Below are 288,358 nucleotides of genomic sequence, written 5' to 3'. Positions count from 1 at the left end.
ATTTATTTTTCTGGGGTTTTGTGTTGTTCTTTTTTTGGAGCATATTCATATGTCTGTCCATTTTGCTTGACTTTCTGTAATTGTGAATTAGGCAGAATAAATACTTTTCCTAAATGTGAAAGAATGGTCTCATGTATGGTCAACCCCTGTATGGAGTGTGCATACCAGGTGACTTTGGCTAGCTGGTTGGAGCTGCGGCTGGGGTGGGCTGGGAGTCCTGGGGCACACTGTGTTAGGGTTTCTTGGGGATGGCCAGAGCTGAAGTGGGCATGGGCTTGGGCAATCAGGGCTCTCTGCACAGAGAATACCCTGGCAGGATAGGTGAAGCTGAATTGGGTATAAGCCTGGGGGTCCAGGCTCGAAACATAGAGTGTACCCTGGCAGGACAGGTGAAGCTAAAGTGGGCATGGGCCAAGGAAGTCCCTGGTTTCTCTATACAGAGGGCACCCTAACAGTATAGCTGAAGCTGAAGTAGATGCAACCAGGATATCCCATGGCTCTCCATACAAAGGGCACACTGGTAGGGTAGCTGGAGCTGAAGCAGGGCATGAGCCGGGGGTACCAAATGCTCTGCACAGGAGGTACCCTGGTAGGGCAGGTGGAGCCAAGGCAGGGTACTCCATTCAGGTGGCACCCTGGCAGGCCAGTTGTAGCTGAAATGGGCACTGTGGCAGCGCCAATGCTCTGCACACAGAGGGCACCCTGGGAGGACAGCCGAAGCTGAAATGGGTGCAAACCAGGGTACCCTGGGGTCCTTAGTACAGGGAGTGCCCTGGCAGTGTGATTGGAGCCAAGGGAGCATGGGCTGGGGTGTCCTAGGGCACTCCACACTCAGGGCACCTTGCTAGATTAGCTGGGACCAAAGTGTGGTACAGGATGGGGGTCCTGGGGTGCTCCACAGAAGAGGCACGTTGGCCAGGTAGCTGGAGCCAAAGCAGTCGTGGGTCAGGAGGTCCCAGAATGCTGTGTTCCAGGGGTGCCCTAGCAAGCTATCTGGAGCCAAAGTGGTATGGGCCTGGAGCGTTCTGGGGTGCTTTGTGTCTCTTTCCCTTGGCACAATGACTGGAGCTGTAATGTGTAATGAGCACTGACAAGGAGTGTCCTGGTGTGAGCCACACTGTGGGCTGCCTTTGTGCTATGGCTGGGGCTGGTGTGGGCTAGAGGTCTGGGGCTTGTGAGGTGGCAGGCCAGCTGTGACACCTGGAACACTGCTCTTCTCTGCTCTATCAAGATTGGGGGCAAACATCACCTGTGGTGCTTGCCAGCCCCTCTGACCCAGATAGATTTCCAGCAGCTCCCCCCTATTTGGTGGAGTTCTAAGGCTGGATCTTTTATATACTGATTACTATTTAAAACAGCAGCTTTTTTTTTTTTTTTCTGTGCCCCAGGGTAGATGAATCTGCTCATGGTCCCTCAGCCCGATCCTTCCCCACAATAGTTGGCAGCTTCCAGACTGAGGATTTCCCTTCATTACTGTACCTCTGTCTCTTTTGCTGTTCTCTGTGTGGTCTGTCTTTGGCTGTGAAGAAACTGTTCAGTCAGTCCTCAGTTTTTCTTCAGGAGGAATTGGTCTATAAATCAGTGTTGGTTTGGCATGTCAATGGAGAAAGTGTGTAAAGGGTCTTCCTACATTGTCATCTTGGACCAGAACTCTTATTTAGTCCCTGTGGCTTTATCTTTGTACTCCACATCATGTGTAAAGTACTTAACACATCTGAAATACTGAATGTTCAACTACCTATAAATAAGTTTCTTACATACACACTTTCACTCTTTAGATAGAGCTAAGTCTCCAATAATGATCTAAAGATGATAGTGGTTATTGCTAAAACCTTGCTGAATTTATCTTGCTGTCTTTTATCTTTCCTTTGACTTTATAGTACTTGAAAAAAATTGATCTGTTTTACAAATAACTATTGTGTAATTTGTCTTTCTTAATTTGGGCAGCATTTTTTTTTTTCTCTTTTCTTTCCCTTCCCACTCTTAATACCTCAAGTGAGGCTTTGTCTATGTGTGTGATGAATTCACATTACAGTTAGTTAAATAAGATGTGTACAGAAAAAGGTAAATGGTTTTCATAATGAGACTTAAATAAGACAGAGTAATCAATGAATAGATGGATAAAAGAATCCTAGCCTTTAAATTGTTTTGTTTTTACTAAGTTATCTACACAGTGAGATCTGAAATCATCATTCTTAAATAAATCACATTTTAAAAAAACTGCAGCCTGATTTTTGCATGGATTTAATATGTACAAGCTTTTCAGTTTTTTGAACATGGATTCTAGAAACAAATCTTCTATCATTTACTGTGTGATGTTGGGAAAATCACTTAAGTTTTCTGTGTTGTAGTTACACCATGAGCTGTATGAGGATAATAAAATCACTTCCCTTAGAGGGTTATGTTGAAAATGATGTGAATTAATTATAAATGCTTAGAACAATGGCTCACATATAGCAAGAGCTATATAAATGTTTGCTATTTTTAAAATATAAGAATCACATGGCAAGAGTAAATTCCAATAAGGTGATCTTTATACAGTATAAAAAGACAAACTGATAGAATTGTGAATTTGTCTTTCGAATTTTCGTAGAATCAAAAGAGAGAGCCAGAAGATTGTGTGTGTGTGTGTGTGTGTGTGTGTATGCACATGTGTGTATGCATGCATGTGTATGTTTGTCTATTTTGGCTCCTTCTTTAATATAGCAACTCTAGTTCACACTCCATTTAGCTAAATGAAAGATGTTTACATTTCCTTTAAGACTGTTGCTCTTCCAGTCCCTCTGGCAGCAGATACAAGAGAATAACATCCTGCTTTGCATGGCTAAAGGTACCTCGGCTGCAAAAACGTTGTATTGAATGTGTTTGAGGAAATAAATGATAGGCTGTTCTCACAAAGACTGTATCATGTGTAAGAGAGGTTTAGTCTTTACCTTTCAATTCCATGCAGTTAGCTATTATCCTGAAACATTCCTGGATTCCCAGAATGCAATCAGCAGCTTCAGGAACTGACAACATTTATAAGCTCCAACTGAGTGGTTTCATTCTGTTGATCCCCAGTTCCAAAGGATACATGTGGGTTTTGGTCACAAGTGGAAAAAATTTGATTTTGTGTTTCAAGTGGAAACCTCTTTAGCCATTTTAATGTACATGTTGATTGGAACAATTTCACAGAAGGGGTATTTAAGAGGGTTTTATATAAATTAAAGGATCCATAGGTGACTTATCCCAACTTTTTCCCATTCCTCAGTGATTTAGCTTAAAACAGTAAAATGTGTAGTATTTTTTTTTTTTTATTAAACCATGGTTGACATATAATGTTGTATTTAGTATCAGGTGTACACCATAGTGATTTGACAGTTCTATACATTACTCCATGCTTACCACAATAAGTATAGTCACCATACATTATTACAGTATTATGGATTTATTGCCTATGTTGTACTTTTCATCTCCAAGACTTATTTATTCTATAACTGGAAGTTTGTATCTCTTAATCTCCTTCACCTATTCTGCCCATCTCCCCACCCACCTTCCCTCTGGCAACCACCAGCTTGTTCTCCACATTTATGAGTCTGTTTCTGTTTTGTTTTTTAGATTCCACATATAAGTGAAGTCATATGGTACTTGTTTTTCTCTGAATTATTTCACTTAGCATAATACCCTGTACTCCCATCTATGTTGTGGCAAATAGCAAGATCTCATTCTTTTTTATGGCTGAGTAATATTCCATCATATGGAGAGAGAGATATATATATATAGATATAGATATATATATATATGGAGAGAGAGAGAGAGGGGTGAATATCTTTTCAAATTACAGTTTCTGTTTTGAGTAAAAAAACCAACAGTGGAATTACTGGATCATATGACATTTCCACTTTAATATTTTTATGGCATTTTTAAAATTTATTATATATATATGTATATATATCTTTATTTGATTATAGTTGACACACAATTTACATAAGTTTCAGATGTACAACATAGTGATTCAATAGCTATACATTATGCTTTGCTCACAAATGTAGCTATCATCTGTCACCATACAATACTATTAAAATATCATGGTCTATGTTCCCTATGCTGTACCTTTTATTCCTGTGACTTATTCATTCCATAACTGAAAGCATATATCTCCTCCTCCCCTTTCCCCCTGCCTTTGGCAACCATTGGTTTGTTCTCTATAGTTCTGCTGCTGCTTTTTGATTATTTGTTTTGTTTTTTAGATTTCACATTTGAATGAAATCATATGGTATTTGTCTTTCTTTGTCTGACTTATTTCACTTAGCATAATACCCTCTAGGTCCATCACTGTTGTCACAAATGGCAAGATTTCATCCTTTTTCATAGCTGAGTAATACTCGTGTGTGTGTGTGTGCATGCCTGTGTATAAATCTCTTTTTTCATTCATCCATCAGTGGACACTTGGATGGCTTTCATATCTTGGCTATTGTTAATAATGCTGCAATAAACAGAGGGGTGGATATATCATTTTGAATTAGTGTTTTCATTTTTTGGAGGTAAATACCAAGTAGTGGAATTACTGGATCATATGGTAACTCTATTCCTAATTTTTGGATAAATATCCATACTGTTTTCCACAGTGGCTTTACCAATTTACATTCCCATCACCAGTGCACAAAGGTTCCCTTTGCTCTACATTCTTGCCAACACTTGTTTTTTCTTGTCTTTTTTATTCTAGCCATTGTGAAAGGTGTAGGATGATATCTCATTGTGGGTTTGATTTGCATTTTCCTGATGATTAGTGGTGTTGAGCATCTTTTCATGTCTATGGTCACTTGTATGTCTTCTTTGGAAGCCTGTGTATTCAGGTTTTCTGCCAATTTTTAATCAGATAATTTGTTTTTTGGTATTGATTTGCATGAGTTCTTATATATTTTGAATATTAACCCCTTATCAGATATATTATTTCCAACTATCTTCTCCCATTCAGTAGGTTGCCTTTTGTTTTGTTGATGGTTTCCTTCACTATGCAAAAACTTTTTGATACAGTAGTTTATTTTTGCTTTTGTTTCCCTTGCCTGAGGAGATCTATTTGTAAAAACATTACATTAGCCATTGTCAATGAAATTACTGCCTGTGTTCTCTTCTGGGAGTTTATGGTTTCAGATCTCACATATAGATCTTTAATCCATTTTGAGTTTATTTTGTATATAGTGTAAGAAAGTGGTCTAATATCATGCTTTTGTATGTAGTCGTCCAGTTTTCCCAGCACCATTTATTGAAGGGACTGTCTTTTCCTCATGTGTATTCTTTCTCCTTTACATTGATTAATTGACCATATAAATGTGGCTTTGTTTCTGGCCTCTCCATGCTGTTCATTGGTCTGCATGTTAATTTTGTGCTGGTACCATATTGTATTGGTTACTATGTCTTTGTAGTGTATCTTGTAATCTGGGATTGCAATATCTTCAACTTTATTCTTTTTTTCTCAAAATTGTTTTGACTATTCAGGGCCTTTTATGATTCCATACAAATGTTAGGATTATTTGTTCTAGTTCTGTGAAAAATGCTGTTGACATTTTGATAGGAATTATATTTGTATCAAGCCTTGTAGAATGTATTTGGAAGCTCTCCTTCATCTTTTATTTTTTTGAATAGTTTGAGAAGAATAGGTATTAATTTTTCATTAAATATTTGGTAGAATTCACCTGTGAAGCTGTCTGGGTCTGGAATTTTCCTTGTTGGATGTGGTTTTTTGTTTGTTTTGGGGGGGGTTAAATTTAATTTTATCACTAGTAATGGTATTTTCAGATTGTCTATGTGTGTTTCTAGAAATTCATTTTTTTCTAAGTTGTCCAATTGTTTGGAACATAATTGTTCACAGTGGTTCCTCAAAATCTTCTGTTTTTCTGTAGTATTGGATATTACTTTTCTTTTATTTCTGCTTTTTATTTGGATCCTCTCTTTTTTTTTTATGAGTCTGGATGAAGGTTTATACATTTTATCTTTTCAAAGAACTATCTCTTGGTTTCATTGATCTTTTCCATTGTGTTTTAGCAGACATTTCATTTATTTCTACTCTGACATTTATTATTTTCTTCCTTCTACTGACTTTGGGCTTTGTTCTTCTTTTTGTATTTCCTTTAGGTGTAAAGTTAGATTGTTTGAGATTTTATTAGTTCTTGAATTAGGCTTGGATAGCTATAAATTTCCCTCTTATAACTGCTTTAGCTGTATATCAAGGATTTCGGATACTTTCCTATTTGTCTCCATGTATTTTTTGATTTCCTGATTTCTTCATTGACCCATTGGCTATTTAACAGTATGTTGTTTAGCTTGCATGTGTTTGTGGGGTTTGTTTTTTTTGTTTCAGTATTTTTTTCTTGTGATTGATTTCTAGTTTTATACTGTCATGGTCACAAAAGATGCATGATATATTTCAATCTTCTTAAATGTATTGACTTGTTTGTGGACTAACCTGAGATCTATCCTGGAAAATGTTCCATGTGTACTTGAATATAATCTGTATTCTGTTGTTTTTGGATGGAATTTCAGTGTGTAGCTGTCAAGTTCATTTGGTCTAATATGTTGTTCAAAGACATTGTTTCTTTATTGATTTTTCTGTCTTGATTGTCCCCTGTTGTAAGTAGGGTGTTTAAGTCCCCTACTATTATTGTATTACTGTTAATTTCTCCCTTTGTGTCCATTAATATTTGCTTTACGTATTTAGATGCCCTCATATTGGGTGTGTATATATATGTGTGTATATATATATATATATATATATATATATATATATATGAATGATATATCCTCTTACTTGATTGACACTTTTATCATTTTGTAACACCCTTCTTTGTCTCTTGTTACAGTCTGTTTTAAAGTCTATTTTGTCTTGGGGCACCTGGGTGGCTCAGTTCATTAAGCATCTGCCTTTGGCTCAGGTCATGATCACAGGGTCCTGGGATCGAGCCCCACATTGGGCTCCCTGCTCGGCGGGAAGCCTGCTTCTCTCTCTCCCACTCCCCCTGCTTGTGTTCCCTCTCTCGCTGTCTCTCTGTCTGTCAAATGAATAAATAAAATCTTTAAAAAAAAAAAAAGGCTAATTTGTCTTTTCTTTTTCCCCTGCAATTTTCATGGAATATCCTTCTCCATCCCTTCATTTTCAGTGTCTATATGTCCTTAGGTCTGAAGTACTCTCTTGTAAACAGAATATAGGTGGGTCCTTTTTTTTTTTTTAATCTATTCTACCATTGTATGTGTTTTGACTGGAGCATTTAGACTAGTTACATTTAAAGCAATTATTGATAGGTATGCAAGTACTGCCATTTTATGAATTGTTATCTGGTTTTCATAGTTTTTTTTCTTCTCTCTTTCCTTATGGTTTGATAGCTTTCTTTATTGTTATGCTTGGACTCCTTTCTCTTTATGTGTGTGTGTGTATGTGTATCACAGGTTCTTGATGTGTGGTTATGATGTGGTTCATATATAACATCCTCTGGGTATAGCAGTCTACATTAAGTTGATGTTCTAAGTTTGAGCACATTATAAAGCACTAAATTTTTATTCCCCCTTCCATGTTTTATGTACATGATATCATACTTTTTATCTTTTTACTTTGTGTATCCCTTAAATAATTTTTGTAGATATACTTAATTTTACCACTTTTTTTGTTTTAACCTCCATATTGGCTTTATAAGTACTTAATCTTTTTCTATGTTTGCTTTTACATGTGAATTTTTTCCTTTTATAATTTTCTTCCAACTGTGGCCTTTTCTTTCTACTTAAAGAATTCTTTTTTTCCAGATTTTATTTATTTGATAGATAGCTAGTGAGAGATAGCAAGAGATAGCAAGAGCACAAGCAAGGGGAGCTGCAGGCAAAAGGAGAGCAAGAAGCAGGCTCTCCACTGAGCAAGGAGCCTGACATGGGGCTCGATCTCAGGATCCTGGGATCATGACCTGAGCTGAAGGCAGATGCTTAACTGACTGAGCCACCCAGGTGCCACTTAAAGAATTATTTTTAACCTTTTTTAAGGCTGGTTTAGTTGTGATGTATTCCTTTAACTTTTGTTTATCTGGAAAACTCTTTATCTCTCCTTCAGTTCTGAATGATAACCTTGCCAGGTATAGTATTCTTGGTTGTAGATTTTTGTTTTTGTTTTTGTTTTCGTTTTCTTTCATCACTTTGAATATTTCATGCCATTCTCTTCTGGACTTCATTTTCTCCTCAAAATTAAGGGAAACTTTATAGGGTTTCCCTTGTACATTACCTATTGCTTCTCTCTTATTGCTTTTAAGATTCTCTGATTACTGACATTTTAATTGTGATGTGTTTTGGTGCCAACCTTCTTGGATTCAACTTTTTAGGGGTTCTCTGTGATTCCTAGACCTAGATGTCTGTTTCTTTGCCCTGATAAGGGAATTTTCCAGCTATCATTTCTTCAAATAAGTTTTTGCCCTCTTCTCTCTCTTTTCCCTCTGGGATTCTTATAACATGAAGTTCATTATGCTTGATATCTCTGAGTTCCTTTAACTTATTTTCATTTGTTATTATATTTACTGTCCAGCTTGGTGGCTTTCTAGTACACTGTCTTCCACATCACTGATATGTTCTGCATCCTCTAATCTGCTTTTGATTCCCTCTGGCATATTTTTCATTTGTTATTGAATTCTTCAGCTCCTGATTATTTTTTTATACTTTTTTATATCTTTGTTGAAATTCTGAGTTCATCCACTCTTCTCTCAAAATCAGTATCAATTATGACCATTGTTTAGAACTCTTTAAGTCTTATTGCTTATCTTCCTGTTCTTTAGTTTTTTTTTTCTGTGATTTTTTTTCGTGTTCTTTCATTTGGGACATATTCCTCTGTCTCCTCATTTTGTCTAACTCTCTGTATTTGTTTCTATATATTAGGTCAGCTATGTCCTCCTGGTCTTGAGAGTAATGGCTTTGTGTAGTAGAGTTTCTGTGATGCCCTATATCTCAATTCCCCAGTCTCCAGAATTAGGAACTCCAGGGATGTCCCTTTTGTGCTGCATATAACCCCCTGTTGTTGCTATGATTGCTGTGGGCACATTGGTGGTTGGGCTGGGACTTGGCCAAGCTGACTGCAGTGACCTGCTTTGCCTGCTGTGGGCACACTGGTCAGAGTTTTCTCCTTGCATTGTTGAAGCCCAGATACAGGTACCATGAGCTTGCTAGTGTGCAAGGCTGACCTACATCCTGGCTGTTTGTATTCAACAGCTCTGACAGCTATGGGTGCACTGAAGGGTAGGGCTTGCTCCCTGTTCAGCCAGCTAAGAGGCCTGACTGCTGGCATATCAGGTTATCTTCCAACCCCCAGGGCAGGAATCATTTTGGAGGGGCACCAGTACCAGCTGGGGCTGCCTGCTGGTTTAGTGAGGCAGGAGCCATGTTGGAGGGTGACCTGCCAAGGCAGGCAGGTTGGGTGGGACAGATCTGGAGGGTAACATCAGGTAAGCTCACATGCCATCAATGTAAATGGAGAATGTTAGAACTGGCTCCCATAAGCATCCAGCTATCTAGGCTGGAGGAGCACAAGAAAATGGAATACCAAACTTTTGTTCTTGGGGAAATGTGCAGAAAGGGGAAATTTGCTCCTTTAGCACATGTCCTAAAATTAGTCAGTAAATCATGTATTCCAGGTGATTTCCAAGCTGTTGTTTCATGGCTGTATCTCCAGTATAGTTATTTAAAATACTGGGGACTCCGTTTCTTATTGCCCCCTGGGTTCTCCTGAAGTTAAACCCTGCTGATTTTCAAGGCCAGATGTTATGGGGACTCATCTTCTCAGTGTGCATCCCCAGGGCCAGGCATACCTAGTATGGGATCCAATCCTCTCGCTTCTTGGTGCTTGTGATGTGTCTCCCATTTTTGATCAGTTGTGCCAGGGGTTTGGTTCCTGATCCCATCATCTCTGCTCCCTTTATCCTTTTTGATGTAGTCTCTCTCTATGACTAGTTGTAGAAGATCTGTTCTGCCAGCATTTGGATCATTTTCAGAGGTAGTTGTAACACAGTAGTTGTTGTCTTGGTGTGTCCCTAGGACAAGGTAAGCTCAGGATCCTCCTACTCTGCCATTTTCCCTGCCCTCCTCTAAAATTTCTAGTATTTTCATCAGGAATATAGAAGTAAAACTTCTTCCCTGGCCTGAAAATAAAATATTTTCAAAATTTTGGGGAAGAAAAGAATGAAAAAAGGACAGTTAGTTCTCTATCAGTTAGTTCTTTTCACAATAATTACACATAAAAACCATCTCCAAACTCAGTCACTTATTTCTCAGTCACAATCTGCAGGTCTCCAAAGTTAGGGTAATCTAGGCAAGGCTTAATTGGATTTGCTTCAGTATGTGGGTTGAATTCAAATCTGTTCCACATATCTCTCTTCTTTGGACCAGCAATAATATGCATTTAAGGCATGTTCTTTTCATACTGAAATACAGGAGTATAAGAACACAAGTCAGACAATGTAAGCATATTCCAAACATCATACCGTGTCTGTCATAATTCAATAGCCAAGTTGACAAAAATATAAAAATTTTTATATAAAAATTTGTGTGATGGCATGAGCAGAGCATGATAGATAATGGAAGAAAGGCATCAAAAAAGGAGAATTGAGCTTCTGGCTTTAGGAAATGATATTAAAACGATACCCAAAAAGTTAGAGGCAAAGAATGGGGTGTGTATATGTGTGTGGGTTAGGGTTCTCTAAGCCAGAGAACCTCATATATACTGAACTCAGTGAACGTTGAATGTTTCAATAGATTAAAACTGTAATGAATTTGTTGAATCAATTCATTCTTCCATTTAAAAAAACAAACATTTACTGATTTCCTACAATGTTCTAGGTATATTCCTAGGTGTGGGAGTTCAAATGGACAAAGCAGATAAAATATTGTGTGAGATAGTAGTAAGTCCTCTGGAGAAAATTCAAACAGGAAAGACCCTGTAAGAGGCTATTTTCATTTTAATTGGCCAAGGAAAGGCCAAGAGGGTGACAAAATAGATGAGGAAGCAGGCATACAAAAAATTAGTGGCAGAGCACTCTAGGCATAGAAAAGAATGAGTAAAAAGCCTTGAAGTGGAAGAGCAGTTAGTGCATTCCAGGAATAGCTAAGAGGCCTGTGTGACTAGAGTAAGTATGTGAGCAGAAGAGTGATGTATTTGAGCTATGTTTTAACAAGATCACTCAGACAGCTTAGTGGAGAATAGGCTGTAAGGAAATGCATCAGAGAGAATATATGTTGTAACAATCTGAAAATATCAAAGGCTTATTAAAATTGTGTGTTTATTGTTCACACAAAACCCAATGTAGATGTTCCTGGATAGGTATCTCTCTTGGATCACTCTCTTCTAATTAGTGACCTATGGATCCATATTCCTTCCATCTTGTGATACAGTGGTTTTCCACAACAGATCTCTGTGGCTTCTGGGGAAGGGAACATGAGAAATGAGTAATGCATAATCAACAACCTCAGCTCAAAAATATGACCAACTCAGCTGCCTTCCATTGGCTAGAATTATTCACATGGTTCCGCCTATGTACTACAAGGCTGGGAATTTTAGTCCTTGGTCGGGCACCTACCTTCAAGTAAAATATAAGCCTAGCAATTTCTGCTATAGGAAACAAAAACAAAGGCAGGAAAACAGTTTTGAAGCTATTATAATAATATATGTGATAATAGATAGGGATTAGACTAGAAGCCTAAGAATGAAAGCAACTGTAATCTGGATATATTTTGAATATAGCACTGATAGAATATGCTAATGGATTAGATGTGGAGTAAAAAATAATTTTAAAAAAGGGGGGGTGGGGTGGGGAGGGATAAATATTAACCAAATACCCATAAGAGAAATGAGGAAAAGTATAGAAGTAACTGGGAGATGATAAGGAATTCCAATTTGGCATGTTAAATCTGATTTGCCTAGAAGATATTTAAACAGATAAACACCATGCAGCTGGACTTGAGTTTGCAGTACATGTGACGGGTCTTGGATGGATATAAACATTTAGCAATGTTTATTCATAGTATTAGAAGCCATAAATCTTGAGAAAATCACTGGAGAAAGTATAGTGGGAGACAAATAGGTGTTCAAAAAGGATCTGGGAAAAGATGAAGAATCAACATAGTAAACAGAATAAAACTATTGAGGTGAGAAAAAAATAGATGTGATGCACTAGAAGTCAAATGAAAGTATTCCAAAGAAAATAGAAAAATCATATTTATTGCCCCTGCTAGGCTCAATAAAAGGAGGTCTAGGAATTAGGTGCCAGATATAATTAGGTGGAGGTCATTGATATTTCATTCTGGCAGAATGGTGGGTATAACAGACTGATTTGAGTGAGTTTAAAAGAGGAGAAACATTGGAGACAGTGAATATAGACATCTTTTGATGAGTTTTGCTATAAAGAAAAAATAGAGAAAGGGCCAAGTAGTTCAAAAGCAAAGTAAAAAGAAGTATTTGCTTGTTTTTAGGTAAACTGGGGGCCAAATAAGCCCATGTTTCTTCTGGTTGCTTCAGTTTTTGTAGTGAAATAGGAAGTAAGACTGTTATATGTGAGCATGAGTTGTTGGAAGTTGAGGAAACAAGAGTAGGTCATAAGTAGTCATTTAGGAATATGAGAGAATGAAAGCACTAGGAGAAAGTGGTATGACTACCTGACAACATTAAGGGCCTACTAGATTTTACTAAGGTGGTGGCTTTGCCAATTAAGTGCCATGAGGAGAGAAAATGGCAAGAGAAACGAGATTATATGTAAGGGAGTGATTATAATAACGGGCCATGGAATTAAGCTGGATAAGATAATAAATAAGGGCTCAAGGGTGTGAAAAGGAAAATATGATGGGATGTTTAAGCATGTCTGAAGAACTGTTGGAATTGAGAAACTAACTGTAAAGGTGGGCCATAGTGATGCAAGAGTGAAAGGCTTTAAATTGATATTATGGAAGGACTTGGGTTATTGGTAATGGCAAGATCTAGCATATGACCTTGAGAGTGGATGACTGAGGAAAAACAGAGACTAAAATCACTGGAAGGGAGGAGGCCAAGGAATGGAGAGGTCAGGGTATCGGAAGAATCCTCTAGGACTATGTGGACATTGAAATCCTCAGGAATTATGTTGGAAAAGTTGAAAATGAGAGCAAGCTTACAAATTAAACCTTTAATCAGTGAGGAAAAGAGACCCACAACATCTGTAAAGGACTGCAACTTGAAAGGTCCTGAGTGAGACAGTCAGATGATCAGAGACTCAAAGCTGGGTATTTTCTGGGAAGTGGGTGGAGGAAAAGAGTTTAGTAGCAGAGCAAGGAAAAGATGTACCACAGCTTCATGCCCCATGATAAAATGAGTATGGGAGAGAAATCAGGTATCACTCAAAAAGGCTGAAGAGGAAAATGACTCTCAGGAGAGAGTTGGAGTTCCTCTATAACAAGAAGGAAAAAGGAACATTCAGAGAAGAGGATGAGGATGGATCTAGAGGAAGGGGCTGGAAGACTGGCCAGGAGTCAAAGAGGACCTGGTGGAAAGATTTCAGAAATCAGGAAGGATAGAAATGGGGGCAGATATGCAGATGGGTATGGAATGGAGGGTAGGGAATTAGAACTTGGGCTCATTAAGGTAACTGACATAGATGTGAATAAAGACCACCAAAGAATAGGCCTTGAGACCATCAGGACCAAAGTATTAATGAGCCTATTACCAAGGATCATAGGTCTTTCTAGAACACTCAGTGTACTGGGGTTCCTTGTTGACTCCTGTCAGTGGCTGGGAAAAGAGAGGGAGGCTGCACCCAATTAATGAAAATGAAGAGGAAAGTAGAACCCACCACATTCTACAAGGGAATTGACTCCATTCTCATTTCAGGAAAACTGAAAGCGCTTCCTGATGGATTCAGGAGCCATGGAGCCTGTCAATCGCTCTGGCCTCTAATTTTTAATATTTTCAAGATTATGTAGTATGTTGTGTTCTATATGCCTGATCTACCACATGAGAATACAACACCACAGTTGAGAGAGTCAGACATCCTGAGTTCAAAGTCTAGCCCTATGAGTGATGAGCAACTTACCCTCTCGTACTCAGTCCCACTTTCAAGTAAAACTGAAGTAATAGTAGAGAGTTCAGAGGTTATTGTGAGGATTTAGTTAGCATTTGTTTAAATGGCTTCAAATAATTAAGATGAAGTTCTCAGACACTTTAATAATTTAAAATAGTTTGTGATGTATTATCTGAAAAAGAAAAGAAATTTGAATTCTACCTCAGCTTCTTCCCAGTTATGCAATATTAGGCCAGTTATTCAATCTTTTAAAAATAGATGATTTGTAATATCTATTTTACAGAGTTGATAAGAGGTCCTAGTTCTTGTTTCATACGTGATTTGGATTATTAGTAAATTTGTCACTTGATGTATATAACAAATAAAGCATGTGTTTAAATTAGATACCATAATACAATTTATTAATAAGACCTACCAGCTTCCATGGAACCCTCAGTGGGGTGATACATGGCAATGTGGGGTATAAAAGTAGTGTTTAAACATTACTGTTTTGAATATTATCACAAAAGCATTTCTGGTTACAATCATTCTCGTCTAAATTAGGTGAGCTATAAGTCAAATCATTTTCTACTTGGGGTCCTACTTCAGTACTGTGAAACTTATTTTTTGCACCCCCTGACCCATGTGCCTAAATAGCAAATGATATAATAAAGAACATTTTAATGGATATAAATTCATTTTTCATCTGGGTTAAATCCTTGTGAGGCCAGGGATAAACAACTGCTTTCTTCCAACAAGAAATTATACCTTAAAAACGTCCATCGGTCTGTTTGCCGTACAGCCAGTTCTCCATGTCCTCTAGCAGTCCTTTTGCTCTGAGCAGTGGTTCTGTTCTATACTGCTGAAATGCTTATGACACCAACACTGTGGAAACACTTTCTTATTCAGGAATCAAGTGTTAAGGCTTTGAAGGATCAAGAGTTCAGGGGAGGTTTTTGAGGAGATATTTGACAGGACATCGCCATTGGCCCCCAGTGCAACAGAGCTACATCGAGTCTGTCCTTGTTTTTGGACTGAACCTTCAACATTGTACATTTGAGGAAGACTGAGACCTCTTTGAGTTTTGTTCCACGAAGTAACAAGAGTAACTGTCATGACAAAAATAAATAGTGGCTAAAAAAATAACAAAGCTATTCTGAAGAAAATTTTCATCTCTCAAAGTAATCCTGTGAAAATTAGAGGTAAATGCTTTAAGACCACAGATATTTCTCATTATTGCTTTGTAATTTAGCTATCCTGCTTCAAATTTTTACACAAAGATGTGCGATATGGATAATGTTGATCTTTTTTTTTTTTTTTTTTAAAGATTTTATTTATTTATTTGACAGAGAGAGACACAGCGAGAGAGGGAACACAAGCAGGGGGAGTGGGAGAGGGAGAAGCAGGCCTCCCGCGGAGCAGGGAGCCCGATGCGGGGCTCGATCCCAGGACGCTGGGATCATGACCTGAGCCGAAGGCAGACGCTCAACGACCGAGCCACCCAGGCGCCCCGATAATGTTGATCTTTAGCATTCAATAATCACATTTACTATCAGATGTTATTTGTGCCTTATATTTCAAAGTGGCACAGAAAGTACTGAGTATAAGAATTCATCAGAAGTGTTGACAAGATTTTTAATTCCTTCTGTTTCCTTTGATATTTTTCTTAAGTAGAATATGTAAGCAATGCAGCCCATACGTAAAACACATCTCAGTTTGTTTATTCTGCTTTTTATTGCACATTTGAAAATTAATAATTCAATGTTCTAATATTAGCTGTCATCTTAGCTGTGATAAAATTAATAATTCATCAAAATATCAAACAAATGCTGCCTTTTTTTTCTAGATGAGAAATAGTTCTTTCAGCTTTGAGAAACCATGTTTGATTTTTTTATTTTGGGTCATATGATACTTAGGCATTTAAGTTATAATTGTAATGTGTTCATCTTAAATATAGAAATCTGCATATATCACAATCGATGATAAAAAAAAAATGCTTCCTTATTTTATACTTGGTTATTCCTACCCTAGCTTATTTCTTAGCAGATGAGGATTCCAATAATTCTAATACAAGTGGTGCTTTCAGGGTAATGATCTATCCTGGCTGAGTAGATAGTCCCACCATTACTCCTAATACAAATAGTAAACATTATTAAGAGTAGCCCCTTTAACTATTGTTAAGTATTTAGGTTTCAATGACAGTGTGTCACCCTACCTATAGACCACACTTTGGGAAATGCATAATCTTTGCCTCTTGGTGAAGCATAACTCCCAGATTTGATAGAAGTACTTGGATGTTGTGGACTAGAAGTGGTTGTGAGATTAGCAATAAACTTCTATACCTTGAAAGGGTTGTCTTCTTCCAGGGGTCCTCCCTCCTCCTTCTTTCTGGTGACTCTTACCACTGTCCAGGTTGCTGTGTTCCTTCTCTTTAAAAGTGCGTTCAAACCTCATTAGTGTTTGGATTATTCAAATAAGCATGCATTGTAGCATCCACACTAAAACGTGGAATTTTTGAGCCTGTATACCTAGAAGAATTTTTCATACTTTTAATCCGCTATGTGCAAAAGATCCTGATAAATCTGTCAATAGAAACAAAATAAGATGACATGTTAAAAAGCCTATCTTTTCCTCCTACTTTTCACAAAGTAAATGGGTATCTTTATAGCAAAGAGAAGCAATGCTAACAATTTTCCCTCATTTGATAAAATTACAAGAATTCGTTTATCACGAGTTTCTATATAAGGATTCTATTTCAAAAAAGACAGTCCCCACTTTACAGAAGGTAGTGTGTTTGGCCCTATAGGTACCAAAAAAGGAAAATGTAGTCCATTCTCTTAACATAATCTAATATAGCAAGTAGACAAATATTTGTTTAAATTGTGATATGCTATGGAAACACATAAGATGGTTCACTCAATGCAGTGCCATCTTTTCTCATAGACATCTAGGTAATGGAAAATTTTGCCAGGGAATCCATTAACAACCAATTCCAGTTGAGGACAGTAGTGATATTACAATAAAATTTCTCATGAAGTTTTATTCAACCCACATTTGTTGAATAAGGACCTACTATGTGCAAACTACTTGGCCCTGAAGGTGACAGTATGTCATCATATCCTCTGCCCATAAAAAAAGTTTAGAGGTGGTGTATAATGTGCAAAATAGAAGGTGGTTTTTGTAAAAAGAGCTTTATTAACATGATATAAGATTTGAGACAAAAATTTCCTGTGGGCTAGGGAAAAACGTGACCTTCTAGAATACTGAAGGTTATAGTCTAGCTTAAACTTTTAATAAGTAAGATGTTATCACAGAAAAATATGCTCAGACAAACCTAATTTTCTATTCAAAATATTTCATAAGTGTTCTGACAAAGATAGGATTTGTTCATTTCTTCTGTTATCTTGGGTTTTACTTATTTGCTACAGACTACAATACGGGTCTACTCCCAATTCATTTTATTTAGGACCCCAAAATCTCCCCCAGTGTGACCATACTTCATAGCTCTGGGTCTCATGCACATATTTAATAATATGACAATTCTTATCTAACTCTATAATCCTTCAGAAACAGTCTTCCATGTCTGATATGCTTGGTCATCTCACATTAGATGGCAAGAACCTGGAGAGCAGAGGCCTTATGGTTGTAGAATTTTCTTATATATTTCCTTACCCATAGGTGGCCTTCAGTGGATTGGACCAACTTTCTATTGCCTGGAACTGATTTGGGAGATTGAAGGGTCTCAATCTAAAGTCAGGAATTATGGAAAAATAATAAATCTGTTCCCTAATCAAAGATTTTTGTATTACTGTATGCCAGTGCTAAGATCTGAATTTTTATGTCCCCCTCAAATTCATGTTAAAATCCTAACCCAATGCAATACTCATTAGTAGAACTTTGGGAGGTGATTAGGTCATGAGAGCAGAGGCCTCATGAATGAAATTAGTGTCCTTATAAAAGAGACCAGAGGGCTGCCAACTTTCCACCAGGATAAAGCTACAACCTGGAAGAGGGCCCTCACCTGATCATGCTGGCGTCCTGATCTCAGACTTCCAGCCTCCAGAACTGTGAGAAATAGGTTTCTGCTCTCTAGAAGCTACCCGCTGTGACATTTTGTTATAGAAGCCTGAACAGCATAAGACAGGTACCTTGGAGCACACTGGAGCTATAGAGATGAATTGAGATGAATTAAGATATAAGTAAACCAAGCAATTATAGTTCATTCTAAGAACTACATTTCAAGTTACATTAGGTTAAAAATTGTACAAAATCCCACTTTACATTCTTAATCCCATGAAACATTCTCTTATATGTATCTTTCTCTTCTGAGGCAGATAAATAAAAGCTAAAATGAGGAAAGAACTTAATAACTAATAATACAATATGATTGAAAAACATTTGTCTTAGGGAGACAGGAACATTGCACATGTCTATTACATAGCTTAAGTTCTCAGGACTACTTGTCAGAATTATTTTCTCCTGTATACCTTTAGGGCATAGGCTATCCCATAATATTTGAAACTGGCAAGTCAAATTTGCTTAGGAAGTTTCAAAATTACAAACTTTTTGATCTGCTTTTTCTTCTATCAACCACACATATTTATCGAGCTTCATTTTTTTATTAGTATCAAAATCTATTGATTCACAAGATAAATATTGACCTGACCTTGCCTTCACCTCAGTTTATATCTACTTCTTAAGTCAATAAATCTAGAAACCGATCTGACAGCAGTCAATATTAGTTTAAAATTCTTAAAATAGCAGCTTTGCTATAAAATAATAATTCAGTATTTTATAGATTCTGCCTCAAAGAAGCGAAAAGGCAATGTAACTTACCAGTTTGCTACATAAAGCTATTTCTGTGTCATTTGGTTTCAAATACAAGAATCTCACTCATGCCAAAGAACATCTCTACTTTAATGCCTATATAACTTCTAATCTCTGACCCAAAGTATTTGAAATACTTTATCCCACTTGCTGGTGGCAATTGAATACTAGTATCTTGCTTTGATTCTAATTATAATTAAGCTATGTAATTATTCTTCAAATGACTGATGCTTTCTGTTGGGCTCCGTTCCCGCTGGACTGAATTTTACCTGGAGGTATAATAAATATAGTCAACAGCCATACTGGACTTTGGAAGTTAAAGGCAATAATACATTTGTTACCTCATTAATCAGCTTGTTTTTATCTTTTCAAAGTCTAGGAGAAATAAAACCATGGGTCAAGATTTGCATATATTTATACTATAGATAAAGGAGGTAAGCTTAGGGGCCTGGTCGTAACTAACCAAAGCAATGTATTCTACAATTTATTACTTTTTCTTTTTTAAGGCCACAGCACTCATCTTTTACTTATACTGTTTCCCAGTGCTTTGGGGGATGGATGACATACTCATACTTCAGAATTCCATAATGAAATCTCCCGAAATGCATTTAAAGAAAAGTTAACCTTAATTTTCCACGTAAGTAGCAAGTAAGAAAATTTCATTTTGGAAATAGCCTATACCCAGTTATGTTCTAAAGAAATAGGTTGTGATATTAAAATGTACTTAATCAGACAATCATTTACAGATTGGGAATAAATGATGGGATCAAAACACAAAACATGTTCTCCTATATAGAAGAACATTCCAAAGTGTAATGTGAAACAAAAGTTAATCTTATTCTTTGTCAAGGGCCATCTAACTAGAGGAAAATCATGCACATTGGCCAAAGTATGCAAGGGAGATACAAATACTTCAGGAAATTCTGATGTCACAGTATTGAAATCACATTAGAAAACCTTGTGAGTGGTGCAAAGTTAATAACCCCTCCAGTAAGTTTTAGTTTGAAGGTAGATATCTTATCTTGTTTATATTCATGATTTTACATGTATGTAACATACTTTGCATATATGTGGCTCTGAAATTCAGTTACCATGACAAACTCACGCAAATGATTTTTATTCCATGTAGATTTAGAAGAGACTTAGTAAATACAGAAACCACCTATAAGTCTTGATCATGATGTGACATGATTTGCCACATAATATGATTAGAGCCAGGGTCATGAAGAAAAGCCTCCTAGGTAATTAGAATGATAAGGTTAGTATTATTCTTTCATTTATTAACTTTTAATCCCACTGTTCTTACAAGTTGCTATTTCATTTTATCCTGTACTATTTCTTATAATCTTTTCCAGCTCTGTAATTGTGTGTTTACCCTGAATTTAGCATTATAAAAATATTAATACCTCATTGAAAAGAGAATTTAGGCAAGGTATTTTGAAATTATCAGTTACATAACTGTTGTGAATTGCATTTTGGTAAGTTTTGATAGTAATATAAAAGGTAAGGAAAATAATAATCCTAACCCCTATCCAAAAGGATTAAAAAAAAAAAAGTTAAAGGGAACTCCTCATCTAATTATTCAGCTCCCTCTCTTCTCGTATCTAAAAAACTGAAAATGGTTAAAGAGATACCGTTATTTCCAGAGAACTGGCATTTGAAATTCAACAAAATGTATTCTCCCCTTACCTAGAATTCTTTATATTTTTTGTATGTAGTTTTGGTTAACAGAGTGCTGCTTACAGTATCTCTCATTTGTGTAAGTGAAAAATAACTATGTTTTTATTACTTAAAATATTACAAAAAGGGACAATATGCTAAAAATATGCAGTGAACAAATATCATCTGTACAGACTGGAAGAGAACCTTCATAAATTAACCTTATTAGTGCATTACTGTAAGCGAATGCCAAAAAAGCTCCTAATTTGCATTAAGATAGATTTTTCAGGTTGGCTGCATGATTTAATTAAAGAAAAGATTAAGAATCATTAAACAAGCTGCTCTACCTTGCAATAACAGAATTCATATCTGATTCAGGTTAACGAAAACACAGATGGTGATTCAGTAACTGTTGAGTTGCTGTAACAGAATGAAAATGATCCCATTAGTTCTCTGGAAATGTGAGGGAATTTGGAAATTAGTATGCAGATACATTGTATGGTGCTAGACAGCTTGGTCTGCTCGGATCATCGCTGATTATACTTTGTTTGGGTTGGCAACACTGAACTTAATAAATGAAAAAATGTTCCAGTATACCACAGTTGGAAACTGTTCAAGGTTGAAATAGGTGTGCAGGCTTTCAAAAGGAGAGAGTTAAGTAAACAAATGTCAATCAATTCAGAGCTGGCAACTTTTTTTTTTTTCTCCCCCTTTAAGGAATATGTCTGTTCTTGAGAAGCAAGTGTCATGAAAATGGAAACCCTTTACTGGATACATATGTCTGTGTGGTATTTATTATTACAAAAGTATTTTAAATGCATAGTATCACCTTGAGAGAGATGTGCAAGCGTTTTCATAGCTTTTTTTCAGGCATAAATAGAAAAATTCAGTCACTATGAGGATTATTTTTCACAAAATCAATGTAATTCTGATGGAAAATGTTATGACAGGATAAAAAAAAAGTGTAAGTATAATGGCTATTGAAAGTTTAAAGGTGTCAGTAAGGACCACAAAGTAATCCTCAAGGAGCCTTTTGGGAAAGAACAACTTAAACGAGTAGCATAGTCAATCACAGCAGCTGACAGCCATAGCATTGCCTTCAAGAGCTCAGCTACACACAGAGCCTTCATTTTTAACACGTGCTTCATGCCATCAGTCTGGGTGCTCACTGTCTGACCCTACAGAACAAATCTCAGTGACTGTGCAAAAGCCCATTTGGACAGAGTCTTCAAGTCAAATGATCCTATTCTGCTAACTCGTTACGATAAAAATGGAGGTGAGATGTTCTAGATTAAAATCTTCCCAGAGTATTGAACTGCACCAAAAACTTTATCCTACATGTGCAAATCATCTTAAAACATTAAAAAATGATATCAGATAGTAATGGACATCCCACACTTTTAATGTGATAATACTAATCTTATGGACATAATCCCCTTTTCAGAATTAGCACAAGGCTTTTCTCTGGCCATTACTATTTATTTAATTAAACTTCTAAAGAGATTTATATTGCCACTTTTTTCTAAAACTTATTAGAACTTGTACTACTATACATTGTAGACTATAACACTTGCCAACATTTAAAAGTACACATATGACAAACATGAGGGTCTTAGTTACAAGTGACACCCCTTCTTGTCCCCCCATTATAAGCCCTTTTTATGGCTTTCAAACTAGATCTATAAGGAAATCATACTAAGAAGAAATGCTACAAAATACTTTCCACACAGTGCAGATACAAACTCAGTATCTGTGATTATAAAGGCCTCGATACACCTCCATTCCTTTTAATGACAACTTTATCTGCTTGGTCTTAAAAAAAAAAAAAAAAAAAAATCCTGTAATTATAATTTCCCCACAGAACCTATACATACTTGATATGCAGTGCATCAAGTAAGACACTGGATATATGAATTGTACATGCAATGTATGGTACTACTTTAAGTTGAGATGCTTAAGAAAAAAAATTGATCAAGTAGCTACTTGCCACTACATTATAGCATTGTCATTGTTACAGATCTAATGGAAGCCACCTTCACACTAAATGTACAGTGATCTTTTTAGCTACATTTACACATGATTATCTGAAGATTTGCAGTCAGTCTCCTCCCACAATGTTCAATAAGGATTTCAAGTAGACTTTTTTTTTTTTTCCTTGTATAATGCCAGTTTTATCTCCATGTCTGAATATTCTGTAGAAAGACTAGAGTTTGACCAAAAGAACAAAGAATCCAATCAAGAAATGGGCAGAAGACATGAACAGACATTTTTCCAAAGAAGACATCCAAATGGCCAACAGACACATGAAAAAGTGTTCAATATCGCTCGGCATCAGGGAAATCCAAATCAAAACCTCAATGAGATACCACCTCACACCAGTCAGAATGGCTAAAATTAACAAGTCAGGAAATGACAGATGTTGGCGGGGATGCGGAGAAAGGGGAACCCTCCTACCCTGTTGGTGGGAATGCAAGCTGGTGCAGCCACTCTGGAAAACAGTATGGAGGTTCCTCAAAAAGTTGAAAATAGAGCTACCATATGATCCAGCAATTGCACTACTGGGTATTTACCCCAAAGATACAAAAGTAGGGACCCGAAAGGCTACGTGCACCCCGATGTTTATAGCAGCAATGTCCACAATAGCCAAACTGTGGAAAGAGCCAAGATGTCCATCAACAGATGAATGGATAAAGAAGATGTGGTATATATATACAATGGAATATTATGCAGCCATCAAAAGGAATAAGATCTTGCCATTTGCAACGACGTGGATGGAACTGGAGGGTATTATGCTGAGCGAAATAAGTCAAACAGAGAAAGACATGTATCATATGACCTCACTGATATGAGGAATTCTTAATCTCAGGAAACAAACTGAGGGTTGCTGGAGTGGGGGGTGGGGTGGGAGGGATGGGGTGACTGGGTGATGGACACAGGGGAGGGTATGTGTTCTGGTAAGCGCTGTGAATTATGCAAGACTGTTGAATCTCAGATCTGTACCTCTGAAACAAATAATGCAATATATGTTAAGAAAGAAAAAAAGAAGAAGAAGAATGTAGCAGGAGGGGAAGAATGAAGGGGGGGAAATCGGAGGGGGAGAAGAACCATGAGAGACAATGGACTCTGAAAAACAAACTGAGGGTTCTAGAGGGGAGGGGGTTGGGAGGATGGGTTAGCCTGGTGATGGGTATTGAGGAGGGCACGTTCTGCATGGAGCACTGGGTGTTATGCACAAACAATGAATCATGGAACACTATATCTAAAACTAATGATGTAATGTATGGGGATTAACATAATAAAAAATTTAAAAAAAAAAGAAAGACTAGAGTTTGGAAAGTTGATACATGGCAATTTCTAAAATGTTAAAATGACAACCTATTATTTCCTTTAAAACAAGAGCTTATGCTGTTGCAAATTGGTAGTTTAATTGTTAAGCTGTTTATAGGTGTTGCAGTATTAGCTCTGCAATAACTTGGAGAAAAGTTGATCTATAAAAAAACTAAACGGGCTTATTTTATAAAAATCTTCACCATATAGGTGCCTGGGTGGCTCAGTTAAGCATCTGCCTTTGGCTCAGGTCATGGTGGCGGGGTTCTGTGGTTGAGTCCCTCCCCGGGCATCCTCCTGGGGGGGAGGGGGGAGTCTGCTTCTCTACCCCTCCCCTGGCTTATGCACATTCTCTCTCTCGAGTAAATAAAATCTTTTAAAAAATATAAAAAGTTTCACTCTAGGATTCTTTATAATTAAAAGTTAATTCCTGGTGGCTGTAATTTATTTACTTTATAGAATAAAGCAAACATTTACCAACATTTTAGGTAAACTTTCCCATATGACAGAGTATATAGTATAAATCAAATTTCACAAATCATTTTGCTTAAAAGGCCATTAAAATTAAAATTTAAATATCAGATCTGTGAAAAAGAATGAAGACTTAATATTGCCTTATTTGATGTGCATTTACTCATCATTTAAGTCAACACTTTAAGATTCTCTCCTTTATTCCACAAGATGCATTAGCGAACTTTAGCAGTACTGCTGTTATTACTTTCATTTCAGCAATTATCAACTTGAAATTTAATTACCAAAGTTTTCATAGCTAAGCAGGATTTGAACATGGCACTTCTGCTACCAAATTCTGTTATCTTCCCTTCAGTAAATGTTAACCCTAACTAATGCAGGAATTGTAACCTTTGCTATGCTCTTGACTCACTGGAGCCATTTAGTTGTAAATGATGCAGGTAAGGGGCATTTCTGTATTCAATTTGTACTGTGTCGAATTGATTTCAACTTGTTGACATGTTGCCTTGTAAAGTGTCCTGTAACTGGTTTCTCCCGTGTGTGGTCTATTTTCCCAACAATGTACAATAGATCTAAGTACTGATCTTGGTCACCCCTGTGTTCAAGATGAAGAGTAAATGCCTCTGGCACAAGCATCACAACCCATATGAAACAGGAATCAGTTTCCATTGGAGAGAGCCTTTATTCACAACCAGTAAAGTAATATATTCACTTATAAATTCCTAACTGAACCAGTTGTTTCCATTATGTGGTGGGAAGAATTTCTGAAGAGAAAGCAAGACTCTGTTCAGAGAAAAGGCGGCCCTGAGCTACTAATATTAGCAACCAAGTTATCTGCCTACCTGCCGTGGAAGAGATTCTGTTCTTGTTCTTTCCAGAGTAGAGCCACTGTTCTACATGCTCTGCTTAAGACTGATCTGCTCTTAACTAGAAGGAATTTCATCTACTGCAGAGGCAAAGTCTAAAAATAAATTAATTAGTGGGTGGAGGAGAAAGTGTCCAATTACAAATTATACTATCCATATGAGAAATAAAAGCAGGGGAAGGGAAGGAGCTTAATGGAGAAGAAAAAGGAAGAAGAGGAGGAAGAAAGAAGGGATAGGAAGGGGGAGGGGAAGGAGAAAGGGGGAGATGGAGGAAGGAAGAAGGGAGGAAGGGAGAAATCACAGTACAAACAAAATGTGATTAATTAAAAAAAAACAAAAACAAAAACAAAAAACAACTCCAAGGAGGAAGTGGGAACAGGTTGGGAGAAGGCAGATGGGAAAACCCTGGTGATCCATATACCAAAACCAAATTGTCACGAATGCAGAATTTATTCTTCCCATTTTCCCCAGTCAACATCCCACCCCATCCCTCTATCTTCCCATGGAAATAAATGGACTTAAATGTGGTACTCCTTCCCTGACAGGGTTCTCATTTACTCCCCAGCCCACAGACCAGCCTTTGTATATAAGGCGTGGGAGCATGGTCATGAGGTCAGCACCATCATCTAACAGACTTCCAAGGGCAAGGAAATAAACAGCAGTAATCCTTATAGGCAGACTAGAAGTATATCAAAGAGGTCTCTGTGAAACCCATGGATGTCTATTAACAAAATTAATATCTTAGTATTTTGGTTATATAGGTCATCTTATATTTTGTAACTCTAATTTCCTCAGGGGTCAAGAAAGGATATTAATATGTAAACAGAAAGCAAATCTAGCAAATGTGAATTCTTGTCTTTATGAATATATTTTAGGTTTCTTCTGTAGGTAGTAAACCAAAGGACCAGAGCTTCAACAGTTCTATTCCCTGATGCATTCTATGTTTTTCTACACACTTACTGATCAATAGCTCCTGGCCACCACACTCCCTTCAAAACAGAGAACCCCACAGAATCCACAGAAGTGATTCCTCAGTGAAGTCTCCCAGCCTAATGCTGTGCTGACTTCATTGTCACACACGCTGGTTAGGTTGTGTAAATGTGACCTCAAAATGAAAACAAATGAGTTGAATATTAAAGACAGTATGGAATTTGGCATATTATCTACAAGATGCTGTTGTAATAATACACATAAAATATTAAGCATTCAATACATATTAGCTATCACTACAGTTTTTATTATTATTTAGGAAATGTGTATGAGGAACGATGTGGAATGATATGAGGAATCTTGTGGATCAGAATGTGAAAATTAAAATTCTAGACATGGAAACTTTCCTTTTTCTCCCCCAAAGACAGCCCATCTTTTTCTATAGTCTCCCAGAAGTACATCTGAATGGCAAGTCAAGAATTTTCACAATGTCAAAATGGGAAAATGATCCTAATCTCTTTAGCCTGCTTTGCATCTGGAGAAAATAGAGGTGAATTTAAGTGGTATACAACTATTTTGAAAGATTCAGATATCTGCATCTGTCATTTTCCTAGGATGGAATTGGATTCATTTTTAATGAACACTGAGTAATTCCGTTCAAGCCATTAGTTTCATTATTTGGTTCTCCTTACTACACATCATGGCAATAAGTACTATGGAACATAAAAATAAAATTGGGGAAATTAGAAAAATACTTCCTGGAGACATTGCTTGAACTGGGGAGTAACTGTTGTTACTGTTACAAATCTAAGATACAGCTAAGTAAAGAATTAGCAACTTCCAGTGACAGCTCTAGTTAATAAAGAATACAACTCTATATATGTCCTAAAGACATATATTTGGTAGATATTTGGCTATATCTAAAGACATAGATTTGGTAATATGATCATTGTACTTTCACATGAGATGTCTCCCTACCATTGTAAGGTGCTTTAAGGGCAGGTTAATTTATCCTAATACACAATGGAGAATGTTATAGAAATTGATAGATTTAAAAATATATTGAGAGAAGGAAATTAAGCTGTACAGCACCATTCACATACTCTAAAGCACAGTTCTTGGTCCATGGCAGGTACTCGCTAAATATGTATTGATTGATTAAACTACTGCCCATGCTTTAAGATCCCTAAATGGGACTAATATTAAGAAAATATTTTTCTAACAAAAATAGATTAATGAAAACTAAAGAAAATAATTTTTCATTCAAGTTTGTTTGGAAATTTACAGCATATACTCAGAATTTTAAATCTTCTATGAGCTTAAATATCATTTGGTACAATCCAGTCGTTTTATAGATGGCTACATAGAGATCGAGACAGATTTTGGTGGATTTTTGAAAATACTTGTATTTTAATTATTAGGATGAAAACTAAAACTTACATAGCCAGATCAAAAGGTCGAAATAACAGTTTGATGTAGTCAGAGACATCATCAAATTTGAAATGGTTATCCAGGACCCAGTTACCAGATTCTTGGAGACTCACCTCATCTTTGGGATTCAAAACAGAGTCAAGAGTTCACAATGAAGATAGTATTTTATAGTGTGTCTTTAAAAAGCGCTGCTGAACTGCCGTTAAACACTTCTGGGAGCTGGGTTGGGTGTGTTGCCTCAGGCCTAATAAGACCTTTCCTTCCATAGGGACCCTTGTTTGAAAGACCTAGAATACTGATGCCTATGGCTGTTTAATAACTATGTTCACCCCCACAGTCAAGATTTGTGACTAGGCACGGGCTGGGGCTGTATTTCTACAGTGTTCCTGGGCCAGAAGATATGAGTATTCCAATGTACCCGATGGGGTCCACATGGAGAAGAGGGCTTACACATGGCCCTTGGGATTTCTGTTGAGGACCAGGGCAAGTCTTGACTCCAGAAGGGAGAGTTTGGGAGCAGTGGACTTTGGAAGCCTAGGAGGCTAGAAGTAGTGGCACAGGAATAAAAATGCAATATCCATGCCACAAATATTGTCAGAGAAACCCTGCAGGGCAGGAAGAATTAATTAATAAATGTGCCCATGAAATGACCATCAGCTTTAAACATCTGCCCACCAGAGGGTCTCAGTGTTGATAAACAATAGCACCTGCCACAGGGGGCTACACTATTCCCCACAATACTTTGCATCTCATTTTGACCTATGAGGAGTCAGAAGTAACAGAATGCTAGAGGAGAAGGAGAATGGATGGCAGGGGGAAACCAACAAGAAGCCCATACTGCCCTACATTTTCCTCTTGCCACAAGTAAACCCTGGCCTGGGGGAGAGAAGATTTAGTGCCAGATCAATTTAAGAATCAGGATTATTACAAAGAATGAGTGTTCTATTTTCTGAATTGAGACTAGGTTTGTGACTTAAAGCACCCAGAGGACTTTTATTATCAGTGAATACCCAGAGGAGAAATGGACTTGCTGGAACTTCTCTAGTGACAGGGAAAGGCTTTCTCTGACTAAATAAATTTTAAAGGGATAGTGGCAGCCAAAAATAAAGTATTCTGCTTATGTTTCAAACATTCTGCATGAGCTTAGAGAACTGTTTACTAATGCAATTACTAAGTGTATGGAAAAATACACATCACATTTATTGATATAGTATTAAGCCATAAAACATTTCCAAAATAATTCAATAAATTTTGCTATAAGACTAGAAACCTATTTTTAGGTTCTTCTATCCCTTCAGCTTGTAGCAATCAATACAACTACATATTAAATTTTTTTAGAGCAGTGATTCTCAACTGGGGTGATTTTGTCTTCAGGGGATATTTAGCAAAGTCTGGAGGCATTTTTGGTTGTCACAACTGGAGGTTGCTGCTTATATCTAGGGAGCAGAGACCAGGGATGCTACAAAACATCCTACAATGCATAGGATAGCCCCTTTAACAAAGAATTATTCAGTCCCAAATGTCAATAGTTTCATGATTGATTCAGAGCATAATTAGATAAGTATTGTATGTTAGCCAGCAAGGCTGAGAAAAGACACCTAGCAGAGCTTGGATAGTTGACAAATGAAATCCAGATAGCCAATACACTGTCTTCTCACATTCTCACTGGCTACTGCTTGTCAGTTCTATCTTGTAGCACTTCCTTCTCTGATCTATTCTTCTACCTTAGCACACAAGGAAGACTGCCCTATTCCTGGGTCCCTAGTTGGTGTCACCTCTTAACCAATTTGTGAACTAGACTAGACGAAATGATCATTTTTGTTCCTTCCATCTCTGACATTGCACAATTCATGTGTTTACCAATTTTGTTTTTGACAGAAATCCACAAAGGGGGTAACTAAACAAAAGGCACATATTACACACACACACACAAACACACACACACACACACACACACACATTCTTGATAAAAACCTCAACAAAGGGGGTTTAGAAGGAACATACCTTAACATAATAAAAGTCATATATGAAAAACCAATAGCTAACATCATACTCAATGGTGGAGCAACTGATAGTTTTTCTTCTAAGATCAGGAACAAGACAAGGCTGTCCACTCTCACCATTGTTTTTTATTCAAAATAGTACTGGAAGTTTTAGCCACAACAATCAGACAGGGCATCCAGATTGGTAAGGAAGAAGTAAAACTATCACTACTTCATATGGCATGATCCTATATATAGAAAACTCTAAAGACTCCACCAAAAAACTATTAAAAGTAATTACTAAATTCATGTAAGTCACAGGATATAAAAATCAATATACATAAACCTGTTTTTATACACTAGTAATGAAGTAGCAGTAAGAAATTAAGAAAACAGGGGCACCTGGGTGGCTCAGTCGGTTAAGCGGCTGCCTTCGGCTCGGGTCATGATCATGGAGTCCCAGGATCGAGTCCCATATCGGGCTCCCTGCTCTGCGGGGAGTCTGCTTCTCCCTCTGACCCTCCCGCCTCTCATGCTCTCTCTCTCTCTCTCTCTCTCATTCTCTCTAATAAATAAAATAAAATATTAAAAATAAAGAAATTAAGAAAACAATTCCATCTACAATTGCACCAAAAGAATAATACATCTAGGAAAAAACTTACCAAGGAGGTAAAAGATCTATATTCTGAAAACCGTAAGATACTGATGAAAAAAATTGAAGTTTATACAAACAAATGGAAAGAGATTCCATGCTCAGGATTGGAAGAATTAATACTGTTAAAATCTTCATATTACCCAAAGCAATCTCAGATTCAATGTAGTCTCTCTCAAAATACTAACAGCTTTTCACAGAACTAGAACAAATAATCCTAAAATTTCTACGGAATCACAAATTACCCCAAACAGTCAAAGCAATCTCGAGAAAGAAACACAAAGCTGGAGGTAGCACAATCCCAGATTTCAAGATACACTACAAAAAGGCTACCTACTGAATGGAAGAAGATATTTGCAATTGATATATTCAATAAGGAGTTAATATGTAAAATATATAAAGAGCTTTTAAAACTTAACACCAAAAGATCCCAAACAATCAGTTAAAAAATGGGCAGAGGACTTGCCTGAAATAGAAATTTTTCTAAAGAAGATATACACATGACCAACAAACACATGAGAAGATGCTCAACATCACTAATCATTAGGGAAATGCAAGTGAGATATTTCATACCAGTTAGATTGCTAGTATCAAATGAACAAGTGTTGGCTAGGATGTGAAGAAAAGGGAATCCTTGCATACTGTTGGTAGGATGTATGATTGGTGCAACTACAGTCTACAACAGTATGGAGGTTCCTCCAGAATTTAAAAGTAGAGATAGAATGTGATCTAATAATTCCACTAGTGGGTATTTACCCAAAGAAAATGAAAACACAAATTTAGGAACATGTACGTACCCCTTATGTTTATTGCAGATTTATAATAGCCAAGATATGGAAGCAACCTAAGTATCTATTGATGGATGAATGGATGAAGAAGTTGTGGTGCATATACAAAATGGAATATTACTCAGCCACAAAAAAAGCATGATATCTTGCCATTTGCAACAACATGGATAGACCTAGAATGTATAGTGCTAAAATGAAATAAGTCAGGCAGAGAAAGACAAATACCATACAACTTCACTTATGTGTGGAATCTAAAAAACAAAACAAACAACAACAATAAAAAAAAACGCAGAAATAGACTCAGAGAATAGAGTGGTGGTTACCAGAGATGGGAGGATAGGGGAATGGGCAAATTGGTAGAGATTAAGAGATACAGACTTCCAGTTATAAAATTAGTGACAGATGAAGAGGACAGCATAGGGAATAAAATCAATTGTTATAACATTGTATGGTGACAGATTGTAACTAAACTTATCATGGTGAGCATTGCATAACAGAATTTTCAAATCACTAAAGTTGTACATCTGAAAGTAATATAGCATTGTATATAAACTATATTTCAATAATTTTTTTAAAAAATTCAATGTTTGATAAATTGAGCTTAATCCAGAGAAGTAACAGTATAAAAACAATTTATGATTTCGGATTGCAAATTTTGCATAAGTTTATTTGTACTCTCAAGTAGACTGTGATCATTCAATCAAATAAGCTTTGAAAATGCTGATCTTCCTTATCTCTTCCTGTCCCTTCCTCTTTTCCCCTTTCCTTTTCATTCAGCCCCCTTTCCTAACATCACTTATTTTATATTTTGAAATTAGTTGTTTTCCTAACCGGTTAACAAAGAACATGGAATCCATGAGCTACTTAATGTTATCCTGAATTGCTGCAATTCCATGTATATGCTATGTCTATCGTGTACAGCCCCTGGGTCTTTTTGTCTCTAAACAACATTAATTTTTTGTTTGTCCTTCTGTGTTCTGTTACTCTGCATCAGAGGTATTGTGCCACATTACTGATTTGCACCATTCCAGTCAGATCACACACAATACAGCACAATTCAGCAGGAGTGATCATAAAAACAGAATTATCTTTCACCCTAGGAGGTTTGCCCTTCCTGGTAAAGGTTGAAAGAAATGTATGGAAGCTCATACTAATACTGTTTACAGCTTACCAGGCTGTGAATACAACACAACTTTAGTAAGGGCAGCTCACTGGGCATTTTTGAGTGGGCTGAAAGGAGTATAGTGAGGAGATATAAGTAAAAAGTACCTGCCAGCAAAACCCATAGTAATGGAGTGCCATCAATACATAAGCCTTAAAAATACCAGCATTATCCAATTGCTAAAGCATTGTCAAGATAAAACACTTAGATTTCAATTTCACAATGCATCCTTTTTTTTTGCTTTTATTTCAGTGTTCCTTGGGATGAGGACGACACTTGTAAACATTCATTTGTCTTAATAAAATTGTGCTTCCATAAAAAACCCATTAATTCTAAAATGAGTTTAGATGGGACCTAAGGGTAAAGATAGAGTAAAACTAAAACACAGTGTCTCTTTCCCACAGTATCTCCTTTCTACTCCTAGAAAAAAAGGAAAACTTCCACAGCCATGACCACCTCAACAATAATATGAAAAGGATAAGAGTGATATGGAAGCCAAAGATAGAAAATGCAAGATTCTTATGTAGCTTGTAGTTTTTCTGGGCTGCTATGCCTTCTTTCTCATTACCCAGAGATAGTGCTGGGGAGACAATGTGAATGTGCAGTATGTATATATGTATGTATATATTTATTTATTTTTAGATTTTTATTTTCAGAGAGAGAGTGCACAAGTAAGGGGAGTGGCAGTCAGAGAGAGAAGCAGGGAGCCCGATGCAGGACTCGATCCCAGGACCCTGGGATCATGGCCTGAGCCAAAGGCAGACACTTCACCAACTTAGCCACCCAGGCATCCCAAATGTGCAGAATTTAAAGAAACTATCCAACTTAGATTGAAGGTGTGACTAGCTGCCTGGGTCAGAGGGGATCACAGAAAAGCTACTGGAAGAAGTTTCTACCTACAGTGACAAGATCTCAGGGGACAAGGTGGAACCATCTGGGCTTCCCCCATTACATAAAATCTTATTTTGGGGGAGGAGTGAAATCATAGAGGTAGCAGCTAATAATCAAAATCAAATGAAGTTAGGGCTGCCTGGCTAGCTTAGTCAGTGCAACATGGAACTCTTGGTCTTGGAGTTGTTAGTTTGAGCCCCAGGTTGGATGTAGAGATTACTTAATAAAATCTTTAAAAAAAAATCAAATGAAGCTAAATATCTCAGGTAGTAAAATGGAATTTATTAGAATGAAATATAAAGGGAAATAGGATAATACCTTTGGAAGAAGAAAAAGTGGGAGGGCACATAAAAAGCCCCAGATGCTATATGACCTCCTGTCCGCCAGCTATCAACATTGGTGCCATAGGCATCCTAATATATTCCCTATTAGATGCAGATTCCAGTTCAGGAAATCCAGGGTGAGGCCTGGGATGCTGCATTTCTAATAGGCTCCCATGTGATGCTTGCGTTGCTGGCCCATAAATACTTCAAGTAGCAAAGAAACAGAAGAAATTAACAAGCGGACCTGGATCCATGATAGAAACATGTTTTAAGTTCAACCAGGAAAAGAAACAGGGGCAACAGGGGAAAGGGGGAGAGAGTGTTGTTTGATTGGTTCAGTGTCCTAGATCATTGCTCCCATGTTCCCTACTATTGCTGTGTCAAAATATAAGAGCAGAATCTACAACCTCCAGCAACACATACATACTCCAAATGAGCTCTGCCTTCTCCCCTTCAGTCCTCTTCTTACACACACACACACACACACACACACACACACACACACACACAGAGCTATTCTTAACACCTCTGACTACAGAAAAAGCACAGTGTAGTTCTGAAGTGAAGACAATCTATCCTTAAATAAGATGGCAAAACGTACAGGAGAATTTATCCAGATTATATTAGAACAAAATAAAATCTTGAAATAAAGACTCTCTGTTAAGCCAAAGCAAGGAAAATGAAAAGGCAAAGACAAGTATGCAAAAATACTTTAAAGTGAAAAATAAAGGAATAAAACAGGAAAAAAGCAGATGAAGACCTCAGTCTAGAAGAAAATATAAAGATCAAAATTATATTTCCTATGAGCGATTCACACTACAGAGGAATTTAAACTGGAGCAATTCAGAGATAACTTAAAAAAAGAGCTAGCTGAAATTTTGCATAGCTGAGAGTAGATCATTACAAATAAATGTAAACAAAATAAAAGAATGTATGCATGACCCGTACTACTAACAGTGAGGGAGACTGTATAAAATCCTTGTGATTGCAGAGAAGAGATGAGACTATTGAATAAATAACAATATTAATAAAGTCAGGAACATATAGATAATACAAGAATATTTAGTGTTACCAAATTAGAGATGTGAACATATAGAAGTGCTCAATGAGTTAACAGAAGATTCCAGTTAATGATGTTTAGTTATATATACAAATTTATGTCAGGTTTTATAAATTCAATGTTTATAGCAGCAATGTCCACAATAGCCAAACTATGGAAAGAGCCAAGATGTCCATCAACAGATGAATGGATAAAGAAGCTGTGGTATATATATATGATGGAATATTATGCAGCCATCAAAAGGAATGCAATCTTGCCATTTGCAACGACGTGGATGGAACTGGAGGGTATTATGCTGAGAGAAATATGTCAGAGAAAGACATGTATCATATAATCTCACTGATATAAGGAATTCTTAATCTCAGGAAACAAACAGGGTTGCTGGAGTGGTGGGGGATGGGAGGGATGGGGTGGCTGGGTGATAGACATTGGGGAGGGTATGTGCTATGGTGAGCACTGTGAATTGTGTAAGACTGCTGAATCACAGACCTGTACCTCTGAAACAAATAATATATTATATGTTAAAAAAAAAAAGAAGATAGTAGGAAGGGAAAAATGAAGGGGGGGATATCGGAGGGGGAGATGGACCATGAGAGACTATGGACTCTGAGAAACAAACTGAGGGTTCTAGAGGGGAGGGGGTGGGGGGATGGGTTAGCCTGGTGATGGGTATTAAAAGGTATTGAATGGAGCACTGGGTGTTATACGCAAACAGTGAATCATGGAACACTACATCAAAAACTAATGATGTATGGTATGTGCTATGGTGAGCGCTGTGAATTGTGTAAGACTGTAGAATCACAGACCTGTACCTCTGCAACAAATAATACATTTTTGTTAAAAAAAAAAAAGAAGAAGAAGAGGATAGCAGGAAGGGAAGAATGAAGGGGGGGAATCGGAGGGGGAGACGAACCATGAGAGACTATGGACTCTGAGGAACAAACTGGGGGTTCTGGAGGGGAGGGGGGAGATGGGTTGGCCTGATGATGGGTATTAAAGAGGGCACATATTGAATGGAGCACTGGGTGTTATACGCAAACAATGAATCATGGAACACTACAACAAAAACTAAGGATGTAATGTATGGTGATTAACATAACATAATAATAAAAAACATAATGATGTAATGTATGGTGATTAACATAACATAATAAAATTAAATTAAAAAAAAAAGAAAAGAAAATCATCCAGATGTATCTGGCCCCAACTTCTGAAATTTTCTTTTCAATGTGGTGTACTTAGTACACTTTTGTACTATTTTGTGATCTTAGTTGCCAATTCCCAAGCAATAAAAAAATAACTACATTAAAAAATAAGAAACTGAGGCAAGTTAAATGCATATGATGGATATAGCTAGATTGCACTGTATATAAATAAAATATAACTGAAGAAAACTACTTACAGGCATTAAACATTAAGGACAACTAGCAATCAAAGCAAACAAAGTGAACAGGCCATTTAAGTACATCCTTTTCAGGAAATTACTGAAAGATAGGCAAACAAGAGGGTAATCCAAGAGAGACACAGAAATAAAATCTAAGAAAAGAAGGCAAATTGAATCTTCAGACAGATGGTGAGGGGGACCTAGGATGATAGCTGTGCAGCAAGCATGAAGAGTAAACATCTAGTCCAGATTAGCGGGCTCAGGGAGGGATGTGCTAAAGATTATGCAATGGATAGACAATTGATATGTTTGGACATATTGAAATGAGGTTTCCACTAGGGTAAGATTTTGGGGAAGAATTAGTAATTAATACAAGAAAAACTGAGCAAACAAAAAGTAAGATAATGATTAACTCCAGGAAAAACCATAGATTGTTCAAGATAAAAAAAATCTAAGTATAGTTTCCTATGTGGATCTTTTGTAAATAGCATTCACATAGTAAAAATATGAAGTCTGAGATAGAATTATATGGATAGTATGTATCAGATCAAATAACTACAACCATGTAATATTTTATTTGTATTAAATTAAATACACCGGGTAGACCATTATCATCCATTTTTTATAGAGGAATTTGTCTAGCTTTATATTTTTAACAAGAGCAAAAAGGAATATTTTCTTAAAATATAAGAAAGGCCCATTTGTGTTGCAGTAATATTTGTATAAGGAAAGTCAGTGCTAAATACATTCTGGTTAAGCTATTGAAATTTAAGAATTATTAAATGATTTTTATAGGCATCTGAATAGGAATAAAATCCAGACTAGTATCAGCTAGTATTAATTTGTTCATTCCACAAATGCTTTTGGAGCACTGCCCTGAATAAGATTTTATTCAGGACACAAGAAAAAAAGAAAAAAAAAAAAAAGACAAAACTATCTTCCTTCATAGAGTTTATCTTCTCATTAACTTAATGCCAGAAGACAGTGGAACAATGCGTAAAAGTTCTGAAAATATTAAATGCAGATCCAATACTATTTAAATGAAACAGGAATGAAAAAAAAAAAAAACTCTCAAACATTAAAATGCTCAGAAAATTCAGCGCCCATGAACTTTTTTGGTTCAAGCCAACCAAGAGTTAGTTCCAAATAAATAACTCAAAAATAGACTGTGGTAAAAGAACCAGGAATAAGCATTCCAATAATTTAAATGTAAACCTATTTTGAAATAACTGAGAATTTTATTATGAAATGTAATGAAGTTCATTTTAACATACATGATTATTTATAATTTAAAATCATTAAGAGCCAAAGTAGGTAGGTAGAAAAAGTACATCTTTTCTTTTTATAGCGTATCTAAAAAAATATTGACTTTAGTTTCTTAATTTTTGTAATAATCTTTACTTGAGAGAGATATTTTTAGTAATGTTTATGTCTAAGAGTGATTTAAAATACATTCAGAGGTAGTCAGGAAAAGATGGTAGAGTAGAAGGATCCAGCGTTCATCTTGTCCCACAGATACACGGAGGTAACAGCTATCTCTATGAAATTAACTCTAAAAATGACCTGAAGACTGACAGAGCAGATGTTCCCCAATTAATCATAGAGAGGTGGCCACATCAAAAATAGTAGGAAGGATGAGACAGGTTTGGGAACCAAATCCTCCACAGGACTAACCACAAATGGGAGGGACATCACAAGCATGGAGGAGTTGAGAGGAGCAGATCCCACACCAGTCATCTCTGGCACTGGGGACTCACCCTGGGAATATAAGTACCCATAATATCTGGCTTTGAAAACCAGGAAGGTTTAACTTTGGGAACTTTAAAATTCAGTAGGGTTAAAGCCCGGAGAGCCAAAAGGCAATAGAAAACTGAGCCGGTGCCCTTAAAGAATCAGCATAATAAATAACTTTGCCTGAGATACAGCATAAAGGCAGCAGTTTGAAAAGCACCTGCAGTACATGTGAAGGAAATATATTGACTAATCTTAGAATGTGTATAGAAGGGGAAGAGATCTTCAGGAGATTTCTCCAGGAACAGAAGTGCTGGCAGGTGCCATTTCTCTTCCCACACCCCTGCCTAGATAGCCCGACTCTTGCTGGAGCCAGTTCTAACCCTCTCTACCTTGCTAGCATCACTTGCCCTGTTGTGCTCTGCCCTGGCATTCCCTTGTGGACCAGCCCCATCTAATCTACTTATGTGGGTAGGCATCCTTCCAGAGCTGCTCCTGTCCTACCACACCCTGAAGGCAGCCCTGGCAGGGACCTGTGCCACACCAAAATGACTTTTTCCCTGGGAAAGAAGGCAAAGAACCCCACACCCTAGTGTGCCCATAATTCCTGCATCCCAGACTCCAGCTGGCTGTGCAGGGAACAACCCCTGCCCCATGGTGTACTTGCAATTGTAGCAAGAAGGCTAATTGCAGATACCTAATCAGATTTCTGACCCCTCCAATCAAGGAGCTTCCAGACAGACCCCTCAATGGTACAGGGGCCAAACCCTGCCAAATGCACCACAAGCAAAATGGTCATAACAGCCAGCTGGGCTGAAGGCAATCATGGCTCAGCCACAACAGTAGGACACACACAGTCCACACAAGGGATACCACCAGAGCACCTAACTCTGGAGACCAGGGGGACTGAGCTACAGAGCATTACAAAACTTCTTCTACACAAGGCCACTATTTTTAAAATCATGAGATGTAGCTGACTTACCTGATACATAGAAACAAACACAGAGTTAAGACAAAATGAGGAGAGTGGGGCACCTGGGTGGCTCAGTCGTTAAGTGTCTGCCTTCGGCTCAGGTCACGATTCCAGGGTCCTGGGATCAAGCCCCGCATCGGGCTCCCTGCTCAACGGGAAGCCTGCTTCTCCCTCCCCCACTCTCCCTGCTTGTGTTCCCTCTCTTGCTGTGTCTTTCTCTGTCAAATAAATAAAATCTTAAAAAAAAAAAAAAAGACAAAATGAGGAGAAAGCATCATGTCCCAAATGATAGAATAGAACAAAATCACTGTAGAGAAGTGAAATGAACTGGAGATAAGCAATATGCATGATAAAGGATTCAAAGTAATGGTCATAAGGATACCTACCGAACTTGAGAAAAGAATGGATGATCTCAGTGAGAACTTCAGCAAAGAGGTAGAAAACATAAAAAGAACCAATCAGAGATGAATAATTCAATAACTGAAATGAAAAAATGCACTAAAGGGAATGTGCATTAGAGGATGCAGATTAGAAGATGCAGAAGAACAGATCAGTAATCTGGAAGACAGCATAATGGAAAGCGACCAAGTTGAAAAGCAAAAAAATGAGAATAGGTTAAGTCAGGTGTAATAACATTCATATTATTGGGATACCAGAAGGAGAAGAGAGAGAAAGGGGCAGAAAATTTATTTGAAGAAGTAACAGGAATTTCCCTAATCTGGGGAAGGAAACAGAAATCCAGAGTCACAGAGAACACCCAACAAGATGAACCCAGGGGCGCCTGGATGGCTCAGTGGGTTAAGCGTCTGCCTTCGGCTCAGGTCATGATCCCAGGGTGCCGGGATCGAGCCCTGGATTGCGCTTCCCGCTCAGCAGGAAGCCTGCTTCTCCCTCTCCCTCTGCCTGCCACTCTGCCTACTTGAGCTCTCTACCTCTCTGTCAAATAAATAAATAAAATCTTTAAAAAAAAAAAAAGATGAACCCAAAGAGGTCTACACTAAGACATACAATAATTAAAAGGACAAAAAAGTAATGATAAGGAGAATTTTTAAAACATCAAGAAAAAAAAAATATTTACAAGAGAAATTCCATAAGGCGATCAGCTGATTTTCAGCGGAAACTTTGCAGGCCAGAAGAGAGTGTCATGGTATATTCAAAGTTCTACAAGTTAAAAAAAACTTACAACAAAAGAATACCCAGCAAGGTTATCATTCAGAACTGAAAGATAGATAAAAAATTTCCCAAAAAATAAATGTTAAAGGAGTTTATCACCACTAAACCAATCTTGCAAGAAATGTTAAAGGGAATTCTTTAAGTGAAAAGAAAAGGCCATAAATAGAAGAAAATTATGAAAGAAAACAATTATGGTAAAAGCAAACATATCATAAAGATAGAATAATCACTTATAAAACCAGTGTGGAGCTTTAAACAAAAAAGGGGCAAAAAAAATCAATTATATTTATAAAAATTAGTCAATGGATACACAAAATAAAAAGGTATAAAATATGACATCATATATATATGTATATATGATATATATATATATATATATATATATATATATATATATATATATATGCTCCCAACCCTGGAACACTTAAATATATAAAGCAATTTATTAATAGACATAAAAGGAGAAATTGACAGCAATAGAAGGGGACTTTAATACCCCACTTACATCAATGGATCAATTATCCAGACAGAAAATAACAAGGAAATAGTGGCTTTGAATGACATATTAGACCAGATGGACCTAACAGATATACAGAGAACATTCTGTCCAAAAAGAGTAAAATACATTCTTTTCAACTGCACATGAAACAGTCTCCAGGATAGATCACATGTTCGGCCAACAAAACAAGTCTCAATAAATTTAAGAAGATTAAAATCCTATCAAGTATCTTTTCTGACCACATGGTATGAAACTAGAAATTATGAGAAAAAAATCTGGAAAGAACCCAACACATGGAGGATAAACAACCTGCTACTGAATAATGAATGGATTAACCAAAAAAATCAAATATATTAAAAAAAATACAGGAAGATGAATGAAAATGAAAACACAATAGTCCAAAAGCTTTGGGATGTAGCAAAAGTAGTTCTAAGAGGGAAGTTTATTTATAATGATACAGGCCTACCTCAAGAAACAAGAAAAATTTCAAATGAATAACCTAACCTTACACCCAAGGGAGCTAGAAAAAAGAACAAAGACCAAAACTAGTAGAAGCAGGAAATAATAAAGATCAGAGCAGAAATAAATGAAATAGGGACAAAAAAGATCAAGAGCTGTTTCTTTGAAAATATAAACAAAATTGATAACCCTTTTCTTTTCTTGACAAGTTTTGCTAAAGAGAGAACTCAAATTAATGCAGGAAGAGAAATAACTGACATGACAGACATATAAAGGATTATAAAAGAATATTATGAAAAATTGTATGCCAACAAATGGGACAACCTAGAAGAAATGGATAAATTCCTAGAAACCTACAATGTCCCAAAACTGAATCGGGAAGAAATAGAAAATATGAACAAACAGATTACTAGTATTGAAACTGAATCAGTAATCAAATCTTTCCCAATAAATAAAAGCCCAGATCCATATGGCTTCATAGTTGAATTCCACCAAACATTTAAAAAGTTAATACCTGTTCTTCTCAAACTATTCTACAAAATAGAAAAGGAAGAAAAACTTCCAAATTCTGTGTATGAGGCCATTATTGCTCTAATACCTAAGTCAGACAAAGACACTCTAAAGAGAGAGAGAAAACAAACAGACCAATATCTCTGATGAACACAAATGCAAAAGCCTCAAAAAATATTGGCAAAACGAATTCAACAATAATTTTAAAAAAAAATTCACCACAATGTCCATACTAAAAAACAATCATTCCCCCTTCCACCAAATGAGATTGATTTCAGGGAGGCAATGTTGTTCAATATTTGCAAATCAGTCAATAGGAAACACCATATTAACAATAAGAGAAATGATAAAACCATATGATCATTTCTATAGATGCAGAAAAAGCTTTTGATAAACTACAACATCTTTTTCATGGTAAAACTAAAAAGCGTGTTTAGAAGGAACATGCCTCAACACAATAAAGATATGAAAAACCCACAGCTAACATCATATTCAATGGTGAAAAGCTAAAAGATTTTCCTCTAAGATCAGGAACAAGACAAGGATGTCCACCCTTACCACTTACCAACATAGTACTAGAAGTTCTAGATGCAGCAATCAGATAAGAAAGAAAAGGCAACCAAATTATTAATGAAGAAGCAAAATTGTCACTATTTACAGATGACATGATACTACGCATAGAAAACCCTAAAGATTTAACCAAAAAACCATTAGACTAAATTCAGTAAAGTTGTAGGATACAAAATTAATATATAGAAATCAGTTGCATTTCTATACACTAGTAAGTAGCAGAAAGAGAAATTAAGAAAACCATCTCATTTACAATTGCATTAAAATTCCTTACCCCATACACGAATATAAACTCAAAAGGAATTAAAAACCTAAATGTGAAACCTGAAAATATAAAACTTATAAAAGAAAAAATAAGTAGTACTCCCTTTGACATTGGCATATTTAAGGATAGATCTCAGGCAAGGAAAACAAAAGCAAAAATAAACTAATGATACTACACTAAAAATTTTACGCAGAAAAGAAAACCATCAACAAAATGAAAAGGCTAGCGAAATGGAGAAGATATTTGCAAATGATAGATCTGATAAGTGATTAATATTTAAAATATATAAAGAAACTTACACAACTCAACACCAAAGGAAAGTAAATAATCTGATTAAAAACTTATCAGAGGTTCTGAATAGACCCAAAGAGGACATACAGATGGCCAATAAACACATGAAAAGATGCTCAACATCATTAATCATCAGGAATACAAATCAAAACCACAATGAGATATTACCTCACACCAGTCAGAATGGCTAGTATCAAAAAGACGAGAAATAACAAGTACTGGGGAAAATGTAGAGAAAAAGGAACCCTCGGGCACTGTTGATAGGAATGTAAATTGGTGTGACTGCTGTGGACACAGTATAGAAGTTCTTCAAAAAAAAAATAGAAATACCATATGACCCAATAACTCCACTATAGGATATTTACCCAAAGAAAATGAAAACACTTAATAAAAAAAGACATGTTTTATGTTTATGGCAGCATTATTTACCATAGCTAGGATATGGAAGCAACCCAAGTGTTCATGAATAGATGAATGGATAAAGTGTGAGATACACACACACACACACACACACACACACACACACACACACACCAGGAATATTATTCAGCCGTAAAAAAAGAATGAAATCTTGCCATGTCTGACAACATGGATGGGCCTAAACGATATTATGCTAAGGGAAGTCAGAGAGAGAGAGAGAGAGAGAGAGACCATATGATTTCACTTATATGTGGAAACTAAAAAACAGAAACAGTCTCTTAAATACAGAGAACAAACTGGTGGTTGCCAGAGAGGAGGTGGGTGGAGGATGGGTAAAATAAGTGATGGGATTAAGAGGTAGAAACTTTCAGTTCTAAAATGAGTAAGTCATGGAAATGAAAAATACAGCATAGGGAATAGAGTCAATAATATTGCAATAGTGTTGTATGCTGACAGATGGGTGATCATTAGTAATGTGTAGAATTGTCAAATCACTGTGTTATACATCTGAAATGAATATAACATTGTAGGTCAATTATATGTGAATAAAAAATAAAAAATGCACCCGGACTTCAGCAATTTCTTCAGCATTTCCAGGGGTTTTGTTTGTTTGTTTTTGTTTTTAATTCTAGTTTTAAAGTGAAATTATAGTTGATAGTTTGTTTTATACACATGTGCATATATATAACTTTATGTTTGACTTTGGGGTATTTTTATTTTTTGTTTGTTTGCTTTGAGTTTATTATAGTAAGATGTGTATCTTTTTAAACAAATAATAGAGACATTTTATATATAAAAATATTTTGCAGGGTTTTTGTTTTGCCCTACTCGTTTTTCTAAATACTTTTTGCATCACATTTAGATGATTGGAAAGTATGTTGGATATCATCTTTAAACTCCGATCAAGAAATTGTCATGAAAAGGGTCAAGATATAGCAAAACCTTCCTGGTACTGCCCCAAAAAACAATATCAGGGATGCTATGGTAATTACACAGATTCCAGGTGAAGGCTGTTGTTACACACAGACAAATTGGTCACTTCCAGGACAATAAGGGATTGATAAAAATCATGTTGCAGGACACTGGAGAGAACAAAATGCCTTGGAATTTCAAGAATGTTCTAAAAATAAACTTTGAGCAATTACAAAAATCTGGAAAATCTGCAAACACTGGGGAATGACCCCTTTCTGAACCAGCAATAGAATCAGCAATTTCTCAAAAACATACCAAGTGGAGAAATTCAGATGGGTCCAAACTAGATATTGTTCTCTCATCCACACCTGAGGAGAAATTGGTGACACCACTGTAAGTTATTCAGTTGTAGTCGTTTATAGTTTAATTCATACATAGGGTAATCCAACCATATCCATTGTGTAAACTTAGTTTGCCTTAGCTCATCATTTTATTGATTTGATGCAGTTAAAGAACTTCGACTTGCTCTGAATTAAAGAACCACATCACATGTTTTAATAAATTAACTCAAGCAATACATACCCAGTCAACACTAAGTATGTGGTAGGGATTCTGCTAGGTGCTAGGGTTACAACGTTGAAGCTAGTTCCTACCTTGGGGAGTTTAGAACCCAGTGGAGAAGAGGACCAAACAGGCCAGTCTAATGCAGGGTGCTGCTCCCTCTTACTTTTGCAGTCAAAATGTTGGCCCACTCATTAGCAAAACTGGAAAAGAATGTTTCCAGAGTTCTGGCTTTCACGAGGCCCATTTACAAGCAGGTTTTTTTAGATGTTCCTCACACACTTTAGTTCTTTTCCAGCAAAAGCAGATGCCTCTAATCTGACCCATACACCTAAAATCTCACCTAGTTCTCTTTGTGATTATAACCCCCTTTCTGTACATGACTGATGAAGATTAAGGTTTGGCACATATTCAGAAAGCCTAAGCTCAGATTCCATGTTTAGCTTCAATCACATTATCACCTTTAACCAACTAGAAAAAGTACAGAGAAAATAGCCATGTATCGTAATGTGACATCAACCCATCTTTTTAACCCTTCCCCATGCATTTCACGGATGTTTCCTGAATCCTGCTAGGGGGTAGGCACTGTCACCTGTGTGAGCCCTTTAGCCAAACTTAATCCCTCAGTTTTCCCACACTCATCCTTCAATCTTCTCTACTCTGAAATCTTGCTCTTGTCTCCCTCTCACCCGGAATGTCCTTTTCTCGGCTTCTGAAATACCTCATTCCTGCTCACTCTTCACAGCCCAGTTTAGGTTCCAGACTTTGAAAGCATCCTCTCATCATTTCAAGCGATCTTACTTTCTAATCTTTTACAGAAATAGTTGCCTCTAGAACTAACTTGATACTTTGTAGGTCATGTTCAGTATTTCCAGGAAGCTTTCATTATGCTGGCTTTCCTCAAACTGAAATTCTGAAAGTTGGGGGCTTTGTTTTATTTGTGGTATCCTTTGCATTTTCTATCCCAGAACACTGCTCCTGGCACATATTTAATAAAGCTCAGTGAGCCTTTTGCTTGACTGTCACTTTCTCATTCCCCCATGTTCTCTTCTGGTAGTGCTCCATTCTGTATGGTGAAAGCCACTAGGACCTCCCAGAATTCTGCATTAAGGTACAGAGAGGCTGAATAAAGCGGGTTGTTCTAGGTACACATTTCTGCCTCCACAGGTAGCCCCTACTGTGGTAGATTGAGAAAAATAAGACTGCAGGAATCACTGTCACGCACTGACATACAGCATCGGTAAATGCAGCTCAGGAGATGATAAACTAATGGAATGAGAGAGGGAAACTTGAATGGAACATTTAGACCAGAAAAATAAAACCGATCTCAAGATTTTTCACATTTTAGGTTTCATATTTCCCAAACGCATATGCCAAGTTCTGCCTACATTTCCCCTGGCACTCCATTTCTTCAAGTAGTTTTTTTTTTTATTATGTTAATCACCATACATTCCATCATTAGTTTTTGATGTAGTGTTCCAGGATTCATTGTTTATGTATAACACCCAGTGCTCCATTCAGTACATGCCCTCTTTAATACCCATCACCAGGCTAACCCATCCCCCCACCCCCTCCCCTCTAGAACCCTCAGTTTGTTTCTTAGAGTCCATAGTCTCTCATGGTTCGTCTCCCCCTCCGATTTCCCCCCCTTCATTCTTCCCCTCCTGCTATCTTTTTTTTTTTTTAACATATAATGTATTATTTGTTTCAGACTTCAAGTAGTTTGTTAAAACACTCAGCGGGTCTCCATGAGAAATATAAGTGTATGAAAATGTAGGGTTGTGGAAAGGTAGATTGAGTGTGTGTGGGGGGGTACGGCAATGGCAAAAACAGCCCTAACACAGATGAGTTCCCACACCATGTGTCACAATAAGAGAGAGAGAGAGAGAGAGACTCCCTTTCCCACTCTTGAGGGGTATGTAGCCATTTGAGAACACCCAAGACCCAATCATGACTACCAAAGACCCGTGCTGCATCATCCCATTGCTGGTGGCCAGGAGCCAGCGCTGTCATCACTTGGTTTTGTGCTGCTTAGGGCAGAAAATCTGATTGTTCAGCAACATGCAATCAGCTTAAAACAAATCTGGAAGATGTTACCCAAAGACGAGATGATATCCAGGCCCTGGAATTTTGTGCAAAGAAAATGAAGGATTTGCCTTAAGATAAGAACTGTATCTGAGGCAAGAAATTTGAGACCTTGGGACAAGATTCAAGTCAATAAGTTTAATAGTAAGTCTTTAAGAAACTGGGATTACAACCCAAACAGGCCAGGCAGGTCCTGCAGAGCAGTGAGAGAAGCCAGGGTCCAATTTCTAGAACTAAAATCCTCTCTGTCTTCTATGACTAGATACCACTTATATTCTTCAAAGAAGGTACACTCCCAAGAGAAGTGGAATTACATTTAAACACCGAGATGATGGAAGTCTTAAGAGCTGAACTGAGTCATGATTTAACTACTTATCATGTAGCCTCTAAACTTGAATATGTCATTCTGTCTCCAATAACCTTTTTTTTCCCCCTTTATTGGAAAAAATAGGGGTAGCAGTACTAGCTTTAGTAGTATTTGGGTACAAATCTCCTTTTCTTCCTTCCACATTCATTCCCCCACCAATCTTGGTGTGCTAATGTAGCAGAAGTGGGATTTATAATATTATGTGTGGTTACAGAAGGAAACAAGACTCTTAACATAAAAAGCTGCAGCAAATATATTATTAAAAGGTTACTCTACAGGGGCGCCTGGGTGGCTAAGTCATTAAGCGTCTGCCTTCGACTCAGGTCATGATCTCAGGGTCCTGGGATCGAGCCCCGCATCGGGCTCCCTGCTCAGCGGGAAGCCTGCTTCTCCCTCTCCCACTCCCCCTGCTTGTGTTCCTGCTCTCGCTGTTTCCCTGTCAAATAAATAAATAAAATCTTTTTTTTTTTTTTAAAAAAGGTTACTCTACAAAATGCTCTCTGAGAAAGTTCACCCTAAGCCCTTTCTAGTCAATGCCCTGATCCTTTTTTCTCCACCTTCAGGGGCTAAAGTATGGCCTGCAGCCTTAATGACCGCCAAGGACACAAGAATGGGAGTAGTAGGAGGGTGAGCATGAGTGAGTCTTGAAAGGTGAGTGAAAATAGCCAATGCTGTTGAGTGCTTACTATTTGCTAGATACCATTTTAAGTACTACATATATATTATTTTATTTAATCCCTATAACAAACCCTTGAGAAAGGCACTCTTAATACCCATTTTACAGATGAGGAAAGTCAGGTAGGGGGAGGTTAAGTAATGGAGTTACATGAAGTAAGTGGTAAAGCTAAATATCTGAGGTCTGAACTGAGACCCTGCTCTTTTCCATTAAACTTCACTGTGTAAGTGTGGAATTGCCCAGGCAAAGAGGGAGAGGAAGGTTGTTTGGGATAGGAGTCACATGAGTAAAGGTGCAAAGGTGTGAAATAGGATTGGTGCTGAGAGCTCTAGAAAATTCAGAAAGTATATAGGAGAAATTGTGAAGAAGTCAGTCATAGCCAAGTCCAGAAATGTTAGGATTTGCTGATTTATGAGTAGATGGATCAGCTTGTAATATTAACGGATGTGCTTTCCCTGGTATCCCCGGGAATCAACGACCTTTCCCTTGTCTGCTGGGCTAGGAGGCATCAGTTGTGCCAAGAGAGGATTGATAAATCAGAACAGAAAATATCAGTTTGAAAAGGGCTTTGGGATACCGGAGAATATCAGATTATTGTGTTTGTGAACACTAAAGAATTTGTGCAATAAAATTTTGACCAGAAAGACTTGGACTGATTCCTAATATGTAAGAGCAGTTCTCCTCTGATAATAATTAAAAAAAAAAATTCTACAGGTTGAGGAAAGGCAGAGAGGAAGGTAGGGATAATATAAACTTTGCATTAGGGTTGGGATGTCAGAGAAAGATGAATGTGCCTCAAAACTGAAACAAAGTCCAGGGAGCCAGCAAGATCCAGAGTTCCCCATTAACCAGTATAGTAAAGGCACAGTAGCATAGAAATGGCGTCATGGAACATCTAGGTAGAAAGATCTTGGCTGCAGCAAGTTTCCAGGAATCCCATAGTGGAAGCAGGTAAAGGTTGTCCACAAGCCAGAGAAGAGCTCAGTATCTCTTGCTAGAGAGCTGTCCTGGAGAGGCATGGTTGCAAATAAGGAGAAAAGAGCAACATGCATGTGCTGAGGAGTGGAGTTCACATTAGTGATCTAAGTCTCAAATAATGTCACTGTGATTGGACGCAGACAACCTGGACTAGCTTCCTCTTGCCCCATCCATCTCTTACCATATTGTTTTAATACTAGGTATTCCTTTCTCAAGAATTGAGTTTAGGGGGGCACTTGGGTGGCTTAGTCGGTTGAGCATCCAACTTGATTTCAGCTCAGGTCATGATCTCAGGGTCCTGGGGTAGAGCCCAGTGTAGGGGTCCACACTGAGCATGGAGTCTTGAGATTCTCCTTCCCTCTGTTCTCGCACCACCACCCCTGCACACATTGCATGCACATGCTCACTGTCACTCACTCTCTGATAAAATAAGTAAAACCTTAGAAAAAATGAGTTTGGAGATGGGGAACTTTATTCAGTAAGAATTTAATTTGCAATACATAGTGAAAGGAAACTCAAAAGAGAAAAATTCAGTTATAGAAAAATTAAATTCCTTATACACCTCAATTTGTGACTTGGCATTCATGCTTACTATACACCAAAGTTTTACTTTTCATTGATATAGATACAGATATAATCTGCAATGTATAAGCAAATTGAAGGAATTACAGTCAGAGATGGATTTCAAAGAAACCAATCAACTGGGAAAGGACAGATGATTCGAGAATAGAAGGAAGCAGTGAGCCAGACTGGTGTGGGGAGTAGAACCAACTCCAACTTGATGAGCAGGTATTTCTCAGAAATGGACTAGATAGCAATTTTACATTGATTTAATTAATTTTTTAAAAATGTGCTTATTTCTTTGTCACCCTCTCTGTGTAGGACAGCAAAAGGACACTCTTTTCTTTCCATTTGTAGACTTCTCATCCCCTGTATGAATTTGATCCAGACAATTATCCCAGCCCTTTCTTGAACTGGTCCTGCCTATCCTATCCTTGGGATGCCTTAAATATTTATATCCTCATTCGTCAACTGACCCCTAACAATTCAGGATGGGGCATTTTATCTTTATTTTTTTTTAAGATTTATTTATTAGAGAGAGAAAGAAAGAGAGAGAAGAAGAAGAGAGAGGATGCACATGTGAGAGCCTGGAGTGGGTGAGGGACGGGGGAAAGGGAGAGAATCTCAAGCAGACTCTGCACTGAGCATGGAGCCTGACCCAGGCCTTGATCTCATGACCCTGAGATCATGACCTGAGCCTAAATCAAGAATCAGTCGCTCAAATGACTGAGCCACCCAGGTGCCCTGATGATGGGGCATTTTATTTTTTGCATTTCTGCTAAATTCCTTGCAAAACTACCTCACCCAGTACTGTAAAACCTTGATGCTATAATTCAATTTTATAATACACTTCTATGAAGTTTTCGATTATATTGACTTCATTTAAGTTTTTCCAAACTTAAAAATATGAAGCCCGTAGTTAGATTTGCTTCTGAATTACAACAATGGTACCAAGGACTCCAGTTTAATTTGAATCATTTTAAGCAACCACAACTTTGGGCAGCTCTGGATTTTCTTTATCTCCCCTTTTCATCTTAATATATACCAACATATAATAGCACTTTCCAATGATCTTTTTTTAAAGATATTTATTTGAGAGAGAGAGAGCACAAGCAGAGGGAGAGGGAGAGGGAGAATCTCAAGCAGACTCCGTGCTGAGCCTGGAGCCTAATGCTCAGCTTGATCTCAAAATCCTGAGATCATGACCTGAGCCAAAATCAGGAGTCGAATGCTTAACCGACTGAGCCACCCAGGTGCACCACTTTCCAATGATCTTAAACACTTTTATATAATCCTTAATTTCTCACCTCAAACTTCATTTTTATTATACCCAAATGCTTTTAGCAGTATTTGAATAATTATTTCTTTTCTTTTTCTGTAGTATGTGTCCTCTTATGACGTTGCTATGAAGGGCATTTAAGCTACTCGTCTAAACTCAATTTTCTCATCTCCAAATACAAATATTAAGAAAAATTATTTAGCTAATACTTGCATGGCACTTGCAGTGTGCTGGGTTCTGTTCTAAGCACTTTGCAAATATTCATTTAGTTCATCTTCATAAGATCTCAAGGAGTAGATACTTCTAATATCCCTACTCTATGAAGAAACTATGGCACAAAGAGGTCAATTTATCCGAGGACACACAGCTACTAAATTGTGAACTAGGAGTTAAGCCCCTGGCACTTGACCATTACACAATGCTGCTTCTTCATTTAAGAAAAGCTTAGACTCTATCTGCATGTACAAGTTAAACAGAGTTTCTGCCCTTGAGGCACTGACAATGTCAGTACTAAAGTACTAACGGTACTGACAATTTAGTACAGATGCTTACACTCAAATGATCAATAATACTCACCTGCTTCAAACAACTATTGAGGATCTGCCTTCAAAGCATTGACCATACATCTGGCAGATGTTGAACCTTATTAAATGTGGATTATAATTATACCCTAAAGACACTCTAATAGGCTTGCTAACCATTTGTTAGTCCACAGGAAACCTATCACTGGTCATATCAGCTCATGGGCACATACCAGGTGTCTCAAAGGAGTCTGGCACTAAAGAAAACTAGGATATGAATTTGTCTTTGCCAACTGCTCCATCTTTCAATATCAATACAGGGATGTACCTACCCTTTGGACACCTCAGACAAGCACAAAAAATTACCTTAAACTTGTGCTCTGAGTGAAACTTGCCACTTAAAATAGTAATTTACATTTGCATTGTGCCCAACTACTCTCCAGTCCAGGCTTTCCGACACCCAAGGTGAATTTCTGCTAGTTAAAACCAACAATTGGAAAGCAGAAGGTAACAGGCTGGGATTACCTCAGGGAGTTTTGCATCTCTATAGAGAGTGGCATGGACATTCCCAGTTAAGAAATGAGCAGAAGACACGAACAGACACTTTTCCAAAAAAAGACATCCAGGTGGCTAATAGATACATGAGAAGATGCTCAACATCACTCATCAGGGAAATACAAATCAAAACCATGATGAGATACCATCTCACACCTGTCAGAATGGCTAAAATTAACAACACCCAAGAAACAACAGGTGTTGGTGAGGATGCAGAGAAAGGGGAACCCTCTCGCATTGTTGGTGGGACTGCAAACTGGTGCAGCCACTCTGGTGAACAGTATGGAGGTTCCTCAAAATGTTAAAAATAGAACAACCCTGTGACCCAGCAATTACACTACTAAGTATTTACCCAAAAGATATAAAAATACAGATTCAAAGGGATACATGCACCCCAATGTTGATAGCAGTCTTATCAATAATAGCCAAACTATGGAGAAAATCCAAGTCTTCATTAAGTGATGAATAGATAAAAATGTGGTGTATACACACACACACACACACACACACACACACACACACACAGGAATATTACTCAGCCATCAAAAAGAATGAAGGCCACTTGCAATAACATGGATGGAGCTAGAGTGTATTATTATGTATTATTATGCTAAGTGAAATAAGTCAGAGAAAGACAAATACCATATGATGTCACTCATATGTGGGGTTTAAGAAAGAAAACAGATGAACATATGGAAAGGGGGAAAAGAAAAAAAGGAGAGAGGAAAACAAGCCATAAGAGACTCTTAATGACAGAGAACAAACTGAGGGTTGCTGGAGGGAGGAGGGCTAGAAGGGTGATGGGTATTAAGGAGGGCACTTGAGATCAGCACTGGGTGTTATTTGTAAGTGATGAATCACTGAATTCTACTCCAGAAACCAATATTGCACTATATGTTAACTAATAAAATTTAAATTAAATAAAAATAAAATAAAATAAATAAAACAACAGCTCAGTTGTCAAAACAACAACAAAAAAAAGAATCTTCTACACATTTTATTTCTTTGTAAAGCCCTGGACAATAAATAATTATAATGGCTCACAAAGTTTGGGGGCTTATATGTATTAGGCATAGTTCTGTAAACTTCACATTTTCTTTCTCAAAACAATCCTTGGAAGCAGATGATATCAGTACTCTATTTTTGAGATGTGAAATGTGAAATTGAGGCTGGGAGGTTAAGTAATTTTCTCAAAATCCACATACCTGCTTAGGACTGAATGTATATTATTTCATAAAGCAAGTTTGGTTATCTATTGCTTCACAGAAAATTTCCACACAACTTAGCAGCTTAAAATAACCATTTTATTTTACTCACAAATCGATGGGTCTGGAACGTGGAAAGGGCTTGGCTGGGTTCATCTCTGATCCGTGTGGCGTCATAGGGAGCAGCATGGGCTAATGAATCTACTTTCAGCGTGGCTTCTTCCTTCACATATCTGTTGCCTCAGTGCTCCTGACCGTGTCTCGTCATCCAGAGCCTCCCAATGTAGCTTAGGCTTTTCACCGTACAGTGGGTTGAAGAGTCTCATTTCTAATATTGAAGCTGACTTTTAAGAGCAAGTATTCCCAGAGAAAAGAGCAGAAACTAACATTCCTCTTTAATGTAGGCTGGGAACTTCTACCTTATCTTAATGGCCAAAGCAGTCCAAGGCTACCTAACTTTACAAAGAGGGGAAATGGGCCCCACTCTCCATGGGAGGAGTGTCAAAGCATCTGCAGCTATGGTCAATCAATAAAGTGTCTGCAGCCTATTCAATCAATTAAGCATTTGCAGTCAGGTGGTGGCTTGGGCTGGAGGCCTTTGAGGCTCATTTGGGCGGGACAGCCAATTTGGCTCCCTCATAGCTACAACTGATGTTGGCAATTGGTTGAGAGCATGGATAAGGCTGTTGACCAGGGTGCCTACCCTACACATGATCTCACTATGTAGATCCTCAAGCATGGTGGCTGGATTCTTGGAGAAAGAGTCCTAACAGTTATCATTCCAGGAGACACAGCAGAAGCCGCAAAGTTCTGCCTCAATCAGAGGTCAGGCGGTCATTAAGAGGAGCTGATTCACAAGGAGAGTAAACTCAACCTCTTGGTATGAGGTGGGGCACCAACTTCTACCATGGCTGCAAGGCCTTCTCATAAAGTGGTTGCTGTCTATCAGAGAGCGTGCTTTTTTTTCTTTTTTTTTACTAGTTACGTATTTCATGCAATGAAAGTTATGGTTTATTGTATTCACGAGGATGGAATGCCACTGACCGAGGGACCCTTAGCCCAGATGGACTGAACCATATGAAATATCTAATATTCAATCGGCTTTGACCGACAAAAATTGCAGTTTCATGATTCAATTTAAAATTTTAGGTGTCCATCAGCATTGAGATGTATAGTAAAAAAAAAAAAAAGAATTTTATGTAAGTATTTAGCAGAATCAGAAAGAAAGCTTTGCTATCTTAACTTTTAGAGAAAAAAAGGTCATTTTATGCTAGCTCCGAATTGCCAGACAAACATTTCTATCTTCTGCTTACTTACATCCTTTAGTCCAGATTCCTGAAGCCCTTCCTGGCATCGATTCTCTAAGTTTATGAGGCCAATGCTTATACTTGGTGAATACTCGTAAAGGCCTGCTCTCCAACCTTATCCCCATGGGAGGGAATAAGGTCAATTCACTGTGTCAGTAGCAATGAAAATGTTCTCCTTCATACCAAATCTTCTATTTTTCTTTGTGACTTTCCCAGTGTTGCTCCCAACATGAAGGACCTGTCTTACAATTTACTTCTAACAGAAAAGCTTTTCAATAATAGATTCCCCTGTGAAGCTCCCCACAGCTCTTAAAATGAGGGAAGGGAGCCAAACCTCAAAGCTCAAAGCTGACTACTTGCTGAGGTGGTATATTTTAGGAAGGAATTATTATGTGTCAATAACTCTCTTATAGTATGGTTTATATGGTACAAAACACTCAACAAATGTAAATTACTAACAGCGATGTGATTATGACTATAATTCTGTCTCCTTTGTCTTGCCATTACTTAGATAGTATTAATTGAAGCAAATATGTTTTCTCTCACACCTCAGAAATTTTAAATATTTCATGATATGTGGTTGAGACACCATAGTGTCTTCGGTCTCTAAGAGAACAAGTCTCATATCTTCTTGGTGAGGTTCTAAATCTTAACATAGGGAGTTTAGGGATTTTACTTGCTATTTGAAACACAACATTCTGATAATAACACTTCTGACTCCAGAAGACCAGGGTAGACAAAACTTGAAGTGGGAATTGGAGCAAAAGAGGTTGTCTCTCTCAGTGGTACCCTACAGCGGATTACAAGAGGGTGTGAACTCATGATATGTAAGTAGAAAAGAAAGGCTGCTAACATCAGTTCTATCTTTAAGGAAGTCTGGGCTCTGCTTGGTGTTTGGGCTGAGATACAAAACAATTTCTCTATTTTCCCAAATAGTTCACCCCTCCTTAATTATAGCTCTCAGACGAATGTTTTGTTACCATCAGAAAGCAGGCAAAGCAGGAAGGAAATAATCAGGCATTTTCACTTAGAACATTGAATTTTAATACCGTTTTTCCTCTTGCTAACAGACCTTTCAATTTTACTTCTTACATGTTTTAAGTATGATCAATTTTACCTTTCAAGATATTATTCCTCATCCATAAAATTACACAAAAATTGCCATAAACAAGCTGACTGAAAAGGAACAATCGTTGTACCTTAAAAAAAATAACCTTCATGTTTATAGAAATAATAAAGCCCATGCAGTACTTCTTTTAAAGATCTTGCTCTAAACAAACTGAATTATTCATGCACAGAATTGTACAGCATTAGAACACCTGTTTTCAATCATGCATAATGTAAAATCACTCATTACCTCACAAGAGCCTCTACATCTCCAGCAATCAAATGGCATTGAAACAGCAAAACAGGTGCCTGGCAGGTGGATCCAAGCAGATGTTTTTGGCTTGCATGCCTTTTCTTGTACAGGTGTGATGATCTTGTTTTCAACTGCATAATTGCTATTTAAATAGGTACTATTTGATTCTTATGTACTTTAATATTTATTTTTGCTTCTTCAATTCCTCTCTCTTTGCCACTGCCTGGGCTTGAGGTGGATTTGAAAGCTTTGGGGATCCTGTGAGGTGGAGAGATGCCAGCTGAAGGGGCCCGTTCCACTGTCTTTCACTGACTTACATGACGAAGGGATCTTCTGTTAAAAGTACGGCTTCTGAGTGAGCCCATGGAGTTTCAGCAGCATGGCTAACTACTGAGCAGGAAAGAAAAAGTTACTTTCCCTTGTTAGGTATCAGCCAAAGTCATATTTAACCATTTCCACTTGCATACCGTGAATTTTAAATGAAGTCAATGCAAATCCATGAGTGCAAATCAGAAAGAGAACATCTTTCTTCAGCTGCCGATACACAATTTATTGAACTTCTACAAAGATAGCTCTGTGTGTATCTTCCTTGTGAGGCGTCAAATTCATTTGCTTAAGCATGTTTTAGTAAAACATCTTTAAGTCTCAGCTGAAAATAGGGTTTTCACTTTGTACTAGATTTATCCAACATAAATTCATTCAAGCAGAGTAAGTAATGCATCTTTCAACAGGGAGTGTTGCAAGCACCTTATTTCCCTGTTTGTTTAGTTCTTCCTTTAAAAAAAAATGATCAACAAATTTATCAGCGAAAGGTGCCATATTGAAAGATGCAAAGACAGGCAACTTTATTTTTGATAACAGGTGCAGCATGAATTTGTGTGGTGTTCCATCCTTGCTGTCATTCTCTGCAAATCTTTGTGCCTGGTTTTCATGGGTTTACAGTGAGTTAGGCTGCCAGAGTGCAATTACAAGTCCACTCTGCTGACATAGTTTGAGGTTTGGGCACGCACATATCTCAAAAACTAAAGTCACCATCATGCCAGGCAAGTGAACACATGGACCATACCAAGAGCAAAATATGGCTTTGACACGTTACATTATACCACTGGTATTTTGGATAAGCTATGAAAAATATCCAAATATTTCTATGTAAAGAGAGCAATGTTTGCAGTCGTCCATATATTGTATCAATCCCAATACAGTTTCTAAGTATCTGAATACATGGGATCATTCATGAAGACCAAACACCCAGAGATAGCCACCTTTCTTTTCCCTGTTCCTCAAATGGTTTGGCTCTATGTAGACATGGCCCTGATATTAGTTATCTATGTAATGCCCTTTCAAATAAATAAGATTGTAGAGATATATAAGATTGTAGCTATTTTACCACCTGAAGTGTTAGAATTACTTGAGCTAATTTAATGGATTTTTAAAGTCAGATCAGAAAGTTAACCCACAGGTCTTATATTTTCACCTAAGGACCGGTAACTTGCTATATGAATGATCATAACTTTCTCTTGAGGTTGATCTCTAGCATAAATAAAATGAAAATAAAATGTCTGTTGCAGCATATAATAAGCTTATAGATCCAAGTCTTTCATATCGCTTATATTTATTCTACTTATATACTAGTTATTGATATTTTATTACTATAAATTATTTTAACTATCAGTTCCCCATGAATTAAAATCTGATTCCATGAACTAATCATCATCATCATAATCAATCACAATCACTATTAGCACACCATTACCACCAATTATTGAACACCTTTTGTGGGCCAAACATGATATTAAAAACTTTACATGCATTATTTAAATACTATGCTATATTATACATAATATGCACATTATGTTATCTTTATAATGTTTATAATGAGTGTATTAGAAAAAATCAAACCTACCAAAGTCAGAGAATATGAAATCCATTGTTAAGTTTTGGTTTCAAGTTCTTTCTCAGTATAATTAATTTGGGCTTGTCAGGTAGCGTTCTGAGCTTTCAATACCTGAGGAGCTGGATATAAATTTGATATGACACTCTATCATATCCAGTATGTGGCATTGACAGAATAAAGGCAAACTAGTTCTAAAGAAGATATTTTCAAAACATTTCCAAAAGGCTTCTCAAATATAAATGTTATCCTAGAGATATGGATCCACTCTATTCTTAAGTGTGTGTGTGTGTGTGTGTGTGTGTGTGTGTGTGTTTGTCTCTCACATACTTACCATTAGTAATCCATTTTTGTTTTTCAAAATGCAAATACATACTTAGGGCTGACTAGCTCAATGCAAGGATGTGCTTTCCCTAGACTAACTTCTACTTTTTTTTTTTTAAAGATTTTATTTTATTTATTTATTCATGAGAGACAGAGAGAGAGAGAGAGAGGCAGAGGGAGAAGCAGACTCCCCGCTGAGCAGGGAGCCCGATGCGGGACTCGATCCCAGGACCCTGGGATCATGACCTGAGCCGAAGGCAGATGCTTAACCATCTGAGCCACCCAGGCGCCCACTTCTACTTTTTAATACAAAAACAAACAACACTCTATATCATCTATAATTAGGTAGCAATAGCAACTGAGAGAACACTAAATGAAGGCATTAATTACAATATAATTGAACAAAATATCTATAATAAAAACATAGAAGGTAAGGATATTTTTAACTTGAAAAATACCAAAATGTATTTGGAAGCAAATTAGAATAGGTAGGAAAATAGAGCAGATAAAACATGTCAAGAAAGCTCACGGGAGTGTGGAGCTTCAGTAAAATAGAAATTTAGGACAACAGAGGACTAAGAGGTCATCAAAAAACAAATAGCTACATGGTGACTTTGACAATAACTCATTACTGATATTTTTTGAAACTTTTGAAGTGTTGCTTAAGTGTGTTCCCTGAATTTATCTTGACTTTTTTCCACTATACACAATTTATATCATCCTATTATTTACATTCTTCTACATATGCGTTAGGACCAGCTGACACTGAAATGAACTGGTGCAAGCATACCAGGATGGATGCCTCTCAGGAGGGGTGACCGAGTTATTACGGAATTCTGCCAAATAGAAGGAAATGAAACCACGCTGAAAAGCAAAGCAAAAAATTAGGAGTTCAGGGATGAAATATTTTACATTGGACGTTAAATTGTATTTCCTGGAAACAGATAAACAAACAAACAAATGAAACATTTAAAGAAATACTAATGGATTTTTTTCTTCCCAAAGAAATTAGTGCCCCGGAATCTATTTGGAGATAGTAAGGATTGTGGTCAATAGCTCCCACAAACTACCTAGTCTTTAAGGTAATTCCCCATGCTCCAGAATCACTCTTTTCACCAGAGATTACAAAAATAACTTGTGGAGTAACTACCTGCTTGCTGCAGTTCCTTTCCTCCTAGCCTGCTTCAAAGGTGTCTCAAGGACACCTTTCTTCAGCTGAGGTGGAGAATGGCAGGAGAAAGAAATACCCCAGTGTATACTGAGAAGGTGTGGAAAATGGACATCCACCTCATTGACTTGGAAGGAAACCAGTGTCCAAAAGCAAGTCGTAGCTTAGAAAACTAGATGAATTTATTTTTCTAGGAAATACTACACACAGAACGTTGAGGAGAATGGGATAAAGAGGCACAGAAATATTCAAGGAAAACAATTTCAATCTCTTCAACTCAATCACACACTCCAAAGCTAAGCTATTTCAGCGTTTTACGTAAAAATGACATTTTTGGAGATCTATCCCCCAAGACGCCCAGTCCCAAAGAAGACCTTTGTTAACAGTACAATCTCAATTTTAATAGAACTCCGGTACTAAGCAAATTTCCTTACAAATCTACTATAAAAGCCACAAAAAATTTAAAGAACAAAACTATAAAGGGTAGTTGTTTTAAAACATTAAAAGGTGTATTTTATGGCTGAGTATATCTTGAAGAAGTTGAAGTTGGTGGTAGCCACTGGTTTCATATATATGTGACCTGGTTACCCTCCCTCAGGCATCACAGGCTTCCATCTGCCATAGAGCATCTCTTTAATTTGTAATAACGGCAAAACTGGGTTGGTTTTCTGGTTCTTCCCCTTGTGACTCTACGTAGATTTCCTGAGCTTTCCAAAGTTGAGACCCTTCTCCATGTATAAGGCTTTGAGGATAAGTGTCCACAGGGTCTCCTGCCTCATTCATTCTTTCATGCCACAGTTTGCATTTCCCATTGTCTATTCTATGACTCAATTTCCCCAAACCAGTGCCAGTTTTCGGTGTTTTCTCTCTCTTGGCCAATAATGAGTATTCATGAAATTCTACTACTAGAACTGAGTAATTTGCCATATGTGTGCAGTGCTACAGTTTTTTACTGTCCTATAGATATAAAGTCATGGTCTTTTCTACATCATCCATATAAAAATACCTTTTGAACCACTAAACAAGATCAACATTTTCCTGGATTTTTCTTTACTTATTTTCATAAGAATTGTTTTTCAACACCTATTCTCTTGAAGCCTGCCTTTAGAATCTTTATGCCCTGAGTAAATGAGTTTTCCAACTTTTGGGGGAAGTTTGCTTTCTTCAAAGCTAGGGGACTTGCAAAAACCTGTTCATAAACTGAAATAAACTCCAGGTCACAGATTTGCAGCATCGACTAGAAAGCCAATGACCTAGGACAGCATATCATGTCAACTCAAATTATGACTGGAGTAAAATGCACACTAACTCCAGTATCGAGCTATCTGGGCCCATTTCTTCAAGAATCTAATAACTGTCCAGTTTTCCAGATGTGTTGCTCTCCTCCCCTAGTGCCCATTTTTATCACACCTGGATGTGAGGTGCCAATCAATTGTTTGAAAGTAATTCGATCATTCATAGTGGACCATTTGAATGGCAGCAGGAATAGATTATTACCAATCCATAAACAAGTGGTAAATGTTTGATAAGATCAGTGTAATATGATCATATCTTCTATCTTGCTCATATTAGTAGACATTCTGTCTAAAACACTTTTATTCATTCTAAAGTAGATGGCTAACTTTCAAATGAAAGAAAGGAAATTGACTAAGGTAGTAAAAATAGTGTAATGAGATGATTCAAATGGTCTTGTAGGATTTTAAAGTTTCTCAGTTATCATTTTGAATATCAAATCTTATTCTATTACATATGGGCAGATAGAAGGTTAAAGTGGCTTTATACTTGGTAGAATGCCATAGCTATATTTTCTGCTTTTAACATTTTGGCAAATAATTGAATTAATATATTGTGTTTTCCGTCTAAGGATTCTTTGTGGAAAGAAATTGTTCATGTTCTTACATAAAACATGTTTCTGTATGCAATTATCAGTCATTTTTACTACGGGCACATGTAAATTCTCTGTTCATTTCGGACTGTGTAAGGCAGCATTCAATGAAAATTAGTCAGCTGAATTAAATTTACAGGAAAAAGCTAAGATTTTCACTTAAAATCTTATTTCATGTTATACTGAGTTAATTTTTCTTAACTCAGACCAAAATTAAATTTAAAAGCTTTATGAAGGCAATGAAGGAAATGTTATTTTGGAAAACTTTCTTTTTCCCTAAGTACTTTATAAAGTCTCATTTAAAATCAATCATACATTATTTAACCATTATTTATCATTTTTTAAATTTTTTTGCTAATATGAGTGTCTATAATATCTAATATCTTTAATACTATTCAAAATATATAAATAATGTTGTTAATGTTATTCCTTATGAATACTTATATAAGACAATAAGACAATCTTATTTCTTACATAAAAGACATTAAAGTAACTGTATATCCAACTCAAAACTATACAAGCATTAATTATCAGGAATATTCACATATTTAAGAATTTAAAGTTGTTCCACTGTGTTTTGGAGTAAGGCAGTAGAAGGATGAGTTTCTTCTTGGTAAAGTGAGAAAGGTGTTTAATACTACCATAATCAATTTACTTAGTTAACTGCATAATTAAGTACATTTTCCTTTGTATGTAATGAACCCAAGAGAAAATATTAAGTCAAAATAGCAGCCCTAGTGAGGTACCAGAGGTCAAATATTAAAGTACTTTGTTTAGTAAGAGGTAATATAATATCACATTCAACAGTCAAGAAATACCGAGTGCAATTGCATTTGCATTGATATTTCAGGAACTTGGGATATATCACTGGACAAAACAAGTATCTCTGCCTTCATGGGGCTTAGAGTCCAGCAAGAAGAGACAGGAAACGAAAACCCAAACATACTAAGTAAGCGGACTACATGGCCCATTAGAAGGTGGTCTGTGGTACAGAAGAAGAAAAGTAGAGCAAGGTAGGGAGGAATGAGGCCACAAAGTGTAGGGTGTACAGTACAATATCAAATGGGGTGCTCAGTGCAGGTCACCCCATTCAACGGGAGATATCTGAAAGAGGTCAAAGAAATTAACAAAGGAGAGATCTAGGAGAACGGTATTCCAGGAAGAAGAAAGAGTTAGTGCCAAGGCCATTGGGCAGAAGCAGGAATGCCAGCTCAGCTAAAGCACGGTGAGTGTAGGGGAGGACTGTGTGAGGTTACAGAGGTAATAGGGGTCAGATCTTTTAGGTCAGGGTCAGCAAACTTTACTGCAAAGAGCTGAATAGTAAGTATTTTAGGCTTTGCAACCCACATGGTCTTTGTTGCAACTGTTCAATCCTATGTATGGAGTGCCAAATCAGTCACAGGCAAAACATAAATGAATGTGAGTGGCTACAATCCAAATAACTTTATTTATAGAAACTGAAAGTCAAATTTCATATAATTTTTACATATTATATAGTATAAAACTTGTTTTAATTATTTAAAAATATACTACTAGGGGGACCTGGGTGACTCAGTTGGTTGGGTAGCAGACTCTTGGTCCCAGCTCAGGTCATGATCTCAGGATCCTGGGATCGAGCCCTGTATTGGGCTCCATGCTAATTGTGGGGGAGTCTGCTTCAGGATTCTCTCTTTCCCTCTGCCCGCCCCCCCACCTCTAAAGTAATAAATAAATAAATCTTGCAGTGTATTAAAATGTGGTGGGCAGATTTGGCATGCAGGCCGAAGTTGCCAACCTGTCAACCCTTGATGTGACATCTTTGGTCATTGTAAGGACATCAGTTCTTACTGAGTGAAATGGATGAAATGAAGTTTTAGTGTGAAATTTTCAGCAGAACAGCATGATAGGCCTTATAGCTTTCAAAGATTATTTGGGTGGCTGTGTTAAGACAAGGTAAGGGGCAAGGATAGAACTAGGGAGACTTGTTAAGAGGCCAATAGAGAATCCCAAGTAAGAGACGATGGAGGCTGAGACCAGGGCAGTAGTAGTAGAGGAAGGTAGAGACAGGTGGTCAGATTCTAGACCCGTTTTGAAGGAAGAGCCAGTAGCCTTCCTGACTATTTACGTATAAGGAGTGTAAACTAAAAAAGAGGCATGGAGGTTGCCCCCTGAGCAACTTGCAGAAAAAATAAAGACATTAGGGTCAGATTAATCTTGACCTAAACCCCACTGCACCATTAATGTGATTTTAGGCAAATTACTTAACTCTCTCATGGCTTAGTTTTCTAAGAATAAAATGAGGACAGTAATATCTAAATTACAGTTCAAGTCAAAGTGTAGAGTAAATACCATGGAATGGTAACACTGAACTATGTGACATGTGCTTCAACACTTGTCACAACGAGTTCTTCTACCACCCAAAAAGGCAGGTCATGTCATGTCCTTATTGGGGACAACCTAAGCACACCCTGCAGTGCCACTCTTTGTTGCAGGGCTGTCTTTGAAACTCATTCCCTCTGACTCCAGAAGCCATGCTTTTAACCCTTTATACTATGCTGAAAAAAATGTGACTTATTTTTCATAAAGCCAATCAACCAGCAAATAACTTATTTAACTGGTAGAGCCTATCTTAAAACCAGATAGAGTAGATAAGGGGCTAGACAAAGGAAGCAACAATAATAACTAAGCACAGCGTGACATTTACAGGGAGCAAAAGGATTGTAGTAACTGTGCATGGGGAAGAAATTAGGAAAGAGAAATTTTAAAGCACATAAAAGTTCACATTGGATCTTGATGATCCATGAAGACAATTGCTCTTCCATAGTAAAATCAGAAAATACAAATTCAGTCATTCATCAGATACATATTTTGGAGTGTCAAGAATGATGGCTAAAACTTAGGCATATAAGCAAATAAGCTAGATGTGGCATTTGTCATCTTGTAGAACCCATCATTAGCGATTAATCAGGACTGTTTTCAGTGGGGTGAAGAGAACCTCAGTACTCTTCTTCCAAAAAATCAGAATCACAGTCACATAATCTAGCCTTATGGAGAAAGAGCGCAACTGATTGACACTGCCACAGGAATTCTGTTTGCTCCTTTCTTAAAGGGAGAGTTCACGAAAGGGAAGGAGGGAACACTAAATAGTAAATTGATTGGATTCTTATTTGTCACTTCTCAAACTGAAATGCTCTCTGTAATAGGGTGCTCTCGCTCCCAAATTGTCAGAGCCACAAACGTTAGCCGACACGGAGGGGGTAAAAAAGAGGCACAGGAGAAGAGACAAGAAACTAGCAAGCGCAGTTATGGTAAAGAAACGGTTCTCTCAGAGTACATGTATTGATCAAGCTGAATTTGTTTAATAATAGGAAATATGAAGGCGCACCTGGGTGGTGTAGTCGGTTAAGGCACCGACTCAGTTTTCAGCTCAGGTCATGATCCTAGGGTCCTGATCTCAGGATCGTGAGATCCAGCCCCACAAAGGGCTCCATGCTCAGCACCTGGAGTCTGCCTAAGACTCTCTTTCCCTCTCCCTCTGACCCTCCCCTCCCCGGGTGTGCGTGCTCTCTCTCTCTCTCAAATAAATAAATAAATCTTTAACAAATAATAATAACAGAAAATATGAATATCAATACAAGAGTATATGGCAAAAAACAACCCTTGAAAATGATATGAAGGACGCAGAAATACACTTGCGAATATTCTATAATTTGATTTCTTCATAGTCAAAATATATTGATCTCCACGGGAATATTGACAAGAAAGAAGAAAATATCTTGAAGGAAAGAATGCCACATCAGACCCAGCTCTATAGTAGAAATATGCATGGTTTCAGCTAAATTCTTTGTTTTTCCCTTAAAAGCTCCCGTCCTGAGCCAGGCGTGTCTCCAGCTTTTGGTGGTGCTGTCATGCCCTGTGCACCTAGGATTGCCTGCTGCCTAGTGACAGTACCTCCTTGATGAGCAGGCCGGGGCCAGTCCCAGGCAGCTCCCCTTTCAGCCTGACAGCTGCATATCCCAGGTGGTCTGACATTTGAGATGGAGGCTGTGGATAAGATGGAAGGTGTTTTAGGGGAGAAGTAGGCTGTGAATAACACCAAGACTTCATCCAGATGGAATCACTCATGAGACAACCTGAGATACTCTATTACTGTCCATATGTCTTCTAGGTCTCCAAAGGCCAGCCTCCGTTGATTTATTAGAAACCCACTATTTATGTTTTTGGCTCATCTCACAACAGACTACGGTAAAGGATTTATCAGAGATGCTGCTCTTTCTAGTGGTTATTGGAATTTTATAAGTTCTTTTAAATAAAACAGCCTCCATAAATATCCTAGTAAACATCAGACAATAAAGTAAATATTTGGGGGTGAGATTCAGTCGATTTCCTCTTAATATACACCACCTTTTTACAAGTTTCCTTCTGAGTGCAGCCTCATGGCAAAACCTTTTACGGAACATACCTATTTTAGGTAAATAAATAAATATGAGACTCCAAAGAAATCAAAACTACTAGATATTGCCAACAGTGCTGCTTAAACATTATTTTTCCCTTGCAGATAAACTTTGGAAGAATTATTTCACTGTTTTACCAGCACAAACAGTTGTTATTAGTGTATCTTATTTATAGATGGTTCTTTGAGGGACTATAGTAATATAGCAAAATATCAGTTATTTCATCACATTGGTGAATTTAATGAACCTGAAGGTGTGTGTTATTTTAGCACTCGCTATAGCTCCTGTGAAAACCCAGTGGTGCTAAAATCTGTAAACCTGTCATTGCTTAAGTAATAACCTTGTTAAAAGCATCTTCATTTAACTTACTTTAGCTCCTGCAGGATGTAGGTTTTATTTTATCAGTGCAGAGAGTAGGGGTTTCCAAACCCAAACCACTTATTGTAAATATAATTAATTGTAGTTCATTAATTTATCCTCAGTGTTATTGCTTTTATTTTAACGCTTAGGTTAAATCAAATATTGTCTGGAATCTTAGTACCCATTTTCAATTTTTTACAAACTCTTAGTTTATATTGAATTTCTGTAGTTACAGAAGTAAATTTTAGTCTGCACTAACGAAAGTGTTCATTTTAATCTCTAATACTTCTTTATGCAAGGCACAACAGACTCGTCTCCCTCCCCTATATACACTGTAGATTTTTTAAAAGTGCATTTTTGTTAAACTGCTTGGAATGGATTTGAGTTTATTCTTGCCTTTGAAAAATATGAAGAAAATTGGATATTGATGGTAGGTGTTCAGAATTATCAATTGATTTCTACATGAGCACATCTACAATTATTGAAATGCTGGCAATAAAAATGGGAACTCCCTCCTATTTAGAACTACTCATGGAAAGAGAGGGGAAGGGAAAGGGAGAAGGAGAACCAGAGACAGAGGCAGAGACAGAAGATGAAAGAGGATAAAAACTGTAATTTGTACAATTACAGCCTTAAGGCCAAAACAAACTTTCTATAATTACCTAGACAGGCCAACAGCAAGGTGTATGGTAAAAGCTATATGTTAGCAACCACTTTGAAATTCTTGGCTAATTGCAATAATGCAGTCAGTAAATACTGACACATGTGACATAACCACATATAGAAGAACATTATAAAAGGTATTGGTGGCCAGCCACTGGTTCATTGCTAAGTGAGATTAGTTAAACAGCTACTAGCCTGATAGGTAGATGAAGATTTGTATCAAATTGCCTTGCCCCAAAAGATATCAATAGAATTACAGGATAGAAATAGTATAATAAGTCCATGTGGCAATAAATTGAACCTGCCGAGGTAGCTTTATCTCTGAATCTATTATTTTTAATAAAATTTTTATAAGGTCATGAAATTCTTGTTTGATTTATGTTAAAGTCTTAGAAAATTGGTAGCTGATGTTGTTCACCTCTATAAAAGAATCCCCAACTTAACTTGAATTATGGTGCCTTAAAATATAATATCAAACTGATTATTATAATCATCAAAATATTTTTGTAAAATCCAAAAAAAAAATTGTAACCCTGTTATTGGGCATTCCTTTCTACTCCTCTAATTATAAGTGTTGCTTTTAAATTTGGGGCCAGAAAGAGTGAGGAGCACAAATACATCAAGAACTACAACAATTTCTTGGGTTGTTTTCCAATTTCTTGGGTTGTTTAACAGTGTTTAAACTTAGTATTAAGTTTAATGTTTAATGTTTTATATTTAATGATGTTTGTCTTTTAAATGAAGATTTTTAGAGTTATTAATGTTCAGATTTTTTGAAGTATGGGTTATTCAAATAATAGCATATTTAAATATGTAGTGAAAAAACTAACTTTAAACTTGCATACAAACAATTGCTGATATTCTCAGTCTCTTTTTGTAATGTATCTATTCCTAAAAACTTTTTTTTAGCAATTCAGTTAATGTTTATATGCCTTGAGTAAGTGACATTTTTAATCAGAATATTAAGCAAATATGTTAATTTTTGTTTGGTCTGACAGTTAGTATAGTTTCTAAATAATAGCCAGACAAGAGATTACACAATTGTATCTTTCAATAAGATACACTTTAAATGTACATTAAAGTTAGAAAAATTAAATGAAATTCACACTTATATCAAGGATTTTTTTAATTAAATCTATTGGTTGTTGGTATCTGTGAACTCTTAAGAATAAACACCTGCAGTGTTTTATTATGTAAAAAGGTGGTTTAATTGCATCATATTTATCACAGACAAATCAAGCCCTATTCAGAAGATAATAATGACACAGTAATTGGATCAGTAATTGGTTCAGGATGATTCAATATTGTACTAATAATCATAAATACTGCTGTCTTCTGCTTTGATACAGGGCTGACATGCTAATTTCGATTGGATTTAGAGCAATAAATATTAGTGAACTGAATCTAGTAATAATGTCTAGACCTTTAGTTTGGCTGTGCTAGCCAGAAACAGGTATAAAGCAGGTGCGAAACTTGGAAACATATATATCTTAGATTATGATATGAATTCAGTCAATGTACTTTATTGGCTTTTCTTATCCATTCATCTCTAAAACTAGTATCTTCAGTATAGAAGTGGAGGGGAGTAGAAATGAAGACATTTCCTTATTTTTCTTGTAAAAGTGATCATTTTGTGGGAGCAGTGTAGTTTTTACATTTGATCGAGCCTGGTTACCATGGATGATGTGACATGATGACCTGGTGGGCAAAATTATTCACGTGCCAGTCATGTAATGATGGATAAGAAAATCATTCCCATTACCACACTGTGTTCGGCAGACACTTGGCAGTTAAACAGGACTATTTCTTAGCCAGTGTGGTGGCAGCCTTTCACTGAGAGCCAAAGGAGAGGGAGGCTCATTATGTAGGAAACAATGATCCTTATTCACTCAACATGGAAACTTGCCTTACAAGAGCACATTGGACGGCTCTGGGCTGGAACAAAAATGCCATATCCCCTTTTATCAATGGAACAGAAACCCAGGATCAACATGCCTGGCTTGGAATGCTGCCTACTGGTGATAGAAATGGATATATTCAGGCATTTGTTTATTTATGATAATTTCCATGGATGGTAGTGTTGGGGGAGTGCTTACTGTCTACCCCTTCTGGAATAGGTCTGTTTTGTGGGAGCAGGAGGGGTCAGCTCACAGGTGCCAATAAAGAATGTAACTATGCAGTTTTAACTTTGAAGTTATACGACCGCTGGAGACAACTAATTAGATACGTAATGTTTACCTGACAATGGGAGAATATTTTTTCTATTATTTTTAACCTAAACTAGGATAATGGCATGCAGAATATCTATGCCTAGGACCAAAAGAATGTCATAAGCTACGTATGGAACCAATGTTTCCTGGTAAAGAACTCAAACATAAGGACGCATTTCCTAAGAATAATAGAGGATGATGGGACCAATAAATCTATAGAAGATTTTGACTATCCTGTTACCCATCTCTTGCCTTTGGGTTTTGTTATTTACAAAATGGGAATCTGAAATGGAATTTACTCTCCAATAGGCATTAGGAAGAAAATGAATATAAAGCTTATCAAATTTATTATTTATACAAATGCTCCAGGATGAGTATTGAGATTCTTGCACATAATTTATCTCTCTTCTAATTATTTAAAGAATCTTTGAAGGCAGGCATAGAGTGGAGTGATTATTTTCTCATTGCCAAAGTCAGGCAGGAAGCACAAGTGTATAAACAGTGTGTTGGAAGAAAAAAGAGCCCCCGAAAATACTGTATTGGTGTCCTTGAAGAGATTTTATATAACTCAGTAATTCTCATTCAAGGGAACTGGCTTCAACTTATACTGGTGTTCTCAGTCCTCCCTCTTCATGCAAGGTATGGATGACACAATTTTCTCAGCATATACTCAGTTGAATATTTCTAATGGCATCCATGTTGGCGCTATTTTCTATGTAGGCATGGAGGGATGTCTTCATCATTTGCAGGAGTCTGGGGTTACTGCCAAAGGCAATGATCCAGCTCCACAGGCAAGCGAAATAGATAATTTTGATTCCCGAAGCAGCATTGCATCCAGTAACACCTGAGCAGTGAAAATCCTGTGGTGTCTTCATTCAAGAGCCAGGAAATTCCATGTGTTTATGGAATCAAGTTCTCTCTTAAGTGGAGTGACTGTTTATTGTTAAGTACCCATGAAAGGAAATCTGTAGTCAAATAGCAGCCAGACAGTCACACATTCACCATGCATCTATGCCCCAGTGGCTCCAGTTCTGAACCAACGGCTCAGGAGTTATAGGATAACTAATTCACTCGGTCCTGTGTCTTCAGGAAACTCTATGTGTAGTTGTGGTTCACTGGTTTAGTGACGTGAATGAGGGGATTGCACTGCACTTCAAATCTCTCATTACACCTTAATTAGGACCCCAGGTAGAAATATCAATGTTTTAACAACTGTAGCAGACAAGGTTTCTTTTCTTTCTTTAATAACTTATTGTAAAGCAGATTAACACTGTTGTTGTTGTTGTTGTTGTTGTTGTTTTCTTTTTCCTCCGGATTGAGGACCCACAGCTAAGTATCCTAACAGGAGAACTAAGGCTTTTAGTTTGCATCCTCAGATTAATCAGCAACAGTGTGATACATGTAACACTAATCATAGAACATATGTTATTAAGGAGTAACAAATTTATAATTATAAAGTTTTTGTTGTTCTTGACTGTTGTTTTTCCGTGTTTGTGGGGTTTTTTTTTTAACAGAAGTTTTGCCCTGAGGCAAATCATACTCTTTTTTTGTTTGTTTGTTTGCTACTTAGTAAATTCCCAAGTAATTTTAAAAATTCCACCTTCATTTTGACCTTAGAAACTTGCCTTGGGACCACCAGTTACCAGTGTTCTTAACTTACCTGAGTAGCCTCCTCTGTGAGGTACAGATTTGTTGCAGAAAATTCATCTGAATGTTTGTAACATCTGTTATCATAAATAATAAAAATCTAGTTTTTAGGTGCCCGTATAGTAAAAGTCTTTATAGCAAAGTAGGGACAATATCTTGTTTTACCTATTTATAGTTATTTAAATATTTACCTTCCACCAAAACAAGGTTATAATAAATTTCCAATTAACAGCAAAATACAATTAAATCATAACTTCAAAAATCCACCTTTAAATCAAAGAAAGAAGACAAACATACTAAAATTTAATCTCTCCTTTGGGGCAGGAGACAGCTTACAGGTTCTAGTCAGCCAGCTAAATGACAGTCAGAAAAGATCATGTGACTGGGGTCTAAAAACTAATTAATCTCCATAAAGCTGTAAGTGAGGTAGGTAAGATGACTTGAAATCTGATTACATTATTGCATTTAAGGGGAGAAAATGCAGCATGTATTTTTCATGTTGATTTTAACCACCTGAGCCCTTAATGACGTTTTGTACCTTGGAAGAAACCTCATATTTCATCCATATTTAAAAAGAACTACAAAGATGCTACCATCATTAGTATATGATTTACACATTTGGTGTAAATAATATGAAAATAAATCATGTAGGATGCCTTTGTAAAGTTTTCAAAGAATAAGTAATTCTTTGAAAAGTAGATTCATTGTAAAAAGAGAAGCCATAAATCCTAAGAGTAAGAGAAATTGACAAAGATATGTAAAAGAAATAATAATTTTACTATTCCTACCCCTATTTCCATAAAAAGCAAATGATTAGGTAGTATATTTTAGCTATTGGACATTTATGTGCTACATTTTTTATTAGTTCTAAAGTTAAAGTCCTATTCAAAATAATTCTGAAAATTGATTAAAATATGGTATTCTCTACCGCTTCCATTATTCTAGTCACACACAACATATATAAACACTTTGAATGTTAGAAGAAGACATTCAGAATCCCATGGAACCTTCTTGTATATTTCACAGCTAATTTTTTTTTTTTTTTTTTTTTTTTACTGTTTTAACATTTAAGTAAAAGAGACTTGCAAGCAATGGTTCTTTAAACACACTCTCCTTTTATCTGCAGCAGAAGAACAAGGATTATAGAATAATAATTTGGAACATTACGTCTGGAATGCCCTGAAAATAATCCTTATTAGATTAGAATGAGCCCTGAAGAGTACGCCTGCAGGGGTGGGGATGTGAGTATGTGTGTGTAAGAGAGAGTAAGAGAGAGACAGCGATTTGGAGTTTTATTAATCAACATTATCAATCATAGATTATACAAATCATAAACTGTCTGCAAAAATTTTATTTAAAAAATTGGAAGTCCTGTATTTGGCTAAAAATATAAGCCAGGGAATTTATTACTACCAGGTAACCCATTGCATATTGAACACAGAGAGAGTTGACAGGCAGAATATATCCTCTACTTTGTTTTATTAAAATTATAATTATTTTTATAATAATATTAATGAATGTGAAAGGAGACTGAATCATGAAAATAGAGTACCTCTCATTGAGAATCTGAAAGCACTTTATAGATAAAGGGCTTTTTCTACCCTATATTTTACATGAGCAAAGTTTTTGTGAGGTAAGGTATATTCACTATTTGAGGACAAAAGTGTCATTTTTCATCTTGGCAAAAAGACTAAGTGCTACTCAAGTTTTTCCCGGTATGCAAACTTCAGAGGAACCATAAGGAGTGGGTATAATTTAAGATTCAGAAGATAAGAAATATCTTTTGCTCCTTCATTTTTCTTGTCTCTAATCTCCTTAAGGTGAACGTGCTTATACACAGACTTCTGCACACCCAGAGATGCACTTTTACACATGGTGAGAGCAGGAGCACTGAGAAAGCTCTAGAGGTGTCTGAACGGGGCAGTGGTAGCAAACCACAGGATACTGTGTCAGGAAGGAGAGCCGCTTCATCTTTTCCGACCTCTGCCTGCACACCCACCTAATCTGCTCTGTGTCCTTTCCTATTATCCTCTATCTTTCCACTTTGCTTTTAGATACAGAACATGGAAAACATTTTCCCTGACCTGAATAAGCGTTTTTGAGTAGTTACTTCCTGAGTTCAGTGAATATTTTTGGACCTTCGAAAGGACTGTGGTTGTAACTTTCTATGAATGATGCTATCGGTTAAAATCTTACTACAAATATTTAAAATGATCACTGCTTAAACATCCCAGGTCTGGATTTCAGAATCCCTGAAGATTTGCAGCTTTAAGGGGACTCTTGCTAATGGGTAACTAGTCAATACCCATGGTTAAAGCTGAAAGGAGGTCAAGATGAAGACTGGAAAATTCCGAAAGTTTGTATCAAGAGTTTCTAAAATGTTTTATATGCAAAATAATTCACAAAAATATTATTTTAAATTGTTTTAAAGGATGTTTAGTGGGATCCGAGGGTATAGGCTATGGTACTGTCTGTGGAACTCTAAATTCTAACCAGGATTCTGTTCGATCGTGTAATGATGCACGGATGCCTGGCCATTCCCACCAACTGCACCATAGAAAAAGCAAATGAGCCTATGCACAGTCAATTCTGCCCTTACATAATCTAATACACAAAGCTTGACACCTAGGGTTAAAAAAAAAAGGATGGCAAGGAAAGAAAAAGTTGAAAAGGAGAATTCAAAGAAAGAGTGGATGTAATTCTCTATCCTGATATCTTTCAACTTTTTTTTTTTTACTCTCAATATTACAGAATTGTTCAGCAGTTCAAAAAATCTTGAGATCCAAAATGTGTCAACAGTACAACACTTTGAATGTTTTAGCTGCTTGAAAGTGTGCCCTGGAAGTCTTGCTTTTTTAAGCAGTAATTTGTATAAATGGCATAAATCGTCAACCCTCCTGCAATCGTGAATTGAATTTTGTTTGGGTTGTGGAATGAGGTTTCTTCTTTCACTTCCTTTCTGTCTGTCAAGGTATTTCCTAACACATCTGAAATTTGGTTTTAAATTGAGACCTAGTTTGACAATTGAGGTCCAGATTTCTGAAGACCAAGACTCCTAATGGGTAGTTTGATTTGAGAGAGACAGAGAGAAAGGAGAGAGAGAGAGAGAGTGTGTGTGTGTGTGTGTGTGTCTGTTTCTGTATTTATTTACTTATTTTTTCATTCATTCATCTACTTACTTACACACAGAACATTAGATAAAAATCTATTTTGAAAACACCTTAGTAAGAAAGATAGTAGGCAAATTCTCATTTTATATAAAAGCCACTTCAACTATTAATCATGATTACAGAAAATTCCCATTGGGACAGAGTATCATTTAACTTTCAAAAACTAGAGGCAGCGACAGCACACATTTTTTTAAAGCTCTCCTATGTAATAATTTTGTGTAAAGAAAGATTGTACGACCTAATCTTCGAGAGAGCTTAAATTACCAATCAAATATACATAACCTATTTCATTTGCTAAGGTCTTGATTCTATATATTATTTTGGCTTCGTTTTAACAAATATACTTGGCCATAATGAAAATAAACCTGCTGAAGTCTCGGAGGTCTGAGACAAGCTATAACACATTTCCGCACCGCGGGGTGGGCTCGTGGGATACCTACTGAGAAAATGCATGCCCACTGAGCATGCCCAGACTATTAAAATGAATTGACATGTTAATGCTGACAGGAAAAGAGCACAAGAGAGCTTGCTAAATTACTGCTCAGTCAGGCACTAGGAATTCCTGAGTGGCTAACTCCTGAGCAAAACCCACAGCAAGCACAACAACAACAACAAAACTTTATTGTCAAATGCACCCAAACAAACAAACACTAACAGGGTTGTCATGTTAGTAATCCACCTACCCATAAATCATATGGATTTTAATCATACCTGCCACCTTCGCTGCTTATCCCCAGAGAAATTGTTTTCTTTTGGCTCCCTCCTTCATTCACTTTCAATTATCTGGAAGCTGTTTCGCGTGTTTATTTATTTATCTAAAGTTCACATACAGTATGCATGCACCAATTTTCTCCAGGGGTCTGGACCAGGCAGATCATACAAGGATGCAGTGAAGCGTAGCAGCTAACAGCTCAGATGAATGTACTCAGTCTCAAAAACCTGCTTTGGACCATGATGACAAGGAAAGGGGAGGACAGAAAGTAATTAGTGTGTGTACAATGATTGATTATGGCTTAATATTCAGGCATTTCACCTTTAGACCACTGTAGGTAGACGTAGAGAATGATGAAACAGGAAATCCTTGTGGTTTTTGATAAGCGGGGGAAAAAAAAAAACAACAACGTGCCTTTCCACATTTAAGTCATTGGCTTTCTCTTCTATGGAGGTGGAATAAAGTTTATTCACTTTTAAACACCTATGTTTGATTCAGTCTGTTCACTACATCTAAGAATTGTTCAAAATCTCACATATTAAGATGAGCGTAAGTAAGTGACTTCTAGCCTTGGGCAGGCAGAGAGGAGACGAAAGGAAGCTGCACATTTCGGATGAAATTCCCCAATCTCGTACCGTGTTGTCTTACTCTCATGAACGACTTCAGAAAATAATACCAATTTGGCTACTCAAGGAATAAGTAGTGAACTGTTCCTGACCTTTTCTCAGCTCCAGGAGGTGAAAGAGTAGCAAGAGCCATTGTGGAGCCTGTACCCTTTAGACACAAAAAATCATTTTCATGAGACAAAATTGGGCAAAAGGTAGATATGCTAAGTTCTGGGAAATTCAAGAGAAAGAAAACTTTCACGTTATTATATCTGTCAAATTCAAGGGGTTTTTGCTACTGTGGCGTAAGTCATGATGGCTTTTTATGCACATTCTGATCTATACTGGCCAAGCTGTGTATCAGCTCCATCTCTGGCTAGAATCTGTTTAGAACACCCATAGAAATTAAAAGGATCACATGGAGTTTGACATTTTGCAAAATGAAAGAATAATGGATGTATTATGTTGTGAGGGTTTTTTTCTTTTAATAAAAATGTCTAACTGACCCTTGGGAAGCTTGGCTGGAAGTTGAGAAGTCTGAATCATTTTTCTTCCTCTTCATGCTCAGAAAATATAAGGATGTAATTTTTTCAGCCTCATATTTCTTTTGATATTTCAGTAAATTTAAGTTATCTTTCTTGCTCATAAAACATAAATGAAATAGTCTATGTTTACCCTAAGATAATTTGGTATCTTATATTAACTTAGCAGTTTATATCCAAATGCCCAATAATCAAATCTCCCTGCTCTATTTACTTTTATGTTTTTCTTCTTATCGTTGTGGCCAAGAACATGCCACAAAACACAAGAAGTGTTGGATCTTTCATCTCGAGTCTGAACGGAATAAATAATCCATATCATATTGCATGTAAAATCTTAGTCTTCCTAAATGCCAGATTATTTATGCAAAATGGGCACTTCAGAAAATATTTTGGGATGGAAAATAAATCATTGAGTCACACTTCACAGATATTTTACTATCATGCATCTATATTTTAAAGTTTGTGATCATGATTTTATATTTTCTATAATCTTCCCTAAACAATTCTAATCACTAATTTATTCAAGATACTTATTCAGTAGCTAATGTATGTTGGGTAGGTATCAGATCATAGTGTCTTCGGTGAAGTAGTCCTTAATTGTTGCATAGATATAGATATAAATATACATATCAATATACCAATCTCTACCTATCTATCCACCTCATTTCAAAAATATCAACTGCAAAGTTCAAGATTAGATTAAACTGAACATGAGTTAGCTGCCCTGAAATAACCAAAATAGGTCAGTTACTTTTAATGTGCAAAAGAAAAAGGCCAACAGTCTTTATTGCTCTATGTACATCACAGGGGTGAGAAGACAAGGGAGCCCAGAGCAAAACATAGAGCATCACAGAACTGCAAGAAATCCCCAGAAAGACTGAGAGGGAAGAGTCAGAGAGATTGAAGAGAGAGAGAACGTGAAATGGGAAGAGAAGATTTCAAGACAGAGAAGCCAATGTTGTCCAAAGGTCAAACAACATGAGGACTAAAAAAGGTCTTTTGGTTTTAGTAAGAAGACACCGTTGCTGATCTTGCCAGAATGTGGAGTAAAAGCCAGATGGCAGTGGCTTTAGAAATAAATAGGAGAAGAAAATGAAGACGCGACTACTAGAGGAAAAGTATTTCAAAGAGTTTTCCACTGGGAGGGGAGACGGAAAGATAAGACCAGAGCTAGATCAGGGATCTGAGGTAGAAGGAAGATTTCAGGGACACCACACTACAATCACCCACACCGTAGTCTGTATCTGGCTCCCCCTGGAGTTGTGCAGTACACAGACTGTGCAGCCCTACCCAGTGGCACTGTTAATGTTTCTGTGTTTGGTCAGTCATTTTTAAAATAGGAGAGTCTTTGACATGTTCATGCAAAGTGGCCAATAGTGAAGAATAGGTTAGAGATGTTAGGGAAAGAGAAAGATGTTGAAAACAAGCGGGGTGGAGGATTGGCTGCAGGGGTACGATGGGGCATCTCTTCTTATCTAAACAAGTGTGAATTTAGGTCAGCTTGTATCATATCACTCGAAGTTCTTCCATAGATGTGCACACGGCCAACCTACACAAAAAAGCCCATTTGCACCCTGGCCAAACCATTTATAAATTTTATCTTTTATACCATGGACATGTGACATCATTTATGTGAAGTGGAAGAAGAAACTCTAGCTGTTTTTTCACTGTCCTATCCCTAGCTTCTAGAGTCCCGCCAATGAGAGGTGCTTAAATAATATTTGTAGATATTTCAGGAATTTGTCAAATTGTGTCATTTCCTTGAAGAAGATGCTATTGTTTGTCTAGACAACAGAGAATTCACCTTTTTTCTCATGTTAGTAGATTTTGATTTTGTTCACACGTATCCACCATCTCTTCCCTAGCAACTCAAGAGAATTGTAATTGATTGATCTTAGTAGGTTGTGGTTGGCCTATCAGTCTGTTTCCCAGGGAAATGTTTCATGGTGGGCTCGTATGGGGTTCAGGACTGGCCAATGAGATAACGTGGAGACATTATCTTATGGGATTCTGGAAAATGTTTCCTCGCTACTAAGAAGAAACGTAGAGAAGAAATACATCCTTATCTTCTACTCTACATCATTTTATCTCCATTTTACACCTGGAACTAGGGCACCCATTTTATAAGCATGTAAAGAACCAACTTGCTGAGATTACTAGAGAAGAAAAACTTCTGCCATTGAACAAATTAACTCTGACTTTTATTTACTCACTCAACTGTATTCCACTGCCACCCTATGAAGTGCCAGGGGATAGTAGGAATGACGGCCACAGGCCCCAATTTGAAAAGTTTATGATCTCCTGGTTTTGAAGACAACATGTCCATATATCGGCTAGAGGACACAAAAAGAAAGTTAACAAACAAGTGTTTCTTATCCGAAGGCTTGCCTGGTGATAGGTCTTCTCTCAAATTGATTCGGGCTATTGATATATTTTTAGCAAGACAATTCTAACATGATGTAATATAGTCTTAGGAGTAACATTCCATCACCTTGTGCATATTCTATTGGTTAGAAGCAAATTACAGGTCCCACCCACATTTAAGGGGAGGGGCTTATACACGGACTTGAAAGTGGGACTCTTCAGTCAGCTTGTCTACCACAGTCCACCATTTGGCTATCAATAATTAACATCCTTCCAACATGCAAAATAAATTCACCCCTCCACAGTTTCCACGATTCTCAGTGTAGCACCAGCTCAGAATTTAAAAGCTCATCATTTAAATTAGGTCCAGGTAACAATGAGGTTTCTGGGCATAATTGTTAAGAATAGCTAGCTTTGAGGCATTTCTCTCCTATAACACTAAAGACACAATTATCTGTCTCTAACAAACTCAATATAAAATGGTGGGACAGACAGAAATAACATCTATAGACATTCCAGTTCAAAAGGGGGGAAAATGGAAGATAAAAAGAAGTCAACGCTCCACGTCAGTTCTAAAACCAGCCAAGCAAACGTTTGGCTTTTCTTGATTAGATTTCAAGGACTGGGAATAATTCTCTGTGGCTCTAGGCTTCACCGTATGGCTCTCAGTTTGGCTTTTTGGGTTACTCTTCCTTCTTCATGAAAGGTGCACAGGTTTGCAGCTGACTAGTTCTATCAGTACCTCCTGCCAGTAGAATGGTGGAGGTCTGACATCCTCGTTTCATATTGTACTCTGTTTTTTGTTGGTATTGTTGGCTTTGTTTTTTGTTTGTTTGTTGTGCAAGCTGATGGTGACTTTTTTTTAATTTTTAAATTCCAGTTAGTAAACGTACCGTGTAATATTAGTTTCAGGTGTACAACATAGTGATTCAACACTTCCATCTACGACAGCCAATTCATGTAAACAGCCTACGTGTTCACTGACTGATGAATGGATGAAGAAGATGTGTGTCTATGCCTGTAAATATATAGACACACACACAATGGAATATTACTCAGCCATAAAAAGGGATGGAATCTTGACATTTACAATGATGTGGATGGAGTTAGAGAACATCATGCTAAGAGAAATAAGTCAGAGAAAGACAAATACCATATGATTTCACTCGTATGTGGAATTTAACAAAACAAATGAGCAAAGGGGGAAAAAAGAGAGAGAGAGAGAGGCAAACCAAGAAATAGACTTTTAACTACAGCGACAGTGACTTCTTTATCAAAACAATCACCCCAAGTATTTTCTAGGTCTCCTATGGATTTTAATGGGGTTCACATCATTAAACAAAACCCAGGCCCCTCTTTTTGAGACACTGCCTCTACCCTGGTGTGCTGCTAAAATGGCTAAGGGATACCATACTTAATTTAGTAGAATATTTATGATTTGGTCGGGAAAATCTGTGAGGCATATTGTTAATCTCCTGACAAGTCCCTTTTTGTGGCTGAATAGCCTAAACTTTTCATCTTTCTGAGGCTTTAGTAAAAGGTTATACAGTCACACCCTCAACGTTTTCTCCTGAGCAAGCATTCATGACACTGAATCTCTTAGTGTTGATTTCACCACCCCTCCCCCAATCTGAAGAGACTGAGAATTTTCAAAATCATCAAATCTTGTTTTTTTTTTTTTTTTTTTTTAGTAGTTCTTCCCTTAATTTTTGTCTTCTCCATTTTATTACATTCAGGAAGAATAAACAGGACAGCACCTTCAACACTTTGCTTAGAAATCAGCTATATAACCAAATTTATCACCTACATTTCTGCTTTTCATGTAACTACAGGAGACAATTTTTCTGAGCTTTCTGCCACTATATAACAAGAATCCCTCTTCCTCCAATTTTCAATAGCACACCCTTCCCTTCATTGTGAGCCCTCAGTCACAGCATACTTAGTGTCTAGGTATCTGTTCAAACTAGGCATTTTCTATTCTGCTTATCAAAATTCCTCCTGCCTCTGCCCATAGTGTGGTTCAAAGCCACTTGTGGATTTTTAGTTATTAGTTTTCTGTACCATGTAACAGATTACCACAGCCTTAGTGGCTTAAAACAACATGTGTTTATTACTTCACTGTTTCTGTGGATCAGGAATTCAGGTGTGTCTTGGCTGAGTCCTCTGTAAGGGCATACAGTCAAGGTGTTGGTAAAGTCTGCAATTGTCATTTGAAGGCTTGACTGAGGAAGAATTCCCTTCCAAGTTCACTCAGTTTGATAGCAGAATTCATATTTATTTCAACTAAAAGACAGAGGGAGCTAGCTTCTTACTGGCTATTGGCTGGAGGCCTTCCTTAGCTCCTTGCCATGTGGGCCTCCTAAGATGATAGCCTTTTACTATTTCAAAGGCAGTAAGAGAGGTCTCTAAAGCAAGTCTGCTGGCAAAGACAGGCAGGTTATTATAAAAATATTACATAATCCTGGGAGTGACTCCCAGGAGCTGGGGGGTAAAGAGGGCAAACATCTTGGAGTCTAGGGCTCTAACTCCATTTCAGTGAGAGAATTCTACTTGAACCTGTTCTAAATATGCGGATTCTACCTTACGAGAGAGCTTTTCAAATTCAAAGAATCTCCATTGTCTTATTTGATATGCCCTATCCCAGAAATATATTTTTCCTACAGAAATTATATTGATCGTTAAAATAGCACTGGACTAGTTAAATTTAAGAGATTTATTAAACTCTAATATCCACTCTGATACATGCCAGTTTGGCAACTTTGAACAAGTCCCCTAAGCATTCTGGCCTTTTTGTTTCTTCATCCATAAAATTAGGAGTTTGGACAAAATGTTTCTCGATCCCTTTCTATCTCTCGGCAATGTAAATTACAGCCATCTATACATTTTGTTGTTAATCACTTCGTTTCCGCTTCTACACTTACAGGGGAGAGACAGTAAGATAATGCTCTATTATACAAAGTTTGTTTTGTCTGATCAATGACAAAGATTTCTGATCATTAAAAGCAAAACATATATTTGTACTGAAAAGGAACTTGACGGTATTTCTCCAGCATCGGAAAGATGCATAGGAGTTACATGTTGAACACTGACTGCGGTTTTTATTTCTGTTACTTGTCTTTGAGAAAGGAAATGAAATTAGACATAAGAGATTGGAACTTATTTTTATAAGTTCTGTCAGTGCAAAAGAGTCTTCCCCAGTCAATTTGAAGAGACAACATTTTTGTATCTTAAACCACGAATCATAGTTTTTAACCTTTGTGTTTTCAGACTTTATGGAGCTGAGATGTCTCTCTGGTGTCTGTATAAAACAAGAGACAAATTAGAAAGTGAAAATCAACTTCTTTCGTTCCCACACCAGGGACCTCATCTGTTTTTGTATTGCCTTGAGCTTTTTCACTCACGGATACAGGAGTCTGAATCAATGAAGAGTTCTTTATCCTCATACCTGTAGTCTGAACTCGCTGCCATATTTAAAAATGTATAATTTTGCTGTATGCTGTCAGAACTCAGCCCAGAAACTACGGACACATTCACCTTCATTCACCATAACATTCTAAATATTAGTTTCCTTTAGGCAGTGGTTCCAAATTTGCGGTCAGCATGAGTTAAAAAAACTTTCAATGTTCTTTTAATTCTTAGTTTTCACCTACCCTGTCTTCAGGATTCCGACCCCTTCTGTCCAGTTTCCACAATGAGGGTCCCTGAACAAAACTCTATGAATACTTAAATGGCCAAGTTTCTAGAGCTATGTCAGGCTAGCATGAGCTCTCTGATGTATGGGTGACAGGCAAGGACTAAATTGGCCACATTTGCTGAATTATCCAAACCCATAGGGGGCAGGATTCCACCTGGTTGGGATCTTCTACTGGAGTAAACTCAGGAACCAGCTTTTATGAAATGAAATGGGCTGTAAGGGAACAGCCAAAGGGACGGCAGATTTTGTGTTCAATGACCGTATGGTTTTCATTATCTTGTTCTCAACGAAGAATTCATCCAAAGAACAACCAAATGAAAGCAATGTGTAAACCATGTCAACCCATCCTTGGATGAATGTGTCACATTTGCTCTATTGTGTAGTGGTGATTGTGCAAAGGTGGGGAAAGGAGAGAGGAAGAATTAGGAAAAGGAAAGGTAGTGCGAAAAGAAGGTACGGCAGGGGCAAGAGAAAAGAAATGTGTCAGCCGTTCAGCTGTCTCATTATGTAGCTTCCCACACTCACCAAAGATGTAATTCATCCTGCAGGTGCAAACATTGTTGGCTTTCTCATAGACGCTTGACGGATGGACCGGATGTATGTTTCCTTACCCCAGATGCTCTTTAAGAATACCGGCAATGAGATAGGGGATTGTGTGCACCTGAATCAGCACATTCACTGAGTCTTACTTGTCTCATTTCTTGTTTAAAGAACCACTGGTGTTGTGCACAGAGCAACAAAAACTAGGCAGAGGGTGTTTTGTTTCGTTTTTTTAATACAGAAAGATGGCCAATCTAAACACCTTTTTGAGTCACTTCTTATAACTGCTTCTGAGATAAATATGACACGACTGCCTTGATTACTCATCACCAAGAGACACATTAGTGGACAGTGATCAGAACACATGACAATATTGCATCCTGAAATAAAATTCATCCTTATGTTTTCTACAAGGTTTTCAAGAATTTAAGATGGATTTTTCCACTATCAATTAAGGGGGACAAGAGATTTTTTCAAGTCATTTGAATAGATAATATAGTAGAAATAGGAATGTCCATTCTATCTGAATCAGTGGCCCCTCTCCCCTCCCTGCTCATTAGCTCCCACCAACTTTGAGGATCCAAAATCCCAAACAAAACTGACTCTTTTCTGGTTGAAGTTCCATTGACTCTTGGCAAAAAGCAACTTCCTGGTTCAAAGAAAAAAGGCTTATAAAAAAGCTCACAAGGCTTCTTAGACATCAAATGAGTCTTACGAAACCACATTTTGATGAGCTAAGTGTAAATGAATCAGAAACACATGGATTAAATTTCCCTTGAAATACACATGGGTTTGAAAATCAAGGAAAAAGTGTTTAGCCAAATGTGTTTTGGGTTTTCTTGAACTGAAAACATTTGAAAAAAGTTGAGGCATTTGCTAAACCCTAATACACTGTTGTGTTTGCTCAACCCTCCTCTAAATCAATTAAATTTCCATGAGGCTTCCTCCATTCCCTTGTGGTTTGTCTTGTCACCTCTGTCTTGACACTTTATAGACCAAACCAAGTTCCCATTGAAAAAATAGACTGTTGTTCTAGATCCACTTAAATATGAGGGAGCTATTAAAAAACCCAGTGAATCAGAGACATTAAGGGATGGAAAAGCACCCATTAGGTCACGTATTCTATCCTGAGGGTTGGAGCACATGCACTCACGGCTCTCTAGTGCTTTATCCAGTATAGTTTTAAATGTCTCAAGTGACAGGATTTCCACCACCCCCCTTGGGAGAATATTGTGCATTCTAATAGATGTTGCCATTAGGAACCATGCCTAAATGTGTAACGGAGGCACAGTGGGATGACTGAGGGGGGGAGGAAAAAAAGGTATTATGGATAATTAACTCTTTCACTACTCTGTATCAGTCACTTGTGGCATGTTCAGTAACTTGCTTTGGCATTTCAGTACTATGGAATGTGCTGTTTGTGCACCTTACTACGTTGCTTGTTTTCACGCAATAAAACCGGTATTTTGTTAAGGGTATAAAATAATGCCTATTTTAATGTAAGACAAAGCTCCACAATTAACAGATCCATCACAATAAAACTATGAAAAGTCATAAATATATTTTATTACCTGATAATATTGTTTTAATATTCCTTAGGTATACAGGACTTTGAATGGCAAGATTTTTATTGATCAAGAAATGATGTCTAAATGGCCCTGACCGGAACCTAAACACACACACTACCTGTATATGTCTTATATTACCTACCTACTCTCCAGACTGTCTTCCTGCTAATATCTTTCCTTTAAGCCTCTTCACAGCAAACTGAACTTATTTCCCATTTCTTCTGCTGCTAGGCAGGCAAATGTGTATGTCAGGCAATGTCTATTTGTCTTTCTAGATAGAAAGGAAAACCTAGCTTGCAATATAACTAACATGTTTCCAGAGGTCTTATGGCAGAGTTTACATTAATTTGCTCTAGTTCTCATTCTACTTACAAATGAGTTATAAGTCACATAATGAGTTACACGGCCTGTCATAGTGCTACTGTGCTGACCTTTTCCAGATTCTGCATTGGGAACTGCTGACAGGCATACCTCTTCCCTGCCGGCTACCGCAACCTATAAAACTTAACCAGTGAAGTGGCAAGAAGAATCAGGTAAGGGGAATGGAAAACGGCATGATATTCCTGACTTCTCTTTTTAATTTCTCTCAGATATGAGGGGGCTTTTCATGTTTCACACAATCTTTTTTTTTTTTTAAAGATTTTATTTATTTGACAGAGAGAGACACAGAGAGAGAGGGAACACAAGCAGGGGGAGTGGGAGAGGGAGAAGCAGGCTTCCCGCGGAGCAGGGAGCCCGATGCGGGGCTCGATCCCAGGACTCTGGGGTCGTGACCTGAGCCGAAGGCAGACGCTTAATGACTGAGCCACCCAGGTGCCCCTTTCACACAATCTTTTATTTTCTTTTGAAAATGGGCCTTTTCCTTTCCCCCAACCCTTTTCTTCATATTATCTTGCCCCTCTGTGTGCATTTCTGGATCAGTCATACAAAATGAGTCCCCTATCGGGGTATAGAGTTGAGACGTTTGTATCTAAGTTGCTCTTACTCTACTGTTTTAAGGTTTGGTGTGGGGGGAGTAGGTATTGAGATAAATAGTTGTCAAAGTTCTACATTCATTTGATTATTATCACCCTGTGTTTCTCAAAGATATTTTAAATAACACTTAAAGCCAAGTACTTGCTTTTCACCTACTACATTCTGCACTTAATAATACTTACCTTAGCAAACAGAACCGGGCCATCTTCCTCCCTATGTTACTAATGTTACAGCAAAATGTAAGGTTGCTCTGCTCAGACTGTTTATATTACTGCTACAGCTTTGGTTATCATGGTATTTTCCTACAACAGATCCAGCTCTCCGTTTGACATTTTTTCTTTAATCTTCTAAATCAACCCTCATAGCCCTTTAATAAGAGTGTTACTTTTCTCTGAATTTCTTCTAATGGTTCCCCTTTCTCTCTTGCTTAAGGGGATTGCTGTTAATATTTAACAATTTCAAATTTCTGTTTTTAAAAGAGGGTATTGGATTTTTGGTATCCAGGCTGCTTTAAATTTATATCAAATTTTTCATAGCAAAGACTGAAAAACACATATACAATTGTCATTTGGTAGCAACCAGGACCAAAAATGGGGAGGAATGCTGTTTTTCTTTCTTCTTTAAAAATTATTTGATAGTCAAATGATTACAAACAGAATAAGAACAATATTCTCAATCGGGTTACTTAATTCTGTATTCTAATCTGAATTTGGTAAGTTTCTAAGTAAAGGGGTATTTATTTTCCCATTTAGAAAATACTTTAAATCATGTCTCATGTTCAAAAAACTGAGACATTAAGGGCTCAGTTCTTCATATAGAGTTAAATTCTGAGATTATGGTAAGCATACGATGCATGCTGCCATGTTATGACCACTAGCTTGTTTTTTTCATTAATGGCAAAAGTGAAACCAGATTCTGTTATGTATACAATGCGATGTCTTCAGCTTACACAAACTTGGTGCAGTCAAAAAATCCATCAGGAGGACCTGAGGATGAGGCTATGTTCAACTAAGTTCAAATATACATATTTTACTTTCTACTTGTTATATAATGGATACCTTTAAATAAATGTCACCGCCAGTTCATCTTAATAAGCACGTCAGATGACTCATTGTCTGAGAGGAAATTCAAATTCAATATTTGTTTCTTTAAAATGCTTTTATTCTATCTTACAAATACATGCTATTTGAAAAGAAGATATTAGGAAGTTCTCGAAAGCCAATATTTTCTATGCTACAATCATTCCATAGACATTGGGAAAGAGAGAAAATATTTATAAAGCATTTAGTGATGAGTAATTCACAAGGAAATAATTATAAATACAAGTCAAACAAATTGGCAATTGTTTGCATTTCAAATTAGAAATCACATAAAATGAAGCATTGCTCTGATTTGCTTCATGAGCATTTTAGGGAAAGCTATTTCTACCTACATTTGTGAGTCTCACATGGAGGTCTAGCTGATAGAACATTAGCCCGAGAGTCTGGATTTCATAAAGTCTCTCCTGGCTCTATCAGACCTCACTGTGTGGCCTGGTGGAATTTGCTCTGGATTTTCTATATTTCAGTTTCCTCATCAGTGCAGCTGGGGATAAAAAGAAATTTTTAAAAATATGTTAAAGGTGTTAATGGTCAAGCATGCTAACAATTTATCAGGACCGAAGCATGTTTTTCACAACAAATATGTTTTCCCTAAAGTCACTGATACTCCTAATAGACTCAATTCCATCTAGACTTTTTAGATAATCATGAATGTCTCCTTAAGAGATGAAGAAGCATGCATAGCTATTCAAGAGATGAGGAAATTCGGCTGAAGAGGTAACAAGACTGACCCAGAGCCACTACAGATATCAGAAAACCTAGCCATGCCTTGTTTATAGAACAAATATTACTTAATATGATCTTATAATGTTCAAACTAAATTAGCCACAGACAGACTTTCCTTGGTTATTAACTCCTTAATTGATGATATGAGCGCTATCTCCTTGTCCTTATCCTATATGAATACCAACAGCAAAAAAGGTAAAGGTTTTAAGTCTCTTTGCAACAGGCATGCTTACAAACCACAAAATACTCAAACTTATTTGTATCTCAGCCAATGGCATGCAGAAGAGTGAGTGACCAGGGATGGAGATAGGTTATAGTATATAGACAAAGTCACGGGAGCCCTTGAGTAATTCAAAATGTGATGTTTCTCACCACACAGACAATCCAATATTAAAATATAAGTATTGTAAAAATACACACGTGGCTAATTAAATTGTGATCCTGCTTTCATTTGAGCCATGTATGACTCAGTGGACCCCTGCACAGATGGTGATAGCATGGACTCTTATGAAAGGGAGATCGTGTTCCCAGGGTTATCTGGAGAGTTCAAACCCACATTTGTTGTCCTTGCTTCCTGTTAGCATCGTCCTAGATTTTGCACCCATTATTAGTAGTAGTTATGTTCAAATAAGTTGGGATGATTTGGTAGAACTCCACCCTTCAGTCATTTAACCACTGAATATATATACTTCCTTTTATGTCTTGTGGCCTTTTTTTTTTTTTTTGGCCTTTTGCAATAAACATAAATTATTTTTTTTAATATTTTTAATGGGAAGTTAGTTACTGAATTTCTGCTTGCCAAGAAGGAGGATGAACTTTTAACTTGCACAAAATGCTTCTTGACATTATCCACTGTAGGAACTGTAATGATATCAGTAAACACATGAAAAACTGAGATGCAACTCTTTCCAAGAAGCATTAGCATCTACTTCAAAAGTTAGTAGCTGTTAATAGATGACTATACCAAAGATGATTATCTAACAAATGTAGCTAAAGAAGGTAGGTTTTCATATTTCTCTAAAAGCAAAACTTTTCATTTAGATCAAATTAATGTTCATTAATCACTAATTTTGCTCATGCTAAAGTCAAAATTTTCTTGTGCACATAAAAAAGGGAAAAGAATAGCTGCTAATGTATTGACTTTATTGGCAGAACTTTGCAAATGGTTAAGTGATGTTAACTTTATACCCTTTTTATTAGATGTTTTCAAATGACAATTCTAATAGTAGTTCAATTTTTCTTACTGCATTTATAAAATCAAAAGATTAGAGTAGTTCATTTTGCTGAAATAAAGCATCTGGCATTGTAAATTTAATTTAAAAACTTCAATAAATAAATGTTATTTGTTTTTGTACTGATAACATAAATATGAATATTGGTGAAGAAAAGTGTCAGTGTCATGTTAAAAAAAATCTTACTAAATTAGGAAGCCTATGGAATAGAAATATACTTGGAATTGCCTGTGGTGATCACATAGTTTATACTTCTGCTTCCAAACAACTGTGAAAATCTCCAATTAAAATAGAAGCAGCTGTTGGCAGACTTTAGGTTGGTTCTTTTTTTCTGCACAGTAGGACTGACTAAAATACAGAAATTTTTGTGTTGTGTTACTGACGAATTAAACAACAACAACATGGTAGTACATGCTTCCCTTTTTCATTGTCCATCAACAAACAGATTCAGATTTTAGAAATGTTTTACCCTTTATCCTAAGAAGAACTGCTTTCTAAGGAAACCTAAGTATTCTAACATGGTCTTAAAACTCTCTTATAATTTTTGTATCACTGTTAAAGATGAGAACATAAACAGAAAATCTTAACATTTGTATGCAACCACAAAAGACCTCAAATAGCCAAAGTAATCTCTTTTTTTTTTAAAGATTTTATTTATTTATTGGAGAGAGATGTTGAGGGAGCGGGGGTAGGAGCAGAGGGAAAGGGACAAGCAGACTCCATGCTGAGTGCGGAGCCCAACACGGGGCTCGATCCCACGACCCTGAGATCATGACCTGAGCTAAAACCAAGAGTCAGACACCTAACCGACTGAGCCACCCAGGTGTCCCAAGTAACCAAAGTAATCTTAAGAAAGAAGAACAAATCTGGAGGCACCACACTTCACGATTTCAAAGTATATTACAAAGCTACAGTGATCAAAACAATGTGGTATTGGCTTAAAAACAGACACAAAGACTGATGGAACAGAATAGAGAACCCAGAAATGAACCCATGCATATATGGTCAATTAATTCACAACAAAGGAGCCAAGAACATACAATGTGAAAAGAATGTACAATGTTCTTTTCACATATTGGAAAGTATGTGAAAACTGTGTCTGTGAGCATCTGTGCTTTATCTCAATTTATTTTGTTCATCTGTTAGCAAGATGTGTCCAAAGGTATCAGAAAAGCCTGAGAGAGGCTATTTTTTTTAGTCTGGAAATGCTTAGAAATGTTTCCATATAAATTAACGGTAATTGCTTCTTTGCTTTATGTCATTTCAGCTTACTAAAGATTCATAGAAACACTCTACTTTCGGAGAGTGGGGGAAACCTGTACATGCAGATCTGACTTAAACATTTCTACTTTAAAATTACACTATTAAATAAAATAAGTAAATAAATAAAATTACACTGCTTAATCATAACTTCATTACTCCAGATCTATCATAAGGTTGTGAAATTTCATAAAGCGAAGATGACACCTAAACAAGAAGCAGTTTTAAATGTACATGCAGTTCTTTTTGGTTATGAAAATATTACTTTGCCTCCCTGTACTAAGGCAATAGGAACTAGAGTAGAATTTATCCCTCTTAGTCCAGGCTCAAGGAATAGAGGGTAGGCAGCAGTATGATTTTCAGCATCCATCTTTGTATGCCTTCCAATTACATCAGCATCAATCCTCCCCTCCACGCACTCCACTCAATATGGTCCCAAAGGCCACGTTGGTCAGGTCTATCCTCCATACTTTCCCAAAAGCTCTATTTTGGTTTTTTCATGTTAGGAATGTCCAATCATCTTGCTCCTATACTCACCCTTCTATTCACATACTACTCTCTTTTAAAGATCTAGTTACAGTCCTACCTCCTCAGTGGAGCTATTTCAATGCACACAATTCAACCTGTTGAATTCTAATAACACGTATTGCCTATATTATACAAGACAGCACTGAATTTACACATATATACTATTTACACACAGATACATGCATCTATATATATTCTTTTTAACATCATGTTATTCTTTTCTCCCTAATAAATTATGAACTTTTGTGGAAAGAATTGAGACTTAGATTTATCTCTCTCTCCATTTACATGTATTATTTGGTTGATAGGCACTTGTATTCACTTGATTAAAGGTTATCTTTCCTTTTGATTTGTTTTTAAGGCATTCATTTATAACAAAAGGTCTTAGCATTATGATACACTTTACCCCTAGCTATTTGCAATATAGAACACAGAATAGGTTCTTATATTCAGGTAGCTCTATAAGTCCTATAAAAGAGCTATTCCATGAGTCCTACATTCCACCAGGCCTAACATCTATCCACATCTCCTGCAGTTACATTGGATCTTAGCTCTTAACATGCCTGCTCCTTAAACATGTAGCAGTCAGTGTCTAATGTGTTGATTTGAAAGGCAACAACCTGGATTAGATTTCTGTGCGGAATGTCAAAATACAAGACACACTGCAACTTCTATTCCATATCTAACCTGATTTAATAGCCATTCAGCACTTCTTAAATTTCCTTTAAGTCGAGATCATATTTGCTGCACTTTGAAGGGTTGAGTGAACGCATAGCACAATCAACAGAGAGAAAAGGATATAAAACAGCAACAGAACATTGACAAGTGTATGAGGAGTACTAAGATGCAGAACTCTGGGCTTCATTTTCTTCTGTCTTTCTCCTCTTTTCTTTCTCCTTTCTCAGAATCAAGTTTAGGAAAAGCTCTCATCAATATATATCTTTTTTCTACTGTATGTTTAATAAATGTTTGTTAACAAAAAAAAAAAAAGAGTATATAAATTCTGTTCTAACCATGGGACTCAGGAAATAAAAACAGTAGCAATGTACTACTTTGAATGAAATCAGGATATATCAGATTAAAATATCTTAGGAATCATAACCACTCAACAGTTTTATTTTATTATAAAATAATAAAATATAATGATCAAATATCAGCATCAGACATGTAAAGGAAAGGAAATAAAATTCCCCTTTTTTTTCAAGACCTAATTTCTGATACTGAAACTTATATATCGTAAAGATGTGGCCATTTGAAGGTCTCCATTAACATCTTGTGAAGAATTTACTTTTTAGATCTATTAACCATTTTTAACATAAAAATAGGTTTAAAGATCCATGATTTCATTAAAAACCAAAAGACAGAATTAAAATATATTGCATGTTATTTTATTATAACGTTTTCAATTTCCCTAATTCCTATAGCTTATTATATAATACATATACATATGTATCATGTTGAATAATTATATCTACATATCCTAACCATATTCATCATTTTACATAAGTGAAACCATAACCCAGTAAAATGATACTTTGTTATTTAAGTGATGCAAATATTTGAATTATCTTGTTTGAATTAGGTCTCTGCTCTTCTGCTTTCACCAGTAAGTGTTTTGTTTTATGTTACACTCATTGCCCCACAGGAATTTAAGAGATGAAAGATGGAAGAAGAGGAGAGAAGCTCCTTCTTGCAAAGTTTATATAGTGATTCTATTACCTCTGTTGCAGTGTTAAGTCAAATATGCTATTTTATTGGGAAGACCAATTTTATTTGCATATAAATACTACTACGTTGTGGAGGTTTGCTTCCTTTGCATCAGGCATTATAATGAAGGGAAGTCATAGCTTTCTTTGAATATTTATTCTTTGAGAAAAAACATACCAATGATACCTTTACAAATGGCTTTATCATAATCTTTGCAGTGTTTCTTTATAGTCATTCTTTCCATTTTATTCCTAATATGAGCACCATTTGGGTTCTTTCAAGAATGACTATTTGGAACGAGGAATACCATCACAGCCTTCTCTGGATATTGTTAGACTCTACACAAGAGGTGTGGTCCTCATGAGTAGCGTTCAGTAATGAGGAACATGTAGCCATATGAGAAAGAGGTGAAAGAGCTTACTTTTAGTTATTCCATGTGCCATCGAAGATTTACGTATTTGGGCAATGTTTAGAACCATGATTATGTGGAAAGTTTGCCAGGGATTAGATTATAGAAGAAATCCATTGCCAAAATAATGAATTATACGAATTAGCAACATTTTAGTGGAAAAGTAAAAGTCATAACTATAATGCTAAGCAGATTCATTGCACAAGTATAAAGTGAAAATGGAGACCAGAAAAAAATAAGGGGCGGCAGCGTTAGTGCCATTATCCTGAGGGATACCAAGTGAGTGACAGTTAATTGGTTTCTACTAGGATCGAACCAGAAAAATAGCTCACCAGTATAAAGCATGTCACCAAGATGGAAAGTTAGCAAAAGGCAGGAAGAGAACCTAAAGTTTACATAAAATCAAGAAAGGGAAATAGGAATCAATACTCATGGTGATGAAAGCCCTGGGGTCCAGTGCTATAGTGTGACCCCGCCCCCCCACCATGTGTAAGGCTTCCTTCACTGACGAAGCGTGAAAGATTACTGGCCAGCTTTGCACAGCTAAATTCAAGTGGTCCCTGAACGCTAATCTTTGGACCCTCTCAGCCTGACTTCAAAAGAGCTGTTCTAGGGGGCAGGGAGGGAAGGACTAATTAAAACCCCAGATTATGGTGCTTGATCCCACAGATTCTGACTCTGTCAGTATATCTGGGACGGGGCATAGAAATACGTTTTATTTTTGTTTTGTTTTGTTGGTGGTGGTGGTGGTGTTGCAAGGCATGCCCGAATTAAAAGATGTTATCGGGTAATGCCTTCCCATTGGTAGTTGTTCTTAAACTTTACAGTGTATTAGAATCACCAGGAAAGACTTGTTAACCCACGGATTACCTGAGAATTTACATTTTTAATGAGCACCTAGTTGATTCTGATTTTTCTGGTCCAGGAACCATAAAATGAAAAACACTTGTGTAGAGTAGTTACATACTCAAATGCCTGTAAAACCTAAATAAAAAAATATATATTTGCATGAATCAGACTAAGGATAAATAATAAAAAATGAGGGATCTGTGTGGATTAGAAGAGAACATGCTCAACCTAAACGTATTTATAAGGTAGTTTCTTCTAAAATATTCTACAGGCCAGCTGAAAGTTCTCTTAGGTAAATGCCCTTACATTTGTGATTTCTAGCTCTGTGAACTTAGACTGAGCATGGCTTTCTATGAAGGGCGGAAATGTCACTCACTCATTCATTCATTCATTCATTTATCGAGTAACTTTTATATGCTAGGCACTGTTCTTGGTGGATGGGATATATCAGTAAACAAAATAAAAAAAAAAAAAGTGTCCTTATGAAGAAATGTATATGGAACCTATCCACTTTTATATATTTTTTTAGTTTAAAATTAAAATACAAATAATGTTAAGGTCTGTTTTGCTTAGCTAAAATTCCCAAGAATGCAACCATTGCATATCAAACCAAAATAAATGTCTAGTTTCATAATCTCTTAATAAAATACTTATATTATTTAGTTCATCTAACTGCTAAAAAAATAGCTTGTCTGAAAATTCTAAGGTATAAATGTAAAGACTGTGATTTGGGGAATACCAAACCTTAGCACCCCTTATCAAATATATGCAGAAGAGGTGGTCTGTGAGACTTTGAAAGAGATGAGAGATTTGAAGAATACAAACATGATCGTTTAATACAGCTATTTTCAATCTTAGCTTCACGTAATTGTCTAAGAAGCTTTTGAAAAATATCAACGCCTGGAGAGTTTCTGTTTTCCCTTGTTCTGGGGTGAGCTCAGGCAACCCCAGTTTAAAAGGCTTCCTGAGTGATGCTAATGTGCAACTATGTTTGAAAAGCACTGATATACACAGTGTCATTCATTTGTTCATTTCTCAGCAAACATTTAGTGTACACTACTATGAGCATGTGTTAGGATGTATTCATGAACGAAGGAGATATGGTATATAGCCCCATGACTATACAGTTCTTTAGTATTTTAAGGAACTATAAAAAAAACAAACAAACAGAGCCCTTTATTAGGGATTTGAGTGCCTACTGAATGACTTGCCTTCCACACACAGACCCTGGGTTATGTTCCTGAGCAGCGTGGTTTGGTGGGCAAGTTTTCTTGAAGTAACATTGGAATTGCAACAAGTGGAAAATTTTTTAATATCACAAGTAGCTTTTGAACATAATTTAAAAGGAGATTCTTGAAACATGCTTTGTCCCAGATACATTTCACATTCTTCTTTTTTTTTAATTTTTATTTATTTTTTATTTTTTTAAAGATTTTATTTATTTGACAGAGCGAGAAAGCACAAGGAGGGAGAACAGTAGAGGGAGAGGGAGAAGCAGGCTCCCCGCCAAGCAGGGAGCCCGATGTGGGGCTCGATCCCAGGACCCTGAGATCATGACCTGAGCCGAAGGCAGATGCTTAACCATCTGAGCCGCCCAGGTGCCCCCATTTCACATTCTTCTTAATTAAAAAGAAAGGAAATAGATATGGAAGGTGCAAGCCCTATTACAAGTCAACTGACTTAAACCTCTATGAAAGAAAACAATGTATACAATGTTCTCAGCAGGACTTCAAGAATTCTATCCTCAGAGTACTAAAAAAAAAAAAAAAAACAAACAAAACCAAAAACCAAAAAACAAACAAACAAACAAAAAACACAGGATTTTAATTGGGTGAGAAGGGTTGATTTTGAACTATGGAATATATTACCTATTCAAAGAATTTAGAAAGGCTGTTCTATAATGCTCCTGATAATTTTAACGCATCTCAGCACTGGTCCCTATGAAATGATACTTTTATTATTTTCTGAATTCCTTTTAAGAAGTTTCTGATATTTAAAGGAAAAGATGTTCTTTCTAAATGTTTATAAAGCACCTGAGACCAAAAAAAAAAAGAAATGCCTAGGTCTCTTCATAGAATGACTGTTCTTCTAGTTTTATTTTTTAACGTGTTCTTTTTCTATATACACTGCTATATTATAAGATGTTTTTCATAGCTCTCAGGATCTTAAGAAACCCTACAGGTTATTTGATTAATCCCCCATCCACTCTCAACTCTATATTTCCTTCCTCATCACCTTTTCTAATAAGCATAATTTTATTCACTTCTTCCCGATTTTGTCCATCATCCTCTAGCTATCTCTGACTCTTACTGCTGCTGCAGATTCTGTGCACATATGGTGACAGGCACTGTGCTATTTTGAATGCCTTGTTTCTAATCCTCAATATCAAATCTTATAAGGTAGGTATTTTCCTCAAATTATGAATATGGAAATAGAAGTAAACAGGAGAAGAATAAACTTGTTCAAGTTTATAGAGTAGCCCAATGAGCCAGAAAGCCATGCCAGGTTCGTCTGGACTGTAATGCCTAGATTATTTCTAGCTTATCTCTCTAAGGTTCTACGAAGAGGTTCTCTTCTCGATCATGAAGAATAACTCAAATCTTTTTTGACAAGTCTGCTATTCGTGGCACATGTACTTTTCTTTAGACTTTTCCAAAGGTAAATTTCATTTCCTGTGGCTATTGCTCATATGTGGTAATTCTTGACTGCCTTTACTTGCCTTGTTACAGTTCCTTGCAAACGGGTCCACGTGGATCCCGCAGGGCTGACTGAACTCTCTGGGTGTTGTGTGTGCAGCTTCAAGTTGAGCTGCACCATTATCTGCCTTATTCTAGAGCAATGCTTCTATTAATACAGCCTGAGGGCCCATCAGCCTTTTTGGCAGCCGCATTACTGTTGACTCCTACTGAGCTCATTGTCAACTAAATGTCTCAGTCTCTTTCACAACTGTCTTCGCTAAATCATATCACCCTCAGTCCTACCTTTGTGCATTTTGTTTCTGAATCCAAGTTTCAGGCCTTAACAATTATCCCTAATGAATATAATCATACTGGAGACACCCCATTGTTCCAGATTTTAGCATGTTTCAATATCTGTTAGCATCTGCGTGGGGGGGGGGGGTCTGCAGAGCACTGTGGAGAGAGATTCTGAATCTACATGTGTTATAGTCACTCTCCCTCGTGACTTAAAGTTTTTGTTTTTGCAAAACAGTCACATAATTTTAACTTATGTTTAATTTACTGATAAATTTCTTAACTGAGTAGGACTTGGGGCTGACCACCAAAAACTCCTGTTCAGGATGAAGACAATGGCCCTGAGGCAGATAGAGCTTTTTGGCTATAACCTGCTGTGCCTCTCAATGTCCCGCACTGGCTATGCTCTCAACTATTACGTGGATCCTGTTGGCTTCATATATGGGTTTCGAACAACTGTAGAGAATTTAAGAGTTGAAGCTCAGGTAAGCTCAGGTCAGCAAAAAGGAGCGGCTTCAAGCAATCAAACTGTTGCTAGGTTGTTCACTCGAATTGAATTGTCCACACATACTAAATCCTGAGAAAAATAAAAAGCTACCAAACCATGGGAGCATAAGAGAGGATTAACACTGTATAATAATTTTGTCACCAAAAGAATCACTACCTGTTTAAAATTATGTAAATATTACGACTGAATGCACTGCAAAATTTTTATGTGAGGTCAGAGATGAAAAATATATTTGAAGAGAAACAAAATTTTCTGTCTCTCCTATCCCTCGGCCTTATTCTCTCCTTTGTCTCTTTTTCTCAATTCTTAGACAAATACTAAGTGATCTAAAAAGGAAAAAAAAAAAAAAAGAAAAAAAAAGCAAGAATGTTCCATGCCAGATAGTTTTTAATCTTCTTCCTCTAACAGTTTCCAAGAAACTAAAAAGGGAAAAGTGGAGAGAGGAGGAAGATAATCAGGGTTGATTGTGAATCTGGGAAAAGTCTCAACTATGTATTGAGATTCACAAAAATGAAATATGAAAGATCACAAGAGAGGAAATGAATAACCATTTTGCCCGTTGCCAGTGTTCTGCTCCCCATTCTTCCAGCTGCGGCCGACGCTTCAGCTTCACCCTTCAGATTGGAGTTGGAGGCACATGCACACATCTCAGCTGCTGTGCTCTCTGGTACTGTAGTTTGCCTTTCTTTAGAATGCCCTAAAGATAGCATTCTTAGTAAACATACTGTCAGCCAGAGAGAATTGCATCGGGGGATGTAACCGTCCTCTCTGGTGGGAAAGGCTTTTCCACCTGCAGGGTGTAAACTATTGAAAATATACAGTTTTTTTTTTTTTTTCTTTTGGTGGCATCAGCAACCAAAAAAAGTTCCTGATTCAGCTCTCTAAATACTTTTCTCCTCTCTGCAGAGGACTCGATGTAATGGACCTACGAGAGTTATCTTCATATACATCCTCTGTGCATGGCACAGTGCACGGCCCACACCAGGCATTCAACCAGTATTTGCTGACTGAACAGATGAACTTTCACCTGAGCCACCTAGGACGAGTTGGGTCTTTTGGCATCAGTAAGAATGAGCAGACACCTGATGTTCAAACATGTGTGTCGAATTGAGCGGTGGGCATTGCCAGGCAAGGAATTCGGTCAGCTTTTGCAGTTGTTTTGCTGGTGGTGATTTCACCATGTTTTCCAGACATTTGGTTGCATTGCTCAGGATGATATAATATAACATTTCATATCGGAGTATCCAGAAATCCAACCTTCCCTGGAGAGAGTTTCTCATTCAGTTGACTTGATAAGGGACCTAGCAGCTTGCGTTTTTGATAAGTTCCCAGGTTGTGCTGCTGCTGTTGGTTGAAAACCGCTGCACTAATCCAACCCCTAAAGGACAATGAGGAAACCCTGGGGGAGAGTGTGGATAGAGAAACATACCAGTACAGTTGCTCAAGCAGCACCCACATCCTCCTTCCAGCTGAGGCATTTTTCTGTTTTCTCACGCGGCATCTCCAAGTAAAGGCAAGCAGAAGGAAGAACAAGGGCTGGGGAGGCCTTCGTGATGTACAAGCAGCACCAGCAAATGAGGACAGAACGTGTGTGAAATTTGTGGGTGAAATAATAAGTTTTTACCCGTTCTGAAGTTCTCCAGGGGGAAGAGAGAGGTTCTGTGATCTCCATTGCTAGCTTCTTCCACATCTAAAAACATTATTCAGAACATTCCTGCTACAAACTTAAGCCTATTTCCATTGCTAATGAGGCATTCTATATTATACTACTCAGGAGCTGATGTTGGAAAATAAGTGTGTCTATGAAGTAACTGCATTTAAAAAAAAATAAAATTGAAATAAAAATAATTAAATGCAGCCAGCTGCTTTAAGCAACCATTTCATCACATGGTAAGAAAAGTATTCAAAAGCCATCCCAAATCTGTTCCCCTCCGTTACTTCTCGCCTTACTGCCTCACTACAATGAGCAATATCAGTTACGGAATCCACTGTCTCCTTGCATTTTCTCATTCTAGGGCCAGTTCTGTGTCCTTTTGATGAACTGAACCATCTTCATTTATTGCTTTGTTCTCATCTCACTTTGCTTGATTCATACTAAAGTATAAAAAAGAGCAAACAAAGCCTATACTTAGTCACCAAAAAAGGTAAATTTCTCTTCTCAATATTCTTGATGAAGGCAACGTTGGAAAGGGAATTAAGTGGGCCAAGTGCAGATTCTCAGTTAGGATGAGAAGAATTGTACTGATCCCACAGAATTAAATACATCATCTTCCTCAACCTTTGAAATCATTTTTATATGACCCAGACTTCTCACAGAGCTACTTACTTGTTCTTGAAAAGAGGAGGTGAATTGGCATAAAATAAACACATAGATACAAATTGTATACAATAAACACATATATACAATAAAACCCTTTATGTTTATGAGGAGAAAGCTTGGCTGCACTTGTCTAGACAACCAGACAACCTTATGTTGCCTATACTGGGAAATAAACCTATTAGAGGATACACAAATTTATGAATGAGGAAGACTCATGATTTATTTCGGTTAATGCCCTGATTTTGTTGGTTTGCTTTAGTTTACCTCCCTTTTGCCTGTATTTTGGTAGATGATTCTAACAGATGAATAGTTGTCCTTACACATTATAAGCTGTGCAAACTTGAAATATTAAATAACAAAACAACGTCCTAAACCCCAAACACTAATCTTCTTACATAATATGCAAGAATATATCCAGTTGTACAGAATATATTCCCTGTAACTTTTAGCATGTAAGGAAGCTCATGCCGGGATAAATCATAGAAAAAGGGGTTTAGTAAAATATACACACACATACATGTTTATAGCTAAAAAAAACAACAAATGCTAATAATAAATATTTTTCCCCTGTCATATCACCTTATTGATATAAGGTGACCTTATATATCTATCATATCTATACCTTATATATCATATGATATATATATCATAAGGTGACCTTATATCACCTTATATATTGATATAAGGTGATATCAATAACTTATTGATAATTGCCATATTTGGGGCATTTTTCTGAAGTTACCAGAAAATTGAACTTTGCGGTGTGTTATTATTATTATTCCATATATACCTGATTATATGTGCTAGATATATTCTTAAGAAGGTGCGTGGGAATAATAAGAATTTTGGAAGTAGAAATTTAATTTAACTATCTATCCTGTGCCAGTGTTTTCTAAACTGTCCTTAAACAGGAGAAAACAACAACAACAACAAACCAGTTTATGCAGCACACACACACTCACAAACACACATAGCTAACACAAAATGTTACACGATAATTTATGTTAAATGAGATACATTCTGACATTTTCTATTCTATCCTGTTTTATTCTTTAAAAATTGTTGGTCATGCCCCACTAAATTAATTTCAGCATACACTAAATTTCACAAAAATCTCATCAGTTGCAAAACACTGGTGTTTTTAGGAAATTCTATAATGATGATCAAATAATCCGTTAGTATATTGATTAACTTCTTCTGATTTGTCCTTGGACCAATTTAAGGTTTTGATATAATGGGTCTTTTAAATATATGCTCACTTCTGCTTGACTAGTGCCTATCTGAAGGTAACTACAAAATGTATATTGTACATATGAAGACAGTGCAGTATTTTTAATGATGTTATGGTTGCTTAAGATGCAATATTTAATGAATGCTTTGCAGTTGCTATCCCAATCTGGTGAACAGAGTGTGCAGCCTACTGTCTCCGAGCCTAGTACCTTTGTGTTTCAATTCCCTTGGGCTTCTCTATACTTGACTTTCTATACATTAGATCACTCCTAAGAGAAGTCTAAAAAAGCATCTCTAGCAATCTTTAATTCATATGATTAAAAATTCAAAAGAAGCCCTTGTACCAGCTGTTAAACTATGTTCATAAACTGTAATTCAGAGTTCAGGCCCCAGCAAATTGAAGGTTAGGTTAACAGGATTATTCAGTGGAAGTGCATTAAACTGCAGCAACTAGAACAGTAGGTGGACTGTTTTATACATGCTCATTTGCAGAAGATAAACGAAGGGTGGGCAAACTTATCTCATTGGAAATCTTTTTTTTTGCCTCTTTTCTGCAGTATGGTGTAAAGAGGAAAGCAAATGAAACTAACCATCATGTTTATTTACTACATATGCAGATAAAAAGAAGAAAAGGCACATCCATTGTTACACTGCATCTTATTTGAAAATGACCAAATGAGTTTCTCTTTTCAGAGTTTAACTTTCTCAAATAAGTCTGAAGTTTCAGAAGAAAATATTTTTTTGCTGCCCCAAACTAAAATGTGTTAACATGCAAATTTGGGAAACACCAAAAATGAAAATAAGTCTTTAGTTAGAATATTGATGCCCTTACACTTCTGTGACAGAGGAGTAAAAAGTTTTCTTTACAGCATCAATCCCCTACTTTCAAAAACTAAGCAAAGCTAAGTCATAGGATAGAATACTTGAGAATTCAAAATTGGTAGTCCTAAAGCTGGTTCTGGGGCAGGCACTCTCTAGCAGCACGTCCTTAAGGGAGCCACTTAAACTCTCTCGGCCTCACTTTTCTCACTTCTAAAATGAGAGAAATGGACAATATGACTTTCTTCTGTGGACAAGAGATCCTTTCTTTTGTAAGTTTTTTTGCTTCTAAGTTTATGCGTAAAGTGATTGTGGGCTGGATCTCTTCGTTGTTGGCTGATGAATGATCAGGAACAAAAGAGATGAGAAACACAAAATCTCTTTTGTCTTAAATGAACTTGAAATTTTTTCCTCCTCAAGAATTACTTACTGCATTGGAAAAGGAAAAGAAGACTTCTCCAGATGAGAGTGAAGAAAATGACAGAAATTAGTAATCTGGGTTTAGAAGATGTAAAATAAAATCAGTGAAGACAAATTTAAACAGATGCTCCTGCCTCACTATGTAGTAAACATAAATTAAGAAAAGAGTGAATGGAACTTTTTAAAATCATGAACATTAGCTTCAACAGAATGAGAAAGGTATCACCGCCCCCAAAAAAAAACCCCAATATTTTGCTTAAAAACAGGATACGAGATGTAAGAAAAGAATGTACTTGTGAAAACTCAGACCAAAGTTTGGAAAAAAAAATCAAAAAAGTATCGAAACTAAAAATATTTCAAAGATCGCTTTTAGTCAGTAAACATCATGAGATGCTACTTTAAATAGGTTTTTGAAAAAAACAGTGTAGTACAGTGAAGCTGTACACTACAGTTATGACAGCTCAAACCTCTTTAGAATAATTAGTAAAGTATAACTTACTAGTTGGCTTTTTCTACAGGGATGCTTAATCTCAGCATCTTTATTATCTGAAATGAAGTCTTCTCTACATCTATGGAGCTGTTCGATGCACAGTGGCCTGAAAGCAAGATAAGTATTAAAAATAAAATAGGGACGCCTGGGTGGCTCAGTCGTTAAGCGTCTGCCTTCAGCTCAGGTCATGATCCCAGAGTCCTGGGATCAAGCCCCCGCATCAGGCTCCCTGCTCGGTGGGGAGCCTGCTTCTCCCTTACCCTCTACCCCTCCCTCCCATCTCATGCTCTCTCTTTCCCTGAAAAAGAAATAAAGTCTTTTAAAAAAATAAAAATACAATAAATTTCCTTGGATAAAAACATACATTTATTAAAAATCATCTATGCTTCACTTGTTGGATTCAGAGACATTTGTGCATTTTTTTACTTTTCTCATATCTACACAATAGAGATTCATGTATCAAATCAAGGTGGCCAATGAAAAATAAGAGCTAAGGAGTCAGAAAAAAACTAGCTTGCGACTCCAGGCCACCCCAATTACCATGCGAATCTTGGCAAACTACTAAATTTCCCTGATCTCTAGTTTTCAAGTCATTAAAGAAGACAGCCATTCACATTGTTATGTGAATTTTAATGAATACATATAATTCTCACCATATTGGAGTTACTCATTATGTTATTAGTTTTTTTTTCCTAATATGTATCTAGCAGTAATAATTTTTGCAGAAAGAAATCTCCCACAGTATAGAATAAATAACAGTTCTTTACTTCATATCATATTCTAGTTTCCGATGGAGAGAAACTGTAAAAAGTACAGAAGTTATATTCAAGATCTTTTAAATGATCAGGAATATTGTGAACTGTGGATTGAAGGGACTGTTTCTGTTAATGGAGGAAAAGCACACTTCAGAAGAAAGAAGACAGAGCATCACTTCTGTTGTTCTTGAACAGCTACACGTGTGGGAGCACTCCTTCAGCAAACATCTGAACAGAATGCACAATGGCAACAGGCCTCCTGGTGCTGTATCTTACTCGCCGGGGGAAGGGATAAATATTAAATAAAAGTACTAAATAATACACTGAGTTATAAGGCAGCAAGGGATATGGAAAAATAGGTAGAGCAGACTCATTCTGAAAAAGATGTGAGCATATGTGAAGGGGTGCAGATGACAGCATTAAATAGGGTGGTCAGTACAGACCTCAGAGAGAAAGGTGAATTTTAAACGAAAGCTTAAAGAAGGTAAGGACATTATCCAGGAGATGAACTGTGGGTGTGATGTTGACAGAGGAGATAGGTAAACCAAGGGCCCAAGATGAGAATGTGAAGCCGTATCTGTTGAACAAGGAGCCCAGTATGACTGGAATGACATAATCAAGAGGGAAATAAAGAAGTGAGGTCAAAAATAACAGAGATGAGATCATGGAGGGCCTTCTGGAATATGTAGTGACGTGGGCTTTTAGTCTGGATGAAATGAGGGCTTTCAGTGTCTTCTGAGGAACACACTATGCTTTACTCAAACAGGATTAAACTTGCTGCTATTTGTTCTCAGAAGAAAGCAGTGAGACATGTTTAGAGAGACTATTGCAATCATCTAGGAAGGATACCAGCATGGCATTAGTAGAGAAGGTAGGAAGAGGTCATAGGCTGGCTATATTTTCAAATCTGAGACAACAGATTTGATAATGAAGTAGGTGTATGCTTTGAGAGAGAGAGTAATGAAAGAGGACACCATGGCTGGGGTCTGAATGATTAGTAGGATGGTATGTCCATTACCAGAGCTGTGAAAGATTATAGGGGAAACAAGCAAACTCCAGGAGGAAACATAAAGAATTGGGTTTGTGCATGTTAACCGTGAGATGCCCATTAGATATCCCAGTGGCTATGCAGAAATGCACAAGGAAGTTCAAGGAGGAGGGCTTATCTGGAAACCTACATTTAGCGTTCTTCGACTTAAACTTGGAGTTCACCAGTGAACTGATAGTATAAAAGCCATGAAGAATAGATAAGATCACCTAAAGGAATGAGGGTAGATAGAAAGGGGAGTCCAAGGACTGAAGCATGGGACCATCCAGCATTTAGAGATAAATACGTGAGCTCTGTGTCTCAAGCTGTAGGTACTCAAACATTCCAGACACACCGGGTCCATTTAGAACACTATGCTTTGACTTACATTCACCCCTTCAATCTGACTCATAAAATCATCTCTCAGAAACCTTTTTGTCCTCCAGGAACCACCTATATATCTCAAAAGATATTTCTCTAATTGTGCTCATCCTCTGTGATTGCAGAACACTTGTCATATTTTGCCCTGCATTACAGTGTATACACCTGCCCCCTTTAGCCGATTGGGAGGACTCTGATGGCAGCAACCCTAACATTCCCATTACCACCGTTTATGAAAATGACATCAGTGAGTGTTTCGTATGCGCCAGCAATGCTCTTAAGCTCATTTTAAACATAATCTCCTTAAATTCCTTAACTCATCTACTCTTATTTTACAGAAGAAAAAATTGAGACTCAAAAACTAAGATGAATTGCTCAAGGACTCCTAGCTAGAAAGCAGCAGAGCGGAATTTCAGTATCGAGTCTCAACTACTCTAAAGACTTTGACCACTGCCTGGCCCACCTTCATGTTATTCATTTTATAATTTTCTGGACTTGGTAAATATTTTATAAAAGTTGCTGGATAAATAGACGAATGAGTTCTTGAATTAATGGCTCTGCTTTCCTTTTGGCAGCCATAATAAAACCTTGACTAACAGAAATCAATTTTGTACATCTTTCTATTAAATTAGGATTTTTAATTTTCTTGTTATAGTCTACTTTTAATAAAACATGGCCAATCACAACACATTTTGCTTTAGTTTTTCAATCAGAATAAATTCCTGAAACATTTCCTTGAGGTGAGTGCAAAATTATCTCTGTTCCCCATACCTCGGACTACACCTTGGGTGATATTCTTTCTTGAGACATTATGATTGACATAATGACCACAGGATCCCATGATCTCAAAGTTTCAAGGAAAGATATATATCATATTCCCCAGGCAATTCACCTGGGAACACTTTTTAAAATATTTTAGAGTAATTTTTGGCAACATGAATCAAAGTCTTTTTTAATTAAATCTTAAGCTAATTAGAAACCCAAATCATAGAATGTCTTCTTTGCCAAATGTAACAAGATGTGAACAGTATCCCATCTTCATCCTGCAGACTTTGCAGTGCGATCTGGCTGAATTCTCCTTGCACCCATTTGCATCTGTGTGCTTGAGGGCTTTATTCCTGGATCTAAGAAGGCTATTCTGTGCACTCATGGCAGTCCAGAAATATTAGGAGGTAACACGCCACCCCACTGCCTCCATTCCACCCCTCCAGCCCCATGTCTATCCGATTAACTCTTGCATGCGGTGCCTCTAAGGAGGTAGTATATAAATACGCCAGCTCGCTCACTCTAGGATAGGATTATTCTGAGGTCTGTGTCTCCCACTATATTCTAGAAGGTCCTCTGCAGGGTCAAGTGCCAGCCACACACTGAGGTAGCTGGCTAATAAAGCACTCCTTGGTGCTTGACTTCACTTCCCTCAATCTCTTTCCTGCCACCTTCAAAATAAACTGCTTGCCCTCACATCCTTATCTCAGGGTTGGCTTCTGGGGAAACCCAAAATATGACATGAGAATTCTGATTATCTGATTTTTTACTGATAGAGCCTCCTGGACCGAGAGAAGGAAAGCAACAGCATACATTTTTCCTTCTTTGGTGCTCTTGTTTTCAGCCCCAAATGTGCCATATTTAACTGCCCTTATACATGATTTTAATAGAGAAATTGAGGGGGTTAATCAATATTTCATGTAAATCCTTTATTGTAGAATACTGATGCAACATGTGACTATTTAATGGGTTGACTATGCTAGCCATTGATTCATATGAACAAGAAGCCATTTGAGTACATGGGGCTGAATCTCACAGAAACAGCACTGTGTCCACATCTATGAAGAACAAGACAGCAATGAGGACACTTCAGACTCTAGGGAGTGATAAAAGTATGACACTATATAAGCTATCCAAATCTGTAAAGCCATGTGTTAATGTTCACTTTCTAGATGATAAACTATTAGACAAATATAGGATAGTGTTATTAATCAATGTTGACTGACACATACATACTATCGTAAGAAATAACCTAAAATCAATTTCTTTCCAAAGTTTTAAAAAATTGTTTTCCTCATCATACACTAATTTCTGGATCACCAAATTTTATCAGGGCTGCTTGTATCTACGAAACTACACCAACATTTAATTTACCTCAAAGCTGACTTATAAAAAGACATCTTCTGGGGCACCTGGGTGGCTCAGTCATTAAGTGTCTACCTTCGGCTCAGGTCATGATTCCAGAGTCCTGGGATCGAGCCCCGCATCGGAATCCCTGCTCGGCAGGAAGCCTGCTACTCCCACTCCCCCTGCTTGTGTTCCTGCTCTCGCTATCTCTCTCTGTCAAATAAATAAATAAGATCTTAAAAAAAAAAAAAAAAAAAAAAAAAAAGACTATCTTCTGCTTTATTTTCAACTAAATATTTATATTTTACTTAAAAAGTCAATGAAATGCCTAGTGAAATCTTTAGTGTGACTGATAAGTCTTTGATGTAACAGGTCTTAAAATAATTTTCCTCTTAGGGGTCCTTTCTAAAGCCGAGATTAAATTCAAAGTGTTTTCTTTTTTTTTTTTCAACAGCAGAGAATGTGAAATGTGTCCTTCACATGTGTACTAGAAACATCCTTTGATTTTAAATAAATTATCAGAGAAAACTAGTAGCTCTAAAATTTAGCACTTTCTGGAAAACCAAATCCTTTTCTGTATGATGCAATTTAGTTTCAAAATTTATTTTAAGGACTAGAAATTCTCCACCGCTAATTGGTGCATCTGACATAATGTATGTTTTTAGATATAGGGTAAACAATTTACTTTAGTATCAAGGAGACATCAGTAAGGTTTTATTAGAATTCTAAAAATGAATAATAAGCCCAGCCCCATGCTTGTTATAATAGCTAAAATAAACTTGCAGCTTACACTATGGTGATTTAGCTAAGCTCCTCTTTCATTCCATCAAACTGCATGGGGCAACAGCTGGGCTTTTTTTCGACACCCTTGGTATGTTTACTGCAGCCCGGTAACTGTGTAACTTTGTCCCAGGGCTGGACTGTTGCTAGGGCTTGGACCACACCTTCCTCCTGCTTACCTAAAGCCCATTGGTCATGGTTTCATAATCAGGCAGTTTGCACGGTGTCAACATAGGGGCATTGGCAAAAATATACTCTGTGTTTCTACAGGTGTTACATTTTTTGCTCCCCTAGTGACTAGTAATCATTCAATTGGACTAAAATGATATATTTTAAAAAACAATGTCCTGGCATTGCTGAGAACATGCATATAAGGCCATGAAGGTCTACATAGCAAGATTGCACAATAACCCATTAAAATAAACATTTGCAAGCACAGATAGCTGGACTGAAATCCTGCTCTGATACAAATAACATCTGGACAACTTTTGTTTGCATCTTCCAGCATAAAACACCCTTGAGAAAAAATAGAAGGCAAGCTAAAAGACAAAGGACCACTAAAGGTTTTATTATGCTATGGGTGTGGTACCATAAATTTGAGGGGTTTCGGGCCAGAGTTGCCAAACCTGAATTTAAACAGCATGTTGTTTTTAAAAGTTGTAACACTGGTGAGGAACAATTCAGTTTTCTTACATAATTAATCCAGTGTGAAATAGAGTGACTGGAAAACATCCAGTGGTTTAAAAATAACTCAATTATTTATAAGTTCCACAGTGCTATAGGATTCCACACCAAGGAAAGGAAAGGCAGCTTGGTACCAAGTGCGTCTTTCTTATTCAGCAAGCACTTTAGGAGGTCGACATAAACAATCCAACCTTAAAAGACGACGCCGAGAGGCAAAGAAACTGAGGTTTCCTTGGATTGTGGATCAGGATGATGGGCAGGAAAATGTTTCTTTCTCTGACATGCATATATTGCTAATATATATTAGTATGATTTACTAATACCAAAAGTACTGAGCCCTGTGAATGAAGTGGGGTTAGACGGGTGCAGGGACAGAGGAAGAGGAGAGGGGGTCTGGAAAAGAAAGAAAAATGAGCATCTTTTATGAGATTTGCATCATAGGCTATGAATCATATACAACAGTGAATGGACTTTAATTTCTAATGTTGTTCTTTGATGTGAAGCAAAAATAATTACAAGCTGAAAGATACTACCAAGTATGATATTCAATATAAAGATAAAGAAATTAGCCATAAATAAATCCTTATATAACATCTCGCTCCGAGGGCGGGCTAGCAGCGAGCAGCTATATATTTGTGTCAGCTTCAGCTGGCCGCTAAACAAAGGGAATGAAAGTTTGCTTTAGTAATATTAAAATCTTGCAAAATATTTCACAGTTGTCTCATGCATTTTTTTTTTCTCTTTTCTCTACACAAAGGGGGCATGTGAAAGATGGTAATAGTCTCAAAGGGCCAGGCCCAGAGTTAGAAAGATTAAACTCGAAGATGTGTCTTCAAAGTGTCAGGTGAACTTTACTAAATAAATTCGATTTAGCTTAATTTCATTGTTTCTTCAAGCTGGAGTACAGAGTTAAGAAAAAAAAATATGAAAGCAGGCTTTCATTTTTTCAGCCACTTTGTAAGCTTTCACTATGGATCTTGTGTGTTTCGGACAGTATGTATTTATTTGTTCTTTTAGCCTTAGAAACAAACAAAATAGAAAACATAATTAAATCATTTATTTACTAGGCTGAACAAACAAAATTTTGATATAGTAATACTCATGACAAGGAAAGTAGATGTCATTTATTTAAATAAGGCATTGAGAACAGAAATTTTTTTTTTAAATCATATATTGTTTATTCGTGGATATTACCTGATAAATTTCAGTAATTCTACTATAAGAGTATTTTTTTTCTTGAGAAGCTGTAAGTGATAGTGGAAATATTGAAGGAAAGTAGTAAAGGGGATTACAAGTCCAGGTGGTTGCAGTTGCATCTAACTGCTGGTGAGTGTAGTTTGGTTTTTTTTGTGTGTTTTTTTTTTTTTTTTTTACTTGTAATCATTGCACTAATAACTAGGAGATTACTACTAGAACAACTTTACAAAGTTTTTTATTAAGGGTCAATCCAATAAATAGGCTCATGACTACCCCACTCCCTGACATGAAGTTTCCATTGCTTTGACACTTTTTTGTTCTTTTTTCTGTTTATAGTATCGAGTCAGTGGTTAGCTGAACATCGGCAAACTCCGCTTCTGTGTTTTTGGCTTCACTCCCTCTATCCAACCTGGAAAGACAAGTACATCAAGGTTTCTAGGCTGTCACTGACTACTCAATGCAACAAAATTCTTCTGAAATGAATTAGAACAATTCCTATTGATGAGCTCAGTGCATTGTTTGCATATGAAAAGAGAATGCTGAATACTGTCTGCTCTGAGTGGTATCTCCATGTGTGAAAGGAACTATTCATTAGCTTATTTCATTTACTCATTTACTTAAGGCCTACCTTGCAACAGTTATGTTAGATATGACGATAGAGATACAATATGTTGTTCCTGGAGGTGATAGTCAATGCTATGTATTAAATCTTAATATAAAAGTGTATGACTAGGGGAAGATTTGACTCTTCCTAAGAGAGTTGAGAATGGCTTCAAGGAAGGGGTGCCTGGGTGGCTCAGTCGGTTATGTGTCAGACTCTTGATCTTAGCTCAGGTCTTGATCTAAAGGTCATGAGTTCAAGCCCCGTGTTGGGCTCTGTGCTGGCAGGGAGCCTACTTAGAAAAAAAAAAAAAAAAAAGAATGGCTTCAAGGAAGTTAAGACATTTGATTTGATGTGGATCATGAAGGAGGAACAAGAGTACAGTTGGCAAGTAAGAGATAAAAATGTCTGGGTAGAAAAAAGATCATAAGAGGGAAGAGGCATAAAACTGCATGTTTCAGGAAAGGTCATTCTTTGGTGCAACTGAAGAATAAGGTGCAAGGAGGGATGGGGTATCAGATGCCCCCGGAGAGGGAAGTCGGAATCAGATTATGAAAGGGGCCACCGTATGCCAAGGAGTTTATTGTTTGGGCAATATAAAGGAATGGAAGATTTACATAGAGTGTGAAATAATTGGCTAAAATAGGTAAGTAAAAGTTGCTCATTAGTCTTTTTTTTTTTATTTTATTTTATTATGTTAATCACCACACATTACATCATTAGTTTTTTTTTAATTTTTTATTGTTATGTTAATCCCCATACATTACATCATTAGTTTTAGATATAGTGTTCCATGATTCATTGTTTGTGCATAACATCCAGTGCTCCATGCAGAACGTGCCCTCCTCAATACCCATCACCAGGCTAACCCATCCCCCCACCCCCCTCCCCTCTAGAACCCTCAGTTTGTTTCTCAGAGTCCATAGTCACTCATGATTCATCTCTCCCTCCGATTTCCCGCCCTTCATTGTTCCCTTCCTACTATCTTTTTTTTTTTTTTAACATATAACGTATTATTTGTTTCAGAGGTACAGGTCTGTGATTCAACAGTCTTACACAATTCACAGCGCATACCCTCCCCAATGTCTATCACCAAAGCACATACCCTCCCCAATGTCTATCACCCAGCCACCCTATCCCTACTCATTAGTCTTAAAGAGAATAGGCTGCTACATGCTGTTATAGAGTGAGTCATAGAGTCCATCTTGACACATGACAAAAAGAGTAACCTCATAGAGGTTACTCTATTTTATGCTGTTTATCATTCTCAGACACTTATACAATGATATATATCATCCTGATATATAAACACTATGTCTCTCTCCTGTTTATGATTTACCAACATAGCGTTCCTTCTCTACCAAAGAAAAAGGGACTTTAATCCCTTTTCCCTCCCCCACAAACACAAAAATGAGAAAAGCCTTGAAGTAAACTAAAGTTTCAACCTGTGGAGACAAGAGCTATATCCACATGAAGAAAGTAAAATGGAGAATTAGGCACTGATCCAGGTAACCAACCCCCGTTTATCCATCATTACCCCCAAAATTCTCTTGCCTAATTTATCTCTATAGGTTGCAGAAAATAACACTTCTCCAAAAGATCCTTCCTTCACTTTTCATTTTGTGTTATATAGCTACACACTTAGTGAGTTTATATGAATAAACTTTCTAGCACTTTACAGGAGAAACACTGTTTAAAAAAAAAAAGTGTTGGAAAGAACAAAGATGATTCCAAGATGAAATAGTAGCATTATGACCCACACAGACCACCTGGAATTCTTTAAACCATAATACTCAGTAACAATTCCTCTCATGCAATGTAGCTTGTACTTCCTAATTTCTCAAGAGATATTTACTTGGACACTAGCTCTTTGTTTTCAACAGTTTTCCTGCCTTTGCAAATTAATCCCCACCTGTAGACAAATGCTTCCACTTATGAAATCACAACAGTTGTTTAAGTCATGAGATTAAGAATAATGGAAAACATTATGTAATTTTGGAATGTGGGAAGAGGAAGAAAATATTTTAAATGAGCAGGACAATTTTCTTATTTAGCTATATCTTTAAAGATAAAATAATAGAGAAAAGTTAAGTGGATGTTCCTGGAATGAGGAGAATAAAGCTGTGGCTATGTTACTTTAAAGAAAAAGCAAATGGCAAACTAACCAGTACAGATCTTCAGTGGCCTTTATACTCACCTAACCCACTAATTCATTCTATAGATGGTACACCTTAGTATCCCTAAGTATAAGGCTAAAATGACTGAGATAATTACTGGATTTGGTTCTGCTAAGCCATTATGGGATGTTTGGAATCACACCAACTTATCCAGTACAAAAAGAGCAGAGTCACATGAAAAACTGTCACTGAATTCAAATTAGAATTACTTTAGCCAAATTAAATTATTCTGAACCCTAAATAATTATTATTACAAATTATAGATTTTATCTACAGTTAGCCAGTCAACTTAGTAATTGCCAGTTCTCCCAGGTCTTCATGTTGTGAAAATCCAGATGAACCATCAACTGCTCTTCTCTATGCTCTGTTTGAGATACAAAGGAGAAAGCCTTGGAACAATAAATAATGACTCAGTGGTGATCGTAAGCCTTCTACCTCTTACCTAGAAATAGTAACAGGGACCAGCTTTATTGTGATTGAAACAAACAAAAAATAGACAAATATAGGAAACAATGGTTTTCAAGACACTGAACATCAGACAATAGACAGTGATCCCTGAAAGATGGGGAAAAAATGAGGTGAGCCCTATAGTTGCCCTAGCTTACTGCCTTGAAAGTGTTTCCAAGACATGGTCCAGGGAAGAGGAAGCCAGGCCAATCCAGCAAACTCCTTGCATTGAGGGGATGAGGGTGAGAGTCTGGAGAGAAAAGGTGGCTAAAATCTGTAGGATAGAATTTCAAAGAGGAGCAAGATACAGAGAGAGAACTCCAGATACACACAGAGGGTTATCCTCTAATATTCAGCTGAGTATTGATCATTAAAGACACTACCTAAGGCTGGGGAGAGAAGGACCCAAAAGGATTAGAGGTAACAGTTTCTGATGGTCACTCAGAGCTAGGAATAATGCTCATCCCTTCCAACCAACATGGAAAACTTCATAATAAATACAGCCTTGAATGGAATACTCAGAAGCATCTTGCCTGAGTGGTAGGGAATAATTAGTCCTAGACTATGTACTGTTCCAGTCTCAACTGATGAATTTTAAAAGGAAGAGCCAAAAGAATCAAACTATTTTCATATAATTTAACTGTGTTCCAGAATAAAGCTCTAGAATATTTATAGAACACAAACATATTGGACACTCAAATAAAATTCATCATGTCTGGCATCCAATCAACTATTTCTAAGCATGCAAAGAAGTGGAAAAATGTGGCCTTGGATTAGGAGAAAAATCATACAAAACAACCCAGAACTTCCACAGATGTTAGAATTAGCAGATAAAGATGCTAAGATAGTTTTTTAACTATATGGGAAGGAAAGAGATGGAAAAATATATGACAAATAAAAAACAAAATCAAACTCCTAAAGATGAAAACTACATCAGAGATGAAACTGCACTACATGGTGAGTGCTGTGAATTGTGTAAGACTGATGAATCACAGACCTATACCTCTGAAACAAATAATACATGTTAAAAAAAAAAGAGAGAGAGAGAGAGAGAAGATAGTAGGAAGGGAAAAATGAAGGGGGGGGGGAAATCGGAGGGAGAGATGAACCATGAGAGGCTATGGACTCTGAGAAACAAACTGAGGGTTCTAGAGGGGAGGGGGTGGGGGGATGCGTTAGCCTGGTGATGGGTATTAAAGAGGGCACGTATTGAATGGAGCACTGGGTGTTATAGGCAAACAATGAATCATGGAACACTACATCAAAAATAATGATGCAATGTATGGTGATTAACGTAACATAATAAAATAAAATTTAAAAAATAAAAAATTAAATTAAAAAAAAGAGGGCATGTATTGAATGGAGCACTGGGTGTTATACGCAAACAATGAATCATGGAACACTACATCAAAAAGCAATGATGTAATGTATGGTGATTAACATAACACAATAAAATAAAATTAAAAAAATAAAGTGAGATGAAACTGGAAAAAAAAAGAAACTGCACTATATAGAATTAACAGCAGATAAGACATTTCAGAAGAAAAAAATTAGTGAACTTGTAGTAAACCCAGCAATAACAAAAATCCAAAATGAAATATATGGAGAAGAATATTTATTTAAAAAAATGAACAGAAAATTAGCTGGGGAGACATTTCAAATGTCCCAATGTGTGTATAATTGGAGTCTGTGAAGCTATTGAGAGAGAGGGTGGACAGAAAAATACTTTGGAGAAATGATGACTGAAAATGTTCCAAAACTGATGAGAACTGTAACCTACAGATCCAAGAAGCTCAACAAACTCTAAGCACAAGAAACAAAGGAAAACATACCAGGTCACATTATAAACACATTGTTCAAAACCAGGGATAAAGAGAAAATCTGAAAACCATCCAGAAAGAAAAAAGATGTTACATACAGAGAAACAAGGATAAGGATGTGGCAGATTTCTTACCAAAAACAATGATAGCAGGAAGACAGCACAGTGAAATCTTTAAAGTACCGAATGAATAAATCTGTCAAATTAGAATGCTACATTCAGTATGAAAATATCTTTAAAAAACAAAACTTAACTAAAAAATTTTACATGTATACAAAAGCTGAAGGAATTCATTATTTTATTTGTTTTTTACTTAAATTCAATTAACATATATTATTAGTTTCAGTCGTAGAGTTCAGTGATTCATCAGTCTTACTTAATACCCAGTGTTCATTATATCACATGCCCTCCTTAATGTCCATCACCCAGTTACCCCATCCCCCCACCCAATTCCCCTCCAGCAACCCTCAGTTTCCTATGATTAAGAGCCTCTTATGGTTTGTCTCCCTGATTTCAACTTGTTTTATTATTCCCTCCCTTCCCCTATGATTCTCTGTTGTTTCTTAAATTCCACATATGAGTGAGATCATATGATAATTGTCTTTCTCTGTTTGACTTATTTCACTTAGCATTCATTATTGACAGGTCTGAATTATAAGAAATGTTAAAGGAATTCACTCAGGTTTAATAATGATAGATGAAATCCCATATCTATACAAAGAAATAAGAAAAATGGCAAAGATGACTATAAGGATAATTTTTTTTTTTTTTTTAGTATTTCCCTTTAAAACAGAATGTACTTGTTGAAAACTACATCTAATTGAATTAAAAAAAAATAAAATAGAATGTACTTTGGGGTACCTGGGTGGCTCAGTTGGTTAAGGTTCTGCCTTCAGCTCAGGTCATAATCCCAGGACCTTGGGATCAAGACCCACCTTGGGCTCAGTGGGGAGCCTGCTTCTTCCTCTGTCCCTCCCCCTGCTTGTGCTCTCTCTCTCTTTCTCTTGCTCTTGTGCTCTCTCTCAAATAAATAAAAATAAAATCTTAAAAAAATGGAATGTGCTTTTTAAACAAAAATAGTAAAAAATGTGGGCTTTATATCATATATATAAGTAAAATTTAAAACAACAGACTATGTGTAGGAGAAGAGTAATAGAAGTATACTATGGTAAGGTTCTTAGAAGTTAAAGACATAAGGCAATTATCTAAGCCATAAGGCAATTATTAAAATAATGAAGCGGGCGCCTGGGTGGCTCAGTTGGTTAAGGACTGCCTTCGGCTCAGGTCATGATCCTGGAGTCCCTGGATCGAGTCCCGCATTGGGCTCCCTGCTCAGCAGGGAGTCTGCTTCTCCCTCTGACCCTCCCCCCTCTCATGTGCTTTCTCTCTCATTCTCTCTCTGTCAAATAAATAAATAAAATCTTTATAAAAAAAAAAATAAAAAAAAAATAAAATAAAATAATGAAGCAAAGAGTCATAGTTAATAACCTAAAAAAGGACATAAAATGGAATATAAAATATACTCAATCAGATAGAAGACAAAAAAAAAAAACAGAAAAAAAAGAGAACAACATACAGAATATAGAGAAAACAAAGAGCAGATGATGAACTGTAACCTAATAATGGTAATAATTACATTAAACAGAAATAATCTAAAAATCCCAATTAAAAGCTAGAGATAATCAGAGTGGGCCAAAAAAGCAAGATTTAACTATAAACTGCCTACAAGAAATACACATTAAATATCAAGACAAAGATAGTTTAAAATTAAAAGGATGAAAGATTTACCATACTAACACTAATCAAAGGAATATAGAATCCCTAATATTTATTTTATACTTATATAAAATATTTATATTTATTTCAGAGTAAATATTACTAAATATTAAATATTTATTTTCAGAGTAAGTTGATTTCTAAGAAAAGAACATAACCAAGGAAACTAAGATCATTTCATAATCACATCAATTCAACAAAAGGACATGACAATATTAAACTATGATGTTTCTAATATCAAAGCTTCAAAATAAATGAATCCAAAACCGATAGAATCACAGGAAAAATAAGTAAATCTACCATTATTGTCAGAGATTTCAATACCTCTCCTTCAATAACTGATAGAACAAATAGAAATCAGTAACAATAAAAACTAAAAAATACTATCAACCAATTGGATGTTGTTAACATTTATAGAACACTCTGGCCAACAACAGTAGAATATACATTTTTTCTCAAATACACAGGGAACATTCACTAAGATCACCTATATGTTGGTCCAGAAAACAAGTCTCAATTTAAAAGTCAAAGTAAGCATGCCCTCTGGCTATAATAAAATTAAATTAGAAATCAACTACAAAATGATCTCTAGAAATACTACAAATATTTGGAAATTATATAACACATTTCTAAGAAATCCACTACCCAAAAAAAAAAAAAAAAAAATCAAAAGGGAAACAAAAAAGTAGTTTGAACTTAATTAAAATGGAAACACAACATATCAAAGTGTGTGGAATGCTGCTAAAGCAGCACAAAACAGTATTTACCAGGGAAAATTATAGCACTAAATAATCAGAAATAATAAAAAAGATCTCAAATGAATGACTTGCTCTTCAAAAACTAGTAAGAAAGGCACAGATTTAATCTAAGGTAATCAGAAAAAGGAAATAATAAACATCAGATCAGTCATTTATGCAATAAAAAGCAGAAAAACAATAGAAAAATTCAGTGAAACTAAAAGCTCGTTCTTAGAGAAGAGTCAATAAAATTGGTGAACATTTAGCAAGACTTCTCAGGAGAGAAGAGAAAAGACATGTATCATCAATATCAGGAATGAAAAAAGCAGCTCACTACTGAGTCTATAAATATTTAAAGGATAATAAGAGGATATTATGAGAAATTTTGTGCCAATAAATTTGACAAGTTGGTGAAACGGGGAAGTTCCTTAAAAAAAACACAAACCATCAAAGCTTACTCAAATAGAAAGAGATTATACGAATATCCCTGTATCTTTGAAGTAAATTGACTTTTGCTTTAAAAACCTTCCAAAAATTTTCCATCCAAAATGGCTTCACTAATGATTCTATTAAACATTTAAGAAAAAAAAAATAGTACCATTTCTATACAAATTCATTCAGAAATTCCAAGAAGAGAGAATACTGCCCCCCTCATTCTATGAGGCAAGCATTAACCTGGTATCAAAATGAGACAAAGTCATTACAAGAAAAGAAATCTACACATGCATATCCCTCATAGCATGCCTACAAAAATTCTCAGTGAAATATAAACAAGTCAACAGCAACAATATAGAAGCATGATCATAATGTATCACTACAAAGTGTAGTTTATCTAAGTAATCATGGCTTATTCAACTTTCAAAAATCAACTCATGTAATTCATCATTATATATTAATAAACTGTAAAAGGAAAACCATATCATTTTGATAGACATGTGCATGCACACACACACACACACACACACACCACACACACACACACAAATACACAGATCTGGCAAAATTAAACATTCATTCCTGATAAAAATTTCAGCAAACTAGGAATAGAAGGCAATGCCCAAAGACTGATGAAAGGCACCTAGGGAAAACCTATGGCTAACATCATATGCAGGATGAAAGACTGAGTGTTTTTCCCCTTTATCAGTAATAAGACAAGAATGTTTGCTCTCACCACATCTATTCTACAACGTACTGGAGGTTTAGGCATTGTAATAGCTTTGAAAAAAAAGTCATTCAAATCAGAAACAAAGAACTAAAACTATCTTTGCTCTTAGGTGATAGGATCATCTATGTAGAAAATTCCTAACCCACAAAATTCCTAATCTTAATGAGTTAATTGAACAAGACTATAACATATAATTCCAATATTAAAAAAGATCATATTCTATCAAAAATCTGAAATTGAAATTTAAAAAATATTTACAGTAGCATAAAAATAGAAAATGTTTAAAAATAAGTCTGACAAACAATGTCCAACACCTGTGAACTGAAAACTACAAAATATTGTTGAAGTAAATTAAAGCAGACGTAAATGGATGGAAGAAATATACCATACTCATTGATTGGAATACAAAACACTGAGTTGGGATAACAACAAATATTGTTAAGATGTCAAACATCCCCAACTTTATCTATAGATTTAATATAATCTCTGGTAATAACATTCCAGTAGGATTCCTGGAGACATTAACAAGTTGTTAAAAAAAATCATATGGAAATGTAAAAAACCTAGAATAGCCAAAACCAACATTGTAAAAGAAGAATAAAGGTACCAAGAGTACCTATTTCAAGACCACCACAATGTGGCAGCAATCAAGATAAATGGAAATGACATAAAGATAGACAAAGAGATCAGCAGAACAAAATAGGCCAGAAATAGATCCACAATATATGGACAGTTTATTTTTGACATAGGTGCAAAGACAATTCAGGGGAAAATGGTTAGTTTATTCAACAAATGGTGCTGGAAATATTGGGTATTAATATGTGCAAAAAATTGAACTTCAGTCCTTATCTTGTAAAGTATATGAAAATTAAATTCAAATGGATCATGGACCTAAATGTAAAATATAAAATTATAGAACTTGTAGAAGAAAATCTTTGCAACATTTGATTAGGCAAATACTCTTTAGGTATAAAACCAATAGCCTGATTCCAAAAGAAAAAACAAAACTGATCAACTGGCTATCATCAAAAGAAAAATCTTCTGCTCTTTAATAGACAGTGTTAAGATAATAAAATGACAAACTCCAGACTCAGAGAAAATATGCCAAATATATATCGGCTAGAGGACTTTTATTCTGAATACATAAATAACTCTTTAAACTCAGCAATAAGAAATGAAACAACCCAGTTAAAAATGGGCAAATGATTTGAATAGACACTTCACCAAAGAAGATAAACAGATGGCAAACATGCACATGAAAAGATGCTCAACATAATTAGTCATTAACAAAATGCAAATTAAGCAATAGATTTCACTACACACTTATGAGACTGGGTAAAATTAAAGAAACTATACCAAGTAATGCTAAGGATTTGGAGGAACTGGAACTCTCATACACTACTGGTAGGAATGTAAAATGGCACACCCCTTTGGAAAATAGTGTGGCAATTTCTTAAAAAGTTAAACATACACATACCACATTATCTAGCCATTCCACTCCTATTTATTTCCTCAAGTCAGGGGAAAGATGTCCATAGGAAGACTGGTACCCGAATATTCACAGCAGCTCTACCTGTAACAGCCCCAAACTGGAAACAATCTGAATACCCACCACAAGAGAAATGCATAAACAAATTATATCCACCCAATGGAATACTGCTCAGAGATTAAGAGGAATCAGTTACTGATAGTCACAACAACATGGTTTAATCTGAAAAAATTTCTGCTTATTGAAAAAAAGCCAGACATAGAAGAATACATATTTTTGGATTATTTAAAACTCTAGAGAACTCAAACTAATTTCTAATAACAGAAAACAAATTAGTAGTTCCCTGGAGGGAGATGTGGAAGATGTTTAGTGATGTGAGGACACTTTTTGGGGTGATGGATATGTTCTGTGTCTTGACTACATGCTGGTTTCACGGGTGGGAAACCGGTGTCAAAATACCTTTGTCAAAACTTATCAAATTGTATATTTTAAATATATGGTTTTTTGGATGTGAATTATACCTCAATAAAACTGTTAGAAAGCAAAAATGGTGAACATAACTCTTTTTAAAATGCTTAATATTTAAATATGAACTGTCAACTTCTATAGACTTCCCTTCCAAGATTTACTGATAATCTTGCATGTTGTGGCTACCTAAAACAAATACAGAAATTATGCCAAAGTCTTAGTTCTTCTGCCTAAGTAAATTATACTTAAATGAATTTGGAGCAGAGGGGTCATTATACTTCTTGAGTTTAGCCCCACTTATTCATACATGCAATGTTTATACTGTGATGCTAACATACTGTGTTCATTTTGATCTATATTCCTTGAAGACAGGAGGGATCCCTTTGCTCAGAACAGAGATAACCCAAATTTGATTGGGAGCCAAATGGTATTGTGTGACCTAATTAAATGGTGGGTATTTCATGAGCTTAGTCTTTCACATCTGGCTGTTATTAGATAGCCCTACTTGGCTACCCCACAAAGCAGCATTTGATCTAAGGGCCAACTCTGCCCCACAATTTGCTAAAGTCTCTCACACTGACTAAATCCACAGGGAGAGGTCAGGCCAAAGAAACCACGAAACAAAGTAGGCAATATCTCTGCAAAAGGATATCTTCTATTTCTATTTCTGTTTGGTTTTTAAGTGCATTTTGCCTTGACTAACTTCAAATATTGATTGTTAGAAAGTGGACTGGAAATGTAATGATTGACTGATCACAATGTATTACATACAATGAATTTTGAATACCACAGAACTAATTGAATAAATGAACGGAAATATTAATATTGAATTAATAGGAATGATCAGAGTGAATTAAGCACAGCAGGCCAAATTCTGCCCTTGGATATGCATGCACAATTTCCATTGACTTCAATGGGGGTTTTCTTGTGTGTATCCAAGGGCAGAATCCAGCTTAATGAATTTTTTAATTGTTTTTAAATGGTGAATGAATTGGTTAAAGTGCAAAGCACCAGAGATGATTCCGAACATATTGCATATATTCCTGTGGTTTTTTTTTTTGTATGCCCAAAATACATGCATACAATCTTATATCTATGATTCACCACAAAAGTCAAATTTTAAAGTTGGAAAAATATTATAAGAAATAAAATCATTGCTGTTACATGTTCTTCGTAAAAGGCTAATGCATTCACATTGCTGAAGACTTCTCTTTCTGTATATTAAAATGAAAACACTTTGATTTATTAATGAACCACTAAAAGATATCTGAAACTTTGGTGACCAGCAACTCATCTATATCCTTTCAAGCATGAGCACCAGTAGATCAAGGTGCTTCCTCCACTACAGCACATCATCTTATGTTAGAAGGTCTTTTGCCAATGATTATCAATGCCTATGCTTATTATTGATCTTGAACAACTGTCACGTCAGTTTAGTTTTTAAAACTTTAGAAAGAAATTTTACTACCAAAGCCCTCCTAGATTGGGTCCATGATAGAATCTAAAATATGTAGCTCCCCTAATAAATTCAGTCATTTAGATAGACCAATTCTGCTTTATGTCGCCACGCCCACTGGCCTGAGACAAAGAGAATCAATGCCTTAGACCTGCAGCTTATAACAATTCTATAAGACATTGTACCTTGAAATAGCATCTCCCTGGTAATGGAAAATAACCTTTGTGTGAGAAAAGCACTAAACAGGTTTAGGAAAAGTGTGTGTTTGAGTGTTTGGGGGATGAGGGCTAGAAGAACTCCACTATACAAAGAAAATAAGACAAAACAAAACCCAGACTATTAGACACTCCTTGGATGGATGTATAATATAAAATTAAATCAATCACATTCTTTTTGGTTTGTTTTCTTTTCTAATTAATAGGCTTTATGTTTTAGAGCAGTTTTAGATTCACAGCAAAATTGAGTGGAAAGTACAGAGAATTCCTACATACTTCTCCACACACACACATACACCCCACCATAAACATCCCTCATTAGTGTGATACATTAGTTATAATTGATAAGCCAACACTGACATATCATTATCAACAAACGCCCATAGTATACCTTGTTGTTCACGACTCGTGTTATACATTCTATGCGTATTGACAAATATATACTGACATGTATCCACCATTGTAGTATATACAGGGTAGTTATCTTGCCCCCAAATCCTCTGTACTTCTACTATTCATCCTTCTTCCCCCCAAATCTCTGACAACCACTGACTTTTTTTTTATTATGTTATGTTAATCACCATACATTACATCATTAGTTTTTGATGTAGTGTTCCATGATTCATTGTTTGTGTATAACACCCAGTGCTCCATGCAGAATGTGCCCTCTTTAATACCCATCACCAGGCTAACCCATCCTCCCACTCCACTCCCCTCTAGAACCCTCAGTTTGTTTCTCAGAGTCCATAGTCTCTCATGGTTCGTCTCCCCCTCCGATTTCCCCCCCTTCGTTTTTCCCTTCCTACTATCTTCTTTCTTTTTTTAAACACATAATGTATTATTTGTTTCAGAGGTACAGGTCTGTGATTCAGCAGTCTTACACAATTCACAGCGCTCACCATAGCACATACCCTCCCCAGTGTCTATCACCCAGCCGCCCCATCCCTCCCACCCCCCACCACTCCAGCAACCCTCAGTTTGTTTCCTGAGATTAAGAATTCCTCATATCAGTGAGATCATATGAACCACTGACGTTTCTACTGTCTCTATAGTTTTGCCTTTTTTAGAATGTCATACAGTTGAAATCATACAGTATGCAACCTTTCAGACTAGCTTCTCTCACTTAGCAATATGTATTTAAGTTTCCTCCATCTCTTTCCATGGCTTAATACTTCATTTCCTTTTAGCACTGAATAATATTTTGTGGTTTGGATGTACAAGTTACCCATTTACCTACTAAAAGATTTCTTGGTTACTTCCAAATTATGGCAATTATGAAGAAAACTGCTATAAAAATCCTTGTGTGGGTTTTTCTGTGGACATAACTTTTCAACTCATTTGGGTAAATACCAAGGAGTGTGACTGATTGATCAGATGGTATGAGTATGTTTAGTTTTATAAGAGACTGCCAAACTGTCTTCCAAAGTGGCTGTACCATTTTGCATCCACACCAAAAATGAGTAAGAGTTCCTGTTGCTCCACATCCTTACCAGCATTCCATGTTATCAGTATTTTGAATTTTAGCCTTTCTAATAGGTGTGTAGTGGTATCTCGTTGTTCTAATTTGCAATTTCCTTAGATGGAAAAAGATAAAGAAAACAGTAAAAAATCCATACTGTCAACTGACATTAGAGGAAAGGCAAATTCAATGGAGAAAGGATAGTCTTTTCAACAATGGTGCTGAACAACTGGACATCCATATGCAAAAAGAAATAAATCATAATTACCATTATCACCAGCATCTAGACATTCACCTTAAACTCTTCACCAAAATTACCTCAAAATGGATCACACGCCTAAATGTAAAATGCCAAACTATAAAAATCCTACAAAGTAGTATAGGAGAAAATGGAGATTTTCTTAGATGGATGATTTTAAGCATCTTTTCATATGTTTATTTGCCATCTATATATCATCATTGGTGAAGTGTCTGCTCAGATCCTTTGCTCATTTCTTTAATGGAGTTGTCCATTTTCTTATTATTGAGTTTTAAGACTTTCTGGTATATTTTGAATAACAGTACTTTATGAGGTATGTCTATTGTAAATATTTTCTTCCAGTGTGTGGCTTGTCTTCTTGTTCTCTTGATACTGTATTTCACAAAGCAGAAGTTTTCAATTTTAATAAAGTCCAATTTATCAATCCTTTCTTTCATGATTGTACCTTTGATACTTAATCTAAAATGTCAATGTCAAACATAAGGTTTTATCTCCATTTTCTCCTCTATTATTTTGTAGGATTTTTATAGTTTGGCATTTTACATTTAGGTGTGTGATCCATTTTGAGTTAATTTTGGTGAAGAGTTTAAGGTGAATGTCTAGATGCTGGTGATAATGGTGATTATGATTTATTTATTTTTGCATATGGATGTCCAGTTGTTCAGCACCATTTGTTGAAAAGACTATCCTTTCTCCATTGAATTTGCCTTTCCTCTAATGTCAGTTGACAGTATGGATTTCTTACTGTTTTCTTTATCTTTTTCCATTGATCTATATATCTATTCTTTTCACAGTACCACATATTTCTGATTTGCTATAGCTTTATAGTATGTCTTGAAGTCAGATAGTGTGAATCTTCCAATTTTGTTCCTATCCTTCAACATTGTGTTGGCTATTTTGGGTCTTTGGCCTCCCCATATAAACTTTAGAATCACTTTGTCAGATCACTTTCTTTTCAAAGGACTTTCTTTTTATTCTGTTCTCTTTTTATGTTGGCTAAGAAATAAATTTACATATACAAATTCTAGAATTATCCTTTGTAGAAAAACCTGGTGAATAAGGTAACTACTTGGAGAGACAGAATGACTACAACTTGATTTATGGGCCAGGGTAATTCTTAGGATTTTTCCATAATAAAACTTTTGCTGTTCTGAATATTAATTTTATACTAGTGATTATAATTTGTATAATTTAAAATTTGGGGAATAAAATTCTTGGACTCTGTTCTACAAAAGTTATGGTCAAAAGAAGGGATTTGTAACAAATAGCAATGTAGTTAAAATTAGTATTATTTTAAATAAGCAATTTCTGAGATACTGGATTTTTTAAATTAGTTAAATGAATCACTCCACTTCTCTCAGCCTATGCAATCATATTTAAATGGATCATATTTAATGGGAATTAAGAGTACACTTATCTGATGAGCACTGAGTAACATACAGAATTGTTGAATCATTATATTGTACACTTGAAACTAACATAACACTGTATGTTAATCATACCTGAATAGTAATAGAAAAAAGATCTGCCTCTTTTTTTTAAATTTTTTTATTGTTATGTTAATCCCCATACATTACATCATTAGTTTTAGATGTAGTGTTCCATGATTCATTGTTTGTGCATAACACCCAGTGCTCCATGCAGAATGTGCCCTCCTCAATACCCATCACCAGGCCAACCCATCCTCCCAACCCCTCCCCTCTAGAACCCTCAGCTTGTTTTTCAGAGTCCATCGTCTCTCATGGTTCCAAAGACCTGCCTCTTGAATAAAGGTGTTCTGAGGGTCTCAAATGAGAAAAAGTAATGTAATTGAAATTACATTAAGAACTGTGAAATATGAGGGAGGGGGGAAGATGACGGAGGAGTAGGGGACCCTATTTCAACTGGTCCCAGAATTGAGCTGGATATCTACCAGACCACTCTGAGCACCCACAAAACCAGCCTGAGATGTAAGAAGATCTGGATCTCTACAAACAGAATATCGCAGGCGGTTGGTTTTGAGGTACTAAGCGGAGAGCCGTGATTCTGCGGGCAGATATCGGAGGATAAACGGCAGCGGGAGGGTACCTGGCCATGGGGATCCTGCACCGCCGGTGAGTGACAGCCTCGCGCGCTGCGGCCGGGGCACAGACTCGCAGACCGGTAGCGGCGGGAAAGGACTTTAGGGCAGCCCCCGGGGTGGAAAACCAGACCAGCGGGGTCGCGCGCATGCAAACCGCAGCCACCCGGACAGAAACCCGGAGCGACGGTCGCAGGCACGCGAACTGCAGCCTCTGAGACGGTAACCCGGTGCACCGGGGTCCCGCCGGTGAACTGCAACCCCCAGGGTGGAATCTCCGAGCGGCAGAGTCGCGCACGCACGCGTGCGAACTGGGAGCGGCTGGCAGTTTTAGAAGCACAAAGGGCAGAGACGTGCCCCGACCTGGAGGCAGGACTGGGAGCGCTGCGGAGGGGCGCACAACCCAGGACGCTGCAGTTTATAGCAGCAGGGACAGAAACGGAAACAGTGTGGCCTGGAGAGCTCACTGAAGAACAGACTGCGGTCTCTCTGCTCTGAGGCAGAGGGTTGGAAACGGTCTCTTCTGCTCTGACTCGCGGAAGAGACACAGAAAGCCCCCAGGGAAAGGCGCCAGAGAACAAAAGCCCCAAAGACTGATTCCCATTGAGCCCATCCCCCGCCACAGGGGCGCAGGGCAACTCCGCCCAAACAGGGTTCCCTAAGTAACAGCGTGGCAGGCCCCTCCCCCAGAAGACAGGCTGGGAAAACAAGAGGCCAGCAACCCTAAGGTCCCAAGAAAACAGGTGCATCTTGCTTGGGTTCTGGTCAATAATTTGGACTCTATACATTCCCTCAAACACCCATCAACAGAATGACTAGGAGGAGGAGCCCCCAAAACAGAAAAGACTCAGAGATTATGACTTATGCTGCAGATTTACAAATGGATGCAGATATAACCAAGATGTCGGAGATGGAATTCAGGCTAGCAATTGTGAAGACAATGGCTAGAATGGAGAAATCAATTAATGGCAACATAGAGTCTCTAAGGGCAGAAATAAAAGGTGAATTGGCAGAACTTAAAAATGCTATCAATGAGATCCAATCCAATCTAGATAATCTAACAGCTAGGGTAACTGAGACAGAAGAGAGAATAAGCGATCTGGAAGACAGTATAATAGATAAAAAGGGAAAAGAGGAGGCCAGGGAAAAACAACTCAGAATCCATGAAAATAGAATCAGAGAAATAAGTGACACCATGAGGCGTTCCAATGTCAGAATCATTGGAATCCCGGAGGGAGTGGAGAGAGAGAGAGGGCTAGAAGATGTATTTGAGCAAATCGTAGCTGAGAACTTCCCTAATCTGGGGAATGAAACAAACATTCGAGTCCTAGAGGCAGAGAGGACCCCTCCCAAGATCAAGGAAAACAGGCCAACACCCCGGCATGTAATAGTAAAACTTGCAAATCTTAGAACCAAGGAAACCATCTTAAGGGCAGTTAGGGGGAAGAGATTCCTTACGTATAGAGGGAGGAACATCAGAATAACGTCAGACCTATCCACAGAGACCTGGCAAGCCAGAAAGGCCTGGCAAGACATATTCAGGGTACTAAATGAGAAGAACATGCAGCCAAGAATACTTTATCCGGCAAGGCTTTCATTTAGAATGGATGGAGAGATGCAGAGCTTCCACAACCGGCAGAAGTTGAAAGAATATGTGACCACTAAGCCGGCCCTGCAAGAAATATTAAGGGGGGTTCTATAAAAGGAGAAAGACCCCAAGAGTGATCTACAACAGAAATTTACAGGGACAATCTATAAAAACAACATCTTCACAGGCAACATGATGACAATTCATATCTTTCAATAATCACTCTCAACGTGAATGGCCTAAACACTCCCATAAAATGGCACAGGGTTGCAGATTGGATAAAAAGACAGGACCCATCCATATGCTGTCTACAAGAGACTCATTTTGAACCTAAAGAGACATCCAGACTGAAAGTGAAGGGATGGAGATCCATCTTCCATGCCAGCGGACCTCAAAAGAAAGCTGGGGTAGCAATTCTTATATCAGACAAATTAGATTTTAAACTAAAGTCTGTAATAAGAGACACAGAAGGACACTATATCATTCTTAAAGGGTCTATCCAACAAGAAGATCTAACAATTGTGAATATCTATGCCCCAACATGGGAGCAGCCATACACATAAGCCAACTGTTAACCAAAATAAAGAGTCATATTGATAACAATACATTAATTGTAGGAGACCTCAATACTCCACTCTCAGCAATGGACAGATCATCTAAGCAGAAAATCCACAAGGAAACAAGAGCTTTGAATGATACATTGGACCAGATGGACCTCATAGATATTTACAGAACATTCCACCCTAAAACAACAGAGTACTCATTCTTCTCGAGCGCACATGGAACTTTCTCCAGAATAGACCATATACTGGGTCACAAATCAGGTCTCAACCGATACCAAAAGATTGAGATTATTCCCTGCATATTCTCAGACCACAATGCTCTAAAACTGGAACTCAATCACAAGAAAAAATTTGGCAGAAATTCAAACACTTGGAAGCTAAAGACCACTCTGCTCAAGAATGTTTGGGTCAACCAAGAAATCAAAGAAGAACTTAAACAATTCATGGAAATCAATGAGAACGAAAACACATTGGTCCAAAACCTATGGGATACTGCAAAGGCGGTCCTAAGGGGGAAATACATAGCCATCCAAGCCTCACTCAAAAAAACAGAAAAATCCCGAATTCACCAACTAACTCTACACCTTAAAGAACTAGAGAAAAAGCAACAAATGACGCCTAAGCCACGCATTAGAAGAGAAATAATTAAAATTAGAGCAGAAATCAATGAATTAGAAACCAGAAACACAGTAGATCAGATCAATGAAACTAGAAGTTGGTTCTTTGAAAGAATTAATAAGATTGATAAACCACTGGCCAGACTTATCCAAAAGAAGAGAGAAAGGACCCAAATTAATAAAATTATGAATGAAAGGGAGAGATCACGACTAACACCAAGGAAATAGAAACAATTATTGGAAATTATTATCAACAACTATATGCCAATAAACTGAGCAATCTGGATGAAATGGAGGCCTTCCTGGAAACCTATAAGCTGCCAAGACTGAAACAGGAAGAAATTGACAACCTGAATAGGCCAATAACCAGTAACGAGATTGAAGCAGTGATCAAAAACCTCCCAAAAAACAAGAGTCCAGGGCCTGATGGATTCCCTGGGGAATTCTACCAAACATTCAAAGAAGAAATAATACCTATTCTACTGAAGCTGTTTCAAAAAATAGAAACAGAAGGAAAACTTCCAAACTCATTCTATGAGGCCAGCATTACCTTAATCCCCAAACCAGGCAAAGACCCCATCAAAAAGGAGAATTTCAGACCGATATCCCTGATGAATATGGATTCCAAAATCCTCAACAAAATCCTAGCTAATAGGATCCAACAATACATTAAAAGGACCATCCACCACGACCAAGTGGGATTTATCCCCGGGATGCAAGGGTGGTTCAACATTCGCAAATCAATCAATGTGATAGAACACATTAATAAGGGGAGGGAGAAGAACCATATGGTCCTCTCAATTGATGCAGAAAAAGTATTTGACAAAATACAACATCCTTTCCTGATTAAAACTCTCCAGAGTATAGGGATAGAGGGAACATTCCTCAAGTTCATAAAATCCATCTATGAAAAACCCACAGCGAATATCATCCTCAATGGGGAAAAGCTGAGAGCCTTTCCCTTAAGATCAGGAACACGTCAAGGGTGCCCACTCTCACCACTGTTGTTCAACATAGTACTAGAAGTCCTAGCAACAGCAATCAGACAACAAAAAGAAATAAAAGGTCTTCAAATTGGCAAAGAAGAAGTCAAACTCTCTCTTTTCGCAGACGACATGATACTTTATGTGGAAAACCCAAAAGACTCCACCCTCAAATTACTAGAACTCATCCAGCAATTCAGTAATGTGGCAGGATACAAAATCAATGCACAGAAATCAGTTGCTTTCTTATACACTAACAATGCAACTGTAGAAAGAGAAATTAAAGAAACGATTCCATTTACAATAGCACCAAAAACCATAAGATACCTCAGAATAAACCTAACCAAAGAGGTAAAGGATCCATACTCTAGGAACTACAAAAACACTCATGAAAGAAATTGAAGAAGACACAAAAAGATGGAAAAATATTCCATGCTCATGGATCGGAAGAATAAACATTGTTAAAATGTCTATGCTACCCAGAGCAATGTATACCTTCAATGCCAGCCCGATCAAAATTCCAATGACATTTTTCAAAGTGCTGGAACAAACAATCCTAAAATTTGTATGGAATCAGAAAAGACCCTGAATTGCCAAGGAGATGTTGAAAAAGAAAAACAAAGCTGGGAGCATCACATTGCCCGATTTCAAGCTATATTACAAAGCAGTGATCACCAAGACAGCATGGTACTGGCACAAAAACAGACATATAGACCAATGGAACAGAATAGAGAACCCAGATATGGACCCTCAACTCTATGGTCAAATAATCTTTGACAAAGCAGGAAAAAACATGCAATGGAAAAAAGACAGTCTCTTCAATAAATGGTTCTGGGAAAATTGGACAGCCACATGCAGAAGAATGAAACTCGACCATTCTCTAACACCATTCACAAAGATAAACTCAAAGTGGATGAAAGACCTCAATGTGAGACAGGAATCCATCAAAATCCTAGAGGAGAACATAGGCAGTAACCTCTTTGACATCGGCCACAGCAACTTCTTTCAAGATACATCTCCAAAAGCTAGTGAAACAAAAGCAAAAATGAACTTTTGGGACTTCTTCAAGATAAAAATCTTCTGCACAGCAAAGGAAACAGTCAACAAAACAAAGAGGCAACCCACAGAATGGGAGAAGATATTTGCAAATGACACTACAGATAAAGGGCTGGTATCCAAAATCTATAAAGAACTTCTCAAACTCAACACCCAAAAAACAAATAATCAAGTCAAAAACTGGGCAGAAGAGATGAACAGACACTTCTCTGAAGAAGACATACAAATGGCTAACAGACACATGAAAAAATGTTCATCATCATTAGCCATCAGGGAAATCCAAATCAAAACCACACTGAGATACCACCTTACACCAGTTAGAATGGCAAAAATGGACAGGGAAAGAAACAACAAATGTTGGAGAGGTTGTGGAGAAAGGGGAACCCTCTTACACTGTTGGTGGGAATGCAACTTGGTACAGCCACTTTGGAAAACAGTGTGGAGGTTCCTCAAAAATTTAAAAATAGAGCTACCCTATGACCCAGCAATTGCACTCCTGGGTATTTACCCCAAAGACACAGATGTAGTGAAAAGAAGGGCCATATGCACCCCAATGTTCATAGCAGCAATGTCCGCAATAGCCAAATTGTGGAAAGAGCCGAGATGCCCTTCAACAGATGAATAGATAAAGAAGATGTGGTCCATATATACAATGGAATATTACTCAGCCATCAGAAAAGATGAATACCCAACTTTTACATCAACATGGATGGGACTAGAGGAGATTATGCTAAGTGAAATAAGTCAAGCAGAGAAAGTCAATTATCATATGGTTTCACTTATTTGTGGAACAGAAGGAATAACATGGAGGACATTAGGAGAAGGAAGGGAAAAATGGGCGGGGGGAATTGGAGGGAGAGATGAACCATGAGAGACTATGGACCTGAGAAACAAACAGGGTTTTGGGGGGGGGAGGGGGAATTGGTTAGCCCGGTGATGGGTATTAAGGAGAGCACGTACTGCATGGAGCACTGGGTGTTATACGAAAACAATGGATCGTGGATCACTACATCAAAAACTAATCATGTATTGTATGGTGACTAACGTAACATAATAAAATTAAAAAAAAAAAAAAGAACTGTGAAATATATAGAGGAGGAAATCCTTTCAAAATTTAGTATCTATGAGATTCATGAAAACAGTCTCACTAAAATTATACTGGTGATAGCTGGTTGAATTATAGAATTTTAATTTGGGTGTGTTCATTTTTGTTTTATTGCTTTGTATTTATTTTGCATTTTTAGTTTTGCTTTATAAAAAAAAACATTAAACAGTTCAACTAAAATTTAAATTTCCACAGGCAGGAGATAGTTTTGAATGCTACCTGCAGAGCAACAAAACAATTGTTAGTGGGCAGTTTGATAGCAACTATGGAAGCAAACTATAGACTACAGAGAAATATTACATTGCATCAACCTAGCATTATGATCCTGTTTAATTTTGAAAATATATCATTAACTCACAAATGGTTGCATCTGCAATTATCCATTCCAACAAAATATTATACTTGATTAGAAAGTACAAATGGTGATGGGAGTCAATTTCATACATGGTAGTTTAGAATTCCTTAAATAAAAAGCAATGTGACTCCAAAAAATGGCTGCGAGCAAGTCTTTAAATAACTTATAATAAAAGGTGCATCAATAATTCTGAAAATTAAAGAATAAAGGCACCCTGTGACTTCACCTCCCTACTTCACCCTTGCTACTTGAAGTGTGGTCTGTGAACTGACAGCATTATCATCATAACATGTTAGGCCCATCCCAGATTGCCTGCTTCAAAGTCTTCATTCAAAAAATATACAAAAGCAAAAACAAAAATCAGGTGATAGCTACAAATATTTACTTTTGAAAACCATTCATCTATGGTCTAAAAGAAGTGCACTTTGGAGTTAGAGTTGTTCTGCCATTAATTGCCTGTGGGACCTTGGATAAGTTACTTGATCTGCCTATCCTCAGTCTCCACATCTGTCATGTGGGATAATATCTACTTCCCTAAGTTTGTTTTGAGGGTAGAATAAATATCATGGTGAAGTGCATCCATTCATGCAATTGTTTCTGAACTACCTCAAATAATACATTTTATAGGACACTACTAAATAACATGTTTCTCACTTCCTCTGCCTATAGGACAAAAGCTCTTGTCACAAAGGTTACAGAAAAGAAAACATAACACAGAAAATGCTCACCAGCATTAAATGCATACACTGTAGTTTACCCTGAGAATTTCTGAGTGTCCTCAATATGCAAAGCCTCTCTCAACCCCAGTGTCTTTTATTCTGTCCTCAACTGTGCATGGGCTAATCTGGGGTATATTTTTGGCTGGGTTCAGCCTTTGCATTTCCCAGGATGTGTCACTTCTTAGGAGTGGTCAGAAGTTGCTTCTCAGTTGTCTCTGTTCTCTTCCCCAGCTCATTCCTGCTTGCAAACATTTTTCTTCCCACCTGCAAGGATGATATGAGCTTTCCACAATAGCAATCATCCAGGCATTGTTGAACCTCCTCATTGTCCATGTAGAATGGGACGTTATTGTATCCTATGAGTATCTATCTCATTTGTCTTCTCTCTGGCTTTTCATTTATCCCAAGAGATTAACTTCTCGTTAACATGATCCTCCATGAGGCCCTTTGATCACTCTGCATTAACATATCTGTATTTATAGTCATGTTGCATAATTATAATACCTATCTTAATGCCTGACATATCACTGTCCATCAGTATGTGCTGTTTTCCTTTTTCAATCTAGGCTGCTATTGGAGGTATCTCAGAATAATACTACCACTATAAATATAACTTAGATATCTTATTATTAGTTGTTTATCACAATCTTGTTACTGAAACCAAATTGGCATATTTAAACTTATAAATTCTAATTACTAGCACATGATCACTGAAGCTATTGGACTGAAACAGCTCCATTTATTTGCCTTTGGGGTGTTTTTGTGCAACTTGAATAGAGGACCCTTTAAAGCTTGGCTTTTATGCATTTATTCTTATTAGGAGTACAGGGATATTCACTGCACATAATTCAAATAGTGTTCCTGCCTAAAATAGTAAATTTATCCCTCAAGTCTTATGAGTTTATTCCCATTCAACTTGTCTTAACAAATTGGTTATTGACATGGTGATCAAATAAGGACTTTTGAGAGTATAAGCAGATGTGTTAATGATCACCTGAAGATAACAAGCATTAAACAGAACTGTCTTGGCAATCCTGGATGTGTGATCACCCTAGATATTGGTGATTCCATCATGGGAATACTTATGTGTCATCCTTGATAAAAAGTTATTTCAATGATGGAAGCATCCTTCATCCAGGCAGAAGTATACTGCAGCACTGGATACAATCTAAAGAACTGTCTTTGGACACATACAGCTAAAAGCCTGAATATGAGACCATAGAGAGGAGACCTCAATCTAAAGGGAGAAACAAGACACAATGCCAAGAGGATGAAGACCAGGGAGACTTGATAGGATAGAAAGATTGACAAGAATGGTGATAGCTGTTCTCAAGAGCAATGATGAGAGGAAAGTTACTGTGGTACTTAGAAGGTATGAGTGTCATTGGGGAGAATCAGAGAGACTTCAAAGGTGTCCATTTACGCAGACAGATGCCATCTTTGTATCAATCCTACATTTATTTTTCATTTATTTTTGATTAGCAAGGAAAGCTATCTGTTTTTTATATGGCAAATTAATAACTTATAATTAATAGATTTCTGACCTTAAGAAGACCTATCAAGAGGGGCGCCTGGGCGGCTCAGTCGTTAAGCGGCTGCCTTCGGCTCAGGTCATGATCCCAGTGTCCTGGGATCGAGCCCCGCAGCGGGCTCCCTGCTCAGAGGGAAGCCTGCTTCTCCCTCTCCTATTCCCCCTGCTTGTATTCCTTCTCTCTGTGTCTCTCTCTGTCAAATAAATAAATAAAATCTTTAAAAAAATTTTTTAAAAAAAAGACCTATCAAGAGAAACTTTAGGAGATGAGAAAATTTGGATATGTATTTAATAGGTATATTGTATGTAATAAGTGCCTATATATTTTCTGACAACGATGGTCAAAAGTGAGCTTTAAAGGGATAGAATATGGCATTCAATAGTAAGAAAAATAGGGTCTGATTGGTGATACTTTGAATCCTTTCTTTTGGAAGTAAATATAATGTGTTAAAAATCATGACATAAGCTACTGTTTTAAAGTGATGCTACATATTTTATAGATGCCCCTGGTAGGATTCTTTATGTGCCTATGCTTTAGAATGAACTGGAGCTGAGCAGATAGATAAACAGGATGGCTGAGCTGGGAACACCTTTCTCAGCTGCCCTGCATTTTTTTCCGGCCAGCAAAGCCCCTAAGGAAAGTATTTAAAGTTAGATAAGAAACATTTGAAAGTTTAAAGTTTAGTAAGGAGAAAAGAGAATTTATTTTGCCTGTTCAAAAGTGCAAATTCTGGTGTTTTGGGGCATCAGGGGTGCAGAAAAGCAAATGTAATTGTTTTGTAAATTAGCCCTTGGGCTTTTCTTTCAAACCTAAGCACTGCAACCAGATCAGAAATTTCAACAATGTGGCATCTCTATGACTTTCTTTGTGAAATCTAATGCTCTGTTTCGTAGACATAATATAAAACACTCTGTAGGTCTGCATTATGTAACCTCCAACCATATAATTCCATACTTGGCTCAAAATCTAAAATTTTCCCTGGAAAAAAGTAAAGAAATAATAATAGTATTAAATTTGAAGTCACTCATATTTAAATATATGAGAACCTTACCTTAAAAGCTGAATATTTGTGACTATCTGCTTTAAATAATAACTAATCTAGACCAGCTTAATACAGTTTTTGATAATGTTTCACTTCATATTCAATTTTGGAAGTCTCTGGTTTTGCATATTTTTTGAATTTTGTTCTTTTGATATTAAATAAAATTTTAGAGAAATGAATTTGCCCAACTTAACAAGGCAAATATTGATTTTGTTATAAAATGGATGCCATTTGTCAGCTTCCTCATTAAATATGCTCGAGTACACATGATTTTATTAACCTACCATCGAAATCATATAATCAAACCCTCTTTGACTTGTGAATTCTCTCAAGGATTCAGAAGAATGTTTGATATAGAGAATTAATAAAAACATCTCTAATGTTGAAATTTAACTTCCTCTTAGAATAGAATATTGGTTGTACTCATTATCTATATGTATACCTAGCTTACTAGCTCTCTAAAAATAAAAATTTCTTAGGAAACTATTCCCATTTCAATGAGAGAATAAGAGATCTTTTTCTGAAAGTTCATGAACCTTGGCTCTATTTTGATTTTACATGAAATAAATTTAAGTATGATATTAATGAAGATTATTTTATTGAAACTGCTTGCCTCTTAGGAGTTGTATGCTCAGTTAGATGTTGTTAGAGACAATTATGAAATTATTTTGTACATCAGTAATGTTAATCTCATATTAGTAGAAATAACATATTAGGTTGGAGGTGTGAAGTGATTTTCAGAGGTCTCAACTAGCCCACTCTATGTTCATATTTCTTATGAAAACATTCACTATTTTTAGAGGGATGAAACCTAAGTTCTTATATTACACAAACAAACAAAAAACACCACCAGAAGCAAAATCTACTGTTCTTTTCCAAGTAACTTTTTATTAAGACCTTTCAAAGTATCTCATCCTCTCTTTCTCCTCTGTCCTCGATTCACTTTTTTAAAATTCCTACACAATTTTATATTATGTAGTTAATATACATCAACATTTACATTTGAAAGTTAATAGATATTTCACCAAAGAGAAATTTAATCCTTATTCTCCTGTAAGAAAATAAATAAAACATTTTGGTAATGGGTACTTTGGTCAGGAAGTCCTTTAACATTTTCAGGTATAAAATCTGTTTATTAGTACTTCAAAGGCAAATACACTCTACTGGAGGCATGTTAATTCACTGGTTTAATTGAAGTATACAGACTTTGGAGTTATGTGAACTTGGGTTAGAACCTCAGCTATATCACGTATGATCTCTGACACCATAAAAATGAGTCCTCAATCTAATGGGAGAGACAGGGATGAATGCCAAGAAGATAAAGACCCAGGAGACTTAAATAAGTAAGAAAGTTTGATGAGGATGGTGATAGAGGTTGTCAAGAGTAACTGAGGCGAGTAAAGTTACTACTATGTTACTTACAAGGTGTGTTTAGGAAAGTTACTTATTCTCTCTGAATCTTGTTGTTCATCCATAAAATAAGAGTAATACAAATTTACAGAGTATGTAAAGTTCTAAGCTCAGTGCTTAGACCAGAGACCCCCCAAATCTCTCTTCCTCCTCCTTCATCTTCATCACATGTATTTAGATTTCATATTTTACTTTTATTTTATTTTTTTAAGATTTTTATTTATTTATTTATTTGAGAGAGAGTGAGAGTGAGAGAGATCACAGAGGGAGAGGGAGAAGCAGACTTGCTGCTGAGCAGGGAGCCCAATGCGGGGCTCAATCCCAGGACTCTGAGATCATGACCTGAGCCAAAGGCAGATGCTTAACCAACTAAGCCACCCAGGTGCCCTGAATTTCCTATTTTACTTTTAGATATGTAACCTATAATATCAAACCTAAAAATTATTGTACTGTTCCAATTCTGAATATTTTAAAATTGCATATGATTTCCATATTGCATATATTCAATAGTGTTTTTAAATGATTTGCAACATTATTAAATATTAAAGCCTTGTCTTGAGTCAAACATTTCTATAGTGTCTTCAGATCCCACCATAGTAAGGAGTAAATTTGTTAGGCCTAATGTTCACAACCTGATACCCACAGAGTCAAAGTCACAGATTTTCCCATTGCACTTGATGTAGGCAACAACTTTCTTTAAGATGGCACACCTAATCCTTTAGAGGACCCCATGTGTGAAATTAAGCAAGAAACTGTATTATAGCGCTTACACTCATCACCATCTCTGATTAAGAATGATCATCAATAGTAAAAATAATCTGATTAAATAATGGGCAGAGGACCTAAATAGGCATTTTACCAAAGAAGACATACAGATGGCCAACAGACAAATGAAAAGATGCTCAACATCACTAATCATGAGGGAAATACAAATCAAAACCACAATGAGATATCACCTCACCCCTGTCAGAATGGCTAGTATCAAAAAGACAAGAAATAACAAGTGTTGGTGAGGATGTGGAGAAAAAGGAACCCTTGTGCACTACTGGTGGGAATGTAAATTGGTACAACCACTATGGACAACAGTATGGAGTTTCTTCTAGAAATTAAAAATAAAAATACCACACAATCCAGTAGTTTCACTACTAGGTATTTATCCACCCCCCAAAAGAAAACACTTGTTGGAAAAGATACATGCACCCCTATGTTCATTGAAACATTATTTACAGTAGCCAAGATAATAGCAACCTAACTGTCCATCAGTAGATGAATGGATACTGAAGATGTAGTATTATACATAAATATATATATGAAATATTCCATATGTATATGGAATATTTCATATATATATATGGAATATTACCAAGCCATAAAAAAGAATGAGAGCTTGCCACTTGAAACAACATGGATGGCCCTAAACCATATTATGCCAAGTGAAATAAGTCAGAGAAAGACAAATACTGTATGATTTCACTTTTATGTGGAATCTATAAACCAAAACAAGTGAAAAAAACTAAAAAAAGCAGAAACAGACTTATAAATACAGAGAACTGGGGTTTGTCAGAGGGGAGTGGGTGAAAGGAGGGGCAGAAAGATGCAAAAGGGAGTGGGATATAGGCTTCCAGTTAGGAGATGAACAAGTCACAGGGATAAAAGGTACAGCTTAGGGAATATAGTCAATGGTATTACAATAGCGTTGCATGGTGACAGATGGTAGCTACACTTCCGGTGAGCATCACATAACATATAGGGCTGCCAAATCACTATGTTGTGCACCTGAAACCAACGTAGCATTGTGTGTCCTATAGTTCAGCGAAACATAAACAAAAAACTGATGAAGAAGCATCCTCATAAGGATCGATATGTACCTTAACGACAAAAAATATTTCCTCCATTTATCTTCTATTTGCTTTTTTTTAATATAAAAACTTTTTTGAGGGGATAGTTTTAGATTTACAGGAAAGTTATAAACATTGTACAGAGAATTCCCATGTGCCCTGCACCCTTACTGTTAACATCTTCCATTACTATAGTACATTTATCAGAATTATTGAGCAAACATTGCTACATTACTATTAACTAAATTGCATGCTTTATTTGGATTTCACTAATTTTTCCATATCATTATTCTATTTCAAGATACCATGCAGAACAATACATTACATTTAGTTGTCATGTCTCCATAGTCTCCTTTGGTCTGTATCACAGATTTTCCTTGTTTCTGATGACCTTGACAAATCTGAAGGAGTACTGATCAGAAAATTAGTAGAATGTCTCTTGATTTTGTTTTTTTCTAATATTTTTCTCATGGTTAGTCTAGGGTTATCGGTTTGGGGAGGTCTTCTGTTTGCTTTTATGTTCTGATTGTATTTTGTCTGGCCGAGAGTTCAAAAAAAAAAAAAGCTTTTCCATGTGAGGCAATGTTTGGAATCATCCTGCTTTATTTAGCTCTCCTTGCTCAATTTTAGTTAGTGATTGAGATGAAAGCTGTTCAGATAACTACCAAAGGAGATGAGATGATGCTAGCAAATAACCATGCAAAACAGAAGAAAATATTTTAGCCTATTTCTCTGAATATGTAAAATCCCTCCCCAAGTATATTTTCCTGAATCTTCTTTCACACCAAAGACAACAGCTCACCACATATCATTCTTCAGTATGTTTATTTCATTTTGTATACGAAAAGGTCAACCTGAAAATATACATCAAACCTGAATGAAAACATCCTCTTTTCCTATGCAACATACCAGTGCTTGAAGTTTGCTCTTCCAGCATTATTTGTTTAATAGAAATATTTTCCATACCACCTGGTTCTGGCAGAAAGTCAAAATTTGCATTTATATGAGGTAGTTTATCAAATATAACATACAGAAGTCTGTTAAGTACACATTGCATTTTGTTTGTGAGAAAATCTGTTTGTATTTAATGTAGTTTTTAAATTAACCTTAATGAAAGCTTCTGAAAATTGTTGTTCTAAGCATTTGAAATATGCAACAAGAACTGGTGGAAGACATAAACATGTTTTCCATTATATGTTATCAGATAGCCCAAAATTACTACAAAGAAGAATGTGGGACTATGTTAAATTAGAAAGATAAGCAAGCATTTAGTTAAAAGCAAAGGTCTTTAGAAGAGGAAAGCATCTAACACAGTTAACCCCAAACATCTTCTAACAATCTTCAGTCAGAGGTATTTTTACATTTTTAAGTTAGAATGTTACTTACTATATGCAGAAATGAAAAAATTTGCACCAAACCTTAACATTTCATTTCTCTTAATCTAAGATTTGCTAAGTACGGACTCACCCAAGGGTTTCTCAAGTGCTGCAAAAGGTAATTGCAACAAGACCCTATCTGGCTGGGTCCCTCCAGACAATAGTCTCTTCTTCTTTTTCCACTGTCCTTTCATCCCTCACAATATCGTTCTTAATACCTTCTTGAATTTCAACCTATCTCAGTAATTTTCGCATGGAGCGCTCCCTAGGAGTGGATACTGGATTCCTGTTTATTTCTAGTAGACCATGTTTTGATCAGTGAGGCAAACTCAAGTGTCTTTAGGTCTTAGACAAATTATTTGAATAAGGAAAGTCTGCTACACAGGTGCTAAGGTGAACAGGAGAGCACAGAACATGACTTTAAAGGAGGAAATTTCCACTTGGCCCCATACTGTTTTTGCTACGTCAAAGGAAATAAGGAAATACACTCAACATTTTCAGATAACAGATTTTTTTGATTAAAGCTGGATGTCCAACTATTTGTATAAAAACACATGATATTTAAATGCTAGAAACTAACTTTGAAATATTTTAAAATATTGTGTAAGCCAAACAAAATATGGCTGATGCCAGTTTATAACCTGTGTTATAAAGTACAATAAATAAAAAATGTTAATGATCTATTTCAAGCAAAATCTGGGAAAATGACTATTTCCTTTAGCATATATTTTATTCCTTTGGGTGGAAAGCCATGGGATGTTTAGAAACAAATGAGGTATTATTCAGAAGTATTGCCCTTCGATGTATATAGCATTTGGCAAAGTCTAGGTTATGGTCCTTAATCATAGATTTGCTACACCTTTGATCACAAATTTCTTTGAAGCCATTGCAGGGTTGCTCTGATAGTGTTACAAGAAAAAATCCTGCAACAAAGATTTTTATGCAATAAACTCCATCTTTGATTACGTTATTTAACAGTTCTGGTTTCCTAGGTCTCTCATCTCCTAACCTTAAATTTGTTTATTCATAGTTTTATCATATGGAAGCCTAATCTAAAGTATTTAATTTACTAAAACTATACATAGAGGGTTTGATCCTTCATATATTTCTCCTTTGATCTGCCATTTGTATAAGGCACATTTTGCTCTAAACCATCATGTGTAGCCGTGGCCTCTTGTGTTAATGTCCAGGTGGCTTTGGCTAGGATAAAGAGAGGTATGTGAAGCTGTAAATTTCTACGCTAAGATCTATCAAAAAAAGCAGTGACCACCTTATTCATCCCTTATAGTCACAATAGTGGGAAACCTCTCTATGAATTTTACTTCTCCCTTCCATCTTAATCAGGCCCCTCTGACATGTTAGAGAGAAATTGACAAAACTAGATGTGAATCATATGCCTCTTCCTTCCCCGATCCCAGCCTAACACAATCCTATGAGGGATGAGCTTTGAGCTCTTTGCCATCTTTATCATGTCTCCAAATCCTTCCATGTAGCAAAGTCAACATCTTTAATGTAAGAAGGATTTCATACACTATTATTATTTCTAGAATGCATTTGAAGTGTGATTTAACATGTTTGAGGGAGATTTTAAAGGATACAAGGAGCTATTTAGTGGAGATTTAGAAGTTAGTTTTTAATGTAAATAATTTGTAAGTCTTTTTACCCTAAATTACACTCACCAGGAACCCGATCTCAAAATATAATGCAGAACTCCCCTAACAGCACAACAGGTCTAGGAAAAATTAGACCTTTGTACACACGCACATGTGTGGTTTGGTCTATTTGTAAGATGGCACATGGAACACATGTTCATGTATTATTATAGAACTTCAAGTATTGCAAAATTCATGCAAATAACTTCAGAAATTCCAGCACAGTTTTTAGAATAATTTCAAGTAGAAAATGCTTATTCTGTGTCTATAGTTAGGATTTTTATGAAAACAGCCATGCTTGGCAACTAAAGTGGATAATCTTAAATCGGACCATTCACTGGATTACAACATAAAAGATTAAAATCCAATTTCTCCATTTAGCGATCATCCATGAAGCGTCTATAACATGCAAAGGAGACAATACAAAATGGCTTACCATAAAAGGTGTATAGGTCCACCATTTTTGAAGAAGACAGTACTAATTTAAGGTGTATTAAAGTTTTGACATACCTTAGTTAATGTAATTAAGTAGTTGTGTTGTTTTTAGTCATTCTAACATAATACATAAGATGTCACTAATACTAAAGTTATTAAGCCAACATTTTAATTTATATGGCTATTTTCTAGATATATTGTGGAACCTTGACTAATAAAGAATTTTATGAAGTGTATTTTTTTAAAATATATTTTAAAGTCAGAGAAAGTTTATCATCAGATAAAATTTGAGTTTGTTCTTAATCTTATCAATGTTTCAGGTTTGTGGTCTATGAACCATCTGCATTAGAATCACCTATGAATACTTGTTAAAAACATAAAGGCTTGGGCACCATGCTAGAATTCACATTTTTGTCATCACCACCTAAGGTTCGCACAGAAAGAACTGAGAACTATTGGTTTATCTCTCAAGAAATTATTATGATGAGTTCATCACCTCTCCAATGGGATCAGAAATCCTTCATAGCAAAGTAAAACCTCATCATTAGCTTGTTTGTTGTACTGTGATGTTCCTCTTTGCTAACAGTTATATTACAGTCACTAGATTTTCTCTAAAAAAATCCCATTTAATACATTTCTATTCTCTGTGAAGCACCTATTTACATCATTTGGTGAATTCTTGTGTTTTTGTTGTTGTTCTTTTAATGTATGTTTAATGTATCCCTTTCATACCCCATATTTTTCCAAAAAGAATGTCAGGTGACTTGATATGGCATAAATGATTACAAAATTAATTCTTACAATTTTGGTAATTCATTCCTTCTCTCTGAAAGTTTAAGAAAAAAATAGACCATATTATGCTTTTCCTTTTGCCTGTCTGGATTTTGACCCAGTTTTTTATCTAGTTTGATGGGGCTTGAAAAATGTCCCTAACCTGCACCTCACTCTGATTATAACAAAGATAAAACCAGTACATTTCCATCTTCATGTAAAAAATTTTCACAAAATGAAGGAGTTAATATTTCCATACTTGACCTTTTCTCATTACAAAGAGAAATGCAAATAATTTAATAACATTATTTGCTTATACCCCTTAAGGTTCAAATAACTAGTTATTATATAGGAACAGCTAGGTCTAATCTGCTTCAGAAGAAACATACTCTGTTAGTGTACAATAGCTAATATCAGATCACTAATAGATTTAACCTTGTAAGTTCATAGATATTTAAAAGTGTTATGGTTTGAAGGTCAACTTGTCTGTCTTACTGTAAAAGAAAGACAAAGAAATGAATAAAAATTAGAAAGAATTAATTCTTCAAAAAGTTTTTACAAATCAAAACCCTGCAGTTTCACACTGAGAACAAAAGAAGCATATTAAACACCAAAGTTTATCAAGACAAATTAGGTCCCAGTTTCAAATTTTCTTTAATCTTTTGCATCTGAACAGTTTTTTTGCCTCATGCTGTTTTCCCTAGTTAAATGTTAAAATGAATTCTAGCCAATACCATTGACTTCCTCCCTTAAAAATATTGAGACACATAATAAAAAATTAATTACTTCCCCTAATTTCCGTGTGATTCTTTAAAAAGATGTAAAATTCATTTAAAGTAAGTGGTGACTTTGTCTTTGAAGATCACGACAATTAACATGGATCAAAGCTTAGGTTCTGTAACGATGATAGCTTATTAGCATAATGAAATTAACTTAGAGACAAGAATCTTTAATAGGTACAACAAAAATGCTTTAATAATACTTGAAGAAAATTATGTATTTGCTAGAAGTACAACAGTTTCAGATTTTCTATCCAATTAATAAGTTGTTAATTAACTCCTTTCCCAAACAATGCACACTTTAAGTTAACATCTGCCCATGGAATATTCTGTCTATTGTGCTTCATTTTTTTGGACGGATATTGCAGTTTTGCCAATGATACTTTGTATTTTTTTATTAAGAAAATTCAAGTTTACTCTTCTATACTACAGACCCAATATTTTCATCATTAAAATAAAAGAAAGCTTAATCTCATACGTTGGGAAGGGAATGAAGATGTCAATAGATGACTGCATCGTGTTTGGCAGTTCACACTTCAGGTTTCCAAATTTCAAGGGCAAATTGTTTTTGGACAGCTTTCGGGTGTCTATAAAATTTGATCCACTGTTTCAACCCAAGAAGAGAAAACTTATTCATTAAAAATAATACTAATAATTTTGGTCTAAGTGTATATGTTGGAAACCACTTGGATTTGAGGATAAGTAAAAGAATACTTTATTTCCCATATCAAGTCTTTAAAATTATGTTTTATCCAAGTGCCAGTAAAAATGTGTCTTGTCATTTATTTCACCATTCATTTATTAAGCCAATATCTACTGGACACTAATATTCACTGAGTATGCCACACACCGCGTCTCTGAACATTAAAAAGAAGAGAGGTTGTGTTGCCATAGGTTTTGTTTTCCCTGATGCTGGTGTTTTGGTTTCAGCTGACTGGTTGATTTTCTCTTTGTCCATCTAGCAGACATGGGTACTCTGTCCAGGTCCTTTTCTCTGTTACACGTGACTGTGACACTATCTTTCTGACAGAAGCATAATCCGAAAACAAAATAAAAAATCAACAAAAGAATGATTTTTTTTATATTAAAATTTAACAAGGAACTTCTCCCAATTGTACTCCCCTTATCCCACCTCCAAAAATCCCTTTCTCTTCCATATCCATATAGGAAATTTGTGTGTTTTCCAGTTCATAGATGTTGGGAATAATCTTTCCAAGTATTTTTTTCTCTGGATCCAGAAACTAGAGAATAGCTTTTGATCCCAAATTATTCTGCTGCTCCCAATCCACATCATCAGTTCTTGGTTCCCCTGGTAAAGATCAGGTATTGACTTGTCTCTCTTACCACCTGATCACCTACCTGCCTGTCCCTGCCCACACAGCTGCATGATAAGCTACTTTCCTATCAGGTAAGGACCAAAACAGGAAGCACAGAAATAGGGCTCAAAGCAGACATACAGAGAGAAATACAAGGAGACCAGGAATATTATGAAGGTCAGTGATGCAATGGGAACATAACTCTGTGATTCTTTCAACTCTTGCCCCAGAATAAATTATGGCTTGAGTGAATTCAAACATACCAGCATATGAAGCCTATTTCTTTTTCTTTTCTCTCTTTCTGTAATCAGCTAGTAGTTCTCACTCCCTACTTGAGCCCTAAGAATATTTTGTACCTTTATTTTAAAATTTACAAATTTCATCTTGTATATATGGCTATTTTTGGAGGTGTCTTACCACATACTCAACTATCCTTGAAGCCCTATTAAATTTTTTTTTTAAAAATTTAAAAACTATAATAAAATTGACTGGTATTTGGAGAAGTAACCTGACTTCTCCCCTCTTCCTGTTGATCTCCCGTGAGTAACTACAATCGGTCAAACCTTACTAAAAGATCAGTGGACAAGGGAGCTTGGGAAGTATAGTTTACAGGGATTAGCCACTCTGATTATAGGACAGAGCAGGAGAGAGCACAAAATGGATATAAGAATGGCAGGCACTATTTTGCAAATAATAGCTTCTTATTAACGACAGATACTAGATACAAGAGAATATTACTGAAATCGAATCCACATGGATTTTCTTACCACCTCTTCAGTACTCTAAAGAATACCACCACTCAGCTTGAGCATGGCGCTATCTTCCTGCAATGCATGTCAGATTATATCATACCTCCCATTTTAACACCCTTCAATTCCTTCTCTGCTTTAGAATATAAAGCTTGCTTTATACAGTGTATCACACAGACCTTTGTGCTCTGTGCCCCTTTCACCTCTAGCACCTCCTTCTGGCCACCAAAATATACCTCCTGGCCTAATAGAAACCAATCACTTGCAATTTTAGACTGTTTCCAGCTTTTGCAGACATGATTTTAGAATGCTTGAGATGCTTAACTTCTCCCAACCCACTGGCAACACACCCATCACTAGGGCTTTTTTCCCCCCATTACAATAACTTTTATAGTCCTTCAAAACTTCCTTTAATCTTTATGTCCCTGGTATGACTTAGGGGTATTTTTGTGTTCCTCTTGAACTCTAGGTAGACCTCCACGACTACATTCACTTTACAGTGAACCCCTGCAGGATTTTAAGTACATGAAAGTTGAGGACTATACCTTCTTAATTTTGAACCACTAATGCTCATCACATAGCAGGAAAACAAATAGGAAGAAATATTATTTGTTTGGCCCTCCTCTATGCCCCCCTTCCTCCTGTTGAATTACTAAATTAATGAATGAGTAATCTCTTCTTTGACCACATTAGGTAACAGTATATTCACTTTCTATATCCTACAGCTATAAAGACACTCAACAAATGAAGCAAAATTCCATTCTGTTTTCTGTAATGTAAATGGAAGCTGTTCCTTAAAGATATTTTAAACAGTAATTAAAATATCTAACAATGGCCTCCTCTAAATAAAAATAGATTCAGTCCATTTCCTTTTCATTGAGCATTCTCTTTTAATGTAATCCTTTCCTTCTTTCCATGAGTATTGCTACTCTTCACTGTCTAAGGTTTTATGCAGCTGTGTCCTGGATTTGAATTTCCCTTGATGACCCTGTTCCTTTAATGTTGCTGTTCTTGTTTGTTTTCAGAATAATTTATGTTTCACACTTAATTTGCATGTTTTTTTTCTAACTTCATAAGTTTGAACAAGAGTATAGTTTTCTGGTCTCCTATGACAACTCAGCAGGATAACATACTGTACAAATATGTTCTGTTTTATTTTGTTTCTTCCCTGATCAAGTGCAAAAGATATTTGCCCTGGGTAACTATCTCTTTCTTCTTATTATTATATATTACACAACTAATAGCAAGGGAATCCCTAGGCAAGAAGGTAGAAAAAGAAAGGAAGGAAGGAAGGGAGGTGGAAAGGAAGGAAGGAAGGGGGGCATAGGGGAGGGCCAAACAAATAATATTTCTTCCCATTTGTGTTTGCTTACCATTTTTGACCATAAACACCTTCACAGCAATACCTTTAACCATGTTACCACAAAGCTTCAGAAATCAATTGAAATCAGGATCCCTGAGAGGATAGATATACAATCAATCTGTCTAAGGGCTGCTACAGTGAGAAAAGTCAGGGTATATTAGAGTCTTAGCCTCTAGATGACCAATGATATTATAAAGGGCTATCAGGAAAAGTAGAAGGGCATTCAATTTGTGTGACTGACACAATTTGAGGGAGACCCAGAGATAGATCACTTCAGCTGACAATATCCTATGAAAAGCTGACAATCATTTCTGAGGTCTCCATTTGCTTTGGCATGGCATAAATTGTACATTATGCATGTATTATTTTGTTGTTGTTTCAATTTTTTATTTAAATTCTACTTAGTTAACATATAGTATAATATTCATTTTGGGAGTAGAATTTAGTGATAGAGGGCACTCGTTGTGATGGGCCCTGGGTGTTAAATGTATGTATTATTTTTAATGGAAGATTTTCAAACACATGCAAAAGTATAAAGAATGATATAATGATTATTTGTATATCCATCCTCCAAATTCAACAACTACCAACTATTGGTCAATAGTCTCAATACGTCCCCATTTTCCCACTTTCGTTGTTGTCATTGGTACTGTTACATATCTGAAGTGTTTTATTTATTTTATTTTACTTTATTTTATTTTTTTGAGGGAAAACTAAATGGGAAGTCATCAGAGACGGAGAAAAACCATGAGAGACTCTTAACTATAGGAAGCAAATCGAGGGTTGCTGGAGGGGAGGCGGGTGGGGGGGATGGGGTAATTGGGTGATGGGCATTAAGGAGGGCATGTGATGTGATGAGAACTGGGTGTTATATGCAATTGTTAAATTATTGAACACTACATCTGGAACTAATGATGTACTATATGTTGGCTAATTGAATTTAAATTAAAAAAATAAAAAATAAATAACAATAACCCGAGTGTTTTAAAGCAAATTCCAGACATCATATAATTTTACCCATAAGTTCAATATAAATTTCTAGAAGATAGGGACCATTTTAAACAACCACAATGCCACCAAGCATCTATATAATTAAGCAATTACTTCTTAATGTCATCATTATCTAGTCCACACTTAATTTTCCCTGCACTCTTTCTTAGATTGTGTGTTCAAATCAGAACACAAAAAAACTGGGTTGTTTTTCATGTTGAATTTCTCTTAGTCTTGAGGTGTGTAATTATTTCCTTAAATTGTCACTTAACCCCTTCCTTATCGCCAGGTTTCCTACAAACAGGTGGATAGAGATAGAATTTTAAATAGAGTCATATTAATATTTTCAGTGGTATTTGTGAGGTAACAACACCTCATGGCTGGTGCTGTGTGTTCCCTATTGTACCATGGCGGATCCACTTAATATCCAGTGGTTTCCATTTGTACAGTATCTGTTTGTACCGTTTTTTGTTTTTTTTGTTTAGTGATAAACTGATATTCAGTGAAGTTTTATCAATGGATTCCAGTGCTGTCAGCCTGATACATCCGTTATAAAATTCCCCATCAAAATATTCATGCAAGTTTTGGTATAAGTATTACATACATAATTATTTTATTGGAGGTTGCAAAAAGTGACTTTAAAAATTCTTTCTTTCCTTGTGAATTTTTTTCCTCTTATGATAAAAATCTTGGTTTCTTTGAAACACATTTTGGGGTAAATTGGAATAAACCTGATGGACATCCATTTTGGGTTTAGTAAAAACATTTAATTATATTTTTCTTTACGTTACTTATACATGGTAAGAATAAATCCAAAATATTTGGGTATATATATATTTGGGTATATATATGAATTTTTTAAACATTTGGGTAAAATCTTGTATTTATGAGAAAGTCAAACTTGCTCCTATAACTTTAATTAAACTTTTTTTTTTTTAGTTGAAGAAAACTGTAGATACACATAAAACTAAGCAATACTACATAGAGGTCTCATGTTCCCTTTACTCAGTTTTCTCCAATGGTATCAGCTTGCAAAACTATAGTACAATATCACAACCAGGATATTGACATTGATATAGCCAAGATACAGGATACATTTCTATCACTACAAGGATTACTAATGTTTCTCTTTATAGTTTCCATCCCCTCATTCTTACACTATGGAAACCACCAATATGTTCTCTAGTTACACAATTTTGTCATTTCAAGAATGTTACATAAAGGGAATAATTCAGTATGTAGCCTTTTGGAAACATCCTTTTTCACTCAGTAAAATTCTCTGAGATTCATCCAAGTTGTTGTGTGTGTCAATAGTTCATTCATTTTTAACTCCTGAGTAGTATTCCATGCACATTAGACTATTTAACTATTCATCTATGGAAAGACAACTTGGTTGTTTCTAGTATGTGGCTACTATCAATGAAGATGCTGTGAACATTTGTATGGAGGGTTTTGTGTGAATATAAGTTTTTATTTCTCAGGGATAAATGCCCATAAGTGCAATTATTGGGTTGTATGGCGCTTGCATCTTAAATTTCCTTAAGAAACTGCCAAACCCTTTTTAGGGATGTACCATATTCATTTCCACCAACAATGTATGAGTGATCCAATTTATCCTCATCTTCATAAGCATTTAGTTTTCACTATTTTTTAAAAAAAGATTTTATTTATTTGGGAGAGAGAGAGAGAGAGATCACAAGCAGGGGGTAGGGGTAGAGGGAGAAGCAAACTCCCTGCTGAGCAGGGAGTCCAATGTGGGACTCGATCCCAGGACCCTGGGATCATGACCTGCGCCAAAGGCAGACACTTAACCAACTGAGCCACTCAGGCACCCGGTTTTATCACTATTTTTTATTTTAGCCATTCTGGTAGGAGTATAGTGATATCTTGTATTTTTAATTTGCTTTTCTCTAATGGCTAATTATGTTGAATATTATTGAACACATTTATTTGCTGTCTTCATATCCTTTTCAGTGAAATATTTGATCTTTTGCTTATTTTCTGATTGGATTGCTTATTTTTTTACTATTGAATTTTGAGAGTTGTTTACATGTTATAGATACTATTATTTTGTAAGACATGTGGTTTGCAAGTAATTTTTCCAAGCCTGTAGCTTGTCTTTTTTGTCCTTTCAAAAGTATCTTTTGCAGAGCAAAAGTTTTTATTTTGATCAAATGTAATTAATTCATTTTCCCTTCTATAAATCATGCTTTTAGATCCCAACTATTTTCTCCTGTATTTTTTCTAAAAGTTTTATACTTTTATGTTTCACATTTAAGTCAATGATGCATTTTGAGATAATTTTTATCTAAGATGTGAGGTTTAGGTAAAGGTTATATTTTTGTTGATAGATGTCTAATTACTCTAGCATCTTTAGTTAAAAAAGTTGTTCTTCCTCCATTGAATTGCTTTTGCATCTTTGTAAAAAGTCAGTTGAACATATTTATGTGATCTACTTATGAGCTCTTTATTGTGTCCCATTGACCTATGTATATCTCTACTTATGCCACACAGTCTTCAATACTTTAGCTATACAATAGGTTTTGAAATTGGGTAGGCCAATTCCTCCATTTTTATTCTTCTTTTTTAAAATTAACTACTGAAGTTTCTTTGCCTTTTCATATGACATTTACAATAAACTTCTCTATGTCTACAAAACAATTTTGTTGGTATTTTAATAAGAAATGCATTTAGGATGCCTGGGTGGTTCAGTTGGTTAAATGTCTGCCTTTGGCTCAGGTCATGATCTCAGGGTCCTGGGATCGAGTCCCACATAGGGTTCCCTGCTCAGTGGGGGAGCCTGCTTCTCCTCCTGCCCCCTCTCCCTGCTTGTGCTCTCTTTCTCTCTCAATCTCAAATAAATAAATAAAATCTTAAAAAAAAAAAAAGAAATGCATTTAACCTAGATGTCAATTTAAGGACAAATGAAATCTTCACTATGTTGAGTCTTCCAAACCTTGAACAGAATATATCTATTTATTTAGATCTTCTTTGATTTATTTCATCAGCATGTTTTATTTTTCAGCATGTAAGTCCTACACATATTGTTTTACGTTCACACCTAATCATTTCTCTTAAACAATTTTAAATGGGATTGAATTTTAATCTTTTTTTCTATGTGTTTATCATCAGCATATAGAAAGACAATTATTTTTTGGATGTTTATCTTGTATCCTTCAAGCTTGCTGAATTGACTTATTTTCTAGGAGTTTTTAGTAGAATCCTTGGGATTTTTGTGTAGACAATCACATCATCTGCAAATAGGAAGCACTGTATTGCTTCCTTTCTAATCTGTATGATATTTATTTCCTTTGCTAATCTGATTGCACTGGCTAGGATTCCAGAACCATGTTGAATATATAAGAGCAGATATTTCGCCTTCTTCCTAATCATAGGGGGAAAGCATTCAAATTCTTTACCATTAAGTATTGGTTGTAGATTTTTTATAGATGCTCTTTATCAAGTTGAGGAAGTTTCCCTCTTCTCCAACTTTTCTGAGAATTTTCATTATGAATAGTGTTGAATTTTGGTCAAACACATTTTCTGTTATCAATTGATATCATATGGTTTTTCTTCTTTAGCCTGTTAATATGGTGGATCATATAATAGCTTTTGTGGACTGAACCAATCTTGCATCACTGTAATAAACCCCACTTGGCCATGGCATATAATTCCTCATATAGATTACTTAATTCTATTTGCTAAATTGTTACAGATTTTTGTGTCTAATTTCATGAGGGATATCGGACTGTAGTTTTTGTTTTCTTTACTATCTTTATATAGTTTTAGTATCAGTGTAATACTAGCTCCATAAAATGAATTAAGATGTATCCCCTTGTCTTCTCTTTTCTGGAAGAGACTGTGCATAATTTGTTTTAATTCTTTCTTAAAAGTTCAGTGGAATTTCCTAGTAAAATGATTTGGGCCTGGTGATTTCTTTTTCATGAGTTTTTAAATTATGAATTCAGTTTTCTTAATAGTTGCAGGACTATAGGCCTCTTTCCCTCTCTGGCCACAGTAGGGAGCTGTCGCCAAGTCTGCCCACCACCGCCATGTCCGCCCACCTACAACGGATGGTTGTGCGGAACCACTCCAGGTTCCTGAACAGGAGGAACAAGCAGACAAACAGCACTGAGCCCAGTAACCTGAAGGCTCACAACTCATCCCGCTACAACAAGCTGATTCACCACAAGACTGTGGGCGTGGAGCCAGTGGCCGAGGGCAGACCTGTAGTGGGGGTCATGAAATGGAGATGGGGCCCGCGAAAACCCACCACCTCCTATGTAGGGACCAGTATGAGCGAGAATGCACTGGCTACCCTCAGCAGCATCAGGAACATGATCCGCAAGAACAAGTACCGCCCAGATCTGCGCATGGCTGCCATTCACATAGCCAGAGCCATCCTGCGCAGCCAGAAGCCTGTGATGGTAAAGTGGAAGGGGCCAGCCCCACCAGAAGCTCCTGAGCACCTACCCCCCACCTCCAAAGCAATAAAGATGTCAACCACGGGGCGGGGGGGGGGGGGGGAAGATAGTTGCAGAACTATTTAAATTATCTATTTCATATTTAGTCATTTGTGGTAGTTAGTGCTTTTCAAGAAATTGATCCATTTCATCTAAGTCCTCAAGTTTATCTGAGTAATTTACAGTGTTCGACTATTTTCCTTTTTATGTCTGCAGGATCTATAGTGATATCCCCTGTTTACTATTAATATTGATAATTTGTGCCTTCTCTTTTTATCAATTGGTAAATTTTATTGACCTTTGCAAAAAAGTTTTTGTTTTATTGTTTTTCTCCTTTCCATTTTATTTATTTCTGTCCTTATATCCTTCTGTCTGCTTGCTTTATGTTTATTTTTGCTCTTCTTTTTCTACATTCTTAAGGTCAGAGTTGAAATTATTGTTTTGAGACTTGCTCTCTTTTCTCACGTATTTAATGCTATAAATTTCCTTCTTGGTACTGATCTAGCTGTGTCACACAAATTTCAGTATGTTCCATTTTCATTTTCATTCGATCCAATATATTTTTTTGTTTTCCTTCAGACTGTTTCTTTAACCCATAATTTATTTAGAAGTCTGCTTTTAAGTTGAATATTTGATAATTTTTCTATTATTTTTCTGTTCTTGACTTCCAGTTTGATTTCATTTTGATCAGAGAACCCACTTTGATGGCTTTAATTCTTTTAACTTTGCTGAGGTTTGTTTTATGGCCCAGGACATAGTATACCTTTCAGTCTTGAGCTATTTTCCCTGTCTTCCAGGACTCTGATGACAAGAATGTTAGATCTTCAGGTATAATCCCAGAGATGTATTAAATTTTTCACCCAATTTTCTCTCCATTGTTCAGACTGAAAAATTTTTGTTGTCTTTATTCAACTTCACTGATTGTTTCCTCCATCCCCTTCATTCTGCTTTTGAGCCCATTCACTGAGTTTTTAATTTAATATTATTTTTCACTTCTAAACTTCCATTTTGTTTTTCTTTTATGTTCTATTTATATGCTGAAACTTTCTATTTATATGCTGAAGCTTTCATTTATTTGCTGAGACTTTTTATTTGCTTCAGTTGTGTTTCTCATTGGTCACTGAAGCATTTTTGTGGTAGCTGCTTTAAAACCTTTGTCAAATAACATTTCTGTCTTCCCGGTATTGGTATCTATTAATTGTCTTTTTTTCATTGTAGTTGAGATTTGCCTGCTCATTGGTAGGACTAGTTATTTTTTATTGAACCTGGACTTTTTGAGCATCAAGTCATGAAATTCTGGATCTTATACGAATCTTTAATTTTTGCTGGTCTCCTCTTACGCCACTCCAGCAGGGAAATATGGGGCACCACTGCATCATGGACAGTTTGAGACATTAGTCCAGATTCCCTACTCAGTCTCTGTTCACACTGGGGGCGGGGAGGGGGGACTGAAATCCCATGGTGCCGAGATGCTATCAGTAGAGTACAGTAGCCAGAACTCCCACCTGTGCCCAAAATACTGGGGAGCACTTTCTATTTATTTCTATCTAATTAAAATGATACAAGCACATTCCAAATCATTAACAGTCACCATTAATGAAAAATATATCACAAGAATAAAACAATTTTCGAATCAACTCTTACAACCATTCAAAAAATTAAAACAGTTAAAATTATAGATAGCAATTCCAAAAGTTCTTCCATTCATTGATAAATATAATGCTGAAATTTCCAACAGAATGTTTTCTCATTAAGATCCAATTTATGAACATACATATTATTAGAGCAGTTACCATGCAACTAGTATGGACATCATTAAAAGAATACAAATGATCCATAATAAGAGATGAATTCAGTATCTGTAAAGTAATGATGTAGAGCCTCTGCCCTCAGCTCTGTCTACTAAGAGTATTCACCTTGCTACCATTCTGAGTTCCCATCCCAGGCACAATTCAGACTACACAGCTTTCTTTTTGAAAACCTGAAAAAGGACTCCTCCAGAAGGTCCCAAAGACCTTGATTCAAAATGGCCCCTGAAGTACTTATCTAGACCTTCACTGCTGAGTTTAGAGCACCATAGCCAAGTAACAAATACTGGACGTTACTCATCCTGCTTACCATCTGTAGGCTTTCCCTATCAGACCAACTTGACATGGCTGCTTAAGACCAAAGATATAACAGCCCAGGGGCAACAGGCCAGAAAGTCTAGCTGTTCTGGCCCTGACCAGAAGGAGCACCCCAAAACTGTGCTGCACTGTGCACATGGGCTTCCCCCAGATTATGTAACTTCATGTGCCAAGGTCCATACACTATCTGAAAAATGCCATCTCTTCTTCTGACACGATAGAACACTCACCTCCTGTGACAGAACATGAGAAAACATAAGAAAGTACAATTTTTAAAAATAAATCTTGTTTTCCTACTGAAAAATTATGGTAATACATGGGGCATGTTCCTCACAGTGATGAAATACTTACAAGCCTTTCAAGATTTGATGAGAAAAAAGATAGATCCATGTGCACTAGCCAGCCAATATTAAGGAAAGTGTGGAGATTTCTATTATCCTTAGTCATGGAACAGATCACCTATTTCCAAGCGCTCTGAAGTATTGTTTACCTCGTTACAAAATCACCACTTCAACATGCCCATCATGCATCCCCCTCCTCAAGGGAGTAGACAATTGACCCTCTCCTCCTCAAACAGAGGGTCTTGATATTTCTAGGTTGTCAACAAAGTTTTCAGGGGTGCATCTTAAACAAAAAACACTAAAGACATTGTATTATGTGTTTCATAGGCTAATTTTTAAAAAAATTTTGACATATTTTTTCTACCTTCTTAGTTTTTAAAAGTTCATGCTGTTGACAAATGAGAGAATTATAATAGGAGAGATTACTATATTTTCAATGTTCTTTTCATTAAACAGAAATACGCTAACTCTATATCGGTTCTTATTTTTATTTAGTTTGACTGGTCTAAGAAGTACAAGTCAGAGAGCCCCTTTACAAAATGAGCATTTAGTCTTCTATAACCTTCAGAAACATATTACAAAATTAATTTTCCTAACTCAAGATTAAAAAGAATGGGCTAAAAAATGCAACAACGAAAGTCATGGAAATCAAATAGTATGATTTGCAGGTTGTTTTAATATTTAAGATTAGCAAAGCTGTTATGCAAACGTGTCTAAAAAACTATATCTGAAACAAAAAAATAAAAAATGAAGGCATCATGAGGCCCAACCTGTTAGATGGCCTGAAATTGTACTATATGCTAAATGGTGGTGTTTGCTGGCCATGTACGACCTGATGCAATTCCTGTTAGCTCAGTGCGGCAACTGGCGTTATGCTGGCATTGCCTCAGAGGAGCCCCCATTAACAGCTATGGGAACAAATTAATTCTCACTTTGTTTTTCATTTTAGTTGTCACTAACAATGCCTCTGCCTTCTGGCTCAGCATCTCAGTATTAACTTACAAGCATGAAACAAGAACTTAATCAAGGAATGTTTGGGGATTTACTTTTCAACAGCTGAGATACTGAAGGTGAGGTAAGAGCAAACATTTGTTGGTGGGGGATAGTAATTAGGTTCAGACAGAAGGTAGAGAACTGCAGTGTTAGCTAAATCTGTTCATAGCTGGTGTCTCATCTCAATTAATGATATATATATATATATCATTACCCCACAAAAATAATTACCCCACAAAAGTGTATAGGGTTGAGGGTTCTTGCAAAAGAGTCCAGACTGAGACCCTCTTGATAGCAGTATTGATACCTTCAAAGATGACAAGTGCTTGTTCCAGAAAATGCTATTTCTCTTGTGCTTCGCAGTTGTTTTCTTCTTCTTCATTATTACTATTATCATTTCTTATTGTTATTCTTCTTTTAAACTATTACCTGCCTCTGCCACAAAGCTATATCCAAGAGGCATGTGTCACCCAAGCAATAGAGAATACCCATTCTAAACAGCATGAACCGGCTATAAAGGGGTTATTGTTCACTTATAAAAACCATACATACCATATAAAAGAAAACAGGGCTTTGAGTTGAGAGACAAGATTAGTCATAACTTTCTTACTGTCCAGATGGATAACATTATCTATTTATTTGTTTGTTTATTTATTTATTTGAGAGAGAGTGAGCAAGTAGGGGGAAGAGCAGAGGGAGAGGGAGAGAGAGAATCTTAAGCAGGCTCCATGTTCAGCATGGAGCCCCATGCCAGGCTTGATCTCATAACCCTGAGATCATGACCTGAGCAGAAATCGAGAGTTGGACACTTAACTGACTAAGACACCCAAGCTCCCCCAGCTGGATAACTTTAGACATGTAAACATCCAATGTTTCTATTCCCACATCTGGACGATGGTGCCAATGTTCATTCTATAGTCTTACATGGTGCTTAGAAGAGTTAAACTTTTATTAATATTTTAAAGTATGGAACTTCTAAGCTGAAATCTTCATCCCCTTAAAAATTTGAAATTGTTTCTTATTTTTTAGGGCTATAATAGATAGGCCTAACTGGATCCCTACATTATAAAGATGAGAAAAACTAAGGTGTAGACCAGTGATTTTTTAAGGATCAGCACATCAGCTGCCCTGGGAATACAAATGCATAGCCCCACCCCAGACCTGCTGAATCAGAATCTCTTGGGGGTAGGGTCCACTGAAGAATCTCTACTTTTAACAAGCTCTACCAATGATTCCAACAGTCACTCAAGTCTAGAAAGCATGGGTCTAGACTGCCTGTTGGTTGAGAACAGAGTATAGAGACAGATCCAGGACTAAATCCCACAACCCCTGAATTCTAACCCAGACCATTCTGGCAATCTTTACTTTTAACCTCATTAAAATAAGTACTATTGTTTTCTATACATGTTTTGCTAGTTTAAAAAACGTGATAGAATATTACATTGTGTGTATACACCACATCTTCTTTATTCATTTATTGATGGATACTCAGGTTGTTTGCATATCTTGCTTCCATTATCTTCCAAATAATGCTGCAATAAACATAGGGATGCATCTACCTTTTCAAACTATGTTTTTATTTTCTTTGGGAAATACCCAGTAGTGGGATTACTGGATCATATGGTAATTCTATTTTTAATTTTTTGAGGTACCTCCATATTGTTTTCCACAATGGCTGCATCAGTTTGCATTCCCACCAACAGTGCATGAGGATTCCTTTTTCTCCACAACCTCACCAACACTTGTTATTTGTCTTTTTTATTTTAACAATCCTAATAGGTGTGAGGTGACATCTCACTGTGTTTTGATTTGCATTTCCCTGATGATTAGTAATGTTGAGCATCTTTTCATGTGTCTGTTGGACACATGTATGTCTTCTTTGGTAAAATGTCTATTCAGATCCTCTGCTCATTTTTTTAATTTTTTTTAAAGATTTTATTTATTTATTTGACAGAGAGAGACACAGCGAGAGAGGGAACGCAAGCAGGGGGAGTGCGAGAGGGAGAAGCAGGCTCCCCACTGAGCAGGAAGCCTGATGCGGGGCTCGATCCCAGGACCCTGAGATCATGACCTGAGCTGAAGGCAGACGCTTAACGACTGAGCCACCCAGGCGCCCCTCCTCTGCTCATTTTTAATTCGATTATTTGTGGGGTTTTTTGGTGTTGAGTTATATAAGTCCTTTAAATATTTTGGATATTAACCCTTTATCAGATATATCATTTGCAAATATCTTCTCTGATTCCATAGGTTGCCTTTTTGTTTTGTTGATAGTTTCCTTCACTGTCCAAAGCTTTTTTTTTTTTTTTTCTTGGTATAGTCCCAATATTTTAATTTTACTTTTACTTCCCTTGCCAGAGGAGACATCACTAGAAAATTGTTTCTACACCTGCTGTAAAAGAAATTACTGCCTATGTTTTCTTCTAGGAATTTTCTGGTTTCAGGTGTACATGTAGGTCTTTAATCCATTTTGAGTTTATTTTTGGAACCACAAAAGATCTCGAATAGCCAAAACAATCTTCAGAAAGAAGAACAAAGCCAGAGGTATCACAATCCCAGATTTTAAGATATGCCACAAAGCTGTAGTAATCAAAACAGTATTTTACTGGCACAAAAACAGACACATAGATTAATGGAAAAGAACAGAGAGTCCAGAAATAAGCCTATGCTTTTACGGTCAATTAATCTATGACACAGGAGGCAAGAATATTCGATGGGAAAAAGATAGTCTCTTCAAATGGTGTTGGAAAAACTGGACAGCTACATTCAAAATAATGAAAGTGGACCACTTTCTTATACCATGCAGCAATCTTGGATTTTAACCTCAATATTTGGAATAAGTACTATTATTTTCTATACACGTTTTACTATCTAAAAAAATCAAGAAACACTGCAATCAGAAACAAAAAGGTACTGGTTTTCTTTCTTCACTATTTCACAAGAGTAGAGTTCCTCAGGTTTTTTTCTCAAGAACAAGCAGTGAGAAATAGAAAAACCTATTGTGTTTCCCTACCTTAAGATGTTGGCAACCTACATTCTAATTTAGTTACTTACCTAGCTTTCTTATCACGTCGTCTTCTGTCATTGTGAAACACATTCTATCAGAAACAAAACAGAAAAATAACTGCTTAAGGATTCACTGTGTGCTAGAAATTGTGTCTAATCAAATTGAATTAAATTTCTTTCCAAATAAAAACAGTATGTATCAAGGACCAGACCAAAGTATTTAAAGAATTTAAGAGTTACCAAAAAAAAAAAAAACCAATTTAACACAAAGATAATATATAACTCAATAATAAATAACTCAGTACAAAAATAAATAAGTGAAGGGTGGACTACAGTAAGACAATAACAGGTAAGTACTTTTTTAAAGATTTATTTATTTGAGAGAGAGAAAGAGAGAATGCACACAAGCAGGGGAGGGACAGTGGGAGAGGGAGAGAATCCTCAGACTTCATGCTGAGCATGGAGCCCGAGGTGGAGCTCGATCCCAGGATCCTGAGATCATGACCTGAGCCAAAATCAAGAGTTGGATGCTTAACGGACTGAGCCACCCAGGTGCCCCAACAGATAAGTACTTTCAATCAATTTACCAAATTTTTCTGTTATACCAAATTGTACCCATGTATTTGGGCCTTTAAAAAGACAGCCTAATGTCTAGAATAACTGAAATCAATGTGATTGGCTTGGAAAGGCTATGAGGAAACTAAATAATTTAGCAGAGGTTGAGAGAGAAAAAAAAAATTAAGATTCAATCAACGATTTAAAGAGAGAAACTGGTTAAGGTCAATAGTGTATGATATTCAAGGCCAGCTCCTAGACAAAATCATGAGGCAGCCAAATTTGCCATTGCTCTTCTCCTGGACCTTGGTGACTATTGACTCTCCAGGGTTTTTCCACTGTTGTTCTCACTGGACATCCATGTAGTAATCAGAACACTTTGGTTGTATGTGACAGAAAACCAACTCAAATAAGCTGAAGTACCACAGGTATTCAGAGACAGGGAGGCTCAAAGAATAAGCAGTCTAGGGGTAGAATTAGTTTTAGGCATGACTGGTTTTTAAGAACTTACATGAATTTTTACTCCTTTTTTGCTCTGCCCCTATCTAAGCTCTGCTTGACTCTGAGTTGACTTTATTTTCATATAGGCTCTTTCATCATGATGACAAAATAACTTCCAGAAACTCCAGCTTTTGTTTCGACCTCTCAACAACACTAGCCTAGAGACTCCTCATTAGCCCTAACTAGCTTGTTGTGAATCAAACACTCATTGCTTGGCAAATTACTGTGGCCAGGCATGTAATGATTTTATTGAGTCAAGAATTCCCCTGGGACTGGGGGATATAAACCTTAACTGAATGAAGAGTGGTAGAGAGTTGGTTTTCCCTGGAAAATCAGGGTGACCTTAGCCAAAAAAAAGAGGGGAAATAAATATTAGATCAAAACAAGTATCCACTAAAGCCTATAGTTCTGGACAGTGATCTAGGATTCAGACCCTTCCTTACCAGAAGAGAGTCTTACATTTAATTTTTCTTGGTGCTCCTAAGTGAGTAAATCTCTTTACATACAAACCGTACCATTATAGCTTCAATATGATAGCCTAGGAAATTCAGGCAGGGAATACTCTGGTCTTCCTTACTACAGTCTCTGCTTAGGAACTCCCAATAATGGTGGTCATATTACTGTTGATCACATGTAATTAAAATTTTCTTTCTTATGTTGAACTGGTTATCTACCCCTCTATGGTTAGCCATTAATTTTTCCCTTTGGAGCATCCAAATTTTGTCTATTATGTGTTCTACATGGTAGATCTTCACATGTCTAACGGCAGGTTTATTCAACTGCTGTGCATATGACATGATTTCTAGAAATTTGACACCCAACTATCTGTTTATTTATGCCCATTTTATCTCCAGTGTTATGCTATTCTTTTTCTCCTGGACTTCATTTTGGTTGAGACTTAGATTAGAAGATTTTTTTAGTGCTTCTGTTGTTTTTATTTTACTTGTTTGTTTTGTTTACATAGTCTCTGAAAGTCAAGGAAGTAAAAGTTCAACCAAGAGTAAGCAAAGAATTATTATCTCTTCATATCATTTCTCATTGCCTATAGGCTTCCTATGTGGGAGAACAATAGAAATATACCAATTTCAGCTGTGAAACAAAAATATTCTGCATTCTTCTATAATTTTTTTCTCGTGTTTCATGTATCAGGCTGTTTTACTTCAAAACAAATAAACAAGCAATTTGAGTCTTATAGAGACTGTATACTTTATAATCTTGGAGTCTACAAAAAATTTATTTATTGCTGCAAATGGCTGGATTCCTGCTTGTGTGCCATGGGAACTGAATTTCTGCCCTAATGTTTTGGCACATCTTCAGTATACTTACCTCTGTAGGAGTGGTGTGTATCCACAATTATATTATTTGAAAAGAATCTTTGTACTGGAAAATCCCATTGAGATGTAGCATCACATTTCCAAGGGTGTCTTGGGACAAGAAAGAATGGGGCAGTAATATACAACCACTTGGTTACATCATTCATACCAGAGAAATTATCATCCTACTGCTGATAGGGAACACTTGTACTTCTCTATTATCAAAGATTTTGCAGAAGTGCTCAGCCCCCTCTATTCATTTCATTCCAGCTGTTCTAACACAAGGAATGAAACAGATTGTTTCATTCTCTAAGTGTACATTAAAAAGGACAATGCCATCATTTGGGGGGCTTTTGAAGGGGTTTTTGCTCAATTTGGACTGTGTGTGGAGCAAGCTCACTGCCTTACAACAAAAGCATAAAACTCAGTGGTGACAGGCAAGTCAAAGGCTAAAGAATTCGTTAAAAGGAAGAAGCCCTAAATGTTCAGCCATAAACAACAAGAGACATCAGAAAGGAAGCAGGGAAAAGGTAAAGGAGACCGTGAGAAGGAATGTGCACTGGCTCAGCACTGCATCCTTTTATAATCCTTTGGGAAAACTCACTCATAGGGCTCCAACGGCTCTTTCCTGAATTTGTCCTACATCAAAGAGCCACAAGCTCGCTCTAGCTTGAGCTTGTTTTTAGTACATTTTAAGAGTACACAATTTTTTTTTTTATACCAAAATGTTAAAATTGTTTTAAGCCAAGTATCTGGTACTTTCTTGCCATGTGATCTTGAAGCATAAGGCTTGTCCTGTCCTTGGAAATCTTAGAAATTTTCATATGATATTCTTGCTCCATCTTACTTTCTGTATAAAGCACAAACATCTACCAGCCTTTCTCATTCTCCTCAACTTCCTATTCCTGTTCTTTTTTTTGAATGTCAAATACGTGAATACATACTTTTGTCCCCTGTCACCATACCAATGGCAGCAATCGAAAGTTAATCATGGAAATCTTATGGTGTATGAATTATTTTCAAAATATATAACATGAAGTCACCACCAAGAGAGCAGAGTTGAAAAATGAGATGAAACATGTTCACATCCTGGATCAGGAATATGTAGACTCATGAAACTAGAAAGTTCTCAAAATACTTCTGTGATGTGAAATTTTGTGAAGAACATCTTTATACTTGGTCAATAATGACAGCAAAATTGATTCTCAATTCAAGATCATTGTAGAAGGAAATATTTTAGAAATATTTTATCTTCAGTTTGGCTCATCGTTTAATCCCCAGGTATATATGGATTTAGTACTTGAAGATTCCCATTGATTTTTGAAAGATTTTCAGACAATTTTTAAGTGTTCTAAGCTATATAAAGGAATATAGTCTCTTCATTTGCTTCTTCTTCCCCCTACCCACATTTCATTCTCAAGACCTTTTCTAGTGTTAACAGGAGGATTTGGTTTCACCTGTGAAGGAAGATACAATTTGTGACTTCTATTTGGAAAGTTCTCTTTTGGGTGGCTGGTCTATTGGATCATATCCCATCTCACTCTTCCTTCCCACAATAGTAATGAGTCTGGGATCTTCTTCCTTCTAACTGAAAAAAAACAAAAACAAAAAGAATCCTTGAAGCTCACACACGGTCAATTTTTGCTCATAGGGCATTTGGTGGAGGTTGCCTAGATGTTGATGCCTGGATGCTGATGGCTGCTGACTAATCAGGGTGGCGGTTGCTGAAAGTTGGGGTAGCTGTGGTCATTTATTTTCTTTGGGGGGGGCTTTTCTTAAAATAAGACAACAGGGAAGCTTTTCTCATCAATTGATTCTTCCTTTTATGAACAATTTTTCTGAAGCATGTGATGCTGTTTAACTTTACAGTTTTCAAAACTGGAGTCAATCTTTTCAAACCTTACTGCTGCTTTATTACCTAAGTTATATAATATTCTAAGTCCTTTGTTGTCATTTTAACAGTTTTTATATCATCTTTGCCAGTAGTTTCCATCTTGAGATGCTCATCCATAAGATGAGCTCATCTATAAGAATGAGATGCTCATCCATAAGATGCTCATCCATAAGAAGCAACTCCTCATCCATTCAAGTTTTATTGTGAGATTGTAGCAATTCAGTCACATCTTCAGGCTCCACTTCTAATTCTAGTTCTCTTGCTCTTTTCACCATATCTGCAATTACCTCCTCCACTGAAGTCTTGACCTCTCAAAGTCATCCAGGAGGGTTGGAATCAACTTCTTCCAAACTCCTGTTCATGTTGACCTGTTCCCATAAATCACAAGTGTTCTTAATGGAATCTAGAATGGTGAATCCTTCCCAGATTCTCAAAAGACTTTTTTTCTAGATCGATCAGAGGAATCACTATCTATAGCAGCTATAGTCTTATGAAATATATTTCTTAAATAATAAGACTTGAAAGTCTAAATTACTCTTTGATCTATGGGCTACAGAATGGACGTTGTATTAGCAGTCATGTACACAGCATTAATCTCATTGTATATCTCCATCAGAGCTCTTGGGTGACCAGGTACATTGTCTGTGAGCAGTAATATTTTCAATGGAATCTTTATTTCTGAGCAGTATGTCTCAACAGTAGGCTTAAAATATTCCATGAAACATGTTGTAAATAGATGTGCTGTCCTCCAGGCTTTGTAGTTCCATTTATAGAGCATAAACAGAGTATATTCAACATAATTATTAAGGGCCCTAGAATTTAGAGAACAGTAAATGAGCACTGGCTTCAACTTAAAGTCAATAGTTCCATTCGCCCCTAACAAAGAAGTCAGTCTGTCTTTTGAAGCTTTGAAGCCAGGCATTGACTTCTCTTCTTTAGCTATGAAAGTCCTAGATGGCTGCTTCTTTCAGTAAAAGGCTGTTTTATCTACATTAAAAATATACAGTTTAGGGGCACCTGGGTAGCATAATTGGTTAAGCATCTGACTCGGCTTCTGCTTGGGTCGTGATCTCAGGCTCGTGGGATTGAACCCCATGTCAGGCTGCGCTCAGCGTGGAGTCTACTTGAGATTTTCTCTCCCTCTCCCTCTGTCCTTCTCTCTCTCTCTCTCTCTCTCTCTCTCTCTCTAAAATAAATAAATAAATCTTTAAAAAATATATGCTGTTTAATGTAGCTAAACCTTCATTAATTATCTTAACTAGATCTTCTGGAATAACTGGCTAAAGCTTCCACATCAACACTTCCTGCTCCACCTTGCATTTTTATCTTATGGAGGTGGCTTCTCTCCTTGTTATGAAACAATCTCTGCTAGCTTCAAACTTTTCTTCTGCAGCTACCTCACCTCTTTCAGTCTTCCTAGAATTGAAGAGAGCTAGGGCCTTGCTCTGGATTAGGCTTTGGTTCAAAGGAATGCTGTAGCTGGTTTGATCTTTTATTCAGACACTAAAACTTTCTCCATATCAGCAGTAAAGCTGTTTCACTTTCTTATCATTCGTGTGTTCACTAGAGTACCGTTTTTCACTTCCTTCAAGAACTTTGTCTTTGCATTCACAATTTGGCTAACTGGTACAAGAGGCCTAGATTTGGGCCTACTTTGGCTTTCCACATGCCTTCCTCACTAAGCTAGCCATTCCTTGTTTTTGATTTCAAGTGAGAGACGTGCAATTCTTCCTTTCCCCTGGCACTTAGAGGCCACTGTAGGATTACTAATTGCCTTAATGTCAATATTGTTGTGTCTCAGGGAGTAGGGAGGACTGAGGAGAGGGAGGAAGAGAGAGAAAGATGGGGAATGGCCAGTCAGTGGAACAGTCAGAACACACACATTTACTGAGTTTGTCCTCTTATATGGGTTTGGTTCATGGTGCCCCCAAACAATTCCAATAGTAACATCAAAGACCACTGATCACACATCACATGACAAATATAATAATATGAAAAAGTTTGAAATAGTGTGAGAATTACTGAACCATGACACGGAGACATGAAGTGAGCAAATGCTGTTAGAAAAACGGCATAGGCAGACTTGCTCGACTCAGTGTTGCCACAAACCTTCAATTTGTAAAAAACAGCTATCTGTGAAGTGCAATAAGGCAAAGCATATAAAACAAGGTATGTCTGTAGTCACAGCAAATATGGCAATGTTTGTCTAATCGTGGTGCATATGTACAAGGTATATGTGGGAGGACATGGAAGAGTAGGATTTGAATGTCTTGATTCTTGCTACAAAGTACCAGGCAGTAAACTTAGGTGATTCCATTATTTGAAGAGAACATTTGGTCTGAAAAATAGATACCTGGGGAAGGTCTTGACCTGTTGACTTGGGTTTCGTGATTATAAATATAGTGGGCTATACTTTCTCTATGATAGGTTAAGTTCCGAGCCTACAGAAGCTTCCTGGCATTTTTTTCCAGATGAAACTGACTGATTATTTCTCCTATTATTTTCCTTGAACAAAACCACCTCCTCAATATCTGTGGCCAATACTGAACACACACACACACACACAAAATGGAAGCCTCATTGAACAGAGACAAAAATTCACCCCAAAACCTATCCAAGTTTTTTTCCAAATGAAGAGTCATTTCTGCCTCCAATTTTTGGTGTTCCCTGAATTCTTACTTATTATATTGCTATTGAAAGCTATACCTTTAAACCTGACTTGGGTTTCTCAAAATCCTTTCCCTTTAACTCCCTACCTTTCCAAAGCACCCACAAACACAGTGCTAATTTGGTTCTGTCTACAAAACCATGAGCTTGTGAGTCATGAAGCAAGGGGTATTGTGTCAGCCAAGGAAGTTTGGACATTCCTCTTCTTACTGCCATGGCGACCACCCTATCACTGGAAGTGGCTTCTAGTCTATCTAGAAAGCACCAGGATAGGGGGAGAACAGATTTTATATTAGTCTGTAGAGGGTACAGCATATTCAAATATGTGCTAGCCATCAAAACTGCAGGCTAATGATGTGCAACATCATTAGTCTTCAGGGAAATTCAAATCAAAACCACATTGAGATACCACCTTATACCAGTTAGAATGGAAACAATTGAGAAGACAAGAAACAACAAATGTTGGCGAGGTTGTGGAGAAAGGGGAACCCGCTTACACTGTTGATGGGAATGCAAGCTGGTGCAGCCACTTTGGAAAACAGTGTGGAGGTTCCTCAAAAATTTAAAAATAGAGTTACCCTATGACCCAGCAATTGCACTACTGGGTATTTACCCCAAAGACACAGATGTAATGAAAAGAAGGGCCACATGCACCCCAATGTTCATAGCAGGAATGTCCACAATAGCCAAACTGGAAGGAGCCAAGATGTCCTTCAACAGATGAATGGATATAGAAGATGTGGTCCATATATACAATGGACTATTACTCAGCCATCAGAAAGGATGAATACCCATCATTTGCATCAACATGGATGGAACTGGAGGAGATTATGCTAAGTGAAATAAGTCAAACAGAGAAAGACAATTATCATATGGTTTCACTTATTTGTGGAACATGAGGAATAGCATGGAGGACATTAGGAGAAGGAAGGGAAAAAATGAAGGGGGGGAATCAGAGGGGGAGACAAACCATGAGAGACTATGGACTCCGGGAAATAAACTGAGGGTTTTAGAGGGGAGGGGGGTGGGGGGATGAGTGAGCCCGGTGGTGGGTATTAAGGAGGGCACATATTGCATGGAGCATTGGGTGTTATACGCAAACAATGAATCATGGAACACTACATCAAAAACTAATGATGTACTGTATGGTGACTAACATAACATAATTAAACAAATTATTAAAATTAAAAAAACAAAAAACCATCAAAACTGCAGTCATCCCATGTCTACCTGGATCACTGCTGCCTGGGGACCCAGGAAACAGATCCGTCTTTCCTTTCCCACTGTAACCACTAATGCCTTTTCACCTTAGTAACTAAATTAGTAACTTCACATTAAAGTGAGCAAAGCTAATCAATGGTTGTGTGAAGAAAATGTTAGCAATTCCTTTTGCTTGTCTTATTTTTCCTTTAAATTCTATGTCTGAGTTGCATATTTATAAAAGTCATAGAAAATAAACACCCAAATAAATATAAATTGTGAGGGCATAACCCCAATGTTTTTATGGCTTCAGAATAGTTGGAAGTCTCAATTCCTGAATCACTTTCTGACAACATGCATTTGGGGAATGTGCTCAACAGAGTGACAGATTCTCCCTCACCTTATTAAAACCTCCCTAACAATAATGCTACAGGTAGGGTGGGGGAGGGCTTTTGAGAGGTTTTTTGGTCTGTTTTTTCACCTGACCTACTTTGAATACAGTACCAACTCTTCCACCATTCCTCCTTCAATTTATCTTTGTTAAAGGACCTGAGCAGAACAGAGAAAGATCCTGTGACAGAATAAATAGTGTTCCTTCTCTTTCTCCTACTTTCATTGAGAGAAATTAGATGGTTTGAGGTATATTCCTGATCTGTGATATTAATGGGAAAGACAAATCCTCTATTAAACATCTCGACACATCCTGTCAAGACCCTATCCTTGGGCATGTGAGGTAAGCCTCAAATGTTACCTAACAAGGGAAATCCTTATATCCCGAATTCAATTACTTGCCATTTCTAACCCAAAGGAGTTGGATTTCAAACTTAATGTTTGTATTACTTGACACAGTTTTTTGCCCTTCCCCACTTCTGTTTAAAGACTATGGGATGTCAGGAAGCAGAATCATGAGATCAGCTTTATTCTTTAATTCAATTCAGTGTGCACAGTATCTTACATTTAATAGCCATTCAATGAATATCCACGGATTTGACAGGACTTACTTAAGATAGTGCTTTAAACTAAGGCTTTGGTTCTCCAGCATTAGTGTGAGCCAGAATCACCTGGAGAACTTGTCGAATCACAGATTACCTAACCCCAATCCCAGAGTTTCTGATTCAGTAGGTCTGGGGAGGGACCCTAGAGCCTACATTTCTATCAAATTCCCAGGTGATCGGGATGGCTATAAGTTGGGGATCACACTTTAAGAACCATGGATCAAAGAAGTGTGTTACATATCTAGGAATAGAGAAACAAGATTCATTTTTCAATATTTAGTTTCCTTATGATAATATAGCCATGTTATATTTTTAATTACTAATAAACTATTAAAATTAACAGAATAATGAATAGATTTGGGATTATTTAAATTATGTATGCTGTTGCTATATGACAAAAATATAGATAATTGAAGATTTGGCTCTATAGTCACAATAATATAATTATTATTTGTACAATGTATATTTTAATTATTTTCAGAGATAATCTTATTTCCTTTGGACAGCCTTCAAGCTTCGGGTAATCATCCACATTTTACAAGTGAAGAAAAAGTTCAGAAAGATTGTTTTAAGTGTTCCGAGAGGTTGAGTGCGTTTGTCCTCAAGCCAAACAGCTCTTAAATCGTGAAGTTCACATTAGCACCCAGACTGTTTTAATTCTACTCCCTGTCTCCCATTGCACATCTCCATCTATTGTCTGATGTTTCAGTTTTGTGGTGTCCCCAGCCCCCCAGTAAGCAGGCCGTAATCAAGGGATTAGGGCTTGAACTGGAATTAGGACACCTGGGTTCTAGACTCCTTTTTCTACTAATTAACTACCACGCCACTTGCGAGGCCGCCGTCAACAGCCAGACCAACCTGGCGCTCTATGCCTCCTACCTGTACATCCACAAGGACGCGGCTTTGAAGCGCTCCGCCTGGACTTCCCGCATCAGCTCGGGTTGGAGAGGAAGGTGAGGGAGCTCACCGCCAAGCCCAGGTGGCTGAGAAGCAGCGCCGGCCCCATCGCCTCCCAGCATCAAGATGCGGGGCTGTGGGCGCTGCAGACACTGCAAAAGCCTAGGCATGCGCCTTTCACCTGGAGAAGCGAGGGACCCGCCTCCCTGATCTGCACCAGCTGGCCACTGATGGGACCGACGCCCACCTGTGCGAGTTCCTAGAGAGTCCCTCCCTCCACAAGCAGGTCAAGTCCTTCAAAGAATGCGTGGCTATCTCACCAACCTGCGTTGGATGGGGGCCCTGAAGGCCAGCGAGGCAGAGTACCTCCGACAAGCCCCGCGTGGTCCTTGGCAGTAAGAACTCAGCTTGTCTGCCTTCCCCATGGCCACTGGGTGACTTGCCCTGATCACCATGCTGGGCAGGCATATTGCAGTATTGCCCTTGCAAAACATTCGCTTAAGATTTTCTTTCTTCCAACCAATTTCACCATTCCTTTCAATAAAGGAATATGGTTCCTAAATTAAAAACAAAAACAAAAACAGAAATACAACAAAAAACGGTAGCAAGAGTATTAATCTTTCTGTGCCTCAGATTCATTCATGAAAACGATAAAATCTGCTTTATCTTCTCCGTAAGATTGTGTGAAAATCAAATTTCATAATGTATTTGCAATTTAATCTAATTATTCATACCTACCTCAGTGCATAAAGAATCTAGAGACAGTCTGGTATATAAAAATAATTTAAAAATCTATAAACTATATTAGAGATTTAAAGTCTAATTTAGGCAGCATGATTATAACTTGTATTATTTTAGTTTAGCAGTCTCTGAATTGAATACAAAGATCGATTAGATTAATTGTTAATACTTAAGATACTTAGAGCAAGTTATAAAATAAAGAATATGGAATGACCTAGCTAGGGATATAATCCACTGTGGAACCGGTGAGAATGGGGAAAAACGCTACAAGTGATTCCATATTCTGAAACAAGTACACAACTCTGGTATGAGGAAAGGAACATTTAGTAGTGCAGCTGTTTCCCCAAAGGGGGGGGGGGACTTTGATTCAACCTTTCTCCTACCGACTTCCCTTCTTTCTTCCCTTCAATTGCTTTCCAAAAAGTTTTGAAATATCTGTCTTCTGAATTTCATGTTTGTTCAACATTCTCATGTAATTTCTTTTGCATCTTACTAACATGATATTCTAAATGGAATATAAATTTAAAGCCATTCTCTCAGTGACCCTAATAACCCTTACTTGCTAGGGAATACATGAACATATTATTTCTAGAAGCCCAGCCTTCATCTAGTTATGTTCACTTTCATTTAACTCAATTGAACCACAGAATATGGAAACCAAAAGCTACCTTAAGACAACATTGAGTCCCCATTCCCTCATTTCACAGATGAGGAAGAAAGGAGCCTAGACTAGTGGTTAAATTCACATAGCTACTTTGTGACAAAGCTTGTACTAGAATTAAGTGTTCCACCACTCCTGTGACAGCTTTCTCTTTGCCATACCATGCCACTCCCTCTGGAGCTTACCTAGGAGACTTAACACGTTAGAGCTAAATCAAAGGTCCTCACTTGTGAAGCAGAAAGTCCAGAAAAAAAGTGCAGAAGGTACAGAAAAAATTCAGATGGGACCAGACAATGTGCACTGGAGTTGAACCTGATTTACTTAACACTGGCCTGAGGTATGTGGCTTTACCTCAGGGAGCCCCAATTTAATCTTTTATGAAATGGGGACCAAAAATACCTACATTAGAGGACCGATGGTGTGGCAGAACATGGCTAACTCTGCCCAGAATATAGTAGGTAAGTAATAAATATATCCTCCCTCTGTTCCTTATTTATCACACTGTTCCACCTTCTTCAAGTAATATCTTCCACTGATCAATATGTCTTTCCCTTGCATCTGTAGAAGTAAATTCTTGGATCTTCCTTCTTGCCTCTGACTTTTCCTTTTTCACCCCCTATAATAGTTTTCCCTTCCCTTTCAGACCTACTCTTTTTACCATGAGTGAGCCCAAGATCCCCTTCCCTTTCTCCTCTACGCCTTCCTTTACAAACTCCTTTCAGGGCATTCACAATGAGTGGGGATTGCTTACAGTGAAAAGTTGATGCCAGCCATAACCCTCTCCCTACTATATTACCCTTTCAACAGTGCTCCTAATATTCTTTTAATAACCAGCAGCCATTATCCAGGCATTTGGAAAACTGGTAGTGTGTCCCACTCTGGCTTATAATAAATGCCTCAACATTGTGAATATTAAATTTCAGAGTTTTTATTCAATTCTTGTTTCATCCATTGTATGCTCAGTTTTAGGAAGCCTTCATGACATACCTGTTGCCTCAGCAAAATCTGTGACACTTGTCTGAATTCCACTTTGACCTTCCACCCGTGTTGAAATAATTTGAGAGAACAAGAATAAAGAATATTCTTAAGAGAGCCAGAGAATCATTCACTTGAAAATTTCTCCATTATTTTGCAATTCGAAGAAGTCGCCAACATCATTGCAAGATTTGGCTTGTGTACACCTGGAAAATATGAGACTTGAATATTTCATGTTGACACTCTGGCTTCTCTTCCCCTGGGGTTGGGGAGAGAGGCTGAACTGCATGTGTTAATCCTGTCACTGGGCTGTAACTCAACATATGCCACAGGGGTTTCCTGGTGGCCTCTTTGTCTTTCATATATTTACCCCCACCTTTCCATGCAAAATGAGTTTATTAGCTGTTCATATATTGGAACAAAGGACTGTTCAGGGTTAGCTTTAGCCCCAGGTAAAGAAGTCAGATGTTTATAGGGTTTGATTTTTTTTAAGTCCAAAAGCCTCCTACAGAAAATATATATTTTTTCTAATAGCTCCATTGAAGTCCCCATATTAGTCACTTCTGTGGAATGAAGCAGTGAGAAAAAAAATTATCTGATAAAATATACAAGCTATCTTAAAGCCATGGCACATAAAGCCCCTTTTACTTACTGATCAAACTAGATAATTAGTCACTTAGGAGGACTAAACAGAAGAAAATTGTGATAAGAAAGAGGAGGAAAAACAAGGCTTGGAGCATGTCCAAACTTGGAATGGCAACACTATCTAAACAGTTGAAGGAGAAGATAGAAAGGCGATAACCCCAGAGGCACCCCTCATGATTTTAAAGCGATTGCTTAGGACCAACCCTGATGCTATATATTCATATTTCCGACCATCCATCCATCCATCCATCCATTTAACACGTTTATGTAGTAACTAAATGAAGCGCTGTGATGCTGCATTAAGAACACAGAGATGAAGAGTCTCAAGTCTTTACTCTTAAAGAACTTACAAAGGAATAAAAGCATCTAAGTAAAATTTATAGATCAGAGTCTTAGATGCTGTCATAGCTATCAACAGATGGTGCTATGATAAGAACTGACATTTGGGGATGCCTGGGTGGCTCAGTTGGTTAAGCGTCTGCCTTCAGCTCGGGTCATGATCCCAGGGTCCTGGGATTGAGCCCCGCATCGGGGTCCTTGCTTAGTGGGGAACCTGCTTCTTCCTCTCCCTCTGCCTGCCGCTCCCCCTGCTTGTGCTTTCTCTCTCTTTCTCTCTCTCTCTCTGACAAATAAATAAATAAACTCTTTAAAAAAAAGAACTGACATTTGTTATCTTGTGACAGACGCTGTTCTTTAGATGAATTACTCATTACTCCTTCCAATAATGCTCTCAGGTAGATTATATTATCAAGTCCATTTTACAGATGAGAAAATGGTGATAGACCTTAAGTAACTTGCCCAAATCCTACGGATATGATGAGACAAGATTAGGATTTGAGCCCTGATATCAAACTCCAAAAGTCATTTTCTTAACTCTCTGCTGCATAGCTCCCAGGAGTCCACAGGAGTCTGAGCAAAACCAAATAAAATCTTGCAGAACTAAATATGAGAAATATTACACAGATTCTAATGGTCTTTGCCACTTGAATTTTTAGCTAGTCAGCAAGGAAATACAGTTCTTCAACTGAAATTGGGAAGAATATATGATTATTATAGTCATTGCTTCATTCCCTAGAGCCTCAGTATAAACATGACTGGTTGCAAGCTTAAACATCAAGGTTATTCATTGGCAAACTGTATCTCCAAGGATTAAAAAGAGTAAGTAGGACACCTTTGAGTTGTTATGATTTGGCCATTTTCACTGTGAGTAGAGATAGGCATTTGAGCATTTCTTAGGCTCACAAAAGAGATAGATGATTAAAAAAAAAAAAAAAAGGATAGGGAGGCCAGTGAAGATTTGTGAGCAAGACAAATTTTGTCAGGGTATAGGGAGGAGACCTAGAAGACTGAGGCATCTAATTTGATACACTTATAAGCCACAAACATGTCTGAATGACCAAGAGCCAGCCACCACCACAAAATAACCAGGATAGGTCCGGAGTCAGCAGGGAAGAGCTGGGAAGAAGGCCAGGCCAATAATGAAAGGGGGCATTAAGGTACACATTAAACCCTCCAAAGGGAAAAAAAAAAAAATAAGCAAAATTTCCAAGACATCCCTAACAAAAAGTTGAAGTATTAACATTTTTGCTAAAGTAGCAAAAATGACAAATTTGCTGGTTTCACTAAGTACATTATATTGCTTTTTTTTTTTTTTTCCTTGAAGTGGGGAGGTGGTAAAGCTTCACCGAGCAATAGTGAGGATGTAAGAGACTTTTCAAAAGTGGTACATCAACCAATTACTGGGAGTTTGAAGGGAGCAGTTTATTTTTCGGGCATTGAGAAATCAGCATATTTGGAGCTGACATCCAATGGCTTAGTCCCATTCCTTGAGCGATTGGGGATTCCAGACGGGAGAGAAGCTGTCTTATTTCAAGGAGTAAAGCTGCCACTGGAACTCAGGGCACTTGACTGAAATTTCAGACATCTGATTTTGTCAGAGTTCGGATCCCTTCCCTTTGAAATGCCCTGCCTTAATAACCGCTTTAACGCATTGCCAATCTTGCCGGTAACCATGCCTTCCTATGATTGGGAAAATTAATGAACAGTCCCTGGCTACTATAATTAAACCCAAACACTCCTGATTTCAGTATTAAGAAAAAGCCATTGCCCTGATTTTCTCTTGACAACACAAAAGTCTTGCCATCCCCAAACTGTTTAATTATTGAAATGAACTGTAACAGTACACCGGATAGGGGCAGAGGTCGCCGAACAGTTCTGGAAGTCAGAAATCGGGCAGGGGCTGACTCAGAGCCTGCCAACGCCTCAGGCTGCAGCCTCAAACCCACACACTTTTTCTCAGGCAGCCAGCCTCTGATAGGTAGGGTGATAGCGGGACTAACTTGCTAGCATTCCAAAGGTCCAACGGTGCTTGCTTGTTTTAAGACAAGCCAAAATATGCTCTGGTGACCACCACGACATTACAATTCCCATGCCCTACCACATTCCTCTTTTCAGATCCCAGGCATTTTTTTTTGTCTCCCTACGTGCAGTCCAGGATGTAGACAAAATGAATTCCAAGTGACCTATGTGGGGGTGGATTTTTTTTAGAAACAAACAGCAAATTAAGAGAGGAAAAAAACTCCTGTTCTCACTTTTTTTTTTTTTTTTTGGAAGGGAGTGTATATGTTTATTTTCTCAGAGATACTTTCCAGCGGTGACAACAGAACTAGGTTCTATGAAAGTATCTTCTTCCCCCCCCAATTTTAAAATACTAAATATCAGTCCCTTATTTTGTTTAACTTTCTTTTCTGCCTCCCAGACCTAAGTGAACATATGACAATTATTGTCTTTAAATAGAGATGTCCAATTTTCTATGGTCCTGGAATAACAGCATTTCCTGGAAAGGTAGGGATTTGTTTTTTTTCCAATATGTCAATAATACTTAAACTGTTACCAAAGATGATGGGGAAAAAATAGCTGGAAAAGATTGCTAGAGATGTTATTTCTAGGTAAATCAGAGTAAAGTTGTGATTTTCAAATATGTTAGTATTTAATATTCAAGAGTATTACTTAATAATCAAGGAAAGTTATAAAAATAAGTACATTCAATGGTTTGATAAAAAGATAAACCCTAAGCATTTTGTATGCTCTGAATTACAAATAGAACTTCTCTTTTAAAGAAAAAATAGTATCAGAAGTAACAGGGTTTTTTATAGTATGAGATGGCCTGAAGTAAACTTGTCCTCAATTTTTGTATTCTACACCATTCTCTTGGATGCCACCCTTCCCCCACTGCACGCCTAGTACCAATGGAATCTGTTCTTTCTCTCACTTTATTAAAACTTGTCCTAAGTCTAAGCAATGATGAAGCCTTAAAGGGGCTTAGTAATCTTTTAATTAGAGAACTTGGATATGTGGCCTCTTTTTAGGACCAGCAAAGGTAATGGGTAGACTAGATATTACTCTCGATGCATACCATTTTAAGCCAAACTAAATAGCTAAGCAATTAAAATTGCACTGGGACAAGAAGCCTAAGCCAGAACTATCCCAGGTAAATGGACCATCTTACATATTTATGTAAATATTTGATAGTAAAGAAACTCAGGAGATGGCTATATTCTGTCCTTTTCCTAACCAGACTACCCCTCCTTTTTCTTTCACTTACTGCCCCCACCACTTAAGCTGAACTCCTGGATCAACACCGCTAGCTTCCTAGGGTCTCAACTCAACCTTTGCCATCTCCAGATAGTCTCCAGTCTTTCTAGATAGATTTGCTGGGGTCAGGTGAGACTTTGATGTCTCCAGGTCAGCCTCCCAAGAGTGAGAGCTCCCTGCCATCACTCACACCCTCTGTCCCAGGCCAGCTACCTGGGAGCCACGAGTCCCCAAGCAAGAAAAGCTTCATGGATTATGCATGGTTCCATGGGTGAAACAATTAGGACATGTGAAATGCAGTAGGACTTTATCATAAGCTGACTTAGCACAAAAACTTAGTACCATGGGAAGAAGTCCTATTTGCCATAATATTATAGTGCATAGAGAAAAACCCTGGCATGGTCATGATGAATTCAGTTGTACCTGTCTCCAGGTACAAATAGGACTGAAAAAAAAAAAAAAAAAATCCCTACCTGCTTCTTTGGATAAGTTTTGTGAAGCTGTAAAGAATGGCTAGCAGTGATTTTCAAACTTTATTATTTATAAGAATCACCTGGGATCATTTGAAATGATTCCCGGGTTCCATCCTTCAGCAGATTTGATTAGATGCCCAAGAAGTATGTGTAATAAGCCCATCAGGTGATTTGGGCATCAGGGGTCCACACGGCCAAAAGCACTGGAAAAAAAAGGCTTCCTTTTTCTCATTCTCTTGCCAACACACAGGCTGCCGTGGGCCTCTAGGTAGCTTCTTCTGGTTGCCTGCAAGTCCTCATGCATTAGGAGGGACGTGCAGACCTACCTACGACTGGAAAAGAGACTTCCTCATTCCTATAAAAGTGCTGTGGTGTATGTCCTGGGAAAACAGACCACTTTCGGCCTAGACTTGAAATTTTAAGGACTAAGTTCAATCTCCAGAGAAATAATGTTAAGTGTAGCCTAAACCCCACTCAAGGAGAAACTGTGACTCCCTTTATGATCCAGCCTTGGCAAAGAAAAGGTAAAATGTGGTCCAGCCACCTCAGCAATGCACAGGAGCGGACTAGAGAGAAATGAATAGAAATTATTGGTAGGGAAACATCTGAATTTTTCAAACAAGGTGAATTTTCCTCTCGGTTGTCTAATTTAACATTCCAATCTGAGAAGCAATCCGGCGACTGAAAACTGTACTTAATCCATTCTTTAAATAGCATTACAGCCTTTTTCATTTCTCTCCACACTGCATTTTGTTGTTTTTGTCTCAGAGGCTTTAACACAGGGCCAGGACTTGCACTGGGAGGCCTGCGGATTACAGGAAATAATGACCTGTATATATTTAGTTGTTCAAAAGAAATTAGAGTAGCCTGATTTTTATTATTCCCCATTGCCCCCTGTTCTCTGGTGTAATAACTTGCCCTGTTCTCTAATTTACTTTTACGTCATCGGAAATATATACTATTTAGCCCAGATTCTCCCATGACCAATCAGGACCTGCTGCTAGCTAGGTTAACAAAACCTTCCGCAGAATGGGAAGCCTTCCTAATGCGGGCCAGCCAAAGACATTGAAGAGCTGGTCTTTCCGGAAAGTATGTGACCTGGAGAAATTTACCAACTTCTTCCCTTAGGTCGCTGGTGAAGGCAGAGTGCCCCGGCCGCTGAATGTAACAGCTAACCTTTTCAGGACTAGTGTCGTTTTAGATTAACCTTCTCTTGTAAAAATGTGTAGGCAATTTCCTTCCATTTAATTTTTTAATTGTTAATCTATCAGTGTATTTCCAGTGGTGCTGCTTCCCAGTTCTGCCTCTCCCTCCCACCCCGTCTCTTACCACCAAGCTTGTTAGTCTATTTAATGTTAATATCCAAAACAGAAATTCATCTGCTTGTATTTTTTAATTTAGAGGAAAAACCTGATCTGTTTGGGTTTTTTTTTAAGAATTATGATTAGATGTTTAGATTATGATTTCATTGAGATTTTCTAGTTCTGTAGCACATATCATCTGAATGTGTCAGAATACTGGGGGGAGGGAGGTCACAGCTGAAAATACAATATATATATATATATTGGAGATGGCTATCACAATGTCTTCAGAACATTTTCAACTTATCAGCTTTTCTTTTCGTTACCACTCTATATGTGGTTTATGGACTCTTCGAATGAAACTAACATTTGAAAAGCAGGCAAAACTGATCTTTGTTAGATTCAGCATGTTTTTTTGCAACAACTAATGAAGGTTTGTGGATTCTCTAAATTCTATTACAATAGGGTGAGTTGTGTGCTTTCTAACTGGCAGGATTTTGGCAGGATAAAAATGAAGAGAAGTAGTAAGTAGTTTTAATAATCACAACTTCTGAAATTCGCTCCAACATGATCATATTTTAAGAGCTCAATAAATTTGGCCTTTATAAACTTTTCTTCATCCCTCCCCAAGCATTTCTTTTCAGTCTGGGCAGTTGCCTCATTATTAAGTAGATTTCTCTATTCCAAAACAAACTCAGGTCACTAGTATTCATTTGACTTTAATTTCCTTCAGTCTCCTATATTGTAAGATTAATTATTGGTTTTGTTCTGTCTCCTCCCTGCCCCTTCTGAAACAACAGCAATCCACCCCACTTTCCTATGTAAAATTTCTCACAAAGAATATTTCCCCTTTTTGAATAGTCTCTCCAATTTGATACCTCTGGATGTTCCTCACGTCTTTCTAAATCTTAACTGAATCCTCTCAATGCTCGGAATTTAACACAATTTTCTTTTCTTTTCTTTTCTTTTTTTTTAAGAATTTCAAAGAGATTTTTTTTTTTAAAGATTTTATTTATTTATTTGTCAGAGAGAGAGAACAAGCAGGGGGAGCGGCAGGCAGAGGGAGAGGGAGAAGCAGGCTCTCCGCTGAGCAGGGAGCCGGATGTGGGCTCGATCCCAAGACACTGGGATCATGACCTGAGCCGAAGGCAGCCGCTTAACCAACTGAGCCACCCAGGCGTCCCTTAACACAATTTTCAAAACAATTGCTACTTTATAGTAACTCTAAGGACTGAACCATAGTTTTATTACTGGAGATTAGGCAGTCTCTCTTACCAAGTTGGCCACCTTGCTCTAAATCCTGATCCTAGGCGACCTGGTAATTTGGCTGGGTCTGTCTTCAGAGGTCACAGAAATGTTTTTGGAATACTCTGGCTCACTAACCCTCCAAGCGCCTTTGTGCCTCAGGAAAATTTGGGATATGAATAGTTTATATCTCAGCGTGTATTTAAATCAGCTAGTGTTTGTCCTTTCCAGAGAGTTCACTGGGTGGTTGGCCATTGGGTTGGGGGTGAGGAAATGGGCCTGTGGGTGAGGCAGGTGGATAGGGAATAATGTCATGGAATGGAAAAGAGAAATACCGTTTTCTCTGCAGTGACAAAAAGATTCAATTTTCAAACTTCAATTGGAAAATATTCATTTCAATCAATTATAGTCATTCTAAAATGATTTCATAGGGAATCATGAAAACCAATATTATAGCAGGATAGACAGATAATATATTGAATTATTTCTCTTAAGATAGAAATTTGGATTTTGCTCTGTGTTTTTCTCTCCCCCTTTTTCTTGAAGGTTTATTTATGGAATTTCAATTATTCCATTTATCTGTATGTTTGTCCTTATGCCAGCACCAAACTATCTTGTTTACTATAGCTTTATACTAAGTTTTTAAAACAGGGATTGTGAGTCCTTCAACTTTGTTCTTCTCTTCTGAGATTATTTTGACTATTCTAGGTCCCTTAAATCAATTTTAGGACAGCATGTCAAGTTCTGCAGAAAAACCAATTCAGGTTTTGATAAGGATTGTGTTGAATCTATGGATCAATTTGGGAAATACTGCCATCTTAACAATATTAAATATGGTGGCCCATAAACATCAGATGTCTTCCCATTAATTGAAATCATCTTTAAGTTCTTTCAACAAGTTTTTTTTTAGTTTTAAGAGTATAAATTTTGCACCTAGTTTGCTGAATTTACTCCTAAGTATATTATACTTTTTCATGGAATTGCTTTCTTAATTTTGTTTTCAGATTGTTCATTGCTAGTATATAGAAATATAATTGAATTTTGTATTTTGATCTTATACCCTTGCTGAACTCATTTATTGGCTCTCAGTTTTTTAGTGGATTCTTTAGGATTTTCTATATGTAAGACCATGGCTGCTACAAATACAGAAAGCTTCAATTTTTCTTCTCCATTCAGGATGTCTTTTATTTCTTTTTCTTGCCAATTACCCTGGCTAGAACCTCCAGCAAAGTGTTAAATGTACGTGGCAAGAGTAACATCTTTGTCTTGATCTTAGGGGGGAAAACATTCAGTCTTTCATCATTAAGTATAATGGTAGCTAATGGGTCTTTTCATAGATGTTGAGGAAGATTCCTTCAATTCCCAGTTTATTTGGTGCTTTTATCATGACAAAATGTTGGATTTTGTCAAATGCTTTTTCTGCATCTTTTGAGATGATCATGTAGTTTTGTCCTTCATTCCATTGGCACTGCATATTCTATTAGCTGATTTTTTGCGAAGTTAAACCATTCCTTGTATTCCTGGGATAAATCTCACTTGTTCAGGTATATAATCCTTTCTATATGGTTCTGGATATAGCTTGCAGGATTTTATTGAGAAGTTTTGCTTCTATAAGAAACACTGTATTTGTTCTGCAGTTTACTTGTGATGTCTTTGGTTTTCCTGTCAGGGTAATACTGTCCTTTTAGAATGAGTTGGGGAGTATTCTCTCCTTTTCTAATTTATTGACGAGTTCATCAAAAAATGGCACTAGTTCTTATAAATGGTAGAATTCATTAGTAAAGTCATCTGGGTTTGGGTTTTTCCTTGTAAGAGGGCTTTCAATTCCTGAGTCAATCTCTTGTTAAATGTTGTCATGAGTATTTTTGCAATTCTAAAAGTGGAGGCATTTTTCTCTTATTTGTAAAAGCCAAAACTCACTGAAAAACTATCTTTGGTTTCATGATAAGGGAGGAGAAGGAAGAGAATTCCTCCAAATGCGGCAGTAAGTAAAGAGAGACTTCCCTGAACTGGGGAGAGAGTAGGTGAATCAGGCATAGTTTATGGCATAGTCCTAGGGAGGGGCCAATACATTATAGCAGGGATGTGACCAACTAAAGATACTGGATGTGCAGCTTGGACTCCCAGAATCTCCAACTTTCTCCTGCCTCTAGAGACCCTGGGAGCTGTAGAGTCATTAGACCCACAGGTACCTGTATAAGCTGATACAAATGGATCCTCAGTAATATGTAATATGGATTTATGACTAATGCCTGGAGGAATTCCCCAACATTTTAACTTTACCTAGAACCCGTGGTAGAACAACAGCTTTGTTGGATTTGAATTGATTTAAAGAAAATAAGGATAAACATCTTAATTTGTTGACTAAAATTTGTAGGAAGTCATTGACATTCTACATCTTCATAGTTCTCCACAGTAGACCACTATGCCTGAACAGTCCTTCAGCAAAGCTGAGTTATCTAGAAATTCTTCTAGGATACTAAGTCCTTTCGGTATAATATAGAGATAATGCTCCCTGATTCTGGAGCCAGAATGCCTGGTATTAATGCATGGTTCAGCTACTTAGTAGTTATGGGCACTTAGGCAATTACTTAGTCTCTCTGGATCTCAGTTTCTTAGTTTTTAAAATAGGGATAATATATAATACCTGATGTAGTACCTACCATGAAGAGTTATATGACAATTGTCATTTGTTCCTTATCTACTAATATAATTGATGTTACCAAAAATAACTTGCTGAAGAACTAAATTCTGTGCCTGAATATGCCAGGCTTGGTACTGGTCTTTTAAATTCAATATGTCAAGGGGCGCCTGGGTGGCTCAGTTGGTTAAGCGACTGCCTTCGGCTCAGGTCATGATCCTGGAGTCCCGGGATCGAGTCCCACATCGGGCTCCCGGCTCGGCAGGAAGCCTGCTTCTCCCTTTCCCACTCCCCCTGCTTGTGTTCCCTCTCTCGCTGTCTCTCTCTCTATCAAATAAATAAATAAAATCTTTAAAAAAAAAATAAATAAAAAATAAATTCAATATGTCAAATCGGTGTCAGAGCCCTGTAGGGTAAGTATTGCCCTACCCATTTTATAAATGAGGAAATGGGTGAGGAAAGATTTGGTGATCTCTCACTCCAGTTCACTCAGCTAATACCTGGCAGGTCTAGCACACAGATTTGGTCTGAGTCTTTAGTCCATGCTGCTGCTTATCCTCCAGGCTGCTGCCAAAGTAATTTTGCTATAGTGCAGCTTTAATTATAACACACTCAGCTGAATGGGTCCTTATTGCCCATAAAATAAAGCCTAAACTCAGCTTTAAAATTCAAAGCCTGCTATAATCTGGCCCAAATCTCCATTTCCAGACTCTCTACTCATTGATCCTTCTCACATCCACTACACTCCAATCAAAACATATAACTTTTCATTTGCAAGTGTGTCATGTACTTCTCTGCGAGGATGCCTTTGCACATGTCTTATGTCCTTTCTACTAGAATAGTCTTCTATCCAGTGCCACCTCCACCATCAGTGCCTTAAATCTCAGATAGATGTAAAATCCTCTGCTCTGTTCTCCCACAGTAGTTCTCATCTTTATCCTTAATGTAAAATAAATGCCAGTGCTTCTGAGTTGGTGAATACGTAGAGGTGCTGGAAGGATCCACATGCCCTTCTGTATTACCCACACAAGAGGCAGCCCAGACAAGGGGCCCATCAGAGTAAAGAGGTATCTTGCAACTTTTCTGCCCAGTTATCCATCATTTAAGTAAGTCCAAGTGAAGACACCTAGCCTATGGATACCACCAGTCCAGCCACATGGGGCTCTAGGTCAATGTTGCCCATTTCATGGGCTTATATTAAGATGATGGGAGGCAAGGACTTTAAGCAGATCATGGAAATTGCTATATTAATGTCAACTACATGGCCAAGTGATTAGAAAAACACTACAGTCTTTTTCAGGGGTCCAAGAGGTTATATGGCCCATGAATTTATTATGGACACAAGGCACTTCAAAAAGTCGGAAAATATTGAGACTGTGGATGTGGCCAGAGGCTCCAGGATTATGCCTCTATAACCTGACAGTAGAATTCCTTTCTCCTAACTCAATCTCCCAGCTAGTGGCTGAGTGGTGGATGACTCGGGGTAAGATTTCATTTCTTAGATGCATTGCCTACATTATACACTTGACTACAGCAGCATTTGTGGAAGGCAGAGAAGGGGCTAGGAGAGAAGTGATGATTAAAGCTACCGCCCCAAATTTCCAGGTCATGCTCTATCTCCAACCTTGACATTATTTTGATGTTTGATAGAGTGATTCCCACACTTGCCCAAAGCCTCGAAATGTCCAGGTACCTGACATACAGTAGGCACTCAGCACATACATGATTAATGAAAGAAGAAGAAAGAAAGAAAGAAAAAAGAAAGAAAAAGAAAGAAAGAAAGAAAGAAAGAAAGAAAGAAAGAAAGAAAGAAAAAGAAAGAAAGAAAGAAAGGAGAGAGAGAGAGAGAGAAAGAAAGACCAAAACAATAAAATGACCATACATGAATCCTAACCACATCTACTGAATCAGGCCTAGGATTTAACAAGCACCCCTTAGGTGAGTGTTATCAGACAAGTTTGGGTCACACTACCTTAGGACAGAGATTTTCAAAATTAGCTAATTACCAGAATCACCTGGAGGGTTTTTAAGACTCACAGATTTCTGGGCCCTAATGTGGACCTCCTGAATTAGGGTCTAAATAGAGGAATTTGTTTCTAAAACAACTTCTCAGATGGTTCTAGATATATGAATCACTACAGTAGAGTATGTTGCATTAAATTTGCTCACACATGGAACTGAGGTCAGACTTAGTGGGTAAGGAGATCAGCTTTGTTCTTAACAAAAAAATCTCTTTCTGGTTTGGGTGACACTGGTGTATGCATTTGTCAAAACTCATTAAATAGTACACCTAAGATTTGTGCATTTCACTGTACATAAGTTTTAGCATAAAAATGTGTGAACAGATATACTGGACATACTAGATGTAAATTCTAGCAATGATATGTATGTTGAAGTCTTTAAAGGTGAAGTGTACTGATCACTAGGGTGTAATTTGAAACTCATCAAAAAGGAAAGTGGATAGATGGATAACAGATATGCGATAAAGCAAACAGAGCATCATTGTAGAATCTACATGGTGTGTATATAGGTGTTCACTGTATAGTCCTTGCAACTTATTTTTATGTCTGAAATTTTTTATAGTAAAATGTTGAGGAGACAAAAAAGAAAGGAAAAAGAGAAAAACTAAATACCAAGGAGACATGACATTGAAAGTATATCAAGGGCAGAGAGTTTGACAGAAAAGCTTAGAACTGATTGAACAGATAAGCCTCTCTGGGTTCAGCTAAAATAGACAAGTAAAGGAAAAACCAAGAGCAATGAGGAGGAAGATGGTCATGGAGACTAGAAATGCATTGTACTGAAGGAGGAACCATTTCTTTTTTACATTTTCCTATTCATCAGAACATAGGAGTTATTAGGTGAGGTGAAGGATATTGTCAGATAAGAATTTTGGCAACAGAAAAATTTTGGCTTCCATACAAAATTACTGACTTGGTGGGTTTGATGCATTATTTCTGCATGTCAATTTGGTTTTATTCAGATATTTTTTGTGAGTGCTTATCCAGAATTGAAGATATCCCTGGGAATTAGGAGGCAGGGAAGTGGCCAGCAATAGCCATATTCCATGTAATTAATTATTTGGACAGATTCATGTCATAATATACTGATATGGATTTATGTAGTCATCTATGAACACATTTTATTTTCCATGTTAGCCTAAAAAGTACTAGAGCATGAAGAACATGTCTTATTCAAAGTGTTTAGCTTAGTGCCTTTCATATATTGATGCAGGGTTCAGAATTCATTGACAGTGTCTTTTCAACATAGAGGATTCAGAACCAAGTATTACATTACCTACTAGTGGTAAGTTAGGCAGGTTGGAGGGGCGTTGAGTATATCTTCAAGAAAGGGGAGGCACAGCATGCCTTGAGCCAGAGTTGGGTATGGCCTCATAATCTTATGGGCCATGATGTGGACAGCTTAAGGCAGGGTTTCTCAAAGTTGGCACTATTCACATTTGGGGACAGTTAATTCTTTGTCATGTGGACAAGTCCTATACCTTGTAGGATATTTAACAGCATCCCTGGCCTCTACTCACTAGATGCCAGTAGCATTCCTCTAGTTATGACAACCAAAAATATCTCCAGACATTGCCAATAGATCCCATCCCCGGTGGGCCAAAAATCACACCCGGTTGAGAACCACTGGCTTAATGCAATGAGCCAAGACAAAGTTGAACTCCCAAATTCATATAAACCACCCAGATGAAATGTCACTTTGAAAGAGCTTCTCAAGAAGGGAAAATCCAGGTGCCAAAACAAAACAAAACAAAGCAAACAAACAAAAACCCAACCAGTTGGGGGTAAAGTTTTGAAGAGAATGATAGGAAGAGAAGCCTAGAACAATTTTTTTTTTAATTTTATTTATTTATTTGAGAGAGAGAGAGAGAACACATAAGCAGGGGCAGCAGGAGAGGGAGAAGCAGGCTCCCCGCTGAGCAGGGAGCCTGATGCCAGACTCTATCCCAGGACCCTGGGATCATGACCTGAGCTGAAGGCAGACACTTAACCGGCTGAGCCACCCAGCTGCCCCCTAGAGCAATTCCTTCACCCAACTAGCTTACAGCTACTGAAGCCACCAGTCTTTCTGTAGGACTTAGGAGCTCCTGATGATAAAAGGCCTTGCTGAGGTTAACAGCAGGAAAAACAAGTTTTCCTGTAGAATATAGCTACACATATTCATGATACAGCCTTAGTCCCAGGGTCCAAGATGCAGTGGAACTTGCCAAGAGATAGTAATAATGTAGCATCAGGGAAGCAGGGATGGATGGGGTGGGATCTAAGCTAGTGGTACTCATTTTTGAGCCAGAACGTCATTCCTCTCTAGGTTCAAGAAGTACAAGTTCACACAAAAGCAAAGTCTGGTCTCCATTACTGTGTAAAGATAGGGACCTGAATGATGACTAAGGAAAAGCCAAGATCTAGGGACTATGGCACTTAGAGAGAATTTGACCTGAGATTTTTATATGACTGAAGGCACTTCAGGGTTTAAGGGGCAAGCTAGATTCTGGGCTCAACCTTAGAGCCTAGAGGTAAGCAGGAGATGCCATGTCATGGGTGAGATAAGCTGCAATGGTGACTCAGACTGGGTGGGATCACCCCTCGTGCTCTAGCAGTGCACCCCTACACAGTCCTACTAACCCGAAAGAGTGAGTCAGGAGAGGCTAATACTCCCTGTCTGCCCCAAGAATCACGCATCGGAAGGTTTTGCAATGACCTGGCTAAAATGCTCAAGATATAACATTGTGTGGGAATAAAAGGACACAAAACTGCATATATAGTGTGATCTTACTTTTATATTGAAGGGGGAAAAGATGTAATCATAGCTGACTAGATATAAATAACAACACTTAGGAAACCTCATGGAAGTGTGGAGATATGCTTTAAGATGTGGGATGATAGGGGATAAATGTGTTTCTTTTATTTTTTTATACTTTTCTTTATCTTCTATGTTTTGGGTAATGAGTAGGAAATACACTTATACTAATTTTTTAGGTGTTCTAAAAAAATGAACTTCCTGTCTCAAACCAGGATTGGTCTAGGAATTAGGAACAGCTGACTTCCTAAGTAGGACAAATACTAGGTCTTGTGAAAAAGCTTGGGAAGACACAGATTGAGGAAAGAGTGGGAAATGTGGAAAATATGGTTTGCTCAATGGAAATGAACACACTCCTACATAAACTTAACAAGAATGTAGCATGTGTCATCGGAGCACTTTCTTCTTAACAGACACGATTTTATAGTTTTGTAATAGGAAGCAACATGTTTTCTCTCCTCCCCCCACCCCAACTCACCACCAACTACTCTCTGGGGAAAAAAATAATAATAACTCCTCAACTCTTTGGCCACATGTAACTGTATATTAGACTATGGAGTATAGGGTTTGTTTGGAATGATGGATAGTTTGACAATATAGCACAATCAGACAAGACCAGCCATCAATCACTTTAAATCAATGATAGACCTTGGGTGTGTTTTGTGCCATTTTCATTCATTCTAGTGCCCAGAGAGTTGCACGGAGCAACCTCGTGACCTCACATGAGCAAAGAAAATGGCTTTTAAAGTTGTTTCCAGGCTCTATTCATCACTCATTCCTGGGTGAGATGCCAGTAAATAACTTTCATGGTTTTTCTTTTCTTTTTTTTCAACTCATCTTTCTCACCTCAAAGTTTGAAAGAAGGGTATGCACATAGACAAAAAAAAGGGAAAGAACCCATCTGAGTGGGCTAGGTTTTCTGTCATGTGAATGAAATTTGGTCCATATTTATTTCATTTTTTAACATTTCTTACTCATCAAACAATGTGCTCAGAATTCCCTCCTGTCTTTTAGAAAGGAAGTTGTGATTTAGTCACGATTTCCTCTTGGGTCATTCCAGAACATTTGGAGCAGGGCACTCTGGCCATCAGTGTACACGGGACTTTGCCGTTATGTACACTGGGTGAGACCATGAGGAGCCTTCTCTGCTGGGCACAGGCACCTTTCATGGTGACCCTCATGGCCATGACTACTACTGTTTTGCCCCCACCTTCAGAAGCCCTAAACCCCTTCAAGAGTGATACTGGCATCTCTTAGAGTTAAAACTACCTACCAGTGCAGGGGTTGAGGAAATATAAAGTCTACCCCCTAGCCTCAGAAAGACTTTCAACACCCTTAAAACACTCCTCTTTTCCAAATGCCCTTGAAACACAGCCTCGTCAACTCAAAGCACTCTCAATAATCCCCTTCAATTGTCCTAGAACATGAAAGTCTTGTACTTCTCATCCTCCCCCTCCCCTGTCCTAGAGGTGAACAAGGAAATAATGGCAACTCAGCCCTTCAGAAACACAGAGGTTAACTCTACCAATTTAGGGTGAGGCTAGGGAAAGAATAGAAAAATCTAGCTTTTGGCTCATCTTACCACACATATTTTAAATACAGAGGCTCACAGCAATTAGTAACATTTTATTTCTTCCCATAACAAATGAGCCCACCAAAAGATTCTTTAGATTTTTCATCTACCAGGAAAATACGTTAATATCTATCTTGAGATACTGCCTTATAAATGCCTACTGCACACAAAATTTTATCATGATGTTGATTGGATTCCATTTAATGATGGAAGCAATTTTGCGCATTTTTTCAGAGTGTCAAGTTCTATTAGTATATACACATTACTCAATATAAAGGCAGTGGAATTGAACACTGAGGAAGTAAGAAACTAGTAACACCTGGGATCTAAACACCTCAGGCTACAAGGCAACCTGGAATAAGGGAAACTCACTGGCCTAGAAATCAAATCACTGATTTGACCCCACCTCATGTACTAGATAAAGAAGGCAAGACGCCTATTGTCAAGGTACTGAGCCTGTCTTTGAGCTTCGGATTCCCAGCATTTTGGTGGAATGATTTGTGCTTTGGGGAATCCGTGTGGATTAAAAGCTATTTCTCTTACAACTGTGTCAAATTCCCCTTTCCTCACTGACCTATGACAAAAATCTTGTCTTCAATGACAGCTATAGAATGATAACACTGTCTTCATTATTTTTGTTGCTGTTTTTATCGGGACCAAGACAAATATGAAAATCCTCTGTTAAATTATATACACATATATATTTTTCATTCATATGTGTATATTTCTCTGTGTATATGTATGTGTAAGTATGTATGTATATATGTGAGAGTATATATACATAAACACACACACACACTCATACACATATAGTTTCCCATTGTGAAAATTATAGACCTAAATATATTATCTTACTCAAAAGGGTCAACATGTGCCAGTGGTATTGATAAAACAAAGACTAACATCAACTTCCTTCTTATTGCAGTATGGACTGCACTGGGAAGATCTGCCGTTTTTAAGCAGGTTGTAGTCACTCCTGGATGTGAGGACCTCTGAACACTTCAGTAGTGAGATAACTATGTCTCTTGTGCTAAGGTAATTAAACAGGAAGGCCATTAGACAGAGAGGGCTCTAACACTTTGGCAGCCCATGAGAGCAAACCAAAACCCAGGCTAGAGCCATGCACCTGAATCCACAAAAATGACAGTTAAGAACAACCAATCACAAATAGCCAGATAGGTTTTCCCAAATAAGGCACCTGTTTAAGCCACAGCCAATCCAATCATTTCCTCATCTTGCGTTTCACCAGGTCTGTAAAAATCTCTCTCCTAGCTCCCCTCGGTGGAGCACTCCTAACCACCTTAGGTTTGGCACTGTCAGATTTGAATTGACATACACTCAAAGAAACTTTTGGAAATGTTAATGTGCCTCAGTTTATCTTTTATCACTTGCATAGAGAGAAAAAATTATATGTATAGCCTAAAACAGTTCGATCCTAAACTGTACTTAGGAGAAAGCGTGTGCATTAGTAGAGGAAAGCCTTATATATAACAGAGAAAACACAAACCATATACTCCTCAATCTGAGTCCTTGGAATGGAAGCAAACATCAAACTCTCCATGTGCTCAAGCTTCTTCAGTGGGAATCTAGCGGCAGACAAGAACATTGTTCTAGAAGAGAGAAAACTCAAGCAAGGTTTCACTCCTCCGGGACATACCAGCCAAGAATACCAAAGTAGAGCTATATTTTTATTTTTCCTGTGACAGCACAGATCTGTTGTTTGGCTACCAAATTACAGGTTGGGTCTGGTTCTCACATACTTCTGCTTTTCATGAGCCGAACAGGAAGAGTAATAACAGGCTGCTTCTTAAACTTGTGGGATTTAGGTATTCTTCATCATAGAATGGGTCATTTTTCTAAGAAAACCTGCCAGTTTAAAGACGGGAGGTGTATTCCATTTGTGTGGGGGTGGAAAACCCATAAAAATGAGAGGTTTTTGGCTAAAAAGAGCGGTTCTAGTTACTTGTTCCCATGTTTAAATGACATGTTTATGAGTCATACTCTTATTATCTAATCCTAACGGCATCATCCAAAGATCACTATCATTTAAACGACTACTTCAGAGAAGGGTCTCTGGGAAATTTGACCAAGGAGAATATAATACACACCCATTCAGTAACGGAGCAGCACTCTGCATACATTGCTCATTCATCTCTTTTAAATGCTCTATTGATAATCTATAAAAGACAATTAAACAAAGTATAACAAATATCGCCCAAATGCATGATGTCTGATATCCTAGACAGGAGACCAGTTAAGTATAATAGAACATATATTGAAGGAAACTACTGAACACAAATATTACCAATTAGGATTTGAATCAATCAGCGTCCATACAAATATTGTTCCCTTCATTGTTTAGTTAATGGCTCTGCTCAGGAATCAGGGGGAAATAAAGTGACTTATTGGGATAAGACTTTGGATTCAGGGAATCAACTGACAATTGAGAGTATTATAGGAACATTTTAGGGAGAGACGCCTTATCACTCTGACCTAACTCAAAGAACCACACAGCCAACATGGGAAAAAACCTTGGAATTTTGACTCATCTGAGAATTTCTAAAGAACTCTCTTGGCAGATAGAACCTATCTTGAGGACATCTGGCTTTCTTCAAATGAAATTAATTTATTCTTTTTTTTCCTTTAAAAAAATAAGAAAGAAAGAAAGAAATAGGTGTTTCCTTGCCCTCAAGTAATTTATCTTGTCTGGAGATTAAAAAATAAAACATTATCATTTATATCACCCTTCATATTTGTGGAAGAAAATGCTATTATTCTATTTTATTAGAAGAGGAAATGGAAGAACACAGAATCCAAGTGATTTCTGCTAACCGAAGTAGAGAAATTCAGCAGAGCTGAGTATTCTCAGGATCCATGGCTACATCAAGGGGAGAAGTAGCCAGCACTAAAGAGATTTCTAACTTTCCCATCATAAGAGAATGCATAATCTACAATCTCCATTTACAACTTTTCTCTATATGGGTATGTTTTCTCCCCTGGCTTAAACTACCAAGGTCTCTTGTGGGCCTATCAAAATCCCATTACCAAAATATTCTTGGTCTATTCATTAAAGGAGGAAGTCCAGGTTTATCCTGACCAAGAGAAAAACACCCCAAATTGTTTGCCTTACTAGGTACATGAACTATTCCACCTGGGATATTGTATGATTTCTACAAAATCAGGATTGGATTTCTTTATACAAGAGAAGAAACAGTGATGATGAGATATAGGTGATGGGTTAACAAAATCTTTATTAATAAAATAATAATAGAAGTAAAGATTTCATAGTAAAATCTGGTTGTAATAATTGGGGTGCACGTAACTGAAATCTGAAAAAAATCAAGCCTCAAGGTGAGATGGAATTATTGCCAATATCTATAATAATTATTGAATGTTTAATCTTTAAGAAGAATGTTCTACCTATGTGTATTTTACCAATTGTAAAGTAAATTTCCACTCAGCACTTAAGCAGCAAAACAGGGAAATAAAAAAAAAAAAAAAAACCACTTTTGATCTAAGCCATGTTTAGTGCTTTGTTTGGCTATGGTTCCGGATTATTCTCATAAATAATTTAAATCCCAAGATTTCCACCCTTTCTTTTTTTAACCATTTGTTGACTTATCAATACCATTTTTGTTTATCTCTTTTTTAGATGTCTTAAGCACACGATCTTGCTTAAAGTGAAAACTCCTCTTTCTTGGCTTATTGAAAGTGTAGAGGAAGGTTACATTTTTCTCACAACCTTTCAAATACTCCTACCTGTTCTTACATTTTCTGGGTCTTTCCTTTTACAAATAACCAGCCGTGATTGCTTCGAGCTCTCTAGAAAGCAAGCAGATCATGTTAAACACCAGGTGGGGTTTAGTGACCTCTTCTAGGAAGATGCCATTTCCTGATGTTCTGTGCTTTGCAATGAGGTGATTAGATGATCTTGTTGACCCAGAGTTCCTCTACTTAATCAGCAAGAGAGGACTTGGGAAGCAGAGGCTTCCCTTCAGCAGCTGACGTCACAGCTGCGGCAGAAGCAGCACCCAGCAGCAAGAACTGCAGGTGTGCACTCTCCATCAGTATGCCTTTACTTTCTCAGGACAACCTCCAGAGCATATTCTGGCTCACCGCACATCTGGTTTAGATTAATTGGTTGCTGAACAGATATGAAGATGCTGCATGTATAATTACATATTTACCAAAATGTCCCAGGGTTTGATAGAAGCTTTCCCTGTGTCCGTTTCTGTGATAGGGGAAAACATGAAGGGAGTCACGGGGAGAGCTCTGGGTGACTTCGCAATGCTTTTCTCCATAAGCGCGGTGAACTAAAGTTCTCAACTGTGTTAACTGGAGAAACATTAAAGATAGTTGATGACATTCTTCACACGTGGATGGTTACACTAGCCTCGTCAATGATCCCTTGGCCCCCAGCTTTGCCCTCCTCCATCAGTTCATCCTTCGGCGGAATGCTCTCATTAGATCCTAAGTGTGATCCCAACCATCCCTGCTCGCATCCCCTCCTTCCCTTCTCTTGCAAATAAAATCCAAAATCTTTCTGAGGGTCCAGGAGGATGTAAGATCCATTCCACCTTACCACCCTAACCGAGTTTCTTGGGTTCTTTCCCTGGCTCACCTCTCTTGTAGGCCCTGCTCCTCCATGACGAAGCCAGGCACACTCCCACGCCTGGGCCTTTCCATTGGCCCTTGTTTTACCTGCAGTGCTTCTCCCCCACACACACCCTAGGGCTCGCTTCCTCACTTCCTTGAAATCTTGGTTCAAATATCACCTTCTTAGGAAAGTCATCTCTGGCCTATTTAAAAGTGCAACTCTCCTACACCTACCTGCACCTTACCCTCCCTGTTTCACTTTCTCCCCATAGTACTTACTAATATTCCACTTAATTTGCTTATTCGTCTTATTTATGATCTGTCTTCTCCCATGAGAATAGAAGCCCTGCAGACAGGGCTTTTTGTCTGTCTTGTTCACTACTGTGAACAGTGCCTAGAATGCAATAGGTGCTCAAAACATTTGCACCCTGCAAGTAGTCCATGAAATCTGGTGCAGGATCTAAGGTGTTTAATTTAGCCAATGGCTTCTGAGAATGTGAAGGAGGTTAATCATCTGTTTCACCTGTGAACCAATTAGCCCTGCAGAAAGAAAATCTGCATTCTACAACAATGACAACACCCTAGTATTATCCCTCCACCTAAACATTGTATAAGTAAGTCACAACAATAAGAAAATATTGATGACACCATACAATTCAGGATATGATCTGAACAAGGAAAAAGCCATACAGCATATACATATCAATAGGGGGTATCAGTAAAAACACTGTTTTTAAAAGATTTTATTTATTTGAGAGCGAGAGAGAGGGAGCACGAACAGGGGGAAGGGGCAGAGGGAGTAGGAGAAACAGACTGCTAAGTGTGGAACCCGACCCAGGGCTCAATCCCAGGACCCTGGGATCATGACCTGAGCTGAAGGCAGACAGTTAACTGACTGAGTAACTCAGGTGCCCCAAATACATTTTTATATATAGTATATTTATTCAGATAGTATAGTGCATTAGTCCAGAAAGATATGATAGTTATAAGGAAATGGAGATATAAAGTGTATTTTAAAGCCAAGTAGAACCAGAAATGTTTGTTTATGTTTTATAAAATATGTTAGCAGTGATCCACTTGCCAAAAACAAGACATTTTATTTTACTAATATTATTAGTAAATATGTGTTTTTCTGCTTTTAAAAATATGTAGCTTATTTTAAAAAATGCAAAGGAAATCTAGTTCTGTACAATTAGATAGGTTTGTGAATTTTCTTTAGAAGTATGTAACCATATTACTTATTACTCTTGTCATTGGCAATCAAGAAACCTCGATTTTTTTGAAAGCAATTAGCCTTTAAGAAAAACAAAAGCTAGGGGCGCCTGGGTGGCTCAGATGGTTAAGCGTCTGCCTTTGGCTCAGGTCATGATCCCAGGGTCCTGGGATCGAGCCCCGCATCGGGCTCCCCGCTCAGCGGGAAGCCTGCTTCTCCCTCTCCTTCTACTGCTCCCCCTGCTTGTGTTCTCTTGCTCTCTCTGTTAAATAAATAAATAAAATCTTAAAAAAAAAAAAAAAAAGAAAAACAAAAGCTAATTAAAACTGAAAACCTAGTCATCGAGGCAAACAATAGCACACAATCAGTCCATACTACCTACTATAAACCAATAATGCAGTAAACTATGATTTAAAATGATTCTTTTCAATATTTTTTTAAAAGTTCTTACAGTTGCAGAGACCTCACATGCTTTTTCTTGCCATGCTCTGTTGATTTATTCTCTGAAGTTGGTTAAATTTTTATGTATGTAAGGTTACATCTATATAAACCTTCTCTTTAGAAACTCATTTGTGCTGAAGTCAATCAATCTTCAGTTATCCATGCTTTGAAACCTTGGAAATTCAAAACGTCAAAAATAGAACAAAGGCATTCGTAGGAGGAATGTAAGATCAGGCTACGGGTGCACATCATATCCTACGAAGCATTAATTTAGCAACTACATAGATGTAAAATATATAGTGAAGCAGCATAATGGACAGGGAAGGGGAGGGGAGGGGAGGGAAGGGAAGGAAACAAGTATCCTATTGAGTTCCTCATGTAAAATTGAAGAAATTCTGTACAACACTCAAATACGGAAGACGAGAAAGAAAGAGCAGCTTTGTAATTGAGCATGCATTTTCCCCCAATTCCCTCCTATTTATTCATTCCTATGGTCTCACATTTTTTTCTCTTCCTTAACTTTTCTGTTCTTTGCCCCTGTGTTTATGCAACAAACTGGACATGTTTTATTTTTCTGCTCTCTTTTCACTTCCTTCATTGTTCGTGTCCCTCGTTTTGCATAAAAAGAAGTTGCAGATGCAACTGGGCTAGCACAGGCAGGATGCAGTCTCAAAATCAGCTTGATTTCATTCAGATAAGATTGCCAGGAAAGTCAAGAGGGAGGGCTAGGGGCACAGTGTACTCCATGTCTTCTTGGAGCCACAGCCATGAGCCCGTGCCCCGCTGTCTGTAAGTGGCAGGGCCGGCTACTGGGGAGTTAAGGCCTGGAACAGGACTACTGATATGTCAGGAAGTTCTAGATGACTGTATTTTGCTGAATGATGAAGTGGCAACTGCTGGAAATAATAATAGGCCTTAAAATAGCAAAAATTCCTGAATGACTGTATCAGGGAGTGACCAATTCCTATCATGTGTTGATGTCAATTTAGCACATGGATGTTCCCTAGAGAAAAAAGAAATGAGATTCCAGACCTGCATTTTTTTTTTTTTTTTTTTTTGCAAGTGATTTAAACTACATACAAAACCCCTTCTAGGCTCAGCTATAGAGCATACTGGAAATGTCAAGAGGCCAAGTGACAGGAAATGCATTTGGTGGAATCATGCTGCTCTCGTGTTTAATGTGGGAATAGGGATATCCTCAACAGCGCAGCATTCCTGGATGGATTTGAAACCACAAAATGCCACAGCTACAGAGCTAAGGAACAACTTCTATAGACTAAAGCCCAAGAAAAAGTTGCAGAAATTCCCTGAAAGGACAGTGCATGCCATGTTAGTAACATTTAAGAATTGAATGTACTTTATTAGGGATCCAGGATCATGAACTCCTGGCTTGTCCTGCCACTAGCCACTGGGTCACGGTTCCTATCTCCATCTTCACCCAACACAAGGTCACTGGAGAAGAGATATATGTGCAGTAGATATGGCTACGCAAATACATGGTCTTCATTCCTCTGATGGACTAGGAAAAACCCCCAAAACCTAGCAGGGACTAAAAGTCTCCTCCTTCCTAAACTAGAGGCAGATTTATGGAGCCTACAGCCTAATGCACGGATAGCTCCCCTCTATCCGTTTCCTGTAGATCTGAGCTTACAAATTAGGGGCCCTTAGCTGGAACAGGCTCATAAGTGCTTCGGCTCTCATTGCATTCTTGAAAATATGGAATTACTTCCAAACATCTACAAATCAGAAGATTTCATATTTTACAAAGCAAGATTGGTGTTTTTCTGGGGAAAGCAAGAAAGATCTGCACCTCTGGGAATATTTGCCTATCTGCGACCATTTTTCTAGAGCTGAAGCTTGGTTGTTCTGTCCATGAAACAAAACTTCCAGTCTCTGCCCCTCATTGTTGCAGCTCTTATGCCAAACTGGCTTCGTTCACGTTCATTACCTGCTTTGCATTTGAGACATTTGAGCTAAATTCCCCACCTGAGTCTTAGCTCTCTATATCTGAAAACATCAATGGCAAGGAATAATGACTGCAGGGAAAAGGACTTCAAGAGGAAGAGAGGAAAGTAAGAGCTTCTTACTCAGTAAGAACAATGTCATTGTTCCCCCCAGGCTTTCTTGACATGTCCCAATCTAAAATCTGGGAAGAAGAAATGATGATAAAAGTCTCCAAAAGGACCAGCCACAGAGTGAGAGAATAAGAGAGAGAGAGAGAAAGAGAGACTAGGACGTTAGCATGTTAGTGTCCTAAATGACTTTGTCAACATTAACACTTCCCCTTGGGAATCACATGCAGAAAAGGACAAAGAGATTAGAGAGGGGTCTGAAGCTTCACACAGAGGCCTCCATCTATAATCCTATATTCACTAGAATATTTCTCAGAAGCTAATGAAGCGTAAGATTCTGGTAACTCACTAGCAAGGGTTCCTTCCAAGATCCTTATACTTATTTTTATATTTGTAATTTTGTATTCTTTTTCTCAAGGAGGGTTTCCCAAATTCTATGCATTTCAAGCCCCAAACACTTATATCCAGTTCTGTCCATATCCCCAAATTTAAATGCCTTGGCCAAGTGTATCAGTCAAGGGAATAAAATGAAAAATGCATAAGGTGCCGTGTGTGTGAGAGAGAGAGAGAGAAAGAGAGAGAGAGAGAGAGACTAGGCCAAGCCATTCAAGAAAAGGAGATAATCCAGTGATTACTAAAACCATATTACATGAAAGGGGAAGTTTCAGAAATTGCTTATTTCATGGAACACCTTCTGAGTCATTATTCCAAAGGATAAGTTATTTTCAAATTTTTAAAAATAAATTAAAATTCCATTAAAACCTGATTTTATGACTAAAATCAGAAGCAATGATATATATTCTCTCTGTAATTTAATATTCTATGTCATCTATGACTTGAGATGCATAATCTGACACGTTTCCCCTGACCTCTAGTATATGGAAATATTTAGAGATTTACTATAACCAGGCTTCAGAGGAATGTCCACAAAAATAATTATAAAAGAAGAAATCCTAGAAGTATCAGCTAAAGTCACAGGTGTAATAAGTGTTGGGTCTGTTGTATAAGCTGTAATATAATCACTTATTCTTTTCATCTTTAGAGTATCGTCTATAAAGTATAGTATCATCAAAAAATATAGGTGATAATATGTTGAAAAGTTTTACTTTTAGAAATAAGGTCTGAAAATATTACCTTTCCATTCATTAAGATCAGAGCCTTATATTTGACATGTAACAAATGTGTGAGCTGTTCAAATTGTATCTAATTATATCTAATTGCACACAGAGAAGTGTGTCCTAGAGTTCTGACTATCTCCAGCTTCTCAGAGGTTTGGTACTTTTCATTCAGAAATCAATTGTTCTAGGTTGAAATGGAGGCATTCACTTTATTTTAACATGGAAATTTAAAACCAGGCATAGGGCAACAGGCTGCCATAAGGGGAATTCCATCTGTCATTAGGAAATTAAAATATGATTAAATAATAATATACTGAAACTTGACAATATGCTTCCCTTACAGCCATGCTATGGGTTTGTCGGATGGCTGACATGGATTAAAAGCAAGGAAAATCTGAAGCCATCAATAATAAAGACCCTGGATCTAGGTCCAAAAGAAACAATCTTGAGTCAGATGCCCCACCATTATCAGCAATGTTCTAATTAGATTCCCTTTGAAAAATATATTAGTCCTTTACTGTTCTCTTCTTTTTCTTTTTCTTTTAAATTCATGTTTTGGCAAGTTAGTCAATAACAACATTGAGGACACATTTATAAAGTGATGGGTGAAATAAATATGAAACTAGAAATGTGTTTTAGTAAAATTGATTTGACTGTTTCTTGCCAAATAAATCAGACAATATATTTTTGATAGCAAAATTAGAGCTACTTAGATCTACTTGGATTTCTACTAAATTTAGGTTTATGGCTCTCCACCAAAAGCAAAATTGTATTTTGTAGCAATTAAGCAAACAAAAAGTTTTAGCACATGCAAAATAATTCATTTCTACATACTATCTCTGGTTTGGTCAGTCTTTACTTACATAGACACACACACACACAGACACACACACCACACCAATCTCTTCTCGTGACTACTATCCCCTCAAATCTTTTTAATTAGAAATATACATATAACAAGAAAATGGCAAGAGGCATTAAGATCAATGAAAGGCCTTTCTACGTGTGTGGATGTACGTGTGGACGTATGTATGTTCTTTCTCCTAATAGGGCATTTAAAGCGATACTTTATTATTATATTTTCTTGTTGTCGTTACTCTGTGTTGTTTTGGTTTTGCTTTTATGAGAAAAAATCCTTTTTTTCTTATACTAAATTGTTTCCTTCTCAGAAAACTATGTCTTTGATTGTCAACATTTGAATTAATTTAATTGTATGAATACCACCAGAAATTTTTAGAGGAATTTTAAAAAATTAGTGTGTTGTTCTAAAGAAAGGGCAGAAACTCAATCTTCAGATAAATCAGGAATTTGTCTTTGTCCAATTGTCTTAGAGAAGCTATTTTTTTTCTGTCTTCTTTTTTATTTTGTGAGGTAATGAAATATTTAAATAACTGATACTTGGCAGAAACACTTATTCCCACAGTATTTCTTGCCAAAATGAAAGAAGAAAGATCCAAATATCAAACAAGGGATGCTGTATTTGTGAGATTATAAGCCTGATTTTCTACATGACCTCCCCTTTAAAATAAAATAAAACAAAATAAAATAATTGGAGGAGTGGAAACCCAGAGGCTTTTTGTGAAATGATATAACCATCCTCAGTTGATGACAGAAATTGAAAATAAAAAAGGATATAGCCAGAAACAATCTTACTCTGACAGTGAATGGATCAGATAACCAAATCATTTTTCCAGTTTCAATATTTGTTCAATTTTTAAAAGGAACACAAAAGTTAGGACAACATGACCCATAACTTGTTATTATCTAAATAAAATTAAATGCCTTTAAAAAGTTTTCCATTGGAAACTGGAGAAAACAAACTAGGTCAGAAATAACGTGTTCACTGGGCCTTGTTTTGTGAAAGGAAAATGCTCTATCAAGGAAAGAAGTAATGACATTCTACACAGGTTTTTTATAAACATGAAGTTGGCAAATATACATTGACTTTCTTCCCCAAGATCTGCTTTACAAAATTTAAGGAAGAAATCCCTTCACTAGGGCTCTTCCATTTAATTATTGCATCCAAAATTTATTAAAGAAAGAAAACAAAAACATTTGTGAGCCATGGGGACTGGTGGTAACACAGGTACAGGGAAAACAGGAGGATCTGCTGATTCCAGATGGAGTGGATATATTCCCATGGCACCTATTACTTGCCAAATGTTTCGTAAAGCAAACACATGACCTAAAAGATTTTGCAAGTGTGGGGTCTTCAAAAAAAAAGAAGGAAAAAGAAAAAAAGTACACACTTGCAAAAAAAAAAAAAAATTCTGTTCTTATTTAAAAGTCATTTCTTAATTCCTAACCATAAGTTGTTTTTAAAAACACACACACACTTTTAATATTTTTCAGCTGTCATGCCCACTTTAGTGAGTCTACATGTGTGGGTACTCCATAAAATCTCAGTGGTGGTGGCAGATGTCCTCTTTGAAATATTTCATCTCCTGCTAGGGGTGGGGGAAGTGTCACTTTGGTGCCATGAACACCATTCCTTCTGAAGACTCTGATTTGGGACAGCCCCTCTAGAGCAAATGCCTCATTGCTTGATGTCACTCAAACGGGTGGTAAGCAGCAGAGAAACATATGACTATGTCAAGATGAAAAAAGGAATTTTAAATAATAACATATTTATGAGGCCCTTTACAACAGCAAAAGAATGGCTTTTAAAAAAATCAATAATTGTTATATTGAGGTTTGGCTATGGGAGAATAAAAATGTATATCTTTTGACCAAAACCTCTGTTTCATGGAAGTCCTACCCAGTCCAAAGAAGAGTTATCTGGTGGTTGGACTCCCAGAGTATCTCTTCCTTGCTTGCATTCCTCTAGCAATTTCATGCTGTATCACACATTTTCACACTTAATTGCATGCTGTCTTCCTTTCTTCTCTAATCATTTGGAGATTTAGTGGTTTAAGAGGTTTATTTTTTTTTTTTTTTACTTATTTTGAATTAATTTGCATTCTTCCTCCTTCAAGATGATTACTCTGGTGAACAGAGATACTTGAAAATATTTAATTGGCTCATTGATTCATTCAATAAATTTTATTAAGCATCTACTATGGGCCAGATTTTTAAAATGCCATGGTCTCTTGCCCTCAGATAGCACACACATTTCCAGTACAGGAAGAGACATGAAGCCAAGAATCCCAGAAACAGAAGTAAAATTACAGCCAGTGATACAAGCTGTGAAGGAAGAATACCACTTGCTTAGAGAGTCTATCTGGGGATCTGATGTCAAGGGCAGATGGAGAGGAGGCAAAGTTTTCTGAGCAAATGATACTTTATTTTAAGCCCAAAAGGGTAAGTACAAATTATCAAGGGAAGAGAAATAGAAACATCTTGGAAAGAGGAAAGTGCAGGCTAGATTGAAGAACTGAAATAAGACCAGTGAGATGAGAGAGTAACAAATATTGGGAGAATACAAGAAGATTCTGGAAAGTCAGCAGCGGCCATGTTGATCCTTATGGTCTATGGTGAGAATTCTGAACTTCTGTGAAGACATTTAGGGCTCTCAGCCCCACAGTGGCATGATAAGACTGACTTTTTAGGATAATTCTGCCTGCACAGAGAATAATGATATAGTTAACAGAGGGGTAAAATTTAATTAGAACAAATGTAGAGGCAGGGAGACCAGGGAGAAAAATATTTCATTAGTCCAGGTGAGAAATGACACAGCCTTGAACTAGGGCAAATGACAGCATTGGACATGGAAAGACACGGATAGACTTGAGGTATATTTGGAAAGTCACATCTTTAAGACTTAATGATGGATTTGATACGGAGTTCGAGAGCAGAAGGAATCAAAAATAATATGCAGGCTTCTGGCTTGAACAACTAAGTGGTGATAGGACCATTTACCAAGATGGGGAACTAGAAGGGAGTGTGGGACTAGACTGAGGACGAGGAGGGACTCAACGGTTAGCTTACATTGTAAAGTTTCAACTGACCCTGAGATATCAAAGTGGAAGTGTTGAACAAGCAGCTGGACAGATCTGGAGGTTGGAAGAGAGATTTTTTTGGAGAAGACAGTTTTGGGGGCATTGCCTACAGAGAGCATTTGCAAACAGGACTGGAACATATCACTTAGGGAGAGAGAAGGCAGGGAGAAGAGCAGAGGGCCCAGGGCAGAACCAGGAAGAATTCCAAACAGAACGAGGTGACACAGAGAACAGACCAACACAGAGGCAACAGAGGGAAAGCAGGAAGTGGAGTGTGAAGCAGCTCCAGGGCAGAGAATCCAGCGGGCCCCCACCTGTTCAACTGCCCTCAGGAGAAGCTGCACAACCACCAATCACTACCTTCTATTCAGCCTTGGGTCATTCCACTTGGGAGTTTGTGGTCAAAACACAGATTGCTTTCTCTGTCACTAATGTCTGCCTTGATACGCCATTTTTCTTCTGATTGGCATCACATGAGCTGTTCTGGAAAACACTTACATTTCTCTTTGTAAAACTGCATTGTTTACCAAAGGAATTCTTGTATGCCAGGTAACCTATACTTTTAGGTCAGACCATCTTAAACCTAGACTCCAAATTTCATGTAAATTTATCTAGCATATGATCAAGTTACCAAATAGGTAAATGCTAATTTATTCCATTAACAAAGATTTTTTTTTGCATACATATGTTAAATGAGCTATGATTTATCTAAAGAGCCCTCATGCCACCTTCTTATCATCAAAAAAAAAAGATACTTTAAAAAACTGCCAAAAATGTCTAAGGGATACAAGAAATTTTTTTTTTTTTAAGATTTTATTTATTTATTTGTCAGAGAGAGAGAGAACACAAGCAGGGGGAGAAGCAGGCAGAGGGAGAAGCAGGCAGAGGGAGAAGCAGGCTCCCTGTCGAGCAAGGAGCCCAATGTGGGACTCGATCCCAGGACACTGGGATCATGACCTGAGCCAAAGGCAGCCGCTTAACTGACTGAGCCACCCAGGCATCCCGGGATACAAGAAAATTAAAAACAAGTATATTTTATTTGCAAAATTTCTGATAAAATTATAGTCTTACTTTTTAAGTAAGCTCCACACTAGGTTTGGAGCCCAACATGGGGCTTGAACTCATGACCCTGAGATCAAGACCTGAGCTGAGACCAAGAGTCAGACACTTAACAGACTGAGCCACCCAGGCGCCCCATAAGAAATAATTGGCAGGCCCCAGTGAGATTTGAACTCATGACCCCTGGTTTACAAGACCAGTGTTCTAACCCCTGAGCTATTGGGCTTCACTATACTCTTTTTAAAAATTTCCTTTAAAGGCCTATGTGAAATACATTGCTGGTGGGCATGTAAATCAGTACCTTTTGGAAAACAATTTGACTTTATCTTTTTAAATTTTTTATTTAGTAATAATGTAATGTCAAAATTGCACATAAGTGTACAGTTCTCTGAATTTTTACAAACTTAACACACTTCTATAGTTAGCACCCAGATGAAGAAACAGAACAATATCAATACCTCAGAAAGTGCTATGATGTTGTATTTTTAAAGTTAAACATTCACTAATCCTAGAGTAATTCTACTCACACACACACACACACACACACGCACACACAGATGCTGTACATAAATATAATGGCAATTCTATTCATAGATATGTATACACATATATACATCTCCAATATAAATTCTTACGTGCAACTCCCAGAATTGTACCAGAATGTTCAGGGCAAAACTGATTAGGGGTGCCCGGGTAGCTCAATCGGTTGAGCAACTGACTCTTGATTTCAGCTCAGGTCATGATCTCCACGTCATGGAATTGAGCCCCGCATCAGGTTCCATGCTCAGTGGGGAGTCTGCTTGAGATTCTCTCTCTCCCTCTCCCTCTGTCCACCACCCTGCTCTCTCTCTTTCTCTAATAAATAAATCTTTAAAAAAAAAAGTACCAAACTGGTTATAATAGCTTAAAATTCCAAACAATCCATAAAAGAGTCACCTGAAAATAATAACTTGTAGTATATCCACACAATGGAATATAATGCAGCAGAGAAAATTAAAATGAATGAACTACCTCTAAGCACAACAACACAGATAAATCTTAGAAACATAAATATTAGAAACATAATGTTTACTTGGAAAAAGCAAATTTCAAAAGAGTAGAATAGTATGACACCCCTTTTATAATGTTTTAAAATGAACAACATAATATTTAGGCATATATGAATATGTGACAGAAATAAGCAAATAAAAGTTAAAAAAACAATAAACAGCATTAAGAACAGCATTTTCCTTTTAGGTGAAGGAGAGTTGAGTTAGAGTGCAATATATCATTGAGAACAGGGTGATTTTGAGCAAAAGGGGCACTATATAACTAAAGCAGGGAAGTAATAGTAAACAGCAACTGTCCCAAGGCAAACTGGACATGGGGTCACCCTAGTTATTGATAACCAGTGCTTAGGTTGACTGGTAAGTTCATGGGCATTCCTCCTATTTTAATTAATTAATTGATGGATTGATTGATATAAATTAAAGAGGGACATTCATGACCAATAATTTTAATGTGTCATGAACCAAGGATTTAGGATTGATTCATCTGGAACCATCTGAGGTCCAAATATAAATAATCCTTTGTCAAATTAAAAATGTTAATTATTTAGTGGCATGGGCCTTAAAATTAATCCTTGGGGGGCATGAATGAGAAGAATGGAAGAGAACAACCATTTCCTAAAATACAGTCTAATTCAGGAAAAGAGGTGAGAGGGAGAAGATTTAACCTTTATCCAGCACTACTTCTTCTCCCTCTCCCCCAAGATTCTGAGATTCAAAGATCACAGTGTAGGGGCGCCTGGGTGGCTCAGTCGTTAAGCATCTGCCTTTGGCTCAGGTCATGATCCCAGGGTGCTGGGATCGAGCCCCGCATCGGGGCTCCCTGCTCAGCCAGGAGCCTGCTTCTCCCTCTCCCACTCCCCCTGCTTGCGTTCTCTCTCTAGCTGTCTCTCTCTCTCTCTCTCTCTCTCTCTCTCTCTCTCTCTGTTGTAAATAAATAAATAAATAAAATCTTTAAAAAAAAAAAAAGATCACAGTGTAACAAATATAATGAATGAAATGATTATTTGATTTTACACCGAATTGAGGTTAGGCTAATTACTTAGGAAACTCCGGGCGTTCAGACAGGTTCAAGCTCTACCTATTTATAAAGCCAAAGTAATTGGATCCTGACAAAATAGCTGACATTGCTTTCCAACTCTCCTTCAATAGTTATGGGACTTTTGAAATTCAGTTGGATCTTCAGGTTTGTATGGGATGATATTCACAGTATTTAACCACCAATCCAAACAGGCCCCCACCATGGCCCTGGAGTACTGTTCTCGGTCTCCGTGTTGCACTGGCATAACCTCTCAGCGCAGGATCATACAGAAAGCCAGGTGATTTCCAAGAAGAAGCCCCTATAGCTTGAGTGGGAGGTGTGACCCCTAAGGACCTGGGTTGCAGCTAGTAAATAACCAATTAAATGAGTAGGTCAACATTTTAAATATTGGTAAAACTAGAGGTGGTTAAAGAATTTATTCTGGCTAGAATTCATATAATTTGGAATATACCCATGAAGAAAGTGAATACAAATTGCCTTGCTTTCTCAAATAAATATGAGAAAAAGGAAAATAAAACGATCATTACTAGGGCCTCTCTTGGGACCTTGGAAGCTTAAACATGATTAGTTTTATGAAAATCCACCTCTGGCTGTGACCACATTGGAGCATACCAGCTGAGTATTTACCTTGAGTTCACATTGAATATTCCAGATCCTACAGATTTGCAGACTGAACAAGACTCCGTCAAGACCTTGCCACTGTGGATGACAATGCCAGCCTAGACACAGTGTATTTGACGGCCACTTTTTAGTTTGTGCATGATTCGATTGTAAATTAAATTTGACTTACTACACTAGGATTCTAATCTTCAGGGAATACAAAGGATGCCCCTGAAACATTTTAGCAACTGTAGTAGAATCTAAAGCAACTTTGGGATAACTCCCACCATGGAAACTCTTCTATAACCTCCAACAGTTTCCATTACACCGATGCCTAAAACAGTGAGGCATATGCTACATGTTTGTTGTTTGAATAAATGAAGGTAAACCTGGATTTTAATTCTGGCTTTACCATTTAGTGCTATACCTTTTTTTCACTCATCTTTAAAATGGGAAACCTAATAAAAGAGAAGGCTGCTGTGAGGATTACTGAGAAAAGAGAAGAACTGACTTGACATTATAGAAGCTCAAAAACTTATTGCCTTTCCTTTTCTCCAGAATACAATTAAAGAATATGATTTCCAGAGCCCATAACAAAAGGTTGGGGTTTCTCTGCTACAACAACCCCCAGAACCCAAATGACCAGGTTTCTCAACCATGCAGAATATTCTAATTAACCCCATGTCAACGTGTTGACTAAGTCTATATCACTGTGACTCAAGACCAAACTAAGTGTTATCCAAGATTGTGAATTCCATATCAATATTGAATTGAACACACAAGGGACAGTGTTCTATATATAATGGCTTTAAAGAAGGGAAAACTAATAGAGTGAAAAATGGAACACAAGATTGTTAGGACAATATCCAAATTATTAACGAATTCTAGATAACAAATAGAAATATATTTGTCATAAGTAATTTTTGGGATAAAAGAGGTTATATTTAAATGGGAGACTAACATCAGATTAAGGAAATTCAAGAGAAACAGGAGAGAACAGGAAAAAAAAAAAAAACCCAAGACTAAATAATCTGCCTTGTGGTTACTAACACCATTACTGTCATGAATAATTACTGAATTATTATTATCATCACTGAATGATCTATAATTTCAAGTTCTTATAAGTCTTATGCCTTACATATAATGAGCACATTAATATGTGTTAAATGTGTGAACACATTAACAATACATGATAACCTTTCAAGGAACTAGCTCAGGGGTGTCGGAAGTTTTATATTTCATAGTTTCAATTAATTTTGCTATTCAATTTTAAGTATCTTAAGTTACCTCAGTTCACCCATCTGGTAAAGAAATTTTATATGTAAAATCAAGGTTTTTCTTTTCAATCCTATTTTATTCACATTCTGAAGTCTACTTTTTATAACCCTAATTATGAACAAAGAGATCATGAGAAATAAATCCACTTCCACTTCTAGCTACATTTCAAAATATGGAATATGGAGTCTCCATGGAATGCCCAACCTCAGAAAGATTTTCCCCTGGGTCTCACAGGATATATTTTACAGCAGTTTAGGAGAGGAACCAATATTGTTTATGGTCCTCTGGAGCTTTGGATGGGCAGAAGACCACCAAGAAGTGGGATAAGCTTTCAGTTCTGAGGGTGTTACTAGAAGGGATTTGCTAAACCTACAAATTTCCTTCTCGGGTCACTATTAAGTCAAGGCGACATACATATAATATCTATATGTGTTGGTGATGTAATTGCAACAAATTATGTCTGTCAAGATAAATTTAAAAGACATTTTATCCTAAATATTTCTAAGAATATCTATGCAAATGCTATTTTTTCAGTTTATGAGAGTCCACTTTATTAGTTTCTATAGAGGCTTTAAGGATCTAGTTCAGAAAAATATTTGTTTTTATACCTACAATTGTTTCATTTTAACAACATCATTTTGAATTTATACCTCATTATCTTCAAAATTTCTTATGCATATATGTGAACATCAAGAGTCCTTGGAAAAGCAACAGAGAAACAACATTGTAACAATGAAAGTCGACTATCAATGATGAGAAGGATGAAAAAACAGATTAATAATAACAGTAATAATAATAGTTAACTTTTAAAAAGTTTTTAGTTTGTGCAAGGCAAATGGTAAGTAGCAACTTATGCAACATCTAATTTAATTGTCCTAACAATCTTATAAAAAGAGCGGAAGGTCAGAATTGGAATTGGAATCCAGATAAGTGAAACACTAGGATGTTTCGTTCATTCCCACTAGAGAATATCAGTGGGAATGAAAGAATAAAGAATCTTTTAGCCTATTCTGTTTTCCATAACAAAATTGTTTCCCCAAAAATGCCCTTAGGTCTGCACTCCATTTCTCAAGGTAATTCTCACAATTGCAGTTTGGCAGTATCAATCCAAAGGCTTGAAAACCACCATGTTTTTTGAACCAACAATTCAATCTCCATGAATTTTAGCCTAAAGAAATAGCCTGAAATTGGTATAAAATACAAATGCAAAGATGTTCACTAAAGCATTATGTAAGATAATAAAGACGTCTAAACAGCACAAGCAATATGAGATTTGTTAAATAAGCTATGGTAGACTTACATAATAATTTATTATGCTCTATGGCAAATTGTTTTATAGGAACAAAGTTTCTGAGCATGCCAAGAATATATTCACCATGTATTGCTAACTTTAAGAATGTATCCTGTTTTGTATAGAAACAAAAATATATGTACATTTTGTAAAGGTCCTAGGGAAAAACAAAAACACATCAAAATGATAACGTGCAACATTTCTCTCAGCTGTGTTCAGTCAGCACCAAAAGCATCAGTAGCGAAGGGGAAAGGCAACAACACCATGTCCTCATAGACAGAACTCTGGTGTGATTCTGGATATTGTTCTAAGTAGGAGCCTGGTTCCCTGGCCACCAGTAAACTCTGCAATGTCCTTTAGTAACTCCATTTTCTGCTTGAAATATCCAGAGCTTCTTTCTGTGGCCTGCACTAAGGATCCTGACAGATATGTGTCCCCCTTAGAGCCTTCAGTAAAGTCAAAGCTTCAGTAAAGCTTTCCTCAAGCCAGCCTTTTGGGAGCATACAGGAAAGAGGTCTGGGTCATCACTTTAAAATGATTAGAAAAAATTATGCCCATGATTTATGGAATTATAAAATGCAAATTCTCCACCCCAAGATAAAATTTTGAGTAAAGGCAGGGACAGTGGAAAATTACTAAGATAAATTGGAACTATGGAAAAAATAAGGGAACTGCTAGAAACTGGATTCCTTAGATGCTACCCAATGCATACTTTGACTAGTAGAGGCGATAATTATCTCTACTGAAAGAGTTCTTCAAAGCAATGCAATTTCAAGGTTAAGATCCAGATTCAAGAAATACTTCATGGGGCACCTGGGTGGCTCAGTCAGTTAAGTGTCCAAATCTTGGTTTTGGCTCAGGTCATTATCTCAGGGTTGTGAGGTCGAGTCCCGTGTCAGGCTCCACACTCATCACAGAGTCTGCTTGAGATTCTTTCTCCCTCTCCCTCTGCCCCTCCTCTTTCTCTGTCTCTCAAATAAATAAATCTTAAAAAAAAAAAAAGAAGAAGAAGAAAGAAAGAACACATTACAAGATACAGGTTTATTAGTCAACAGAATGGGGAACTACTGAGAGTTTCAGAGAGGATACTTTGATCCAGTTCCCCGGGGCCCTGTAAGTAGCTCCCATGTGAAGTGTTAAAATTATTACTACCCCAAAATGTCCCAACACTAATGATGTGATGACTGAGAAGAGTAGATAAGTAGATAATCCTAAAGAGCAAATTAAAGAGGCAGCCATTTAAGAAGTCAAATAAAACTGAGGGTTCTAGAGGGGAAGGGGTGGGGGGATGGGTCAGCCTGGTGATGGGTATTAAAGAGGGCACGTACTGCATGGAGCATTGGGTGTTATACGCAAACAATGAATCATGGAACACTACATCAAAAACTAATGATGTAATGTATGGTGATTAACATACATAATAAAAAAATTAAAAAAATAAAGAAAAAATGAAAACAGTTTTATTTGACTTCTTCTAATATTTTATTTTATTTTTATTTTTATTTATTTATTTATTTTTAAATTTTATTTTATTATGTCATGTTAATCACCATACATCATTAGTTTTTGATGTAGTGTTCTATGATTCATTGTTTGCATATAACACCCAGTGCTCCATTCAATACGTGCCCTCTTTAATACCCATCACCAGGCTAACCCATCCTCCCACCCCCCTCCCCTCTAGAATCCTGTTTGTTTCTCAGAGTCCATAGTCTTTCATGGTTTGTCTCCCCCTCCGATTCCCCCCCTTCATTCTTCCCTTCCTGCTATCTTCTTTTTTCTTTTTTTTTTTTTTTTTAACATATAATGTATTATTTGTGTCAGAGGTACAGGTCTATGATTCAACAGTCTTACACAATTCACAGCACTCACCATAGCACATACCCTCCCCAATGTCTATCACCCAGGCACCCCATCCCTCCCACCCCCACCACTCCAGCAACCCTCAGTTTGTTTCCTGAGATTAAGAATTCCTCATATCAGTGAGAACTTATGATACATGTCTTTCTCTGATTGACTTATTTCGCTCAGCATAATACCCTCCAGTTCCATCCACGTCATTGCAAATGGCAAGATTTCATTCCTTTTGATAGTTGCATAATATTCCATTGTGTGTGTATATATATATATATATATATATATATATATATATATACCACATCTTCTTTATCCATTCATCTGTCGATGGACATCTTGGCTCTTTCCATAGTTTGGCTATTGTGGACATTGCTGTCCACAATAAACATCAGGGTGCACGTACCCCTTCGGATCCCTACATTTGTATCTTTGGGGTAAATACCCAGTAGTGCAATTGCTGGGTCATATGGTAGCTCTATTTTCAACTTTTTAAGGAACCTCCATACTGTTTTCCAGAGTGCCTGCACCAGCTTGCATTCCCACCAACAGTGAAGGAGGGTTCCCCTTTCTCCACATCCCCGCCAACATCTGTCGTTTCCTGACTTGTTAATTTTAGCCATTCTGACTGGTGCGAGGTTAGGTAACTCATTGAGGTTTTGAGGGTACATACCTCAATATCATAAAAGCCATCTATGGAAAACCCACAGTGAATATCATTCTCAATGGGGAAAAACTGAGAGTTTTCCCCCTAAGGTCAGGAACAGAGCAGTGAGGTCCAATATCACCACTGCTATTCAACATAGTACTAGCCACAGCAATCAGACAACAGAAAGAAATAAAAGGCATCCAAATCGGCAAAGAAGAAGTCAAACTCTCACTCTTTGCGGATGATATGATACTTTATGTGGAAAATCCAAAAGAGTCCACCCCAAAACTGCTACAACTCATACAGGAATTCAGTAAAGTGGCAGGATATAAAATCAATGCACAGAAATCAGTGGCATTCCTATACACCAACAACAAGACAGAAGAAAGAGAAATTAAGGAGTAGATCCCATTTACAATTGCACCCAAAACCATAAGATACCTAGGAATAAATCTAACCAAAGAGGCAAAGAATTTGTACTCCGAAAACTATAAAATACTCATGAAAGAAATTGAGGAAGACACAAAGAAATGGAAAAACATTCCATGCTCATGGATTGGAAGAACAAATATTGTGAAGATGTCAATGCTACCTAGAGCAATCTACACATTTAATGCAATCCCTATCAAAATACCATCCACTTTTTTCAAAGAAATGGAGCAAATAATCCTAAAATTTGTATGGAACCAGAAAAGACCCCGAATAGCCAGAGGAATGTTGACAAAGAAAAGCAAAGCTGGGGCATCACAATTCCGGACTTCAAGCTCTATTACAAAGCTGTCATCATCAAGACAGTATGGGACTGGCACAAAAACAGACCCATAGATCAGTGTAACAGAATAGAGAGCCCAGAAATGGACCCTCAACTCTATGGTCAACTAATCGTCGACAAAGCAGGAAAGAATGTCCAGTGGAAAAAAGACAGTCTCTTTAACAAATGGTGTTGGGAAAATTGGACAGCCACATGCAGAAGAATGAAACTGGACCATTTCCTTACACCACACACAAAAATAGACTCAAAATGGTTGAAAGACCTCAATGTGAGACAGGAGTCCATCAAAATCCTAAAGGAGAACACAGGCAGCAACTTCTTCGACCTCAGCTGCAGCCACTTCTTCCTAGAAACATCGCCAAAGGCAAGGGAAGCAAGGGCAAAAATGAACTATTGGGACTTCATCAAGATAAAAAGCTTTTGCACAGCAAAAGAAACAGTCAACAAAACCAAAAGACAACCGACAAAATGGGAGAAGATATTTGCAAATGACATATCAGATAAAGGGCTAGTATCCAAAATCTATGAAGAACTTATTAAACTGATTTCATTTTTACCTCCAGTACCCACACTATCTCTGCCTCTCTCAATCCACCCACTCCATAAACAATAATACACTTATTAGGAAGTTCCTATGACCAGTTGACTGAGGAAGAAAAACTCAGATCTGGGTACAGATGGGCTGCATGATATACTGGTACGAGCCAGCCATGGATTGCTGTTCCACTGTAGACCCACTTATAAGTTGCTCAAAGACTATGAATCCCCACTTAAAGAATATGATAAAGGGATAGTCTCTCTTGTGGGCACAATTTGGGGTAATAAATCTGGTTACCTAGTTTGCATGGGAAGAGAAATGGCCTGAGGAATAGAGTGATTCATAGGGAGTCACTGGTCATTAGGCTAGCTGGCCAGGAATTAGAAGCACAGCACTTGAAAACTGTTGTGCACTGTCTAAGGCAAAATTAGATGGAGGTACCAAGTATGGACAGACACAAAGCATGAGGGTGTTTTTATCCCATGTGAAGTGCTCAGTGAAAGACATCCACTGTTGAAGACATTCTCATATCAGAGGGTTAAAATAATCCATACAATGGATATCAGGCAACATCCTTCCCTAGACACTACAGTGCTTATTCAATGGGTCCATGTACAAAGGTACCATCATGCCAGAAATAAAGGCTTCGTGAGGGCTCAGTGGCAGAGATTTTACTTCTACTTTATCCCCAGAACATACCAATGGTCGATGATTAACACCTGACATAGCATCGCTCCCAAAGAGATCAACAACTCCCTGATAGCAGATTGAAGATAGTGAACTTCTCCAATTTTGAAGGGGCATCTATCCCCTCTAGAACACATACCTATTCTGTATATGGATTTTCTATACATCTGCCAGTACTATCATCCACGAACTTATAGAAATACCTTGTTAATAATCATAGAATTGCACAACACATTGGAGTGCCTTTTACAACAAAAAGTATATCGGTGGGTTTACAACCATGAAAGTCATTTGTTTTGCAATGCCCAAAGGAAACTGATCTCATAAAATAGTGAATGGCTTACTGATGATTCACTTGTGATGTCCTATGGGAGATCACATCCTGGTAGTGTTGGGTACTTTGAACAAGGGGCCAGTATTAGGTGCTGTTTCTCCCATGACCAGTACGTTAGAGTTTGGGAACAAAGAAGTAGAAGTAGACATTGTTTTCACTATTACACCAAATTATCTATACTTGCATCATTTTTGCTTCTGTCCCTATAACTTCACATTCTGCAAGTTTAGAGGTCTTAGTTTCTAAAAGAGAACTACTTTCATTAATGACACAATAATTGTCCCATTGAATTATAAGTTGACAGCAATACCTGGATAACTTGGGTTTCTCCTGCCACTAATCATCAGCCAAAGAAAAGGGATGGGGATATTGATCCTGCTTACCACCAAGACATCAGTTTGCTGAAACATGATGGAATTCACTGGGATAGCCTTCCTACCTTAATAATTCCAGGCCCAGTTGTAAAATCCACAACAATTACCCACTAAAGTCAGAACCACTAAGTGTTCAGACTCTGGAAAAGAAGTCTTGGGTCAACAACAAGATACAGAAGCCTGATCAACTGAGATTCCGGTTGAGGGCAAGAGGAACATACAAGGGTGGATGAAGGAATCATTCTTATGATTGGAGACAGAAATAAGGGCTATGCCAGCTCTGTTCATTTTTGTTATGTATATATTAACAAATTATTCATATTTATCCTTTCTGAAAGAGGATTTATTTATTTTTTGACTATCTATATGAAGAGTGTTGGTGATGCTTTAAACTTGCATTTTAATTCAGAAGTCGCCATACTTTGAGGAACCACACACATCCAGACCTGATGAAGAAAGCATTTCATCATCTGGAGACCCTCAACTTCGAGAGTGAAGAGTGAATAATGCGATCTCATGTGCCCCTTTTGTGGGGAGGTGTGGGAGCATTTCCATGTGTATTTGGATTGTATTATATTAGGTGGAAGCATGAAGTTGTTGTGTGAGGAGAAATTATATATGGTTGGGGAGAATACATGTTGCATAGCAAAAGAGGTGAGACTCTGACACGTATTTGCACTTTTGTTCACAGATTCATTCCCCACCCTTACTCTGCTCTTTAGGAATTGGCTTTTTGCAAACAACATCTTCAAGGCTGCTTTTGTCAACTTCCCTCTAGCTAGGTAGGGTAAATGGGATGCTATGACATGAGTTTGGGGCCCAGGGAAGGGCTAAATCAAGCCCACCACACCAACCCTCCCATTATTTCTTGGTTCTAATTCTAATCAGGGCTCTAAACAGCCCCTCCCACTGTGATTTCATCTCCTGGTGACCAGGGCCCCTCAGCTCTTTTAATAGCACCTCCTTCCTTTGCCCTCCAGTCCTAGGATGGAAGCGCTTTGCTGGTATAGCTAAGGTTGGGGCTGGTATTCCATCCTTGTTTGGCTTTTCAGCTTTCTAATAACTTTATAATAGATTTTATACTCCTAATGTCCAACTACCAACTACTTGACTGTTTTCCTCATTTGACCCTGACTGAAGCAATCTCAGTAGTTCAGGTGAAAGATGATGGTGGTTTAAATTAGGGTACTAGGGTGCTAGCAGTAGGGATCAAGAGACTCGGACAGAATAGAAGACGTGCTGTTATATACATTGTAGGTGTTGAGGAAAGGAGGCATCAAGGAGTATGCTTGGTTTCTATTTTGAGCAACTGCATTAGTAATGGCATCATTTATTAAGATGCACTCGATAGGTGGAGAGATAACTGGGAGGTAAGAATTAAACATTCCACTTTTGATGGGTTCATCGTGAGATCCCTGTAGGATTGCTAAATGGATTTCTTTAAGTGGCAGATGCTTGCTGGAATCTAGAGATCCATGGAAAGACCTAACCTCCCAAACATCATCCTTTAGTTCTAAGCCCTCTTTTTCACTTGCTGTTAATGTCTGAGTGGTCAGATTCTAGCTCTTTTTGTGGTTCTTAACCCACAGTGGGGGGAAATAGAGTTTCTAGGAATATATTCATTTAAACTATACTCCCATAGAACAAATTGATTTGACTGACTGTTTCAGTTTACTAAAGAGCATTGTACCTTATTCCGAGATGACAAAAGTAAGTGAAGCTCTAAACAGGGAAACCTTGAGGCAATATTCAGGTACTTGCTTTAACACTCTGAGAGTAATGGGAAGTTGAGTTACCCAAAGGCCAGTTGCACTTACCGACACCTTGAGAAATTGCCCTGAGTCAACATTCTCTTTTAGGACATAATCAATTTGCTGCCTTGATCTCAAATAAATTTCATCAGATGGAAAAAAAGGAGGAAAAATAAGTGGTCCGATTGACCCCAGAAAGAAATTATGGAATCTAAAATAAAAATTTGTTAGCACTGTGGTACCCAACTGAAGGAAGTAAAAGAAGTACTCGTTAGGTTTGAGCTTTGTCAATTTAGTGATATTCTCATATTTCTACTCCTAAATAATCATCAGCCATTCACATATAAAACATAATCCAAAATCAGGAACTATCATTAAATAAGAGTGGGTAAGAAAACATGGAAATATCACTGCTCTATTTTAGAAAAACAAATTAGGTGTCAAAATGTCATTTCTGAAGTTTCACCCATTTAGGGTTAGCTACTATGTTTTCTTGCAACTTAGCTAATTTTAGTGATCGTGTCTTCAAAAAACATTTGTGGCATGTGACATAAGGTGGAAATCCAATCTCATAGCAAAGCTTTTCTTTATACTTCTGCTATATACTCTAAATTTCCAGTAAATATGTTTGAGATTGGTGTGTGTGTGTGTGTGTGTGTGTGTGTGTGTGTTTACTGAGTGCATTATTCCCACGGACAGCTGGCCATGGAGGGGGAAAAGCGATGAGAAACAGAGAGGCATGGGGGTGGGGAATTCCCTTCCTGAGAGGTCTTACGAAACCGAAGATTCCCATGTCTTGAAAGGTCAAAAAAAGAGTATAATACACTTATGAAAAAGAGACAGCCTTAACCCAGTTGTTTTTGGCCCAGTCTGCAGATGAAATATAAATACTGTCATCACTTAACGTGTGAGATAAAGGATAGAAAGTGGGAATGTGTTGGTTTACTGCAAAGACCATTCTTTTGGTTTGAGAATATTACTGGAAATAACCTGAGCTGAGCATTGCTCCCTATGAGGAATACATGTTATGGGAAACTGTTAAAGGCAAACTTTGGTCACTGACCTTCTCGATGGAGTTTAATCAAGCTGCAAGCGCCACACCAAAAAAGACAACTGCTTGAAGAAGGGAGCCCTCACCAAGCCAAGACATTTTACCTTTCCTCTATTACATGAGGCGGGGATAAGGCACAAGTGTGCAGTAAATCTCCAGTTCATGCATTCAGAGGCTGCACCATAATAATGATAGACTATAAATCACACAGAAATGTTACCTTTATTTTAGGACAGTCGATAGCTAGAAATAGTGCTCACCAATAACACAGATGTCTCAGAGATATAAAAACAAATGCTTGGCAGTTGTTTAAAAATGGGAAGTACGAGAATCTGACCTAAAATATATTAGAAAACAACAGCAGTTTCATTGTTTTGTCAGGTTTCCAGTTTTGCATTTCACTCTTTTTTTTTTTAATCCCGCGTTCTGTTGTTGAAGGTAGAACTACCGATTTGAAGAAGTGAAAAAGTGTCTTTCATGCGTTTCCCTAAAAGCTTTATAATTATTTGTAAGTCATATATACATACGTGAGTTTTTATGTAAATTTGTTTTTCCTTTGAAAGTTCTAGGGTAGTTGAACGCTGAGAATTGAAGTGAGATGAGGCTGTCAACAAATGGGAGGCTCCCGCAAGGACCCAAGGGGACGGAACTGGGATCTCAACGTGCCAAATATTAGCTAATTGTGAGGATGACACTGCCTGGCCAGCCTCACAATCTGCATCCCAGTGTCTGCCTCAAAAGAGCTGTTGTGAGAAGAAAAGGCTCATTTGTTTCAGCTGTGACCAAGTGCTCTGAAATCCAAACATGGGCACTGGAAATGGAGATCCCTCTGCTAACCGACAGTGCTGAGGGTCAAAGAGGCTGCTGAGACCGTGCCTGGTAGGAAACGCACAGGGTTAACAGGCTATTATACTTCACTTACCAGTGTTTCATTTTTTTCTTTAATAGAAATCTGGACAAATGGCAATGTTATGGAAAATTGAATGACACTTTTAAAAAAATCTTTTACATGCTTTTTCTTTCTTGCACCCCACTTTTTTGGTGGGGTGTGAGGGGGGTGGTAGGGGTATGCTCAGGAAATTGGACAAGTCGATTTAAACAATTGAAACTCTAGAGAAATCTGAATCTTAACTTACCAGAGGTTTAAAGTAAAGCTCAGTTTCCTGTGACGCTCCATTTCCTGGGTTTAACAGGGACATGGATCTCAAGAATTAAAATACGGTGAGAAAGTCTGTCCTACTAAGATTTTCTCACCCCAGCAGGAAAGTACCATACCAGAAATTTCACAAGAAAGTCTGCTCTCATGAGACTCACAGCCAGACTTTTAACCATTTTGATAAGTTCAGAAGAGCTTCAATCACAAAGCTTTCAAATCCCTGTCCCAAATGACCCCACAAATCCCTTTGAGAGCCACCCAACACCACTTCATAGTTCCCATAAACACTTGGACCTTTCCCTGTGAAAGCTGACAAGTTTTCCCGAAAGTCCTTACATACCACGCTCAGCCTCATCTTGCCAAATGTGCTATCTCAGTGGAAACTGCTGGAACTTTCCAGACAGATTTTATGCTACAGGCAAAAAGTACCTCAGTCACCAATATGCCCACAGTTCTCCGAGTCTAAAGGTTCCTAGATATTTCAAATGCTGTGTATAAAGTCCCACATGCTTTTTTCTCCCTGTATGACCAAGTATTGCTCTCATAATACTTTGTGAAAAATGTCTCATAACTGTAGTAATTACTGATGTCAACACCCCTGTTAATATTCTGGAGCTGCAAACATTTCACATCAAATCTCCACGTGGAAAAGGGGCTGTTCACCTCTACTTTGTAAATTAGCTATATGATTTATCTGTGGGAAACCTTTCAAAAATATAGATTCAGAAAGACATCTACCACATGATGGCTTTTCCATATGGCATCTCATAATTATTTTGCTGTGTGTGAACATGATGAAAACAGTTTCATAATTCTCCAAGGGTCAGAGTAAACTATTTCAATTAGACATATTTCAGAGCAAACATTACCTTAGGGTTTATTAATAATATTACCTGAGAAGGAACAGCTGCCTTGTATGCATAAAAAGCTGTCAGCTTCTTACCACTCCTTACTATAGAAACTCTTTTGTGACTTTAAAAAAATGGCAGATTTTCTCATGCTTTACCTAAACACAAAACTTGGCAGCAGGGACCTGGTTGTAATCCTCAGCATGGGAGCTAGTGGGTGGATTTTTTTTCTCTATAAACTCTTGTATAAACCACACCAGTCTCCTGGTATTTATTCTGGGTAATGCTGGAAATTGTACACAGATCCAACAGCCCATGTAAAGGAGTTTTGTAACTTCCTGAAGCTCTTTCATGCACAATCCTTACTCTGAATGCAATTCCAGAAAGATGGGACATTTCAGCAGCTTAGAAGGAATGGTTTATTCGGTTGGCTTTTCCTCCTTCTCACTGGAGTCCTGCAAATATGAAATAGGTCAATTGGGGCAACATAATAACAGCAATTAACATGACATTAATTGACCTATATTGAAAATTCAATGCCCATTGAAATGTCTTCAGAGATAAATCACAAGGTAGCTATATCATAATAATTAAGGATTGGAATTGTTCTGTATAGGTTGGTTGCCACCTTGTAAGAGTTAGTTGGAGCTACATATTACTGCAGGACATCAATTAAGTTTAGCTTTATTATTATCACTACTAGTCTCTGAACATGTATATTAAAAAATCTCAAGACACAGGAGTCTATGAGGTATGTGGAAAAGAGATTAGAAATCTTCCCTGTGCCCAAGAAATGTATCACTTTACCACAAATGTTCCTTACCTCCCACCCCAACTTAATGATGATCATTGACAATGTCCGTGATGATCAGATGATTTGGTAAGGGCTTCTCACTAACATGTTCTGCTTTTGGCAAAACCTTCCCAAGGCAAATGCACGTTTGTCTTAGCAGAACTAACAAAGACTTTATTCTTTAGGTGTTTGTTGCTGGCTGGATGAAGGTTGGTATGGTAGGTGGTAGAATTAGTCAACTTCAACATCTCAAACATTAATCTCTTGGCACTGAGGTTCAGTGTGGCTTCAAATTCTCAGCGGATCCTAGTTGGAACCATAACTGTGACCTTATGAGCGTTTCTTGAAACAGACTTTAAGCACTATGACCAAAATTTAAAAGGCAACTTAAATGTAAACACAATCTTTCAAATACCTGCAACCAAAGTTCCTTTTCACTAACATGCATGAAGTCACAGTGAAAGCAGTCCTCGACCAAAGGCAGCAAGGAAATGCTGAAGGAAAAGAGGGTTATTGGGAGAGTGACTGACATTTGTCTATTTTGTGACTAAATACATAGCCATGAGTGAGGCATTATAATTTAAGAAACAGAAATGAAAATTGCAATCAGAAAGGTCATTTGCATAATTCTGTCCTATTGTGTTTTAGAACAAAATATCAATTAAAAAATGGGGATATTATAGAATTTTAAAGAACTGTTGTGTTGTGTTTTTTATATTCCCGATAGAGGGGCAGAACATCTCTTTTGCTTTGTTGTAACCATTCCAGGAAGAAACACACACACACACACACACCACACAAATGTTCTGCCACAAGCCTTGCTCCCCATCATCCTACAATCTTGTGCTTTCTAGTGATCATTTTTCCTCATTTGGCATTCTGCCATGTCACATTCTGATTTTGTGCTTGTTTTAACCCCGACTGAATGATGAAGGACTAAGAACCAAAAGCAGAGCCATAACTGGATAAGAGAAGATTTGGAAACTTCATTATCTTGTGCATGAGCCATTGGCAATAGGTCAGGCACCATTTTATTTCTTGCCATAGTGGCCTCTATCTCAGTAAATGGTACCGTCAACCACTTAGTTGCTCAAAACAAACCCCAAGAGACATTATTGATTATTCTCTTTCTCTCACACCCCACATCCAAATCATTAGCAAATCCAACAACTTATCACCTCCAGGGCTATCACCAAGCCATTATAATCATTTGTCTGTACCATTGCAATAGTAATGAGCAATGAGCTACTGCAGTAAGCAGTGGTCCTCATACTACTTGCTTCTATTGCTGCTCCCTGCAGTTGCACCTCCACACAGTTGTTGGTGATCCTTTTAAAAAGAAAAATCAGATTATATAATGTCCCTGCCCTCAATCTACCAATGCCTTCCCATTATACTTAGGAGAAGATTCAAAATCCCTACCATGGCTTCTAAGTCCACACACGAGCCATCTCCTGGAACCCACTGAGTTGATTTCCTACATTCTTCAGCTTCCTCGTTGCACTCCAACAACACTCGCCTTCCCATCTCGGGGCTTTTACACTCTGCTTGGAATACTTGTGTGCTAGATATTTGCATGACCCATTTTCTTACTTTATTCACTCTCTGTTCACAGGTAACTTCCCAGAGCTCAACTTTACAATCTTACATAGAGCAGCCTATGTCGTCACTATCCTTTTATCCTACTTCATCTTAATTCTTAAAACTTACTTGAATTATAACATATCCTTATGGATTATATTTACTTATTTAATTGCTTTCTTAATTATTGTTATTTCCCCTACCAGAAATATAAGCTCCATGAGGTCAGACAGTTTGTGTGTTTGCTTGCAACTATACCCCTAGTGCCTAAAATATTGCCTAGCACATAGCAGCAGATACTAAATAAACATTCATAATCTAAATGGATATTTTTTCCTCAATTTGAAAGTTTGAAACATATGAAAATAAGATAAATGGCAGGATATATCACATAGTTTCATTACCCATTTTATATATTGAAGGAAGTAAATGTGTATCAATAACCAGTTAACAAATACTAGTTAATTTGTATGAAGATGGTTATACCTTGATTGTTTACAACTTTTCATGGTTCATACTGACCCCCAGTACCACATAATACATTGGCTGTCCTTGGATTTATCTACTTGTGGCCCAGTCAAAGCATCTTGTCCACTTTTCCTATTTAACTCTCAGATCATAGTTTCAAGTTCTACTTGTATACCAGTTGGAAAGGGTGAACTACGTAAACTCCAAGATGTCCTCTAGTTACATAATTTTACTGAAACTGTAAAAGACAGAAATCTTTTAGAAAAAGATGGAAACTCAATGGCGAATCTCAATTATTCAATATGCCCGATTGTTTTAGTTCATCAGCTACCTTATGCTTAATTTTAATATACAGATAACGTCACTTGACAACCAAGATTTACACTAACCAATGGAACTACAACTTGCAAAATTGGCATTCTTATTGAATATCCCTGGAAAGTCTTACAATTAGATGAATGAGAGACTAATTTGGTGATTAGAAAATCACAGCCATGACACCTAATATGTAATGCAATATTTGTTCCAAGCAGGTTCTCTTCACTTTGTACTTTAATTGCTTAATCTGTAAAATAAGGTCCATGCACAGAACATTTATTAGAAATTCTCTTAATATGGTCATATTGACAGGTTAGTTTCCCTAGAAGTAGGAACTGAGAGTGAATTTGACAATTAGAATATGTCAGAAGAAGAGGCAAGGTTGGGCAGAGGGAGAAGTTGAACAGCCATAGTAGTCCAATAAACCATTAGTCAAAAGCTCAGGGGATCTCTGGTGAATATATAGCCCTTCAGAGTTGCTCTGTCTTGGGCAGAAATGGCTGGATATTTATACCTGCCTCAGTCAGTCATCAGGTAGGGATGGGGTGGGGGGCAGGAAAACATGTCTAGGAGGAAGCAGCCCACAGAAAGTTTGGCGGACCCTGAAGGAGCTGACAGATGGAGACTGTCTACTGGAAGTTAGGGCAATAAGTCCCTTCTTATAGGGGGATCTGGGTGACACATTTCCATTCTTTCCACTCATTGTACCATCTAGCAAACCCTCTTACACCATTTATATTAATACCAAAGAATAAGATATGTCCTATGTGGGCACATTCCGAAAAATGACTAACATAGTACTCTCTGTGTATTACCATGCATTCTAGTTTTTCAACCTGTAATGGGCAATGATAATAAGCCTTCGTGATCTATATTGAAGTATGCATGTATGTGCAAGTGCCCACGGGCTTGTGGGATAAGAAAAAGAGTTGGAGTATGCAAACGGTCATTTATAGGCTAATATTTACAGTACAGAAGAACAATTATCATATTCATAAGCTGTGCTTTGGCTGGACTGCTCCTTCCTAGACTTACCAAGAACACTGGCTTTAGCTATGGCCCTACTTAATTGGCTGTGTTTAAAAATTTTACAAATATCACATCTCATACCATACTAAAGGGTTCATCAACATTCTCATATAGATAGCTATAAAAAAGCAGAGGTTTACTTGAAGATAACATAATTTTTGAGTTTTCTAAATGTTCTCTACTGTCATTGTCATTTGTCCTGGAACTGCTAATTATAGAATATACCATGATTTTTCCTCATTTGCTCCCTTACCCACTTAAATACTTTTAAAATCATGTTGGCTTTTTTTTCTTGGTTTTTGAAATACTCCACCAATTGGCTTAGTCTCCTTTTTTTTCTGCTGTGTCACCTTTTAATACAGGTTTTCATCACCTCTGCAAAAGACCCATTTTTTCTCCCCAGTGAAAAAGATGGATTGGTAAGAGGTCCCACAGCCTATAAACTGTTTCCTTTTACTTCAGGCCCTAGCAGTTTGGCCTGGCTCACGTTCAGATCGTACTATAAGTTGTCTGAACCCTTGCTAAAGGGCCTCCTGCTAGTGTATTTATGCCTGAGCACTTGGGCAAGCCTTGAAATAGCTTTCTCTAAAGAGTGATGGGATCTGTTTGCTCACCTCCAGTCCACATTGTAATGAAGCATGACCCTTGCTTTTTAAACTCCTGAGGTTCTGACCTCACCAGGTGAGGCTTTCCCTGGAAATGGCCCCCTGAGGCTATTCCTAACTGCAGTTTATGTGTAGGATACCAATAACGGTATTCACTCTTAAGGGTTTTCTTTCTCTTAGCATTATCAGCTGCTTTCGTGGACAGCCTTAAACCTCCGCGTAGGAAGTATTAGGAGGAGATTTCTAAAACTCCGAAAGCTCAACCTGTTCAAGTTTTCCTTTAACATTCACAATAGTCAGGATTTCTGGGCAAATTGCAAATTTTGCAATAGTGTGTTCATCTTAAGTGGGGTGGTAGAATATGCAAAAGAACAAAGAAATCTTTTCATCATTAATGTCACAGCCAAGAAGAGGAACTGATGTCATTTGAGCTTTGATCTTTGTTTTCTTCCCCTCCCCCCACGGCTTAATTCAATTAGGGACCCTCGTTTACATAATACAAGCACCACTCCTACACAACTCGTCCTTAATTACAGACCATTCAGGGATAGGAGATGTCCTGAGATGGAGCTGGTGTATTTCGGCATTGTTTTCTTCCAACCTCCACCAGGTACTGCATGTTCCAGACAATTTTCTTTTTAAGGCCCCCAAATATCAGACTGCATTGATAATAGCTCATTCAGTAATCAGTAGATTATGAAGTGGTTGAAACGTGAATGAAAATTAATGGATAGATTGAGACGAGAGGCTACTTAGATTCCTTTGATGAGATGATAGAGCAACTTACATCTAACCTAACTGCTACTCCCTCTCACCCAATTAACTATGCCATTGCAAATTTATAAAAACATTTCAAATTAAATTCATATCATAGGCCTTGTCAAATATAGTTTTTCAATCACTGTGGGCAAAAATTGAAGATTTTAAAGAAAATTAAAACTTCTGGGCGCCTGGGTGGCTCAGTCGTTAAGCGTCTGCCTTCGGCTCAGGTCATGATCCCAGGGTCCTGGGATCGAGCCCCACATCGGGCTCCCTGCTCGGCGGGAAGCCTGCTTCTCCCTCTCCCACTCCCCCTGCTTGTGTTCCTGCTCTCGCTATCTCTCTCTCTATCAAATAAATAAATAAAATCTTAAAAAAAAAAAAAAAGAAAATTAAAACTTCTTTCACCTTTCTACCTCACTTCTTTACCTAACACTTGGACTTGCATCAGTTATTATGCTCTTTTAGGAAAAAAACAAAAAAAAGTAGACAGAGGTATGGATGGATAAGGTTAGTAAAAGGAAATGGCTGGCACATCATGATAGAGTTGGAAGTATGTCTCTGTGCTCCACCTAGTACAGAGCAAACTAAACTCAAGAAGATTCCTGTCTTCTAGAAGTTTACCATCTGTCACTGGGGAAGGAAGAATAAGCAAATAAAAAAGCGGGGCACCTGGGTGGCTCAGTCAGATAAGCTTCGACTCTTTATTTCGGCTCAGGTCATGATCTCAGGGTCATGAGATAGAGCCCTGCCTAAGGCTCTGAGCTCAGGGCAGAGTCTACTCCAGATTCTCTCTCTCCCTCTCCGTCTGCCCCTCCCCACTCCTGTGCGTGCTCTCGCGCTCTCTTTCTCAAGTAAAAAATAAATCATTAAAAAACAAAAACAAATGAGAAGGCATTAAGCAAGGATTTGTATAAGCAATTAGATGTAAAAAAGAAAAAAAGAGGGAGAGATAGTAATAAAGTGTTAAAGGGAAAAGCTACCTGGAGAATCAATTGCAATTTCTCTTCGAGTGTTGTGGAAAAGGGGTTTTAATTGGGATGATGAAGTAGGAGTGTAATGAACCAAAGCTGGGAACTTCTTCCAGACATGCAGTCTTGTCTGAGAGGAAGACCAGAGGATGCACGGGTCAAGATGTGTCTTCCTTCCGGCACAGTGAGCCAACTTTATATTACCATTCTCGGTAGCAGTATTTTGATTTTCCTTTGGTTCAAAACATTTCCATAAATTGCAATTACTTCCCACAGTGTCGAATACATTTTCCTTGACAAAGGTGATTATTAGGTATTAAAGTCTAATCCCATAAGAAATTTGTGAATTGTTAAGCCTATTTCTTAACTAGTCAAGAGCAAATCCTTCTTTCTCATACTTTTCCATGCTAATGTTGCATGTTATCACCTGCATGTCAGGAGAAAATTCTTCAGGCAAAGACTTTTCCCTCCAGAAAAAAACAAGGGCAGTTACCTTGCTCTAAATATATCATGAGGGACTTTGATCTTTCAGTTCTTTTCACATAACTTTTATTTTTACCAAGAAAAATTGTCCATAAGTTCAATTGTAGGGATGAAAATACAAGTGCAAAACCAACATGTATTTGAAGGAAAAAGTAATCAGATTACAAAAGGCCGTTTATACAGAAAATGTGGACTTTACAATAAATTTGTAAAAATGTCATAAATCTTTCTGTGCTAAATAAATAGTATTGAAAAACATTATTTTAAAAATGGATAGAGACAGAACTTCTGTAGAAGACTTTGTTAAAAAAGAAAAAGCAAGCCCAAAATGAAGTCATTTCCCTCCAAGACAGCAAATCAAGACTTAATTACAGTTTCAACCTATTCTAGGAATGTGACCTTTTAACAGTCAATCTTAAATTTCCTGATCAGCACTTGTGGGGTTAGCTGCATGATAGAAACCCTCCTGATCCCTTCTCCCCAGAAGAGGTGTCCTGGCCTGAAACAATCTTTTCTTTTGCTAATAACTTCTTGCCCCACTCTCCTATAAACACTTTCCATTGTGTACAACTCCCAGGAGTTTCCCCTCTACCTGCCAGATGAGATGCTCCCTGATTCATGAATCACTTAATAAAACCAATTAGATCTTCAAATTAATCCATTGGATTTTGTTTTTTTAACAACTTTAACACAGTTCTCTGTCTTAGATGTTTCTAGTAGTCAAGAAAAAATATAAATTACTCAAAAAAATAATATGGTTGAATTAATAAATATATTTTAACAATAAACTCTACAAAAATATAAAATATATAATATTCATGTAACATGTAGAAAAAATAGTCATCTATAGTGTCACAAAATATTTCAGTATATTCTACAAAGCATAAATTATGCAGCATACATTCTCTGACCACCATGCAATAATATAAGAAATAATAATAAAAAGCTAAAGAAACAAACAAAACCAGTAAAAATTCTAACTATTGGGAAATTTGCAGTAATCTTTCTAAATACATTTAGACCAAGAAGGAATAAAAATTAAGTTATAGATTATTTAGAAAATAAATCAGTATATTACTTTTAAGTCTTATGAGATGCAGCCAAGCTGGTATCCAGAGACAAAATCACAGCCTTGGAATATTTTTATAATTACACAAGAAAAAAATGAAAATAAACCAAGCATTTAATTAAAGAAATTAGAAAAAGAAAACACACTTAAGGAAAATAGGAGAAATAAAGCAGTGAAGATAAAGGCAGAAATTAATTTATTATAAAAGAGGAAGATAATATTATAAATAAATTCAAGAAGTATAAAAGAACAGAAAAAACTTCTTGCAAATAAAATAGAGAGGGAAATGATCATGATGATAACTATAATGATAAATAGCTAGGATGTATTTTATACTCTCTCAGTAGCAGATGATATCCTTAGAGTTTTGTATATTACTTCAGTTAATCCTTAAAACAAAATTCTAAAATGTTTATTTATTTCCCTTTTTTTTACAAATGCAGTTACTGAAGCTGCGGAATTAATTTACTATTATCACAAAAGCTCCATACATATCAAAGATGGATTTTAATGCAGCACTTCCTCGCTTTGACTTTGCCAAGACCTGTGCTCCTAACAGCTATATTATTTCTAACAAAATCACTTGATAAAATGGTTATAAAAGGCAAGAATGCATAATTCTTAATCAGTTTGATAAATTAGAAGAACTGGGCAATTTTCTGGTACTATACACATTTTTCAATCGTATCAGTTTTAAATAGGCAACCTATATATGCAAGTAACCATTGAATAAATTGGAAATGTTACCAAAAATAAAAAAACAACTCTAAAGATGGCTCTAGGCCAACATAATATTTTATTTTAACTAATGAGCATTTGTTTTTAGATTTTCAGAGAACAAAACCAGCTCTGTGTCATTTATTCTAGAGGCTCTAAAGGATAAAAGGTAGTCTTTCAATTTTGAAAGTGAAATACCTAAAATCAAAATCTGATAAGAATAACAATAAGGAAATTGTACATTTATTTCAGTTATATAGATGTGAAAATACCAAATACAAGTACCAGCAATCAAACTCACCATTATAAAGACATTCATTGGATAAATGCAATCTATTACGCATTAAGCATGGTATAGAATAGCTTTTAAATCATTAATCAGCTGTACCTTATTTTAAATTACTAGAGATAGTCCCATTAAACTGAGGAACAAAGGAAGATTACCCACCATCATCATTATTGCACAATAATGTTGGGAAGGTCCTGGCTAATTAAAGAGCCAGTGAAATGGTGTAAACCAAACACAAAATAAACCAGAAAACCTTTGGAAAGGAGGAGACAAAGTTATCTCTCTGACTAGACCACACTGAAAACAAAACAAACAAGTTAAAAACTCTTAAAATTAATGAATGCTGATAAGATGATCAAATGCAACAGAAAAATAATAAAGTCTTTAGCTTCTTAAATACTAGAAGTAGCCGATTGGAATAGTCCCATTTGCATGTAAGTATGCTGAAGATCAGAGAAGAGTGACGAGATATCTAGAAGGGGAACCTCCATGGCGTACCACTGCCAGTCTGACATTTCTATGTCATTTCTATCATCCATAAACGGAATGTTATTGTGATCCAACTAGACACCAGATCTGTCCAGAGGCAGAGAAAATAACATTGGAAAAGTTCCGCAGGTTTCCATTCTTAGGGAGTTTATAATTTGAGTGGAGCAAGAGATTATAAAAAAATAAATACATAAGGAAGCATCTGAGAGTAAAAAGTGCTATAAGGAATAAAATAGACTGACGCTGGAGATTCATGGGCTACTTTGGGTTGAGAGTTTAGCAGGTGACATTTAAGTTGAAACCTGAATGACAAGGGCCAGATATACAAAGGTCAGGTTGAAGAGAATTTCAGAAAGAATCTCCTGTTTTAACTTAAAGCTAGTTAACTTTTTATACTGGATTTTGTAACATACATATGCTTCTTTTAATGTAAATATGTTGTTTTTTTTCTCCCAATATTAATGTGATATTTATGAAGAAGTCCATTTGGACTTTGCCTTCTCAATTTAGTTGCTTTGACTTCAGGTCACTTTGACTCATCTTATGAACTAAAAGTTAGATCGTGTCCTCCTCTTCCTCTTTCTTTTTTATCTTATCTCTGACTCTTCACCCCCATCTGAACTCATTACTAAAATGAAGGACAGGGTGCTTCATTGACATATTATTATAATTTGTGATACCCAAATGGCCTCAATAAATTGTGTCCATACAAATTAAAGTAATATCAAATCGGTTATTTCAAATTGTTCTATTTTACCCCTTATCAGACTGGTATTTACCTCTAAAGGTGACTTCTTTTTTAAATATAAGAGTATTAAAAATAAATCTGTTCTAGGGTGCCTGGGTGGCTCAGCGTCTGCCTTCGGCTCAGGTCATGAATCCAGGGTCCTAGGATCCAGTCCCGCATCGGGCTCCCTGCTGAGCGGGGGAACCTGCTTCTCCCTCTCCTGCTCCCCCACTTGTGCTTACACTCTCCCTCTCTCTCTCTGACAAATAAATAAATAAAATCTTTAAAAAATAATAAATAAAAAAGTAAAACAGTTCTAAATCTCGTAGAGACATGGCTGGTGGTTAAATCTGAAACTTCCCTCCTCTCTTAGAAACTCCACAAAAAGGAAAACAATAATAACGAAACCTATGACTTGCATTTCCAGGGAAATTAGGAGACAGATTTCAAATTGTGTAAGGGCTGATTAAGGCAACTGAGACTGGCAAGGCCTCTTGGTAATCAGTAATTCTTACAGAAAGAGGCAACACAAGTGGTAGTGAAGAAATGAAAAGTGGGGCCAGGATAGCTAATGGTGACAAATCTCCAGAAGTGCCAGAAAAAGGAAGTCCTTCTATATATGGACTGTATCCATTGATGATGGTGGCCAAGAAGACACTAAAGAAAGACAGGAATGACTGCAAAAGCAGTGAAGGAATGGGTTAGGGTCTGAGAGGTAGAGGAGGCGCAGACCCAGAAGGGGCACATATTAAGAAAATTCTCATCCATAGACAATATTTCTGAGACTTTTAAAGCTGTTGTTCCTCAGCAATGTCACAGGAAGCCTAAGATAAAGAAGGAACTAATATCAAAGAGATTTGTGAACATGGCTTTTATCTAATAGAGTGGATGATTAATTGGTAATTTTTTTTTACTTTTTTTAAAAGATTTTATTTATTTATTTGAGAGGGAGAGAGAACAAGTGGGGAGAGGGACAGTGGGAGAAGGAGAAGCAGGATCCCCGCTGAGCAAGGAGCCTCATGCAGGACTCAGTCCCAGGACCCTGGGATCATGACCCGAGTCAAAGGCAGACGCTTAACAACTGAGCCACCCAGGTGCCCCCCGATAAATTTTTTTTAAAAAGGCTTTTTTAAAGTAATTATATTAGATTGGACTGAAATGATAATGTACAAAACTACAAAATTAAAAGAGATCTTTGAACTTCAAAAATTCTATTGCTACAAAACATGTTGAGAAAGCTACATAGATACTAATATTGGTAATTTCTAATGAAAAAGGAAGGATGACTTGAAGGCAAGAACCAGGAACCCAGAGGGTATAGCCAAGACTCCAAAGGATCGTTTTTTAGGGACTGAATTAGATTATGAAAACTGCTGGATTTCAGAATTACTGTGAACCATGAGATACATCCTATTCTCCTTTTTCAATTTGAGTGTCTATTGATTCTATCTCTAGTCTAACATTGTGTGTGAGGATGGGAGGAAGAGAGCACTGGACCTAATTTAGAGGACAAAATCCTGGACTACATGCTGATGCAATAAGGGGATGAGAGTTTTACAAATCTGAGGAGAAGAAGAAAGTATTTCATATGTTGTATAGAAAGTAAATAATTTGTGGCCCAAGTATGAATGGTGTAGATTAAAGATAGTCATGAATTATTTTCTACTCTTTTCATCGAAAGTTTGAGTATAATTTCCTCCCCTTACATCAGGCCTGACTCTAGTGATTTCCCTCCTCAATATAAGGAGGCTCAAGCTAGGTCATAAGAAGCCTTTCAGCTTCTACCCAGGCCTCATGTCATACTTATTATTTACACCATGAGTTGCCATATGTTTGACTACCCCACTGGAGATACCATTTGGAAAGGCCCTGAATGACATGGGGAAGGAGAGGATCCCAACTGAGCCCAACCTCTTGGCCATCTTCCATCAAACCACCAACATGTAAGCTAAACCATTTTGAAACCTCAGACAGCCAAGCTATCAGGTGCATACCAACAAATGAAACCACTTGACAAAATATGGAGTAGAAGAATCACCAACCTGATCCCTACATGAATTTCTACCCACAAAATTGTGAGCTATAATAAAACACTGTTTCACGCCACTAAGTTTTAGGATGATTTGTTAGGCAGTGATAATCAGAATATCCATAGTATAAAAATATTATGCTGTCTAAAAAAAGAGGGGACTAAGGGTCTTATAATGACGTATAATTATAAAGCTAACCACTGGAACACAAATACAAACCTTATGAAACATAAAAGCCCCAGTAAGGAAAAAAGCTAAGAAAACAGACCATACTGTGAAAGGTTAAAAATGCGCATGCACGTGCACACACACACACACACACACACTCACTGTGATTCTGCAATGTACATATATTTCAGGGTAGCAATTTGTCAATATGTATCAAATCTTAAAATATACAATATATTTTGATCTGGAAGTTACACCATAAAAAAGAAATCTTCCAAAATATATCATGAGAAATGTTCGTAAAATTGTATGTATAAAGTTGTTTATTGAATGATCATTTATGATGGTAGAACTTCGGGGTCATCATTACTGCTTCAAATGTGAAATAATTTAACAAATCATGGTCCATCATATAACAGAATAATATGCAACCACTGAAAAGCATGTTTTTGAGAATATTTAATAGCATGGAATCCACTCAAAATGTAATGCTAAATGCAAAACAGCAGCAAAAACTAGAGAATGCCATTTTATAGGAAATAACACCATTTTATAGGAAAACAAAACACAAATGAATATATATATATATAGCTTTTGAAAAGATAGAAAGAAAAATAAACCCAAATGTCAATAATGCTTAACTATGGTTAATGAGAATAAATGTTTATTTTATTCTAAAAATTTTGGAGATTCCTCCTATATGTCATTCATTACATTAAAATTATAAAAAAAAATTTGAAATTATCAAATATCTAAATTGTTAATCAAACTAAGGATCTGCCATCTTCTGCAGGGTGAAGCTCTCTACTCTCTCTTTTACGGTGATGGAGTAGATTCCAGAAGAGTTGATGGAAGAGCTAACACAATCAAAATTCACAATTTATTCCCTAAGGAGATATTTCTGGAGCAAAATACTTAGGCACAATTTATTCTCTAGATTTCTGGAATACCTATTGTTCCTGAGGTATCCATAGATGTCTAGTTAAAGAAAAAAATTTCTAGCTATATATCATTTTACAAGTATTTTTGCTTCCTCAAAATCAAAACCTTGTTCCTTGCTCCTAGAATCATCATTTAGCCCGGTAACATTTCCTGCAAGACACTGAAATTTGAACACGTATCACTCAACTACATATGACATGGAAATATTTTACCTCCGACAAACTATGTGGTATCTTTACTTAATGGTACCTAATAAAACCCAGGTACTTGGGATAATATCACCAAGACCTTTAAACATTAAAGAAAACAAAAAGAGAAAACACTATTCTCTCTTGTGTGTTTTTTTTTGTTTCGTTTTCATTTATTTTTTTTAAAGATTTTATTTATTTATTTGGCAGAGAGAGAGAGTACAAGCCGGGGGATCAGCAGAGGGAGAGGGAGAAGCAGGCTCCCCACTGAGCAGGGAGCCCGATGTGGGGCTCGATCCCAGGACCCTGGGATCATAACTTGAGCCAAAGGCAGACATTTAACTGACTGAACTACCCAAGCGCCCTTGTTTTTCTGGTTTTATTGTTGGTTCAGGTCCCTTTTTGTACACTAGGTAAGTTTGCAAGCTATATTAATTATTTTAGGAAGTTGGGTTACTCTTCCTCTTTTTTTTTTTTCCTTTCCATTCCTTTGTCTCCTGGGATCATGAAACAGTTAAATCTCCTCCAAAATCATCATATAAAAGCAATGTTCACAGCAGAAGCATCTGCTCATTATTTGATGATGTGGGCACTAGTCAGGGTAGAACTCTGAGCAGACTAAGTAATAGCGGTGGAAGCATAGTTGTGGAAAAGCAACCCACAACCTGAACGGCCAGGACACAAAATTACCCTTCGGTCTTGGCACAGAGATGGCCTCCATTTTTTTTTTTTTTTTCTATGCTGCTCTTTTTACTTCACACAAAAAAACATTCAAACTCATTAGTTTACATTACTTTCAGTCAAAGATCTGAAAATATGAAAAGATTAATTTTTAAATGTCTAGATATTCCATCTTCCTCCTAGTTTTCTCATAGCCCACTTTCCCGCCCAAAAAGGAAGAAGAAAGTGCCTGGTATTTAACTGGGCCCGAAATCAGAAGAGCCTGAGTACCACAAGAAAGTCCGCTGTTTTGATATTTTTGGCGAACACCAGGGCTGGATGTTCTAGAAACGTGGCCAAATTTTCAACCCTATTTTGCGAACTAACTTGTGAGGTTCGGAGCATTTGGAAGGAAGCAGATAAGCAGCTCAGCATCAGGTTTTATTTAAATAGAACCCAGACACTAAGGGTCTCTGGGTTCAACAAAGGTGACCTTTTTGCTGCTTGTACAGTCTGCCTGCTGACTCCATTGACCAGTCAGAGGCGAATTTGCAAGCAGGGCAGTTTCCCCACACGAGGCACAGACACACCACAGAGCCAGAAGAGGATTTCCTGGTGGCTCGATGAGCCTAGTAAACGATTCTCTGGTCACATCTGAACTCCCCATCAGATGTTTGACAAGCCTGCTCTATGCTTGCTTTCTTTGGGAACACAACTGTGAATACGACTTGAATTTTAACTGCAACTTTTCATTAAAGAAGTATATTCTTGTTAGCAGAACACAAAGAAACAAAATAAACAGGAACTCTAGGAGTTTGTAGAGAAAATATTTCATTGATTTTTTTTCTAAATAAAACAACAACAAAAATAATCCCCAAACATTGTGCAAATTATATGTTTAGCTTGAACTGAGGAAAAGAATGAGGTAATCCTTTCATATATAAAAAGGGAAACACAATGTTGAAAGCCGGGTGACTACTTCCAGTGAGTTGAGGATGACTTTTCAGAGACCTACTCCAAACTATCTCCCCATCCATTTTGTCCTCATACCTAACTTCTCATAGAGAAATCATTCAACTTTTTTTTTTTTCAGTAACTACTACGTGCTATAAAAACTTCTTTTAAAATGTAATATTTTGAGGGACACCTGGGTGGCTCAGTCGGTTAAGCGTCTGCCTTCAGCTCGGGTCATGATCCCAGGGTCCTGGGATGAAGTCCCACATCAGGCTTCTTGCTCAGCAAGGATCCTGCTTCTCCCTGTCCCTGCTTGTGCTCTCTCTCTCTCTCTCAGACACACACAAATCACATTAAAAAAAAATTTTTTTTAATGTAAAGGGAGACTATTAGGCTGCTAGGTGTTTAACACGTTGATTTGGACTTGTTTTTCAGATTAGTTAGCAGAACACTGAGGGAGTGGATGACAGAATAGATGAGGTTTTTATTTATGGGGAATAAGGCTCAGATGCTTTTTAGATCAAGGTGGTTTATTAGCTATAATAAGGGGAGGCATGGTCAGGGAAGGCAAACTTTAGGTTGGCCCTACATTCATATATTTATTTAAGAATGTAAATGTCTTTGAGTTGAGCATACAAAAAAAAAAAATCAAATAAAAGATAGGTAGATTCAAAATAGAGATTCAGATAAAAAACGGATATTTTAGCAAAAGACCCAGAGAGTCTTTGGTGAAAGTTAACTGAATATAAAATAAATACAAGTACACTGAATTCAAAGGCAGGAACTGCCAATATTGACTCATACCTGTCCTCTTATATTACTGAATTGTTTACCAAATACTTCCAATCTAGAAAGATGGAGCTGAAGAAAGAAAGAAGGGATTAGAAGCCCCATCATAGATATCATGTGCTTCATCTTTTATTGTATTTTCAGTGAAACTAATATAGTTAAAAGACCTTGGGGTTATTGTTACTGTTATTGTTCAAAATATCAATAGCATTTGGGGTGCCTGGGTGGCTCAGTCTGTTGAGCATTTGACTCTTGGTTTCGGCTCAGGTCATGATCTCCAGGTGGTGGGATCGAGCCCCGAGTCAGGCTCCATGCTCAGCAGGAGTCTGCTTGAGATTCTCTCTCTCCTTCTCTCTCTGCCCCTCCCCCCACTCACACTCTCTCTCTAATAAATAAATAAATAATCCTAAAAAATATCAATAGCATCTAACATAACGGATTATCTTTCTTCCTTCACACAGTATTTTCCCCTTGCTTTCTTTGACACTTCTCTCCCTCAGTTTTCCTTTTACGTCTCTAAATACTGCTTCTCTGATGTTTCTTTTATTTACTGTGCTTCTACCCATGGTAGCGTCCAGGGGTCAATCCTTGGATCCGCTCTCTTCTCTAGGTGATTCCATCTAGTTTCATGACTTCATATAACATCTCTTTGTTGACAACTCACTAGCATGTCTACAATCCTGATCCCTCCCTAAACACCAGAGATACATATACTATCACCTGTTAGCCATCTCCATGTGAATAACAAAGCCACTGCAAACCCAGCTCCTTAAAAACACACTTCAGACTGCCCTCTAACCCCCGTGCCTTCCACAGCCTGCTCCTAAGACCACAGCCACTCCATTCTCCCGTTCTAATTGCTCCGACCAAAAACTGGACAGGTAGCCTTGCCTTCTTTCCCATGGATCTCATAACATCCAGTTTGTCAACAAATCCTATGGGTTCTACCTTCAAATTTATTCAGAAAATATCCACTTTTCTCTTCCTCCATTACTACCACACTCACACAAAACCGCCGTCATGTCTTTTTTGGATTTTTTGCAACTAACTCCTGGTTTTCCTGCTTCCGCCTTCCTTCTTAGTCCCGCGCTTCTTAGCAGGCGTAGCCATTTAAAATTCAAAGTAGATTATGGCATTTCCTGACCTAACTTTTCCAATGACTTCTCATCCTATTTGGAGTAAATGCCAAAGTTCTTCTGCTGTCCTATAAAACCTACAGGATGTGGCTCCCTATCCAACTATCTGAGCTCATCGCCTTGCATTTTCCAACTTCATTTCTCAGCCCCCAGTGTCTACACTAGCCTCTCAGGAACATCTCTAGCCTCAGGGCATTTTCACTCATAGACTGAAACTCCTCCTTCAAATAACTTACTTCTTTAGGTCTCTGTTTTTCTGTCATATCATCAGAAGGCTTCCTTGACTACTCAATATAAAAATAGACTCTTCTGCTTCTAATTCTTTTTTTTTTTCTTAAAGATTTTATTTATTTATTTGAGAGAGAGAATGAGAGAGCGAGAGAGAGCACATGAGAGGGGGGAGGGTCAGAGGGAGAAGCAGACTCCCCGCTGAGCAGGGAGCCCGATGCGGGACTCGATCCGGAGACTCCAGGATCATGACCTGAGCCGAAGGCAGTCGCTCAACCAACTGAGCCACCCAGGCGCCCGTTCTGCTTCTAATTCTAACAAGGTTGCCAGATTAGAGGTGGAAGAGCACAGAGTTAGTTATATTTATAAACAAATATTTCATTTTTTGTATAAATATACTTCAAATATTGCAGAAGACATACTAAAAAAAAAAAAATCCCAATATTGCTTGGGACCTGCTTATACTAAAAAATTACTTGTTGTTTCTCTGAAATTAATATTTAACTTAATTGCCTGGCAAGTCTAAACCCATCCCAATACTTCCTCTTCTATTATAGTTTTCTCTGTAGTATGTATCACCACTTGACTTATCACATCTTTATTTGTTTCTTGTCTGTCTCTTGAATTAGACTGAGGGTAGGGACTTTGTTTTATTCAGTATTTTATCTTATCACCAAGAGCAATGCCTGGCAAGCAAAGATTTGTTGAATGGATGAATGTATGAAAGAATGAATGATTGAATGAATGGAGTGTTGATAATTACTATCTACTATTACTCTCTACTGTACCAGTAGAGCTTGGGGATGTGGTCTATTTGCTCTCCGATGATCTCCCACAGTCTTTCTTCTTTATCCCTACCTAGCTCCTACTTGTTCCTGACCAGGAAAGGGCCAGCATCTGAAGGCCTGGTTTGGCAGCTATGGGCTTCTAGGAAAATTCTGCCTTAAGCCTTCCCATTGCACTGTCTTCTTTACCAAACCTCAGCCAGCCTGTTTCAATTTCTCATGCTTGCCTGGTGTTTTACACAGGAACCAAAGAGGCAGAGTAGTTTAGAGATTCTTAGTGGGCTGTGTTTTCGGAAGGAAAAACCCTGTTGGATAGCGAATGTCATTCTGAATTCTTTAGATGTCAGGGCAGAGCTCACAGAAAGTCATTGTTTATGTCTGAAACAAATCTTTATTATGTGATTGAAAATGTTCTCAGTTACTCTAACTTACTTTTATTAAAAAGTTTAATGTGTTTTTATTTCTTCCAGGCAGTAGATAAAAAGGTGTCATACAAATATTGATTTAAAATCCTAACAAGTTTGCCCTCTTTTCTAAATCTTTTTTTTTTTTTTTCCTTTGAAGACAAATATATGCTTTCATGGACTTGTGTGTGTGTGTGTGTGTGTGTGTTAAGACTGTTTTATGTCAGGAAGCAAATTACTGTTCCCTTTATTTTTAGGGAAAAAATATTATTTTCCAGTCCTATATTAACAAATGAAATGTAGCAATGCAATGTATTACCTAATTTATTGAAATTAGTGTTAACAACTGCCCATCATATAAAAGTGTGCATGAGTTCAACTATATCCCCTGAAAAAAAACCTGCCAAGCAGCAGTTATAACACATGAAATTCTACAGCTTGAAAATTAACTAGAAATAAGATTAAAGTGAGAATATACTTGGTTTAATAGTGTCCGAACCATTTTAAAGGTAAGAAAACATAAGAGTTTGTAGAATAAACATAAAAATCTACTAAAATTCACAAAATTGCTCTAATTCTTAAATTATGAACTCTAAATTTCTCAAATCTCAAACCACAACTAACACTTTAAAGTTAATGATTACAATTTAAAGTGCTAACAATGACATTTTGTGATAAATAATCCATTAATGATCATGTTCTAGATCAACCACTGAAGTAAAAACTCCACTATTTCATTCACAACTTTACAGACAGCCTGTTTCCTTGCCAAATATATTTTCCATATAGAGCTACCAATATTCTCCAATATGTTTTGTCTGGAAATTTCAAACATAGTTCTTGCCCTTGAGCATGTCTTGCTTTCATTCCTTACTGAGGGCTGTTACTCACTGTCTCTTCGAGCCTCCTGATTAACCTGATCCTCATCCCATCTCTAGGAACATCATTTCACTTCTTAATTTAGAGAAATCGAAGAATCATCCCTCCAAGTTTCGTTCTACCATGTGTAGGCTTCCATAATCGCTAGGCATGCTTCTCTCTTTCAATTTACTACAGCATATTGTCCTTATAATAAAAAAATAAAATAAGTGAAAACTTACTAAGTAATTATTATGTACCAAGTACTTTTCTATGCAGCTTACAAATAGTAACTCATTGAATCCTAACACAGCCTCCTCTATAGGACCTATTCTTACCCCTATTCCTCACAAGTGTAGACTGAGGCCTAGAGACTGTAATCCAGCCAGAGAATAGCTCCAGAACCCTGGCTCTCACCCACCAGGGCACCTTCCCTGACCTCTGTTTATATGCGTCTCCCCACCTGACTGGGATATCCTTAAGTTCAGTGACTCTTTATTCATAAGAGCATCTCCAGTGTCAGGCATAGTTCTTGCATCATAGTAGGAATTAAATAGTTTCTTGCTAAATTAAATGAAAGGAAGAAAAGAAGGAAGAAAAGGAGGGAGGGAGAATTATCTTTTTTTTTTAACAACTCACTTGTTACGTTAAACCGTCAGCATCTTCTGAGCCCTCACCCATCTATTCTACCAAAGACAGAGAAGCAAACAGACAACAAAACAAAACAAATCTTTAACACAACCAAAGCAAAAAACAGATGAACTAAGTCCTGTTTATCTATAACTCATGTCTTCCAGGATATTGAACACCAGACAAACTGAAATTTAAAGGACTGTGCATTCAGTCAACCACTAATATAATAAATGTTTATTAAATACATATTTAGCTACCCAATTCCCAGAGGCTTGCTGTGTTCTATTTCTTTCTTTCTTTCTTTCTTTCTTTCTTTCTTTGGAGGTAAAAAGTCATCTTCTAACATATAATTTACTTATTAATTATATTAATAGTTACTTATCTGTGTCACCCTTCTGGAATGTAGTAAGGTCCACTATTTTGCTTTATTCCCTGGAGCATCCTTAGCACGTACAACCATGTCTGACACAGCTTAGAGATTCAACAGATACTTATTAAATGAATGGATCAGTGTTGGAAAAAAAAGCATAAAGCTGAAGAGAGTATAGTGTATTTAGTAATGAAAAGTAATTGTCAGGATTGGGGTCAAACTGGACACTTTCAGGAAAATGTACATTCAAAAGTCATTGAGAAATTTGAATGATATTGCCAACAGCCAAATAGGTAATACGAGAAAAGAGAAAGTTTGGCAGGAAAAACTGGGAGTTAAATTTTGATAAGGTTTAATTTGAGTTGCACATAGAACATCCATATGAATTCGAGTAGGCAACCAAAAATTCCTAGCTACCTAAGAATTACTTGTATGCAAAGCCGTAAGGATCAAAGTATTCAATACCTCATGATGAAAGCCAATATTTGTGATTGAGTTCAGAGTTGATTTCTTGCTTTTTAGCCTTCTGTTGCAAAAACATAAATAGGTTGGAATACAAGACTGAAATCAAAAATAAAATAAAATATAGTCTTTAGAACTTAGTGTGTATATGTGTGTGTGTGTTCATCTGGTTAACAGTAAGATATTTGGACTAATGATTTGAAGTGCCCTTCATTTTACTGATAGGAAGATTGAAAGGAGCTGGTTAATGACAACTATTTTGTCCTATACTTTAGGATTAAGTTCATTAACTGAGAAATGGAAAGACTAGTATTGCAAGAGAGAAAAGACTGGTGAAATAGGTCCTATAATGAAGAGAATTATGGAATCTAGGAGCACAAGTAAAAATTTAAATTTTGGCAAGGAAGAGGGAAAACAGAGATGAGAGCAAATATATAGAAGTCCTTAAAGGAACAGAAAAAAATTAATGGAGCACAATTTTATGATATTGATATTTATGATTTTATGATATTGATATTTATGATATTCTAGGACAAATATGAGACAAGTGTATTAGCCAGGGTTCTCCAGAGAAGTATTCTCATATTTCCATTTGTGTACATCTATATCTATATATTTCTAGGATAAAGTATACAGATATTTCTAGGTAGAATATACAGAAGTGTATCTTACCCTATATCAAGAATTTTATTTTAAGGAATTGGCTCACGTGATTGTAAGGACTGGGAAGTCCAAAAGCCACAGGGTAGGCTAGAAGGCTAGAAACTCGGGCAGGAATTGATACAGCAGTATTGAGACAGAATTTCTTTTCCTTCTTCAGGAAATCTCAGTTTTTGCTTTTAAGGCCTTCAACTTATTAGATGAGGCCCATCCATATTATCAAGGATAATCTGCTTTACTCAAAGTCAACTGATTATAGATGTTAACCACAGTCTAGCAATATCTAGATTTGGTTTTGATTAAATGACTAGGTACCATAGTCTCACCAAGTAGACACATAAAATGAACCATCACAGAAAGATTATATGCAATGTTCAGGTTGAACAAGAAGGCAAAGAATACAGCTGGTCCAAAGTAGCTCCCAGTATACATCTTCCCATTTGTTTAGGAAGGTAGAGGAGGGAAGAATGTAAGAGTGGGAGACAGGACAAGACACTGAGAAGACAATGGCCTAGTTATCGTGCAAAGCAGGACATAGGCATATACCAAGAAGCTCACTGGGCCAGGAACCAGAACACCTGGTTCTCAACTTTGCATTTAGCAGTTATTTTAATTTGGTCATACGTGACACCATTTCTCTGAGCCTGAATGGATATATTAATACCTCTTTCACCTGCACTGAGAGATAATTTTTCAAGTCAAATGAAATAATGAATGTGAAAGACCTTAAAATATATTCGTCTTTATAGATACACATCTATTATTTCTATTATTGCCACTATAAAAGTTTTATGAGCTGAAGTCTATGTTACTCCAATAGACATGTAGCTGAGTGAACATAGGAATCAAGAGATATAGCAAATTTAACATTGAATGGAGATTGTCACCAAATACCACTGTCCACTTTATGTTGCCTATTTTCTTCCCTCAGTCCTATCTACTGGAGCTGCACACTTAGAGACAACTGTTGCTATAATAAAGCATCAATATCCTGTTTAAAGTCAAACTGTGATGTGAGTGAATATGTATTGCTTTTACTAGGTTATGGTGATCAATATGGAATTAAAATCTACAAGTTCAAATGAGACTTAGACTTATTCTCTGAGTGAAGATTTAGCAACAAAGACTGTGGGGTATTTAATCAAAAGGTGATTCATAAGTTTTAATCCTATGTTATTATCCCTTCTTCTAGCTTTAGGAATGTTTCAGTAATCAAAATGTCTACATGGAAGACAAATAATTTGAAAGTCTTGAGTTATTGGATGTTCACAAATTATATAAGCAAACTGCATTTAAGCATAATTAATAGCATATATTGTATTGTGATTAATGGGTTGAGGGAACAGCAGAAGAAAAATCTTTTCTTTTTTTCCTAGTAAAAAGAGAAATATCTATGTGTGTATACCTTTTACTTTAACAAATTTGTGGATTAAGAAAAAGCATTATCATTACTATGAAAATGGGAACACAGTTTCCAAGTCCAAATGAAGGGCACCAGCAATGAGGATTAAAATCTATATAAACCTTATATAACAAAACAATAATCCAAGATAAAAGTTATGAAAATATGCATGCTAGCAAGCAATTGTGCTTTGACCAGCAGAGAAATTATTTCATAATAAACAGTTCCTTTAAATAACTATATTGTTAATACATTTGAATATTTATTTACAGATGATTCTTTGGTATAAAAGCTGGAAGATATACCTGGTGAGATGCTAAAGAGTTAGAAGACTATGCCACTGAAGTTTTATAACAAAATAATGATATAGCATTCCTGAAATTGAGATGTAAATCAATGAACAAAATATTGTTTAGAATAATTTGAATTATTCATAAAATTTCAGAAATCTCTTAATCGGGTAAAGCAAACTCTGTGTACCTATATTGATCCAACAGAAATCTTCCTTAACTTGGGTTCTTCCAAAAAGCAGCCTCCTGAGAAGGGTCTGAGGGAAGATCCTTAATTTTGGGAAATTCCTCCCAAAGAACAACTAAGGGTGGGGACTGGAGAAAGCAAAACAGAAAAGGGGGGAAGAACAGTAGCATTGAACTGATTACCATGGTGGATATTGGGGCTCAGGGCTTTGGGGGACCCTGAGAGAAATCACGTAGAATGAGTTCATCATGGGATTGCTTACCTGGGACCAGTGTAGAGGGGAGTATTTCTTTACGGTTCCCATTCCCTATTAGTCAAAGGTCCCTTGAGGATGTGACTTGCCTACCCTTCCAGATGTTCACAAGCCCAGCCTTTTACTCTGAGGTTGTAGAGAAGCCCTAGGGCAGAAAACAAGATTCAGGATTCAGCTGACACTAGATACACCCGGGTGCACCTGGCTGGATGTCACAGCAATGGCAAGTAGGTATGCTCTTAGAGGATGGGAGAGAGGGCACAATGTCTGTAAGATGTTTCCCTTCTTCAAATATTATTGACACAGTTTAAAGTCAACCTGGATGGCAATAGGATTTAGAAAAGCCCCCTTTTTTCCCAGAGAGATCTACTCCAATGTTTTCAGCAGAGTTAGGTAAAAAGATTCACAGAACTTGAGATGAAAAGATCTTGGAAGTCTTCCTGTCAAGGCATCAGCTCTTCTATATTATGAAAAAGAAGCTCCTAGATGTTTTACTACCACATGACTCAGAGCAGGACAAGACCTAAGTCTTTTTTTTTTTTTTCTAAATTAGAACTTTCTGGTTTTTATTTCAATCATTTGTTTATCAATAATATTGAATACATAATTCCACAAACTGCATACCTGTTTCTGTTTGTCTGTCTCAAGTTATAATGGTGTCATTAGAATTTTTTTAGCATCTACTACTACTACTGACAGAACCAATAAAGAAATATGAATTCAGTTTTGCCTCAGGATATATAGAGAGCTGAAGTCTATGTTACTCCAATAGACATGTAGCTGAGTGAACATAGGAATCAAGAGATATAGCAAATTTAACATTGAATGGAGATTGGCACCAAATACCACTGTCCACTTTATGTTGCCTATTTTCTTCCCTCAGTCCTATCTGTTGGAGCTGCACACTTAGAGACAACTGTTGCTATAATAAAGCATCAATATCCCATTTAAAGTCAAACTGTGATGTGAGTGAATAGGGTTGTCTAAGGAGAGGATATAGAGGGCAAAGAAGAAGGTGACACAACTTGCCCAGGAAACTGCAATATTGAAATTATAAGAAAGAGGTAAAGGCTAAAAAATCAAACCAATATCATGGTATGAAAACGAAGATAGGAGAATGTTTCAAGATGGAGGAAAATAAAAATGCAACTAATAATAATAGTTTATTATTATCATCCCATCATAAACAAATATGTATTGACTCTTTTCTGCTCTCTTCTTTTTTCGCACCATCATTCCAATACAAACTCTCATCCTCTTTCTTAGACTACTGTAGCAATCTCCTATCAAAAGTATTCATTTACAGTCAGTGTGGTTTCCCACGCCACAGCCAGAATATTCTTTCCAAAATGCAAATGCAAAATGCTGTATTTATCCCTTGGTCCTTTCCCCTTTCTCTGATTAAAATGTCAGTGACTGCCCATTGCATTTAGTGTGAAGGCTAAAATCCACAGCCTGGCCTCTGCCTGCTTCTCACAGCTCACATTTCCTCATCCTCAGGGCTAGGTCGTTGCTCATTCTTCCTGTCCCTCATCCTCCTCCAGGCAAGAACTCCTACTGTTCATTTCAATCTCAGTTCAGTTCTGATTTCCTCTGAGGCGTAATCCCTGACCTCCCTCATTAGGCAATACTCATAATACTTTCTTCTTCTCCTTTAAAACACTTATGCCAACATAGTTTCATATTTTCATATAGATCTCCGTAATCCTTTGAATAATGCTGTGTGGCTTCTAGAACACAGGCTGTAAAGGCAGGGGGTCTCTTTTACTTGAATACATGCATGCATGTGCACACATACATACACAACACACACACACACACACACACACCCCACACACACACACAGGCTCTCTTCTTACCTTCAGGCCTTCGGATCTCAGAAGAGTGTTAGGTACAGAATAGGCCCTTAAATACTTAGGTGAATTAATGAACAGTGTCCAGGCTGAATTCAACCCTGAATTTGACATCAGCTTGTTCTCCTCAACATTAAACGAGCTTTAAGTGAATTAGATTTTCTTCCCAGTGTATGTAAACAGTGCATATGAATGGAAGACATATATGCATTCAATTCGGCCCAAAAAGTAAACAAATATTTCCCGACATAAATCAAATATAGGTCTTTCTGATCACAGTCTTAATCAAATTTTTTAAAGTTAAATTAAAATAATTCATAAATGCAGGCATTTCTAGCACCATATATCACAGCTAAGAATATAGTCAACTTTGTTTAATGGGATTTGGTTATATTCTAGCCAAAACAAATGTTCTCTACTTTCACCACATAGAAGACATACTGCATGGATCTTAGTGATCCTGTCATAATTATCAACATGAATAACTGAATTTTATATCTTTGGGAAAAGGTCAAATGTATCTTGTAGCTTCTGGTTTCAATCTTCTCCCCATCTCTTCATAGCAAGAAAACATAAGTGCCACATGTTCAGAAGGTCGACTGACATTATTTAAATTCCACCTACGTGTACATTAGAATGATCACAGATTCCTGGAGCCATGAGTACCGAAGACCAGCGTTCGGGTTGTTGCACACTTATACAGCTGGGCAGCAAGTGTGAAGAGACAGAGGTGAAGAGGACAGGGGAAGGGAAAATCTTAAAAAGAATAAGGTAATGAACAAATAAGTAGAGATTTCAAGACGTTAGCGGCATGTGATTTGCCCGATTTTGATGATAACAATTGACAAGGCTCCACTCCAAAGATTAAGGCCTCTTTCCCTTGGAAGAGAAAGAATATGAGCACACCCAATTCATTGAGAATTTTATTTTTTATTTTTACAAGGTCAGCCTACAAAGTGATACTTACTTTCAGCTCATGGTAAGGGTTGCAGTTGTGTTCCCGAAATGATAATACTCTTACAGGCATGAAAACAAAAGAAAGAAATACAGAAAGGAGGGGAATATGCCTTATTAAAAAAAAATCCACATACACCTAAAATATATGCCTCAAAAAACCACGGCTTTCTCTTTCAAGATTTGAAAGGCAGGACAAATGCCCGTAACAATAGGGAACAGTTAGGAAACTACAATATAAATATGTATTTTGTGGTCTTTGCTAAAACCTGCATTTTGAGTTATACTTCACGGTGACTGCTTTAGAAATGTCAAGGCCACAACAGACTCAAACTTTTGAAATTTGATCTATTGCCCAAGACTGATGTGGCATTCATCTGTTTTTATTTCTTTTAATAAACTGTTACTGATTGCTTCTACAATTTAAAGAATTCCAAATATGAGTGAATAATTAGTATACTTTTCCCTTTTGAGTGACCAATGTGAGAAAGATATGTGGGAATTTAAAACAAAGTGCTTTTTTCCCAACACTGAGAAGAAGCCTCTGGAATTATCCTTAACATATAAACATCAATGGAAAAATCTAGGGAAGTTACTCGTTTGTATCTACTTAAGTTGAAGTAAAGCTATTAGGAATTAATTTAGAAGTAACCAAATCATGTTGACTGACGTCTATAAATTAAATATATTTGCCAAGTGCTCAATATCCACCTGATTTTTTTTCTAGACATGAGCTTTCAACTATATCAAGGAACTATCAAAAAGGAAAATGGAAACATGACTTAGTAATTAATACATGTTGACTAGCATACATGTGTGTTCAATAAGTGTTTAATGTTTTTTCAAAGTTGCATTTTACGTTATTTGATAAAGTTATGCCTGGTTGACTAAATTGACATTTACTTTGAGAGGAATATCCAAATTAGATCCACAATAAAGGAGAGTAAGCAGCCATCATTTATGCCAGGTGATCTATTAGAAATGCACCTTTCCTCTTTTGCTGCTACCTATATCACTTTGATTCTAATCACATAGACTGCCCACAGATCGGCAGTCACACTTATACACATACACATGCACACACGCATACGTGTGCAGTCTCTAGCAAGCCACCGGTCTATCTCTATGGAATAACTGACTAGAATGGAAATATTTGTTTCTACTAACCTACGTGGAAGGAGATATTAATTCTAGTTTTCAGTTTCCAGAATTGAAATACTTTTCTTGTAGGGAATAAAATATGTGGTTTAATGACTTCTGTATACACACGCACACACACATACACACACATACACACACTTCTGTCACATACGAGAGAGATCTTCTGCGCAGCCTCAATTTCTCCTTTCAGCAGCACATATTTAACTTCCATTTAGGTCAATGCAAACTACAGACTGACCAGACAGATGGGTACAAGGGCCTGAAGAGCAGGAATCTGTAGCAGGTAATTGTTGTGGAAACAGAGTTTAGAGAGCACCTCACGGAAGAATCAAAGGTGAGTTCACCTTAAATCTTTGCTTTGATCAAAGAATATAGTAAAAACCTTAAAACATTCTTAAAAACAAAAACCTTACTTTATACCTAAAACTCAAAACTAAGGACAAAATAAACTTCCATGAGTCTTCTTATCTTATTTCAACCTTGTGCACCTTGTGCAGTTACACTCAAAATGTTCTAAGTACTCGGGGCTAATTTGCCAGAAATTCCCCATTAATTCAAATAATGACTTTCTTTTTTCTTTTTTTTAAAGATTTTATTTATTTATTTGACAGAGAGATAGCGAGAGCAGGAACACAAGCAGGGGGAGTGGGAGAGGGAGAAGCAGGCTTCCGGTCAAGCAGGGAGCCTGATGTGGGACTCCACCCCAGGACCCTGGATCATGACCTGAGCCAAAGGCAGATGCTTAATGACTGAGCCACCCAGGCGCCCCTCAAATAATGACTTTCTGTCTCTCTCATCGAGCTTATATTTCAGCAAGAGAGACAGCATTAAATGAAAGTGCACAAATAGTTGTGGTGGGATATCTTGAAATGTTAACTCATATTTTCTATATATTTTCTTGGGGACCTAGGGTTTTTCTAACTTAATCAATTAAGGCCTTCTAGGGTTTTACTTCTGGGAATGTATGCACAACTTAAAGAAAAAAAAAAATAATAATGAAACCAAACAGTCTTTTCTTACATTGTTCCTCAGGAGGAAGCAGGTAAATAAACCTCAGATAATAGAAAATGTATTAATTAATGAGTTAGAACCAAGATATCATACTTCAGATTGAAAGACAAAATTCCTTAGAGGTTCACACGGAGTATACTTTGAAAGCGAAGATATGAATGGGTGCCTAAGAAAGATTTCCAGCTCCCTGTTTCCTCCTCTACATGGTCAGTTTCCAGTCAGAAAAGAATGGAAATCCTAGAGTGGGCTGGGAATTGACTGTGGGGAAACCAGTGCCCTCTCCAGGTGGAATCTGAGATGTCCGCAGACCACAGACTGAGAGGTGAGGCAAAGCAGGTGGACCCAGGTCAGCTCAGAGAGTTGTTTGCATCTCATGACAGGAGACTAATTCTCACGTGTTTAAGGTTAGCCAAAGCTATAGCAAAAGGCCTTTCAGAGACTCCCATGACCCCAGTGGGCCATGGGACCAGCAGGATTTCGCTCAGGGATCTGAGAAAAGGCTGAAAAGAAGTTAGAAAGAGAAAGTCACCAATTCTAAATGGGCTTAGCAGGCAAGACTCAAGAAACTGTGTGAACTTGGGGAATAAAGACAAGACACTGGACAGGTCAAAGGTTCTCCTCCTTGACATAACCCTAATCCTAGGGCCCTTGTCTGAAGCCTTGGATCTGTGTAAGCTTCTTGGGTTGTTGTCCCACATCCCCCCACCCCCTTACACATCCCTCTTCCCACCCACCTAGAGTTGGCCAAAGTGACTGGGACACGAGTCTTTTTCTTTTCTTGGGGACCTTTCTATCCTAATCGCTTAATGTTTATTTTCCAACTTTCTTCATGCTTCCAGCCCAACACAGTTTTATCTAATGGCCAGCAGAACAGCTTGGCTCTTTACTTATTAGGTAGTTTTTCAAATATTTTGTTCATGCCCTGAGTTGTTTCTGCTTCTCCCAAAGAGTAGGCTCTTGGAACTCTAAGGCTAAAACTTTACTCATTTTTCCTTTGCATTTTGACGTATTATTTCTTCCCTGATTTTCTGGAAAGGGCCAAGGCATATAATAAGGAAAAAGGAAAGCATGATTTAATAGTTCAAAACTTTAACCCACCACATTCTTATATATACACAATGTAATAAGCCATGAATATAATTACAGAATTTACAGGGGGTATAAACTAGGGTGAAACAAACTCAGTATATGAAATAATTATAAGGAAAGAAAGAACAAAAACGAAAGAAAATAAGGAATAAAGTGTGTATCTGTGTTCAAATATGTGTGTGGAAGAGGTCTATGCTCTTTGGTATGACCTGGAGTAAACATAATCGGTAGTATACACCATAAAGTTATCTGAGCTAGAGCTCAGTGTCTGATATCATAGAAGTGCCCTATTGTGACCTCCGAATGATTTTATTTATTTTTAAGCACTGAAATTTTAGGATGTACATCAGTATTTCATATCACTACATAAAGACAACATTTTAACTTCAATTAGAAAAATCGCTGAATGCCAGAATAGGCACTGTCACTTCTATAAGCTTCTAAAAAACTTCCACTAAGAAAAATACCCCTCTGACCCAATTCTAACCTTCTTCCTTCTGTTCTTCTTCCTTCCTCCTTCTTCCTTTGGTTCTTTCTCCAAAGCTCACTTAGTGTCTTGGTCACAGGGTGTAGATGAAGAGATAGTATACACAGAGTCAATAATGTTTCACTCATTTTCACTTTACCAAGTTCACTAGTTGTTAAGGTAGCAAGAGAAATGCAAGGCCCAGCAAGAAAACACCAAAGAGTACAGCTAATTGTCCCTTGATAAACATAAGTCCTTGAAAACTTGTGTGAATAGATGACATTTTAAAAGGCAAAATCTTGACTATTCTTAGCTGACAAATTCTTTGGAAGCTTCTTAAAGGAATACGCTGGCAATGCTCTCACATTTCAACTTTAAAATGAAAGGAATCTCTGAACTTTCCTTCTTTAGCAACAAACTCCCTTAACCCCTTCCCTCCCTTCCATAAACAAAACAAAAGAAAAAACCCACAAAAAACAAACAGTATAAGTTAAGATCCTTGGTCTGTGTGTGTATATATGCATACATGCGCGCGCGCACACACAACACACACACACACACACACACACACACACACACACACACATACATCCACCTCTTTGCCTAGAGCAAGATCTAACCTGGAATCTGCATTTACCCTTCATATCTCATTAATCAAATTGAATACTTTTATTTTCCTCTTTCATTTAGATTGCATTTTCTCATGACAAAAACGGATAGTTGTGGCTTGGAAAATGGGAAACTGGATCAACCATGAACTAGAGCAAAGTTGAAGACAGCTAAATATTTCAAGAGTATTTTCGGTAATTCCATGAGCTTTCCTGACAGTTGGTCACTCTATCCTCACTGTATCCTGTGGTGTAATGTTACATACCCAAAGTCCATGATGCAACACAACACAAGTTCAAGGGTAGTAGTAGTTTTGCCTTTTGTTTTGTTTTTAATTAAATGGTTTCTCCAAGCAAGTCTAATGTTTTAATGGTGTGTTGTATCTCTGAAGTTGTGAGTTCATTAAAGATATTTGGAGTACTGGTTCTGTGAAGCTTAGCTGCATGTGGCCATTGGATCACATATCCACTTCCCTGCCATGTAAGAAGAAAACATCTTGGAATATAACTATTAGTTGGCTTTGTGGTGTTGGGTTAGTGTGCCAGTCTGAGGTTAGAGCACAGATGAGATCCCTAGCCCTGGGCTTTGTATTATATAGTATTGTATTTTTGATGTTGTACTTAAGGGTCAATTACTGTTTCCATTATAAACCCTGTTTTTCAAAGGTTTATAACTCACCAATTTTCATTTTGGTATGCAAGCTGCATGAGTATACAGGTTTTAAAAATAGTTTAAATTGGGCAGTGCCGTTTTTAGATATAAAGCAGTAAAATGCACTCTTCATTTGTTTCAGTTTGTTTTGGAAGTTTCCAATCTAAAAGTTTATTCTATCTTAAAATGCAACAATGCTTTTTTTTTCATGTATTTTCATAACAGCTATTCATAGGGAAGATGGTAAAAAGAGGGCAGGGGAGATATCAAATGAAACTTCGGGGAGGAAAACAATTAAAAATATTTTTTTTCTTGTGAAGATTTATGGGTAGATGTCATTTTAGTGAAAGTTCTTAAAAATCAATAAACTAATCAATCATTACTCCCTCAATGTGGGCACTATTTCATGCTACTATTGTGGCAGGTACTGTGAGGAATAAAAGAGCTCCCTGTCCCAATGTGCTTGAAATCCTGGTTAGAGCAAAATACAAAGACAGCAATATTAAGCATAATGGCAACATACACTGAAACATGAGAGTGATAATCATGTGGCTAAGGCTTTCAGAGGCAGAAGCAAGGCCACTTACAGAGTTGTGCAACTCACTGGCATCCTGCAAAAAAAAAAAAAAAAAAAAACCGAGAGATTCCAACGCATGGACAATTGCCCAGATGTGGAAATTTACCCATCTAGGGTCATGCAAGATTTAGAACGCTTTACCTGATCATCAGAATTCGAAAATCCCTGCTTAAGGACAAAATTGTTTTCTCTGTCATTCTCAGTGTTTCCAAACAATAAAAGCAAATTTCCCCCTGTATTAATCTAAGTTAAACTTCTTAAAATGGTCATCTACGCTAGCTATTTTCACTCCGTCACTCAGCTCTCATGTCTCCATCGCTTCCAGTCTGATTTCCAGCACCACTGCACTGCTCACACTGCTCTTGCCAAAGTCACAATGACCTCCTTGCTGCTGCTGTTGCTGCCAATGAAGAAGTCTTTGCTTTTCTCTTTTATCCAAATTTATCTCAATTTATAAAATTACCAGTATTTTCTAGCTTCTGTTTTATAATGATCTTTGTCATTTTTCATTCTACCCAGTACCTCCTCCCTCCTCCTTCCTATTGGCATCTCTATTTCCCTTTCGGAGAATGCTCCATCGGTGTGGAGTTCGAGTGGGAGGTCATTGTTGCTTCCCATAATGGAAGTTGAAGGCATATAACCTTCTTTTCTTTTCCCCAGCACAGGGAGTAGTGCTGTAAGCAAGACTCAGCCAGTCAGACACTTTCTTCTGGGATTTTAAAACTTGATCAAGCCAGGGTGTAGGGGTGATTAAAAGTCTTATTCGTGTAATGGCAGTGACAAAAGACACCCTCTGACACCACCACTAATTCAAGCTTATTCTAGCTTATGCTATCCAGCTCTCCAGATCTCACTTTGTTAATGCCCATTTTCTAAACCCAGTTCTCCGTGTTTTCTTCATTTCTGTTCTCTCCAGATATTTTTCGATAAATTTAAATTTTCCTTAAGATAGATAGTCTTCTATTGCTTATAAAATAAAAAGAATGTAGATCCTGTAATTTCTGTTCTTTGGCTGCTCTTTTTTATAGATTTTGGAGATTCATTTTCCTCTGTCTATTCCTTATATGTTGCAAGTCTTCCAGATGCTTGTTAATGTCCCTTCTCATTTCATCCTAAACTATCCACCTGGATTATTTCAACTACTTCCTTGACTTCAACTGTAACCCACATGCTACTGACTTCGAAATCCATCCAGCCATTCCAAATCTCTCCTCTGATCCTCATAGTTCTTTATTTATGCCACTTGTACTTTTGTTTATTCTATATTGAGTGAACTTCGACAATGCAGCAGATATGATAGGCAATAGGGTAACAATAAGAAACAAAGTATGAATTTTTCCATTTCATGGTGGTTAGTCTAGTGGATTCCATAATCCTGTGAACGCCATAATCCGATAAAACTTTAATCTAATGGATGTCATAGTCTGGTGGATCTCATAGGTGCCATGTAATATTCAGTATCTCCACCTGGATATCTCAAAAAGAATGAATTCATTATGTATCCCTGACATCTGCACTTGTATATTCCTCCTACTGGGCTCCCTATTTCAATGAAAATATTTAGTTGCTTATGCCAGGAACCTGAGCCTCAAACTAACTTTTCCTCTTCATTCCATCCCCATCTCTGCACCAATCATTAAATCCTAGTTGGGCAACTTTCTCAATATCTCTAGAATTTGCTCATCATCATCACTTCTGCTGCTGTCCTATCTATACAGGTCTCCATCTCTCTTCTTTAGCATCAACACAACACAAGTGTCACCATTTGTGTCCAAATTGCTGCCAGAATGATCTTGAGAAAATTCAAGCTTATTAGTGATTATATTTTGATCAAAACCCTTCAAAAACCCAATCTCAATATTATTTATGTAAATGAACCAGCAAATGAATTGTGCTCTCTCTTAACTCTCCTTCCATTTGGCATATCCTCCCAGTTTCATAGGAATGCCAACCAGACCAGCTCCACTCATTCTTTAGGTCACTTCATTTTCCCTAGGAAGCCCTACTCTTCCTACAAGACTGTGTTATGTCCCCTTTTATGAGTTCTTAAAACATCTTGTCTCTCCACATCCTAACATTCATTACACTGTAGCATTAATTGCCATGGTGTATAAGTAGATTTCATTAGACTGCAAGACATTTGAAAACTGAAATCATATGCCTTTCTACACTGCTTTTTTTTTTTTTTTTGCTCAGGAGAGAAGAGTTTTTTTTTTTCCTCCAAGACTCTATTTATTTACTTGAGAGAGAGGAGGAGAGAGTGCATGAGAAAGGGGAGGGGGGCCAGAGGGAGAAGCAGGCTCCCCACCAAACAGGGACCCCGATGTGGGACTCGATCCTGGGACTCCAGGATCATGACCTGAGCTGAAGGCAGTCGCCCAACCAACTGAGCCACCCAGGTGCCCCTCTACATTGCTTTATCTGTAGCACACAGCAGATCAGTAAATATGGGATAAAACAAATGAATTTTAGCTTTCACATTATTAAAAACCCAATATCAAACTGTGAAAATACTTGTACTGCTTTTTTCTAGGTTTTAAATACTTTGGGTAGATTGGTTTGGTTGTTGACAGATAGTTACATCTATGTGATAATTATGACACTTATGTATATAAGCTCTGTTATATGGCATCATTTATCAGATGATGAAACAGAAATCCAGAATCCCAGGTATGTGATTTTGTTCCTCATATGGATCCCAAGAGGCTATTTTTCCTCCATTCCCTTTTTCTTCTCCTCTTCTTCCTTAACATTCTTCAAAGGTAAACAGAAGTGACCTATAGGAGATCCAGAATAAGATAATGTTCTCTCTGCTCACTCAGGAATACACAAAAGATCATCAGCCTGAGTGGCTTAGTCGGTTAAGCATCGGACTCCTGATTTTGGCTCAGGTCATGGTCTCAGGGTTATGAGATCGAGCCCCACGTGGATTCTGCTCAGCGTAAAGTCTGCTTGAGATTCTCTCTCTCTCCCCCTCGCCCCTCCCCCACTCATGCGCGCACTCTAAAATAAATAAATAAATAAATAAATAAATAAATAACATCTTTAAAAAAAGATCATCAGGATCTGTAGCTATCTGAACTCTGAGGCACACATCTGAAAGATTTTCTTTGAGGAGGAAAAGAATATTGGGAAAGAAATTATATTGAGTACCTTGTAGGTGTCAAGTGTTCCACTGAACTCATCATTTGAGGGAAGGTAGATAGACATATGAATTCAGCACATTATAGACCAACATTGTGATACATGGGACTCCTTGAGGGTTCCTGAGACCCTTTCAGGGGGTCTGCAGAACCAAAGCATTTGCCTAAGATTGTTGAGACATTTTTGCCTTTTTTACTCTCATTCTCTCATGAGCCTACAATGGGGTTCTCCAAAGGCTGCATAATATTTGATATGACAACTAATTAAATGAAGAAGCATATAGGAGAACCTAGATATCAAAGAGATTTGCTAAAACGTAAAATAGTGACACTTTTCTCACTAAATATTTTGTTTCAGAAAATGTAGCTATCTTTCAGGAAAAACCTGTTTATGGTAAAGTAATAGATTTATTATTGTTTTAAAAAACAAACTGGTAAATATTTTTTAATCTCAGTTTTAATTTTTGGTAGGGTCAATATTGATAGATCTAATACCCAGCTATTGAATGTCTTCAATAATTTTTGTGTGGAACAGGGTTCTGGGACCAAAATTTTGAGAACTGCTGACATAGAAAGTGAAATAATCAAAAGAGGAGGCATCTATTCATCAATAATATTGCACCGAACATCACTGGAGCTAAAACAAGTCCAGGTGTGGGTAATGGCTAGGTGTGGTTGAGGCCGCATTCTGCCATATGTCAGTCTTCTAGGACCACGGTACTAAGACATACATGTAAATATCAGCAATAGGCTTTCTCTGAGTGATTGAGGACAGTCCTTGCAGGACATTCTGTTGCCCCTTCTTTCTCTGATCATTGATTCAGACAGCATCATGGTTTGATTCCTATGAAAGGCCACATTATTAGACATATCTCCATAGTGCAGTAAATTTTAGTTGAAGAATGACAAAAATGAGGAAAATCTTTGAGTACTTATTGTTCTTCAATCTGTTTGCAGGTACTCTGTTTCAGGTAACTCTCACCAAACTCTTGATTTTGGGTGTCATGCCAAGCAGGTGTGTGATCAATGTTTATAAAGTTACCAACTGATTGATTATCTTGCCGAAAGACCTGCAGAAAGCATTACTTCATTCTTGGTGGTCTAGTCTATTAACCATGTGGCAGATTACTTCTATCAATAGAAGTATTCAACTACTCTCTTATTCAGTGTAACTGTCTCATATTCTGAAAGAATGAATACAAGGTCAGCGTAAGTGTCCTCAGTGCCTTGGGAGAGGATTTTAGGGTTGCTCTTTTTAATAAACTTTTGCTAAGAGTAGCAAAGGCACCATAAAAAGAACAGTTAATGAAACTTGTTTTCTTCATTACCAAACTTAATATAAATACTTCAACATGAATGTTCTTCTCTTTTTTCTTTTTTAAATTATTCATGAAGCCTTTGCTTGAGTTGGGGGGTGGTGATATTCAAAAATAATCTCAGAAATGATTGCAATAGGAAAGCAGTAATATAATATTTTTGAACCCCAACTAAAATAAGGATGATTCATAATTCAAAAAATACAATACAATAAAACTAAGAATGCAGGTTAGTCCTTAATTTGACCTACATTAAATAATTATGATGTAGAGGTAAACTCATAGATAATTTCAAGGACTCCAAAAGGCTTCAGCTTAAGTAAATGAGATCTTAGATTTTACACTCTGACATCCCTTGCTTTTATTTTTCCCACAGGTGCAAACTCACATCAGGGTCCCTTTCCTGTGCAATTAGCAAGGTAACTGCCTTACCTAGCTGACATTGCCCCTTTTCATTTTGGGGTCTGCAAACATTTGCCACTTGCACTCAGATCATGTTTTTGTGAGAGGCCACAGAGTGACTTTCTTTAAAGCTATCAAAGCCTTCCTCATTATCCTTTATGGGCTAGGCAGAAAACATCTCAACTATTAGACATTTAACTGAGTGCAATAGAATGGGTTTTCTGGCCCCCTCCAACTCCTTGGGTAAAAGCTCTGTTCATAATCAGTTTCTGGTTTTTTAAATGACCCTCAAGAGGTTCCTTCCGGTCCACTTCAGTTCCCTTTTTAGTGTCCCATTGATTTTCCAGACTTTAGGAACGTGTCCTTAACTGCCTGCTTTTCCATTGGCTTTCTCTACTGAATGCTAAAGGAACACTTTGTTACTTCATACACCGAGACAGGAATATCTTGAAAACTAACACACCATTTATAATGGTACAGTTTACAATAGCATTTCCTGCAGAAAGAAGGTGCCTTTCTCAGAAAAAAGAAGGACGATTTCTGCACCCCATTTAGTTTCAAAACTACAAGCAACACCCTTGTTTCTTGTCAATAAAAAGGAAGATAGAATAGAGTAGCAATCACAATATATAAATGATATTATTTGTCCCTAGAGTACATACCAAGTAGTAATTCACTCAAAGAGCTTGCATGAATTATAAATGGCAGGAAAGCACAGAGAGGGAACCTCAGTTCAGACCCACTCCACACTGCTCTTACACGAACAGTTTAAAGTCAGACAAGCTACACAAACTATATAATGAGATTGTGAAGGTATATAATTTACTTTTGATTCCCTTCCTGCTCTAAATCTCATTTTAAATAATATAGGGATGCTGTAGAAGCTGAGAATTCGAAGATACAACACTGATTAAATTTTAAATCGAATAAGCTAATCAATATAGGATCTGAAAAACCTCTTGGGAGTGATGGGACTTTCAAAAAGATGTCCCCTTGACTCCACCCACCCCTAAAATAAAAACAAAAACAAAGACAGCAAGAGAAGAACAAGAGAAAACCTTAGGTCCTAAACCACACGCAGATGTGGAAGACAGAAATATAAGCTTGCAGAAAACTTGGGCATTTATGTAGCATTTGATAATGCAGGGGTGTTCACTGAAGGGCTCTGCTTTGACTTGAAACTTGGGGGCAAAGCCATTATTGTTTCTGTTGCTGAGAAAAAAGAGTATTCATGTTGTAATATAACATATTGTTATATTGTCCAGTTCTTTTTTAGCCTCTAAAATAAAAAAAAAAAAATGTAGTCATTTTCCAAAGAAGAGTCATAAAATGATCATAAGCTCTATAAATAAAAATATGCCAGAGACCCTCAGTCTTGTCTCAGAGTACAGTATTCATGAGTCCTATTTTCTTTTTTTTTAATATTTTATTTATTTATTTGGCAGAGAGAGGCAGCTAGAGAGGGAACACAAGCAGGGGGAGTGGGAGAGGGAGAAGCAGGCTCCCCGCCGAGCAGGGAGCCCGATGCAGGGCTCGATCCCAGGACCCTGGGATTATGACCTGAGCTGAAGGCAGATGCTTAACGACTGAGCCACCCAGGTGCCCTGAGTCCTATTTTCTTATTTTTTCCTCCAGCATTTTCCTTGAGGTTCCTTTGAACAAAATAATCAGGGGGAATTGGGAAGGTAAAAGGGAAAGAAATCTTTTCCTCTCGCAGAAAAGAATAACTGTATAGAAGAATTTCTTACAAACACACACACACACACACACACACACCAAAAAGCAATAGCTGAGTTGAAACAGGATTGTTATCAGAAATCCTGTGTGAGAAAGAGAAAAAGATATAAAGCCAAAGACTCATCTGAATGACCCTAGTTAAGGGTCTTACTAAAGAGAAAGCTGAAGTTATCTTTGAAAACTGGTGAGTCGCCCTGCTTGGCTGAGTTTGAATTGAATGTTCCCAAAGTAACATTTCACAAACAGGGATACCCTTCCATTTCACACTGCTCTGTCTTAAAATAGCAACACCATTTAGCAATATTTCATATCAAGACAATTACATTGTAGAATTATTATAGTCTTAGTGCTTCATTAAAATTAAAAAAAAGTTAAATCCTTGTTTTGTTGAACACAAGAAATGAATAGTAAATATTGATTTAGAATGAATGCAAACATTTCCCTAGGAGTGGATAATTACTGCCTTTCTATGCAAAACACTTATATTTGAAGAAGCACTTCACTTACTTTGCCATGCGGTATACATTCTTTAGTACATTGTAAATTATACGTTGTCCTGGACAGTGTCTGCTCTATAATTTCTTGTGTCTCTACACCAGAGTCAGTATGTAATTTTAAACTACAAAGTTTCTGCCAACTAGGAGAACAGGCTTAACTCTTTCCCTTTGCTGGATTCTCAAGTCCTTACCCGAGGAGATCTGGAAAGCAAGAGGACAGATGTTCTCAGATCTGGGGCAGTTTGGTCTCTTTAGACTAACAGAAATGCCACTAATTAACTGGCCACAGATTTACAAAGTAGAGACTAAATGGAATTTAGAATGTATGTACCTAAGCCAGTGTACAGCCTATCTAGACGACATGAATTAAATAATTAACATTAGAAATTCTGAAATAGGGCGCCTGGGTGGCTCAAATGGTTAAGCATCTGCCTTCGGCTCAGGTCATGATCCCAGGGTCCTGGGATCGAGTCCTGCATCGGGCTCCCTGCTCCTTGGGAGCCTGCTCCTCCCTCTGCTTCTCTCTCTCTCTCTGTCTCTAATGGATAAATAAATAAAATTAAAACAAAAAAAAAGAAATTTTGAATGAAGCATGAGTGTCTTAAATATTTGTTGCAGAAAGGTGTAGTTAAATAAGGAACATTAGAATATATCACACTTTAGAATATATCTTTTGTTAAAACCTTTGATCTTCATGGTTTTATCCCTCTGCCAAAGATATTTGCAGCATAGCACTATTTAAATTATATAAAGGACTATATATTTTAACCACTTCAATATCATCTATGTAGATACTGATTTAATTCAGAAGTTGATGTTAGAATACTTTTTTTTTATTATGTTATGTTAATCACCATACATTACATCATTAGTTTTTGATGTAGTGTTCCATGGTTCATTGTTTGTGCATAACACCCAGTGCTCCATGCAGTACGTGCCCTCTTTAATACCCATCACCTGTCTAACCCATCCCCCCACCCCCCTCCCCTCTAGAACCCTCAGTTTGTTTTTCAGAGTCCATAGTCTCTCATGGTTCGTCTCCCCCTCCGATTTCCCCCCTTCGTTCTTCCCCTCCTGCTATCTTCTTCTTTTTTTTTTTAACATATAATGTATTGTTTCAGATGTTAGAATACTTCTAAATGGATTCCTTAACATAGAAATATTAAATAGGAAAAATTATAAAAGATCACATACATCATGATATTCATCATTTTTACCTATAATATTACCCTTCTCTAAAGTAATAAAATGCTTGCAAAATTGCCTCAGATTAAGAAGACTAAAGTACTCACCATTCAATTCTGTTTCTAGAAAATTATTTTTTGTTTGGTTGTTTGTTTATTCCACATGTAAATGATACCATACAGTATTTGTCTTTCTCTGTCTGGCTTATTTCACCTACCATAATGCTCTCAGAATGATGGTTGTCAGGGGCTGCGGTGAGGGGAAAATGGGAAGATGTAGGTCAAAGGGTACAAATTTTCAGTTTTAACGAGAATAAGTTCTGAGGATCTAATGTACAGCATGGTGATCGTAGTTAATAATATATGGTACTGTATACTTAAACGCTACTGAGAGTGGATCTTAAGTGTTCTCTCACTACACACACACACACAAAGAGTTAACTGCGTGAGAAGAAGATCTGTTAATTATTTTGATCTTGGTAATCATTCCACTGTATATGTGTGTCTGTATATATTATACATAATATATATATTATACTCATATATATAATCAGGCTGTACACTTTAAATATATAGAGTTGTTTGTCGATCATTCCTCAATAAAGTTAGAAAATATATAAATAATTTTTTTAAAGAAAGATTAAAGTATACGAAGAAATAAAAGCAAAGAAATGCTAGATTTGGAGTAAAGTTACTCTTCAGGAGATAAATGAGATGAAACCAAGAGATTTATATTTATGGAGGCAGCAGTTTATCTCACTTCCATAGAATCCTCACATCGAGATCCTGTGGGATTTAGTCATTTATTCTCTCTGGTTTCAAACTGCATATAACTTTCTAGCTTTTGGATATATTAAAACTTGCAATATAAGAAAGATAAACTGTAAGAAGAACAATATTTCAATAAGATTATACCATCTATAAATGTATTTGAAGAAGGAAGATCAAAGTTGTACCCTTTTGCATGTCATGTAGTATCTTGTGGCATCCACTGTGCTCTCTTATGTTTATACCCTCTCCCACTATTGGCTTATTTTAGACCAACTTGCCTGGTCATAAGAACTGCCTGGGGAGTTCATTAAAGAACAATTCTCAAGACCTTATTTCAGAGAGTCTGACCCGATGAGTCTGGAACAGGGCCCAGGAAACTTTTTTTTTTTTTTAATGCGCCAGATAATTTTTATGATTAAGTTTAGTAAGTATGGTTCTAGACCTTCATCTAACCTATCCTCTAAACTCAATTTTATTCTTAATCAGTGTGAGCAGTATTTTCACTAGTTGTACTTCAGGGGAAAAGGGTAAAGTCTTCTCTCCAGCATGCTCACTGAGAAATACCTTGCCTAACTGTGTCAGCATGAAAAGAAAGCACAACTAGGATTGACTTTAAGTTATGCCAAAGTAAAACCAATTGATACCAGATCTGTTCCTTAAAGAAGGTATTGACAGAGGTGTGTGTTAAGAAACAGGAAGATATGAGTTACTCAAGTGCAGACTGAAAAGAAAGTGGGCACAGTAAATGGACACAGAATCGAGGGGGTTGGGTGGAGAGGAAACTGCTAAGTCAACCATGTCATAAATGAGTCTAAGCTCTGCTCCTTGCAAATAAACTAAATCCAACAGTTGTCTGAGAATAGACTTAGTCTGCAAAAGATGATGTGGATTTTGTGGATGTTAATTTTTTAAATGCAAATGACAACTTAATACTTCCATAGAAATTACGAATAGAGACCATGTTGATGAATTCACTAGCACATACAAAAACTTTTAAATGCCAGATTTGATCATAATCATGTGAATCAAATCCAACCTTGACTGTGACTCTGCAAGGGTATCAAGAGGTATTTTGGAAGAGGGTGGGTAGATGTCCTAAATGATGTCGATACTAATGTAAATGACATTAGTGAACATCAAAGGTTTTTATAATAGTAAATAGTCAAATTTTACACGCCATAAAGGTAATAAATAGGTATGTTAATGTGTTTGACTTTGTCCACTTTGTCCCTCCACATTCCTAGCCATTCTAAACAGTGACTTTTAAAGAATTTTTTGCCTTCTTTAAGGTACTTGTTAGCACCATAGGCAGTAGAGGAGGTGTGGGTAACACATTAAGCCTCTTACTGAAAGGAAAACAAAACAAAACGAAAAGCCCAGAATAGGGTCTAGAATCCAGCCCTTCACAGCGCTTGACTTCACGCATTCACTGGCTTTAGGAACATTTCAGAAATGTTAAAAGGTGAATAAGAATGTGCGTGTTAGAACCAATAATATGTAGAGCTCTTAAAGTGAAACAAAGCCTCCTAAGATTTTATTTTTTATTTTTTTTTACTTTTTTTTTATTATGTTATGTTAATCACCATACATTACATCATTAGTTTTTGATGTAGTGTTCCATGATTCATTGTTTGCATATAATACCCAGTGCTCCATGCAGAACATGCCTTCTTCAACACCCATCACCAGGCTAACCCATCCTCCCACCCCCTCCCCTCTAGAACCCTCAGCTTGTTTTTCAGAGTCCATCATCTCTCATGGTTCATCTCCCCCTCTGATTTCCCCCCCTTCATTCTTCCCCTCCTGCTATCTTCTTCTTCTTCTTCTTTTTTTTTTTTTTTAACATATATTGTATTATTTGCTTCAGAGGTACAGGTCTGTGATTCATCAGTCTTGCACAATTCACAGCACTCACCATAGCACATTAAAGATGTTTATCAAAGAAACTCAGAGACCAACAAATAAAGGTGGGGAATGGTCAATCCCCAAGTCATTCCCCAGGGCACTGAGACCATGTCAGGATGACATGAGTTGCTTAAAGTCACTTTGTCACAGCAGGAGAACCTTTGCCCTCTCAGATGAGGCTATGAAAGACAATGGACAAAAAGCATCTCAGAGCCAGATTGGTGACTGTGGAACACGTTCCACCACCAGAAGGAAGAGATCCTGTCACCCTAGTCCAACAGAATATGCTATATGCCCAAAACTCTTGGCCGCTATAAGTTGTTTCTCCTTCTCCCCTTTTCTGAATGGTAATCTTAATGAATTTATCTCCTCATTCCTCCTCCATTGTCCACGGAGGTGACAACTGAAAATACCATGTAGCATTTGGTGCTTATGAAATTGCCACATCTGCATCAGACTCAAGGCAAATATACCTCCATCAAAGACCCTGAACTTGCACTGGGATGCAGTAACAAACTAAGATATAGGTTTATATCTGTTTTGAAAGAGGTGAGTGTGTTTATAGTATAGAGGAAGTTTGCGTTATTTTAAGCAAAGGCATTACAAAATTGTGCACATATAAGAAAGGAGCATATGTAGAGAAAAATGAACCACAAGTGGTAACTGGTAAGTGTATATCCACTAGAGATATTTGGGAGAAAATCTAGCCTTCACTATGAGAATTATCTCTGTGCCACATCATTTTATTATTTTGCAATGTATCCTCTAGGAATTCTGTCAGATCAGCTATGCTGGGAGGGCACATTTGCCATCATGTGTAGACAGCTTGCCTAAAATGAAACCGTCATAGAAGAAAGTAAATGCTGGAGAAGGAAGGGAGAGAGTAAAAATGAGGGGGGTGGGCAGGAGGGAAAAGGAGATAACAGGAACCCACAGATTAGAATTCCTAGAAACATGAGAATATAAGAAAAAGTTCAAGTTGGTTTTCTGTCATGATCAATTGAAAAAGTCCTCATTAATACAGAAAGAATTCGCTTTTGATTCAAATTTCGTATTAGCTTTGCAAAGATGGGGTCAAATACGAACACTCTTATTGACTCCCTGTCATTAAGTCAGTGAGAGTAGAAAGAGGAAGCAGGTTTTGTATCTCGCTTCCACAGAGAAACGGAATCTAATTTTACCAGGATATACAACCAGGAACTATCCTGCTCCTGAGGTCAATACCAAACAGCCATAATAACTAACACTTATTGAATTCTTATTATGTGCCAATCATTATACAACATTAATGATATATTCCTATTCACCTTCCCATCCCTGCGACAACCAAATGAAACCATTATACTTGCTCCATTGTACAGACGAGAAGACAGACTTAGAGGAGACAGACAATTTGCCCAAGGTCACACAGTGGCTAGGACTGGAACCCGGGCTCCTTGCACTTACCTGTCTGTCCCCTTAACAACCATGACCAACTTGGGACAAGTATACCAAATGGAATACTTCCCAAATACCAGTGAAATTCTTTGATTTATCTTTATCTCCTGTCCAAGTCCAGAACGAGAGAAAAAAAAAGTGTTTTCCCTCTGCCAACAATACCACTAGCATTGCTACATTGACATTATTCAGCAAATAGCTTTCACTTAGTAATCATGGTGAGAACTCTCTGCCTGAACATTATAGACTGTTTTCCAGCAAGCACAAATCCAAATAGAAATAGACCCCAAATTTCAAAAGTAGTAAAAGAGGTGGCATGAAATTGGTATTAAGTCCACTTCGAGATTTGCTTCAAGACCCGACTGACTGTTGGATGCTAGAACAGAATCTAATTTGCTTGGCTGTTACTCAGCATTGATGCTCGAACTTACCCTACTTCAGTCCTTGCAGCAGGACACCATTTCAGAAAGCTGAGTTCAAAGGAATGTGACTTCTGCAAACAGAATTCTTAATGTCAGAGGATAAAGCATCATGGTTGTGGGGAAAGTTGTGCATCTACCAGGAAAATATTCATCAGGCTACCCAGTTGGTCTTTCCCTTTCCCTTTGGTTATCTGGGCATATTTTAGTCCATATTAAAATATCCATGAGATCTCCACTCTTAATCATAAAGCTTGAGGAAAAAAAAAAAATGTCCAGGGAAAGTTATTTTCAGGTATAAAATTAGAACCTCCTTTTAACTCCTTTGCCTCAAGATTTGCATAACCGTGAGGGCCAAGAAATCAAACAATGAAAATACCAGATACTACAGATTAGAAATGAAAAGTAAACCAGCCACATGCCAGTTTCTCGCTACAAGTTCCAGCCGAGACCAAAATCAACGTGACTGAGAGAAGATGTAGTGTAGAGAGAAAATCTCCCAGGATAATCAAGGGATATATTTCCAAGTCTATTTCCCCCCACAGAACTGTTTTGTTTTCTCACATCAATGAGCTAGAATAAAATGTGGATCCCATGATCAAGCTGGCAGAAGTCATGCTCCCTACCTGGATGCTCGCAAATTGTAAATCACAACTTTACAAGGATTTAACTTTTCCCTTTCCAAAATAATCAAATGTTGTGGTGAGGGGGCCACTAATCATGACAAAAAATATACTGCAAATTCTTTCTTTTGGTGCCAAGTCCAATAAGTTCTCTGAGTGAAATTAAATGCACGATCTTATTCCAAACCACAGCTTCCCTTGGGGATGTTCAAATCTCAAGTGGGGGCTGAAAGGCCAGTTGTATCAAAGCCCAGGGTTACACCCATTTTTTCAAGTTTTTTTTTTTTTTCCTTTTTTAACTACTGCCTGTAGTGTAAATGGCTCAGGCCCCTGTGCTTTCCAGCCTGTATAGTTAGATCAGCACTTCATACTTTCCATACTCTGCCACCAAAAAAAAGTGGACCAGTCCCTGACTTCTCTTAGTTTCTCACAGTTTTTGTTTATTTTAAGAGATTCTCTGTTGAACTCCAGGGACACGGGAGGGGGGCGGGGAGGTGGGGAGGTGGGGGAGAGACAGAAATCTGTTATGGTATAAACAATGACTGGCTCCATCTCTTAGATCTGCAATATCACAGGAATTAGAGATGGAAAAGACCCATTAGGTCATCCTGTGCACCCTATGCCAACACAGCACTATTCCCTACTGTAGATTATCTCTTCTGAGAATTTTTAATATGTTTAAAGGGTAGCCAATGACAACATAGCTTCATTTTATTTCTTTTACTGCTTTGTTCCGTCCCATCTACAGCAAGTCATCTCTAAGAGTGGCTGCAGGGTGACTTCTCAGAGGACATTCGACTGCCCAGGAAGAATGAAAACAACATTTGTGCTATCCAACAACTATGTTTCGTAAGTTCAGCATGGAAGCATCCATAAAGACAAATTTTAAAGAGCCAGCATTTAGTCCCAGGGATGGAATGGTGACAGGAAAAGCAATGTGGCCATAGACATATTCTATATATCTAGTTCGTTATACCCCAAATACACTGTGTCAGTGGGCATGTATGTTCACATGAAGTGCATACAGATACTCATCATTACCTTAGAGTGTTTCTGTTTCCTAAAGTTTGTGCCAAATGCTGCATAATTCATGAAAATGTGATCCAAAATATTTAAGGTTATATTTCTCACAATTTTCTTCTTATCTCTCTTAAGTCACACATTTTAAATGTCAACTTGTATAGAGAAATATTTAATTTCAAGGATGCTCCGCCATCAAGAAACTCTTTAACTCTTCCCTAAGTAGTTTTGTTTTTTTCTTCTTCATTCTTATCCCAAGATAATGTAGTGTTTCAGTTTCTTTGTACATGTCAAGCCCCAGTGTCCTACGTTACTAGACTACCAGTCCCATACATCAGAAAAAGAGATACAATGTGAGTGAAACCTAGAATGAAGAATGGACACAGTGTGTGTTCTTGAATGGCTACCATCTCAATCCACTGTCCTTGAAGACTAATTGTAGGAGATCAATCAATGTTAGCATTGAAAGTATACCATCTTATGCGAAGATTATAATCAACACTGATAGAATATGTATTTTTATTATGTCATGGTCTGTTTTATAGTATTTTCTAGGCATAATGCAGGATGCATTTTAATTTTTAATGCATATAATATGTTGCCCATCTTTGATATGTGCAGTAGAAAAAAAATAATTCCTCACTGTTCTACTAAAAGGCAGGATAGCTTAGCAAATAAGAGCCTGGAGTATGGACCCTTTTCAAGTTTTGTGATTGCGGGCCCTACCAGTCACTTTCTATGTGAATTTGGTCATGTCATTCATCATATTTTATCGGCTCTAAGATGTCATGGACTCTAACACTGAGGATTATTTTATGTGTGATAAAGAAAATAAAAGTAATGCTAGTTAAGTGATGACATGGTGCTCAGGATTTCTTTAACACAGTAGCACGACACGTGCCGGCAGAATACTGGTGCTGTGTCAGTTCTTCAAGAGGGCTCTGCCATGGGCTCTAATTTTTTTTTCCAGATCACTTGACATTATTCTCCAAGTTTTGATTTTATGTTTTGTTTTTTTTATCTGATCACAAGGAGTCAGCAGCAAGTTTTGAGACAACAATCAAGAAAACATTTTAGAAAGTAATGACAAAGGGGTGGGAGAAATAGGTGAAAAGGATGAAGAGGTACAAACTTCCAGTTATAAAATAAGTAAGTCATGTGGATATAATGTACAGCACAGGGAAGAGAGTGAACGGTATCGCAGTAACTTTGTATGGTGACAGACGGTAAGTAGACTTATTGCGGTAATCATTTGTAATGTATGAAAATATCAAATCAGCATGATATACACCTGAAACTAATAGGATATTGTACATCAATTATACTTCAATAAAAAAATAAAAAGAAGCAATTAAACATATGTATTTGCAACAATCCATATATAACTGAAACAACAATATAACTATCTATGACCAAGTACATTCATAGTAAACAAACAATGAAAACTATGCCACGACTGGCTTATAAAATGCTATCAATTATAAGACCCATCCTGAGATCAGAGATGTATATGTAACAACAACAACAAAGAGGAGGCCCTAACCCTACTGAGGTTTCCTAAGCTGTCCTAGGAAGCTCCCATCATAAGTAAGGCTCTACTTTGTTTCCACCCTCAGGTCACCTTCTCAACAAAGAAATAATGAAATTGTCCCTGAGACAGAGGAGTGGCTGGATGGTAGCCAAGGATTTTGGTTGCATCTCCAGTGGTGTTTGACATTAATCAGTTGACTTTCTTATCACCTGGAGTAATGTTAAGTTGAATTTGTATAGTCAGAACAACAAAACAAGTAAACAAATTTTTTAAACATCAGAATATTCAGCAAATTAACAGGGGGAATATGGGAAGAAAAGAATTGAGCAATTTTTGGAATCATGCAAACATTTTTTTTTTTTTTTTAATTCAGGGCTTGCTACTAACCAGTAGAGTGGTCTTAGGCAAATTTAATCTCCCTGACCTCAATGTGTTAAATTATTTAATGATACAACTTATCGAAGTGTGATATTTAAATGAAATAACGTATATAAGGGTCTTCCCCTGAAGCTTGATACATAGTAAACACTAAACTAAACATTTTAGTTGTTTTTTTTTTTTTCCCATTAAAGTGCCAAGGATCAGGGGAGGTCGTTTTTAGCAAACACCATTATTATAAAGGTGGGAGAAGCAAGTGAGGTGACAGAAACAACAAAATAAAAGGAGCAGAGATTAAGGACAAAACCTAATAGTTTCTACAAAGGCCTTTATTAAAAGGCAAAGGTCTGTTTATAAAATCACTGATTGATGGTTTATATTGTACTTCTCAAGAAAAAGAGCCTCACTTACTCCCAGATGTATATGATAGAGGGATTCAATCTACATTTTATAATTTTAAGAGTAGAATTAAATTGGAGAATTTTAGAAGAAGAAAGTTTGGGCTCCATCAGATTCTTCCCCATTCTTGTTGGGGAAGCCTTTGAGCTTGTTCCTCTCTGGACAAAGCTATTCTGATGGCTGGTTCCTTCAAAGTCCTCCCTGACCACTGTGGCTAGTGGGGCTCATTAAGCCTTTTGTAGAACTCTGCTCCTTTGCTTCATAGCTCTAATAAGAATCAATTATTGTGTTGTTCATTTATTGGTTTAGCTGGTGACTTAGAGTGCAATGGAGTTATGGTGAAGAGCATAGACTCAAAAGCCATCACACCTGGCTTAAATCCCTGCTCTGCCACTTATTAGCTGCATCTTTTTGGCAAGTTATACTCTCTTCTTTACCTGTAAATGGGGAAAATAACAGCTCCTACTTCAAAGGCTTGTTATGAGGAATAAATGAGTTAATATGTATAAAGCACATGGTAACTAACCTGTAATGTGGTCTCAATAAATATCAGGTGCTCTTGTTTTGTATTTGTTCCTTTGTGTTCCAAAGCCTAGCTTAATACCTGGCACATAATTGGCACTTAATAAATGTGTATTAAAGAAATGAAAGAATGAATATTCTGAAGAATATTCCTAAGGGGAGACTTCCAACAATGGAATTCATTGCTCTCTGACATCCTAGTCCCTGTCAGTCAACAGAAGTGCTGAAATAATTCTCAGAAGGGTTTTGGATGTCATTCTATAATTGTGTGGCGGATGTAATTAGTTAATCACTAAGGTCTTTTCCAAATGGAAGATTCTGATATTGATCTAAGATAGTGCTCTTATCTCTTCCCCTGTTTGGGTCCTAGTTTTCTCAAAGATAAAATAAAGCTTTTTGACTAGATAATCTCCGGTATCCATCCTATTCCAAAATTCTATGATCCTATATGTGAGCCAGTTGAACTTGTCATTATATTTTTCCTTCAAAAACTCACATAGGAGATGAATTTTTCATTTGGCAATGCAAATAACTTGGTTCAGTTAGCACCTGGGACAGAGTTTTTCTACCCAAGGGCAGGGAGCCCAGCAACTCGTGACTGGCTGTAGTCACTGCCACTTGGTGACAGGAACATAAACAGTCCATTCCCCATGCCTCCTCTTTCCACTACTGGATGCTCCTTCACTTCCCACCTTCCAAAGCAATACAGCCTCGCCTTATACAAGCAGCTCCAAAGCAGAGGAATTCCACCCACACAGCACGGCAGAAATCAGAGCCAGAAAACTCCTATTAGGTCACGCAAGCCACACCCCTTCCAGAACAAGAACATCCACTTCAACTGACATTTCAGCTCCTCTTCTGGCTCCAAAATAAGGCCGTGCTTCAGTGGTTCCTGTATATGGTTTAAATAACAGTTTATAAGCATTCTGGGATTCTTTGAAAATAAAGGTTCCATATAAAGTGATAGTGTTATTTTGTTTATTATGAAGGTTTGCACGCCCGCGCGCTTGTGTGTGTGTGTGTGTGTGTGTGTGTGTGTGTGTGTGTGTTTGGCTTCTCTTCCTGGGAATAGTCACAAGATTTCTCAAAGAGGAAACTGTACAGCAAGCCTCTGACCTGATTTCTGTCAAACCTCTGATAGTCAGCCATTCAGAACCTAGCTGATTAATGCCCTGATTGCTTTGCTGTGAATGTGCAATAGAAAAATTAGTTTTGTAAACAATTAAAATATTATTTGAAGTACTACATGTTAATTATTGCTAATATATTTGTTCACATTTTTCTCAACTTAAAGTATATATTTATTTATTGTCAATGTAAATTCTGTTTAATTTTAATTGTATAACAATACTTCATTGCCTTTGGATATGAAGGCTTATAACTGTTAATTTGCTGAACATTCAACATTTGAAAAATCTGTTTGCTTGTTTCATTGTGCTGAATATACAAATTCAACTTAACATTACTCCAGGTGACAAGAAAGTCAACTGATTAACACAAATGTCAAACACCACTGGGGATGCAACCTAAATCCTTGGCTACCATCCAGCCACTCTTCTGTCTCAGGGACGATTTCATTATTGCTTTGTTAGGAAGGGAACATGAGAGTGGTAAACAGAGTCTGAGATGACACAGTATGATACTCATGGCTTTCTTCTCTTGAAGAGCTTAAAGCAAATAGTCTAGGAAAATGTTTCTTTTTAGCACACGCACAAACAAAATTAGCAATACTGTACCCATTTTACAGAGATGAAAACTTGATTGTGGAGAAATAGGGTCACTGGTCATTGATTGTAACCTAAATCATAGTGACAGAGACAGGGAAGGGCTAACTCTGTCTCCTAAGTCCTAACCCATAATTATACCCCAAAGACCACATTTTCTTGAAAACCACTAGAAATAGAAACTACAAAGCATTCTATAACATGTAAAGTGCTACTAAAAGGTATAATAGTAATAAAGTTCTGAGCTGGGACAGTTTATTTACTCCATCTGAAAGTATATGAAAAAGAAGAATTATTGTAAGGAATAATGCTAAACTCAATACATTCTAAAGAAATTGCTATTATTTTAGATGATGCAATAAGTTACATATTTATCAGGGAAGTTTTGTCAACTAAAGATAATTTCCTGATTTCCAAGGACTGCTATTCACGTTGGAAAGCTCTGGATAACTGCTGTCTACTCTGACACATAACTAATAATGCAGAGAAACCCAACATGACCCATCGTTGGGAATGAACCTCAACTTCTAAAACATTCCAACTGAACAGAGTTCAGAGAGAGATATAGACAGATATACACTACTTGGAGATTTCAAATTTCAAATTTTGAACGAAGTGGAACAAGTCTTCAAAAGAATAAACAGGAAAAGGGGGACTCAAGGGATAAATAGCTATCAAAGAGAACACTGGGAACACAATTCTTGGATCAGTTTAGAAGAACACAGACAGGGTATAAACTAGCAGAAAGTACTTTAAGGTTATACTGAATAAGAGGCCGAGTGAGCAATGAAAAGAAAACAATAGGTTCAGCAGTTTTAAAGCCATATCAATCAATAAATGAGCCAGTGTGAAAGGATATCAAGATTTCCCTAGGGGCACCTGGGTGGCTCAGTTGGTTAAGTGTCTGCCTTCGGCTAGGGTCGTGATCCCAGGGTTCTGGGATCGAGCCCCGCATCAGGCTCCTTGCTCAGCGGGGAGCCTGATTCTCCCTCTGCCTGCTGCTCCCCCTGCTTGTACTCTCTCTCTCTGACAAATAAATAAATAAAATCTTAAAAATGTTTTAAAATTAAAAAAGAAAATGATTTCCCTAAAAGGAAGCATTCCTCACAGGAATACAGTCATTGAAGGAAATATTAAAACACCAGCATTTATACCATACTCACCAAAATATGAATTATTTTATCCATTTCTCCATTTAACACATCTGCCCATTTAAACTTAGATTGTGCCTCAAGGTGGAAAACCATTAATCCACTTTAGGGACCATCGAGGGACTCACAGAGATACCAAATGAGCCTCATTTCAAGTTCACTTTGAGTAAGGAGGATCACAGGAAGGCTGCTCAGGTCACTGCATTGAGAATTCAAAGGCCTCATATTGGCTCAGCAAGGAGAGTCTGTAATCAATTATTGGTGCCTGTCATGGCCATGGGAGTGGGGAATCCAAACCCACCTGCCATTTGTTTGGTTTTCTGATCCAGCCCAACCCTCTTAACTTACAGATGAGGAATCTGAGACATAGGGAACTTACATTTAAGAACAAAGAGCTGAAGTAATTGGCCTAAGGGTAGACAGATATTAGGTTGTTATTCTTTATTGAATGCAGGTACACTGATGTCTAGTTCCCTAACTTCCTTTCTTCCATTGCATTACAAATGCTGATTATTTGGAGTTCTATAGGAGATATAAATCATACATAGTTATACTTCTGTAATAATATAGTCTTAGTTCATTCTACCATAAAAATCTTAATATTTAAATATATTTTTAATTTTTTTCAAGCTCCTAATATCTACCTTTCTGGAAAAAATAACTTCTTACTAAAACTTAATTTCTCTCTCTAGGACATTTAATCCAATAAGTATACCGATTTTCCTAGGCCCCATTCCTTATTTCTTTTTTTTCTTTCTTCCTCTCTGTGTAAAGAGTTTGTAAATCTAACTGACTTAATCCCATTCAGTGTGATACTAAAACTAGTAATGAAGTGTAGAGGAACCATTAATATACCAACTTCCTCTAAAATGCACATCAAGGTACCCTTGAGTAATCTCAAATTTCTAGCCATATTCCCTTGAAGCTTACAGCAAGAAGTATGGAATATCCATTGGCCCCGTGTTTACCTTCTATAACCACACCCAATATGGAATTACTTTTCAGAAATCCAAGTGAAATGTTATGGGTAACCAAATCATTATTATAATGGTAATAATTGGATATCTAATATCCATACCAACATAAAATAAGCCAGCACTAACAGGTGTTGTTCATCACTTAAATTTCCCTGCATCATTTTGGGGTTTTTTTCACCTTGTGTATAGGTATATTTATTCTAAAACTTACTTGAGTGCAACTTTCAAAGACAAGAAGACAAATGTCTCTACAAAAGGCTCCTGGTGAGAAAACACACAGAATCCATGAAGATGGCTTGTAATGGAAGTGCCTTATGCCCACTTGGATTTTTTCAGCATTTTTCCAAAATATCTATATTAGGTGGTCATTAGGCAGTTAATGGCAAGTCTCTGGCATGTGGCCTCAGTCTGAAAAATCCTTTAAACCATGCTCCCCTTTAAAAACTATAGCTGGGGATAGGATAGGCATAGAACATATTTTATGACTGTTACTGCTTTGCTTCTCCAGCTGCCCATTGAAGAGATATTTTGCCTTAGGTTTATCTATCATGGCAGCATGGGCCCATTGGGACCCATGGAAGGTTGTAATGAAGGGCTCCATCAACCAGTTTCATTATTTCAGAAAGCCCAAGGGAATAACACACTCACCAATAATAAGGCTGCTAAAGCTAGAGTGTCAAATTACTTTGCTTTGGGGTAAAATCTTATCAATTTCATATGAAAACTCTTAGTACCTCATGCTGATCAGAGTCTCCGATTAGCAACTGTGTATGTGTTTGATTAATAAAATGTGAAATAAAAACAAATAAATTGTTTTGTTTGAACATTAAAATATTTCAAAACACAGAATCTTAGACAAAGAAGATAATCAGAGAAAACTACATTAGAGGCTTAACATTAGTCTAATATGTTTCATAATGATGATGATTGCAATGCAATAGCTAAAACTTTCACAGCATTTACTAAGTCTCAGGCACTCTTCTATGCATTACACATACACTAATTCATTCAGTCATCACAATGACCATATCAGTTATTAGCGCACAGTAGGCCTATAAAGTAAGAAGTGAGCAAACAGACAGGGACCGACAAAGGACATGCCTACAGTCATACAGACAATAAGCGCTGAAGCAAGCATTTGAACCCAGGCAGTGTGGCCTCGGAATCCATGCTCTCAGTTCCTCCTTTCAGGAAATACTCTGTCTGGGGTCTTATTGTTAATTACAACAACCATAACACAGCATAGTGGCTTCCTTATATGTAAAATTAGGAATCTTAATAATAGTTTCTCAAGAGTTGTTGATAAGATTTAGTAAGTTATTTTTTGTAAAATTATAGAGCAATACTTGGCACAAGGTAAGTTCTGTTAAGTATTTGCCAATATTAATAATAATACTCTTTTATACTACAGAGTTTTTTTTTTTCTTCCCTTGAGCACAAATCAACCTTCTCACCTGTGTTCAGTATGGGTGACAAATTAACTTTTTTTTTTTTAAGATTTTTATTTATTTAAGAAAGAGAGAGTGAGAGAGAGCATGAGAGGAGAGAGGGTCAGAGGGAGAAGCAGACTCCCCGCTGAGCAGGGAGCCGGATCTGGGCTCGATCCTGGGACTCCGGGATCATGACCTGAGCCGAAGGCAGTCGCTTAACCAACTGAGCCACCCAGGCGCCCAACAAATTAACTTTTAAAATGACTTTGCTTGGGGCGCCTGGGTGGCTCAATAGGTTAAGCGTCCAACTCTTGATTTCGGCTCAGTTCATGATCTCGTGGTCCTGGGATCAAGCCCAAGTAGGGCTCTGCACTCAGCGGGGAGTCTGCTTCAGGATTCTCTCTCCCTCTGTCCCTTCCCCTCCCCCAAATAAATAAATCTTTAAAAATAAATAAATAAAATGACTGCTTTTCTCTAAACACCAATATGCAAGGAAATTTGATTGGCTGCCTAAAAAGAAACCATTAACTCGTCATACGGCCAAAGCTCAGGTGAACACTCCCTTTGCAAACAGGGAGGGACCAGAGGGAGGGGAGAGGAGACTACATGTCTCTGGTAGAGGTGCATGGAATCAGGGGCCTGAGTCCCTGGCCAAGGACTCTTGTTGAGTTTTGTTTCTTCTTTTCTACCTCATCACAAACACTCCTATGAGACTGTTATTTACCACCAAATATGTGTGCCTAGAAACGAGTTTTAAAACTATAACATCCACCGCATGGTTTATACGTTCTTTGGACTAGCATATGATGGCATAATATTACTCAGTTTTAATAAAACTCCATCCTTTGAAGCTCTGCTGTAGAGGAGAGTAATTCCACAGCAGCTTTGAAGTATACTCCCTTAAATAGGGTAAGAGAAAAAGCCATTGTTTATTTCACTACTATTTAAGAGTTAATGAGAGATTTGCACCTGTACAGCTGTTGTGGACTGAAACTAGCTCATGGAGTGAATGTGTTTTCTGCTTGAGACAGTTGTAAATGCCTTGAGTGAAAACACTGAGGACTGCTAATGGATAGGTTTATTTTAAAGCATGCCATCTGCTATCAATCATAGAGAAGTATAGGAAGCAAGTTTGGCTGGGCTCCCTCCTTGCGAGCCCGATAAAGACAGGGCTCCAGGACTCGGGAACATTGAGTCCTCAAGAGAATAAAACATCAAACCTACTCAGCAGCTCCACTAACAATAATAAAAATGCCTCTGCCTAAAGGTGACATTCTGAATTTACGATTATTTGTGTCTATAAAGTGTATTCTTTGGCTCCTGACTCATTCTGACTGTCTCACTCCGAGAACAATACATTAAGCCTGCCTGGAGTAAATGGAAATCCTATCCTTTTATTAAACCAGCAGCCGGTACCTGAGACGATCTAATGCCCCATATGATCGCAGGAAGATTTTCAGCTCTGTTCTGTTCATTTTTTCACGATTTTTAGTAAGAAAATTACAAATGAAATCTATGTTAATGCACTAAAATACATAAATAATGTAGGCGATTTATGTTCCCTAAAAGACAAAATGAGATAAAGTAAGAGTGAATTGGAACTAATCCTACTCTTCTTTTATCATATGCCCCTACTATAATGACATTGGAAAATTACATATTAGAGATATGTGTTAGTAAAATTGAGAACCGGTTGCTTAGAGTTATTATGTTCTGTATGCCGTGTGGACCAAGTACGTTTTCAAGAGGACAAAACATTATTTCCTCGGAAATCTTCCAGCTGTGGAATCATAACCAATATTGCCTTCAAAAATGGATCCCAAAGTATTCCTTGAAAAATGTCGAGCCTGGCTTATTAAAAGTGCTGCCTGCTGAAATCCTCAGTGGATAAAATGAGTTGTGGTGGCACTGGAACCTTCCATAGCTTATAATGTTAGATTCTGCCACAAATCTGCAGCTTAACTTAATTCTGCTGTTAGCCTGGAAAATGGAGTTGTGAGTATTTAGGGAAAACCCACCTGGCCGGCAAACTCATGAGCCTAATTAAAGTTAATAGAGAAATTAAAAGAGGAAAACATTGGCTCAGCAGTGGTAAGAAGAAATGTATAAAGCAATAGAAATTCAGGGCAGGAACTAACACTTTTGTGTTATGCATCTGTGAGAAGTATTTCTTCCTAAACACACGAAGGAGGAATTGATATTATTTGACTTACTCTGCATTATGGGTGATATGCTACAGTTCAATAAATAATTTTCATACTGAAAGAAATTAAGGTTTTAGGTTAAATAGTGAAGAAGTGGAAATACTGACGCAGTCAATGAGTACACTTGCAGATCGGCTGTGCACACAGCGCTCAACTAGGTTCGGTAATATTAGGAATTTTAGTAAATTAACACCAGTTTATTAGTAGTAATATGAGTAAAAATATTAGTATTATATGTAATATTGGTAAAAGGCATTATCCTTGCCCGTTGTGGAGAAAAATGTCTGACTTTGAATTGGATTGAATTCCAGAGCAATATTACAGCGCCAATCATAAGAACTAAATTCTTAGAGATAAAACATGCCATGAGACTTCAGAAAAGGAGGAGAAAAGCAAAGTCTGCAGTAGCCCAGAAAAGCTGGTTAGGAAACCTTGTATTATTTCCTTAAAAATAGAGGGAAGACGTAAAATGAATAAAGAGGGCCTATAACTTGCACATAAAAGGATATAAAAGGGAATTACCTACTGAAATTTCAGCGTACTTTCCAATGCAATATGGGGTTAAATGTTGAGTCAAGTTACAAATATACCTGGGGCAGAGGGCAGCACCGACAATGCTTTAGTCCTCTGACAGCGGTCAAAAAAAATCAAATGTCCACATTGATGAAGCTGGAAATGAGTTAACGTCTGAGTAAAGCAGGCTAGGTCAGAGTTGGAGCACGGCCGGTAAAGGGCACCTGCTTCATCTCGACAGGTAGGTACCTCTACCCAGGCTGCACCAATCAGTGCCACGAGAGGAAGAGAACCCAGGGTTACAAGACCCTGCAACTTATCAAAGGAAGCTTTTAAGTAATACTTCCCAATTTGTTCAAAACTTCCATGGTCAAACTGAACACCTTACCACTGTGGGACAGTTGCAGCAATCGTGCTCTGGGCTTTTCAACAGTCCACGACATTCAGAGATGCCTGCACAGTTAATTCTAAGAATCCTGAACATCAGTCTAAATGCTACTAAAAGCTCCTGTATTACATTTGAAGTCCTTCCACCTGGTAGACTCACCTATCTTTTCATGAGGCCAACTCTATGAATTATTTTAGAGGAGCCAGTCTGTTTCAGAAAGAGCTGAAGGTTAGTGTTTCTTACATCAAATCTCAAGTCTCTGACAAATAACTCTGTGGAGCACCAATGAAAGCAGCACCACGATGAAGCCTGTGCGGCCACAATTAGACGGGAGTGGTCACGTCAGGAAGAGAAATACCTGAAGATTAGCATGGTAATTTGTTTCTTTAAACCTGAATCATTTAACCTCTTTTCCTGAGAAAGCAGTGGTCTATGAATACGGTAAAAGAATTATAATCGCATTTATAAAGTGATTTCTAAAAGATTTTAATGTTTTCAATAAAAAGAATGGGTCATTAAAATATAGTTCATAAATATTATTCAGAACTCATTAGCTTAAAGACCCCTACTTAGAAATTATAAATACTCACTGACTGAATTGTAAGAAAGTTATAATACCAGGTAGGTAGTATGTGATGCTTTCACAGTTAATATTTGCAACATAAGATCTACACATTGAGAAAGGGAAGCGTTTAAACCAAAATGAAGCCACTCTTGTTCTTCAGGAAGTCTTATACGATTTAAGGAAAGACCTATGTGAATTATTTAAACAGTACTGCCAATTCTAACTACATATAACTCCATGCCATAGGGAAAATGTTTCTGAAAACTTTGTGTGTTTATTAATTTGGTCACCAACTATTTATTGAATTCTTACAAATTTCTGTACTTGATGCAGAAAAAAAATACCTTACTAAAGGAACTTTATGTTACTGGATTGGAAATCATTTCTTTTAGTTTATTTCCCTTGCATTTTCGATTAATCTCAAATTCAAAGTCATCCACGTTAAAAGTCAGATGCATAAATAGCAACAGATTCAAAGACAGAAGCTCTTGCTCTTGCTTCTGCTGCATACCAACACTTATCAAACATTGTCTACACAACATGTAGGGCTGTTCTAGTTTGATCACAAAGTTAGTATGACCTCAATAAAAGAAATACCACCTCTCTGTGCTTCTTGTTTCTCCCCTGGGAAAACAGAAAGAGGAACTAGGTGGTCTCTCAGCTGTCTGCTCTACCTAGAATTTCTTATCTGTTTTAAACCATTTCTATTTCTGTGATGGTTATGCCTATGAAATGCTTCTTTTTACTTTGATATGGATATTTTCATAACTTATATTATTTACAGATTAGGTAAATATTTCCTTTTTTGTATCTAACAAAGTGCATTTTCCTTCTTACAAGAACAGTTTTACGTGTATCTACCTAATTATCTATCTATCCATCCATCCATCCATCCATCCATCCTAGCTGGAATGGCAAGCTACAGAAAAAATCACTGCTACAACTTTGGTGTATTTCCTATTAGTCATTTACTTATGCAGTCATGCATACATATTTATACTAAGCTGTCATTAAACGGTGTCAGTTTCTTATTCTTCTTTTTCCTTCCCTCTACAGTATGTTAAAGACCTTGCCTCATATCTTTGTATATTCTTTTAAAACACAACTACAGAATCTTCCATTAGATGGACACATCACCATTTCCCAAATGTTGGACATTTGTTTTCACTTTTTATTTTGCAGTGAAAATCCTTGCTAATAAATCTTAGTGTACACTTGTGAATACTTCCTTAAGATCAATTCCTAAGTACAGATAGATGATTTTTAAAACTTTGACTTGTAATGTTACCATGCTACTCAGAAAGGTTGTGTCGATTCACTCTGCCACCAGTGTAGAAGATGGTCTATCTTTGATTAACACAGTGGTGTGTCTTGCATCAATATGATAGGTGTCCCATAACAAGAGATTTTACACTGCTTCCTAGGGAGCAACAGGGGAAGGAGTACCATCTTAATCTCTAATTTTCTCAATCACAGTTTTTGAGTATTCCTGAAAGCTTAAAACTGGGCTCTGTGCCCACCCCTTACACAAACACACACACACACACACACACACACACACACAGCTCCTGTGGTCATACATGTAAGATGAACCTTCTGATGACAGCAAACAGACTCCTGCTGACATACACAATCAGGGAAAGGGAGGACGTTTCTGAGACCACTTGGTTATAAGCCAGCTGTCAAGAGGCCATGGAGAGCGAGAGTGAGTCTTCAGGGGATCCTGCCTGGTTGAGAAAACAGTTTCTAAGATGATAGGAGTGTTATATGGTGTAGATGGAAAAGATCTTTCCCTTTATCTACTAAAGAAAGAAAACTGTTGCCAGGAAATGAAGTATTTTCAAAACCCAACAACAACAACCAAAAGAAAAATTTGTGAATTTTGCCAGCTAGCACAAGGAACTCGGCCGCCAGTCAAAAGGCTTCGTGTCCAACTCAGTGTTGGATCCACTTTAACAAAAATTTCCCTCGTCAGCCACCTAAGTGTCTGTTGAATTAGGCAAGAAGCCAAGCTGGGGTAGAAATAGTCACTCACATGAAATGTCCGTTTCCATTTGGATCTCTGTGGCCCTTTCCCATGTCATGGTGAAAAAATGCTTCCTCTGCTTGGATGTTTTCAGGATGCCTTGGTTTGAGGAGGAAGTCAGGTCTGCTGTTCAGAAGGCGTCCACAGGAGGGGAAGCCACAGCTCTGTACACTCAGACCAAGCTATCCATGCTTAGAAAAGAAAGAGAGAAAGGAAAGGACAGGACAGGAACAGAAAAGAGAGGAGAAGAGAAGAAAAGAGATGGAGATAAAAGGGAAGAGAAGAGAAGAGAAAGAAGAGAAGAGAAGAGAAAGAAGAGAAGAGAAGAGAATAAAAGAAAAAAGAAAAGAAAAGAAAAAGAAAATGATTCCTCACCCACTCCTACCCATGGTTTTGATGTTGAAAGAAACCTGTTGTGGTTTAAATGACTCGGTCAGTTCTTTTGGGATTTTCCAAAGTTTCCTATAAAAAGAAATCTGTGGGAAATGAATGATTGTATAATCACTAACATATGCCAATTTCTCAAAACCTGTTATCTTTTTGGTGTTTTGAATTGTATTGTCCCAACTAGTGAATTGCTGTCTTCTAATAGTTTTAAGTAGTGATGCAGACTGGATAGTCCCTCTCTCTCTATTTTTTTAACCTTTGAAGGGTGCTAGTTAAAGAAAAAGCAAATACCACAAAAGGGAAAGCCAGGTTGTTTATGCAGTAAAATAAGGGAACAGGGTGATGAGGGATGGGGGGGGGTAAGGAATGAGGCAATTATCTAGATATATAGTGGGTGGAGGGAAAACCTGATTTCTTCAATTACCTATATACTGTAAACAATATTATATTTAGCCTGACTTAAAAGAATGCATGTCTCTATTTTCTTCTTTGGTAAGGGTAGACTTGGCTAACTAGTAAGATTATTGGGGTCTTTTTTATCCATAGTAGACATGGAATTTGTCCATTTTTGCTTAAAAATAATTAAAGTGCCTGGGCCCAGAAAACAATCTTTAAAATTAAAGAAAAGCTACGGATAAAACATAAAGGTAAAGACATCACATGGAAAGGAGCTGGTGAAGGAAATAAAATGGATGCTATTCACCTTCTACAAGGATGAAGATCACTGATGCCTGGTATTCAATTTATTACATGAGTTCTAGATAACGAATTCCAGAGGCTGTTGCTATTCCTGGCGGCTGCATCATAGAATCCGCAGTCTTCTAATTTACTGCTGGGACCATGAAAATGAATGTTAAAAGCAAACCCAGTCTTTTTTCAAACTTCTTTATTACCGTTCTTTGTGAAAAGTTGAAGACCCAATGAGGTACTGATGTTGGCCCGAGGGACAGGTGGCAATACCTGTACACTAAGGACCCCCTGCAGGCATTCAGTTAAAGGGGGACCCATGGTTCTCAGCCCTGGCTGTACAATGGAAGTACCCCAGGGAACTTTACAACTACTAATGCCTCAGGTCTATTCTACACCAGGTAAATCAGACCACGGGCATGAGTTTTGGTGTTTGTTTTAAATCCTTGGGTGATTCCAATATGCAGCCAGGGAAGGGAGCCATCCACATGCTCTTATGGCATCTAGGACTTATCTCTCTTAAACCATACCTGACTTGACTGTGAATACATTTTTAAATGTACTATCTTTACAACTTAAACCATACCTGACTTGACTGCAGGTACATTTTTTAAATGTACTATCTTTACATCTTTAAATGTACCATCTTTACAGATGATAAACGAATGATTACAAGACAACATTTGTAAACAGTGAATGATTATTTTAGAAGTCCTGAATACATGAGGAGAGGAAAGTTTTAGCATAGGATATATGTTCAGAGAAAACTTTATGAAAATGCGGAGTCTTTGTTGGGCGTTGAAGGCAGTATGAAACATGGTATATGAAGAAGAACTGAGCAGAGATTGAAAAGCCAGTGCTAAGCATTTGGTCAGATGAGGAAACTAAATCTCCACTAAGTATCTAGTACTGCCCTCTGCATTCATGCCAGAATATCTGAGTATGCGTGAATCTACCCATTTTTTTTTTAAAGTCTAGAAAATACCAAAAGCTAAATGTGTTAGAAAACATCATTCATGATCACATAAAAAAAAAGGAAAGGACCGCTAGAAGTTAGCAAATAGCCACAAGTAATAAGTAACATTTCAATAGCCTAACTTCATTTTGCAGAAATGTTTCTAGTTTAGATTAGGGGAAAGCAAAAGAATACTTTATCTTTATTCCCATCAGAAATTATACATCATGTCTTCATTGATAAAATGGAGATTAGGGTTAAATCATGGTACAGTTAAGGGGAGTTGTATCTTGTTAAAGGTTTCACATTTTATTTGTAGGATAATAATACCGTGCAGTCAAAATTGTCTTTGAAATTGTTTTTAGTATGTTTGTCTCGGTAAGAACAACAGAGCCAGTTTTTCCTGCAGCTATGGAAATAATCATTTTTTCTGTGATTGAGCATTATATGAAGTAGTTGGCTCATGTTTACAAACCATATTGTATATCCCCCCAAATCTTTAAAAACTAGAATCACACTCAGCCTGATGAAATGATCAAATACAGAACTTTATGAACACTTGGAATCCCATGAGAACTACAACCACAAAACCTACATCACTTGAGCAGAATGAAGGGAAGGAGAGACTCCATTACGTACAGTGTTTTCTCTTTCTCTCTACCTCTCTCAGTTCTCTAAAATTGCCCTTATTGGTGTCATGTAGAAAACATAATGCACTACATCTGTGTCTTTGGGGTAAATACCCAGGAGTGCAATTGCTGGGTCATAGGGTAGCTTCATTTTTAATTTTCTGAAGCACCTCCACATTGTTTTCCAAAGTGGCTGTACCAACTTACATTCCCACCAACAGTGTAAGAGGGTTCCCCTTTCTCCACAACCTCTCCAACATTTGTTGTTTCTTGTCTTGTCAATTTTTGCCATTCTAACTGGTGTAACGTGGTATCGGTGTGGTTTTGATTTGAATTTCCCTGATGGCTAATGCTGATGAACATTTTTTCATGTGTCTGTTAGCCATTTGTATGTCTTCTTTAGAGAAGTGTCTGTTCATGTCTTCTGCCCATTTTTTGACTTGATTATTTGTTTTTTGGGTGTTGAGTTTGAGAAGTTCTTTATAGATCTTGGATACCAGCCCTTTATCTGTAGTGTCATTTGCAAATATCTTCTCCCATTCACGTAGTGAAAAGAAAGACCATATGCACCCCAATGTTTATAGCAGCAATGTCCGCAATAGCCAAACTGTGGAAAGAGCCGAGATGCCCTTCAACAGATGAATGGATAAAGAAGATGTGGTCCATATATACAATGGAATATTACTCAGCCATCAGAAAGGATGAATACCCAACTTTTACATCAACATGGATGGGACTGGAGGAGATTATGCTAAGTGAAATAAGTCAAGCAGAGAAAGTCAATTATCGTATGGTTTCACTTATTTGTGGAACATAAGGCATAGCATGTAGGACATTAAGAGAAGGAAAGGAAAAATGAAGGGGGGGGAAATTGGAGGGAGAGATGAACCATGAGAGACTATGGACTCTGAGAAACAAACAGGGTTTTAGAGGGGAGGCGGGTGGGGGGATGGGTGAGCCCGGTGATGGGTATTAAGGAGGGCACGTACTGCATGGAGCACTGGGTGTTATACAAAAACAATGAATCATGGATCATTACGTCAAAAACTAATGATGTATTGTATGGTGACTAACATAACATAATAAAATAAAATTTAAAAAAAAAGAAAATATAATGCAATTAACTTATGTTAGATTTGTCTCTGATGAAATGTAAATATAGGCTTTTGATAATTATCAAGCTGAGAAGAACTATAGTCGATATGGTATACATGGGCTTCTGTTCGTTTACTTCTGCTCAAAGTTTTTGTGAATGGCTTAGATTAGGAGATACAGAAGGAAGTCTATCCATTTTTATGACAACATAAAGCTTGGAGGAGAGTTAATATTTTGGAATACAGAGTCATCATGCAAACAGATCTCTCTAATATAGAATTGCCAAGGAATATAACATTTAACAGCAAACTATAAACCTGTGGATTTAAGGGCCAATATTGGTTAGGTTCAGTATAACAAATACCGAAATTTATATCGAAAAGATCATCTGTTGAATATGAGCCCCAAATTAAGAACTATAGTGGTAAGAACTGTTAAAATAATAATTATGTATAGGCTAATAAAAAGCAACTACACAGTAGGAAAGTATTTTTTTAGATTTTATGTTTAATTATACATTTAGAAAAGTAGTGATAAGGTATAATAAAAAATAAATCTGAATCCCCCTGTTCCAACTATATATATAGATATATATATATATATCTCCAAATTATATATATATCCAAATATATATATATCCAAATTTTATATATATATCCATATTTTATATATATATCCAAATTATATATATATGTATATATATATATCCAAATCTCCAAATATTTTTAACAAAATAAAATTTTACCAAAATAAATTGAACCAGTGATTGCCTGATGGCATTTATCAAGGAAAATGAGTGCATTGCAGGGTGACTTGGAACACCTTGAAAGGAGTTTAAGAGCTAGTAGCCTTCATAGTTGTTTCACATGATTTATATAAAACACAAGGAACACTTTACTGTGGAGAAATGAAATGATTCACCTGCACTGATCCTGGATTCACCTTCTAATGGTAGAACTTGAGATTTGGAAAGGACCATAGAAACCATTTGGTCTGAATTCCCTCTCAATGAAATACTTCTTTGATAGTATATGGAATCCCAGAAGGAAAGAAATCTTACAAGTTTATTAATACATTATCAGTAAGGCATTTGACTCTCCTTTAAAACATATCCACTAAGTACTCAATAGCCGATTAGCTAAGTCACTATTTAACCATGAATTTGAAAGATGGACTCTTAACTTTTGGAAAATTCTAGTGATTCAAATTGACATATTCAGTCTCGATCTGTCTTTTGAACTCCAGACTTCAATAGTCAAGTGTCAACTAACCATCTCCTCTTACCATATCCAAAACTGAATTCCAATTTTCACTCTTTCTTATCTGTTCCTATTGCAGGATTTTCTTTTCAATTTATATTGTTAACCATTCTGTCATCTGAATTTTAAATGGACTACTTAGTCCATATAAAGTAATTACTGGGGGTGCCTGGGTGGCCCAGGCGGGCAAGTGTCCAACTCTTTGTTTCTGCTCAAGTCGTGACCTTGGGGTCCTGAGATTGAGCCCACAAAGTCTCCACCCTCAGTGTGGAGTCTGCTTGGTTTCTCTCTCTCTCTCTCCCTCTGCCCCTCCCACTCATGCTCTCTCTCTCTCTTTAAAATAAATAAATATTTTTTTAAAATAAAGTAATTACTAATATTTGGGTTTATGTCTGCCATCATCTTATTTGTTTTCTATTTGAATCACTGGTTTTATACTTTTTTCTTGATTTTTCTTTTTAACTAATCAAAATTTTTCATCATTTTCTTTTAGCTTCTACTAACTTGTTAGCTATACATTTTCTAGCTTTCCCTTTAGTGGATTCCATGTAGATTACATCTTTGGCTTATTACTGTCTATTACAGATTTCCTTGTCTTCATAAATGGTGACTCTATTTTTATAGCTACACAAGCCCAACCTTTGGAGTCATCCTTGACTCTTTTCTTTCTTTCTCCCACAAATACAACCAATCAGGAAAACCCTTTGGTTCAGCTTCAAAGTACATTCAAAATTCAACCATTTCTAACCACCTCCACTTTAGTCCTCTAGTATAAATTATTACCAGCTTTAACTTAGCCTATTTGAGCTCCTTCCTCACCAGTCTTTCTCCCTTGTCGCCTACTAGAATCTGTTCTACTTACTATCAGAGGGATCCTTTAAAATATAAAACCAGATGGCCTCAGTGCTATACTCTACAAAGACTAGCCATCTCACTTAAACTCCTGAATCCTTGTCTTACCCTCCAAGATCCAGCATAACCTGACCGCAATCCCCTCTGTAGCCTCACCTCCTACAGCACTCTCCTGTTCCTCACTCCTCTCTAGTTTCACTGGTCCCATGTGTTTCCTCAGATACATACCACACAGCCCGTGCCTCAGACAAGCGAACATCTACCACCATGGTCTGGTACAGTCTTCCCACAGTTACCATTTGATTTGCTCTCTCACCTTCAGCCATGTCTCTGTTCAATTGTCACCTCCTCCAAAGGGGATTCCTTAAACACATTTTCTAAATTAACATTCCCTCCCTCCTTATCCCCTTGCTCTACTTTATCTTTCTTCATAGAAAAACCTGATGCACTAACCGTTTGTCTACGTGTTTATCATCTTTGTATTCCCCTTCCTATGCAAATGTCAGAGAGACATAGATTTTGTTTCTTTGGTTCCCTTTTTACTGTCTAGAAAAAGGCATGTTGAATGGATGTCAATGGAAGCTCAATGGATATTTATGGAATTAAAGAATGATTTAATAAATGATTTCCAATTGTTAGAGAGTTACATCTCTCCCATGTATTCTCATTTCTCCATTCCTGTTCTCTTTTTCATAGTTTTTCCAAAGAACTCCACACACTGAATTATCCAAATCTAGGTCTTCCCCAGAACGTACATTCCTGGAGAATGTGGTCTACACCATCCCGGGCTGACTACCCCTTATGCACAGTCCTCAGGCCAGGCAAGGATATCTTCTCGCATGCATCCCAGCTGAAACGCCATCTCTCCTCTTGTCATTATTGGTCTAGCCACCCAAGAGATGCTTGCTCTGGGATCTTGCTTTATTACTTACCATCTCAGAATTGCTACCTGCCTACCCTGTTTTTAAATGAAATTCACACACAGTCAAAACTGTGCTGCTAAGGGCGGAGTACCGCTGAAATTAAGAGATGTAATATATTATTTTCTCAAAGTAGTCACATGTTTCTCTCTCTCTCGCTCTTCCTTTCTCTCTCTTTTGCTCTCTCTCTTTTTTCTTTACCAGACAGAACAGAGCTGTCCAATGGGAATAAAATGCAAGCCTCAGATGCAAGTCACTTAAGTTATTTTAAATTTTCTAGTAACCATATAGTGAATCATGGAACACTACATCAAAAACTAATGATGTAATGTATGGTGATTAACATAACATAATAAAATTAAATTAAATTAAAATTAAAAAGCGAAGGAAAAAGGGAAATTGGGATAATATATTTTATTTAATAAAATATATATCTGAGCATTATGAGTCCAACATGTAATCACTATGATGATACACGTTTTTATGAGATATGCAGGGGTTGTAACAGTCTGGCTACATCATGAATCTTTTAAGGCATTAAGCTAAAGCATGGGTCGTTCCCACACAGAATGTTCAAAATTGATTCTCAAGGTGGTGAGGGCAGAGTGAGGGAATGAAGGGTGTGAGTTGGAATCAACTTAAAGATCTTGAGAAATGTTCATTTGGAGAGAAAAAGCATACGTGATTTGAAAAAATGCCCCAAACAGTTTAGGAGTCACCCCATTTCTTCTCTCAATTTGAGAACTAGGGTGAAAAACAGAATTCTTTCAGTGGGAATAGGTGATTAATAGAGACTCTTTCACTTCCAATGTTGGAAGATCATATGATATGAAAACTTGGCATCCTCCCAGCCCTCTCCTAAATCATTGCATATCACACAACACTCATTTTTCTAAATAGAGGTGAAAGACTACATCCTTAATGTCCATTTTAGCTAACTATATCCCTTTTGGCCTAATGTGTAAAACATATCTAGATGGATGATCAAAGGCTATGAAGCAAATCACTGCTACCTTCCCTTTACCACTCTCTCTCTCTGCTGGCTTTTCTCTAGTACAGGATTTTTCACTGGATAACACCTGGTCTCTATCCTTTTAACTGGGGCTTTTAACCTCTTTGTGTTGAAGTAGAAGGGGTGGCATATTAGAATAAAAAGTTATTGAGAAAGCCAAAATGAAATATCAAAAAGTGGTCATGCCATTGCAGGACAATTCTTTTATTTGCTTTTCCACACCATTTTATATCCCATCGTAGAGCTGTCATGTATGGGGAAGTATTCCAGGAAGTTGGCCAATGATCTGTGCATTCACATGTTGGCATCACCTTAATTCTCCCCTGTCACTTGATCCCTCCCTCTAAGATTTACATTGTAACAACAATAGTCTAGAACTTACCTAGCTGTTCCATAAAGACATAAAAAAATATATATATATGTAAACAAACATTTTCAAAATGCTTTGGAAAAATAATTTAAAAATCACCAAAAGGATTTGTTTTTTTATCATCAGATGCTTTCTCATTTTCAGATGATAAGCACAATGACAGAGACTCAATGTTCTTGAAAGTTTTTTTTTTAATATGCAAACTGCTTGATTTGAGATTAAGAGTTTAGCGGCACACAACAGCCTGTGTAACTTTAAATGCCTTCATTATTTCAAATCCAAATCTAAAATTCAGACACCTAATGTTACTTAAATGTACCCAGGTTTTTGTGGTTTAATAATAACATCTGTTTTGGTTTTTCAACCACAAAAGTGCGTTTAATCTGTTCTTCCTTTAGTTGAACTTTTCACATCTGCTTCGGCTTGGTTCCCATAAGCTAAAGACCAGATCTTTTCCAAAAGTAGGAAGTCTACCTGTACCACTGTTGTTCCAGCTCAAAAGATCTGTTTTTAATACCAGCTGAATATTTCAAAAGAATAACAAAAATAAACTGCTTACCCATAATGCACTTCTTATGCTTTTTGGCTTACAAATCATTGTGTGGTCATTTTATGAATACAATGTTGGGCAGAAATTTTAAATTAAAACAGTGAATTGTCTGATCACACATACCCAGGTAGTTCCCCATCCCCCAACTTTTTTAATCATGGAAAAAGAGTGTATCTTATGAAGTTGATGATTTGTGAGAAAGTTACACCAAGGATGGACAGTGGCTTAAAAACCCCAGTGGTTTATTTTGGACACATACCTAATGCTTATCTAAAGCCCATGGGTCCTGAAAAGTAGGCCGGAAAATGTTGCAAGGACAACATTACTTCACAGATTTTCCACAATTGTTTGCTGCTGCCGGACTTCCAATTCTCCTTCTGTCCTGTTTATAACCAACCCTGAGACACATACCTAAAATCCGACTCTGAAACAAAATCCTTGGAAGCACCTTTGAAAAACAACCAAGGCACTGAGAAGAAAAATTTTTCTTCACTTATGAATTTGGTTGAGAAAGTTCTTGAATAAATGAGTGCCTGGGTTAGATATGTGTTAATTGTTTTTCTCAAGTGGAAGGATTAACTCTCTTTATCAGCATTTACATGAGATTGAACAAAGCTGAATGTTCTGTCTCTATTTGGACAAGATTTAATTGATATCATGTTAGTCTAATTATTTTATTTTAGAAATTTATCTTGACTATGTGAGATGCACGTAATTACATATTTTTCCTGACACATGATTATGTAATTATATTTGGTCCTGTTTCCAGGACAGAGTAACACAGCACACTGCAATTAGTAGGTGTTCAACCCATGTTTGGTGAATGAGGCCTAATGAGGCAATATAATGGGGAGAGCCTGGTACAGCACCTTTGTCTATGCAAACAAGATGATTTCGTGATTTGAATAATTTTCCAATGTCTAACGTAAATAGTGGCTGTCAGTGGGGATGATTCAACTTAATTCAAAAAAATATTTATTGGTTGTATGATATGTGCAAGTCACTATGATAGTCACAATAAGAAAAACAAGGATGAGTAGGAGCTTTACAAGGTTAAAGCATAAGAGAAGGATGCAAATTATTAAAAATGCTTCAAGAAAAATAACCAAGTACTCCTATGGTACAGCTAACATTTGAGGCAGGCCTTGAGAGAAAAGTAATCAAAAATTTGAGAGTTTTAAATAGGACATGGGCAGGAAATGAAAAGCAAGAAGGGAAGTGATCTGGTAAGAAAGCAAAAGATTTCAGGTCTAGAGAACGGTATTAGGAAAAGTAGGGAATGACAGCAATCTAGTTTGTCTGGAGCACAGGCTTAGAGAGAGAGGATTAGAGGAGGATAAAGATAGAAAAGTGGCTCAGTGGCATGCTGTGGAACGCTTTAAACACTATGCCAAATAACTTGTACATAATTCAGTAGGAAATGAGAACCCAGATCTTCAAATTAGGTTTTCTTAAGGTTATATTCAAATAATTACCACAAAACTTTAATCATTTTGCCAGCATAGACACAACTAAAGAATTAACATTCTTTTCCAAACTTGGTCATATATATTTGGTATAGTTCTTCAAATTCATTTTTTGTTTAAAAGAGAATTCATGAGTGTGTGTGTGTGTGGGGGGGGTGTCAGTCCTATTTCCTGATCCTTAGATTAGTTACTGGGCTTGGAGATAAAGCAGAGAAGGCTCTTTTAAAGTTTCTGAAACAAAAACACACATTCCCTGACAGAGAGAAGGAAATCCTAAAAATATATGCGTAGAAAAACCATGCTTGGAACTTCTTGCTCCTAAACACTCAAAATTAAATGCCTGTCATGATCTATTAGATTATTGGCAACTGTAAGAAGCTCCATATATAAATCATTAGTCAAAAGACAGTAAACACAATATTCTTAAAAAGACAAGAAACAAAGAGAATTCAAATTCTTTTCACTTTGTTAAGAGAGTCATAAAAGCAACTATATAAATCTTAATTGAGAAAAGCTTCACAATATAAAAAATAGGAGTGATGGCATGTTAAGAAATATAAAATTTTGCTTTTTGTATCATGATGCTATATATATGTGTGTGTGTGTGTGATTTTATATATTTGTATAAAGGGTGTAGATCATACCCTCACTAATTAATTGATTTACCTTTTACTGAGATATAACTATGTCAATTGAGTCTAGAATATAAAGGTGAAAAAGATTTAATATGTCTCAACTGTCTCAAGACAAATTACTATTCTTATTCCCATTTTCTCCACGCCTATCTTGGCCCACTTCCAATGTTTTCTCCCATCTATTGAATAATACAAGCAGCACTCATAATCCCACTCTCTCTTCCTCCCTCATACCCACCTCATCATCATGTCTTACAACTTTACTCATGAGGTGTTTTTCAATCCCAGTCCTATCACCGATTCTACCGTCCCACTCCAAACCACCATAACACCATATGTAGACAATTCCAATAGTATACCATCTCATAACCTTACCCTTCTTCAATTCATTCTCCATGCAGCAGGCAGATTGATATGAACACCTTCTACCCTGGTCTCTATCCTTCCCCCTCGATTTTAGGATTTTACTCACTGTTGTACCTCTAACATTTAGCTATCAGTAAAATCTAATTTAATTTAATCAAAGAGGTGGTCACAATAAAGGAGGTAATTAGAAATGAGGAAAGGTTGGTAATTTTGCTCTTACTCCCAGAGGTAACTAAATTTCACATGAAAAATGAAGCATTCTCTTTCTTCCACAAGGCAACACAATCTTTGTTTCTTCCTAGGGTTCCCATGATTACTCATCGGTTTGGTATTCTGGAGGGGGCTTGATTCAGAGGATGAGAAAGCAAATTCTTCAGAAGTCAAAAGTAAGTTTTAAAAACTTAATTCATGAAAAAATTCCCAAATATTTTATAGCCTTCCTTAAAAATCTTCCACATTTCACTGGGTACGGTACCTCCAGAACTATGTTACTACCTCAGACTTGGGGTAGGGCTACTATTGAGGAGGCTACCCAGACTCAATTCTTAACTTATATTTCAGAATTCTACAATGCATTTTCACTTCTCATAAAGGATTAAAACCACATCATGATAGAACAATCTGTAAGAGTCATAATGCTTTTAACAAGTAAGAAATGGATTAAAAAGCACTTTATGTCTTGTTAAAGAAATCCCCCGTTCCTCTGAAGCACTTTTTAGCATCTTATTAGTGGCATTTGATCTGACTGACATATTGACCAGCAATTTGAACAGAAGATGGATCATTTCCACATATATCACAAAGGGAATATAAATTTGTGGCTGTAAATTCAAGAGGGACAACTTCCAAAGAATTTCTTTAGAATAACCCATCTTACCCTAAAACAGCTTTTAAAGTTGTTTTAGATTCTTCCTCAGATTCCTTAATAAATCAGTGTCTGAAGCTACACCTGATACTAACCTATTTTTATTTGGATTTGCAAATAGACCAAAGTAGAATTGCTCTTAATGTGGAAGTGTCTTAAAATACCAACCCTCTCCTGGCATCAATAGGAGATTAGTATATTAGTAGCCATACCATTACTGGGGAGTGTTTTGTTGTTCTTTATCGTGTGTTTTTATTTTTCCATGTTTGTTATTTTGTACTACTCACACATTAACACTAATTGGCTTTTGGTTCCATAGTCTCATTGATTAATGACTCCTCAAGTTGGAGATGCCACAGCTATCACATCTTTTTCTACAATTCCTAAGATAAACAGCCAAATAAGTCTGACTGTAACACAATAGTAAATGTCTCATCATTTTACTGTTGTGTGAAACACTGAGCTGTGAGTCAGCCGAGCATCCACGGAACATACTCAAGTATTTCCTTTCAACCACACTATTAAAGTCTCTCAGTATCTAGAATTACTACCAATATAATTACTGAATATTATTTGGTTTTGTTTTCATTGTTTACAGAACAAGGAAGGAATTAATTGTAGGCATGTGAAAAAAACATACATGCATATGTGCATTTTGAAAGGGTTTTTTGGGTTTTTTTTTTTAATTCTAATTCCATCCAAGTAAAATCACACAGTTCAGATCATGGATGTTGTATGAATACTTTGAAGGATCCAACTTGATTTTCTGGAAATGTAACCACACAAAAAGTAATTTCTTTATGGCGCTTATGGATTTATCACCTAAACATATAAGTTCATGCATTTCCAGTGTATTGATCTTTATTTTGCAAATGTTTCAGCAGCATTTACTATCACTGAAGTAGTGGCAACATGTTCTACTTAAGATCAAACAATCTCCCGAAATCTGGCAAGATTTAACAGAAATTTAAAACAATACTTTCCAGGGAAAACGCTAACCAT

At 37.1% G+C, this 288,358-nt stretch overlaps 1 protein-coding gene and 1 pseudogene across 5 annotated transcripts; one reads left to right on the top strand and one right to left on the bottom strand.

Moving 5' to 3' along the window:
• Nucleotides 1-54,692: 54,692 nt before the first annotated feature.
• Nucleotides 54,693-275,676, bottom strand: LOC118537897 (uncharacterized). Of its 5 annotated transcripts, none has more exons than XM_078069978.1 (5): nucleotides 275,318-275,676; nucleotides 166,928-167,160; nucleotides 156,630-156,673; nucleotides 58,038-58,111; nucleotides 54,693-55,422 (listed from the first exon to the last, which is right to left on the bottom strand). In XM_078069978.1, exons 2-5 carry the CDS (start codon nucleotides 167,069-167,071, stop codon nucleotides 55,346-55,348), a joined length of 339 nt encoding a protein of 112 aa, XP_077926104.1. In that variant the 5' UTR covers nucleotides 167,072-167,160; nucleotides 275,318-275,676; the 3' UTR covers nucleotides 54,693-55,345. The 5 variants fall into 5 exon arrangements, 4 of the variants coding, with proteins under 4 accessions (XP_077926104.1, XP_077926103.1, XP_077926106.1 ...); XM_078069977.1 differs by lacking the exon at nucleotides 275,318-275,676 and adding an exon at nucleotides 168,993-169,052; XM_078069980.1 differs by lacking the exons at nucleotides 166,928-167,160; nucleotides 275,318-275,676 and adding an exon at nucleotides 166,586-166,894.
• LOC118537910 (large ribosomal subunit protein eL28 pseudogene) lies at nucleotides 149,708-150,366 on the top strand (annotated as a pseudogene).
• Nucleotides 275,677-288,358: the final 12,682 nt, after the last annotated feature.

Source organism: Halichoerus grypus, chromosome 4, assembly GCF_964656455.1.
Source record: "Halichoerus grypus chromosome 4, mHalGry1.hap1.1, whole genome shotgun sequence".
NCBI lineage: Eukaryota > Metazoa > Chordata > Mammalia > Carnivora > Phocidae > Halichoerus > Halichoerus grypus.
This window is presented reverse-complemented; position numbering and strand designations above follow the sequence as displayed.

Bases quoted from the DNA above. Each gene is read 5' to 3' on its own strand.
- LOC118537897 (XM_078069978.1), bottom strand. From the start codon at position 167,071: ATGCCTGCCCAGCATGGTGATCAGGGCAAGTCACCCAGTGGCCATGGG. The intron at 156,674-166,927 runs GTTGGTGAGATA...TGTTTCTGATAG, and splicing joins AGGGCCCCCATCCAACGCAG to AATGTGTTTCACAATGACAG. The intron at 55,423-58,037 runs GTATGCTTGCAC...TTTCCTGCTCAG, and splicing joins CCTGAGAGGCATCCATCCTG to TAGTTAGCCATGCTGCTGAA.